The sequence below is a fragment of the Apiospora phragmitis genome (genome assembly GCF_038363925.1).
Source record: "Apiospora phragmitis strain CBS 135458 chromosome Unknown utg000008l:1.0-3514335.0:1.0-3519231.0, whole genome shotgun sequence".
NCBI lineage: Eukaryota > Fungi > Ascomycota > Sordariomycetes > Amphisphaeriales > Apiosporaceae > Apiospora > Apiospora phragmitis.
In genome coordinates this window covers 2,431,833-2,668,320 of record NW_027117407.1, presented here as the reverse complement: position 1 = coordinate 2,668,320, position 236,488 = coordinate 2,431,833, and the positions used below count along the sequence as shown (strand labels likewise).

At 52.4% G+C, this 236,488-nt stretch overlaps 79 protein-coding genes across 79 annotated transcripts; 37 read left to right on the top strand and 42 right to left on the bottom strand.

Moving 5' to 3' along the window:
• Window positions 1-4,014: 4,014 nt before the first annotated feature.
• On the top strand, window positions 4,015-6,638 carry PG994_009244 (ATP-binding cassette (ABC) transporter protein; the record flags this gene model as incomplete). The annotated part of the gene is made up of 2 exons (XM_066860653.1): window positions 4,015-4,329; window positions 4,398-6,638. 2 exons carry the CDS (start codon window positions 4,015-4,017, stop codon window positions 6,636-6,638), a joined length of 2,556 nt encoding a protein of 851 aa, XP_066714242.1.
• A 90-nt stretch (window positions 6,639-6,728) lies between these two features.
• Window positions 6,729-8,801, top strand: PG994_009243 (uncharacterized protein; the record flags this gene model as incomplete). Its single annotated transcript, XM_066860652.1, has 1 exon — window positions 6,729-8,801. The coding sequence occupies one exon, from the start codon at window positions 6,729-6,731 to the stop codon at window positions 8,799-8,801; it is 2,073 nt and encodes a 690-aa protein (XP_066714241.1).
• A 501-nt stretch (window positions 8,802-9,302) lies between these two features.
• Window positions 9,303-10,608, bottom strand: PG994_009242 (uncharacterized protein; the record flags this gene model as incomplete). Its single annotated transcript, XM_066860651.1, has 3 exons — window positions 9,303-9,334; window positions 9,444-10,002; window positions 10,201-10,608. 3 exons carry the CDS (start codon window positions 10,606-10,608, stop codon window positions 9,303-9,305), a joined length of 999 nt encoding a protein of 332 aa, XP_066714240.1.
• Window positions 10,609-12,662: 2,054 nt separating this feature from the next.
• Window positions 12,663-13,812, top strand: PG994_009241 (3-oxo-5-alpha-steroid 4-dehydrogenase; the record flags this gene model as incomplete). The annotated part of the gene is made up of 3 exons (XM_066860650.1): window positions 12,663-12,783; window positions 12,844-13,329; window positions 13,400-13,812. The coding sequence occupies 3 exons, from the start codon at window positions 12,663-12,665 to the stop codon at window positions 13,810-13,812; spliced, it is 1,020 nt and encodes a 339-aa protein (XP_066714239.1).
• A 278-nt stretch (window positions 13,813-14,090) lies between these two features.
• On the bottom strand, window positions 14,091-14,833 carry PG994_009240 (glutathione-dependent formaldehyde-activating enzyme; the record flags this gene model as incomplete). Its single annotated transcript, XM_066860649.1, has 3 exons — window positions 14,091-14,327; window positions 14,402-14,447; window positions 14,658-14,833. The coding sequence occupies 3 exons, from the start codon at window positions 14,831-14,833 to the stop codon at window positions 14,091-14,093; spliced, it is 459 nt and encodes a 152-aa protein (XP_066714238.1).
• A 488-nt stretch (window positions 14,834-15,321) lies between these two features.
• On the bottom strand, window positions 15,322-16,831 carry PG994_009239 (hard surface induced protein; the record flags this gene model as incomplete). The annotated part of the gene is given in 3 exon segments (XM_066860648.1): window positions 15,322-15,739; window positions 15,757-15,895; window positions 15,964-16,831. 3 exon segments carry the CDS (start codon window positions 16,829-16,831, stop codon window positions 15,322-15,324), a joined length of 1,425 nt encoding a protein of 474 aa, XP_066714237.1.
• Window positions 16,832-18,780: 1,949 nt separating this feature from the next.
• Window positions 18,781-19,395, bottom strand: PG994_009238 (uncharacterized protein; the record flags this gene model as incomplete). The annotated part of the gene is made up of 1 exon (XM_066860647.1): window positions 18,781-19,395. One exon carries the CDS (start codon window positions 19,393-19,395, stop codon window positions 18,781-18,783), a length of 615 nt encoding a protein of 204 aa, XP_066714236.1.
• An 809-nt stretch (window positions 19,396-20,204) lies between these two features.
• Window positions 20,205-21,278, bottom strand: PG994_009237 (uncharacterized protein; the record flags this gene model as incomplete). Its single annotated transcript, XM_066860646.1, has 1 exon — window positions 20,205-21,278. The coding sequence occupies one exon, from the start codon at window positions 21,276-21,278 to the stop codon at window positions 20,205-20,207; it is 1,074 nt and encodes a 357-aa protein (XP_066714235.1).
• Window positions 21,279-21,828: 550 nt separating this feature from the next.
• PG994_009236 (RNA polymerase II mediator complex component Med8) lies at window positions 21,829-22,652 on the bottom strand (the record flags this gene model as incomplete). The annotated part of the gene is made up of 2 exons (XM_066860645.1): window positions 21,829-22,420; window positions 22,522-22,652. 2 exons carry the CDS (start codon window positions 22,650-22,652, stop codon window positions 21,829-21,831), a joined length of 723 nt encoding a protein of 240 aa, XP_066714234.1.
• Window positions 22,653-23,526: 874 nt separating this feature from the next.
• PG994_009235 (Arylsulfatase A or related enzyme) lies at window positions 23,527-25,483 on the bottom strand (the record flags this gene model as incomplete). The annotated part of the gene is given in 4 exon segments (XM_066860644.1): window positions 23,527-23,652; window positions 23,669-24,143; window positions 24,196-24,530; window positions 24,683-25,483. 4 exon segments carry the CDS (start codon window positions 25,481-25,483, stop codon window positions 23,527-23,529), a joined length of 1,737 nt encoding a protein of 578 aa, XP_066714233.1.
• Window positions 25,484-28,010: 2,527 nt separating this feature from the next.
• PG994_009234 (monosaccharide-P-dolichol utilization protein) lies at window positions 28,011-29,149 on the bottom strand (the record flags this gene model as incomplete). The annotated part of the gene is made up of 3 exons (XM_066860643.1): window positions 28,011-28,271; window positions 28,544-28,742; window positions 28,785-29,149. The coding sequence occupies 3 exons, from the start codon at window positions 29,147-29,149 to the stop codon at window positions 28,011-28,013; spliced, it is 825 nt and encodes a 274-aa protein (XP_066714232.1).
• A 798-nt stretch (window positions 29,150-29,947) lies between these two features.
• PG994_009233 (uncharacterized protein) lies at window positions 29,948-30,996 on the bottom strand (the record flags this gene model as incomplete). Its single annotated transcript, XM_066860642.1, has 3 exons — window positions 29,948-30,217; window positions 30,397-30,836; window positions 30,909-30,996. 3 exons carry the CDS (start codon window positions 30,994-30,996, stop codon window positions 29,948-29,950), a joined length of 798 nt encoding a protein of 265 aa, XP_066714231.1.
• A 1,425-nt stretch (window positions 30,997-32,421) lies between these two features.
• Window positions 32,422-34,006, bottom strand: PG994_009232 (uncharacterized protein; the record flags this gene model as incomplete). The annotated part of the gene is made up of 4 exons (XM_066860641.1): window positions 32,422-33,438; window positions 33,588-33,664; window positions 33,719-33,793; window positions 33,847-34,006. The coding sequence occupies 4 exons, from the start codon at window positions 34,004-34,006 to the stop codon at window positions 32,422-32,424; spliced, it is 1,329 nt and encodes a 442-aa protein (XP_066714230.1).
• Window positions 34,007-35,198: 1,192 nt separating this feature from the next.
• PG994_009231 (uncharacterized protein) lies at window positions 35,199-39,275 on the top strand (the record flags this gene model as incomplete). Its single annotated transcript, XM_066860640.1, has 4 exons — window positions 35,199-38,410; window positions 38,468-38,931; window positions 38,987-39,000; window positions 39,064-39,275. Exons 1-4 carry the CDS (start codon window positions 35,282-35,284, stop codon window positions 39,273-39,275), a joined length of 3,819 nt encoding a protein of 1,272 aa, XP_066714229.1. The 5' UTR covers window positions 35,199-35,281.
• Window positions 39,276-39,332: 57 nt separating this feature from the next.
• Window positions 39,333-41,029, top strand: PG994_009230 (uncharacterized protein; the record flags this gene model as incomplete). The annotated part of the gene is made up of 2 exons (XM_066860639.1): window positions 39,333-40,311; window positions 40,377-41,029. The coding sequence occupies 2 exons, from the start codon at window positions 39,333-39,335 to the stop codon at window positions 41,027-41,029; spliced, it is 1,632 nt and encodes a 543-aa protein (XP_066714228.1).
• An 859-nt stretch (window positions 41,030-41,888) lies between these two features.
• PG994_009229 (3-deoxy-7-phosphoheptulonate synthase) lies at window positions 41,889-43,316 on the bottom strand (the record flags this gene model as incomplete). Its single annotated transcript, XM_066860638.1, has 1 exon — window positions 41,889-43,316. The coding sequence occupies one exon, from the start codon at window positions 43,314-43,316 to the stop codon at window positions 41,889-41,891; it is 1,428 nt and encodes a 475-aa protein (XP_066714227.1).
• Window positions 43,317-44,036: 720 nt separating this feature from the next.
• Window positions 44,037-44,484, top strand: PG994_009228 (uncharacterized protein; the record flags this gene model as incomplete). The annotated part of the gene is made up of 2 exons (XM_066860637.1): window positions 44,037-44,309; window positions 44,386-44,484. The coding sequence occupies 2 exons, from the start codon at window positions 44,037-44,039 to the stop codon at window positions 44,482-44,484; spliced, it is 372 nt and encodes a 123-aa protein (XP_066714226.1).
• Window positions 44,485-44,925: 441 nt separating this feature from the next.
• PG994_009227 (Glucose-6-phosphate 1-epimerase) lies at window positions 44,926-46,029 on the bottom strand (the record flags this gene model as incomplete). Its single annotated transcript, XM_066860636.1, has 2 exons — window positions 44,926-45,615; window positions 45,772-46,029. 2 exons carry the CDS (start codon window positions 46,027-46,029, stop codon window positions 44,926-44,928), a joined length of 948 nt encoding a protein of 315 aa, XP_066714225.1.
• A 1,866-nt stretch (window positions 46,030-47,895) lies between these two features.
• On the bottom strand, window positions 47,896-48,291 carry PG994_009226 (uncharacterized protein; the record flags this gene model as incomplete). Its single annotated transcript, XM_066860635.1, has 1 exon — window positions 47,896-48,291. One exon carries the CDS (start codon window positions 48,289-48,291, stop codon window positions 47,896-47,898), a length of 396 nt encoding a protein of 131 aa, XP_066714224.1.
• Window positions 48,292-49,252: 961 nt separating this feature from the next.
• Window positions 49,253-53,656, bottom strand: PG994_009225 (ethylene receptor; the record flags this gene model as incomplete). Its single annotated transcript, XM_066860634.1, has 5 exons — window positions 49,253-50,072; window positions 50,130-51,055; window positions 51,118-51,341; window positions 51,401-53,057; window positions 53,090-53,656. 5 exons carry the CDS (start codon window positions 53,654-53,656, stop codon window positions 49,253-49,255), a joined length of 4,194 nt encoding a protein of 1,397 aa, XP_066714223.1.
• A 3,838-nt stretch (window positions 53,657-57,494) lies between these two features.
• PG994_009224 (NADP-dependent oxidoreductase domain-containing protein) lies at window positions 57,495-59,443 on the top strand (the record flags this gene model as incomplete). Its single annotated transcript, XM_066860633.1, has 2 exons — window positions 57,495-57,504; window positions 57,753-59,443. The coding sequence occupies 2 exons, from the start codon at window positions 57,495-57,497 to the stop codon at window positions 59,441-59,443; spliced, it is 1,701 nt and encodes a 566-aa protein (XP_066714222.1).
• Window positions 59,444-60,775: 1,332 nt separating this feature from the next.
• Window positions 60,776-62,093, top strand: PG994_009223 (NADP-dependent oxidoreductase domain-containing protein; the record flags this gene model as incomplete). The annotated part of the gene is made up of 4 exons (XM_066860632.1): window positions 60,776-60,896; window positions 60,971-61,037; window positions 61,108-61,195; window positions 61,314-62,093. 4 exons carry the CDS (start codon window positions 60,776-60,778, stop codon window positions 62,091-62,093), a joined length of 1,056 nt encoding a protein of 351 aa, XP_066714221.1.
• An 813-nt stretch (window positions 62,094-62,906) lies between these two features.
• PG994_009222 (uncharacterized protein) lies at window positions 62,907-64,981 on the top strand (the record flags this gene model as incomplete). The annotated part of the gene is made up of 4 exons (XM_066860631.1): window positions 62,907-62,957; window positions 63,040-63,356; window positions 63,414-64,025; window positions 64,087-64,981. The coding sequence occupies 4 exons, from the start codon at window positions 62,907-62,909 to the stop codon at window positions 64,979-64,981; spliced, it is 1,875 nt and encodes a 624-aa protein (XP_066714220.1).
• Window positions 64,982-66,376: 1,395 nt separating this feature from the next.
• PG994_009221 (uncharacterized protein) lies at window positions 66,377-67,076 on the bottom strand (the record flags this gene model as incomplete). The annotated part of the gene is made up of 3 exons (XM_066860630.1): window positions 66,377-66,673; window positions 66,743-66,964; window positions 67,038-67,076. The coding sequence occupies 3 exons, from the start codon at window positions 67,074-67,076 to the stop codon at window positions 66,377-66,379; spliced, it is 558 nt and encodes a 185-aa protein (XP_066714219.1).
• Window positions 67,077-71,627: 4,551 nt separating this feature from the next.
• Window positions 71,628-73,112, top strand: PG994_009220 (uncharacterized protein; the record flags this gene model as incomplete). The annotated part of the gene is made up of 1 exon (XM_066860629.1): window positions 71,628-73,112. One exon carries the CDS (start codon window positions 71,628-71,630, stop codon window positions 73,110-73,112), a length of 1,485 nt encoding a protein of 494 aa, XP_066714218.1.
• Window positions 73,113-74,368: 1,256 nt separating this feature from the next.
• Window positions 74,369-76,396, bottom strand: PG994_009219 (uncharacterized protein; the record flags this gene model as incomplete). Its single annotated transcript, XM_066860628.1, has 6 exons — window positions 74,369-75,130; window positions 75,180-75,459; window positions 75,513-75,652; window positions 75,701-75,778; window positions 75,829-76,105; window positions 76,158-76,396. 6 exons carry the CDS (start codon window positions 76,394-76,396, stop codon window positions 74,369-74,371), a joined length of 1,776 nt encoding a protein of 591 aa, XP_066714217.1.
• Window positions 76,397-80,162: 3,766 nt separating this feature from the next.
• PG994_009218 (uncharacterized protein) lies at window positions 80,163-80,984 on the top strand (the record flags this gene model as incomplete). Its single annotated transcript, XM_066860627.1, has 1 exon — window positions 80,163-80,984. The coding sequence occupies one exon, from the start codon at window positions 80,163-80,165 to the stop codon at window positions 80,982-80,984; it is 822 nt and encodes a 273-aa protein (XP_066714216.1).
• Window positions 80,985-82,331: 1,347 nt separating this feature from the next.
• On the bottom strand, window positions 82,332-83,109 carry PG994_009217 (putative parvulin (peptidylprolyl isomerase); the record flags this gene model as incomplete). The annotated part of the gene is made up of 2 exons (XM_066860626.1): window positions 82,332-82,865; window positions 83,107-83,109. The coding sequence occupies 2 exons, from the start codon at window positions 83,107-83,109 to the stop codon at window positions 82,332-82,334; spliced, it is 537 nt and encodes a 178-aa protein (XP_066714215.1).
• Window positions 83,110-84,233: 1,124 nt separating this feature from the next.
• On the top strand, window positions 84,234-85,623 carry PG994_009216 (uncharacterized protein; the record flags this gene model as incomplete). Its single annotated transcript, XM_066860625.1, has 3 exons — window positions 84,234-84,491; window positions 85,424-85,513; window positions 85,579-85,623. The coding sequence occupies 3 exons, from the start codon at window positions 84,234-84,236 to the stop codon at window positions 85,621-85,623; spliced, it is 393 nt and encodes a 130-aa protein (XP_066714214.1).
• Window positions 85,624-86,003: 380 nt separating this feature from the next.
• Window positions 86,004-86,475, bottom strand: PG994_009215 (mitochondrial 54S ribosomal protein uL14m; the record flags this gene model as incomplete). Its single annotated transcript, XM_066860624.1, has 3 exons — window positions 86,004-86,168; window positions 86,221-86,300; window positions 86,349-86,475. The coding sequence occupies 3 exons, from the start codon at window positions 86,473-86,475 to the stop codon at window positions 86,004-86,006; spliced, it is 372 nt and encodes a 123-aa protein (XP_066714213.1).
• Window positions 86,476-87,925: 1,450 nt separating this feature from the next.
• Window positions 87,926-89,428, top strand: PG994_009214 (uncharacterized protein; the record flags this gene model as incomplete). The annotated part of the gene is made up of 3 exons (XM_066860623.1): window positions 87,926-88,024; window positions 88,092-88,906; window positions 88,945-89,428. The coding sequence occupies 3 exons, from the start codon at window positions 87,926-87,928 to the stop codon at window positions 89,426-89,428; spliced, it is 1,398 nt and encodes a 465-aa protein (XP_066714212.1).
• Window positions 89,429-89,447: 19 nt separating this feature from the next.
• PG994_009213 (histone-lysine N-methyltransferase SUV420H) lies at window positions 89,448-90,199 on the top strand (the record flags this gene model as incomplete). Its single annotated transcript, XM_066860622.1, has 2 exons — window positions 89,448-89,796; window positions 89,844-90,199. The coding sequence occupies 2 exons, from the start codon at window positions 89,448-89,450 to the stop codon at window positions 90,197-90,199; spliced, it is 705 nt and encodes a 234-aa protein (XP_066714211.1).
• A 2,244-nt stretch (window positions 90,200-92,443) lies between these two features.
• On the top strand, window positions 92,444-93,109 carry PG994_009212 (uncharacterized protein; the record flags this gene model as incomplete). The annotated part of the gene is made up of 2 exons (XM_066860621.1): window positions 92,444-92,536; window positions 92,645-93,109. 2 exons carry the CDS (start codon window positions 92,444-92,446, stop codon window positions 93,107-93,109), a joined length of 558 nt encoding a protein of 185 aa, XP_066714210.1.
• A 141-nt stretch (window positions 93,110-93,250) lies between these two features.
• PG994_009211 (YPC1-alkaline Ceramidase) lies at window positions 93,251-94,238 on the bottom strand (the record flags this gene model as incomplete). Its single annotated transcript, XM_066860620.1, has 4 exons — window positions 93,251-93,769; window positions 93,823-93,908; window positions 94,011-94,084; window positions 94,159-94,238. 4 exons carry the CDS (start codon window positions 94,236-94,238, stop codon window positions 93,251-93,253), a joined length of 759 nt encoding a protein of 252 aa, XP_066714209.1.
• Window positions 94,239-97,687: 3,449 nt separating this feature from the next.
• Window positions 97,688-100,432, top strand: PG994_009210 (WD domain-containing protein; the record flags this gene model as incomplete). The annotated part of the gene is made up of 6 exons (XM_066860619.1): window positions 97,688-97,708; window positions 97,951-99,028; window positions 99,097-99,299; window positions 99,563-100,043; window positions 100,108-100,252; window positions 100,318-100,432. 6 exons carry the CDS (start codon window positions 97,688-97,690, stop codon window positions 100,430-100,432), a joined length of 2,043 nt encoding a protein of 680 aa, XP_066714208.1.
• A 1,444-nt stretch (window positions 100,433-101,876) lies between these two features.
• PG994_009209 (uncharacterized protein) lies at window positions 101,877-104,162 on the top strand (the record flags this gene model as incomplete). The annotated part of the gene is made up of 3 exons (XM_066860618.1): window positions 101,877-101,928; window positions 102,007-103,936; window positions 103,994-104,162. 3 exons carry the CDS (start codon window positions 101,877-101,879, stop codon window positions 104,160-104,162), a joined length of 2,151 nt encoding a protein of 716 aa, XP_066714207.1.
• A 623-nt stretch (window positions 104,163-104,785) lies between these two features.
• Window positions 104,786-107,223, bottom strand: PG994_009208 (uncharacterized protein; the record flags this gene model as incomplete). The annotated part of the gene is made up of 3 exons (XM_066860617.1): window positions 104,786-105,939; window positions 106,370-107,040; window positions 107,108-107,223. The coding sequence occupies 3 exons, from the start codon at window positions 107,221-107,223 to the stop codon at window positions 104,786-104,788; spliced, it is 1,941 nt and encodes a 646-aa protein (XP_066714206.1).
• Window positions 107,224-107,959: 736 nt separating this feature from the next.
• PG994_009207 (Metallo-dependent phosphatase-like protein) lies at window positions 107,960-109,745 on the top strand (the record flags this gene model as incomplete). Its single annotated transcript, XM_066860616.1, is given in 8 exon segments — window positions 107,960-108,109; window positions 108,193-108,273; window positions 108,329-108,767; window positions 108,820-109,063; window positions 109,116-109,298; window positions 109,315-109,478; window positions 109,530-109,654; window positions 109,710-109,745. 8 exon segments carry the CDS (start codon window positions 107,960-107,962, stop codon window positions 109,743-109,745), a joined length of 1,422 nt encoding a protein of 473 aa, XP_066714205.1.
• A 267-nt stretch (window positions 109,746-110,012) lies between these two features.
• On the bottom strand, window positions 110,013-110,444 carry PG994_009206 (uncharacterized protein; the record flags this gene model as incomplete). Its single annotated transcript, XM_066860615.1, has 1 exon — window positions 110,013-110,444. One exon carries the CDS (start codon window positions 110,442-110,444, stop codon window positions 110,013-110,015), a length of 432 nt encoding a protein of 143 aa, XP_066714204.1.
• A 371-nt stretch (window positions 110,445-110,815) lies between these two features.
• On the top strand, window positions 110,816-111,245 carry PG994_009205 (uncharacterized protein; the record flags this gene model as incomplete). The annotated part of the gene is made up of 2 exons (XM_066860614.1): window positions 110,816-110,896; window positions 110,991-111,245. 2 exons carry the CDS (start codon window positions 110,816-110,818, stop codon window positions 111,243-111,245), a joined length of 336 nt encoding a protein of 111 aa, XP_066714203.1.
• A 1,341-nt stretch (window positions 111,246-112,586) lies between these two features.
• PG994_009204 (uncharacterized protein) lies at window positions 112,587-113,723 on the bottom strand (the record flags this gene model as incomplete). The annotated part of the gene is made up of 1 exon (XM_066860613.1): window positions 112,587-113,723. The coding sequence occupies one exon, from the start codon at window positions 113,721-113,723 to the stop codon at window positions 112,587-112,589; it is 1,137 nt and encodes a 378-aa protein (XP_066714202.1).
• Window positions 113,724-115,218: 1,495 nt separating this feature from the next.
• On the bottom strand, window positions 115,219-117,565 carry PG994_009203 (Vacuolar amino acid transporter 3; the record flags this gene model as incomplete). Its single annotated transcript, XM_066860612.1, has 3 exons — window positions 115,219-115,389; window positions 115,443-116,389; window positions 116,425-117,565. The coding sequence occupies 3 exons, from the start codon at window positions 117,563-117,565 to the stop codon at window positions 115,219-115,221; spliced, it is 2,259 nt and encodes a 752-aa protein (XP_066714201.1).
• Window positions 117,566-119,301: 1,736 nt separating this feature from the next.
• PG994_009202 (uncharacterized protein) lies at window positions 119,302-120,037 on the bottom strand (the record flags this gene model as incomplete). Its single annotated transcript, XM_066860611.1, has 2 exons — window positions 119,302-119,907; window positions 119,990-120,037. The coding sequence occupies 2 exons, from the start codon at window positions 120,035-120,037 to the stop codon at window positions 119,302-119,304; spliced, it is 654 nt and encodes a 217-aa protein (XP_066714200.1).
• On the top strand, window positions 120,036-124,006 carry PG994_009201 (uncharacterized protein; the record flags this gene model as incomplete). The annotated part of the gene is made up of 6 exons (XM_066860610.1): window positions 120,036-120,222; window positions 120,281-120,503; window positions 120,560-121,265; window positions 121,325-122,330; window positions 122,407-123,435; window positions 123,492-124,006. 6 exons carry the CDS (start codon window positions 120,036-120,038, stop codon window positions 124,004-124,006), a joined length of 3,666 nt encoding a protein of 1,221 aa, XP_066714199.1.
• A 772-nt stretch (window positions 124,007-124,778) lies between these two features.
• On the top strand, window positions 124,779-125,793 carry PG994_009200 (DNA-directed RNA polymerase; the record flags this gene model as incomplete). Its single annotated transcript, XM_066860609.1, has 4 exons — window positions 124,779-124,795; window positions 125,311-125,369; window positions 125,428-125,538; window positions 125,597-125,793. The coding sequence occupies 4 exons, from the start codon at window positions 124,779-124,781 to the stop codon at window positions 125,791-125,793; spliced, it is 384 nt and encodes a 127-aa protein (XP_066714198.1).
• Window positions 125,794-126,174: 381 nt separating this feature from the next.
• PG994_009199 (U6 snRNA-associated Sm-like protein LSm5) lies at window positions 126,175-126,760 on the bottom strand (the record flags this gene model as incomplete). Its single annotated transcript, XM_066860608.1, has 6 exons — window positions 126,175-126,210; window positions 126,263-126,326; window positions 126,388-126,415; window positions 126,483-126,521; window positions 126,585-126,641; window positions 126,724-126,760. The coding sequence occupies 6 exons, from the start codon at window positions 126,758-126,760 to the stop codon at window positions 126,175-126,177; spliced, it is 261 nt and encodes an 86-aa protein (XP_066714197.1).
• A 672-nt stretch (window positions 126,761-127,432) lies between these two features.
• Window positions 127,433-129,108, top strand: PG994_009198 (3'-5' exonuclease; the record flags this gene model as incomplete). The annotated part of the gene is made up of 2 exons (XM_066860607.1): window positions 127,433-128,393; window positions 128,453-129,108. 2 exons carry the CDS (start codon window positions 127,433-127,435, stop codon window positions 129,106-129,108), a joined length of 1,617 nt encoding a protein of 538 aa, XP_066714196.1.
• A 431-nt stretch (window positions 129,109-129,539) lies between these two features.
• PG994_009197 (uncharacterized protein) lies at window positions 129,540-131,080 on the bottom strand (the record flags this gene model as incomplete). The annotated part of the gene is made up of 2 exons (XM_066860606.1): window positions 129,540-130,909; window positions 130,966-131,080. 2 exons carry the CDS (start codon window positions 131,078-131,080, stop codon window positions 129,540-129,542), a joined length of 1,485 nt encoding a protein of 494 aa, XP_066714195.1.
• Window positions 131,081-131,589: 509 nt separating this feature from the next.
• Window positions 131,590-133,350, top strand: PG994_009196 (uncharacterized protein; the record flags this gene model as incomplete). Its single annotated transcript, XM_066860605.1, has 4 exons — window positions 131,590-131,636; window positions 131,731-132,043; window positions 132,117-133,056; window positions 133,130-133,350. The coding sequence occupies 4 exons, from the start codon at window positions 131,590-131,592 to the stop codon at window positions 133,348-133,350; spliced, it is 1,521 nt and encodes a 506-aa protein (XP_066714194.1).
• A 752-nt stretch (window positions 133,351-134,102) lies between these two features.
• On the bottom strand, window positions 134,103-135,503 carry PG994_009195 (uncharacterized protein; the record flags this gene model as incomplete). The annotated part of the gene is made up of 1 exon (XM_066860604.1): window positions 134,103-135,503. The coding sequence occupies one exon, from the start codon at window positions 135,501-135,503 to the stop codon at window positions 134,103-134,105; it is 1,401 nt and encodes a 466-aa protein (XP_066714193.1).
• Window positions 135,504-136,674: 1,171 nt separating this feature from the next.
• On the top strand, window positions 136,675-137,550 carry PG994_009194 (uncharacterized protein; the record flags this gene model as incomplete). Its single annotated transcript, XM_066860603.1, has 1 exon — window positions 136,675-137,550. The coding sequence occupies one exon, from the start codon at window positions 136,675-136,677 to the stop codon at window positions 137,548-137,550; it is 876 nt and encodes a 291-aa protein (XP_066714192.1).
• A 385-nt stretch (window positions 137,551-137,935) lies between these two features.
• On the bottom strand, window positions 137,936-138,640 carry PG994_009193 (uncharacterized protein; the record flags this gene model as incomplete). The annotated part of the gene is made up of 1 exon (XM_066860602.1): window positions 137,936-138,640. The coding sequence occupies one exon, from the start codon at window positions 138,638-138,640 to the stop codon at window positions 137,936-137,938; it is 705 nt and encodes a 234-aa protein (XP_066714191.1).
• Window positions 138,641-143,647: 5,007 nt separating this feature from the next.
• Window positions 143,648-145,333, top strand: PG994_009192 (White-opaque regulator 2; the record flags this gene model as incomplete). Its single annotated transcript, XM_066860601.1, has 1 exon — window positions 143,648-145,333. The coding sequence occupies one exon, from the start codon at window positions 143,648-143,650 to the stop codon at window positions 145,331-145,333; it is 1,686 nt and encodes a 561-aa protein (XP_066714190.1).
• Window positions 145,334-146,166: 833 nt separating this feature from the next.
• Window positions 146,167-148,668, top strand: PG994_009191 (uncharacterized protein; the record flags this gene model as incomplete). The annotated part of the gene is made up of 5 exons (XM_066860600.1): window positions 146,167-146,538; window positions 146,637-146,725; window positions 146,864-147,654; window positions 147,717-148,490; window positions 148,568-148,668. The coding sequence occupies 5 exons, from the start codon at window positions 146,167-146,169 to the stop codon at window positions 148,666-148,668; spliced, it is 2,127 nt and encodes a 708-aa protein (XP_066714189.1).
• A 4,475-nt stretch (window positions 148,669-153,143) lies between these two features.
• Window positions 153,144-154,523, top strand: PG994_009190 (uncharacterized protein; the record flags this gene model as incomplete). Its single annotated transcript, XM_066860599.1, has 1 exon — window positions 153,144-154,523. The coding sequence occupies one exon, from the start codon at window positions 153,144-153,146 to the stop codon at window positions 154,521-154,523; it is 1,380 nt and encodes a 459-aa protein (XP_066714188.1).
• Window positions 154,524-156,178: 1,655 nt separating this feature from the next.
• Window positions 156,179-156,879, top strand: PG994_009189 (uncharacterized protein; the record flags this gene model as incomplete). The annotated part of the gene is made up of 3 exons (XM_066860598.1): window positions 156,179-156,229; window positions 156,355-156,453; window positions 156,670-156,879. The coding sequence occupies 3 exons, from the start codon at window positions 156,179-156,181 to the stop codon at window positions 156,877-156,879; spliced, it is 360 nt and encodes a 119-aa protein (XP_066714187.1).
• A 470-nt stretch (window positions 156,880-157,349) lies between these two features.
• On the top strand, window positions 157,350-157,715 carry PG994_009188 (uncharacterized protein; the record flags this gene model as incomplete). Its single annotated transcript, XM_066860597.1, has 1 exon — window positions 157,350-157,715. The coding sequence occupies one exon, from the start codon at window positions 157,350-157,352 to the stop codon at window positions 157,713-157,715; it is 366 nt and encodes a 121-aa protein (XP_066714186.1).
• Window positions 157,716-158,857: 1,142 nt separating this feature from the next.
• On the bottom strand, window positions 158,858-159,892 carry PG994_009187 (ribosomal protein L32; the record flags this gene model as incomplete). The annotated part of the gene is made up of 1 exon (XM_066860596.1): window positions 158,858-159,892. One exon carries the CDS (start codon window positions 159,890-159,892, stop codon window positions 158,858-158,860), a length of 1,035 nt encoding a protein of 344 aa, XP_066714185.1.
• A 1,254-nt stretch (window positions 159,893-161,146) lies between these two features.
• PG994_009186 (3'-5' exoribonuclease CSL4) lies at window positions 161,147-161,867 on the bottom strand (the record flags this gene model as incomplete). Its single annotated transcript, XM_066860595.1, has 2 exons — window positions 161,147-161,317; window positions 161,400-161,867. 2 exons carry the CDS (start codon window positions 161,865-161,867, stop codon window positions 161,147-161,149), a joined length of 639 nt encoding a protein of 212 aa, XP_066714184.1.
• Window positions 161,868-162,438: 571 nt separating this feature from the next.
• PG994_009185 (uncharacterized protein) lies at window positions 162,439-163,086 on the top strand (the record flags this gene model as incomplete). The annotated part of the gene is made up of 1 exon (XM_066860594.1): window positions 162,439-163,086. One exon carries the CDS (start codon window positions 162,439-162,441, stop codon window positions 163,084-163,086), a length of 648 nt encoding a protein of 215 aa, XP_066714183.1.
• An 826-nt stretch (window positions 163,087-163,912) lies between these two features.
• PG994_009184 (tRNA pseudouridine synthase B) lies at window positions 163,913-165,389 on the bottom strand (the record flags this gene model as incomplete). Its single annotated transcript, XM_066860593.1, has 3 exons — window positions 163,913-164,415; window positions 164,454-165,284; window positions 165,353-165,389. The coding sequence occupies 3 exons, from the start codon at window positions 165,387-165,389 to the stop codon at window positions 163,913-163,915; spliced, it is 1,371 nt and encodes a 456-aa protein (XP_066714182.1).
• An 897-nt stretch (window positions 165,390-166,286) lies between these two features.
• Window positions 166,287-168,383, top strand: PG994_009183 (uncharacterized protein; the record flags this gene model as incomplete). Its single annotated transcript, XM_066860592.1, has 1 exon — window positions 166,287-168,383. The coding sequence occupies one exon, from the start codon at window positions 166,287-166,289 to the stop codon at window positions 168,381-168,383; it is 2,097 nt and encodes a 698-aa protein (XP_066714181.1).
• A 1,566-nt stretch (window positions 168,384-169,949) lies between these two features.
• Window positions 169,950-174,558, bottom strand: PG994_009182 (nuclease-like protein; the record flags this gene model as incomplete). The annotated part of the gene is made up of 8 exons (XM_066860591.1): window positions 169,950-170,250; window positions 170,308-170,657; window positions 170,714-171,733; window positions 171,790-171,921; window positions 171,989-172,220; window positions 172,281-172,323; window positions 172,505-172,850; window positions 173,890-174,558. The coding sequence occupies 8 exons, from the start codon at window positions 174,556-174,558 to the stop codon at window positions 169,950-169,952; spliced, it is 3,093 nt and encodes a 1,030-aa protein (XP_066714180.1).
• A 12-nt stretch (window positions 174,559-174,570) lies between these two features.
• On the bottom strand, window positions 174,571-176,633 carry PG994_009181 (uncharacterized protein; the record flags this gene model as incomplete). The annotated part of the gene is made up of 4 exons (XM_066860590.1): window positions 174,571-175,125; window positions 175,366-175,824; window positions 175,876-176,450; window positions 176,522-176,633. The coding sequence occupies 4 exons, from the start codon at window positions 176,631-176,633 to the stop codon at window positions 174,571-174,573; spliced, it is 1,701 nt and encodes a 566-aa protein (XP_066714179.1).
• A 558-nt stretch (window positions 176,634-177,191) lies between these two features.
• On the bottom strand, window positions 177,192-177,776 carry PG994_009180 (uncharacterized protein; the record flags this gene model as incomplete). The annotated part of the gene is made up of 1 exon (XM_066860589.1): window positions 177,192-177,776. The coding sequence occupies one exon, from the start codon at window positions 177,774-177,776 to the stop codon at window positions 177,192-177,194; it is 585 nt and encodes a 194-aa protein (XP_066714178.1).
• An 826-nt stretch (window positions 177,777-178,602) lies between these two features.
• Window positions 178,603-179,771, top strand: PG994_009179 (uncharacterized protein; the record flags this gene model as incomplete). The annotated part of the gene is made up of 2 exons (XM_066860588.1): window positions 178,603-178,773; window positions 178,848-179,771. 2 exons carry the CDS (start codon window positions 178,603-178,605, stop codon window positions 179,769-179,771), a joined length of 1,095 nt encoding a protein of 364 aa, XP_066714177.1.
• Window positions 179,772-179,974: 203 nt separating this feature from the next.
• Window positions 179,975-183,366, bottom strand: PG994_009178 (uncharacterized protein; the record flags this gene model as incomplete). The annotated part of the gene is made up of 5 exons (XM_066860587.1): window positions 179,975-182,030; window positions 182,082-182,164; window positions 182,213-182,306; window positions 182,355-182,947; window positions 183,019-183,366. The coding sequence occupies 5 exons, from the start codon at window positions 183,364-183,366 to the stop codon at window positions 179,975-179,977; spliced, it is 3,174 nt and encodes a 1,057-aa protein (XP_066714176.1).
• A 626-nt stretch (window positions 183,367-183,992) lies between these two features.
• Window positions 183,993-184,744, bottom strand: PG994_009177 (Itaconate transport protein; the record flags this gene model as incomplete). The annotated part of the gene is made up of 2 exons (XM_066860586.1): window positions 183,993-184,244; window positions 184,409-184,744. The coding sequence occupies 2 exons, from the start codon at window positions 184,742-184,744 to the stop codon at window positions 183,993-183,995; spliced, it is 588 nt and encodes a 195-aa protein (XP_066714175.1).
• Window positions 184,745-185,525: 781 nt separating this feature from the next.
• On the top strand, window positions 185,526-186,476 carry PG994_009176 (uncharacterized protein; the record flags this gene model as incomplete). Its single annotated transcript, XM_066860585.1, has 3 exons — window positions 185,526-185,994; window positions 186,029-186,155; window positions 186,416-186,476. The coding sequence occupies 3 exons, from the start codon at window positions 185,526-185,528 to the stop codon at window positions 186,474-186,476; spliced, it is 657 nt and encodes a 218-aa protein (XP_066714174.1).
• A 3,502-nt stretch (window positions 186,477-189,978) lies between these two features.
• PG994_009175 (uncharacterized protein) lies at window positions 189,979-191,642 on the top strand (the record flags this gene model as incomplete). The annotated part of the gene is made up of 2 exons (XM_066860584.1): window positions 189,979-191,351; window positions 191,414-191,642. 2 exons carry the CDS (start codon window positions 189,979-189,981, stop codon window positions 191,640-191,642), a joined length of 1,602 nt encoding a protein of 533 aa, XP_066714173.1.
• A 677-nt stretch (window positions 191,643-192,319) lies between these two features.
• On the bottom strand, window positions 192,320-192,886 carry PG994_009174 (uncharacterized protein; the record flags this gene model as incomplete). Its single annotated transcript, XM_066860583.1, has 1 exon — window positions 192,320-192,886. The coding sequence occupies one exon, from the start codon at window positions 192,884-192,886 to the stop codon at window positions 192,320-192,322; it is 567 nt and encodes a 188-aa protein (XP_066714172.1).
• Window positions 192,887-193,045: 159 nt separating this feature from the next.
• PG994_009173 (vacuolar ATP synthase catalytic subunit A) lies at window positions 193,046-195,297 on the top strand (the record flags this gene model as incomplete). Its single annotated transcript, XM_066860582.1, has 8 exons — window positions 193,046-193,054; window positions 193,168-193,207; window positions 193,267-193,288; window positions 193,364-193,412; window positions 193,470-193,554; window positions 193,617-194,629; window positions 194,692-195,180; window positions 195,241-195,297. The coding sequence occupies 8 exons, from the start codon at window positions 193,046-193,048 to the stop codon at window positions 195,295-195,297; spliced, it is 1,764 nt and encodes a 587-aa protein (XP_066714171.1).
• Window positions 195,298-196,402: 1,105 nt separating this feature from the next.
• PG994_009172 (uncharacterized protein) lies at window positions 196,403-197,831 on the bottom strand (the record flags this gene model as incomplete). Its single annotated transcript, XM_066860581.1, has 2 exons — window positions 196,403-197,551; window positions 197,802-197,831. The coding sequence occupies 2 exons, from the start codon at window positions 197,829-197,831 to the stop codon at window positions 196,403-196,405; spliced, it is 1,179 nt and encodes a 392-aa protein (XP_066714170.1).
• A 3,773-nt stretch (window positions 197,832-201,604) lies between these two features.
• PG994_009171 (uncharacterized protein) lies at window positions 201,605-203,356 on the bottom strand (the record flags this gene model as incomplete). Its single annotated transcript, XM_066860580.1, has 1 exon — window positions 201,605-203,356. One exon carries the CDS (start codon window positions 203,354-203,356, stop codon window positions 201,605-201,607), a length of 1,752 nt encoding a protein of 583 aa, XP_066714169.1.
• A 535-nt stretch (window positions 203,357-203,891) lies between these two features.
• On the top strand, window positions 203,892-204,786 carry PG994_009170 (uncharacterized protein; the record flags this gene model as incomplete). Its single annotated transcript, XM_066860579.1, has 2 exons — window positions 203,892-203,938; window positions 204,039-204,786. The coding sequence occupies 2 exons, from the start codon at window positions 203,892-203,894 to the stop codon at window positions 204,784-204,786; spliced, it is 795 nt and encodes a 264-aa protein (XP_066714168.1).
• A 561-nt stretch (window positions 204,787-205,347) lies between these two features.
• On the bottom strand, window positions 205,348-206,924 carry PG994_009169 (uncharacterized protein; the record flags this gene model as incomplete). Its single annotated transcript, XM_066860578.1, has 3 exons — window positions 205,348-205,509; window positions 205,640-206,131; window positions 206,184-206,924. 3 exons carry the CDS (start codon window positions 206,922-206,924, stop codon window positions 205,348-205,350), a joined length of 1,395 nt encoding a protein of 464 aa, XP_066714167.1.
• Window positions 206,925-210,056: 3,132 nt separating this feature from the next.
• PG994_009168 (uncharacterized protein) lies at window positions 210,057-214,287 on the top strand (the record flags this gene model as incomplete). Its single annotated transcript, XM_066860577.1, has 3 exons — window positions 210,057-210,201; window positions 210,339-214,197; window positions 214,248-214,287. The coding sequence occupies 3 exons, from the start codon at window positions 210,057-210,059 to the stop codon at window positions 214,285-214,287; spliced, it is 4,044 nt and encodes a 1,347-aa protein (XP_066714166.1).
• Window positions 214,288-221,063: 6,776 nt separating this feature from the next.
• PG994_009167 (uncharacterized protein) lies at window positions 221,064-223,325 on the bottom strand (the record flags this gene model as incomplete). Its single annotated transcript, XM_066860576.1, has 4 exons — window positions 221,064-221,656; window positions 221,708-222,429; window positions 222,486-222,623; window positions 222,676-223,325. The coding sequence occupies 4 exons, from the start codon at window positions 223,323-223,325 to the stop codon at window positions 221,064-221,066; spliced, it is 2,103 nt and encodes a 700-aa protein (XP_066714165.1).
• Window positions 223,326-234,377: 11,052 nt separating this feature from the next.
• Window positions 234,378-235,451, bottom strand: PG994_009166 (3-hydroxyacyl-CoA dehydrogenase; the record flags this gene model as incomplete). The annotated part of the gene is made up of 3 exons (XM_066860575.1): window positions 234,378-235,076; window positions 235,222-235,260; window positions 235,326-235,451. The coding sequence occupies 3 exons, from the start codon at window positions 235,449-235,451 to the stop codon at window positions 234,378-234,380; spliced, it is 864 nt and encodes a 287-aa protein (XP_066714164.1).
• Window positions 235,452-236,488: the final 1,037 nt, after the last annotated feature.

Sequence of the window (236,488 nt, the reverse complement as noted above, 5' to 3'; positions counted from 1 at the left end):
TGGACTGATGGACAGCAGATTGGCAAAGAAGAAGACACGAGGGAGGGATGGATGGGTGGTGCGTGAAAGGGAGGATGATGGAATCGAGTGTTTGACGAAACTTGAATCGCCGTCCGTTTGTGCTGTGTCGAGGATGGGCAATCGACAAGCAACCAATCAAGCATAGCTGATATAAAGGACAAGCAAAAAGGTTATACACACGCAAGCCAGGCCCAGTGGCTGTCAAACAAATTGGATCGATTCCCTGTCTTGCGATGCAGTGCTGTAGCTGTATTGGGTTACCTACATGGACCATTCCATCCAGCCCTGTTCTGGTGCCGTCGCAGCGAAGACACTCATTGGGCCTTGGAAGCTTCAGTTAATGGATGGATGGATCCATAGCGGGCAGGCGCGTCTGGGACGTGGGACGTGGTAAGGGACGTGTTTTGGCCTGGCCAATCAGCTGCATGCGTTTGGATCCCTGGTGTCCGAGGTCAGCAGCAGACACTCCTTCTGTTCCTCCTCTCCTCGCTTTCTGGCACAGCACAGTTCACTTGGACGACGATTCAAACGGGAGGTTTTTACAGGGACATAAGACTAAATACCCAGCTGTGATAGTCAAAATGATGCATCCGAGTATCAAACGTTTTGTTAGCAAACCTACCTATCGTTTCGTCACTTGCCCCTAGCTGTCTAATTCCTTAGAGTCTAGTAGTACCTACATAGACTGACCCAGCACACAGACCATCGTCCATGGATATCAGCCACGCTTCATTAAGTCATCCTCACAGGTGCTCCGTATTCACTGGTGAATGTTAGGTCGGATAGCTTCAAAGTTGATAATAGGTAAATGGCTTACTTGCTTACACGTCCATTCTGTACAGTTCATAGGGGCTAAGCTACATGCTGTGTGGTCAAATGGCTGGATTCGGCTTCAGCGTTGGAATCTTTGGCGGATCCAACTTTGTGCTTACCCACCGTTCCAGTCGCTGAGAAATGTCGGGGCTGGGACATGTGCAAACTAACAACCCGAACCGTCCTTTCACGATTATGGATACACAACTTTAATACCCAGTCCTTGAAATCTGGCTGGGACTGCCAGTGTAAAAAGTCGCTATGCTATGCTATGCTACTGCCAGCTGTGCGAGTGCAGATAGCTGCTTCTGCTGTCTATTGTTCTACGTGGGTGCGATCATGATCCAGCTGGCGTCACGGATACCCGGACCCGGAGGCATCGGCACCTATCAAAACTTTCGTCCACCTGTTGGAGGCTCTGCGTGTTTCGGGGCTCAGTGCTGTTTGTTTCTCTGGCCTGGCACGGACTACTGTACTTGATCCGAAGCACGGTCCAGAATCTATCTTGAATCCCTAAGGTCCTATCGTCTCACCAACTTATCAGTGCAAATGTTAAATTCTCTGGCGGTTATGGTTACTATGATAGCATGTTTGGCCTGGGAATTCTCACAAGCAGGCGCTGTCTTTTACAGGAATGACTGCGTTGCTGAGCTCTTCTCTTCTCACATTGCCTTATACTACTACAAGCACTATTCATCTCGCTGCAGGGCTCATACTGTTTGTATATCGTCCTTGCATCTGCGGCGCACTTCTCCCCACGAAGACTGGCCACTGGTGAGGAAGGAATTACAGTGAGCTCGAGGCCTGAGGCGGTGTGATGGCGGCAAGTTTTAGGCGCTCCAAGCAAATGCACGTATTCAACCTATGGTACGAGGGGCCAGCGTCACCATTGGCCCAGATGTGTACTCCAAGCAATTGCTGCTTCCTAAGTGCTAATCTTGAGGGTTGCCACCCGCTTTCCGCTACGATTCAAAGACATGGCATCTATCTTGGCCAAGTACGAAATCTCGCACGTAGATCCGATTTCTAGGCGATGAACATGCCCATCTAGATTGGCGGTGTCTGACCATGTTGGTGGAGGTAGAACAACACAAGGAGACCGAATCCTAGCAAGACCGAATTCGAGATATGTAATACTATGACCCGAACCAACCATCATCTCTTTAACCGTTGAAACAATTGTTGTTGGGGCCCAATGCAGGCAGGAGAAGAGTTCCTGTATCCCCCCACTGGCGGCATTCTAGACAGTCAGATAATATATCGTTCGTACATTAGCGTCATCACCATCCACTATCATCTGATCAGAGACACGCATACCAGCGTCATCAGTGCAGTATCTTCTTAAAGTCCGTTTATGCACCTGACCCGACGGCCGCCGATAACACTGTAGGGACTGTGACAAGTGTCAGAGCATAAGGTAGGGTTTTGTTTGGGGAATCAAGGTCCGGCCTCACTCTCACTCACATCCGGCATGGCCTATCCCTTATACTGTCAAACAAGTACCGAAGGTCCATTATGCATGCTGTTTGGAGAAAGTAAGGGGCCGGAGTAGGACTTGTGCATCTATCTGTTCTGTTCTCTTTGGAACTCATCTCGAGTCAGATTCTATCATATTAGTCTGTCATACATGTACGTCGTCCAGTTCTGCCTACCACTAAGCCTATAGCCGAGATGCAGGTAAGCTGCAGTGGAACCCAGCACTCACTACTGCCAGACGCATGCAGGTCTCATGGTCACCTACATGCCTTTACCAACTCCGGTATCGTTGTTCAAGAGTACGGGCTCAACAGAAAGTCATTCTAACATGGTATTCGTCGGCGGTCATGATGAAATGGATGCGCAGCAGCAAGCACGTTGACTCCCTGACCAATTGGAGGTTAAGCGGATGTGAATGTTGGATGCCAGTACTTTCGCCTGTCTAATACCCCTCTTCTACTAGGTTCGCGGCCTACCTTATTTGTATCAGATTACTACAGTGTACGACTTCTCGAATGCACCCCAGAAACGAATACAGTATTTGATGTGCTTCACGAGCTTCACCTTCTAATCTTGGATAGGAGCATTTCGGATATGTATCCACTCCAGACCTAACCTACCTAGCCTCCTCCCCGGTGGGTACTTGCGGCAAGGGAACGTAAGCCATTGTGAGCCATAATGAGCTTCGGCATCCGAGCGCGATATCCTGGCCGCCTTGCCGCCTACTCGCCCTTGAACACAGTGCTTCAAGCCATGGGTGGGAACGGTGGAAGCGAACGACACAGTTTGTCAGCACCGGATTGCCCAACCACCTCATATTCCTCCTCCTCTTGCGACCTTAGCCTAGAGAAAAGTAGGCATCTGGCAGTAGGAGCAGCCTTGCAGCCTTCTTCGGCGCCCCGGGAGTTGCAACCTATCATGCCGGGAGACGCGCACCGAGTCGGAGCTGGCAGGGCGTAGTGGCTTCTTTGGCCCACGGCGTTATCTGGCTGGTGGTCTTATTGGCGCATCGGGGCTCTGGTGGTGCTTCGCATGACTGGGGTGCATTGGATGGCACTAGGGGCGACTGGGCGATTGGGGGGGGGGGGTGGTCGGGTGGCACCCTTCAACCACATTCCTGCATCGGGATGGAGTCAGGGAGCTGGAGGGTATCTGCTAACCTAGCCCGGGATACCGCTTCGCCGCAATGAGTCAACCGGGCAAGTAGCAGTCAGAAAATTCCCATCTCACGCTCACCATTTCCCAAACCACGCAGGCAAATTACCTCAGAGTACGGAGTAGTATATCTACATGTATGTACATCTGTAGCTCTACTTGTCGTCACAAATTAGACAAGTGGAGGGCGTCCTAGGCTTGAATCGTTGGGTTGGATTTTATCAATCTTTTCACATCTGAATTCCCCGAACGGTAAAGGTCCGAAGACTTGGACGTGCTGTGACTGACAAATCGATCGCAAGCGGGCCCATAACCGGGGTCTTTTCCAACCTCTTAATTGCCTGCCTCGTTCTGTAGCTTTTATTATTATTTATTTTTCCCCCGTGCCTCTAGGACCTTCTCATCGCAAAGAAGTAAACAAATACCCCGAGGCAAGAAGGATTCGCAGACCTGGTTAATCTCGGCGGATTCGTAATTGGAAGGCTCGGCGCGCGGCGCTGGTACGGTACATACGGACGACATCTGCCTCGAGTAAACTCCCAAAAAATTATGTCGGCCGAAACGGGTTTCTTGGGGACTTCTGCAACAAGCGTGGGGCTGATCGCACTCTTCACCATACCAGCCGTCACCAGACTGGTCCTGCAGGTTCGAAACCGGGATGCGAAGCCGTCAGATATTTATGAAGACGAGGATGGCAAGAGTACACCAGAAGCCGTCAAGGCTTTCAGCGCAAAAGTCCCTAAAGCTTTTATCCTCCTCTTGTCCCTGGTAGGCCTAGGTCTCTCCATTGCATTGGCTGTACTATCCACCCTTGACGAGGGAAAGGGTCTCTTCCTCGAGAACTGGCTTACTGTTGCAGCTTGGGTAAGTTCACATGGATTTATGAGCATTCTTAGAATTGCGAGAAGGGTCCTCGCTAAACCGTGTTACAGGCACTTTTATTCTTGCAATCAATCTGTATCGCAGCAAGCCACAGCTCTGTCACGGCCTATGATCTGGGCCTGTATTCAGCACTTTCGTGCGTCGTGCTTGCTGCGGCACTAGCATTCCAGGATAACCGAGTCGCACAAGATCTCCTCAGACACGATAAGGCTGCTTTCGTTCTTAGGGTCATCGAGATTGCCACTATTGTCAGCCTAGCTTTTGCCAGCTTGTCCGTGCCAAGGCGTCCTGATGTCTTCCATAACGACCAGCTCGTCGACAGATACTATACCAACTCTGCATGGGCTCGCTTCAACTGGAGCTGGCCGGCCAACGTGCTCCTGCATGCAGCAAAGAAGAAGTCCCTCGATCTGACTGATCTTCCAAGGCCAGACCACTTTACGAGAGCCAAGGAAACCACGGCTGACTGGGAGAGCCGCGGATTCACCGGTCCGCTGTGGGTTTCTATTATTCTCGCACACAAATGGAAGTTCGCTCTTCAGTGGTTTGCGACTCTGGTAACCTCGTTCCTGAATTTCGCCCCTCAATGGTGCGTTCTACAACTTCTTCGGCTCCTCGAGAGACGCACAAACCGTGAGCCCCTTGGATATGACGCGTGGATCTGGGTTATCTGGATTGCTGTGGCCATTGTCGCCCAGTCATGGGTGGAGTCTCAAGTCTTTTGGATGTCATGGGCCGAACTATGTGTTCCCATTCGAGCTCAGCTGTCATCTCTGATTTTTAAGAAATCAATGAGACGGAAGGACACGAAGGGCGCAGGAAAGAAGAAAACGCAGGATGCCAGCGCTACCGAACCTACCATTGCCGCGCCGTCCGGCGAGTCTACTGCCATTGATAAGCCTGACACGGAGGAGACTGAAGAGGAGCAAATTAAGAAGAGCAAGCAGAGCACCGTCAATCTGATCGGAGTAGATGCGAAACGTGTTTCCGATTTTGCATCCTTCAACTTCTACTTCCCCGGCAGTCTTTTCAAACTGATTGTGTCGTTGGTGTTCTTGCTGGATCTGTTAGGCTGGCAGGCTCTGGTAGCTGGGTTCTCAACCATGCTTGCCATCACTCCCGTCAATGCCTACTTCAGCAAGCGGTACTCGGCTGCGCAAGATAAGTTGATGAAGGTCCGTGACGAAAAGATGGAAGTCGTCTCTGAAGCCCTCCAGGGTATTCGTCAAATCAAATTTGCCGCTCTTGAGCCGCAGTGGGAGAAGAAGATTGGGGAAGTTCGCGAGAGAGAACTTAGCAGCGTTTGGAATGCGTTCATCAACGATGTCTGTCTAATCGGATGCTGGCTCACCAGCCCCATCATGCTTGCAGCCGTGGCCCTCTCAGTGTATGCCGCCATTCACGGCAGTCTCATCCCCAGTGTGGCATTCGTCTCACTTGGTGTCTTCCGCGCACTGGAGGTTACCCTTTCCGTCATCCCTGAACTCATCACAGATCTCCTCGATGCTTGGGTCTCCGTGAAGCGTATCGATGATTACCTTCAGGGTGCGGAGATCGTCAAGTCGACCAAGGAATCCGAGGAGATTATTTTTGATGATGCGACGATTGCGTGGCCTGCCGACGAGAAAGACAATGATGACCCTGATAGATTTATACTGCGCAACGTCAACGTCACATTCCCGAAGGGTGAATTGTCTGTCATATCTGGGAAAACGGGCAGTGGGAAGAGTCTCATGCTATCAGCTATCCTTGGCGAAATAGACGTTCTATCCGGTTCTATCAGCCGGCCCAGGGCTCCTCTCCTCAACGAAAGACATGATACGAAGGCGAATCAAGGTAATTGGATCCTGCCAGGTGCTATTGCTGTGGTGGCCCAAATCCCATGGATCGAAAATGCCACTATCAAGGAAAACGTCTTGTTCGGACTGCCATTCGACGAACATCGGTACCAAACGACCCTCGAAGTTTGTGCATTCAAGAAAGATATTGAGATATTCAGCGATGGAGAAGAAACAGAAATTGGCGCAAACGGTATCAACCTCAGTGGTGGCCAGAAATGGCGGATTACCTTGGCACGTGCAATCTATTCACGAGCGGAAATCCTTGTTCTGGATGATATCTTCAGTGCCGTTGACGCCCATGTCGGACGTCATATATTCGAGAAATGCCTCAATGGTGAGCTCGGCGTTGGTCGAACCAGAATCCTGGTAACGCATCACGTCGCGCTCTGCGAGCCCAAGACGAAATACCTCGTAGAGCTCGGGCGAGGAGTGTCCTTCATGCTGGCCTGAAGTCGGAACTTGAGGAAGACGGTACTTTGCAACAAATCAAGAGCCATGAGCAGACGGAGGCCGAGATTCAGAGCGGACGTAGATGCGACCATGGTCAACTCCGAGGAAACATCCCAGGCCGGTGAGGAGCAAGGAGAGCCCCTTGCGAAGGTGCCTTCGAAAAAGCAGGCCCGCAAGTTTGTTGAGGAAGAAGGTCGCGAGAAGGGTGCCATCAAGAAGCACGTCTACGCCACCTACTTGAGCGACAGCGGCGGTTGGTTCTTCTGGACAAATGTTGTCTTCTTCTTCATACTCGTCCAGGCCTTGACCGTGGGGCGATCCTGGTGGTTGAAGATTTGGACTGGCATCTATGAGGACGAGAAGGCGCAAATGCACACCGCAAAGGAGGCATACGCATACTCAATGGACCTTCAGCAGACCAGCTTTCAGCAGACCAGCTTCCAGCCAACCAGCCTTCACAGACTCATGCAGCCTGTCGTCGAGCCTCACCGTGGTATCGCCTTCTACCTGGCCATTTATGTCCTGCTGGCCGTGGCAAGTGCGTTGCTCGGCACCATCCGCTACTACTACATCTTCTGCGGGTCTATCCAGGCGTCACGCAAGCTCTTTGCGCGGTTGAACTTCGTTATACTTCGATCGCCTCTTCGATGGCTCGATACCGTTCCCGTTGGAAGAGTGCTGAATCGATTTACTGCCGACTTCCATTCTGTTGATACCCATCTCGCATATTCGCTGGCTTTCGGGTTTGCAGCCTTTCTGAATTTGGTCGGCGTGATGGTTGCCGGCCTGTTCGTCTCACCAATTATCCTCGCCCTTGCAGCGGTTCTCCTGTTCATCAGTGCATTCTATGCTTTCCAATATCTTCACGGCGCCAGACCGGTCAAGCGCCTCGAGAGTACGACCAAGTCGCCCGTTTTTGAACAGTTCGGATCGGCGCTTAGTGGCGTGGCCACCATTCGCGGATTCGACAAAGCGCCCGTCTACGTGGAGCGCATGTACAAGAAGCTCGACGACTGGACTGTTGCTACCTGGCATCTTTGGTTGTTCAATAGATGGATGGGCTGGCGCATGTCCGTTGTAGGTTCGTGCTTCGCGAGTTTCGTGGCGATGCTCATCCTCCTGACTCCGGATATGGACTCCGCCCTCGCCGGTTTCGCCCTCTCCTTCGCACTGGACTTCTCGTCAATGGTCATGTGGACGATTCGCCATTATGCTAATATCGAGCTCGAGATGAACGCCGCTGAACGTGTCGTCGAGTACACGGAGCTCCCGACTGAGGATCTTGGAGGCGAGGATGCGCCGGCAGCTTGGCCCACCGAGGGACGCGTAGAAGTCAACGATCTGGTCGTCGGTTACGCGGAGGACCTGCCCCCTGTTCTGAAGGGTCTCAGCTTCAGCGTCAACCGCAACGAGAGAGTGGGCGTAGTCGGCCGTACCGGCGCCGGTAAATCCTCGCTGACCCTTGCGCTCTTCCGATTCATCGAAGCAAGGTCCGGAAGCATCTTCATCGACGGCATCGACATCTCCAAGATTAAGCTACACGACCTCCGATCACGCCTCGCCATCATCCCCCAAGACCCGGTACTGTTCTCCGGTACCGTACGCTCGAACCTAGACCCCTTCGACGACCACGCGGATGCCGAACTCCTGGACTCGCTCCACCGCGTCCACCTGCTGTCCGAGAACGAGACCTCGCCCGGCACTCCGGTCGTTGCGAGATCCGGCGAGTCGGCAGCCAGCGGCCAGCGGTCCAACACCAACATCTTCCGCGACCTCGCCTCCACCATCTCCGAGGGCGGCCTCAACCTGTCCCAGGGCCAGCGCCAGCTCCTGTGCCTCGCCCGCGCCATCGTGTCGCGCCCCAAGGTCATGGTCCTCGACGAGGCCACCAGCGCCGTCGACATGGGCACCGACGCGCTGATCCAGCGCTCCATCCGCGAGGAGTTCGACGACAGCACCCTCGTCGTCATCGCCCACCGCCTGAGCACCATTGCCGACTTCGACCGGATCCTCGTCCTCAGCGACGGCAAGGTGGCCGAGTTCGGCACCCCCAAGGAGCTGTGGGAGGCGGACGAGGGCAAGGGCATCTTCCGGGGTATGTGTGAGGAGAGCGGTGAGAAAGATCATCTCCGCGCGATTTGTCTGGGAGAGAATAAGAAGTAAAAAGAAGAAAGAAAGAAAGAGATGGGCTACGGATGCGCAATGCCTATGATGGTCTGGGATACATAAAGGAATTACGTTTATATAAGTGATAGACATATCTGGATAGGCGTTCTTGTTTAATAATGCAAAACAGAATTTGGACTCAAAGATTTTATCTCACCTACCCCTGAATACTGACCAACTGTGCTTTGACTCGAGCGAAAGTGGCTTCAGCGGCACAGAAAATGATCACAATCTGTCAGGCGCAATAGCAAAGTGCCAATAAATATGTAGGTAGGGTTATTAAGACCAGGAAGTTATGAAGTAACGATCGTGATATCTAATCAGCCCGACAAATACGCCCTCCTAAAGATCCATCCACCGCCTGATTCCCTGGCCAGTTAGAAAAAGCCCAAGGCTCCATCTACTGTTCCCAATACTTATTCGAACTCCTTTGGAATTCGGAACGAATCATTCTTCCGACTCTCCGCCAAGTACGTTTGACGATCAGCGAGATACCTCTCACATTTCCATACCGGGAAGCTCCTTCAGCCCTATATTAGAAATGCCAAGTCAGTCTCACTTGCGCCACGGTCACTAGAGGGGACAAATGGGGTTGCAGTAAAACGAATAGTAAGAAAGTGGAGAAATGGGAGGGCTCACATTGGTCGTCACCAACGCTCTCCTTGAAGGACTGCGACTTGAGGCAGGCGTTGGCCTGAGCCTCGGTCTGGCGCTTGAGGGGCGCGCAGCGGTCGTTGGCGCAGTGGCCGTCCATGGCCTTTTGGAGGGCGTCGTCCTTCCAGCCGAACAGGTAGTCCCCGTGGATGCCGTAGCCCGTGTTGTCGCCGAAGCTCCAGTAGAAGGGCTGGGAGCCGTCGGCGGGCCACTCGGGCCTTGTTGTTGAACTGGCGCGTGTCGAAGATGATCTCGTACATAACCTGAGGGATCTTGACCGGGTGCGTGCTGGGGCAGGCGGAGCCCATCTCGAAGGCGCCGTTGGGTACGCGATGTGCGACTTGTGGTCGGGCGAGTCCGTGTTTCTGCCGTCCCAGCACGAGGGGAAGGTCACCGTCACCCGCCAGCCACCGCCGCAGGGCTGCTTGGGGAACCCGGCAATGTCGGAGCCCGTGCAGGGCCCCCCGCGAAGGGACTCTGGTTCATGTTGGCTTCGCAGCGGAAGCAAAGACCCTTCGGGACCTTGTTGGCGGCGCGGTTGGTACTGTCACCTACCCAACATGCGGAACCCCTGAAAAAGTAATTACGGGTTAGCTTGGACTCAACCGGTCCCTGGATGCATATTTTCAAACTGGTAAAGCCCCTTGGTTTCGTGGTGATAGAGAATTGAGCATCACGATCTTTACACGCATTCAACCCATTTCAGGCTTCAGGGGAGGGGGTAAGAGAATCTTGTCGTTACCTTCGGAAAAGCCGTGACCTTGGCACTCTGCTGGTACCCTCGGATGTAGTAGATGGTCATGCCGGCCTTTGTGCCGAGCCCAAGGTTGGTAGCCTGGGGCACGCGTTTGAAAGTACCGTTGCGGGCCTTGAAGTAGACGCTTGCGGTCCAGTAGTTGGAGAAGTCCTCCGAGTATGTGCACGAGGTGCAGGTCGAGTCGGCTGGGGGGTCGACATCGGACGGCTGCATGCTGGCGTTGAAGGAGTTGCCGCCGATGATCTGGTGCATGTGGGCGGACGGCATGTTGCCCGGCTCGACCAGGGGGTCGACACGGTCGACGGTGAGCTGACCGCAGCCAAAGCGCATCAGTTCCTGGGCCATCGCCAGCGAGGCCGTGGCGGCCGCGGTTACCAGAACTTTGACAAGCATTTTCGGGGCTCTTATGAGATATTCGTATGAGCTGTGATGAGGAACAATCGGGAACGGTTTGGGCTGCAGTTTGTTGCGTAGTAAACCCCAGCTCTAGTAGGGAACCGGGAACCTGGGTGTTGTGCCATGCTCTTTATCTACCTGCGCTCGCCGGCCCTTTTCGAATATTCTCTCTCGAACAGCCCATCACTTCTACCGAGCCATGGAACCGCCGTGTGATCAGTAGCTCCGGGTAAAAGCCAAGGACGGGCGTCATGCTGCGGTGACGGCAATTGCCAAGAAGCGAAATAGGCATTTGCCGGTATTACGATTAATATACTGCAAAAACTCCGCATGGGCTGGGGTAGCTTGACAGACTCGGTACAGACGCCTGATTGGACCAGCGGCCTCGTACCCTATATAATAACACTAACAGGCCCAGCCAATATGAAGGAAAATCGACCAGCCTTGCCACAATGTGGACATGAGACTGGTCACCCCCCACAGACTAGCTGTGTTGGGAGCTGTCTCGGCACGTCTTCTGCGTGTTCAATCATATCTCGAGTCCTGGATACTCTGGTCCTTTGGGTATCCTTCCTCGTCAACCCTCCGGTTAGTGACTGGTCAACCACGCCTTTCATCCGGTTGTAATCGAACCTTTTCTTTCCCATCATAAAGCATGTCCATCGATGTATATGTCGCAGGGTACACATCACCGATGCAGTATCGACTCAAGGGGGTCAGAACGAGGAATGCGGTATCTGGATTTACAACCTCCTCCGGGTAATCTCACACGTGGACCACATCTGCCGTGGAACGCTGCAGTGCCGTGTCACTTTGGCATGCCAATGTCCGATTCGGGAATACAGACTATTATGCAGTCTTCATCGTTGCAGGATCAGACCCAGATCCGCGAGAACAGTGCTGGAGTAGGAACACAGCTCGAGCGTCAAGCTTTCGCCTCCCGTATAAGACGCTGACACGTGCGGCAGTAAGGAAACCAGTTGATTGACTGACAATCATGGGCACCCATGGCGTCCAGTGCCTTCAAGGGTCGTTTCTCCACGTGTCGACCCTTTTCTCTCTGCAACAGATTCGAGGGCCTGTCGACCCAGCAGAGAGTACCTAGGCACTTTGATTTGGCTGGCTACCAGCCTATCACACGGACCAGCACAATAGGTGCGCAAATCTTATGGCCAACGTAGATTATGGCTTGTAGCATCGCCATCTCCGAGACCGCCAGGAAGTGGCAGCACCAATGCCACGAACTGACCTATAGGAGAGTCGCCTGCCATCGCCTTTCACCGTATACACCATATAAAGAGTGAAGGAAGGAATATTAGCAAAGAAGACCACGCATATCACTGTAAAATCAATAAATACTTCAGTAGACAGGCAGGTATGATTCGGCACGTTTGCTGGTTATATGAGGCCCCAGCAGCAGCGAGATTTGTATGTTTATACGTGAAAGTTGGTCGTGAGTCGTAGTGCAGCAGCCTAGCAGTAAGTAGCACGCCAAGTAAAGACGCCAATTTTTTCCATTCGGCCACTCGGACTAGGCTTCCACGTGCATTAAACCAAATACAAAATAGCGATACTATACATCTGCCCGCAAAAGAAATCAATGACGTTATCTGCTGGGTTCGGGGAATTTCAAGGGCGAGTCCAATCCGAGTCAATTCAATGACCCTCAATCAAGGGCCTTTGATCTTGACGTAAGTATAGTGGGTACTGATATCATCTCGTCAGCCATTCTCGGTGAGATTCTCGATCTAGATTTCGTCGCCAACATCGCTATCGATCGGCGTGTAACAAAGGGTTCTCGTGTATCTTTTATTTTCTTACTTTGATGGCCACGCAGCCTGCTGGCATGTAAAAACTGCCAAATACAGAGTTGCATCTTGCTCGTTTCGTTTCTATAATTAATGTTTCCATGCTTATAGCAGCGACTTTCCGGCTTCCGTGTTTCAGATCGTGGGGATTGATAGCTTTGAAGGCCAATCTCTCTTTTTCTTCAAAAACTTCCCAGAACAATACTGCCATCTATATATCTTTAATCTAACCAGACCCCCAAAATGGCCGGTACCGTATATGTTTTGGATAATTACTATCTTGCCATCACCCTGCTCATCACCGTTGCATATCAGCTGTTCTTCTTCTCCATCGCCTTCAGCTTCAAATTCGATAAGCTGACTGGTACGTAAGAAGCTGCCCTGGTCTAGACGCCCCGTTCTCCTGCTAACCACCGAAAGACAGACTTCGCCGGCGGGACCAACTTCGTCGTCCTGGCCATCGTCACCCTCGCCTTCAGCGGCCACCACCATGCGCGCCAGGTCGTCGCGTCGCTCTTCCTCATGGCCTGGGCCCTGCGCCTGTCGGGCTTCCTGCTGTTCCGCATCCTGAAGACGGGCAAGGACGACCGCTTCGACGACAAGCGCGACACGTTCCTCCCCTTCCTCGGCTTCTGGGTCTTCCAGATGCTCTGGGTCTGGACCGTCTCGATGCCGGTCACCGTCCTCAACTCACCGAACGTGCAACAGCAGTACGCGCAGCCGCCGTTCGGCACCGGCCGCGACATCGCCGGCGTCATCCTGTACGTCGTCGGCCTCGTCATGGAGACGGCCAGCGACACGCAGAAGTTCGCGTTCCGCCAGGCCCACGACAAGAGCGCCGTCTGCGATACGGGCTTCTTCTACTTCAGCCGGCATCCCAACTACTTTGGGGAGATCCTCGTTCAGTTCTGTGAGTGTTCCGACCTTGACGCAGATGATGCGATGCTGGGTTAAAGAAGTCATCGCTAACAAGCATATAGCCATCTATATGATTGCCGTCTCGCCTGCTGCCGATGGCTATGTCGGAGGCCAGGCTTTCAAGGCATTATACGCTACCATCGTGGGCCCTTTCCTGCTGACCATACTGCTCATGTTTGTCTCGGGTCTTCCGCTGTCCGAAAGGCCCGGTGCAAAGAAGCGGTACGAGAAAGGATTGAACTGGGAGGGCTATCAACGTTATCTGAGGCGGACGAGTATCCTTATCCCATTTCCACCGCAGGTATACGAGCATCTGCCTACCATTGTCAAGCGCACGCTGCTGTTGGAGTTTCCGATGTACGTTTTCGACCCCGCGAAACACTCAGAGGGAGCGCAGGAGTCCGGTCCGCAGAGGAAGGCCAGAACGGCCAGACAGGCGATGCCAATCACGGCCGGCAGAGCGGCGAGCCGCTGACGGAATCGTGATCCTGGTCGTTATAAGGGGAACTGTAGCCAGGCATTTACAGCAATATATGTTACATGTTGCTAAAGTACATACCGAGGTCCATTCTAATCAGCTTTTCTATTCCTTTTTTCACACAAACAACTGATATCCAAGGCCAGTTTCAGTGACTGGTCTATAAAACCTACGCTTTGGAAAGCGGAACCAGACACCCTTTAGTCGTTCAGAACCCTCCCAACTCACAAGGACCACGCCGCACCTTGTGAAACTTCTCCAGCTCCTCTAACTGTTTAGGCTTCGGGAACACACAGGGTACCTCCACTCCCTGTCAGACAGCCCGGAGCCTCTAGAGGCTGATCTAAGCTCTCCTGGGACATGGAGTATTCAGAGGGAGGTGCTTCCTCCTCGTGAGACTCGCAGCCCTCGGGTATGGGGACCATGGCGGACTTGGTGTAGATATGGATGGCCTTGGTCCAATCCAGGCCTTTGGTGATGCACCCACCCTTGACTGAGACCACGTTCTTGCCCTTTTCATATTTCCATGTATGTTAGCCAAAGAGAGCCCCTCTCTCCCCAGGTTGCTAGGACGAGGTGCACTTACAGGGGTCGTATGTACCAAACGAGTTCCGCAGGATTGGCAGAAATAACTAAGGTTCGGTTATGGATGTTAAGCAAGAGGCTTGTCTTTGGTTTCATTTTTCCAGCCAAACCAAGCCTGGTTCGGGGATGTCCGGTCTATGCAGCAAAAACACCCCCAAGGTTGACTTACCAGTGCATCGTATGTCCCGAGGGTGTGGGTCGTCTGATACGAACTGTCAGCAGCCCTGATATTGGTATTTGCGATAGACAAGACTCACGTATAACTTGACAGGCCCTCCATGTTAGGCAGCTGGAATTTGGGGAATATAGCACTCGTCCCAAAGGCCGAGGAGGGCTGCAGGCGACATTCGAAGCAGTGGCAGATGTACAACGCGAGTGGCTGCTCAAGCGGGGTCGTGAATTGGACGGCACCACACTGACATCGACAATCCATATTTGCTTGGTGTCAGCTTTCCTTAGGATGACTTGGTTAGAGTAGGAAGAGAATTAGAGATCAGCTTCTGCTGATTTTGTCAAAAATGTTATGACTCAAAAAGAGCTATACTTATCAGGCAAAATAGGTATGTATGTAGCAACGTGAAAGAGTCGACAGATCGGTGAAGTGGCACTGTACCTATGCTGTACAGGTACAGCACTGTATAACGGCAGAGCCCCGCTATCGCTAACAACAGCTGCATAGATGCAGCCGATTTGAGTCATCGGCCACGTGCATACTATGGCGTTGCAATCAAGCCCATCATGTCGCAGATGCTGCCTAAAGTAACTGGCCATACCGTGCGCAGTACAGTACACCAACATACATTTAATTGGATAACGGGATGCAGCTCTCCAAAGCTTGCGCCACGTCCAATAATGTACTTGGGTAGTAAATGTGTAGTATATTTCATGTCCAACTGTACTATGCAATTGTAATATGTTATGTTAAGCATGCCACCTATCTCTATCAGACGCATCCCCCGCCGGGTTCGGCGTCCTATCGAACTCGTCAATCGCACAGCGCCTCTCTATGCGCCGGGCCACGTCGACAACCGGCTCGTCCACCCACCGGCAGAACACGTCCGCGGCGGCCATGACGAGCGGCACGAAGAAGACGAGGCCCAGCAGCCAGCACAGCGTGCGCTGCCCCCCGTCTCCACGCCCGTCAGCCCCTTGAGCCCGAAGCCGGGCACCGCCGAGCTTGTACCCCGGATAACCATATTTGCCTAAGCTCTTCCGGCCAGGCTCGCCCGTGATCTTGGTCTGCAGCAGCTCCAGCACAGGCCCGTGCACAATGTACACGGCGTAGCTGACGCGGCCGCAGTACTGGGCGAACCGGCTCTCGAGCGCCTCCCGCGCGACGCTCAGCCGGCCGCACACCACACCACGCCCACCGCGCACAGGGCGAACCAGAACTTCTGGGGTGTGGTCGGATCGTTGTGGGGGAACGCCGAGGGCGTCCAGGCGTCGAGGACGTTGATGCCCCAGGTGTAGTCGGGCTTGTTGTTGGGCCACCCGGCTACATAGAACGATATTGCTAAAATGGTCCAGTGGAGCGCTTTCTCCAGCAGGAGGAGACGCTGTCACCGTCGGGGGAGTCGTAGTGCTCATACAGCTTGAGCTGCGCCTGGCGCCGCTCCGCCGCCTTGAGGTGGAACTCGGCCAGGAGCATGCCGGCGATGAACTCGAAGGCGGCCCACCGCCCGCAGCTGAGGCAATAGTTCATGAGGAAGACGGTGACAAACAGGCGCACGTGGTACCGCACGCGCGATAGCGTCAGCAGGACGACGAATAGCAGCATGGAGTGGCACATCTCGATGGGGATGGTCCATAGGTGCAGGTCGTAGCGCGGCCGCAGCTCCGTGTCCCAGCTCCAGGGCCAGAGAACTTGGTAGAACGTCGAGCTGGCCCAATGCTCCAGTTGGTCCCGGAAAGTCGGCTGCGGCTTGTAGACCAGCCCTAAGCAGACCATGGCGAAGACTATGCATGACGAGACCAACGGCGGGCCGTACAGCCGGATGGGTCTCCGGAAGGCCGAGGAGGACAAGGCGGCATGGAAGCCCTTGAAGTTCCGGGCGCGGATCTCTCTCAGCGGCTTGTAGGATAAGGCGAAACCCGAGATGACGAAGAAGATGTGCACCATTGGCCGGCCCGAGAAGACGAGGCGCAAGAAGGGCAGCTGGAAGGGCGAAGAAGCCACATTGTCGTTTTCGTATGGCACGCCATACGTCGGCAACATGTACCTGTGGTTCTCCTCGGTATAATGGCAGAGGAAGACGAGGACAGAGGCTATGCCGCGCAGACCATCTAGATACGATGTCGGGTGCAGACGCCTAGACTTGGAGCTCGTCGTCTGGGGCTGGGATGTCGTTGCAAGATCCGGGTTGAGCTTCTGCGTCACGTAGCTCGAGAGGAAGGAGTACATTGACAGTGAAGATGAGCGAATCCGCGCCATTGTGGCACACTCACGTGGCGCACCACACGGATTCCGACAGCTCGAGTCTTATCCTATGGTAGTGATAGAATGCAATATGCCCATGCTGGTGGGTTAAGGATGAGGACCCTCGCTCTCTATCTGTACCACACTCCCAGGCGATAATGTAGTGTCTTAGCAGCCTGGCGCGTGAGGGGAGTGGCTGGTCCAAGTATTTAATAGATCTGGGTTTCCGAGGTCGCGGCACTTGGTGTCTCAAGGCTCATCCGATGTCCCGACCTCTTACAAACCCGGGCCGGACACGGGATATGATTGTTGGACAGCGGTTAGTAAGAAGGCGAAGTCAAAGTCACCGGAATGGTATAGCGCCGGAATGCGAGAAAAATCTTAGAGAAGGAAATACTAGCAACAGCAGGCTCAGGTGCGAAACCCGTTCTCGAAACCCGTACACCAAACCTTGGGGACGCTTAGGCGATGGATGAGTTTGGAGACGAGATATGTATGTCTGATGGGAATGTGAAACGGTTGGAAGTGCGTGTTTCCAAAAGTACGTAAAAAGACACACAGAGACTCATGGGCTTGCCTACCTAGTTAACTCGCTGGTCTGGACCCCCTGCTGCTCATCGTCATGCCAGGTTCCTGAACCCATTGAAAACGAGAATAACGGGGCTCGGGGACTGCGCCGTACCTGACTTGCGACGCTATACCGTTTTGGCGCCGTCCTCCACCTTTTCAGTAACGGAATCCATAGGTAATGTTCGATCCATTGAAGGATTTCAAACCTTAGGTAGGCAAGGAACGAAAGGACGGTGGTGTCAAGCTAGGTCGAGTCAGCTCATCAGAGGCCGCCGGCCCGGTAGCGGCGATACACTCATGTCGATGGTGCGATGCTTGCTGTGTGCGCAAGAAAACAGGGTCAATCGACCATGTGGGACATAACGATCTGCTTGCGACGACGAACCTTACGGAGAGTTGATTCCCCCACAAGGGCCAAGACTTGTTTATGTAAAAGGGCGCGAGGGACCATTGGCAGTCTGAGCAATAGTCTGGGCACGTATGTAGTTGTAGTAGTCTGGGGGGGACCCCGTTATTTCGCTGACACGCCTTGGAGAAATGCTTAATTTTCCCGCTGACCAGGCTGCCAACATTGAGCTAGGTTGCTCATGTCGAAGTGCCACGCACACTCCTATATTTATTCTTTCTTGTGGGTTAGGTGGGGTTGGATCCCGCGAAGCTTCTTGTACGCAAGCAGCCAATCTTCTTTTCCTTTCCACGTGCGAAAAGGAAGGATGCTCAACCCCGTAAGGTTAGGCTTCCAAGCATTGCTATGTTAGCGGGCAGGCCATACGTCTTCCGGGACGATCTGTCTCGATGCTAACCAACAAACGTCACCCCGAATCCCCGGTGGACGTTTGGCACGGCGCTACTGCACATTCGACACCTTTGCCGAACTGCGCACAGTCGAGGCTCGTTTGGAAAGCGAACTCGATCAGAGGCTGATTAGGCTCGACGATGGAACACCACTCTGCCTTGAACGTGTTCTTTTTTCTTTTTCGGATGCACTTAATAATCACACAAGGTTGAAGCCCTCGTTGTTACTTACTTACCTAGGTAGGTACTCACTCTTAGCAAGGAGGGACCATAGTCACGTGGCACTCTTTTCGGAATAATGTCTTGTTATGTTCAACCCTTCCGTCGTAGAGTGCCCATGTCCTCGGGCTTCTTCTGCTCACTTGGTATTCTTGTTATTGCCACGTTACCTATCTGTGTGCCTCGTATTCGAATGACGAGATGCCAAGGAAGAGGAGGCCCGACTCTTGAGTCTCGGGTCCCCTGACTAGAGCTGTCGTCTGATCGATGAGCGCAATCGACTTTAAACATTCTATGTAAAATCCCAGGCGCAATCTCAACGCTCAGCAGGTAGGTTTAGTGTGGCGTCCAAAAGTACACAGACGGCCGGCATTGTGCGTCTAGCACGGCTTGGTCTTGTTTCGCCATGGCGACGGGACGCCCTTCTCGAGATCGCTCGCCTCGTTCGAGTCCAGATCGCTTATCACACTGTTCGACCGAGTATAGTTGCTGCTGCTGGCGGCCGCCGAATAGTAACTACCTCCTCCTGCCAGTATGTCCTGGCGTGTCCTGCAAATCTCATCCTCGTAACCATAGCCTCCGTCTCCGCCGCCGCCGTCACTTTTCTTGTCAAGCCAAGTCGTGCTCATGCCGCTGCTTCCGCCGCTGCACCCTCTGACGTCGTCGTCGTCGTCGTCGACTTTGCCGGCGTGTGGGCGAGAAGCAGAATAAGAAGAAGAAGAAGGAGAAGGCCATGCCCGCGATACACAGTCGAGTATCCGGATCGGGACGTAGACTAGGCCGATGATCATGTAGGCGAAGGCGAAGCCAACGAGCCGCAACGCCCGCAGCAGCAACTGCCGGGCCTCGCAGCGCATGTGGCGGACGGACAGGGTGATGACCGCGAACAGGCCGCAGAGCGTGGCGGCGATGGAAAGGAGAACGGTGTTGAAGTCCGCTATGGTTATTGGGGGTTCCGTTTCAGAGGGTACATGCCCTCCTTGAGTGAGGGCCATTTTGATTGATATAAAGGGCGATAACTGGGACTACTATACGTAGGTTTATAACGCTGCTGATTTGATCGTCGTTGCGGATATAGCGGCCTGATCGTCAACTGTTGGTTGGCTGCTTTACCACGGCTGTCCCAAACGGAAATTATCCACCTCGGCCCGAGTCGCTCATATATAGTAACGTTCTGGGGGACCTGAGACGTCTCCGTAGAACAAATGATGTACGGGCGCGGATGTATGACTGGATCGTCAAAACAATGAACAAAACTGCTTGGATACTGGCCACACAAGGGCTTCCATACGTCAGCCAAAAAAGAAGAATGGTATACACGTGATGTCGATGTACACGAAGTGCCCAAAACCTAACCAGCAGGCGTGGTGCAATGACCATCCTGGAGTGCCTGTCATTCGTTCCGTCATTCGTTCAACCTCCTATATTATTCCAAGTGACGATGTGTACGTGGCAGGAGAACGAATGACCACGAATGGCCACATGACAAGCGGGTCGCTGGACCCCGTTATGGTGAAGCCGCATGCCGGAAAGAACAGACGACATCGGAACCAACATCCGGTCGTGCAATGGGAGTAGAGAATAACAGCCAAGTGGATTATATCGAATTATATCCATCATCGTGACTTGAAGTTGTGAAGAGTTTATGCATCTTTTCACTATGCCCTTGACTTTCTGTGCCAAGGCCGAACACTAACTAATTAGGGACCCCCCCCCCCCTTTCATATATACCAATGGAACCGCGAATAGTATCCCCTAAACCTGCTCAACACAGATGACCTTCACAGGTCTCGAGCCTTTCTCCCTACCTTCGTCGAGTGCCCCTTCTAGCATGCTGCACCAAGCGAGCTTCCTCTCCGCATCCCATGATGGCAACGCCAGCTCTACCTCCAACTGCCGTAAAGCCCTGAGCAGCCGCAGCCCGGCCAGCACGACATGCAGCGGGACCTTCTCCCCCCGCCCCACAATAGCCGCCCCCGTCCCCGTTGCTGTGGTGATTTTCGACGCCACCGCTGCCTCCTCCTCGCCGCTCTATCCAGCTCCTCCCGAATATACCGCCACCGCCGCCCTGGATCTTGAGCCGCAGACCCCGCAGGCCCGCGGCCCAGAGCCGCACAACCCGACCCACGCCGACGCCGCGCCGCCCGCGGGGAGGACGATGTCCCACGCCGTGACCTCGAGGCGCGCGTAGCGCAAGGCGTCGCGCTGCCACGGCTGGGGCAGCAGGCGACTCGTGCAGGCGCGCGCGGCCCATAGGCCGGGCAAGCCCGAGTGCGACCCTTTTCGTCGGGCTCAGTCGGGCGGAATCGAACTCATTCTCCTCGAGCGCCAGCGCGCGCGCCTCCGCGTGGATCTGCCGGCACGTCTGGAGCAGCGCCGTGGGGATGACGGTCCAAGGACGGTAGGGAGAAAGCAGCGGTGGCGGTGGCGGTGTACTGCTATTGCTACCTCTCTCGTCTACTAAAGTTCCTCCCGCTTTGGCTGTCAAGGATGCCGAATCCTCCAACGCCCCTACACCGACGGCGACGACCCGTTTGCAGACGTAGGCCAAGGAACCCCGCAGCCCCGACCCGTCGGTTCTTATGGGATGTTGCAAGTGCACCCATTTATACAACTGAAGGCGTACCTCGGCGGGCAGGTCAAGGATGGGGAAGACGCCTGGTCTCGCTGGTTTCATATCGACTGCCTCTTGGTGCTGCTGTTGCGTAGAGGCCAAACCGTGGCTGTCTGTTTCTGCCTCTTCGGTCTGCTTCACGAATTGACTCCCGGTATCATGGATAAAGGGTGAGACTTGAGAGAGTGACTGCTTTGCAGCATTGAGGCATCCTTTCTTGTTTGCTTTTTCCTTCTGGCTTGTCATCTCCTTGTTGTTTGCCATCTCCACTTTGGATATTCGAACCCCGATTTAATCCCCTCGTTGGCATTCTAGCGATAAAACAGAGTAAAAAGCGTTGGGCATGGGATAGGCATAGATAGAAGGATTACACTGCCAGAGACGGCTAGTCCACCCTATGTTTATCAGCACCCAAGCCTTGGCTGATGCCAGTGCTGACTGCGATTGAGGCAATGATAGGCCATGCCATACGAGAGCTGCGTCTTATGTTGCTCAATCCTTTAACCACCCGCATCTTAAATGGCCTGGTAGATTGGTAAACCCCCATGGCCTTCGGGCGTGTTTGCACCTAGGATAGCGAATGAATCCTTGAGCCGATAGTATTGCAGCCAATCAAGAACCCAAACGCATCTTCTCATTTCAATAAGCTGGGCAGATAGTAGTGCTTTTGGTTCTCAGCTTGATGACAGAGTTCGACGTACTGTCTCTGTCATTAATGCTCCCTGGCGTCCGATCGCAGAAAACAGCTATCTCCTGACCTATCCTTGCTGTGGTTGCAACTGGCCTGGTCTGGGGGCCCGAGAGGAAACAGACTTCAGAGCCCCCCCAACCCCAGGCCCGGACCTTGGGCCGCCACGACCGTGGGCTGAGGTGGCCCATCGAGCATCACAACGTCCTTATTTTCACCCGCGCCCTCGTCGTCCTCCTCTTCGCCGTCATCGTCCGAGTCCGGGTCGTCAACCATCTCGACCTTCTGCCGCAGTCCCGTCCGCACGTTCTCGATGCCCATCTCCACCTCTTCCTCGGAGAAGGGCTGCGGCGCCTCCTTGGTCATGTACGTCGGGATCCGCTCGTTGAGCATGTAGTCGCGCGCCGCGAGCCATTTTGTCGACCAAGTTCTCGCGCACCTTCGTCTCGTCAGCGGCCGTGGTGCCGTTGGCCGAGGAGGGGCGGCGCACAGCTCGCGGAACGTCTTGCGGCCCTCGTCCAGAGAGGCCTCGACTCCGGGTTCCGCTTTCTTCCGCAGGAGTTGGTAGAGGATGCCTTCTTGCGTGCGGCCAGGGAAATTGGTCGAGGGATGGACGACGATTCTGCTGAAAGCTTCTCTATTGTCTTTGGACGCGATGATATCAAGGAGCGAGCTTATGTTGTGTTGCAGGATGTCGGCCGAGGCTTGAAGGGAGTCACTAATGGCGTGGTCATTGGCGGTTAGCTCTCTCTTCTCTTCCCTTCTCTTCGCTTCGCAGGTAGGTCAATGCCGTAATAGGTCAAGACTGGCCAGACTTACAGGTTGGGTAAAGGGTGGCTGGTGAGTACATCGTGCTTCAAACTTCCGATACTGTTGGAGAGTTGAAAGAGTCGCTGGCGAGTCTGCTCAACGGCTTTGAGCTCTTCAGGTGAAATATTTAATGACGCCATGGTGTCCTGGGGGCGGAATGAAAAGTGGCACAAGAGGATCATGCAATTAATTGAGCTGCTGGCTGGGAGGACGGGATCCCTTCGATAGCAACAATTCTGGAAACACTGGCGATGGTTAACCTACTAGGTTAGGTGGTAGATCTTGGTGGATTGGATTGGATGCTTGCAGAAAGCTTGTGTTTGGTCGGGTCGGATGTCGGAGTCGCAGCTGAAAGTCAAGGTGTGTGTTTAGATTTCGTCGGGCAGGCTGGGGTCTGCATATCAAACTGCTAATCAATCAATCGATGGGGTCCTCAAGTAGCGCACGCCAAGACTGCCGGGGTGCTACCAAGACCACCCCCACACCCGATCTCCAGCCTTCAGGGGTCCTCCAGGGTCGTTGTTGGGGTAGGAGGGGACCCCTTTTATGTACATCCCTCTACTACGTCACTTTGAAAAAAAAAAAAAGACTTCATCAAGTCTCAAGAGCCTCTGTGGGCAAGTATTATATACAGTATATATTGTGTAAGGGTCAAGCGACACGCTATCTAGTAACCTCTACGTATAAATTGCTAAGAGAGGAGGTATCATCATTTTTAGACCTGTCGCTTTTAGACCCAGGTTAATGTCAAAGCAAAAACTCCGTATCAGTTTCCTCATCATGTCATCATCGTCAAATCTTCTTTCTCATTCTTCTTCGTTGCAAGGCCGTGTTGCTGCGGTTTAGTCATCAGTATCGCCGAGACATCACTCGCCATGAGAGCCTGCTTGGTCGACAACCAAGCGCTTGGTTTCGTGCCCGTATTTGTCCACAGGTGGGTACCGGGCCTTGCACTCAAGGTCATCCAGGGGTAGGAAGGATCAAATGTATCTGTTTGGACAGATTAGTACCAGTTCAAACATGCCCATAGATGATGACCACAGCATACTTAGCAGTTCCTTTCTCGTGTGAAGCTGGGTCGAAGTCCCAGGAATCAAAACGGCCGACCTTAAGAGCCTCCCACACCACACGTCTCTTCCGCTGAGAAAAGTAGGACATCTTGCGTGATTGCATCAAAATCCCAACGGGCTCTAGCCTCGGCCTCAAACTTGAGGAACTTGAGCTTGGCCTCTTCCTCCTCTGCTGACAGGGGCTCCTGCTTGTTGATTACAGTTGCCAGGTTGACCAGTTCGAGGGGATCCCGCTCAAGGTTGAACAGCTGTGGCTCATCTGTGGGGCAGGTGATGTACTTCCAAGGTCCTCGGCGAATCATCATGAGCGGACTGATAGTACCCTCGCCAGTATATTCCGAAATTACCGTGTCGTGACCTTCACGCCCTTCCAAGTGGGGTAGCATAGAGAGGCCGTCCATCGGAAGATGTACAGAAGGCTTTGTGCCCACCAAATCACACAGAGTGGGCAATATGTCCAGTGTAGAGACGTTTTGTGTAACGCGATGAGGCTGGAACTTCTGTGGATATGAGATGAGGAGAGGAACCCGCACCGAACTCTCAAAGTAACTCATTTTGTACCTTAAAAGTGTCAGTATCAGGAACAGAAATAAATGCAGAGAAAATAGCTAACCAGAGACCACGCTCGCCAAGCATGTCGCCATGATCGCCACTAAACACGATGATGGTGTTCTTGTCGAGCCGGCATCTCTTCAAGGTATCCAGCAGCCGACCAATGCAGTCATCGACGTAGCTCACCGCACCATAGTATGCCTTCTTGGCCCGCTTGATCTGTTCGTCCGTGAAGTCATGATCCCAGATATCGGACACCTTCATCAACCTCTTACTATGGGCGTCTTGCTGCTCTTTGGGGATCTTGACCTTGGGCAGGTCAATGTCAACTCCCTCATAGAGATCCCAGTATTTCTCTTCAATTGTGTAGGGATCGTGGGGGTGTGTGAGCGAGACCTAGAGTGTGGCGCCCGAAGTTAGCATTGACATTATCAAGCGTTGAAGGCGGTTTGGTTTTGGATCTGTAGCACATGTGCCATTTCCCAGATCGATACCCGGCCACGTATCGTGCTCATCCGGCATGTTTGATATGCTCTTCATACACGTACCGTCATGCAGAATGGCCTCTTGTCCGGCCCCTCGCGAATATGGTCATAGAGGAACTGCTGACTCTTGTACATGACTTCCTCGTCATAGTCCAGCTGGTTGCTTCGCACGCAAGTGCCGGCCTGTAAGATGGAGCTGGCATTGTGATACCACTCCAGTCTGCGTTCCGGGTCATCCCAGTTGACGGCCCAACCAAAGTCGCCCGGGTAGATATCACTGGTCAAACGCGTTTCATAGCCATGGAGTTGGTCTCCAATGAAATGCATCTTGCCGGCTAGGGCCGTGTGGTAACCCTTGCTCCGGAGGTAGTGTGCATAGGTAGGCCAGTCGCTTGAGATCTGGCTTGCATTGTCATATGCCCCAATCTTCATGGGCAAGAGGCCCGTGATGAGGGACATGCGTGAAGGGGCACAGAGGGGCGAGGGGCAATAAGCCGAATCGAACTGGACCGATCGGGCAGCTAGGGAATCAAGGTTGGGGGTCTTGATCTGAGAGTCCGGGTTGTACATCTTGAGCTGAGGAGCTGCTAGCTGATCTGCCATGATAAAGAGAATATTGGGCTGCTCAGGGGTCTTGATCTGAGAGTCCGGGTTGTACATCTTGAGCTGAGGAGCTGCTAGCTGATCTGCCATGATAAAGAGAATATTGGGCTGCTCAGGGGTTGCAGGTGCAGGGTTGGAGGTGAGTGCAGCGTTACCATTGACGCCACCATTGGTCGCCGCCGCCGCCGGGGGCTGACGATGACCGTTGGTGGTGTAATGGGGAGAGGGTGATGTAGGCATGGAGTTGAGATCAGGTGCCATGGTGCCCAGAGATAAAGAGAGAGCAGGCAATTGGCTGAGGAAAGGAAGGGGTCTCAAGGGATAGCGAGCTGTCCCGTGGAATGCGTGTTTGGTTGCAGGGTGGGTGGGAAGAGACTCCAATAAATGTGCGATTCGAGCCAAGTGCAAAACGAAACGGGTAAATATCAGGAGATAGTAGTCTTGAAGAAATCAGATAGATAGATAAAGTAGACAGACGGATGAATAATAATGAATGATAGCCAAAGGTAGGATAGATCTGGCAGTTAAGCAAGAGGAAGCTGCGTTCCAGTCCACCTTTTCAGAACTAGGATGCGCTGATGCAATAATCTGGATGAATGAGAAATATGAAGCTTACGAATGCGCAATACCTTGGGCGAAGAGAAGTGGTCCAGTATGGGAGATTACCTGTTGCTTGTACTCGAGTGTCTTCTGGCGAAGCAAGTCGAGTCGAGTAGGTAAGGTAAGCAGCTTAGAGAGCAAGTCGTCGAGCCCTCAAGTCGTGGGAAAGGCCGGGAACCAAGGGGATACTTGTATTGTTCAGTCTTGCGTGCGAATGGTGAAATATCACGTTTTGACACCGCTTATTTAGCCCATATTTGATAATAAGACCCCCCCGTGGGAAAGGCTAAGCTAGGCTATCTAGGCTAGGCCGTTTTGTCGTAAGGCCTGGATGCCAAGAAAGGTTGTGTATATTAAAGTAGGACGAGCAGATCAAGGATGGGAAACTGGGGAGACGCAAGTCGGGGTCCTTTTCTTGTCCATTTGATGGTCTCGTGCTTGCTCTCTGTCCCGCTAGATGCAACACTAGGCGAGCCTAGCTCGAATCCAGATGCGCTAGTCATCGTGCATGCAGGGGCTTTTCTAAACACCAAGAGACCAAGCACCAAGTACAGCTGATCCGATGCGATACGCTGTGCTGTCATACATGGTACAGCTCTCACACGCTGTCGAATCAGAGCTCGCCCAGGCTGCGGTGGAGAACGATAAACACCAGAAGCGGATGTCGCCCGTCGATTGATTGCTCATCCAGCCCAGACCGACTGCCGCCGACCCTGGATGCCCCTGGATGACTTATCTTACCTGGGGCCTGTCTTTCTGCCCGTCTAGGCAGGTAAGAAGCGGCATAGTCGTGCTGTATGTAGGCCAGGTGGTTTCCTGGCATAGCCATGCCACGCAATATGGGCCAAGGAACGTTCTGAAACTGTGTGTTTGATAATCGCATAACAGGTACCTACCAACGCCTTTTCCCGGCTGCTGGGTCTGTTGTGGCGCGGAAACCCAAGATAGACGGGCCAAGATAGGAAGAATGCTGCCAAGCCCCGGGTGAGAGTCGGCTATCATCAAAAAACAAAGCAATATAACCGGCTGGCGGTATCGGCTGCCCGCCCGCACAACGCTGCCACGCCGCATCTGATACCATGACCGCAGCACTCGCTGCCTTTAGCTGGTGGTATACACAGTAACTCCTTATGCAGACCAATGCCAGCATGGCTGCATGGGAGACCGCTTAGTCGAGCTCAGTCCCAGCGCAGCTGCGGTACAGCTGGCAAACATGAGTAACAGGATCATCATCCAGGCATAATACACTCGGGGTTATCTATACGGGGTGATGTGTATGTCTTAACAGGATGACGATAAAGGGGAATGGGACCTTTTTCTCCTACCAATCCATAATAATCCATCAGGATAAAACAAAAGGATCTGGGGTCAAAGTCTCCGGTGCGAAGTGGCTGCACGGCTGTTGCTGTGAGTCGATTAGCCGTTGAGTCTCACAAGATGCCTATCTTTCTTGGCAAGTGGGTTATTGAGGAAGCTGCACGAAGATCCAATATAGGTGACGAGGCTTGCGGTAAGGAGGATGCATTTGCCGGTCTATCCTTGCTTTTGGTGCTCGTTCTGCTCGGTGCCAACCCTAACACCCCCATCCCATTTCCCTGGTAGGCCTGAACCTAAGGTTTGAGAAGACGCTGCTCACGAGCTATCTGCGGGCCGCCATCTAAATTCTTGGCGCACAGCGGAACCCTAAAAGCTTTCGAAATCATCTGATCTGGCAGGCTGGAAGAAAATGAGAGCGAGTCAGGAGTCAGCCCGTACGCCACTTGGCCAGACCTCGGAGGGGCTCCCAGAGTTGCTGTGATTGGCGAGCAGTATAAAGTTGCCGAATCCAGTATTAGGAGACGAGTGATTGATAGGTCATGTACCGTATCCAGCATAACACATGATTGCTCCGGTGCTTAACGTCAAGTCCTTGCCAATAGAGCCTATCGTGGACCGCCGCTTTACATCTTCTGATCAGCAATCCCGCTGCGGCTGCCCGGAGGCAACCCGCCGTGCCTTGGCTCAAAGACTCTTTGGCTCTCGAGTGCATTCATTGATTTACGTAACCTCGACCGAAACAATGAGCTGGTCATGAGATTTAGGACAGCTTGGCGGACAAAAAGGTGAAGTGTATTAAATGCAATGAACTTTGCCTCGAGATCATCATACAGGCGACTGACCTAGAGACGTCTATGCACGAAGCCGCAGATTACCCACGGCGGCGTGTTGTCGGACCTTTGCTCTTGGGAGTAGCGGATGACGATCCGGAGCTCGTAGGCGCAGCTACGGGCGCTTCCTTCATCTTTCCCCGAACCTTGGCTGATGGCGCATTCCAGTAGTACACCATCTGTGCGGCTAAGACACAGTTCAATGCGAATCCCGCAATGAAGCCGTACAGAATCAGTTTGTCGTCCACCTCCTGCAGCGTGGTGAAGATTCTGGACAGGGAACCAGCAAGGTAGTTGAAGACCTGAAGAGGAACGTTAGCATGCATTGCCCATAGCATGAAACAGGATGAATATTGACAATGGCCATCGTTGGTCACCGCGTCTCGTAATGGATTCAATGCTTGCTGGGCCTAGTAATCCTGCTAGCCCCCCTGCCTGCAAACCGAGCCTGGAACCACAACCCGACAGGCGAGCCTAGGGTCCACTGCTGCTGATTCGACGCAGAGAAGGACAAGGGCAAATGAAGTATACTCGGCACCAAGGCTTTTCTCCTCAACACACATCACAAACTTACCGTGAAAGCACTCAACTGCCCAGTACCTCCCTGCTGCCAGATTGCAGCAATTTGGGGCACCTTGCTTGCCACACCCAAAACGCCGGCACCGGCTTGCAAGTAGCTCAGCGCGTTCGCATCGATTACGGATTCGGTGAAAAGCGACACGACGCTGACGGCGAGCGCGGCGACGAAGAGGGCGGCGACGCCCGCCCTGCCGCTGTAGTTTCAGACGAGGACGGTGATGACAACATTCTGGCACAGGATGAGGGCCGTCTCGCCAAAGGTGCTGAACGGGAAGCCGTTTCGGACGTTGTAGGCCAGTGAGATGAGGTAGGAGGACGTCTCGAGCAAGTCAGACAGGAAGCTGACGCCGGAGGCGGACTGCGACTGCACCAGCTTGAGGATCTGCGGCACTTTGACGATGGAGGACGCGCCGATGATGCCGATGCCCAGGCCCTTGGAGATAGCTAGCTTAACGCATTCGGTCGCGGTGGGGTCGAGATCGAGAATCAACGTCTTGTAGCAGGTGTCGCCGATGATCGAGACGCCGAGGTCGCGGATAGGGCCCGGAAGGCTGTTCGTAATGGGCTTAAGTGGCTCCAGTGCGGACTTGAGAGCCTCCATCTTGAGGGTCTGGTGGCGTTGAGATGATGTGGGCTTCAGAAGACGGTAAGGTACTCGGCAATCTCCTCTGAAGGCGTCGCCAGATGAGTGCTGTAATCAAGACCTGCCAGATTGCAAAAAGTTTCGCCCGAGAAGAACAGCTGTTGGAGAAAAGTTCAGGGTGACGAAAAGGTGGGGACGCGGCGACAAGGGGTCGGGTTTTAACCCAAACCCAGCTAGAAGGGTCGGCTGGTCGGGTCAGAAAGCGAGCAGGCCACAGTCGCAGGCGTGCCTTAGCTGGGCACCACAACACACTTTGTTTGTCTGCCTGCAGGGGGGATAGGGGGATAGGCAATAGGGGATAGCCTCGAGCTGTCAACTTTATCAAAGCACAGGCACGCATATCCAAACTCCACCAACTCGACACCGGAATGAAGTCACGCAAACGGTCGTTTTGGGGCTTGCTCTACAGAGTAGGTTTTTAATAAAATGGGTGACTTTTCAATCGAGGCCATGTCACAAATGCTTGCCAAAGACCGCCCTTTCACAATTGTATGTGTGATTCATGTCAATCCTGCCGACTATGTAGCAATATTACCGCTCGATCCCTAACCAGAGCTTTGAGCTCAACAATATCGATGTTCAGAGCGCTCCTCGAGTGACCATTTCATCAACGCCATTCTGGTCCATGAGCAGATGTACGAGCAAAAATAACCAGTGCCTGAGAAGTTATGATAGCCACTCAGCTACCCCCCTTCATAACTGGGCTGACTGCGACGCTCTAAAACCGCAGGAACCACCTTCCGTTGAAGCCTCCCATCAGATCTTCATCTTTGTGAGATATTCCTTAAGGGTCGTGGAACATCCCTCCAGGTTACCCTTTGGCTCCCAGGTATTCTGGGACTTGGGGAAGTTCTTCCACTTGACCTCGAACAGTGACGTTCCCGTCTTCTTATCGATCTGGTGGCCGACGATCTCCTCCACGATGTAGACTCCATTGTGGTCGTCGTCTTTGTTGTTGGCGCCTCTTTTCTTACCAGTAGTGCGACGGCGCTTAGGGGCAGGAGTGGCATCCCGAATCTCATTGGACTGTAAAATATCAGAAAATGCGAAAACAGCCGAAACGGTTTGCAGAAGCCACATGCCTTTTTGCCATCAGCGGCTTTGGCCTTCGCTGCCTTATCGGCGATGGCTGCAGCTCGAGCAGATCTTCGTGGGCTGGTTTCGGCTCCGACCTTGCTGGCGCCCTTTCGCTTCAGAGAACTGACCGGCACATTGCCTTTTCCGAGACTGGACTGTGGCGTTGAGCTTTTGCGAGGACGACCACGACCAAGGCCCGACGGCACCCACTTGGAGGTTGACTTGGAGATCGACTGAGTTGCCTCTTCCTTCTTGGAATTCTTGCGAGGGCGGCCACGTTTCTTTGCTGGCTCTGGGATTTCTTCCTCGTCAGCGTCCTCAGCCGTCTCCTCGGCCGTCTCCTCAGCAAGATGTTTGCCTTTCTGACGAGACTGGCGCTGTTCTTCCGCTTTCTTACCAAGGCGGTTCACAATCTCGTGGACTTGACGTGCATCCGAATCATCCGAATCATCCGAATCCATGTCATCATCCTCTGCTTCTCCGAGAGTAACAATAGACTTCTTGGGGCTGTCGTCTTTCTTTCCACGTCCCTTCTGTCCCCCACGAGTGGTAGCAGCACTGCTGCGATCTTTGAAGGGCCTATTAGCTTCATGTACTGCCTAAGTAATATCGACCATATTACTGAAACAAATGAACTTACGGGTTGTTTTCTTGCTCTTTTTTCCAGTCTCATGATCATCCAACATCTCCGGAAGGTCAGTGGTAACAAGAGGCGGCTGATCCTCCATGTCCTCAGAACTGTCTGGGTCCTCGAAGCTACAGTATCAATATTCAGCAAATATACAATAATCGTCAATCATGATCATGTCTTGAGCTTACTCCTTGCCATGGGGAGGTTGTCTAGAGGAAGGCGATCCACCGCCCTCGGAATCTGATGTGTCTTCTTGCGGAGGCATAGTACTGGCGGTTCGTCGAAGATTTTCCGATAGCTGTTGTGTTGAGGCAGTCGCGCCCATCAGTTCGTGTTCAGCTGCAATTCTGTTTAAACAAAATAGAATAAAAATATAAAATACCAAGATGCAGTTTACCCAATACGAATCAGGCTATGAATGTTAGGTATGAGGGCAGATTTTATGAAGAAGGGGGAAAAAGATATGTAAATAACACTCACTCGTCCTTGCCTGTGGGTCGTTGCAGGCAGGTGCTTGCCTCCAGGACACGGGAATAGATTGGCCGCAGAGGCAGGTGTGAAGAACAGAGACAGGAAGTGCTCTTTCTGAATTGCTAAACAGGCTGTTGATGGTAACGGATAAGTAATTAGATATTTTTCTGAAAATGTAGTTGAAGTCCTGGAGACCTACTGTTTGTGGGTGGGATGAGGGAGTGTTTAAGGCACCCTACGCGTTAAGCTTGATATTCTCAAGTTTGGCAGGTGCAGAAGTTGGTAAACAGAAAGTTATTTTTTTTCCCACAATAAACTTAGGCCTTTATATAATCATTTAAAATGCCTAGAGAATAATCGAGCACCGACTTTTCCTTTAAGTAATTCAAGTGCTTTTATTTCATTAATACACGTACAATAGGTAGCTCTACGTGTAATTCTGTCACATATTGCGTAATACATAACGGCCTCTCTATAAGCTACATACCTCACGTAGGTAGGAATCCATTTGAAAACGGGAAATCAGTCTGGTAAATATTACTTCGCAACATCCGGTCTGCAACAGGGTGAACTGGTATGCGAGCTATACGTCCCTTCTTACCATCAAATTCTGAGACTACCTACCATATGTTCCCGGAATTCTGCACACGTGACATATCTTAGGACACATAGGAACGGCGATCATTATGGCATACAGTTGTATATGAAGATACACTCCATGGAGACCAGTAATAGTCAATGTTTGAATATGTCCCATGGAAAGTATGTGTTGCCACTACTTGAAACGCTGGTGCTAACCTATGTACATGGATCTTGGGGATTACCACTCATCTCCCGATGAACAGAGGCCACTGGTTCACTTATCTGGACTCTGAACAACCATACTTCATTAAGCTGTGCTTTAGTCTACATTTTCTTCGTAATCGTCCGGTAACTCTTCGAACCGACCCGATTGTTGAGCCGTCCGAACCGGGTTTTCCGCAGTAATCAGGCCATTGGCTCTCAGTCTGCACGTTGTTAGCGATACCAAACTTCCGGGAGGTTTCAAGAGCTACTGACCTTTCAAAGAGGACGTAGAGCCTCTCGGCCTCACGCTCTTCTCTTCTTCAGTCATCTCAGGCACCGTTGGATGTTTCTCGGCGTCAAGGAATTGGCCCGTGATTGGATTCACTTCGCGGCCTTCGGCGTTTGCGAAAGCTTCCTGCGCATTCTGAGGTATGGGGAGGTTTCGGTTGAAAAGGAAACCCGACGCGAATCCATAGCCAACGTTGTCAACGAACTTTGTCGCATCCCTATCCGACATATCAAACAGAAGGTTGGAGATGGCTTCTCTGAACTGAGGCGTGACTGGATTGGTTGAGTTGTTAAGCAACCAAGATGGCAGCGTGCTACTCCGACCCAGTACTTCGTTCCGATCATCCTCGGTGGGCAATAGCTGCCCGCGAATCCAAGCCTTCACTTCTTCCGGGGCGTACTCGTGAATGGCCCTTATAACCCCGACCAAAGCTGTAACAGTAGTCTCAAATTCTTCATTGCTATAAGATTTTCTTGAGAGGTTCAAAAGCTCCACCAATCGGATGGCGAGCACATTGTTCTCTTCCTGTGGGAACAATGCTGCTTGGCTATCCTTCCCTCCGAGGTCCAGGTTGAGCAGAGCGTTGACTAGGGTGCCGATAGGTGGATCTAAGGGCTTGCTGGACCCGATGGTAGACTGGCACAGCAGTATGACAATATGCGGTATGCAGGGCGTAAACGAGGAAGTCCTGTCTTTGCAGTGGTGTGTAATGTTGAACAGCAGTTTGAGAGTCTCTACTAATGCCATTTCTTGCATAGCATCGCTAGGCGACTCCGGTGTGGCGGATCGTTTAGCATGCCGTTCGAGGTTCTTGGCGATGATACTTGCTATGTTATGCTTGTCGACTAAAGCTTCTATGTCCACATTGGTGTTATAAGTGGTGAGGAAAATGACCCTCGAGATAAGAAACTCATCATCCCTGTTATCATTCTTGAGTTGACTGCAAGCTTTCGATTCAAAGCCCAAGTCAACAAACATTTGCCGAGTCTCGGGCTTCAACAGCATGGCATTGCATAGACACCGCAAAGCATTTCTTGACGTTTTGCTTGAAGGGCTATGAAATGCATGCCGGGCGAGTGTCTCGATCCCCTGAGTGGTCTAATGAGCAAAACCCGGGAGCATTGGAATCGACTCAGCCTTACCTGCTTCGTGAAGATCGGATCTGCATTATGTGGGTTCCTTCCATATATCTTGAGTTCTTCCAATGCGGCATCTCGTTCTGAGGGCAGGTTAGAACTAGCCACTCGGCTTCGAAAAGTACTCAGAGACTCACGATCAGGTAAGAGGCAGATAGCATCCAAGTCCTTGCTCAACTTTGACATCAATTCAGTTACCGCAGACAGTTTCTCTGTTTGCACGTTTAGTGAATGAAAGTCCGGAACTTATATGCGGCCAACTGACCTGGGCCAACCAAGTTGCCCATGACAGGCTGCGGATTGTCTTGTGCCATCCCGGCCTCTTTAACGTCAGGTGCTATTTTGGGGCTAGAAAGGGGGCTGTTTTGGTGTGAGAACAGTCGCTTGAGACGGCTAGGTCTCTCTTGGTGAGGCTGTTGAGGCATGGTCAGCGTAAGCCTTCAGAAAAGACAGGTGTGTAAAAGTAAAGACTGTAGCTCTAGAAGTTGAACGATCTGGAGAGTGGCACTTCAAACGAAGCCCGTCAAAAGGAAACGATAGCTCAACGGTGAAATAAAACGAAACCAGAGTCGTTGTTATTTGATAACACAATAAGGAATGTTGCAGCGGCTTGGATGTAGACAAGGGGTTGTTGGAAGAGATCACGTATTGCCTAAGCCGGACAACCAACCGCGATTCGCAAGTAATCGAGACGTAGCAGGTCTAAAACAGATACATTGGAAGAGAACGGTAATTGTGTGCATGGGCGGCAGACGACGTACCTAAGAGGCTGATTGGGGCAGTTCGGATTCAGAGACCAGTAACGACCGACGCCTCCCAGAACTCAGCACTGAAAAGATACTCGACAGGAGCAAAGATGAAACTGCAGTACTGAACAGGTAGCAGATGGGGCTAGGTATGAATAGGTAGATGTGCACTGGAATCTACTACGCAGCAGAACATACGCTGAAGCAGCTAATTCCTAAGAAGACCGAAACCCTTAAGTATAACCGCAGCTAAGGGAGATGGGCATGTACGAATCCAGTAGCATGTAGCATGGGACAAACTAAGGCGAGCTGGAGAATACGACTACAACTCGATTCATTCATCCGGCCCGGTGCAAACGTCAAGGTGCGGGAAGACCCCGCCGAATGTTGGGATTCAACCTCTGATCTGATTCAGCTTGCTCCGCACGCTGTGGCGCAACCCTGGACCGCCCCGCATTTCCATTCCAGAACGTACTGCACTACCTTAGGTAAGCAGCAAGGCAGCAAGGCAGCAAGGCAACCGTCGTAGCTGGACAGCAGGTCCGTGCATCGCCCCTGCGCGTCGGGAACCGAAAAGGCTGGGGAAACCACTTTAACAAGGGTGCGCTGCTGACCCAAGAACGCGTCACGCGACCCTGTTACCTGGTCTTTCGGCGCGAGCTCAACGCGTTTCTCAAAAATCCAATTTATTCGGATGGGTATTAGTAGAATTGCACTGTAAAGGCAAAGCCACCTAACTTTGCTCGCTATACCTGGCTGATGGCATGATTGCCACTCCGTACTTGACTTCATACCCAGCTTCCTTCCCACGAAAAAGCGAGCCACAACCAAAATAATTCCACTCGCTTGCATTGGCCTTTGTCTCAAGAAGATTGCCGCCGTCTCTCGTCCCATCTCGGTCTCGCGCAGCGCCCCAACCCTAACCGTCCGAGCCCGAACATCTACGAGTTTCTCATGATATTCGACCTCACCGTCGACAGCAGGGGCATCCAGCGGTGGCCGAGCAAGTCAGCAAGCGGCGGGCTTGCAGTCATGGTACCGCAAGTGATAGTTCCCAATGCTCTAGAAGCTTTGCCGGCTCGACCACCGACTCCACCCAGGGAGAAGAGCATAAACTCCGACTTGACTTCGAGGAGAAAGCACATCTTTGGTCCCCAGTCTCTACACACACCGCCCAGCTTCTCACCAGAATCGTCCGATTTATCCAACCCCACCTCGCGGCGGAATCGCAAAAAGGTTGGCTTCACAAGCCAGCCTGAGTACTGCGAAGCTCCCGCCTATGTTGACCACGCGAAACTGCAACATCCAACACCCGTATCAACGTCATCGACAACATCTACTCTGTCTAGCGGTAGACCGATCAAGTCCATACTCAAACCGTCGCCCCCCGTCGTCAACCCGTTGGACCCCTCTGTGGGGTTGGATGGCAGCTCTAGACCTGTTGACATTGTCAAGATGTTGGAATCCACTGTTCAGCAGCTCGCAGGGGTCGATCGAGACCTGAAGGTCGATGCCTACATGATGCTTGTGCGGGTCTTGAAGAACTCAAACAGTCTCCCTGATCGCATTGCTCTACAAGATAAGATGGGCTTGTTCATGCAGTTCATACAGCGGGACATTACGGCCAAGGCGTCCGAGGGATCCTTGGACTCGTCGCTCGTCAATCATGCGCTGATGCTCCTCAGCACCTTCATGTTCTATCCTGCCATTGCTTCCACCCTATCAAACGATTTTGGTGTCTTCATCATCGACCACTGCATTCGATCCTTCGAAGATGCCTCGGCGCCTAAAGATGTGATTCGCCATCTTATGCAGGTGGTGGCCTACCAGGACTTCTCCGCCAAGGTTATGACTGCCGACCGCGTAGGGAGATTGGTGGCCTCTCTTCATACTATTGAGGACCGGGTCAAGGGCAAGAGCATAATCCAGTCTCGGCTTTTCATCTATCGGCGTCTCATCAAACAATCAAAGATGCACATGATCTCACATTCCGACTGGTTGCTTGACTTGTTTGAGGACATGCTCAGTAGCATGAAGGAAATCCGTGCTGCTGCCATTGCCTTGGGTTTGGAGGCTAGCTTCACCATCGCTAAAGAGAAGCAATTCTCAAGGCGAGTGATGGAGATCCTACAGATGTCAGTCGACGAGACAAAGTACATCGAACTGTACATTGGCCGTCTCAGGGCAATGTTGAAAGAGAAGTCCGACTCTACATCAGTACCTCAAATATGGAGTGTTGTGATACTCCTGATGAGATGCCCTGTGGACCGCTGGGAATTCTTTGGCCCGTGGTTGGAGATCATTCAGAGCTGCTTCAATAGCAGTGACTTTCAAACAAAATTGGAAGCCAACTATGCTTGGAACCGTCTCGTCTATGCACTCCAGCTCAACGATCAGTCATTCGCCAAAACGATTGGCACCATATGTCAACCTTTCTTGAGTCAGTTGAAGCGCAGGTCGACTGGAAAGCAGAGTGCAGAATTGCGCAAGGTTGTTTTTGGTAGCATCTGCAACCTCTACTACTATGCTTTCAAACCAAATACCAGCACTGCCCACCTCGATACCTTCTGGGATGCTTGTATTCGGCCGCTTTTCCAGCGTATGATCGCCCCTGAGGCGGAAGTCAAGTCAACAGAGAGAGCAGTTGGTCTCCCGCACGATCATACTTCTCAAGCCGCTCTCATTCTCACGGGTCTCCTTGACTCTACTACGCCTAGAATCTGGAAACAAGATCATGTCTGGGCAGACCCCTTGGTCAAGCCAGAAGATTTGCCTGCCCTTGATGCAAAATGGGTAAGGCATAATGCTTTGCGAGTGTTTGGAGTTGTGGAGCCAATATTGTACAGAAACTATCTCGAGCTGGCCAGGCCCGAGTCCGCCACCGCGAAGCTTTGGCGGGCCCTCGTTGGCGCCGTGGCCTCTGCCGCGAGCAAGGAGGTCAAGGTTTCTACGGGCACGGCGACTTTCGTAGCCCACTCCTTCACCTTTCTGCTCAAAGTATGGTCCCGTGGCATAGAAAAAGCGGAGGATACAGATTCTAAATCTACCACTTTCTTTGAAGCTACCAGCATTTACATCGGCACTATGATCGATGCTCTTGGGCTACTCCCATTCACCGAGAGGCAGCTTTCGATGGGGAACCAGAATACGTTTGTCCCCGTTGCAACTCCCTCTCACCGACCTGCGAAGGGCCAAGGGCAAATACGGGCCCCGCTACACCATCTATTCTCTATCCTTTCCACACTCCCACCGAATACCGTGGATGGTCAGGACTTGGCGACTCTCATACAAAGAATACTTGCGCCTTTCTTGTCCGCCGTTTCTAACAAGTCTTCACGGGCAAAGGTCGACCTCGCTCGGGAATTGATGCAGCTTATTCCCATGGAGACGCTCATTCCCTTTGGCCCCTGGCTAGCGATTTCTGATACTCTTTCCAACAGTCTAGAAAATAGTCAGGCAAGCCATTCGTCCTCTAGCTCTAGCGGTCAGCCCACAATCGGCCATGAGTATCGCGAGATTGTGAGACATTTAGAACGTGGCATCAGATCAACTCCCAATCTGCCTTGGGAACACTGGCAGTTCTTGTTCCAGAACCTCTTCGTCCGCGTTGCAGCAGACGTTGGTGAAGCATGCTGCGCTATCTCGATTATCGAACCTGTAGCCAAATGTGCTATGGATATCATGACTACTCAGCATGACACCATACCCAACCCAACTTTACTAAAGGTCGGCTCGGAATTGATATCAAACGCAAAGCACCCACGAGATCGCCAGGCTCTTGAAGTTGCCCGACGCCGACTTTGGGGTACCTCGGCGGGAGGGTCGAAATCTTCCTCTCACGATCCCTTCGACAATCTATACAGGCTCGTGAACCATCTTCTGGAGGTGACATATACCAACTACAATGATACAATAAGCATGGCTATATGCTCTCTCTTGGAAAATATATCCTGTTTTCTACTGCGATGCAACCAGGAGTTGGCGTTGAAGGCACTGGTTATAATCCAGAACGGGATCGGGGCCTGGATTCGCGACACAGATGAACTATACAACAGTCGACAGTCAACCACACTGTCTGAAGCGGTAAGTTGCTCGGAAAACACGGTGAAAAGTTGGAAAGTTGAAGCTAACGTTGTATAGGTCAAACAACTTTGGAGTCGTGTTTGCAATATCTTCGCCCAGGCAGATAGCCTCGAGGAACTTCAACTCGACACCATTGAGCCACTGCTGTGCTCAGCTTTCGAGAGCAAGCATAAACACATAGTCAGCACCGCCACCATCATGTGGAACGGCGCATTTGAGCAGAGCGACAGCATCCAATACCCCGATAGATTAAAGGCGGTGCTGCTTTCACTTCGACCCTATGTTGATATCGTGCTCCCCGGGTTGAACGATTCAAGCAACGAAGCAAGTGGGCAGCCGCCATCTTTCGTAGATTCCCAGGAGGATGATTCAGCTGCCCTGGAACAACCACACAGGGGTTCACGCAACGGCACACCTCAGATGAAAAGGCCAACATCCAGGCGATCAACGCCTGGGTCCGTCCAGCTGTCGCTGCCAGCGAAGCGCCACCCGAATAGCACACCTGAAGTGACGCGGGCAAGGTCTACTAGGAAGAGCACGACTCCTCGCCTGAGACATAATGATTCTCAGATTCAGTTCGCCGCGATTGCGTCCTCCTCACCTACAAACACTAACGCCGAGTCTCAAGTGTTGACCGATCGCCAGAGAGAAAGTTAGAGATCGACAGCGGGATAATGCCGCACTCTTCCCAGAGATCAAGTCGAGCGTTGAGCAGCGCAGATCGACGCGCCTGTCATTAGCCAAATCTACGACGCCTACTCCTTCGCCTGAGAAAAGGTCGACTCCTAAATCTCATCGTAGGGTCGAGGATTACGTCTCTTTGACGCCTACACCCGCCGGGTCAAGCTGCCATCATCGACAATGATCAAGAGATGACGGATGATGTGCCTTCTTCACCCCCCAACCCCGTCGGTACCCCCTTATGCCAGAACTCAGCAAGCCTCAGTCAAGTAGTAGTATCATTTTGGATGATTGGCCACCCTCGTCGCCCATATCTGAATCGCCTTTGCAGAACCGGCAATCAGCATCGCATCACACTGGATCAGTCGTGCCAACGCCACCCGACCCATCTAATGAAGTATTGGTAGAAGAGGAGCTGCTACAGCCAACAGCAGCGAATGGTGACGTGGAAATGGGCGAGGGTGCCGATAAGGACGGGGACGCCGATGAGGATGAGGATGAGGATGCCGATGAGGACGAGGATGCCGACGTCGAGGACGAGACCAACATACTGGATGCTGAGCAGGATCTATCCACGGTTGACCCTTCTCTCCCAGTGGCCGTTGAAACAACAGCTATCAAGGACCCAGCTACTCCGACCCATCCAAGATTACAGAAAGACCAGGGAACGCCGCGATCCGACAACGACGTATATGTTGATGCTCTAAGCAGCCCCAATTATTCACCTCGGAACCTGCGATCCCATATTAGGACAAAGCAGCAACCCGTTAAAGCTGCGTCTCAACCTGCTGCCGATTGTTCATTCGAAGCCAGCGACGTGGATGAGCGTAGCATGTTGCGTCTTGTTGTTGAGCTCGATTCGAGAAAATGCCATGCTCTGCCGAAGGATGGCACGGAACCGGCGGAAAAGACCGGCCGAAAGAAAATATCGCCTGCAAAGGAGTGTATTACTGTCAACACTATATCTGGACAAACACGTCGCAGATCGACAAGGAATAAGGCCTGGTCAGAAGAAGCACCGTCTGTCATCGCCTCCACACCAGTCGAACCCAACAGCTCCCAGATCTCCAAAGGTAAACCCCAAAACAAACGGAAGAGGCCCCAGGAAGGCTCCCAGGAAGACTCCCAGGACTCTGGCAGCAAAAGGCGCAAGCAGCGCAGAGACGTCGATTCGGACAACGAGGCGGTGCCTGACTGCCAGCTTCTGCCAGCCAACGACAGTAAGCTCCACCACCTACCTCGCCCCGTGAAACCCGCAATAGCATCATCTGACCTGTGGCCTGAGACACGTCGTTGGAGCCGTCCGAGATTTCTGGCGGAGAACAACCTTCAGGCTCGTCGCCCGGATCTTCCGAGCGCGACCATGACGAAATGGACGCAGACGTCCCTTCGCCGGCCGCTGACGCGGCTGTGGATGACAGCGAGGCGATCCATCTGCAGATCGTTCAGGAGGCTTCGCAGAGTGAAGGGGCCGAGACCACCGTCAACGACTCGTTTGAGAAGACCGAGGATGACGAAACCCGAGCTGCTCTGGTGGATCTTGCTGATGTGGCCATGTCAGAGGATATGGAGCAGGAGGAAGAGCCGGAGGAAGAGCCGGACCAAGAGGAAGAAGAGCTGGCGGAGAACGAGGAGGAAGACGACGATGTTTCGGTTGCAACAGAGCCATCTGAAGTTATGGCTGCAGCCACCGCAGAGGCACCGTCCTTGATACCGAGCGGAGGACCAGCGGAGAGCCCCGAGGCGCTCCCACTACCTGAGAAATCATCGATGGAGAAGGTCATGGTGGCGCTTCGAGGGGGGCTCGCGGAGCTGAGCACCGCGGCCTTGACGAGGGACGAGGTCAGCAGGATCGAAGACATGTTTTTCGACATCAAGAGGGAGCTCTACATTGCCGAGAGCAGAGGGCGAGCGCGCAACAGCCAGCCCCGAAGATGACGATACCATAAAACCTCCTTACCCCAACACAATGCTTGGGGTGGGAAGGAATAATAGCATGCACAAAGTTACGTTTACTGCTACCATTTTCTACTTCTCTAATTTTCCTTATATGTTGGGATGTACGAACAAAGTGGACGGGACAACGGACGGCGGAGAGACCGCACTGGATGAAACGATAAGGGAGGTTAAGAGACGGACGGACTTAACATAACGACGGTGACGGATGATGGGTGTCACATGGGATGGAGAGAGGCCCCTCTTGGATGAAAAATATGTTGGTATAGAGCCGGGCCCGGCCACCACTATCTCCCGAAAATTGCATATAGTTTTTCGAGGAAAGGGGGGAATGGAATGCCAACAAACCATTGTGCCGGAAAACAAACGATAAACTCATTACCATATTGGCAAGGCGTTGTAGGGTTCGGGCATCATCAGCGAGTCCAAAATAGAGATACTCCGACTGTTTACAAACGTCTTATATATATTCCGCTGTGGTATTTCGCAACATTATCTATCCATCAAACTTGTAAAGCCTGAGCTGTGTTGTATTGCCTTCTAGTTTACTTTTGGCCTGAGGTAAGCATCAAAGCCCCGAACAATCTCACGGAGTGCATCGCAGGCACAGCAAGACCACTGTATAGCTTTCAATGAATTGGATAAAGGATTCTACTGGTGTACTGTAATCATCCCATATATGCTCGCTCTTCTGCGGATGTTCCAGTTGAGAAATGCATAGAAATTGATTTATCCAACTTTTTTTTTAGTCAACGTAGATGCGCCTGAACTCCCATGCAAGATTTCCCCTTTAAACCCCATTTTCTTCGCCAGTAAATGTACTTTCTTTTTTTCTCTTTCTCTACTTCAAGTCTTCGCGCGCCTTCCGGAAGTGGTCCGCCACGAGGAAGGTGAGCTCGAGGGCCTGCTTCTCGTTGAGGCGGGGGTCGCAGAAGCTGGTGTAGTTGGTGGAGAGGTCGTCCTCGTCGAGCCCCTCGCTGCCGCCGACGCACTCGGTGACGGCGTCGCCCGTGAGCTCGAGGTGGACGCCGCCGAGGTAGCTGCCCTCGTCCTGGTGGACCTGGAGGGTCTCCTGCAGCTCCGAGAAGATGTCGTTGAAGCGGCGCGTCTTGACTCCCGACTCGGTCGACCGCGTGTTGCCGTGCATGGGGTCGCACTGCCAGATGACGCAGCCCCTGTACTCGCTGCCCTCGACGGCGCGGATGTGGTTCGGCAGGATCTCGCGCACCTTGTCGGCGCCGTAGCGCGTGATGAGCGTGATCTTGCCGACCTCGCGGCTCGGGTTCAGGGTGCGGAGCAGCTCCAGCAGGTCCGAGACGGGCGTGGTGGGCCCCACCTTGATGCCGATGGGGTTGGCGATGCCGCGGAAGAACTCGACGTGGGCGTGGTCGATCTGGCGCGTGCGGTCGCCGATCCAGACGAAGTGGGCCGAGGTGTCGTAGTACTCCATACGGGTCTCCTCGCCGGGGATGGCATAGGCCGGGTTCTCCATCAGCCGGGTCAGGCTCTCCTCGTACTCGAGCAGCAAGCCCTCGTGGCTGGAGAAGAGATCGACAGTCGAGATCTCGGAGCTCTTGTCGGCGCCGATGGTGTGGCTGAAGCGGATCATGTCGGTGAGGAAGCGCACGGCTTCCGAGTACTTGGCTTTGAGCTCGGGGTCCTTGACGTGGCCCAGCCCCCAGTTAAGGGGCCGGTGCAGATCAGCAATGCCCGAGGCCAGGGCGGCTCTGACGTAGTTCAGGGTCGCGGCGGAGTGGTTGTAAGCCTTGACCAGTCTCTGAGGGTCGAGCTCTCGCTCATCCAGATGGTACCCGTTCAGGATGTCACCGCGGAAAGAAGGCACTTGCTTCCCGTCGACCGTCTCTGTGGGGCTCGAACGGGGCTTGGCATACTGACCGGCCATACGGCCAATGCGGACGACCCTCTTGTTGGCGCCCCAGATGAGGACCAGACTCATCTGCAGCAACAGCTTGATCTTGGACTCGATGGCGCCCTGGCGGCAGTAGTCAAAGAGCTCGGCGCAGTCACCTCCCTGCAGCAAGAAAGCCTTGCCCTGGGCTACATCTCTCAGGTTCTCCTTGAGCTTGTTGATCTCGTGGGGGTGGACGATGGGAGGGAGCTTCTCGAGCTCTGCGGTGGCCTTGCGCAATGCCTTGAGATCCGGGTATTTGGGGCATTGCTTGACGGGCTTTGACCTCCAGGAACTGGGTGACCAGGCCGAGGCGGATTCGCTGCCATTGGTATGGCTGGTGCTGTTTGTTGTACTCATTTCGCCGTTCGAAGTTCTGGGAACCCAACTCTCAATTGAGTTCGCTACACACTTTTATGTAATGTAGCTGGGGGCTGATGTCGCGTCGAAAGCTCAAGCCTAAGGGAGTAATAAAGCTTTTCGACTATCGCGTACCAGATAAAAAAAAAAGTTCTATTTGAATCCGGAAAGTTACCACATAAGAACCCAAGGGCTGTGCCGAGATAGTACTTAAATATAGCTTTTGTGCTTTGTTTTTCCTCTGTAAGAGTGAGCAAGCACAGTGAAGGGGAGATATGAGTCAAACCGTCAACCGTCATCTGGAATGAGTCCGATGCTACGGAGTAGTCCGCGTCCGCTGTAAAGGATACATAACGTCAGTTGGTCCAGCCAGCCCAAAAAGGCATGGATTTGACCGCTACAGGGTGGATGGAGGGGTAAATTTGGGCGGTTTGGTGGACAAGGAGGGGCAGTTTGGTATGTAGGTACCGTCCCGTAACAAGCGCCCTTGTGCCCCGCCAAAGGTTTGATTAATTCAAGCTCCAGAGCTCCCATTGAAAGGTATCATCCCAATTACACGAATTGACATTCTACACTCCATCCGTGCAAACCACTCCGCAATCGGTTCCAATCGACTACGACTCTAACCACCAACCTTTCGTTTTTTTTTCCGGCAAGCTACGGTAATACGAGTAATACGAGTGACCAACCCCCTACACATCTCGCACACACACAAACAAAATGGCTGAGCCCCAACCCCGCAACCTGCACGAGGGCGCCACCACCGGCGACGTCGAAGATGAGGTCCAAGCCGCCAAGTCGGCCGAGGACCGCAAGGCCGCCGCCGCCATGGCCAGTATGGGTGCCAATGGTGGTGACGACACCAACGGCAGCCCCGCCGTCGACCAGGAGGCCGCCTCCAAGGCCATGAAGAGCCTCGGCGGCGAGGCCAAGAAGCCCGAGGCCGCCGTGCAGAAGAAGGTCAAGGTCGATGCTGCCGACGTGACTTTGTTGGTATGTCATTGTTCGTCTCCTTTCTTGCTCTGCAGATTGCCAGGTTGCTAATGTCATGTTTGTTATCCGGGGATAGGTTGACCAGCTCGACCTCACGAAACCCAAGGCGACAGAACTGCTCAAAGCTCACGACGGCGACGCAGTTAAGGCTATGAAGGCCTCCATAGCTGTATAACGAAAAGGCAAGCTTAGGACTACGGACTAGGAATGAATGTCTTATGACTGCATGTGGCGGCGTTGTTTCTTTCTTGCGTTATATTGATTTACAACACATGTGTCCAATGGCAATACCCAATAGATATACAATGGTTCAAGATATCGAGTTCCGGCAGGTGCCGACGAGAGTTGGAGTGTCTCAGAACATTGTTTTTATCTTGCTCGCGAGTCTAATTCTCATTAATTAGCCGCAAATGACCAAAGAGTCCTGCTTGCTGAAATACATAAAGCTCAAAATGAGTTGTTGAAGAGTCGTCCCTGGCTATGGGTCCCATCTTCTGTAGGAAATTCTGCTTCCTCAAAAGAAAGACTCGCTTCGGTCCTCCTGTCTTATTTTTCCGGCCAAGCAGCCCCGGATCCATCGTTATCACATCATGGCTTTTCCCTGGGGTCTTTCCCGTCAGACGGAGATGATCTGACCACCCTCGTACGCATCACCAGCCTCCAGTTTCGTCCAGGCCTTAACCGCACCGGCCTCAACGCAGATCATGTTTCGATAGCCATCCTTGGGCGCAAAGTCACCCATGCCTTGTGCTTTCTCAACCCAGGGATTCCAGACAACTACATCACCAAGGTTGTCACGGACAATGCTGAACTTGCCCTCGCCGTTCTCCGATACAACGACAGGCGTCGAAGGCTTGGCTGGATGGTACACGCGGTCCACCTCGCCGGCGATATTAACATCTCCAGCTTGTTGCTTTTCCTTTGCGCCATCCACCTTGTCGATATAGGCCGACTCTTCAAGTCCCGAGACCGAGACCTTAGTGATGTCGCCGATGCGGAAATACGTATGCAGCAGGGTCTGGAACTCAAAGGGCTGATCGCCGTCGTTGGTGATGACAATGCCGGTTCGGAGAGCATCGGGCGTCAAGGTGACACTATATATGAGGGAGAAGGAGAAGGGCCAGAGCTTCTTGGCCTCGTCGTCAATCGTAGCCGTGCTAAGGCCAAAGTCGAGCTTGACCGAGGCGTCGGTCTGGCCGGATGACTCGGTCGTCGACTTGCCCAAGAAATCCCATCGGGAGTTGCGGGCGAAACCGTGTTGCGGAAGCTTGGACGTAGGCCCGTGGTCGGGCGCTGTGCCGAAGACCTGCGGCGGGAGAAGAAAGATTGATTAGTCACATGTCTTCTTGAAAAGGAAAATAATACAATACTCCAATTACAGCTCGTTTCCTCGGCTGTTCTGGAATTCATCCCACCTATTGCCATATTACAAGGTAGAGCCGGGGGAGAACAAGGTACGTACAGGGAAGACCAGGGGGATACCGCCTCTCACAGCTTTGGAGCCATCGAGTTTGGCGGCCTCGCTGAGCCAGAGACGCTCGTTGCCGGCACGATCCTTCCAGCTGGTTACGGTGGCACCGTGGAGCAGAACCTCGATGCTCTCACCCGAGGGCAGCACGGCGCTGACACGAGAGTTGTTGTGTGTGATGTTGACTTGAGCTTGTGGGGGAAGGCCAGGCGTGGTCACCAGCGCCTGGGGCTTGTTAGGACGGTCAACCATGGTTGTGGTTGGTTGTCGCGGCAGTGAGGGCTTGAATCTAGTGAGGTGGAAGTGCCAAAAGTCCAGCAAAGACTTTCAATGAATGGGAGCTGAGAATGCAGTCGAATTTACTTGAGCAACCGATTGGATTGAATGATGAATAGACGGACAGGCAGAGGGACAGGACAAAGGGTCCTACTTTGTGCTGGAGGCTAGGTTGTGATGGATGTTTGGTGGGGTAGCTGTCCGGCGACTGCGGGGTTGCCTTGGCTTTTGGTTATGTTGTATCGAACTGTCAGATGGAGAGGCGGACAGAGAGAAGGAGAGGGAGGGGTGTTGGAAAAAGGGTATTTTTTTTTTTTTTGGATGGGGAACAGGAGAAGTATCCTTGCTTCGGGTTAAGACATTACGTTGGCAGATACAAGTAAAAGAAACGGTGTCTCAGTTGAACGAGGGTGAAACATGCGTTGCACCTCACCGAGCAATCTAGTAGAGTAAGTAAGTATAAATACAGTAGAATCGACCAACATGACCATCAATGAACCATAGTAACGCAACAGAATTGGCGGGGTAGTCGTCTCTTAGGGTATGCCTGTATTCCCTCTTTCCTCGTTTCCTCGCCCTCGATTTCTCTCTTGGGTTTCGGCTCTCATGTGAACGTGTGTCGTGTTGCATCATGGCCCAGGTAGTAAGCGAGCATGTCCAGTGCGACCAACGAAGCTTCTGCGTCTTGTTTCAGGTTGCTGCAGTGTACATCGTCCATCTGCAGCGCAGGGGTGTGGGTGCTCCGGTCGGACGGTCCTCAACCTCAACCTCAACCTCAACGACCATACACTAGGCTGCAGCAGTTCCAACTGGTCCGAAGCCAAGCTGCACGTCCTGGCGACGGCACGGCGGGCCTTTCGGCGTCGACCCGTATTTAGGCGGGCTTGCCCAAGTAGCAGTATGCATGTCAGCATTAGTAGTACATACATTATTAGTATATGGACACCTCATAAATGCTTGGTATGAGGGTTGTCAACCGAACTTGCTATGCTGCATGATGCCAGCTTTCACAGCAAGGCAAGAAGTACCTGAACTAAACCTTAGGTAGTTTCTCCCTTAGTTTACTACAAGTAGGTACAGACATGGATGGGTCTCTTAACACATGCATATCTGCATTTGAGTTGCAGTGGACCATAATGTGTTGCACAAATAACTACACGACAAACCTGATTACTAAGGGAAACAAGGCAGAGAGAGTATTGAAGTGGATCTACAAACATGCGGCCTAGCTGAATGTTTGAGCCTGGAAAAGCATAACACACGACACAATGCACACATCACAGCAGTATACATTTTTTGAAACACGGGAACATTCCGTCGTGATATGCGTTTCTGGTCTGCCCTATGCCTCTGGTGCCTATGTACTTGTCCATGGTGGAAGACAGACTATCAAGGACTGAGGATCACCGAACGAAGGCTTCGTCGCTATGCCTTAATGTAGTACATACCACTTCAGACGAGAATGTTGTGGATAGCTGAGCGAACGATTCCCCAGCTAGGTAAGTAGGCCGATTTACCCCCTTTTCATATTCCTGGTTAGCTCTTCCACCGCATGTACAATATTGTTACTCAGATACATATCGAAAGATTGTCAATTTATCATTTGTTTCATTTTGTCCCCGTCGAGCCACGCGCCATGTTCCTATTAATGTTGAAGACCGCCGATGAACCCGACGACGACGCCTCCTCTGATATGTCCCCGCAGGCAACCTCTGTCGTCTCCGGGGCCCACAAGCCCCGTTGCCAAGTAGGTGGCAGTGGGGACGAAAGGCGCCACCGCCGTCCCTCCCCGGTGCTATAATCTCGAGGGAGGAGAGTGCATTCTCTACATGTTGACTACTACTAGTTTTCCCTTGGTACCCGGAATACCCGGAAACTCCCAAACACTGCACTCCTCAGTTTCCGAGGAGGCGGGTGCTGCGACAAGCCGGGCGGCACGTACGGCGCGACCAAGCCGTCGCGCCGGGTGGACGAGGAAGCGGTCCTCGCATTTCTCGAGGAGAAGGACAGGCCGCGGGCTTTGGCGACGCCCTTGCGCCAGGTCTGGTGGATCCGGGATCTGCCGGACGCCGCCCAGCGTGCCAACGGCTTCGGCGCGCGGCGGGCATCAGGGATCGAGCGGCGCGCGGCATCAGCCAGCACTTCCTTGCCGTCATCCACTGCGACCTCCTTGCCGTCATCCACTACTACCTCCTTACTGTCGTCAAGCACATAGGCAGAAGAACCAGCGGGCGACATTGTGTTTGTCTGCCCAGATACGGTTGCAGCAGATTCGTTTGCCATGGCTTGATTTGGCCCAGTACTCTTATGTCGTAACGGAAGTAGGTGAGTGGGTACCTACTTATGGATCCGTGACCAGTGACTGATGTGGCCAGCTGCACCTTGCCTGTTGTGCGTCTGGGGGAGGGGGAGGGAAGATGGGTGGTGTTTGTTGAACTTGACAATAGCACGGAGAACAGTAGATTACATAAAATCATGATCGAATTCATAGACCGTCTAGGCATGCTGGGAAAACAACCAGCCTGTTCCCATTCGCACCTCAGGCCGCTGTTGCTGATGCTGGAAGTTGTGGCCTCACCAATGTCATACACAGTTCTAAGGTAAAGTATGTGATCTGCTAGTTATGGCTCACGTCCATCTACCACGTATGAGCCGACACTTGGTACGCTGTGCTGAACGAGCAATCATGACCAAAGCATCAGCTGGTGATAGTAAAAGTCTTGTCTCTTCTCCATGCAATACATACAAAGCTTGCCTTGCCCCTGGATGCGAGCATCCCAATGTCGAATAATGTCGAATGTACCCATTATGTATACCCTAACTCCCTCTAATAAGGGGTAATGTAGTTTCCTCCCAAGGGTATAAATCCGTGTGAACCCCGTCCATGCCCTTGGCGACCGACACCATTTAGTCCCTGTTTTTATGTACGCCATGTTCGCTATGTTCATCAAGTCATGGTATAATACGGAAGAAGAAGAAAATCATTCTCACAAAAAGAACCAACCCGCCGAACGATTTGAACCGCGCAATTTTAATGAGTCATGAGTGTAAATCAAAGAAAATCAAAGGGTAGTCGGCGTGAGAATGAGGCGTAGTCGCGTCGTCCAGGGAGCCGCCGCCCTCCCCAGTGTTATGGTAATGAATCCGTAACACCTGAACTCTCCCCCTTAGTCCGATTCTTCCGATTCTGGCCAAACCCTCACTTCGACCGGGGTTTTGTGGCTTCGTTCTCCAGTTTCCCTATGTTTTCCTCCGTTAAGGAGTCACCCTCTGGTAATGGGCTGGCGAGTGGTAGCGTCTTTCCGCCCGCAGCGTCAAGCAATTTGTCATCACGAAGTTGCATTGCCAACTCGGCCGGGTCGAGTTGTCTAGACGATTGTGGAACGGAAATGTTGTTCATGTTACCAAAAGGAAACGTCGTGACATCATGGGAGCCATTTCGCGTAAGTGGCTTTGGTGTTAACAGGTTGAGTCGCTCCTCTTCTGATGTGTCCAGCTCAGCAGCTGACGATCGTTCATCTGGTGTAGCCGTATCGGCGTCGGCATCGTCCAACCCAAATCGTGGTATGTTGACACTGACACAATTGTCGCCCTCCTCTGAGCAATTAGATACCGATAGTTGCGAGTCGTTCTTAACCGGCGTGGGTCGCCTTCCGCGTTTGCTCCATCGGACGAGCATCTTCTCTAGTATTTTGCTTTTGACCGGTTTGGCGAGGTAATCGTCCATACCTGCTTTGGTGCATTTTTCCCGGTCACCCTGAATCGCCGAAGCAGTCATGGCCACTATCGGTACGTCGCGGGAAAAGGCTCTATAAGGAAGGTGATGTCGAAGAATATGAGTGCACTTGTAGCCGTCGATGACGGGCATCTGGACATCCATCAAAATTATGTCAGGTTTGTCAAATTTGCCTTCTTGAGAGGCGTCGAGGAATTCGAGGGCTTCTTTGCCGTTCCATGCAGCATTGACCTTGAATCCCAGCTTTTTTATGGTCTTCGTAGCAATCTGTTGGTTTATAGCACTGCGATACGCGTCAGTTCGGTATAGAGGGCAGACAACCGAAGATCAATATACTCACTTATCTTCCACGACAAGAACATTGATGTTCGCTCGTTCCGACATCGGCATGTCTTCCTCGCCCGACTGTATTGCGGATACAAGGCTGTTTCGTAAGGGTGATCTACTTTTATCCACCGAGCCGTTGAGCAACTCTCCGGGCGGAGTTTGGAGGGCATTTTCGTATTCGGAGCTTGTGCATGAAACACTGAATTCTGACTGCAGCCTATCTGGAAGAAACCCAACCTCCATCAGTGTATTTCCTTGTGGGCTTTGTGGTTTGTTGAAAGGAATCCAGAATGTCGCGGTGGTACCGTTTCCATTCTTCGATTCGAGTGAGATTCGACCTCGCATTAAGTCCAGTAGATTCTTCGATATCGTCAGGCCCAGACCCGTGCCACCAAACTTCCGTGCTGTTGAGGGGTCGCCTTGACTGAAAGGCTTGAAGAGGCGCCTGCGAACTTCTTCATCAATGCCTATGCCGGAGTCCTCCACTACAAACTTGATTTCGATGTTGTCGGGTGTTTCCTTCTCCTTCCAAACGGAAAATTTGACGAAGCCTGCACTCGTGAACTTGATACTGTTCGTCAAGAGATTGGTGATAATTTGCCGGACACGCCCAGGATCGCCCAGCACGACCAGATCATCGGCTATGTCCTGAGACACATCCGAGTGGAAAGCGAGGTTCTTTCTTTCGGCAGCGAAGCCCAGCATCTTTGACACATCATGGACGACTACTGACAGAGAAAACTGCACTTCCTCAATGTCGAGACGGCCGCTTTCGACCTTGGAAAAATCCAAAATGTCGTTTATGACGGTGAGTAATGCATTGGCCGACCGAATGATGTTCTCCGCGTAGTCTCTTTGCTCCTCGCCAAGGGGACAATCAAGCAGAAGTTCAGCCATACCAATGACACCAGTAATGGGCGTGCGGATTTCGTGGGACATCTACGCCGGGACAGAAATAAGCAATCTATACGTGAGTAGGACAGCGGCCGAGCAGGACTTACATTCGCAAGAAACTGGCTCTTCAGACGGCTTGCCTCTTTTGCGGCTGCTTCGTTTGCCAGAAGCTGCTTCTTCTCCTTAGCTTGGGCCTTGATGTCTAGTTCGCGCTCCTTCAGTTCTGTCACATCCATGATAACTCCAATGACAGATTCCACTCGAGACCCAGATTGGCCTGCCTGTTTCTTGGAGAACGTTGGGATGAAACGGGTCCGGAAGAAGTGTGAGTCTGTGAACAATTGTTAGTGTCAAGTGGCCCGGAGGATGGACACGGAGGAAGCGACGCACCTATCTCATGTTCCTGGACCATCTCCTTCATCCTCTTTCCTGCAAGCAATTCTTTAACCGGCTTCAAGAAGCCAGGGATATCGCCTTTTCCAGCTCGTGTGCTGAGGTCACTGAAGACATCGTCAACGCCCTTCCCTATGTATCTCGATCCGTCCCTAGAATCGTCTTCATTGTCGATGGTGCCGTCTTTGATTCCATTCCAGATGAGAGCGCCCTCGATCATAGTGATTTTGCCCTCCCGGTCCACCGAGAAAATGGTGGTTTGAGCATGAGAGAGCACGCTGAGAAGCTGTTGTCGCATTTGCTTGGCTTCAAGCTTTGCCTCGAGACTCTCGTGCACATCAGTGCAAGTGCCGTACCATTTCTCAATCTCTCCGGTATGCTTATTCCTCAGGGGTAGTGCGCGACCAAGCATCCACCTCCACTCGCCATCCTTGCTCCGGCACCGATACTCGGTGACATATGGGTCGCCCGTAGCCAAGCTATGCTTCCACTTCCGAGTAGTCAAGGGCATATCGTCGGGATGAAATGGATTCTTCCATCCAAGCCCCAGCGAGGTGTCGGGATTCAATCCCGTATAGTCGTACCAACGACTGTTAAAGAAATCGTGCATCCCTTCCGCATTTGTGGACCATACCATTTGGGGCATTGTATTGCAGATTAGTGCAAACCGCTCCTCGTCCAGCTGTTTGATGTCCGTGATTTCTTGAGCCATGGATGTGACATCCCGACATGTTATAACTGCCGCCAGCATTTCTCCCGTTGTAGTGTCCTTGATGATCTCGCCAAGAACATCAAAAACAATCTTCTTCTCCTTTCGCGGGTGTCGCATGCCGACTCGCATACTCGAAAACGGTTTCCCTGTCCTGAGAAGGACAGCTATGGGGAACTCGGAATAATCAAATTTATAGGTGAAAGTCTCGTCATAAACTTCCCACTTCGGTAGTACATCAACCGCTACCCCATATTCGCCATCGACCTCATTTGGGTCTACAAAGAGTTCTCTCGCAGCTGCGTTCATGACAGGAGCACTGCCATCCTTCCACATGCCCAGAATAGGCATTTGCGTATTGTCCAAGAGCGCATCTTTGATGGTTGTCATTTTTTGGAGTAGGGTTGGCGTACTGCTAAGCGACGTTCTTGATGGAGGACCCAAAGGTGGGAAAGGACTGGACGACATGGAAACAGCGCTTGGGCTGACCCTATAAAGCGGCGATCCGGAGTCGTGGCCTGAACCAGCCGGAGGTGGGTTTGAGTTAGAAATAGTCCTGCGCTCAGCGGCCTCCAGAACCGACATTGATGGACGAGCTACCGATTTTCGTGGCGGAGGTGGCTGTGTCGCAGCGCTCTCGGTGCTGGTGAATGTCAAGATAAAGTACGTCTGATTATCCTCGATTTCGAATATAGTGACTATCATTTTCGCGTAAACTTGGTTGGCTGACTTTTTCGTGGCTGTATGGATTGGCCTGCCAGATGTGACCACAACTTCAATGACCGAGTTGGGACTCGGCGAGTTCGAACTGGCAAAGCCAGAGAGCCCATGATTCTCGTTACCAATGCCATTATCTGGTGTGCTGGGAACGGCATCGTCTGCCTTGGTATCTTTTGCGCTTGGAGTTGCGTCATCTCGACCAGCACCGGACTTGCGGAGGGAGAACTGCTAGTCCGTTTGGCATGCATCTCGCCCACTAACGAGTCCAGCAACGATTCCCACGATACCCATACAGGCCGGCCATCTTGTAGCATGTCAACACCAACTTGGGGTAAGGTCTGGCCGCGAAGTCTTTCGAAAGCCGTCGGGCAATCGTCTGCAAAGTCAGCCGACTCGCCGTTCATCCCTAGCAGCCTGCCCATCGCTTCGTTTGCCAAGACCACGGTCTTGAGGTTGTTTAAGACCAGTAGAGGAACGGGTAAGTATTGCATCGTGGAGAAGGCGAGCTGTCCGGGGGAGATGTAGGGCATCGATAGTCTAAAGGGACTTGCCGACGCCGATCTTCTACTCTTGGGGGACATGATTGGCGTGTCTCGCAAGGAACGATTCGTGTTCATGGCTGCCAGCGCTCCGTCCTGACTCCGTGTGATATCGGGTAACCGACGTGCGCGTGGTTGAATGTTCTCATCTGGAGGCGAAGAATCTGGCAACGGGGTCGACAGCGGATCGCAAAAGGGCGAAGGTTCCAAGGCCATCGGTCCCGGGCTCGACGAGCGCGTGTGGCCGGTATTGTGGGCACGTAAGGGAGGATGTTCGGGTGCCATGTCGTCGAGCGCCGTGGCCCCTAAGGGATTGAAGAGGAATTCAAACGAGTGCCCATCAACGGTATTGCAGGTGACAGTACCTAAACATACGAGGAGGGAGAGGAAAGGATTGGAGTAACGCCGTGTAACAGAGTACGAGAGTGCGTACTATGCGCTGGAGGGTTTGTTTGAGTTCTTGCTCGAGACCGAAGCTCAGACGAAGGAGCTTTACCAGACAGAGAGGCTTTGCGATGGTTGCAAGAAGCACTGTGAGCACCGAGAGCGCTGAGAGCAACCGAAAGTACTTTGACCTAGCCTAGAAGAAGGAACATTGAAGTGTGCCGTCGTGTGTAAGATCTAGACCCTAGATTTTAGTGGAGAGCTGCTGGGCTGGGCAGGTCTCTTTGCTAGCGAGACCTAGAACCGGGTGTACTTGCAGACGAGAGTGCTGCACAAGGCCCGGTTGCGATGGGCAAACCTGTACCGATCAGTCAAAAACTCCTTCAATGCCTCGAAATTGGGATGGCTGAGTCCAGTTCGGACTCTGACGAAGCTGAAAGTTTTCAGAAGACTCGTTGGTTCTGTATGCCCTATTCTCTCGGTCGTCTAGAAGATAGTGGGATGGATAGGATGGGTGTCCATCAAATGTACCAAACTTGAAGACTCAAAGGGTGTCCCCGGTCTGATCATGGCGGGGGCGTGATGTAACTGCAGGTAGGGCGGCGAAAAGCAAACACCAAAATGATGCCGTACCCTGGCGGGGACCCATTTATTTGATCAGCAGTCTGACATGGATGTCGGTAGTGTCAAATCGAGCCGTCCATACTATGAAAGTCGCATGTGCATTGCTGTGCTATGTACTTAACCTACAAAGTGTTGCGGTCTAACCCAGACCGAGGGTAGTATAAGCTGCTTGCAACATAGGGCAAGCAGCCGAGCACGGTTATGATATATATATGTGTATGTGGATATATTCCCCAGAATTCCTTCGCACTGTCGGTTATGTATCAAATACTGCAGGGGACCAGGTTGCCGCCCGGAATGGGGTGTTTGATTGCCCTATCGTGTAAGTTACAGAGCCTACCCCTGTTAATAGATAAGACTCGGGCATCGAATATTTATGCGTTTTCCCCAGTATATCTACTTAAGGGCTCACACGTGACTTTTTATGGGGCTCTAGAATTGGTGCATTTTCCCACCCAAAAGGCACCAATTCTGCACCACCGCATACAGCACCGCATGCAGCATATACAGCACCACTAACAGCACCGCCAACAGCGCCGCTAATAACACTAATTGCGATGAGATTAATCGCGATAACCCATGTGACCATATCAGGTGGTGCTGTATGTGGTGCTGTATGTGGTGCTGTATGTGGTGCTGTATATGCGGTGCTGCATGTGTGGTGCTGTATGCATATAGTGGTGCGGGTAGTGGTTGGGGGGGGAGAAGGCCTGTTGACACTGAAAAGGTTAGATTTTACACCTAAAATCAGCGTGTACAAGGGATGTACAGGGATCCGGATACTCCCCTGTACAGACCCCTGTAATCAGATATTTTTAGAAAGCGTATTTGTTACCTATTTTATCTATTAGTACACCAAAATCAGCGCTGACGGCCGAAAAATATGCATTAACACCAGCATATCTACTTTCCCCCATATCTACTTTCCCCCATATCTACTAACAGGGGTATGACCTGTAGGCAATATCCAATGTTATGTTAGTGAGGTATGACTTTAGACGAACCCAGCACCAACATACGAAAGCATATGAGACAGAGAGACTGTCGATTGATGCCTAAGAGGACTTGACTGGCTGTCAGTCTGCAAGCTTCCGGGGTGGCCATTGACTGGCCTCTGGCATGGCTGCCAACTGCTTAGAATACAGTGGAATGAATGCACTGCCCGTCAGCTAACAGTCTACCGGTATCAGGTATGGTGTGCTGGGAAACGGCCTGGAAATAACTGGAGTTTCCGGTCCCCGGTTCCCAACAATGAAAACTAACAGAAACAGTGGCCCACCTTGATGAAAGATACTACGCCGAGAAATGTCTAACCTTCAGCTGTCAGGGGCAATTGCCTCTAATTCCAGATCAGGTCAGGCCAATATTAGATTCAATGTTTTATGCCGCCTACATGACTTCTGACATGACCGCACAATTGACGGCAATCGGCTCCCAAAGAGATCGGGTTTATGAAGGCCCAGTCCGCCTAGTATCGTACCCTAAGGCAACCTATCAACATGGCAGCATTAGCTCACGCGCTGTCGTCCGGTAGCAGGTAGAAGTGCTTGCTTGATCACGGCTGCTGGCTGCGGTGTTAGCCCTTTCGATGCTCCCTTTCTGGCTCTCTCACGTCTCTATCCCCTTGATTGCCACGGCGCTGCTTTCCACCACATTTGGCAGTATTGTACGGACCAGGGATAAATTTAGTACGATCGGAGTTGCGTTTTTGACGTCCGTCTTGCTCGGTGTGTTATTTGATTGGTTAAGCGAACCCTGTTACGGCACGCACGGCCGTGTTGACCTTTTGTTGCTAGTAACGGTACGGAAAGCAGCGCCGTGGCAATCAAGGGGATACCAAAGCGGGGCGGTTATATTGCCCAGACTTGCCCCAAGGGAGGAAAGTCGGTGGTCGCCATGCGAATTAAGAATCCCGTATCTGGAAATGGCTGATCGCATGCATATTGGGAAAACAATCGGAATCGCCGATCACTGCCGGCCTGGCCACATCCAATTGGAATGATACCCCCCCGACCGGACTTGCCAGTGGTCCTTAGCGTCAGTGCGGCCGCAATCAACGAACGGTAATGGCATGGTCGCTCTGCCGAGGCTTTTCCTTACTTGTCTGCCAATTGCCTGCTTGCTTCAAAAAGGGGAGGCAGGAGGGGGCTGGGCAGAGCGATGAAGGAAAAGCAAGCTGAAGCCCAAGTTTGATACTGTTCAGACGCAGACCTAAATAAAATAAAAATAAAAGGATGAGAGTTCGACCTACTGTAATCTGAAGGCGCACGTGTGTAGTGACTGAGATTGCATCAAGTGCAATGTCAGACACACACGCGCACACGCACACACACGCCAAGTGCTGAAGGTGTGCTGTACCTGAGCCTAGGCCTGGCTGCCTGGGCATCGTGGCAGCGTAGACGTTACTAACGCAACCAGGTGCTAGTCGTCAGTGCTGGATCCTCTATGGGGAAGAAAGAAAAACAAGTTTTATAGGAAACTCTAATGATTGACTAGAGTAATTAAGCCCGGACGAATTCGCAGATCAACATCTGTCCACCAATCCAAGCGAACACACGACGGTTCTCTTGATCTCGTCCAGCAAGTCCCGTCACGCGTCCGGATTCTGCAAGGTACACGATGCTTTCAGGGCGAAGGATCCTTAGTCTGAGGTACACCTTGGCGGCTGTGTCAGAAAAGACGATGAAGACGTGGAGCTGCAAACATTACCTCCATGGTTGGGTTTGACAAGTCTGGGGCCAGTCAGCCGCTCTTCAATTTAGCTCTTCTCTTGTATGACCTGTTACAGTAGGATACCCGTTGCGCAAAGTAACAATATAACCGAATTCCATGAATGCATCTTTCCAAAGTGCACATCACGCATCACGTTGCACTCGAATGCTAAACGGAACATTCCAGCGTCATGCGGAGTACCATCATGAGCAAATCTCGGCGTTGCAGGGGTTGACCAATCTGCTTGCTCGAGCATTGCGCGATTGGTCCCCGCATTGTGCCAATCTCGAATGTGTAGGCATCTGGAGAGGAGAGCAACGTGGATGAGTTGTGAACATCGTGTCACTTCTCTGTTGTCTCAATCTTGCTGTGCAGCGCTGGTGTTGATCCTAATACAAAAACCATGTCCTCACGTGAGTTCGTGAAGGCATCAAGCCCAAAGAAATGAAGCCAACGAGGACGAATCTGGTGAAACGCGCCTGTAAGCAACCTTGCTTGGTCCCATTCACCCATATCATGTCGTTGATCTGTTCGCCGAATGTGTGGATGTCGGATGTTGGCGGATGGAGGGTGTTGTCTTATATTGCGCACCGAACTTACTTACTGCTGCATCTCGGTTCCTTTCGCAACCATGCAATCTAACGTCCAATCTTCTCTCTAGGCGATGCGTGTAAGATTCGCAAGATCAAATGTTCTGAAACCTCACCTTGTAATGCTTGCACGGCTTCTGGCATCGCCTGCACCTTCAAGAAGCTTCAAGCGACACGGGGCCCACGTAGTCTGCGTGCCAAAACTATCAAGAAGATCTCAGAGACACAAGTGGACAGCAGCAACCAAGACGACACTTCCACTCGGGATCGGTCATCAGAACCGGCGTTCCCGCCAGTCCCGGCCCCTGATTGTGCAGAGGCTGGATCAAGAGCGGGCCACGGAAGTGACATAAGCTCATTACTACAGGCTCTCGAGGTCTATCGGCTGCGTCTCTATCCTATCTGGCCTATAATCGACTTTGAAGAGATCCGGGATGGGCTGGTCTCCACGAATTTATCTTCTCACATTCTGCTCACCACAGCCATCCGCTTGGCTACGGTAGCTCAGTTACAAGGAGAAGCCATCTCGCCAGATGACGTTCCTCCGTCAAGCCTAGAGCACTGTGACTCTCTAGATCTTAACGGGCTACGCATTTCGTTCTTCTTGCACATCTACCATGAGAATCAATCGCCAGGTGGGGGCAAATCCTTGATTTACCTAAGGCAAGCCCTTACGCTAGCCCAGATCCTGAGGCTAGATAGAGAGGCATCGTACGCTGGGCTCCGGGAATCGGAGCAGGAGATGCGTAGACGGATACTGTGGCTTTTGTTTGTCACTGAAAGAGGTGTAGCCATGCTGCACAAGTTACCAGTATTACTGAAGCCCAACGTCGGGTTTCCGGTCCCTGGAAGCCACGATAGGACCGATGTTTTACCCGCTTTCTTGAAGCTTGTCAATCTATTCTGGGTCTTTGACCAATCCGGTGTCTTCGAGATTCTGCAGAATTCCGACTCCGATCTATCGAATATGACGGCTACGGCCCGGGATTGTCTGACTCTACTGCAAACCCGACTGCAAGACAGTGCGGCTGATTACGAGCCAAACAACGATATCCAAAAGGCCGACATCTTTGTCACTCGGCAGTGGATGCGCGCGGTGCTTTGGCGGGCAGCAATGAAGTTCGGTGCCACGTTGACAATCAACCCCGTGCTGGTAGGAAGGGAGTTCTTGGAATTCGTCTCCAAACTGCCACAAGCTGCGCTTGAGGCCCATGGCCCGACAATTGAGGCCAAGACATACGACATTGCGACGGCTGTTATCGACGCCGCCGTGAATCAGGTCTCCAAAGGCCCAGCTGATCGCCCCGAGGAAGTCCTACAGGGTTTGCAGCGTCTTCTTTCATCCTCGCGCGGTGGGAACAAGGCCTTGCTCGCTTCACTTTACTTCAAAATGGCATCCATGCCGTGGGAGATGCCCCCTGTTCTCGCAGGCCCACGGGTCGTTGAAGACGTTACAGACGACGAGGTACACTTCGTCGCTGCGGGATCTCCAAGCGGCTCGGTTATTCTGCCTTCGGCATGGGCTGATCTCGAAGACATGCTCGCCAATTCGAGTTTTCTTCGGGCACCGTCAGGCACTGCAACACCCGATTATCATTCAATAGAACAGCAGAACCAGCAAATGTCGTGGGTTCCACTAGACTTCAGTACGCCGCTAATGCGAACCCCGTCACCCATGAATCGCGTACTCTTCGGCCAGTGTCAGGTTAATATTGAAGGCGTTGTACCTGAGCAAGTTTGGAGCGAGCCACCACCGCCTTGAGTATGGCCTATTGACAAGAGAAAAACAAAAACAAATGCAGGCCTCATGTGAACCCAACCCAGGCACGCACCTGAGCAAGCTATAGCATGTCGTACACTGCTTAGGTGGTAGGCTGCCACAGTGTTTATAGAGTGGAGTAGAAGGACTATGCAATGCGTAATTCTTGGTTTATAGTGCCATTGTATGTAGATGTACGAAGACAGCTCTTGCAGAGTCTCGCAAGCCCACAGCGGACACGACACGAATTTGTTCGGCTGGTCGGCCCTTTCGGTTTCAGCCGAGAACCGAAAGCAGGGACTGGCCCAGGCGCAACGTCTTTTCCAAGGGTCCCCCGGCTGTACTAATGACAATAAGGGTCCAGTGGGTGTTTTCACTCTTGGCAAGCTTCACTCACCCGTGACGCATCATCAGTTCCGTCCGCAACAGCAAAGAGATGGACCGTGTCACGAGCCAGCATACATATATGCGTATCAAGATTCAAGCTGTTCGGCTGCCCGGAGTCAAGGAAGCGTGTGACTTGGCTGCCGGGCTATCTATAGCACGTGTAAGCAACTTCATGAATCGGGTTGGTCGCGTGACAAGAATCGAGGAATGTGCCATGGATGAAGAAGAGCTTCTCGAGTCTGTGCTCTGGCTTGGAGATATGTATGTCGCATGCAAATGAAGTCGACTTGACCGCTGTGCGCGCAATACTTGTAGCGACTTTGTTTATGATACGATCATGGCCCACATCCACCTACTAGCCCTGCTTAGTAAACGCTTAGTTAGGTGGTCAAGTGCCGTCCAGAAGCTCTTTTTACCACGTGGCAATCTTCAATCGGACTTGGAGAAATCTATTGAGCTCGGGTCACCATGTATGTAGCCCTCTTCGATTCTTCAAGCTCATTTGCTGCCTGCAGCTGCAATGACTTCCGTCGAGGTCCCATCTATGTGAGGCATTGGGAGCATCATAATGACCCCACCGGTTGTTGGTGTGCACTTACATCTGGCCGAAGTCAACTTGCAGGTTTTGTGAGAGCAAAGCTGAGCAAGTTCATCGAGAGATACTGAGAGGATATGCCTACGCATAGCGAGATATTTGAGCAGGTGACTCGAGGTGTGTAGTGCTAACGACATAAGATGAGAATATTCATTATCTTGGGAATCTCCCGTTGTCTGTTCCCTGCACCCCGCACCATCCGTTGTCGTGAGGTGCTTCGTCTCCGAGATTTGCTCCGGGAATTGGGTTTTTGTACCTAATGCTTAAGGGATTTCGAAATAGACCTCATCCTCCTCATATTAGCAGCATCCAGGGAAATAATCTACCACATTTCTGTTCTTGTTAAACTCAAAATGGCTTGGGAAGAACCTCGAAAGACCTGTATGGTGTACCGCCGCTTAGGCAACTCGGGACTCCATGTTTCGGCTATAGGCCTGGGAGGTTGGCTCACCTATGGTGGCCACGTTGGCGATGGTAAGCCGACCAACAACCCCCTGGTCGTGCACGCTTCCAGGGGCGCAGAACGGCAGGATCTAACCGAATGATAGAGAAGACGTTTGAATGCATGAAGCAGGCTTATGACCTGGGCGTAAACTTCTTCGATACCGCCGAGAAGTGAGCCTTTTCGCCCCCCTTGACGGGCGTTATTTTGGTGTGAATACCAGGAGCTTACTGGAATTGCTAGCTACACTGCCGGCAAATCAGAGATCGCCATGGGAAAGGCCATTCAGAAATACGGATGGAAGCGAAGTGATCTGGTTATAAGCACCAAGGTTAGAAGGCCAACCCCTTTTTCACCAAGTCCACGTGGAAGTTTCGAGCTTCAGGAAGGGAGGGTGTGAAGAAGAAGAAAAAACCATTCGTTAGGCCAGCCGACTGATACAGAGCTAGATCAACTGGGGTGCCGTAAACGGCGAGATTCTCATCAACAACCATGGCCTCTCGCGCAAGCACATCATCGAGGGCCTCCGGGCCTCGCTCGACCGCTTGCAGCTGGAATACGTCGACATCGTGTACGCGCACCGGCCGGACCGGCTGACGCCGATGGAGGAGACGGTGCGGGCCTTCAACCACGTCATCGACCGGGGCATGGCCTTCTACTGGGGCACGTCGGAGTGGAGCGCCGACGAGATCCAGGAGGCCGTGGGCATCGCGCGGGACCTCCGGCTGGTCGGCCCCGTGGTCGAGCAGCCGCTGTACAACATGCTGGACCGGCAGAAGGTCGAGGGCGAGTTCCAGCGGCTCTATCCGCGCGTCGGCCTCGGCCTGACCACCTTCAGCCCCATCAAGATGGGCCTGCTGAGCGGCAAGTACAACGACGCCGCCGACGCGCCGCCCGCGGACTCGCGTTTCGGCGCCAGCCAGGACCGCTTCGCCGAGTTCATGCGCTCGCAGTACGGCGGCGAGGACTGGCGCGGCAACATCGCCAAGGTGCGCAAGCTGAAAGCCGTCGCCGACAAGCTGGGCGTCACCCAGAGCCAGCTCGCGCTCGCCTGGTGCCTCAAAAACCCCCACGTCTCCGCCGTCATTACCGGGGCCAGCCGGCCCCAGCAGATCGTCGAGAATGTCCAGGCCCTCCAGATCCTCGACCAGCTGACCCCCGAGGTGCTGGCCGAGATCGATGAGATCACGCAGAACAAGGTCTCGTTGGACCCTGCGAGGCAAGACTAAGAAGGATGCAATAAACAAAATAAAGGGGGAAACCTAGCGGGCATTGCTCCTCGAAAGATTAGATCACGACACTGTAATTAGTCCAACATAGAAACTTCGTCACATGAATTCTACTGACTCTTGATTGGTCTCGGTGCGATGGTAGTAGTGTGTCTTGTCGACTCCATTACAAGACGTGCCAAGACGTGTTTAACCGCATCTCGCGAAGCTCAACAGACCCAAGATCTACATCCTGTACAGCCCATCACTTTCCATGATACGGGGTGGTCTGGCGTTCTTCACTTTTCCTGCACACCGATTGTACAACAGATTGCCGAGATATTACTTTCTTTTCTCGTTGCCGTATAACACCCAAGTTCAGGTCCGTATCTTACGGCATGATATTCCTTAGCCCTAAATACGAAACAAACGGAAAAGAAACTTGAAGGGCGTTACTCACGACCCCTACCACCTGCTCCTCGGCCTGCAGAGTCCGGGCTTGGGGCGCGTTCTGGATTTATATAAGTGCAAGCAAATCCACCCTCCGCCGAGTCTGCCTCTAAGCTCCCATTGGCTCGAGAGTCTGACTGCATACTTGTCACACCCTATAACTACCGGCATTTGTAGACATACTCTGTATGACCCCGCTTATGCACAGTCCGTATACGCACGAGATACTCTGGCAGGGGTTGAAGTCCAGAACGGTACGGCATATAGCTATGCGGGGAAGGAATCGCCGAGGCAGGTCAAGATATAAAGAGAGTCAGTCAATCCAAAGCTCACCTCCTTCTGTGCTTTCCGCTCATCGTAGATTGTTTCTCTGACGTTATTAACATGCATAGTCACATCGCAAGAGTTGCGGTCTTCGCCCTCATCCTATCAGTGGTTGGCGCTCGGCGGCGGCTGGATCTAGGGAAGCGGAGTCATGTCGCTGTCACCCGGGTGAATACGAACTCCGTCGCCGGAGTACCGTGGTTTCGAGTACGAGAAGTATCAGCTCACCCGCGATGCTCTCAAGAGCCTGCACACGCGGAGCTCCGAGTCGAAGGTGGCTGATCTGATCGGATTTGATGCCGGACCAGAACTACAACCCGGCGAGTGCAGGACTTTCCCTGGCGACAGCTCGTGGCCGTCGGAGAGCGAATGGTCCGACCTCAACGACCTGCTCGACGGCTCGCTCATACACACAGTTCCTATTGCAGCACCTTGCTACAAGAACTGGGGTGTCTACAATCAGGAACAGTGCGATGTCGTAAGGAGTAATTTCTCCAACCCCTATTATCAGTAAGTCCGACAGGCTTCTCTCTGTTAGGTACGAATGTAGACTGATGATACCACCAGTGAAGCTGATCCAACGTCGACTATGTGGCCAATATGGCAAGGGAGGTCCTGTCTCCCGACAGATGATCCAGATGGCACCTGCACCTTGGGAGGGTACCCCGTCTACGCAGTGAACGTCAGCAACGTCGCCCAGATCCAGATCGCGCTGAATTTCGCGCGTAGGAAAAACTTACGGTTCGTCATCAAGAACACGGGCCACTGCTACCTCGGCAAGTCCAATGGTGCCGGCGCGCTGAGCGTCTGGATGCACAATCTGAAGGACATCGAGTTCCTCCCGGACTACCGGAGCGACAGCTACCGGGGCCAGGCCTTCAAGGTCGGCGCCGGTGTCACGGTCCGGGAGGTCTACGAGGCGGCCCACCAGCACGGTGTCAGTGCCCTGGGCGGCATCTGCGAAAGCGTCGGCTACGCTGGCGGCTATATCGCCGGTGGTGGCCACACACCCCTCTCGGGTCTCTATGGTATGGCTGCCGACCAGGCCCTGGCCTTTGAGATCGTGACCGCCGACGGTCGGTTCGTCACGGCGAGCAAGAGCTCCAACCCTGATCTTTACTGGGCACTGCAGGGCGGAGGGGGCAGCACTTATGGCGTCGTGACTTCTATTGTTGCTCGGTGAGCTCCATAACTGTCTTGGGCCCTCGATGAAGCTCGATCGTCTAACAAGGTGATTTAGGGTACATCCGAAGGTGCACAGTGTCATTTCGGCATTCAGTTTCGAGACTTCTCCAACGCTCTCCAACGAGACGTTTTTCGCTGGAATCAAAGCATACTTGGAACACTTCGTACCCTTCACAGACGCGGGCACCTATTCCTATTTCGCCATTACATTTTCCAACGGTACCTATTTGTTTCAGATGCAACCGTTCTTCGCGCCCAATCACACAATCGACTCCTTCAACCGCCTAACCAAGCCCCTTTTCGACCAGTGGGAAGACCTAGGGATCAGCATCACGCCGAACACCACGTTTTACGAAGAGTTCCTGCCTGCCTACAACGACAACTGGAGCATGGACACTCCAGTCGGCGCGTCCGTCGTGGGCGGCACCAGCAGCCTGCCGGGCAACCGGCTGTTCCCGCGGGCCAACTTCGCGGACCCGGCCAAGTTCAACGCGACGTGGGCCGCCGTGGCGCCGCACCTGGCCGCCGGGCGCCGCATCATCGGGTACCACCAGGCGCCGCAGAACCGGCTGGGGGTCGACAACGGGGTGAGCTCCGTGTGGCGGACCGTGGTCGCCTTCCTGATCACGGGCGCGGACCTGCCCCCCGCGACGACCGCGGCCCAGCTCCGGCAGGCCGGCCGGGACATCAACGGCATGCTGAAGCCGTGGCGCGAGGTGGCGCCCGCGAGCGAGGGCGGCGGCGCCTACCTCAACGAGGCCAACGTCCTGGAGCCCGACTGGCAGGCGAGCTTCTACGGGGAACAGTACCCGGAGCTCCTGAAGATCAAGCAGAAGTGGGATCCCAAGGGCGTTTTCTACGCTACGACAGGCGTGGGCAGTGAGACTTGGGAAGTTCAGACGCAGGAACAGGGGCTGCCCACACAGAACGGAAGACTGTGTCGGCTGTAACAATGTAAGTCTGTATGGAAAACAAATAAGTCTTTTAGCAACCCTTCGAATTAGACAGGTCGTATGGCATCAAATGGATTGGGTTATGTGGCGAGGGACTTGTTGGAGTCAGGGGGTGTCAAGAACCATGAAAAGGAGAACATGCCTACCACGCTCTTCGACACCAGCACCAAGATAACATGATGCATAGCTGAGCTTAGAAAAATCCCTAATCATGTTTTTTGTGGGGTTCGTCACTCCCAGCAATATCAAGATTGGGCAATTTAAACTCAGTTGGTTTCAATATCGCATAGCTGTAACTGCATTTTCAACATCGTTTTTCCAAGTAACGACAAGGAACTTGCTGGAATGCATATCTAGTGTTGGTAATATGATACCCCATCCTCTACCCATCCTACCTACAACCCATTTGTTAGTTTGCCCTCAGATATACAGACTAATTCATCAAAACCCTAAAAGTCAACATGGAGGAGTCCCCTGTCTTAATATAGTTGGAGCAGGCTATAAATATTTGTGTCTTTATGTCCCACTTAGAAGGCATATCATCAGAAACCAATGATCATGTCAAATGCATCCAACCAGGGCGTTTTTAGCTACTATACGAAGCAGGGGCGCGAAGTGGCTTCAAGAAAACGTCCCTTTCCGATTCACGCGGTCACTGAGGAGGAGCTCGAAAATAAGACCTAGGAGGAGAGAAAGAAGACAATTATTCGAAGACTGAATGCTCTCATCCCATTACTAGCCCGTTCGAGCTCGATTAAGTACTTAAGTTCCAGAGACCCTCCCTATCAGTTATAGATTTTCATTTGGGTAAGCTACACCAAATATCAGTTGAAACAACCACGGAAACCTATCGTTGGTTTGAATTTAATTTGTAACATCGCAAAACACTGTGCTAGGGCTGATTATAAGACTTCATGTAGGAGACCCTGGGAAGTAGACTGGAAACACAACGATCATATATATAGAGAATAGTATGCTGCGTGAATTATACCAACAGGACCTTGTAAACCCGAATGGAAAAGAAGAATAAGTAGAGTGAGTGGTGGAAAGACGGGAGGAAATGAAAGAACTCATATCAGACAAGAACGGCTACATAAATATAAACGAGCCTGTCCCTTACCCCAAGACAGTTCGTGCTTTATATTTGATCCATATGGCCATTCGATTGCTAGCATTGAAATAGGGAGGTCGTGTCGATCTGTATGAGGTTTAATACGACAAGCGTTCGCGTAAATTGGGTATCTATCGAGACCAATGACAATAAAGGCCAAAGCAAAGGTTTATGAGACCTGACACCAACACTCCGTTCCCCATTACCTGCTGGTTTGATCGTGTCTTTTCAAACCTCGACTCCATGTCATTCCTCATCCTCTTCTCAGCAGGCTCAGACTTTCAGACATAACTGCGCGTGCCGGTGCCCCCTCTCTTGTGCAAAACCCAACCAAGAGCGATAATGGCAATGCCGAAGATGAAGCCGATAAACTCGAAGACATAGTCGGCCTGTACACTCTGACATCTACCGTGCAAATCATCTTTCCACGAAGGACTGCTGCTAATCCCACAGTAGGTTACGTCGTTTCCACCATCCGTGCAACCCCCATTAAGTATCTTATTGTTCACACGTTGCAAATCGCCAAGCTTATCACCGCTGGTGCAGCTGCTTACGTTCTTCATCGCTAGCGTCAAGGCCTAATATAACGCAGTGGTTAGCCACCACAGACTACGACACATGTAAAGGAATGGGGAGTGTGAACTCACAATGCCCCCCGCCAGGAAGAAGATGGAAGCCAAGGCATCAGCAGCCATGACGAAGAAAGTCGGGATCTTGTCGATGAACAAGGCGGCTAGGCCGACCAAGGAGACGAGGACACCGAAGGCACCGGTGAAACCGCCGAACGATGTCTCGGGTGGCGGGTTGCCAAAAACCTGGTGTTTGGCATTGGTGACGGACAGTCCAAGCACTACAGCGGCGGAAAGCAGCTGTTTGTTGTATCAGGTATTAGCAATACTCTCTCGAGTCGACCCGTCAATAGTATGTGTGGATATGACTTACCAGCAGGCCGCGCACTGCCATGGCAATGATGGACAGCATGATGTGTTTCCTTTATGGACAATGGACGTGTTGACTGCTTCCGAGGTTTGGTCTAGGCGAGGTATGTATGTAATTCAGCTTGGCAGGCAACCTAGGTATGACCGATGTACACTTGGCAGTGGTCGCCAGAAGATGTATTGATCCAAATGTTTGGCTCTGGAGGAGTATTAGAGAAGATGAAGGTAGGTAAACAGAGGGATGGGTTGGAAGGAGGATGTGCTTTCCCATTTTATCTGCCCGACCTTAAGGTCTGGTCAAGTTCTGAGGAAGGCGCAGCAGGCAGCAATGGGGTCGATTGTCAGTGACTTGCAGGAGGAACGAGGCTGGGTTGCAAATGTCCGGCCCTGTTGGTTGATCCACCATCTAACCTATCTACTCCATACCATCATACATACCTTCAGCAAAAGAAAAGACGATCCTTCAGGTCAGTTCATTCGCGATTGGGCGAGTTCCCTGTCCCTGGATGCTTGCTACCTACTTGCAATACGGAGAGAAACACTAGGGTCTTTTTTTGTTGGCTGTGCAAGCAAGCCACCTATCTAGGGTGTATATTACCAGATGAATCAGCTCAAGCTAGACATGTGTATATCCCACCAGCCCCAAATGATGGGGAAATAAAAGTGATATTTTGAATATGGATAAGAACAACATCGTAGCTCACAGTAATCCTACTGATTTTGGAAACAGTTTGTGGCGCAGGGGGCATGGCGGCAACGGGAAGCCGTGCACGGCTCAGACGGCCGCTATTTCGACTCACCATGGGGTGATTAGCATGCTGACTAGCCCCGAAATCGCCTAGATCTACAGGCCAACTTACTGTAAGGCTGGGGGCCCGTACAGCATAGTTGAGGAGTCAGCAAGGATCGTCGCCGCCTAAAATTAAAAATAGCTTTTCTCCTCTTACTCAATTGACTCGTCTTTCATTAGCCCGGAGGAACATCCCAGCAATGGCTTGTTTAAAGCATTCCACCATCATCAAAGCTGCTTCGTCTGCTGTGTGTTTTGGCGAGAGTAATTTATTGCCTACAAAAACTCAATTTGCCCACATCGCCAAGGGTAATGGTCGGTGCTCATATATAAAGAATTGGGTTTAGTGTACCTAAGGTAGGCACCGACTGCAACGTACCCCAATCGTTCAAGAGAAGGACGGCCCCGACCATGACGCACTGGGCAATATGGATCAATCCCAGTCGGAGATTGTGGATTTCTCAAAAACAATCTGTATGTACTCTAATATCTTGTAGCCGGAAGGACTGCTGCTTCGCTCTTGACATTGCTTGTCCAGACTGATACACTGAAGAACTCTAGTAAGGATCCCTTTGAACATTGGCATGTCCCTCTCTTTCCGGGGTCTCTCCTCCCTCCCGACTATCTCTATCCTCCCCCGCCCCTGCCTCCGGTTGTGGTTTTTTCTGAGCCTCTTGGTCGCTCGTTCTTCCAACTTTATATTGCCCTTTCGCTCCTTCTCTTTGGCGGCTTGTTCTCGGCCAATATCGACATGCTCGTCCTCGCCGCACCTCACCTCACATCCGTGATCTAGCATAGCTTGAGGGCGCAGTTAATAGAGGATATGCTGAAGGCTACATACTAAACGTTGCTCGAGGCCAAGCAAGAAGGATGGTGTTGAGCAGTGTCAATAGGTAGGTGCTTACTGGTTATTAGGTGGGATAGACGAGACGAGCTAATTGAGCCCATTAAAGAGTACCAAGGCCAGCTTCAGTGACAAGTTCTGGGCACCGCAGGTAACCTAGCTCAGCTTCATACTGCGTTTGTTACTTTCGAGTGGGAGGCATGCAACGCTTATAAATATATGGATGGAACAACTGTCTAGCTCTTGGTATGCAAGGAGCTGTACAGCTTAATTATATAAACGGGCGTGTATGGATCACAACTAAGCCCGGCTTATTTTGTAGACCAACTGCTAGGTTATTGGACGCATATGGTGATGAGAAGCCATAGAGGATATTAGTAGAGCCTTAGGTCTGTATAAATCAGCTTTTCAGGGGCTCTGGGTAAGGCGGTCGATCAAATTGGGTGTATCACCGAAGCAGGCAAATAGCTTCTAGTTAGGCCACATCATCACACAACCTCTCTAATGCTGCACTCGGCAATACGTTCCTCTCTCGCAAACACGCTCCTGACATTATTTGCTACTGTTTGGCAAGAGAAAAATGTAGGCCGTGAGAAATCACGTAAATTGCAACATGAGAAAGGTGTATTGATCTGCCTTGAAAATGTCCCTGAAGGCATGGAAGTGAGCATCACAGACCCTCACAGAGCTAGCGCATATCTTAGGACCCCAGGGCTACAATAATTATAAGGGTAGCAAAAGCAAGCGCCATGGTCGCTGTGTGTAGTTGGATATGGTCACAATATTTCAAGGATGAGTGTATCGTGGGAATAGGAAAAATAGTCTCACATCTTTCTTCTTCACTACTAACATATGCAGGCAACATATATATGCTGAGCTTTGCCATTGTTACTGTCACATATCTTTTTACTTATATCGTCACATGCTTAATGGACTTAGTACACAACTCTGTGTGGGATCTCATTCCTCTATGTCAGCTGGTAGTGGGCAAAATACTGAAGTTTATACTGCACACTGCGAAGAGCTCACAGCTATACTCCCGGAGGAGGTTCAAAACACAGACGGAAGCATGGAGAACTTGCTTGCATCAATAAAATAACTTGCCTAGGTAAATATATTCGAGATTGGATTACATTCTTAGAGATATTTTGTTTTAGCTGTTGTGTGCAACTTCTATTTATTCTGACACCATGCAGATACCCTTTTGGTTGAAGACTTTTTCAAGATTTGTCAAAATATGCCACTCAAGCCAGTCTGGTATTGTGCTGTTTTGAGGTGCAGCCTTTACTGGCCAGGAAACCAGTGAGTGGTTGATGTATAGAATATTGTCAGTTCGCTACTACCAATCCTCCGGGAAACTCGTGAGTATGCACATATGCACGCGACACGTATGGTCTGAGATCTGCACTTGGACGTTTGATCTGGCCGGAGTGCACGCTAGCCATGTTCAGAATTTGGCATGGATGGTTCAGACGAGTTACTGTTTAAAGCGGTGAGCATATGTACAGTAGGTATATCATCGACAAGGGGCAATGGTGGAGCGGACGGATGACTAACCCGACCCGGACACTTGGGAGTTCGCCCCGAGTCCGCGCTGAGTCCGAGCCCCCCACCCGTTACTCAAGCAAATTGGTAATTCTGGCAGGTCATGTCACGTCTCCCGCGCATCATTTGACCTTATCTGGAGCGTTACACACCACCATTGGGGATGTTACCAAGAAAGGGCTGGATACCACGTGATGCTGATGCCATGCTTGCTCTGGGCATCCCGGGCCGTTCATTGGCCCTATGCTTGTTTGACGACTACATCATGCAGCAGACCCTTACACTGAATGATGGCAACGTCGGTACTTGTGCTAGGATTATTAGGATGCCAGCATGGTGCAGTTGACAGCTGCCCTCTAAACTGGATGGGAGTCGTCACATGTACTTGAATGTTTTGGGGTAGGGGGAGCGGGGTGACGGGGTTGGGATCGACCTCCTGCTTACTGCTTGCTGACCGACATTAGTCTCGCATTCTTCTCCCTTAAGGGCTGAAGAGCTGGCATGGCTGGACCAAAAAGTCGGGGCGAGTTGCGACAAGATGTTACCGCCAACCATGGAACAAGGACGTTTTCCCCCTCGACGCAACACCAATGGGATGGCACGCAAGGGAGTCGGACAAGGGCCCGCGGAAGCCAGCCTGGTCGTGGGATGTGGGATGTGGCTGACCTACAAACGGGCGAAGCGCCCCAACCAACTGTGACCTCGATCCGTCAAAGCAGCGACAGTCTTACCGAAACCTGCAACAGGTGCATATTTGCTGACCTACTTAACCTCCGGATGGGGAAGACGTTGCAGGAGCCACGGCTTTCGCGTATCAGTTCGCTAAATGATCACATGCTGCTGGTGTTGGGCAGGCTGCACCATTAATCTCCGGCCATGTCGAGCGAAGGAGAAAAAAGATGGGGGGACCCAAGAACGGCGCAAGGGACTCGTGCCGGCCTTCACGCCTACATGCCGTTACACGGCTTGCTTGCTACAGCCTACAGGGCCCGGCTAGCATGATCAGATGAGGCCCGCGAATGAGGATAGGAGTATGTAACAAACACTCATCTTCCGCTCCTTTGTGATTGGCGGTCCAGAGCCTCCACCTGTCTAGTTACTAACCCTTGCGATCAGATCAGATCATCGACTGGAAAAGCGGATGCAAACCGATGGGGACTCGGAACTGGACTGTAATGATAACATCAGCAAGAATGACAAGAATGACACCCTCGGGTGGACATGTCAGCATCAGGGCCTGACAACACATTGTCTCGTTGGGTGCCAGTGTTTCCAAACGACAAAAGGCCGATCTAACGTGTGTGTGACAAGAATTTCCGGTCATCTGCCAAATACCTCGTCGACATAAGCCGGCTACCTGCTCGAGGGACATTGCATCTGCACCCTGAGGGGAACATCCACGCAAATACCCGACAATGCAGCTAGCAAATATTTATGTCGCCAACCTCGACAGGGACAGGACTCCGTATGAGGAGTGCTTTCCTTGGCAACCGCTGTGGGAAGAAGCTCGCATCATCCGGAGAGAGAAAGCTATAACCTCGGGGGCAACAGAATCGCCAGCATCTCTGGAACATCTCAAGAGGTTGTTCGGTGCGAATACCGCCGCAACACCCCACGAAGGCGTCCCTATCACCCAATCCATCCAGGCTGAGGGGCAGTCTGACCGCGAAGAAGACCTCACCGTCGCGGTGGAATTCAAATTTCTCGTCCCGTACAGGCCCCATGGAGCCGCAGAGACCGACGACTGCTATCGACACCCGCCGGTTGCGACAGCCGACATGATCAGTGATGCCGCCACCGCAACGGACGCCGACCATCAACGTCTTCAAGATCACGCCTTCCGCGCGATAGCAGCCACGATTCGGGCCTGCGATGGACAAGACGCCATCAGCTCCCACGAGATGCAAGAGCAGCAGCCCACTCAGCCCCTCAGCGCATACTGGGCCACACACTGGCTGGTGAAGCGGTCCAACTCGGCCGAGCCGTCGGCGGCGCACCCGCACTACGGCGACTGGGCCTGGGTGCCCGTGGAGATCAACTCGCCCAAGCTGTCCTGGGCGGGCCGCGCGCGCACTTCGGAGACGATCCGGACTGTGCTGCGCGCTCTGCACGCCCGCCACCGCATCGAGACTAACTACAGCTGCGAGGTGCACGTCCATGTAGGGCGGCGCGACGGTCGCCGCCTGGGCCTGCCCTCGCTTCAGCGCCTGGCGGTGCTGTGTTGGCTCGCGGAGCCCGTGCTGCGCGGCGTCAAGGACCCGCGGTCGCCCAACTTCGTGCACAAGTACACGTGGAGCTCGCCGCTGAGGGAGCGGAGCCGGCTTGCCAGCGAGCTACGTAGTAAACAGCAGCATCTGGATATTGCCGAGCACCGCCAACAACAGCAGCAGCAGACCTCGGAACTGCGGGCGATTGGCCGTATCTTGGCGAGCAGGTCACATGTCGAGCTAGGCCGGCTGATGACGGGGGAAGGCCGCCCCTACCGCCGCCTCGGCTTCAATTTCTACTCCCTTGTCAAGGATACCTTGAGCGAGCCCGAGCGCACCGAGCTGGAGACCGTCGAGTGCCGCTTTCTGGAGGGAACCATGGCCGAGGACGTGATCCTGGGCTGGCTACAGATCTTTGGTAGCCTAGTGCAAAGTGCGTTGGCAAGTGCCCCAAGGCAAGAGTACTCTGAAGAACAGCCGGATCTCATGCTACCGCTACTGGGCCTTCTGGAGCAAACGGACCAATGTCCGACCACCGCTACTGATACGTTTGTCAATCTTATGGAGGACATGGGTGTTGACAGAAGTAGCTTCGCCCCCGTTCTGGCTGTAATTCATCGCGCTCGACCAGTGTCAACAGGTGCCGACAGTTTGTTGGTTGCGGGTGATAACAGCCTCCGATCACATATATGATTAATAGTTCGCTACCCATTCGGTTTTTGCTTTCAGCACTTAGCATTAGCATTGGCGTCAGCATCGATCATACATAGCAAGAAGGAAAAGAAAGATCCGAGACAGCCAATCATCGCCATTTTTATTAAGGGAGGTTTAACTTAACCTACCTATTCTATCGAGAACAATTAAAAATGAATCCTGTCACACGCAAGGTTACCATGGAGAAACCAATAGCCAAGGTGCCACGCCCCCATACAAGTTCAACTTTATCAAATAAACCACTTCATTTGCTTGGTTTTCCCGTCATATTACCGTCGCATGATAGGCTGGTATTGAATACTAATCTATTTCATACCAAGTGTACGACGTTCAAGGCGGTGGCGGACGTAAGGTTATTCCAGTGTACGGCTAATCAATGGTTATTCTGTGCGTGTATTCGAACCAGCCTTTTCTCCTACGGTACTTAACGCAATAAAAATCGCTCTTTTTGCTTAGGCATTCCGCCATTATCAACCAGAGACATTCATTACCACGACTACAACATTCCCTTTTCAACTCGCCAATATGTCTTCAGCCAACGCCCGGACGATCACGGTCTATCCAGGTAGAGGAGTTTTTTTTTATCTCCGCGGTCCTTGGGCCTTGGGGTTTCCTAAGTTTTGCGCAAGTATTAACAATCCATTTCTTACAGAGGTATTCACTAATACACACCATTTTAGGTTACAAACAGAAATTCACAAGTCTCGCGACCTGGGTCAAGAAGCTCGGAACCAACATGGCCAATCTCAACACCAAGGTAGACAAGCTTGAAACAAGTATGGATAAGCTTGAAAGAAGTATAGATAGGCTTGAAACAAGTATAGACAAGGTGATAGGCCTATTGGAAAAGCAAGAATAGGGTCGCAGTCCTTGGTAGTTCTTGCGTCGGAATTAGGGAGGATTCTCAACGTACAAACAAATCACGATTAATAAGAAGCCAGTGTCCGTCATTTATTAGTAGGCGGTGTTGGTGGTGTCTTCAGGGGCCCAAGATAAGCAAGTTTTATTTGGAGCACTGTCAATGAATGAAGGATTGACCTCGAGAAGCCACCAAAAACAAACGGGCTTCTTCGGACACATTATCAACGAAAAGCGCTTTACCGCAGAAAGGGGTATCGTAACTGTCTAAAAACATGTAGAAAGTGACGACTGAAATGCCCTAGGAATTATATGCAGCAACCTCAACCAAGGAGCCACTACGTCGCTTACCATGAGATACTGGTTTTGGCCAGCACTCACATGGACTTGAACTCGGGTAGCTCTCCCCACTGTTGGATCAACTTCACAGCGTTGGAGGACTGCATGCACTTGGTGCAAGGCGTGAACGTCTTTGAGGAAAAGTGATCGCAGCGACAGTCGTCTCCGCTCTCGAGGTACTTGAGGGCCCGCAGAAGCGCAGGGCGGAGCATCTTGGCGATATTGCCAGTCCCGGGCAGTTTGAGCTTCGTGAGGAGTGATTCGATCTCCTCGGACTCCTTTTGCAGAGCTGCGATGGACTCTTCGGTCTGGGCATCCTGGAGCGCGGCGCCGCGTGTGCGCCAGTCGATCAGGCTTTCCGCGACAATAGCATCTTGAGCCATTCGACTAGCGAGGGAAACGTCATCCAATGTGCGCCTAACAGTCTCCTCGTACATCTTGTGGACTCGTAAGAGGGTTTGATCACCTTTGGCCGCTCGCTGGTTGACAAACTCGTTAAGTTTGGTAACTTGTGTCGCGGGGGCTTTGATCGGGTTATTAAGAGGTATACGGGGCAGTCCTAAAGATTGCAGCTTCCTCGTGAGGACCTCGAGGGGACTGGAATTCGCCTCAGTTCCGTCGCTGCGGAGAGGCTTTGATGTATTTGCCTCTGTGCTTCTCTGGGCGGCTGAGTTCTTCAATACAAATTTTCTCGCATAGTTATACGTCATCACGAGGCTCTGGTGGTGATATACAGCCACTCCAAGACGCCGGGCTAAGATTTGAAGACGCTCGTTCATGAAATCCAAGCAAGCGCAGATCTGCCTCTCGTTAGTAGGGCTGGTGACTGGCAGGAAAGTGTTTGCTTACGTAGTCGCATATGACCTCTTGCTGTAGACTCCTTCTTTCTGCGTTAAGGTCAAATCTCTTTAGGATGGGACCAAGGAGCTGCTTCTCAGCAGCCATATGCGCCACAGGAACAACCTCCTCCCACAAGGACTGGATTTCCTCTAAGATGGCAATCATCTCAGCCTCAACGGCTTGATTGTATTCATGTACCACGGGGGCTGAGCTGTTATAAGTTTGAGCAGCCTCGCGGAAAGCCGTATTAAGCGATACGCGACAGTTGCGAACATGTACGTAAACCTCCCTAATGAGCCGTCAGTTGCAGTCTCAGTCAAGAGGTGAATTTGAGGCACTCACTCGCTGGCATAGTAGCGGGCAGCTTCCATTATCTCGAAATTGCCCTTCGTGCCAGGGTTCAGCTCCCAGCCGAGGGCCTGGAGCTTCTTCAGGAGTGTGTCGTAGGGAGTTGGTGATTCAGTCCATGGGTATGGTTGAATCTGCACCGGAAGGGAGTACCGTTGGTGGCGACAGTTGCTATCGCATACGTGGCTTTCTTGGTCAGCGCGGAGGATATTTGCAAGAGTGTCAGCGTGATGCTTAATCTGCTCTTCCTTCTCTTTGACCTGGTCAAATCATCAGCGGTGAGATGAACGGCGAAGGGCAAGTACCATACCTCTTCCTCGAGCCTTCTCTTCTCTTCTAGTAGGGCAAGTTTCTTTGTCTCCTCCATTGCGCTACGTTGGTCAATCCAAGTGCCGCCGACTCGCAAAGCAGCGATCTGACGAGCTACGTGAGCCTGGTGAGTAGCCAACTGCTTCTCAATGGCATCCGTGAACTGGTCCATATCGGATATGGCATCGCGAAGTTGATCAAAAGTCACGCTTGAACTCGACATCTCGGACGCAGCCATGAGCTTCTCCAATTCACCGGATTTCTTCAAGTTCTCAATGCTGGGAACTTTGGTCAGTGGTAAAGAAGTATCAGCTTGTAGACACAACTTACAATTCCAGCTCATCGACCGTCAGAGCCTTCAAGGGTGCCGCGTAGTTGAGGATCCCATATTGAGCCCACAGCCTGCCCAGCAAAGGATCGTACGTGATCAAGTTCCTGACTCTTTCCTTCTCCTGGATAGAAGTAATGTCGAGCAGGTCACATAGATGGTTGATCCCGTCTGTTGACTTGTCGCGATCCTCCGCACGGCTTTCCGCCGTCGACTTCTTTGCAGCTGGATCCAAAGGCATGTTTCACAAAATTTGCACGGCCTCTCACTCTTGTTTCTGAGGAGCACACGTTAGCTGTAAGTATCGAATTAGCCAGAATGGCTCGCAATGTTGTGTTGCCCAGACATTCCGACATACGGGGGTACCTACAACGTAAGACTTGACCACCGGAAATAGGATGTACCGTAGGGGGCGATTGGGAGAGTGCGAACCCGATTGCTTGTACCCCTTCTAATGGCCACGCACTTCAGTCTATCTGGGTCGACAGCTGCACGTGTTGAACCGGCAGATCTTGATGCGTAAGTAGATGGCGTAACGCACGTCGAGATGTGTGCCTCACGTCCTACTGATTGTTTGGGTGCCGCCGCGCTGGACGATGGGTGAGTGGGATTGATCCACACACGTGATCCAAAGCTGGTTGATGCGATGACCAATGGGGAAAAGGCCCAAGATGGGAAAAGGCCAATCCGACATGTACTGTAAAGCCTCAATTGTCCGATTCTGGCCTTAGCTCTGTGATAAGTAATACTTTTCTTTCGGCGTCACCGCCAATGGAGAAGCAAAGGAAGTCGCGCGAGGCTTGAAGACTGGTTTCCCAAGCATCCGAAAGCGTGCATGTGTAAGGGTGTAATTCAGGGTGGAGTGGGTTTGAGTTAAGCTTCCGGGCTGGGCTACTGACTGTCAACGGTAACTAAAACGGCCGGCCACTGCAGTGTACCAAAAGATTCATGTAGCGCTGAGACAAGATTCGAACGGTGCAATCGTAGGCGAGCGAACAACGAACTTGCAGATACATGGAATGAGTGTACACAGCAGGAGGCCTGGGGGGTAGCCAGTCAATCCACCACCCAAAATTAGCAGCAGCTACTAATCATAACCCTACTCAGCCAGTCCTGATATGCACGATGAAAGCACGTCGGCATGAAATTATCTCGCAGTTGTTGGTTGATACGGAATCTGGAACCTCGACATGAGTGCGCGTGCACCTGTCAGACAAGTACACAGCCGTTTCCAGACCTGTGGCGTGCTAAAACACCCAACGCTATTGGGTGCGGCAGTGGAAAGGTCTCGCCTATGGGGCCAATTAGGGGCTACCTACTAAATTCTGCAGGGCATGTTTTGACTTCGAGTCGGTATATGCACGATTCTAATCTGTCATACATATGCAGCCTGATAAGGTAAAATAGGCACAACACACCTGCCTGGCCTTACCGGGGCCAACAGCATCGGATTAACATACATACATGCTTCCAGGATGTAATGGATGTATGTAAAGTGCCTACAAGATATCGTATCGGAACGCACGGGCCTGGCGCAGCACATCACCGCCGGACCGTCCCTGGCGAGCTTGGATCGGCTCCAGTTCCTGTTGGAGAAGCCGCAAGCATCCGTTGAAACGCAATCGCTTGCATGCTGATTGGACCTCTGAACATGTGCGTTTTCTCTTCCTTCCCTCTCTACCGTCATCTCTTGCAAACGCTGTAAAGACGATAGCCTTGTGCTCGTCATGGCTTGAAGCCCGAACGAACAAGCGAGTTACACCACCAAGGGCATTGTATACCTAGAAGGAGGAGAGGTACTGCCAGGAGCTCAAGAGTCTCTAGTCCAGACCTCAGCCGACAACCTCATCTATCACTTGATACTCCATTGGACTCACAAGTGATCTGGTTAGCGGCGATGATAGTTCTTCGTGATTACCAGCTGGATCGCTTGCAACACTTCCTTCGCTGGAGCCACCTACGCCTACACAGGTTTGGGCCCTCAGATTGGTACCCAGGCTCTGCTCAGAACCCCCAAGAGAGTCAGCTTGTAGTGGACGTGTGCTAGTTACATGAGACGAAACGTGTGTATTGTGGGTGTTGTTGTTGGTTGCTAGCCAATTTTCCTATTGTCGTTGTTTCTGTCTGTCACACCTTTCCGTTTGCACGCCACACCCATGCTCTGAGTGGTCGACGGCGATCGGCCTGTGTTACCGTTACTCTGTCGATGAGCCCACCTTACTTATTTGTATCAACTTACTTGGCGTAGCTCAAAGGGGCTCAGGAAACGAACGGAAAACAGATGAGTTACTTCATATCTGGCAGCAACAACCCTGATGGAGACCCTTCTCACTAGTTCATCTTCACGAGTATTGACGTATCTTGGGTTGATACAAATCCGAATACACAATCACAAGACCAGAGACTGTTGCACCATGGTCCACTTCCTGTGTGCTGGCGATGTTGAAGGGAAGGATGGCCCTTCATAGCCTGCGGACAAGTAGAGGCATATCCATATCCGGCTTGGCTCGTGGTACAAATTGTTATGCTGGCTCTCCAGCCACAACCAACATCCCGTTTGGGGGCGTCCTCACCTTCATGTCGTAGATCGACGAGTGTGTCCGTTAATCTACTCGGCTATGCAGTTGGTTCCCTATGTGCCGACCCGCCCCCACCCTGGTTTCCCGACTGGATCCATGTTGGAAAGGGGCAGTACCCGCGATGTGCCGGGACCTCACGGCTAGCTATGTGGTAAAGCCATATTGAGTTTCGATGCTGTGTTCAGTGCGAGGTCCCTGTTTGTATACCTTTGGTCGTTATCGTGTCTGTTTCACACAAGCTGCTAGACCACATCTAGCTGCCAACTTGCATCACACCACGGCGTGGGACATAGGCTGGACATCTACTTTCGTCTTCCCCGGTAGTTCGATTTTGTACTTCGGAGTGCCAACTACTCGGATTCGCCCCAAGAGAAAGCCTCGCTTTCCGCGAGGACTGACCACCTGCTCGTATGCCAGGGCGTAATCGGCAATGTAGATCCGTCCCTGTAGAGGCGGACTATCCGTCTTGACATGCACCCCTTGGGCCTATCATGGTTACTTTCGCAAACGGTTGGCTCTACCTATATCTTGGCCACTTCCCGACACCTTGTCTCAAGATGAGAACTGTTTCAAGACATCGTCAACTATCCCCCTCGCCTGCTGCAGCCATCATCTGCTGCAAGTCTCTGAAGACCCGTTTATAACACCCTTTGTGCAACGTACTTTGCAACCGCATATTAGAAAATGACTTGGATTTCTCAAATATGCCTGGCCGTTAAGTCCCCCGAAACCGCAGCGAGATATCGAAATGCTGCCATCGGAATCCTCTTCGTGCCCCTGACTCAGCTTCTGGTGGTGCCCATTCAGACAACCCTTCGGTCTCATGGGATCACATTGCCAGCATCTGTTCTGGTGATGCTGGTGGTTACAATGATAATGCTTGCTGCCAGCTTAGCCTCTAGGGGTGTTAGCAACTTCTATATCCGATACATGAAAGGGCCGGTAAGTCAGATCATCTTGTTGCCCATCCAGTGTCCAATCGACCAGTCACTAATCACCACCCCCCTTTAGACCGACTTCCTAGGCCGCCATATGGCATTTGGCTTCGTCCCCCCTTCGTTATGTTGAGCAAGGATCATCTTAGCAGCGCTGCTGATGTGCCACGGATTGCAGGAGCCTTTGGTATGCTACCTAATGTCAAGCACCCTACTCTTTCCCGACATGGCTGACTGAATATAAGTTATCACGACATTGATCAGCTATATCGGATGCTACCCTCTTTGCAACCAGTAGCTTCAAGCTCGAATCTAGGATCAGGGGCCTAGGGAAAAGAGCGGGAGATGTCGAGAGCCAAACCGAACACACAATGGCGCTGTCAACGAAAACGCCTTCCGCGAAACGGGTGTCACAGATGTCCCAGCTCACACTTAGGTTGGTTAATAACGAGTCACTCTCGTCAATCGAGACACTCTGTTCACCCCGGCCAGCATGGAGTTCCTCGTACGCTCGTCACCTTTGTGGATCGCCCTCCTCCTTCTGCTTACCGTAGGCCTGCCAATATACTGTGCTACGGGATACGACATGCCGTTCGAGGCATTTTGTTTCATATTCCTATGGATCGGCACCGTCCTCTTCCAACGGTCGCTTAGGACTTTCAAATCCCTCTCGCTCTATCCCCGCCTCAAGACCACCCTCGTCGTCCTCTGCAACCCCGTGCTCTTTACCGCGGCGCTTGGGACTGCCTACTTCTGGACCAAGACGATGGTGGCCGACCAGAGCATCGAGATGGTGCTGGGCACTTTCAAGCGCCACGACGACTGGGCGCAGATCGTGGGCCATCTTGCCCAGGATCCCAACCCGCGCCTGCACATCGGCGCCGGCGACCTCGCCACGGCGCTGCTCGACGCCGGCATCGTCTCGCTGGGCCTCAAGATGTTCGAGTACCGCGCGGCGCTCTGGCGCAGCTTCGCGACGGTGCTGTCGACGTCGCTGGTCGCGGCGGTCGTCGCCGTCTTCCTCAACGTCGCGCTCGCGCACGCCCTGGGCCTCGCGCCCGCCGAGGCCCTCGCCTTCGCCGCCCGCAATGTCACCATCGCGCTCGGCGCCCCCCCCGTCCTCCACCTCGGCGGCAGCACCACCCTCATGAGCGCCCTCGTCATCTTCAGCGGCATGCTCTTCCAGATGACGGGCGACCTCCTGTTCGCCTGGCTCGCCATCCCCGACCAGCGGCCGGCCCCCGTGGCGGGTGGCATCCCCGTATGCTCCGCGAGCTGGTGGTGGTGTGGTGACCGGGACGAACAGCAGCAGTAGCAACAACAACGCCAACAATAATGCTGCGACAAGCGACAGCGATGCTGAAGATGAGAAGCGAGAGGACGGTGCCGGCGGCAATGCCACTAGCCAAATCCACACAGAATCCAAGGTTATCGCTGCCGGCGTCACGGTCGGCATCAACGCTGCCGCCATGGGGACGTCACACCTGCTTGAGCGAGATTCGATGGCTACGGCCTACTCGGCCCTATCTATGACCATGTTTGGCTGTATCACTGTGGGGTTGATGTCGATACCTACCATCGTGCATGCATTGCAAGCTCTTGTCGCCCGATGAGATTTGGGTTCTTTTTGTTTATATTCTCCGTGACTTATTACATGGACATTTTTCGCCTCTCAGGGGCTGGCTATATTGTCTTTACGGTTACCGGCGCATTGGAGCATTTACTAGACAGGACTATCAGATGGGCTATGATACCACGCAGGCATGAACTTAAGCTTGAGAGATAAACATAGATGGTTAGAATATGTTTTTACGATCTTACAAATTGGATACAAGACGATGGGTTCGCAGACATTAGATAGAAGGTGTGATTGGATTGCACCATTATTTGACCTTTGCGTCGCCCACTTACCTATAACTAGGTTAACTTATAACATGTATGTAATTCATATTAGGAAATACATGTAGACATGGAAGAATACAGGTTGTCCGTTGGTTACATAGCTGGCCTACTTCATCATACATCTTATACAGGACGTCATCAACTTTGCCTAAATAGTAGACACGTAACCCATCAGAAGCATCACATCACGTGGTTAGGTTTTTAATTATTGTTAGGAGCTTCCTTCTCTTGGGCATCTCCTCTTCAAACTTTTCGGATAGCACAGATAGAAGCCTTTTTTTCTGTCTTTTGAGCTTATGCAACAACATGCTGTGTAACAGTAACACTCAGATGAAGAGCCAAGCCAATCCAGGCTGGGTAATCCGGATTTGCTCTCGAGATCAAAGACCCCCATAGGAAAATTGCGTCATTGAGTCTTCCTTCATGCTATACCAGGTCTTTCTTATTCCAATCTAGAGAGAGTGTTAGCACAAAGGGTCATGGTACCGCATGACATCTACCCGAAACACAAAAAGCGGTCAGTTTTCCCGAAACCTGGTCAGGGGACTCAACACAGGTAACCATGTATTCATGTGGTACCGTCGGGCGTCACCTTCCTTCCCCGTGCCATTGCCATTGCGCATCGCGGATCCCCGAGATTGGGCTTGTCTGGCACGGGAGTTCGGCGGCGACGCCTATTCGTCACCGTCCATGGGTTGCCACCGCATGCAGTTCAGGACTGCCACACAAGACCGGCTATCGGCGAAGATGAAAAGGAAAATCACTCCAAGACGTACCTCTCAATCAAATGTAGACCGCTATCCGTCTCGATGACCTCGCTCATCTGGCCAGGCTGCAGCGCAAACGCCGCCTCCTCAAAGGGCTTCTGCATATCTCCCTTGCCAAAATATCCCAGATCGCCCCGCTTACGGGCGCTGCTGCAGTCGCTCTCGCTCATGGCCAGCTCGCCGAGGGAGATCTCACCGCGCTTGATGCGGGCCTCGTGGCCCTGGATGATGGAGCGGGCCTCGTCCTTGGTGCGAGTGATCTCGCTCTCGCGCCATGAGGCGGGGCGGCGGCTGTCGCGGTGCTTGACGAGCAGGTGGGCGGCGCGGATCTTGTCGGCGGGCTTCTGAGCGCCGAGCTGCGAGGCGCCGGTCGAGTGGTGCACGGCCATGTATCGCTTCAATTTCTCCGTGTCGGTGCCGGCCGGGGGCTCCCACCGCGAGATCTTCTCGGCGGCGTTGAAGTAGTAGGGGAGGTTCTTGGAGTTGCTGTGGCGCACTTCCCAGCCAGAGGGCAGACCGCTCTCGTCCTGCGCCAAGGTCACTGAATCAGCCATTTGCCCAAGACTGTAGGTAGGAGGGGATGTTTCGGAGCGTAGTGGTGTAGTAAGTGGGTGATTGGTATGTATGTAGGTAACAGATATCGCGGAGTAAAGTTCGGGGTAGGCACATGAATAGCTCGGGGAAGGATTGGGTTTGGATCGGCTATGCTCGAAACACGACGTCATAGGCACACCAAGAATCCTTCTCGTAGCTGCTGTCTCAACTTACCATGATGTCGGGTTTCGTAACGTGGAAGTGGTTAAATCGTAGCGACAGAAGTGGTTGAGACAATGACAGAACTGGAGAGAGCTGTTTGGAGAATTGTGTCACAGGATGTGAAGTAGTAGATGGTTGTACGGATGGGAAAAGGAAGACGGCTGCTTATTATTGATTATGTATTACTACTGGCAGAGAGGCAAGAGCTGTTTCGTTTCCCGTCCCTTTTTTTCGGTTGTCAAGGTAAGGCAAGGTCGCCAGTTTCCTGCGCTAAAGCATGCGACAGGTACAGTACAGGATTCACGCAATGAGGGGCAATTTCTATGGAGGGCCCTGTCCTATGAGGTATGAGGTAAAGCAGCCTGGCCGCCCGGTTTGCCAACTTGGCGCGTTGCTCCGAGAACCAAAAATGGATCCTGTCACGAGGCTCGAGGGCGGGGGGTTGTTGAAACGCGGGGGCCGAAAGAAGATTCGGGTAGGGAATAGACAGACGGTGATGATGGTGTGTCTTTGAAGAACAACTGACAGACAAGTGATGATGGTATTATCATTTGCCACATCCAATGCATATGCATCCCGCGGGCATTTACATTACACGACATACTTGCAAAGGGCATCTGACATTACCTAGACGAATTGATGCAATGCCAGCAGCGAGGTTGGTAAAGGGGAGGTGCATGTGCGTAGAGAGTGAATACTACCTACCATTTTAAATGCCCATACTGAAATGGTCGATTAGTAAGCCAAAACTGAGCCTGCCGTAGGAGACGTTAACTGAACCCGTAATGCTCGTATGGCTTTGTTCTGATTGGTCGCATGCGTATCTCCGACTGCCCGTTTCCTTTCTGCTGCATGGTCGACCGCCTCAAACAAAAAGTGGCTACACAGGCTCATTCCATTCATCAGACGGTCATTCCGCCTAACGCCTTCATCAATCAAAACCATCATCGCATTGTATTCATCGTCGTCCGCCAGGCCAGGTACGCCAACAACCCGTCACCATCTGTCGTTGCAGCCCAGCATTGGCTCAGTCTTCTGGAATCGCGCTCGGCCACCCTGGGAGAAGAACTTCTTGATATCAAGGCAAAACGCGCCTCACAAAGGATCTCAACCGCAACTTTTGCCTCACTACCGCCAACATGTCCAGTCCCCAGTCAATCCCAGGACAGCCGGAGCAGAAGAAGGCGCCCTTCGAGCAGGTTACCTTCAGGTTTTGCTCGGAATGCTCCAACATGCTTTATCCCAAGGAGGATGAGGACTCCCACAAGCTGCAGTTCACCTGCCGCACCTGCCAGTACACCGAAGAGGCTAACTCAACCTGCGTCTTTCGTAACGTTATGAACAACGCTGTTGGCGAGACTGCCGGTGTCACCCAGGACGTTGGCTCGGACCCTACGGTTCGTATCAATCTTTCTTTGCCCGATTCTGATTCCGCCCCTTCTGTTGCCGCTCCCCAGCCTGGTTTTGTCGGTGAGTCCCATGGTTCCGGCACGGAGCCACTCGATCCCTCTTCGGCCGCCTCCACGGATGCTGCAGAGAGCGACCCTGCCCTCTGTATGCGCTGCGGCTTCGTGCTGCTTCAGTGCAGAAGATGCGACCGTCCTGCTTCTGCGGATCAGTACAACGCCCTCGTTCTGTCGGACCCGGATTTCGCAACAAGGAGGGCTCTGCAATTCATTCACGTGGCCAATGCGTACAAGCACCTTTCGCCCAATGAGCAGGGGGTGTGGGAAGTCAACTTTGCATCCTGCGAAATGCCTCGTCATGCAAACGATGATCCAGACAGCATCAGTCATTATCTTCCTATGAGTTCGCTGGGGGACTCTGACGCTGATCCCCCAGAGGCTCTCGGTGTGGAGTCTGATGATAATGGTGACCAAGCCATGATGTTCTAGTAGCATGCTGTCTCTGGTTGTCTCAACTTCACCTCCTTCTGGTGAATATTTGGCACTCAAACTGTTCGAATCGTGTGAAAATATCCCCGCCATCGATGGGATGTTTCCTCTTTGCCCTATCTCTAGGCTCGGCCTCGGATGGTATAGGGTCAGCACGGATTCATTACAAGTCCAAGCCTAGCAAGGGGAGCTGTGAACTGCATACAGTCCGGTGGGCTGCTCGCAAGGTCTACGAACATATTGCAATAAACTTCGGTGGTTTGGAGGAAGTCCTCGGTTGCGAAAGCCCGACTGTGCAGAAACCGGGTTGTCAAATCGAGTCGAGTCGAATGTGTCACATGGGAACTACACCAGGGCAACCCAGCTGGGGAGCATGCATTCTGAATGTTTCGCTTTATGCTGGAGTTGTTGCTGACTTCTGGCGTTTCGTTTAGCTCCCGCGGTCGAACAAGACCTGCCCATCCTGCAGTCACGACGAAGCCGTTTTCTTCCAGTCTCAGCAACGCAGTGTGGAAACGGGCATGGTGAGTTCTTTGAGTCTATGCATGGCGTATGAGCCGGATTTTGCCATGCTAACCCTCGCCCTCAGAAACTGTTCTACGTGTGCTGCGAATGTGGTAACATTTTCCAGTAGAGCACACAAGGTCAGCACCAGGCTCGGTGTAGTTGGAATTTCGGAAAGGATTTCCTTGATCAATGTTGCATGGATAGGCGTTAGGGGCGTTGCAGCTGGATTTCTTAAGACTATCCATATAGAATCGTCAATTGCAGTCCTTTACCCATACAAAACCATCCCGCTGTTACGCCAACAGGATCGTGACTGTTAATATTTGCTCTTTATTTCATGTTTATAATGGTTCATCAGGGCCCATCGAACGCCGGCAAATGTTCATGATCAGTATTGTACACCAAAAGTGGATGTGGAACGCCTGACACGTGATGCAGTTCGTTCGCTCTCCCTGCCACTATCTATACAGTGCATCGCCGCCGCCCCTTCGTTCAGTCCCGCCTCGTTTACGCATGCGCGGGCGCCATACTCAGGATCTTGCTCCACTTCTTCCTCCGCAGCTCAGCACCGACGACACCGTTGACGCGCGTGCCGATGGGGTCTCCGGCCTTGCTGATGAGGACGCAGGCGTTGTCGTCGAACTTGACGACGCTGCCGTCGGGGCGCTGCACCTGCTTCCCGCGTGCGCACGACAATGGCGTGTCGGATGTCGCCGCGCTTCACCTTGTTCGCCGCCGAGGCGGAGCCCATACCGGCATCGGAGGCGCCGCGCTGCTTCTGTACGATGGCTACTATACGGTCGCCTTCGAGGGAGTATTAGCGCATCCCTTCTGGGGCGGTGAGGGACGGACGGAAGGAAGGAAGGACGATTGCAATGCTGGCGGGCTTCGGCTTACCGATGGAGGCATGTCTCTTCCGGCCGACGACCAGGGCGCATTCGACGATGGCAGCCCCGGAGTTGTCGATGCAGTTTAGCATCGTCTGTGGCAGGAACGGGGCATTAGTACAGCACGGGCGGTAGCAGGGTGATGAGTGGCACCATGCGTACCTTTAATTGAATCATCTTGACTGCCTTGGGGTGTTCCTTGCGACAGGCACAGCTGGAGGGAGCGGCTTTCTCGATCTGATATTGCGTTTTCGGTCTGGTTAACAAGGCTGGCTGTCGTCAAAAATTTGGGCGCTGGCACAGGCGGGGCGGGAATTGATTGGCCGCAGCCTCGGGATCGGCGCCTCTACAGGTTGAAAGCTCAAGACAGGGATCCAAGCTTAGGTACATTCAGCAGGTATCGATAACCTTGTCTCAGCCAGCCATAGCAGTATTGTAGCCCAGAAACAAGCAAGCAACACGCAAGCAAGCAATCAAAACCCCCGTTTTAGACCGGGACCGGGTCAAGGCCTAGGTTAGCTCTCTCTCCCTTGTCCCTCAGCTTCCTTCCCTTTTCGCTTCTCTCCCTCAATAATTGGCAATTGACATGGGCAAGCGTCAAGATAGGGGCCACCTGCTGGCCGAGGCAGGTTGACCTGCCACCCGCATTATGTGGGTGCATCGTCATGAATGGGGGAGAGGAGGTATTGTCGTTTCAATGCAATGCTCAATTGTGGCTTCATCTTGGAACTATATCTGAATAATCTGTCTGTTGTTGAAGCTTTGAACCGAACTGGCGCCTCCGAATAATCGAATAATCGAACCATTCAGGCAGATCGGCGAATAGTCTGTCGATCATCCCGTTTCTTGTTCGCTTCTGTCTGTCAACTGCCTATCCCAGATTATATCCTGTCGCACAACTCAAATCCTCCAATCGACTTGCAGCAACAATAGACACCGGCCGGGCCTTTGACTTGTCAATCCCTTTTTTGGATCCGGATTCTACACACACACAGCCTTTCCTGTGTGAGCCCTCAGAAGAATCTGTCTGATGAGAGGACAATAGCTGCATTTTCTTCACCATCTGGGGTGATCTCTTTGGAGTCCTTCGTTTCTTTTTCCCACACTCCTCGTTCCTTCTCTCCTGAGGCCTCTGTTCGTGGCTGTTGGCTTTCTTGCACCACATAATCTCTCGTTTTGTCCGTCAGCCAAAAACGTATTTTGTTGCATGAATCAGTTGCAATCACACATTCTCTTGGACCTTCCCATATGACGACACACTTCATTTGACTCAATGCCCAGCCTGTCAGACTTCAGCTGAATATCCCTCCCAAAATACCAGCCTCAATCGCGCCTCTTGCCTGGGGGTGAGAAAGAACACTGTCGTATCACCATCACCTCAGCCCGGGTCGTCTCTTCTCGACACTCATTGGGGGTGCACCCAGGGGCTCTGTTCAAGTTTGACCAACAGCCAACCTTTGGGCCACTCCTTTGCTTAGGACCAGCTTCTCTCGTCTTTCTGATTTACCACCATTTCTACCTCCAAGTTCGGTGGTTGCGAAAATGGCACCATCTGCTGCCGCCGCTGCAAAGAGGCAGCCGATCACTTTAAAGCAAGTACAAGAGTACGACGACATCCTAACTGATGCCCTGGTCGATCATGTATGTATAACTCTTGGTGGTTTCAATTCCTGGTGTGTTGGCGCAAAGCATGCTGATTTCCGCATAGGTCTATTACTGGACCAGCATTCCCAAGAATAAACTCGCATACCACGCCTCGAGGGGAATCAAGGAGGAGGAAATTGCCAAGATCATCCAAAATCACCTAATTGTCCAACCCGAGCTGGACGTTGCCGAGGCCAAATTGCTTGCGACAGCTGGCCTGCGCAAATTCCACAATGGTCTCAAGACAGAGAAAGAGAAAGATGCATTCCGAAAGCACCTACGTCGCTACATGCAAATCTACCTTCCGGACAGTCCCTTCGAAGTTAACACAACGAACCGTTACAGAATCGGCATTCACGAGGCAGCCGTGACTGCTCGCCACTTCATCAAGAAAGGGCAGCCGGTCAAGTACCTCTCTGGCATACAAGTTTTAATGTCGGCCGAAGAAGAAGAGGATATCTCGAGGCGCAAGCAAGATTTTAGCATTGTTGTGAGCTCGCGAAACAAATGCGCCAGCTTATTTATGGGACCTGCACGGTTTGCCAATCATGACTGCGACGCCAATGCGCAACTTAAGATCATCAGCCAGTCGAGTATCGAAATCCATGCGACGAGAAACATAGACGTGGGCGACGAGATCACGGTAACATATGGCGACAACTACTTCGGCGAGGACAACTGTGAATGTCTCTGCCAGAGCTGCGAGACGAGACTGGTCAACGGGTGGGCACAACCAGATGGCGCTGTTACTGTACCCGTCCAGAAGAGCGTGGAAGAGGAGGCCGAGGCCGAGGGCTACAGCTTACGCCGGAGAAGGAAGATGGAAGCTCAGCTCGCTCTTCGAGAACGCCCTCCGTCAAACCAGATATTCGGCCGAAGGTGCGCAAGTCCAGCTCTCGAAGTTTACTCAGAACGAGTTCCGGCGCATCTATGATGGACTCGCCCGCACCCGAGACTTTGTTGCGCCAAAAGCGCAAGCGCGAGTTCGACTCCCTGAAGACGCCTCCGGTCACGCCGGCCAAAAAGACGAAAACCATGGGATTTGAGCCGGTTCCGGTCCCCGCGAGCCTTTCTAGAAGAAGCAGCGTGGCAGATTCCACTGGGTCAGATCATGTATCGGGTGCCGATTCTGATTCGGGTAGTACAGAAACAGATTTGACAACTCCGGATGATCTGAAGGAAGCCAAGTCGACGTTGCAGTCGCCGAATTTGACCCCTACCAGGGCTGCGATGCCTTCTCTTAAATTAGAGGAGTCGGACGTCTCGACATTGTCGAATGTGGCAGTTTCTCTAGAGTCCGCAGGACCAACCGAGGCAGATGTGCCCCAAGAGACTGTTTACGCAACCCCTACCTGCAGGTATTGTGGCCGACTCCGTGCCAATGTCATCTTCCAATCCTGATGACGGCGAGACAGTCGACATGATTGTCATCCCTCCCCCGCTGACGCCAGCCTTAAAGCCAGCCGAACAGCTTCCGTCAACGCCTCCATCGGCTATTACTGTAGCCCAGGAGGCGCCTGTCAAAAGAGGGCGTGGTCGACCCCGCGGTAGTGGGATAAAGACCAAATCAGCCCCTAATTCCCCAGGATCGTTGCCTTCATCTCAATCACAGGAGGTCAAGGTGCAAGAACTTCCTCAAATTGAAGCAATCTCGACCGAGAAGATTGAGACGTCGACCGCCGATACAAAGACCCACCGGACACCCCGGGGATTATACACTAACACCAAAGCTGCTATCCTCGCCCGACTCTGCGTGGATCATCTGCACTGTGTGCAGTTCTGCCTTCGTTCAGCACGAGGCCAAATACACGCGCAGCGCATGTCCACGTTGCGAGCGACACTCCAGGCTCTACGGCTACCAATGGCCCAAGACGGAGAAAAGAAGGAAAGCATGACAAAGAAGAGAGGGTTCTGGACCATCGAGAGATTCACCGATTTCTCCATGCCGAGGAAGAGGCCAAAATCCGGGGTCGGAAGTTCCCCGTCAGTGCCAAGCGACAAAGCGAGGTGGCTGAGGAGACGGTTGAGAAGAAAATGCGAAGCCCAACGACTCCGAGTAAGAAGACAAGACAGTTGGGTGCCGACCCGTTCGATTCTGAATATAGGGACGAAGGGGAGGCGAGACGGAGTGGGCGGAAGCGCCAACTATCGAGTAAGGCCGTCGAGGTATAAAGCTTGGCACCACTCTAGCCTTTCGTCGATAGGGTCCAAGTAGGATGGAGGGAGGTGCGAGTGGGTGGGAACCGAGGATGGCAAGCTCACATTTCGCCTGTTGATGTTTTCTATTCAACTAGAAAGTTGGGCTCACCTTGACGAAGAGAGCCTGAACAAGGCCTTGTTTGATTTTCACTTGTAGTAGACCACAGCACAGCGTTCAAGCATACCCGGCGTTGGCGACAGACATCGTTTTGTATATTAGGTTTACACATAAAGTGCGTGCTGTTCACAAGTCAGCTTCATTTGGCCAGCGCGTTCGGAACATTGGCTACGCGTTGGCTATAATTGTTATATACGCAGACATTCCATTCGTACTACATGCTCGTTGGATCATGAACGTTACTATAATATCATCTTACTGTGATATTCAGTGGTTTGGCTCTTTTGTCCTAGCTCATTGCCATGCTGCCAACAGTGAAGGTTTCAGCAGCAGAAAATGCTAGAAGGTATACTACTTAGTCAATGTGGGCAGTCATTCAGGTCTTGTCATTGCGTTCCGAGACCGCCTCCACGGGCCTTCCATGTGTGTCGTAGAACCTACTCCCTCTTTCGATGTACGGCGAACCAAGACAAAGTCGGACAGTACACCCAACGTCGAGATGTCACTGAACTACCTATAAGAGACTGGATCACGGCCATACTGTTGCCGTACGAAAACCTCTTCGGAAGCACAATACTTTGGAGAACGGCACCTAGTTGCAGGATATCTGCAGCGTTACAAGTCAGCCGATTAGATAGAGATAGCTCGTCTCGCGCATGGCAAGGTAACACGCTAGTTTGGTTAATGGGAAATAGAGGATGCACTGGAGCGAGATGATATGGAGGTTTAGTGGAATCATCAAACATCGTTCGTCTCCCACTTGACGACTGACAATCACCTACCTACCCGAGTAGGTAGTCATCTATTAGCATGATACGCATATTATTCTGAGCCCGAATTGTATACCCTGACCTTCTCGTAGGTCGCCATCCGTTAGCAGTTGGTCACAGACTAATAAGAGAAGCGAACAGAGACACATCCGCCATTTGAGGTTGGCATTGTCATTGCTCTGACACGACATTGGTAGGTGAATTTCCCCATTGACAAAATCTAAGCTTTGTTCAAAATGTCTACAATGGACTGTCGGCTGCAACCGGTTTCTCCTAAAACCCACCAAAGACATCTACGAATCTGCATCGATGAGTTGCTGTTTCATCAACCAAGCAAGTTCTCTACCAATTTGTGGGACCCCAGTAACAACATCTTCACCACTATCTATACTACGCATTCACTTCAACTTTTATAACCAGATACCAAGATGGGGGACATATCGAAGTTCTTAGTACGATAGCCATGACTGACCACGTCAACACGGTCTACAGACAGGTACTGCAACGCCCCTGAACATAGGAACTGCAGAGGCTAATATATGCGCTTACTAGTGGACCAGGTTATCGCATGAGTTCGATTGCGTCGTTTTTTTCACCGTTATTGTGGTAGCGTCTTTTGGGTTCATCATGCTGGAGGTTCTGGACGAGGTGCGGGAGAGGCAGAGGCAGCTGCTGGAGAGCGACGACTTAGAGAAACAAAAGCCATCGAATGAAGCGGAACATGAAAGCACAAAGCATACCTATCTGAAAGTTGTGGGTGATCAAAAATGTTGAAGGACTCGTGAGGATTAGGTTGTGGTTGGCCGGCAGACAAGATCATCCTGGATGCTAGACCCAACCCGCCATTGCATTTTGTGCAGTACAATACGAGATAGTAAATATCGTGTTATTTATTGCGAGGCTGGTACTGAGCTCTATACCCTAGTCTTGTGATGTAAGCTCTCGGTCTAGGAGGACTGCGGCTCTGTGTATATATAGCTGTTGCCTTCTAGGGCTATTCATTATAAATCCCACGATTGGCAAAATCTATGAGTAATGATTCGCCGAGCCGTTTTTCTTTTATGTATTGACTATAGATGAATACATGTAAATATCGAATGCGAATATCTGAGTTTTTGAGGCTATGGTTGATCGAATGCGGCAAGCTGGTAAGGCCCCCTTTGTTGCCCGCTCACGTCCGGACGAGGACAATGAGCTAGGTAGAATAGTTTCTTGGGTTTTAATTTTCCATTTGGAGTGAGATTTTACACAACGACAGCATTTTCCGTTCGCAGAATTTGAGAGGTGTACGAATACCAAGCACATTCACCAAAGACGGTCTAAGCCACGATGGCTCTCTTCACGGATCCCCAGCAGTTGGAGGTGCAGACGCAGCACATTGTCACTGCGGCAACGAACTGGGCTGCAGAAATGCATAGCACGGTGAGTGGACTTTCGATTTGAGTAGTTGATGAAGATCACGCGAGCAAAAAGATCATATATATCTCGGTGTACGTCCGGGTGTCTGACAAAACGTTGCGCTCGTTCTAGCTTGCGGGGATACAAGGCAACACCAACCAGCTCTTCTTCTGGTTCATGTTTGTCGGGCTGGGCGTGGCTGCGGCCGTCACGCTCTGGACGCTGAACCGGCTCCGGGACGAGCTGCAGGAGCTGAACCACCACCAAGTCGTCTACCGTCAAATGTGGCTCGACGAGCGCGACCAGATGCATAGGCAGATGGAGTACGATGAAGACCGGAACGACCACATCAACTACAGCATGCAGCAGCAATGGAGCACAGTGGAGAAGAACAAGCATGCTATTATGGAAAGGGGCCTGCAGCAGCAAAGCGATCTCGTCAAAGCCCTACTGGAAGAGCCTACGGCGACAGGGCCGGCAAAACCGGCTCAGATTCCAAAGCGGGGCGAGCCGGGTTTTGATAGTTTTCGAGACGCCCTTACAAATTATGCCGAATTTAGATATACCTCGCAAGGGCGCGCCGATCAGGGGCAGTGATCCAACAGCCGTCCCGGCAAAGCTATTTGAGAGGTAGACGGACTATGCATGTTAATCATAATCAGCCCTGGATTTGCAATAGCCTCTGCCAATAGATAATACACACACCAGCTTCAAGATTTGACTTCACCATCAGCCCACTCATCGTTTCTCCTCTTTGGCGATTTCCTCTGTGGCGAACACTTCTTGCAACTCTCTTACCGTGTCCATGAATTGGCTCGCACTCATGGCAGTCATGATGTGCCACCAGCCGTGCAGCTCCAGGAGCCAAGCCCAAGGCAGGCCCACCCGCTCCCTGAGCTGCCTGAGCTCGGCACAGAACTCCAGATCGATGTTCCACAGGACGTAGGCCAGCACGAGCAGCGCCAGCGAGATTCGGCCGCGGGCGTTCCAGACGCGGACTTTGTCCTCCGGGAGGGTCGGCTTGCGCCAGAAGAAGAGATGGGCGACGCGTACGACGATGAGGACCATCATGATGAAGAAGGCGGACGCGTGGTAGATGATCTTGCCGGTCCAGACGTAGAAGGCGGCGAAGAGGGGGAAGACGATGTTCAGGGTGGTGTTGACGAGGCGGTCGTTGGAGGACGAGCGCCCGCGGACCGTCAAGATGCCCTGGAGGAGCGCCCAGGCCAGCCCCAGCATGCCGAGCTCGTCGGCGTACTGGAGGGTGTGCCGGAGAGAGCGTGGAACAGGAAAGAGCAGATGCCCAGAACCAGCAGGGAGACCGACATGAAGTCGGTGCGAGGCCTAAAGAGACCTCGGCTGCCCGGACCATACATGTACCGAAGGGCAAAGTAGACTACTAGTGTGTCAGATGGGATGGATATAAGGATGCAAGAGTCTTCGATATTCTCATGGGGATTATACTGAGTTCTCATACAGGGATATCAGTCATGCATACCGTAGGGCAAGTTGGTCATGGAATTCATAAACTCGGCGATATATCGACTGACAACATAGTCTTCTTCGCAGAAACTGGCAACACACCGTAAGCCTTGAGGGTCGTTGAGGGCCGTTGTGCAGTTTGGCGGTTTGGATTGTGTACATACTTTGCAGTGCTTGTTGGCGGGCTCCAGGCTCCTAGGAGCGCGTAACGGTCGCCCGCGAAGTGACGATTGTGGTGACCCATTTTGAAGGATTTCTTACAGCAAACACACTTTGGGGTCGATGGAATTTCTCTCGGGAAGTCCTTATCGTAAGGCCGTACAGCTTGTGGTCAGTTGCGTAGAACGTGAAAGTGCTGGGACCGGAACGTTGGATCGTCATGCAGGTACGGCACTTTAAGGTCGGTACGGTAGGTGGTAGGTAGGCTAGAGGCGATAGAGGGTTCCAGTGTTTGCTAATGGCAGAAGACTCCACTAAAAGTGATGCTTGCTTGTTGGTTATCAAGGTGCTAACTGAACTGAGCAGGACAGCCAATGCCAAGGTCCTCAAACATTCCTTTTGGCTTGTTCCATACACCCACGTATATAGAAATACACCAATAAACAAATGACGTTGCTCCAAATGGGAATTATAATAGCCTACCTCGTATCTGGTGCAGGTGCATATTGTCTGCCTAATTCGAGTTGCGTTACCCCTGGCGGCTGGTCTGGAGCGACAGTGAGCTGGACCCCTAGAATGTGAGTGGTTCTGCAGTTGTTCGGTGAACAGAAGACGATAAGGTGGGAACTCGCTTAACCCAATTGCTACACGCGATACAGCTTCTCGAGTCGAGTTGGAACATCGCAGTCCCCAGCAAACGCTTTCCTGTCATGATGCCTGCAGCGTGCACAGCCATTCCATCGGGTCCTCTGGCAACGCCGGCTGCCCTCTAGCAATGATCTTGCCCGAGGAGAATACCGCAGCACCCAGGCTCCAGGGACCACTGTCACCATAGGTCTCGTGATAATGGCAACGTCGCGAACCCAAAACCTTACGATGGCATCCTCTACACACCTAGCTAGGAAGAGGACAGGGACCATCGTATACGGTATACCTGCCGGGGGTCCCTTAGTGGCCCCGGAAGGCTCAGCAGGCTGGTGACGGGGTCGAGTTGAATTTGCACATGTCCACGTCCACCGCGGCGTAATCAACACCCGACTTGAGGTCCGGTAACACGTGCACCAACCTACCAACTCCGCTGCATACTTACTTTCCTGGTTGTTTGTATACTTCATCGGCATAGATGTTATCGCAGTCTTTACTAAACAACTATTTATAAAGTTCACGAGCGCTATCTTGCCACAGGCTTCTCGAAAACATACACTATCCCAATGCGACGGCATACCATCTGCAGGAGATAAGTCGGAGTCCTACCATCGGGTCCTCCGTTTGGCAAGACCGCGGGCTTGTTGGCGAAACGAGTGTTCGTAGGTACTGACGAGTAGAGTATCAAGGCCTCAACATGTAAATTTATAAGTACCAGCCTTCCAGATTGCCAGGAGAGGCTTGCTATTGATGATGCAGCACCTAAGGAATCGCAGTCTCTGCAGTCGCTCACGGCTGATCGCTGTATTGTTAGGGACCGATGCGATTTCTTCTTGTAGCAGGTCTAAGATGTCTCGGTTACGGAGCAGGTGAAAGCCATTTTGGGTCAGCACATTAATCCAAAGAGAAGAGCTCGAGCGTACCATATCCAGGAAAGCAAGCTTGCCGTCGAATCCCTTCCAGCTACGACAACGTGTAGTAGCTGGTCGCGGACGAGTTCGAGACCTCCAGTTTGATATCATAGAGAGGTAAACATAGCGGTGGCATAGCCAGTAACCCTTGGCCAGTGCTGCTCCTTGCGGGCCTAGTAGCCGCCAGAGTCGGAGCCGGAGCCGGAGCCAACAAATCCGCCTGCTCAACCATGGTGGCTCGAAGGCACGCAATGATTGTCATTTTTTTGAAGCAGCATTGGCGCCAAGCCCAACATGGCCGAACACAAACACGATGAGACCTGGAGCCGTCTTCCCATTTTCAACTTGAATGGACATGCAGTGTGAGACAACGAACAGGGCCGGTTTCAGGGAGTGAGCCAGTCTTTGACTGACAGGTGGGGATGATTCAAGTCGGTACCTACTTTAGACAAGCTGCAATTTCTGTGGTCCCTTATCATCGTTCAAGTACAGCGCGGGATTCCGTCGCCCAACTACTTGATGGCGCCAATCTTCGATGTGTTACTTGGTAACCCAACAGCGTCTGTCGCTAAATGGGACAGGCTGATCCGTCGAGACTATTATCATCATCGTATCCTAACAATCGACTCCAGGCAGCCCAGGCAGGTCACAAGTTGTGTGTTAGTGGCACTCTTCTCTCAGTAGAGCGGAGGGGTGGGGTCATCGCCGAATGTTTATTTGTACATCGGCCTTTAACCTACCTACATGTACGTTCTATCATACATTGACATGTTAATGTAGGATTGGGGCACCTGGCAGTGATGCAGTGGCCAACTTACTCGTTGCCAGGAGCTGCTGAAATATGCTTGCTATTGATTTTCATAAACATTTAGTTGTTACGGACCAGGCTGTATTTATAAATCGATAGAAGATCATCCCCTGAAAGACCTGTTAATTCGAACTTTGCAGTTCCTGTGGTGATGTAGGGAAGGTTGGTCACATGAACTGCTGACACTGCCCGGCCGGTCAGTGGGTAGCAGGTGGGATAACAAGGGCCTAGAGCAGCACGGCGCCAATTGAATGTACCGGTCAATACATGTACGGTCTTAGCAACAAACTCATCCTTTGAATTGATTGATGGTCAATCCGTGCTTCAAAAAGGACTGGAATGTAGTTAGTCCATACATAGCGAACCAGGTCACTCGAGTCTGGATGTTGGCCAACTACACTGTTTACACGCTCGTGCCCTGATTGGTTGAGGGCTAACAAAGATAGGGCCAGCATGCCAGCGTTGCCGCAAGCGCAGTAGCAGATTAATAAACCAATCAACCCAACTGAAGATCTGGGTCTGTACATCAACTGTCCATACTGTCGTACCCTTTTATCCCCAGTGTGCGCTTTCCAGCCGGCTTCTTCTGGCCAGCCAGTGCAAAGAATAAATGAAAGAAAAAGAAAGAAAGATAAAAGAGAGCTTGAGGGGCATTGCTTCATGCATTCTTGTTGATGTTTGTTGACATATGCTCACTGTATTAGGTATACGTGGGTGGTTACCTGCATGCAAGAGCACCTGCTCCCTACACGTACATAGAGCCCGTCTATACCTGGTTCCCAGCATGTAACATGGCCTTATTAGCTCCTGCGTAAGGCGAACTAGGTATTAACGTGAATGAATGTTTCTCTCTTGCGGCACCTCGGATGCTCGCGGTGCTATCTCGTTCATTCCCACATGCAATGACCACTGTCTTCGGCCTGATGCTACTTATACGGACAAAGTTGTAGCCATGGGAACGGGAGACAAACCAACATCTCCCAATACTTCTCGGCCTTGACCGGAGAAACTCTGCGTCCTGGCAACCTTACCTACTTTGGGTACTGAACACCTGCAACTTTAGCTGAAGGTACCACCTCGCCGTCAGGCTTAGGTATTATTACGGGCCCCCCTTGGGTCGGCCCTGGGCAGCTGGGGTTCCAGATCGTTTAGGTTCACGGTCCACTTGACATGAGGTCAGCTATTGTCGAAGTGTGCGGTCATCCGGTAACCTACAAGCTCCCAACTATCGACTCCTCAAGTCTCAAAGAAGCCCATTACCATTGCATAAACCCGTTCGCATCCATCAAACTTCAACGCCCTCGCAGTTCCGACCCCCCGGCCACGATTCTTCGAACCTGCGAGCCCCCGGCGTGAGGCAAGCGAGCTTTCCCGAGTGAACCTTGTATCCTTGCCAGATACCGTCCTTCATCTGATCCGACGAACACTACCAGCATCCAAATCGTCTAATCCACCGGACCTGTTCAAACCTTCTCTTCCTCGCTGCGGGAATCTACTTTCCCGCAGCAGTCGAAGTGGCCGACCAACCGCCTCCACCTCCCACCATCACCCCCATTCACCTCCGACGGCCCATCCACTCCGCATCCTTCCCAGCATCCTACCAACACAGTCCTCTCAGCCCCAGATCTTACCAACCACCCCGGAGGGAACCCAAACGACACTTCACGTCTACCGTCCACACTCTCCCGATCCACCCAACCAGCTCCGATAACGACCGAGCTGCAGGGGCGAGGACAAGTCCTGGGACGGAGGCAACAGCCTCAAACGATCTGTCTGTTACCCAGGATTTGACTTCCCAGAATACGGAAGCAGGTCCTTCCACGTACCAGCACAAGTCTAAACGCCGAAGAGCAAACGACACCATGCTAGCCGGCAGCGACGGGACGCCGGCGCCGAACGGCACGAGTAATCATACGAACGGGAAGTCATATCAGCGGGCATCGACGAGTGCCAATGGAACACAGAAGCCGGCTCTCGCCACGAATGGCGCCTCGAAATCAAGAATGTCAGACATGTACTTCGGCCATGACCGTGAGGAAGTCACGCGGATCCTGATACAGGTCCTGTCCGATATGGGATATCACACCGCAGCCGAGAGCGTGGGCAGAGATAGCGGATTTGAGCTGGAAAGCCCGACAGTAGCATCGTTCCGTACTGCCGTCCTCGATGGCGCATGGGGTGATGCCGAAGATCTCTTATTAGGTGCCACAGCGCCTGCTGAGCGGACATCACAGAATGGCAACGGATTGGTGTTAGCGCAGGGCGCGGATCGAAACATGATGCGCTTCTGGATACGGCAACAAAAGTTCTTGGAGTTGCTGGAGCAGCAAAAGACGAGCCAGGCATTGATGGTGCTGCGTACTGAGTTGACCCCGTTAAACCAAAACCAGGAAAAGTTACATCTTCTCTCTAGTCTGGTGATGTGCGACTCTCCGGATGACATCAAGCTGAAGGCGGAATGGGATGGCGCCTATGGCCGGTCTCGGGAAATACTCTTGTCGGAGCTTTCCAGTAAGATTGCCCTACATTCACTGTCTTGTCATATTCCAGACTTGCGCGGCTACTAACATGCTTCACAGGATGCATATCGCCCTCAGTGATGCTTCCGGAGCATCGTCTGGCAGTCTTACTGCACCAGGTCAAACACAATCAGATCAACATGTGCATGTACCATTCTAACGCTAAATCACCTCCCTCTTACGCAGACCATCTCTGTGATAGGCGACGTTTCCCTACCGAGAACATTATCGATATCGACGACCACCAAGGCGAAGTTTGGCAGGTGGCGTTTTCTCACGATGGGACAAAATTGGCCAGTTGCGGCAGTGAAAAGACTGTGATAATATGGGCTGTTCCCTCATTTAAGATACTACACACTCTTTGGGGAACGGGAACATCGCGCTGGGGTGGGGAATGTTGCCTTTAGCTGGGACGATTCGATGATTGTTACGTGTTGTCAAGACAAACATGCGCGGTTATGGGACCTCAACGTGAGTAAAAATAACCGCTGCGCCGCCCATGACCTATCGCTAACCATTCTTCTAGACCGGCGGGCTTCTTTTGGACATTAATCCCTTCGAAGAACCCGTCAGCAGCTGCGTATGGGCCCCTGACAACCGCTCATTTCTGACAGGTTCTTTGGACAAGACCCGCAGTCTCTGCCAGTGGGATCTTGATGGCGAGAAGATATTTGATTGGGCAAATAACCACAGAGTTGAGGATCTGTCTCTTTCGCCCGATGGCCGCTGGTTGGTTGCCATGGATGACCGCAACCACATCCATGTCTGCAACTTTCTGACAAGGTTATGGGAATACGAAATCGAACTACATTGCCGATTGACCTCGATCAGCATTAGCAAGGACTCGCGACATCTACTCGTGAACCTCCAGAAAGACCAAGCCCAATTGTTCGACCTCCTCAGCCGCGAAGCAGTGCAAGACTATGCAGGGCATACTGGTGGCGAATATATGATTAGGAGTGCGCTCGGAGGAGCAAACGAGAGCTTTGTGCTCAGCGGCAGCGAAGGTACGCTTATGAACTGTCCCCAGGGGAAACTCGGTCTTTCGATGCTGACATGTGTTCCTTGCAGATGGCTCTATCAACATCTGGCACAAAGCCAGTGCTCAGATTGTCGAGAAGCTGAGCGGGCACCATCCCCGATGCAACTCGGTGTCCTGGAGCCCAACCGACCCATGTCTCTTCGCCTCATGCGGGGACGACGGCAAGGTGAAGATGTGCGTATCCCTCGTCCCTTCTGACGGAGCGTGGTTCTTTTTGGACGCTAACCCTATTTCTACAGCTGGTCGAACGCCGAGGGGCAGCGGATACACCTGGAGGCATTGCACCAGAGTCAGGAGTCGAGTGGTGCCGAATCTAATGGGTGGCATGGAGAGCAATCAATGGGTGAGGAATAACGTGGCTACATGCAGCGGCCATCTCCCACAGAACCTCCTTACATATCTGGGGAATACACAGAGTCATTAAGATACCATTTGCATAAGGCATAAGACGGCGAAACAGGCTGATTTTGGCGGAGGGTCTACGCCTGGTATAAGCACAAGCGATGAAGAGCAGCCATGCCCTGACATGAGCTCTATAGGCAACTGATTTCCACTCTGTTTGGACTTGGTGTTTTGATTGCACGCTCTGGCTTCGGTGCATGGGGACATCAGGCCATCGTCACGAGAGACATGGAGGAAGAGTACTTCAACATAGAGCGTGTGGTTTTCTTGTACTTGGTAATGTAGAGATAGTTTAACATAAGCCTCTCCGTTCATCGGTGGTGTATCCCATGGGTGAACACAAGCTTGCACTCGTGAATGTAGATGTCCCGCATCTTTAGGCGTTTACAACTAACCCACCCCTAAAATCTCAAGTTGTTCTACCAACCAAACAGAAGAGAAAAGCCTCTCAGCGTAATTCTCTCTTACCTGTCTGACTACTATGTGTACAATCCCACGTTGGCAGTATGCGTCTGTCTGTACTTGTTGACTGTGGTCGTAATGTGGTTGGAAGGGGTGACGACGGTCATGGCGGTGACATTAGGCACCTACATTCGATATACTGAGGTAGTAACCTTAAGTAGGTGAGTGAGTGAGGCGATGGCTGTGTATTGCTGAGCCCGCTGCACACACTCTGTCATGCTCGGGCAGGGAATATGTGGATTGAAACAGCTGGCGAAAGAAGCTATGCCCAGTCGGCACTAGTGGGTGCGGTTCTGTAGGGAATGGAACAGGGTACCACGTACGTAATCCGAAGGGGTATGGGGTATCGGGCAGTATCAAGTATCAGGGGAGAGGCAAAGAGGGTACGCGCACGCTACCTACCACTGCGAGTGTGTGAGTGTGCAGCGTGCAGGCCGTTTTGTTCAGGCTGCTGCTGCTGCTGCTGCTGGGAGGGTAGGAGGGACAGCTGGGGCCATCAAATTAGGTATCGACGCCGCCAATCTAGCACCCAATGCGAGTACATCCAATCCCTCTCTTTTTTTGAGTTGCATATTATCCAGTCCAAGGCTGGCCACATGCGTCGTCGTTCTTGATCAACCAAACAAAAACATCAACTACCAAAAAAGTCTTTTCCCCTTCGTTCGGTGTTTGAGTCAGATCTCCCCCCAACGAACAAAGAACCTGCGCAGCTGTTGTCTCTTTGCACAGGGCCTACTACGACTCGGGCCACCTGCCACTAACCTTACCTTACCTGCATACCATACCCAGGCCTCCCAAAACCCACTCCCGACTTTACCTAAGCTTGTGCTTGTGCCTGAACCCCTCGACTGCGAATACAACCAACGCATCTGGCGCCGACACTCAAAATCGATATACATTTGGCCTTCATCAGACATTAGAACAGGTCGTCACTATGGCCGACAGTTTGGGCACGCCGGGTGGCATCTCGGATCCCGCTCTATCAAGTACGTGGCCCCATCTCCTTCTTGCGACAGTTCCCCAAGAGCCCTTGCGCCCCTGACGGCTCTTGGGAACATCGCCAGCTCAACAAAGCATTCGAGGCGGCGCAACTAACACATGTCCTCTTTCTCTCTCCCAGGCTCGTGAACAAGCTTCAAGATGTCTTTGCCACCGTCGGTGTCAACAACCCTATCGATCTCCCCAAATAGCCGTCGTGGGAAGTCAGTCCAGCGGTAAGAGTTCGGTATTGGAAAACATCGTCGGAAGGGACTTCCTGCCCCGTGGTTCCGGTATCGTCACGCGACGGCCGCTGGTGTTGCAACTCATCAACCGACCGCCCTCTGGACAAACAAACGGTACCAACGAGGATGTCGCGAATTCTACCGACAAGGCCGCGAACCAAGATGAATGGGGCGAGTTTCTGCACATCCCCGGCCAGAAGTTCTACGATTTCAATAAGATCAGGGAAGAGATCAGCCGGGAGACAGAGGCCAAGGTCGGCCGCAACGCCGGTATTTCACCAGCCCCCATCAACCTGAGGGTCTACTCTCCCAACGTCTTGACCTTGACTCTGGTCGATCTGCCTGGTCTGACCAAGGTGCCCGTCGGAGACCAGCCACGAGATATCGAGAGACAGATTAAGGATATGGTGTTGAAATACATTTCTAAATCCAACGCCATCATCCTTGCCGTCACAGCTGCCAACCAGGATCTTGCCAACTCGGACGGTCTGAAACTGGCGCGAGAGGTCGATCCCGAAGGACAGCGGACAATCGGTGTCTTGACCAAGGTCGATCTGATGGACGAAGGTACTGATGTCGTCGACATCTTGGCTGGTCGTATTATTCCCCTTCGACTAGGCTACGTTCCGGTCGTCAACCGAGGACAGAGAGATATCGATAACAAGAAGCCCATCATGCAGTCGCTCGAGGCAGAGAAGAACTTTTTTGAGAATCATAAGGCGTATCGCAACAAGAGCTCTTACTGCGGCACCCCGTATCTTGCTCGCAAACTCAACTTGATCCTGATGATGCACATCAAGCAGACTTTACCCGACATCAAAGCCAGAATAGCCAGCTCTCTGCAGAAGTATTCCGCGGAACTGGAGAGCCTTGAACCCTCGCTGCTCGGCAACAGCTCCAACATTGTACTGAATATCATTACCGAGTTCGCGAAGGAGTGGCAGGGTGTGCTGGATGGCAACAACGGGGAGCTTTCGAGCGCAGAGCTGTCTGGTGGTGCCAGAATCAGCTTCGTCTTCCACGAGCTATATTCCAACGGTGTCAAGGCGGTTGACCCGTTCGACGTGGTGAAGGATAACGAGATCCGTACCATGCTGCACAACTCTTCCGGTCCTTCTCCGGCCTTGTTCGTGGGCACGACAGCATTTGAGGTTATCGTGAAGCAGCAGATCAGACGTCTGGAAGAACCCAGTCTGAGGTGTGTCTCGCTGGTCTACGACGAGTTGGTCCGCATCCTCACTCAGCTGCTTTCCAAGGCTGTCTATCGGCGATACCCTCAGCTTAAGGAAACCTTCCACTCTGTCGTTATCAGCTTCTTCAAGAAGGCTATGGAGCCTACAAACAAGCTCGTTAAGGACTTGGTAGCCATGGAAGCCTGCTACATCAACACTGGCCACCCCGATTTCCTGAATGGCCACAGAGCCATGGCCATTGTGAACGAACGCTATTCGGCCAAGCCTGTCCAGGTTGACCCTAAGACAGGAAAGCCACTCCCTGCATCGGCGTCCACACCGGCTCGTGCGGCCAGTCCTCAACTCGACGGCGGCGATGGCAACGGCGGATTCTTTGGTAGCTTCTTTGCCGCCAAGAACAAGAAGAAGGCGGCTGCCATGGAGCCCCCGCCTGCGATGTTGAAGGCCTCTGGTACCCTTTCTGAGCGTGAGAACGTCGAGGTGGAGGTCATCAAGCTGCTTATTTCATCCTATTACAATATCGTCAGGAGAACCATGATCGATATGGTTCCCAAAGCCATCATGCTCCAGCTCGTCCAGTAAGTTGAAAGTCCCAGGCGTAACGAGGAATTCTCTTTTTACTAACAAATTTACAGACTCACCAAAGACGACATGCAGAAGGAGCTGCTCGAGAACATGTACCGCAAGGAGACGTTTGATGACCTGCTCAAGGAGTCTGATTACACAGTTCGCCGGCGTCAAGAATGCCAGAAGATGGTCGAGTCACTTTCCAAGGCCAGCGAAATAGTATCGCAGGTTCAGTAGAGCGCGTGAGGTCGGGAAAGAGAGGGAAGGGCGGGTGGTCTAGAGCCGAGACTGGAGTCGTTACAGTGAGGTGGTGTAGGTAGGGAAAATGCAGTATCATTCTGTTCTTGATACCACGCTTCACGAATCCTGGGCAGACGGTTTAATGATATAATGTTACACGCATTGTCTTTTCTTCTTCATGGTGATACTCACATGCATCGTTGGCAACACTAATGAGAAACGAATGCATGCGTTTCATGAGTTACTAGAATGAAACATGCATACAGGATACTGACTGAGTAGGATTTGTACTTATTCATGTGTAATTTCACAGTAATATACAGGCATGATGTTAATCAGATATTCATATATATTTAAAAGGTAGGAAGCTCACGACTAAACTGGAACATCGACTCTTTTCCAGTCTTTGGACCGTACTTGGCAACCAAGGGAATAGAATCCTAGCTGGTCATCTAGGTGGCCGCTAAATCTACGAGCTGCACTTAGCCCTATCTTAAGGGGCGAACAGATCCTATTCTGTAAAACTAGCCTTCACCGCAGCATCGGATTTGGTTATATGCTTTATCCGTAAGGGCATGGGGCTTTAACACGCAGCATTGTGTTGCAATTGTTACGAAGAACTACAACTTCGACCTTGGCTTTAGCACAAGCCCCCCTTTCTGCACGCCATAATCCGTCTCCTTACCGAGGCCGAACCAGGAACGCAAGGCCTCCTCGCCGTCCTGGCCGGGAAGGAGGGGCTGGTTTTCATACCCGTTTCCCGGCCACCCATCGCCCTGACCCTGCATGACAGGGTCTGTCGCCTTCTGGTGAGCGGCCAGGAGCGGGGTGTCGCGCAGCGTGACATTGGGCCGCTGGTCGCCTTCTAGACCCGGGTCGGTTTCGAGCTCGGGGTATTCGAGCACGGGGGTCACGCACGCATCCGTGCCGTCGAAGACCTTCTCCCATTCCGCGCGCGTCTTGGACCTGAAGACGGCCTCGACCTGTCTCGCCATTTCCGGCCAGGTGCCCCGGTCGGCGCGTGTCTGGTTCCAGTCGTCGCTGAGACCGAGGCCGCGAACCAGAGCAGAGTAGAACTGTGGCTCGAGCGCCCCGACAGCCACGTACTTGCCGTCTTTCGTCTCGTACGTGTCGTAGAAGGGACAGCCTCCGTCGAGCATGTTTCCGCCGCGCGGCTCGGAGACCATGGGGGTCTTGAGGGCTTGTCGCGGGAACGTGGCGAGGTAGCTTGCGCCGTCCACCATGTTGGCCTCGACGACCTGGCCCCTTCCTGTCTTCTCTCGGGAGATTGTGGCAAGTAGGATCCCCTGGAACAGCGTGGCACCGCCGCCTGCAAAATCGGCCAGGATGTTCCATGGCGGATGGGGTTTCTCCCCTCGCCGCCCGAGCATCGACAAGACACCAGACACAGCAAGGTAGTTAATGTCGTGCCCAGCCATTGCAGCATACTTTCCGTCTCTACGGAAGCCTGCCATGCGGCCGTAGACGAGGCGGGGATTTGCGGCACACAGAACATCGGGCCCAAGACCCAATTTCTCGAGTACACCGGGCCTGAAGGGGTCAATGATGATATCAGACGTCTTCGCTAGCTCCTTGACGAGTGCAACGCCGGACGGTATCTTCAGATCTACCGCAATGGAAGACTTGCGCCGCGTAAGCAGGTCGCCAGTGGGAGGGGCCTCGGCGCCGGCGGTGTGTGTCTTGCCTGGGATGGCTCGGTCAATGCGCAAGACGTTGGCTCCAGCATCCGCGAGAAGAAGGCCGGAAAAGGGTCCTACGCTTCATGAGCAACGATCAACTGTGACCAGGATGGTTTCTCAATTACCTGGAGCAAGACCAGCAAATTCTAGGACTTTAAGCCCTTTCAGCGGTGGTGGGTTGACCATGCTGGGTCAATCGTATCACTGAGAGGAGACTCTAGCTATGACAGACACAAAACTAAAGTAGAGTTGCTGTCTCTTGCAACCAAAATTTCTCGAGGTGCACTTTTTATAGATGCAGCAAGGGATGGGGTCCAAGTTGGGGGAAAGCTGGGGGAGTAGCGCGTGGAAGCCGAGGCAGCTGTTGATCCCCGACCAGGACCAGGATGTTTGGAGTGGTTGGTGTGGGGTAACGGCCGCAAATAAAAGTAGATACTTCCTTCACGAGTCTCACAGTGCTAGATGATTGTACAGCAAGAGCGCCGTTACTAGGAACTCGGTTACTTGCCGGATCCTTTCTTCTTGCCAGCAGAAGGTTCAGGAGGAATCCGGCCTTGACGAAGGCATCTCTTGCGGCTTGGTTGATCAAAGCAAACCGCCGAGGGCCGAGCTTGTGCCCGCCATACCATCTCGTTACGATCACCATACAGCCCCAGATATCCATAAGCTGCATCAGGTGTAGAAGACGCCCGCCAGCAGCGGTCTCGCCATCGTCGTTGCAATCCTGGAAAGACGTATTGTTGGGCCCCTTGATGCGCCAAGCGGTGATGTTGTGTGTGGCGATGCGAACCTTCTTATCAGTCGCGAGCAAGTGCTGCAAGAATCCCTCAGCCTCGGCTGTGGAAGAGACATTAGCACAACGGGCTACGAAAACCGACTTGAGCTCCACGAAAGGGTCCGAGATGATCCAGGGAGGTTCTTGGATGCTCATTGCGATAGCCATGGGGTCCTGTGCCTGGGGCCGAGACGGCTCATCCGCCACCTCAGGTGTTGCAGCAGCAGCTTCTTCCTCATGTTGAAGCTGCTCAAGTTCCGCGAACTCCTCCAGTCTCCTCTTTAGCTCCTCGATGGCATCAAAAAGACAGACCATGCCGGGTTCATAGACGGAACCAACCACCTCCCTGAACAGCTCGAGCTCCCTGGCGGCATCTCCGCGCTTCCCATGATCGCCGGTACTATTAGTGCTGATTACAACGGGAGGCTCTTGAGGATATCCTGGGGGAATTCAATGCGCAACGAGACGGATTCTCCAGGGGCGTCAAGATATACACGTGGGAATCCTCGCTTGACTGCACTAGGCACCCTTCGCCGTATATCGAGTTGATGGCCTCAACTTCGTCTTTCAGCTCCTCGGACATGTTCGTCAACCACGTAAATCAAGAGACCAAGGCAATCTAGACGGCGCATTGAAAAAAAAAGAGAAGAGGAGGAAGGTTGTTGGCGGTAATGATCCGAACGGGGAATAAGAGCTGCAGATAAATAAAATCAATCAAGCGGTACTAGGCCAATCCGCTCAACACTTACTTCAAAAGTCCAAATAACCCCGCTGTGGACCCAGGCCAGGGACTTACAGAGCTGTTGTGCGGCAGAAACAATCGCCAATGCTTAACGCCGAGAAGAAAAGAAAAGAAGAAAAAGGTCGAGACCATGACCAAGTAGAGCCCTGACAAGCTAGACTGCCGTCTCTAGGCTGCCACTGGTGACTGGAGCGAGTCCTAAGAGTCCTTAAAACTCCTAGCGGGCATGGATTCGAATCAGATAAGCTCCGCTTGGGGTTTTATCGCCTTTGAGATCCAGATTCCCTGTCCACCTATTCGGCGTGGCGTTCGCCGCTTTCGACGTCGTCCTGCTTCGATAATATTCCTCTGTTTGCTAGGTTCAAGTACGTAGTGAATCAAATCTCAGTCGCTCAGCCGCCTGCAAATTCCAAAAACAATCCAGTGCCAACTCTGCCCTTGGCCTCGTTGTTTCCTCTCGCAGATTCTGGCTCCCTTTTCTTGTAATCTTCATTCGTCTTGTTCTCTTCCAAGACCCGCTACAACTATCACATCACCTACATTTCCGTCCTGTTCGCAGGCTTCCCCCCCCATCGACATGACTTCGGCCATCGACAAGGCTGTCGCGTTCAAGAACGATGGCAACAAAGCTTTCTCGGCCCATGACTGGCCCAAAGCTATCGATCTCTATTCCAAGGCCATAGAATTGAACGACAAAGAGCCGACTTTCTACACCAACAGAGCTCAGGTATGGATATATAGCAATGCTTGCCCCGCCTTCGCTCAGTACGACCATGAGGATTGCTCGTGTGACTAACAATTTAACTGCAGGCCAACATTAAGTCCGAGGCATATGGTTATGCTATTGCAGATGCTACCAAAGCCATTGAACTCAACCCCAAACTCGTCAAGGTACGTTGCGTTCGTGGCCCTCTGCAATCGCTGCGACTAACATATAATCCCCTAGGCTTACTTTCGTCGCGCTGTCGCCTACGCTGCCATTCTCAAACCCAAAGATGCCCTCCAGGACTTCAAGGATTGTGTTCGACTGGACCCGAATAACAAGGATGCCAAACTCAAACTCGCCGAGTGCCAAAAGATTGTGCGCCAACTAAACTTCTTTGCCGCCATCGAAGTCGGCGACGAGCCATCCGCTGCCGAAGGCCTGGACGTGGACTCTATAGCCATCGAGCCGGACTATGACGGTGTCAAATTAGAAGGCGACGAGATGACACAGGAATTCATCGATGACATGATGGAGCGGTTCAAGAAGGGCAAGAAGATACACAAGAAGTTTGTCTACCAGATCGTCATCGCTGTCAAGAAGATCTGCTACGACGAAGCTACTATGGTGGAAATGAAGATCCCTGACGATGTCCAGCTTACCGTCTGTGGTGATACTCATGGTAAGTCGGCCAAATGCACTCGGATTGCACCTGCGCTAACCCGGAGGAACAGGCCAATACTACGACTTGATGGAGTTGTTCAGGCTCAATGGCAAGCCAACAGACAAGCATTGGTACCTCTTCAACGGCGACTTCGTTGACCGCGGTTCGTGGTCAACCGAAATTGCTTTGTTACTCTATGCCTACAAGTGGCTTAGGCCTCAGGGTCTGTACCTTAACCGAGGTAACCACGAGACGGACAACATGAACAAGGTGTACGGCTTCGAAGGCGAATGCAAGGCCAAATATAACGAGCGGTATATACCCCTAACTAGCCCTAGGTTATACGGGATGCTAACAATTCCGCAGTGTCTTCAAGTTGTTCTCCGAGAGTTTCTCCGCATTGCCCTTGGCGACTTTGGTAGGCGACAAATACCTTGTGCTCCACGGTGGTCTCTTCTCAGATGACAACATCACACTGGACGACATTCGGAAGCTAGACAGACACGCGCAGAGACAGCCCGGCCAAGCTGGATTGATGATGGAGATGCTGTGGACAGATCCCCAGACATCGCCTGGCCGAGGCCCTCAGCAAGCGCGGTGTCGGTATGCAGTTTGGACCGGATGTGACCAAGCGATTCTGTGACAAGAATGGCTTGGAGGCCATCATTCGAAGCCACGAAGTGCGCATGGACGGATACGAGGAGGAGCACAACGGAAAGTGCATCACGGGTGAGTTCCCTTTCGTCCCTCTCTAAGCGTGACAAACTAACCCCATGTCAGTCTTCTCCGCACCCAAGTACTGCGATCAAACGGAGAACCGCGGCGCATACATCAACGTCGGCCCAGATTACAAGTTGAATTTCAACCAATTCGATGCCGTGCCGCATCCCAATATCAAACCCATGGTAGGCTCTACAGCTGGACATCTATGGGACTGATTAGCTAACATAACTCAACTAGGCTTATGCGAACAGCTCAATTACGTCAATGATGTAGACGGATATACAGGATGGCAAGATCAATATGATCGTTGGGATGAATAGCCTAGCATTTCTGCATATATGACAGTGGAGAGCTATTCCGTATCACAGCATTGGCGTTTAGGGGGGGAATATGGTGTCAGGGTGCAAAATGGTTGCATGTACATACCCCATAGTACCGGAGAGGTATCTGGCCCAGAGAGCTCTTAGGTTCCAAGGTTCGCTAGAATTTCTCCATTCAATGTCCTGAGCTGGAAGCCGGGTTAAGTCACCAGACGTTGTTTCATTTGCTCCATAGGGTGTCTTGCCCGACCTGGCCCACAAGACTGCCTAGCCAGTCTGAACAGCCTTTGATTTGGAATGTGGTGTGCACGCCGTTTACGTTTGTTCCACGCCAGGCGGTAATGGCTGCAGAAAAGGCGCCCAAGCTGTCTCGCGGAATCCTCAGCCAACAGTCAGATCCGTCGACTTTGAGTATGTCGATAGAAATTGCTGTGCCTGCAATGCCAAGGAACTGCTGGAGCGCCGCCGTGCAGTAGGACCGCACCTGGAGGGCATCGAGTTCTATGGGCTCCTGAAGCGGATTGCCATTCAGGACTTGCAGATGGGCGTATGAGAAGAGGGGCTCCTTTATGACACAGCTTGCTAGCTCGTGGGACTTTTGCGACTTGGCTTTGGCTGTAGCCAGCACCGATTTGTCGCCTGGTTCGGCCATGTTGGTTTGCAAGAATAGATGCAAGTGATATATATCCCTTCTCGGAAAGCTGGACGAGCTAATGCGTTCAAGAGAGAGCGCCCTGAAAAACGTGGGTTAGGGGAGGAAGGGAAAGGTACGTACTGTGCTAGGTTAGCTCAGGGATTCCTCTCGGCAACAAGGCTTATCGATAACCTTAAGTAGAGTCGCCGCAACCAGCCGCAGCTGCCAAACGCGATAGTCAACATTCCTGCCACTATTACAATCCCGTCCAAGCTCTTTCTTCCCCATTTGACAATCCTCGCGCCCGTCCGACCAGACCGAGAAACTCACCACTACCGACACCGAAGGCTATTGGATAAACAGGGCAAAGGGCAAAGACATCCGGCAATATGGCTAACAACTTCGTGCCGCCGGGCCAGCACCGCTACCTTCGCGCCTGCATGGTGTGCTCCATCGTCATGACCACCAGCGTACGTCTTCGTCCTCTCCCTTTCTTCCCCTGACTTGCTTGCCAAGCATGGGCACTCTTGCCACACAGAGACTGATCGCGAGCACCATCAACAGCGTTTCCGACACGAAGGCTGCCCCAACTGCGAAGACTTCCTGCACCTCAAGAACGACACCGAAGCCATCGAGAGCTGCACGAGCCAGGTCTTCGAGGGCCTCATCACCCTGGCCAACCCGTCCAGGTCCTGGGTCGCCAAGTGGCAGCGCCTCGACAACTACGTCCAGGGCGTCTACGCTACCAAGGTCTCCGGCCAATTGCCCGACGAGATACGCTCAGCTATCGAGGACGAGGGGCACGTGTATATCCCGTAAGTGCCCGGCCCGGCCCGGCCCTCTACGTCATTTCTCGCACTTTGCTGCGAAAGAAAGCTCTGCGTCGTCATTTGCGATCTTATGTTCTAACCCCAATGTTTCTGTAGGAGAGATGGAAGTGCGCTCGAGGCCGAGTAGACCCTGCGATAGACGATACCCAAGGATGGAAAGAGGCAACGGGCGGTTGGTTGAAAAAAGCAAAGATTCATGGCATGGCGTTGGCACAATTGGGTGAAATTCGAGATGTTTCTGAACGGGCGTTTTCGGCGTGTGCATGAATAAAGAAGTCAAGACAGTTAAGTCCAATCAAGAGTCAATTGCTCTGTATTGCTAATTAAAAGCTCGCTGTTAAACAAATGTGTTTTCGTACAAATCGAAGCCCGTGACGGAGCGCCCAGCGCTCCCACGGTATAAATACAAAGACCCCATGATAGCCATTATGATCACCCAACGAGCCTCAAACCTCTCTGCCATTATATCTTTCAAAGCCGGGGCCACGGTTCGTTGCATGGAATCGTTTCCCCTCTTCGCGGCCCCCTTTACTCGGCGAGCCTTGGTCAAGCCTTGAGATCTCACTCCGGTTGCTCGTTCTGCACGAAGGTGGCGGCGTAGGCGGCGTATCTCTACGCGACGCCCGAGACAAGGCGCTTCTTCTTTGTAGCGCGCTCTGATTATTCGTGACTCTGGACGGTGATGGCTCTTGGCGCGACAAGTTTCTGGATTCCTTGGGTTCTCTGCTCAGGTTCAGATGCTCGACGCTCCGTGAGTCTCTTATCTCCTCCGGCCGGTTACCTTTCTTGGCCCGCCGCGCCCTGGCGGTACCAAAAACCCAGACGACGGTGTCAACCTCTTGTATAAGCACTTGCATCTCGTGTTCTATACTTTCCCTCAATTGGTCTGCTTTTGGCTCAAGATCTCCCTCCGCCTTATGCTCTTCCGGAACCTTATGCGCTAGTAGCTGGACGTCTTGTAACTCTGCTTTCTGGCCAGTGGGGGTTAGTGCCATAATGAAATACACTGCCCCCTCGGAGGCCTTCCTGGAGGCGATAGAGGATGTTTCGCTTCGAACGGAGTGAGAAGAAGATCCAAGAGGACTCCGTTGTCGAGAAGAAGGAGATTTACTACGCGAGGGGCTCTCCTTCGAGCCCTGGGTGTTCAGAGGTGGTAGATCTAGCCGTGCAATTATGCTTGCTGGAGATGATGGAGTTGTTGCCCCTTTCTCATGATGACCTGGGGTCGTGGCATTGTCAACCTTAGGGGGAACCATTGATATTGCCGTTGATAAAGGAGTGGTCAAATCTCTGCCAATTCCCGTCTTCTGTCGTCTTTTGTACAATTCCCCTATTGGTTAAGCCCTAGTATACTGACATCGCACGCCGCCACGGTAGCGGGATGGGCTTTGGCTTCTTGCTTGGAATTATTCGAAATGGCGGGTACAGGCGGTGCGGCATTCAGGGCCGACGATAGGGGCTGCTTGGGCGGGAAAGGCGAGCCGATAGCACGTCTGCTGCTCCCCTGTTGTTTCGGAACGGGCTCGCAGTGTCCCGCCAGGGGCTTCTTCTGGCCCGTGGTTTCAGCCTCCTCCGGGGCAATTGGCTGATGTATGGTGGCGGGGAGGAGAGGAAGTGCCTTGTTAAGCGACAACGCGTGCGATGGGTTCAACGAGCGTTCGCGCGGGTCATGGCTGCTGCTGCTGCTTCCATGTTTCGAAACCGGCGATCTGAATTCTGCCTCAACCGGTGTCTGGCTTGGTGTGGTGTTGAGGGACGAGAAGGTTCGCATCGTGCGGTTGGAAGGGGTTGAGAGGATGCCACTGGACTCGGACTCGGTAGATGGCGAGAAATGTGAGGTCTGTGGCTGAATTCTGGAGATGACGGTAGTATTGTGGCCAAGGGGTTGGTACGTCTTAGCTTGTAAGATGAATCCCCCGTCCTGGGAGCTCACAGGCTCCTCTGCCTCGCGGACCTTGGCGGGCATGTCGCTTGTCTTGGAGTTGGACCGGCTCCTGCCCTTCTGCGGACTTGGTGTTGTCTTGCGGGAGAAGTTGGGCGCCGAGGCTTCGCGGGGGCTTCTTCGGGTACCACCGGGGCTGCTGCACTCGGTCTGCCGCTCCCGGTGGCCAGTTCTGTCGGGGCTCCTTCTTCGAGTGCTTCTGGGGCTACGTTCGGTCCGCTCAAGGTGGTGGTCAGCTACTAGCGGCGTCATTACTGGGTGCCTCGGGCCCGCGTGACGGATGCCGGTCACTTTTGTAGGGGGCTGTACCTGTGTGAACGAATAAGGAGTCTTGTGCTTGTATATCTGTGGTGCTTTGTGGGATCTAAGGTCTGCCAAACTACTATTCCCAAGTACTGCTGTCTGGACCTGAGGCTGTGATGCTCCAGCTATAGCATGGTGGCGGCGGTAATAGTGCTGGTGATCAACCGCAACAGCTTGCGTGCCGGATCCATCGTTCGTAACCCTCGTACTGCCACCACCCATCATGGCCATGCTACCTTTACGAGCCTTGCTGCCGCTGCTTGAACGCCGGAGGAAGCGTTTATGAATGCTGGTTTTCCGTGCGTGATGCATCAGGGGCGAAAGCTGTTCGCGAGTCACGTAGCTCACTTTGGTCGCTGATCGCTGGTCGCAATGGGCGAAGAATTAAAAATGATTGGTAGACGAAGAGAACCAGTCTCTCGAAGGCAGTACAGCAATGATCATGAAAAGACGCTAGTAGAAGAAGTCAAAGAATAGTAATGAATGAATCTAGACTGAAGAGTTTGAAGAACCAAAATTCACTTCGTGAATGAGAGCCAGAGAAGTTCATAGAGAGAAAGAGTACATATTATTATTCTAAGAGAAACAAGAAACCCCCATCCAGAGATAAAACGGGCCCGGTATAAGGAGTATATAATGAAGGCCCAGGACTAAGAGAAAAAGGACAACACCAAAGATAATATCTTTTCCCTATGTTGTAGTGTAGAAGAGCGGGAAGGGGGGAAGGAGAGCAAAATCCATGATAATCTCATCTGTAATTGTCAAACTAGAACCAACAACAAGTTACGAACTATAGAGGATGACCAATATGGTCTTTCTTCCCCTTCCTTTCCTCCCCATCATGAACGGATGACTTGACAGTGCAGCATATAGCCCTGAAGCGGAGAAAAGAGAAAAAAAGAGATTGGGTCGGTCCCATGACGCAAAGCACCTCGACGACAAAGAATGATAGCTTCAAGCCGGGAGACACACGAGATCAGGGTGCCGTAGGAAGTTTGGAAGCCCAACAAGGGGCCCCGTCTCTCTTTGTCGGGTGCCAATTGTACGAGGAGATTCTCGACTAACAACAAAGAGCAGAACGGGCGGAAAGACCTGCCATGGGATCGTCAGGAGCCCTACCCCCAGCTAAAGGGCATTTTCTTTCTTCCAAGGTAGACAGGCATGGGCAAATGGACCTGGGCTGTCTGTAAATAGAGGGCAATCCAACCCTGCACCTCTGAGAGTGCTATTGCACCTCGGGGCCCCTAGTTGTCATTGAACCGAGGAAACAGGTAGACCACCACCTGCCGGAAGGGCGGGCCAGAATGAGCATTGTTCGACAAAGGTTTACAGATAGCGTTTCAGTTGTATTCCCAGGCGGAGCTAGCTTGTACGGTCTACAGCTTACTCAGCTCTGACCTCTACTGGGTTGGCTAGGGCACAGCAATATGAGCTCCCATGAAGCGTTATCGTTCAATGAAATATCTGATTTGATTATTCTATCAAGGGAAACAAACTATGTAAGTAGTTATACGCAATATGGAGTATCCAACGCCAATAATACGACCCGAACAGCATTGGCTTCTCGACCTGCTTGCAATCTATGCGTGTTGAGTATACCTTCTATCTCACAACCTTCAAATGCCGTTATTCCCGCTGCTGATGCAAAGATAGTTATGCAAGGAGATCAAAGGAAATGGTAGCAGTAGTAGCTGGCTTGGTGTGGCTACTAGTAAGTCTAGTTCTTAGTGTCGCAATACTTGGGCAACCCCGAGCCGGAGGAGCTGGCCCAGCTCATGACCGTCAGCGTGGTCGTATAAGCCATGGCGATGACGCCGAAAATGCATAGACATATGTCCGATACCTTCCAGAGCCGGCTTCGAGCCACGCCCCTGTAGTGAAGCAAGGGCTGTCATCTCGTTAGTGAAGCCGTCACAATATCCATGATCTGGGTTAACTTACCGGGTAGATGTAGACTAGTGGAATACAAGCGAAGTTTCCAACCAATGCCACAAATTTGTCGAGGTTATCAGCGCCAGCCCAGGCGATGAGGGCGCACATAAACACAACCAAGAAACGGAATCCGTTTTTCTGCCACTTGATATAGGGGTTATACTTGCCACTCCGGGTGAAGAGTGCATTCTCAGTGATCTTGATGGCAGGGAAGATCTGCAGAGGAGTAGAAAGGAGGATAGCAAGCGAGTAGAGGAATTGCACGCCGTTCACGAGCTTGTTGTCCTGCGGTAGGTTCAACAACACTACCGTCTCGGTCTTGGAGCCGTAGGCAGCATACGAGATGGCACCCATGACAGTGAATAGAAGCGTGATGATAATCATTACGTAGAACATGACCTTGGGGAACTTGGCAGGCTGCTTCATCGATTCTTGGATAGGAATGATGAGACCAATACCTTCAAAGGTGAAGATGGCTGTTCCAATGAATAGAGTCCAGTCTTTCTCGTTGAAAAGGATGATGTCTGCGAGCCCGTTGGCATTAAGTGTGAGAACATCGTAGTAGAAAAGGTAGGCTAGACCAATGACGATGAAAGCATCAGCAATCAAAGCAGTGAAGCCAAGTTTACCAATATCGCGAAGCAGTGCGAACGGGAGGAAGATGACCATTTGGATGATGATTAGGAGGGTAACGGGGATGTTTGCGCGGCAGTCGGTCACGGCAAGGAAGAACGCTTGTAGGTTTTCCGACGTGAAGACGATGTAAGCTGCAACAAACCCCAACTGACTGACGACGATGGAGAAGAGGATCAACGTCCTCAGCCACTTTCCGTACAGGATGCCACCGATGTCACCAAAAGAACCCTCCACTTTCAGACGAGTAGTGACGAGCAGCACGAAGCAGTAGTAGCTGAGAATTGCCACCCCAAGTAGTACAGCATTGCTGAACACCATACCTCCGTTGAAGTAAGCCCGGGGGAGAAAAGAACACCGGTGCCGACGAACGATTTAAGCAAGAGCAAGGCAGCGTTCATCGGTGTATTCTTACCACTACCGCCGCGAGACTTCCGTCTCCTCTTACGCCGCGAGGGTGTCAACAAGGTGCTATCTTCCATTGGCTCGTGGTCGTCATCGCTTCCTTCGTCCGACTCATACTCGTCTTCTTCACCAGAAGCAAAGTACTCGCCTGGAAGAAGATCTTCGTCATCCTCTTCTAACTCCTCACCAGCGAAATGCCCATAGATAGTCAAGAACTCCAGGAAACTGGTGGTGAACAACTGAGGTTGCTTCCTCGAGGCACGACCAACCTCCGGATCCTCGGGGCTGTTTGAAGGGCTCCTGGCAGCTCTCCGGAGGTAGTTACGTCTGAACCCTCCAGGAACTTTGATGGTGTTGATGTCGAATACTTCGGTCTCGGGCTCTGGGCGAGGTACACTGAAGCTCTTGCTACGTTGGGGGCGGTTGCGACCTTCGGCTTCCTCGGTCCACTTGTAGATGGGGCGAGTGATATCACCGCCTTGAAGTCTCAAACTCGAGAACTCGTCCTCATCGAAATCAGGCTCTGTGCTTTCCCCTGGCTGTTTGCCTTTTACTGAGTCTTCGTTGGGCACGAAGCCACCCGCATCGGAGGCATCGGAGGGCTGAACCAGATGTCGCTTGATGATCTCAGGGTCTTCATAGGCACCGGTCCCACCCCCTTGTAGGAACCTTGATCTCGCATCGAATGAGCCATAGTTGGTGGGCGTCGTTGAGGATTGGACTTGCTGCCCCGTTGCAGCAGGCGAAGCCGATCGTACTGGTGGTGTACCGAATCTTGGCGGTGACGTGCCCACGGAGTTGGATAAGGCGGCAGCAAGCGCTGAAACGCCAGGACCGGTGTTCTGACCCGCTTGGGCAGGGCCAGGCAGAGGTGTCAGATCCTCCGAGCCCTCGCCTTCGTTTGCTGGGGCCGGGGAAGCTGATCTCTGCGAAGGGGCACCGAAGGCGCCAGAAGGCACAGGCGAGGCCAAACGAGCGGTCGCGTCAGCGCGAGGGAGCGAGGTTCCATAGTTACGGCCGCGAAAAGAGCCGCCTGGCGACGAGGCCATGGGCTGTACGAATGGGGAGCTCCGACCCCGATCAGGAGTGGCCATGTTGACTATCGGATCGGATTTCTAACTTGCGGCGAGCAGCTCGACGGAAATGGATCGAGGGTGTCGGAGGTCGGTTTGCTATCTCGTCAGGACCTGGAGGCTGAGTCGGAGGTTATAGCCGCGTGGTCTGGGTTGGCAATTACCGCCTTGAGGACGCCAAAGTCAATGCGGGCGGTATCAACCAGGACGGACCAGCAAGTGCGCCACAGGAGCTTTAGTTATCTCGGCCACGATAAGGTTCCAAGGGCTTGAAAAGTAGGCACGAAGAGGACGGTAGGGCTGGACTGACCAGGCGATTCTCGTCAACGGGTTTGAAGGAGTGAAAGATCAATATTTGGCGAGGAATGGCCCCTTGTGATGATTTGCACTCACGAGACCCTGGCCTCCTTTGCAGTGGCCGAGTCAGGCAGGTGATGAAATACGCCCACCTAAATGCCAGCCATGACCAGACGCTAAAAAGGTGCTGCATTATCTTTACCTGTCTTGGCCAGTCGATTGGACGCATGCATTAGCATTAGAACGCCCGTTAGTCAGCAGCATTACTGCCGACATGGGGGACGTACATGCCTAGCCGCTCGGTCGTATTCCCATCGTCATGTTTAATCTGATTCACTGAATGGGGGGAAAAAACAATATCAATTCTTAAACTACACATAACCAATGTTGCTTTCCACGATCTGTGCTCCCATCAGGATTGATGTTGGTTACATGTAGTGAAGACCCAGTACCAACGCAACCCCCACCACATGCAATTGGTGCCCGGAGGACTTAGAGCCGAGCCACTACAGCATCAGCAAACATCAGCAGGCAGCATGCTTCTACACCATCAACCGAAGCTAGGTTCAAGACATACACGAGTCTGACTGTGCGCCCATGATCTATCTTCTTATAAGTATATATTGCTGTTTACCTGTTTACTCTGGGTGGAACTCAGTGTTCCCAACAGTATTAGGAGACAGGAGATCGTAACCTGGTATATCAGCTGTGGTTGCTACCAAAGCCCTTTCATATTGATCTCTTCTTCGATGAATGAATGCAGCATGTGACATAGCCGCTGCAAGATAGAGTTGGATCTTGCTTCGCTGCCGCAAGCCTCTCCGCCATATAATCCGATATGCTTTTAGGGGGCTTCTGGCTATCGAGTTGTAGATTAAAGGCATACTCGATACAATACGGAAAGGTACTGGCCAAGCATGGCGGTCAGATATGAGTCCAACTACGAATGGAAAATGTTTAGGGTGCTCGAGTCAGTGAACATGGACCTCACTGATTGACTTGGAGATGCCCCGATGGCCCCCGCCTTCATGACAGTCTCTACCCAAGCAGCTCGCCAAGCAGCTCGAATGCACCATGGAAGATGACGTCGGGAAAGGCTTGGTTAGCCCTTGCCGAGCTTTGCGAGCGGGAGGGATCTAAACCCCGCCAACACGGATTGGCATGGCGGCTCTGGGCTGCAGGCTGGCTGCGTGCCACTGTTTTCTGGCGGTGCCCAGTAATTTCCCAGGCCTATCGTGGGGAGGCGTGCGGGGGATGATGCTGCACCTCCTGTCCCGCATACACTACTGCATTGTACATAGTCGGTTTTCCCGATATAATCCTTCACATTCATGCTTCCTCAAACAGACAGGCAATGCAATTGGGGCCTTGGAGGAGGCGATATTCCATAGGCACAACCCACTGTCCCTATACGCCAGTTCTCCAACTTTATTGCTCGCGAAACTTGATCACCGTCTTCTTCACTTCTTTGCCCAAGCTGGACTTTCCTTCTGCTTCTGCTTCTGCTTCTGCTTCTGCTTCTGCTTCTGCTTCTGCTTCTGCTTCTGCTTCTGCTTCTCCTTCTGCTTCTGCTTCTGCTTCTGCTTCTGCTTCTGCTTCTGCTTCTGCTTCTGCTTCTGCTTCTGCTTCTGCTTCTGCTTCTGCTTCTCCTTCTCCTTCTGCTTCTGCTTCTGCTCTCTGCTTCTGCTTCTGCTTCTGCTTCTCCTTCTCCTTCTGCTTCTGCTTCTCTCTTCTCCTTCTGCTTCTGCTTCTGCTTCTCCTTCTGCTTCTGCTTCTCCTTCTCCTTCTCCTTCTGCTTCTGCTTCTGCTTCTGCTTCTGCTTCTGCTTCTGCTTCTGCTCCTTCTGCTTCTCCTTCTGCTTCTGCTTCTGCTTCTCCTTCTGCTTCTCCTTCTGCTTCTGCTTCTGCTTCTCCTTCTGCTTCTGCTTCTGCTTCTGCTTCTGCTTCTGCTTCTGCTTCTGCTTCTGCTTCTGCTTCTGCTTCTGCTTCTGCTTCTGCTTCTGCTTCTGCTTCTGCTTCTGCTGATTGTTCCCGTCTCCTTGCTTTTTTCCTCTCCCGCTTTGCAGTCTACAATTTATAGCCCATGGTCCTGCAGGCCCAAACTGTGTTAACGCTGGTCGAATATGCGTCATATCCTGCAGCTAGCTACCCAACCAATTGACTGAGGGACGGGTTGAGGAACAGTACGAATCAACATGCCCCTAGAGTCCCGTACCGACAAAATGGGAGGTACCGTGGAGATAATATCGGTATCGGCCAAGAAGTCGAAGCTCGGAGTTGCCTCCGGGGTTTATGTTCCAACCGTGTTGAACATTCTGAGCATTTTGATGTTCCTGCGTTTCGGCTCTATTCTTGGTCGAATCGGACTACTTGGCATCCTAGGTTCGTGTAACCCTAACAAACCCCTGAATGACGATGTATAGGTGGCTGACATGATCAGGTTTGCTGGTTGTTGCGTATTTCATCGATCTTGTAACCGCTCTTTCCCTCTCTGCCATCGCCTCAAATGGCGAAGTCAAGGGCGGCGGTGCGTACTATCTCATCTCCAGGTCCTTGGGGCCGGAGTTCGGTGGGTCGATTGGGGTCTTGTTTTACCTATCGCAGGTGCTCAACACTGCCATGAATGTGGTTGGTCTGATCGACTGCCTGAAGCTCAATCTTGGGTCTCTCATACCCGATGGCTATTGGCAAGGCTATTTGATGCAGACGTGTGCTCTAGTCGTCTGCACTGCTCTGTGTTTCGCGGGAGCGCTGCCTTCTCTCGTGCCAGTAACGGCTTGCTTGTCATCCTAACGGTTGCCATTCTCAGCATTCCCATATCGGCAATCGCTCGGTCTCCATTCAAAGATGATCAACTAGATGTCGAGTTCACCGGGCTGAGTTCTCAGACATTGCTTTCCAACCTGCACCCCAATTCTCCGACACTGCATCACACGTCGCTGGACAGGTTCAGAGAGCTCTTCGGGATCCTCTTCCCAGCTACCTCGGGTATCTTTGCGGGAGCGTCCATGTCAGGGGATCTGTTGAACCCCAGCAAAGCCATTCCCAAGGGGACTCTATGGTCCATGTTCTCGACTCTGATACTCTATCTATTAGTGATCATGTCCATGGCAGCAAGCATCACGCGGGAGTCTCTTCTTCTCCAGATCAATGTGATTTCCATTACAAATTTGTGGTCACCGCTGATTCTCGCCGGCGAATGTGCCGTTACATTCTTCTCTGCCCTCATGGGTCTCGTCGGTTCCGCGAAACTTCTTCAGGCTCTGTCGAGGGACAAGCTCCTTCCTGGTCTTTCTATTTTCGGTCAAGGCACCAAGCATGGTGATGAACCCATTAACGCCGTTCTGATCACATACGCTATTGCTCAGATAGCCTTCTTTGCTGATCTCAATCAGATTGCCACCCTTATCTCGATGGGATACCAGGTGAGAGATATCACCAATCTTAGGCTGTGCTACCTTCTAATTTTTGTATTTCATTACAGATGACCTTTTTTGTCATGAATCTGGCCTGTTTCCTCTTAAAGATCGGGTCAGCTCCCAACTTCCGCCCAGCCTTCAAATTCTTCAACTGGCAGTCGGCCTTCGTCGGTAGTATCCTTTCAGCTGCCGCCATGTTCTTCATTGATGAAACATATGCTGCCTCGGCCATTTGCCTTCTCATTTTTCTGTTTTTACTCATCCATTACTTGTCTCCGCCAAAGCACTGGGGTGATGTATCTCAGAATCTGATTTACCATCAAGTACGAAAGTATCTGCTCCGTCTCAAGCCGGAGCATATCAAGTTTTGGAGGCCGCAAATCATACTACTCATTAACGATCCGAGACACCATACCCGCCTTATTCAATTCTGTAATTCCATGAAAAAAGGATCTTTATATATCCTGGGCCATGTCATCGTAACAGATGATTTCAATACTGGAATCCATGAGGCGAAGCTACAACAAGCCGCGTGGACCAAGTATATTACCGAGTATTCGAGAATTAAGGCTTTCGTGCAGCTCACGATGTCTCCATCAATCGAATGGGGTGTGAGGAATCTAATCCTCTCTGCGGGACTCGGCGGCATGCGACCAAACATTGTCATTCTTGGCTTCTATAACATGGATGAGCTCAGAAGGTCGAAACCACTGGCGAGTCTCCCAGAAGTACCGACTTCTCCTTTCAAGGCAAAACTGAGTGAAAAGGCTGAGGGGAAGAGGCCCGGACGTCGTCGTGGAGACACGTCAGCTCGCATCCTTGAGGGCTTCCTCCCAACCGATGCTATCAGGACAGAAGGCCTTATGTCAGTCGTAAGCTACATGACGATAGTCGAAGATCTAGCTCATCGGCATCGTTTGAACGTTGCCATCGGCAAGAACTTCCAATCCCTGGAGACCCCTCGGCAAGACGGCGCGAATACGAAAAAATACATCGATCTATGGCCTATCCAGATGTCTGCCGAGATTACGGCTCAGGGGAAGAGTGTGCGCACGACCAATTTTGACACTTGTAAGTGGTATTGCTTTGGGGTTTTTTTTTTTTGTCTATGAAACCACATCATTGCGGACGCTTACATTTGTCATAGACACTTTGATTCTACAACTCGGATACATCCTGTCCAGCGTACCAAATTGGAAGCAAGTCTACCAACTTCGAATTTTAGTATTTGTCGAGTATGAGAATGAAGTGGATCAAGAAAAAGCACGTCTTAAAGCTCTCCTCGACAAGCTCAGGATCCAGGCCGAGGTTCACGTCTTTTGGTTGGCTTCGGGGGAGTTGACGACATACGAGAACATCGTCAATGGCAAGATCAAAAGTCAAGAAAACAACTTTGTTGTGAACCAGCTTCTCAAAGACAACGAGTGGTGGCAAGAGCTCCAGAGAATTAGACAGGAAACGACACAGATGTCCCCCTCGGCGGGAATGGCTTCACTCGAAAACATGCTCGAAATATCTCGGCGGCGTGGCTCCAACCCGAGGAGCCCCAACGAAGATATATCGGCACAAGCTATGAATCTGCAGGAATTGCTGGAACTTCCGAAGAAGCCGACGGTCTCCAAGATCGCCAAACTTGGGGTGAACTTCGGCATCCATACTCAACATCTCGAATCAAATATATTGGACGAACAAGTGCCGCAACAAGAATATTATTATAGCGAGGATGAAGATGGGGCCAGTTCATCTTCGTCTGATGCTGATTTCAACGACGTGGCCACTGTGGTGAGCGAAGGCGATGCAGAGGATATTGAGCCTTCGCGTCGTCCACTACTGCATGTCAACCGGCGGCGAAGTCTTGGCGACATGCAGAGTCCGCAGGCATCGAGGAAATCGGAGAGAGCAAAGGGACACCACTCGCGACAGAACAGTGGGATTGCCATGTCTGGCTATGGTACAATGTCATCTTCTATAGCTTCGTTGGACAAGAAAGCTGGCCAAACAGCGAATGTGTCCATTCCAAGTGTCGAGAGCTCGCAAACTCTGACCGCTCCGTCACTGGCAGCAGAATCCACTTCTACATCCTCTAGAAAACCAGGACGGGCGGCAAACTCCCGAAAGGCCTCTACCAATCCTCTACCTACCATCAGAAGCTCCGAGACGACAAATGAAGATGAAGGTGGCACAGGGCCTAGTATTAGCTTTTGCGAGCCAGAAGGCATGCGCACCCCCAAGCCGGAGAGACCACCAATGTCACGAGCATCTTCGATGGGCCGATTCTCGAGTCGTCCTGTGCCCAGACCTTGGTAGAGAATGATGATGGTGGTGGGCAACGTCTCACCTTCGCTGAGCCCGAAGGCCATGCGCACGATATGCGATCGCGGAGAAACTCTGGTTCTCAGAGCCCCTTTCCCGACCTGCATCTCCATATACCGGAGCTTCTAGAGGCATACGAGTTCGGCACGAGATCGGATGCAGATGCGCGATCAACATACTCGATACAGAGCCTGCCTTTGTCTTTCAACGATCTGCCCAGCCGGGCCCAGCATCTGATCCTCAATGAACTAATGAGACAGAACAGTGGCGACAGCGCAGTTATCCTGACCACCCTGCCAATACCGGACGAAGGAACGAGCAAGAATGAGGAGGCTAGCCTGAAGTATCTCTCAGACATTGAGGTGCTATGCCATGAGTTACCGCCCGTGCTCCTTGTTCTCAGTAACAACATGACGGTCACGGTGAGTCTGTAATGATGATGGATGAATGTGGAATGCATTGGGAATGGCAGTCTCTTGGAGATGGCGTTCGGAGTCGAAATTTATAGTCAAGAAAGCACCCTGAATGACAACTAGGTGGCGTGACAACATTACTTGGGTGCTGGGTGCATTGTTCCTAGATCTGTTTTCTGTTTATGAGACATGCCCCTCAACGCACAGCTTTGAATGGGTTACGGACTTCCTGCCGGCAGATATCTGAGAAACCGCACGCTCATAAGCGCTGGCTAGTATTTAACATGAATAACGAATCAAAAGTTGCGACACAAACTGTACCTACCTATGTACTCAACCTCTGATTGTGGAGTGTGATGAACGAGGCCCGTGGTCGGCCAACCTAACCTTCAAAGATAACATGTTCCCCTGGATATGGCGGAGGTTTGTTCTACCGAAGTTTACCCGGCGCAACCTACTAACCGCCTGTCTTGCCTGGTACGTACCTGCGCTTAGCAGAGGCATCTCTATATCACCAATGTACCTTCGATTTCATTGTCATCTGCATTCATCTGCATCCATCTCTTGACAACCACCTTTGCTATATGACCATTTCCATCACCACCACTTGACACAACTGGTGCTTTGAGGTCTTGATTTAGCAACTTGGTCCTATTGCCTTCCAAACCCACTTAATTCCTAATCCTCGCTGCTTCCAGTCTTATTGCTATCCTTTTTTTTTGGAAGCTTTCCTCGAGGCACATTTGCTTCAGCACCTCGGTTTCGGTAGTTGATCTCGGCCTAAACCAACACCATGAACGCCCCCGATCGGTAAGTAACTATTATCAAATCAAGCTGGGCTTTCCCCCCTTCTTCTCAGCTCCAGTTCATGGTTTTATTCCCTTTTGGGAGGGAGCTTGAAGATAATGTCACAATGGGGGGACGGATGGGGAAGCTGTCTGGAAGTTGGCTCCCAAGGTCCATCGCAGCTTCACTTGAATCGATTTCCCAAATGCTGCAGGATGTTTCCCCAACGGATGCAACTTTGGGGCTCTACTGGCATGGATTGTTTGGGTCACTTGGCACTCGTTCTTTTCCCTCGTGCCTACCTTCCATACACATCAGAGAAGGAGAGATCTCTGTCAAATTCATCGACTGCCAGTCATCCAAGTGGAATTACAATCATCTTCCAGTTGAACGCGATCAGCCATCCAAGCGGAACAGCGATCGTCTACCGGTTGATTTCAAGATGAACAATCCCAAACACGACAATACTGACCCCAAGTTCGAACAATCATCTCTTACCAATCAGATATTGTACACGGTTCAGCTAATTATGAACATAGCTTCGAGCTTTTCTTGCTCAACGATGACGAGAAGAAGATCACCGAGAAGCCCTATGCTGGTAGGAAAACGTCATATCTGACACTGCGGCCACTTGGCATTCAACTTACTGTGGTCAGGCATGTCCAGCACGTCGGATTTCATCTTGATGAAGGAGGACCACACTCTTGGCAACCTTATCAGCGAGCATCTCAAGATGCACCAGAAGGTGCACATGGCCGGGTATAAGGGTTTGTCTTGCCTAAAGATCCTGTCACATTTCGAGATTGCTAAGGTTATGTGTTGCAGTGGCGCATCCTAACGTCCCCGAGCTCATGATCCGCGTTCAGACCGACGGTACGGTCACCCCACGCGAGGTATTCATTGAGGTGTGTAAGCAACTTATAGCCTCGTACGGACAACTCGGCCGTGAGTTCACCCGCGAGTACGAGTTACGTCGCATGGCCACTGCTGGTAACCAGGACAATCAACCCAATGGCTCCTGATGTTGTAGCCACGCCAGGACTGACATGGGTCGCCTCGGAGTTCTTGTGTTCGTGGGAAATTCTGGCTTTTGCAAAATGGATCGGCGTTATGGCACGGAACTGAACAGTGTCCACGAAAGGTAATACAGGATGCTGCATGTTACAAAATTCTTAATTGCAGGCCAAATGGCGTAGCAAATCATCTGCAATACATCTTGGCCACTGCAGGCCGGATTTTTGGGGCCATGTCTTCTCAATCGTTGTCGACTCCAGGTAGAGGATGTCTAATTCGTCATTGTTTGGCCGACGCCTTCATCTGATATCCCGCCGTAACTTGACTCTGTTGAAGCAACTCCGTAATCCACCGACTTTACCTACCATTCCAACCAAGTTTGTAGCTGTTCAGGTTGCCACCGGGCCCTCGCCACCAGGAATCAACTAGACGGACGTTAACTCTATGCGTTCCTCGAGAGAAACTGGGAAGACCAACCATGCAGATATTGTTGCCGTTCAACAGGATCTTGGTAAGCTTGGTGTGGTTTCCAGAATAGTCACTGGACGTATTTGTCAGCATACTCCATACGCTGCTTGGATAGATGAAGTCTTTCTCCGTACAATTCTGTTACATCCTCCAGCACCATGTCTGATACTCATGTCAGTCTTGTGTTGTTGAAGCGCGTTGGGGACGACTTCGTCTGCTTCCTACTTACTGACGTAATCGTCGAAGCCCACCAGAGTACCGCTAAACTCTGTGCACACAATCATAGTCAGTCTTCAGCCGACTTTGCTTGCATCTGCGTTGCTTCTCATACCCTTGTCGCCTTTCATGACAACCCATATCCTGGAGCCGACACACTTGTCGATGAGTTCTGCGGTACGGTTAGCTCGCCCCTCCTAGTCTGATGAGTGATGTTTGCGAAAGCGGAAGCGATGAGAGACAGAGACACGCACCCAAAGGCAGAAGTTGGGATGTTGATGGGGCCGCCATGATTTGTAGGAATAGTTGAGGAGCGATCGACTTGAGGCGCCCAGGACTGATGCCGTCTGTCAATTTGATATTGGGTCTGAAAACGTTCCGTGGTGGGGGTGTGCTTTGGGCGTAAGCTAGGGGTGTGAGCTGAGAAGGTAGGCGGGCAGTCCAATTAATTGATCTCGTCTGGCACTGTGGCACATGTCGGCATGGCGCTGATGACTCAGCAAGCCAAACCACCGCCAAAATCCAAGTCCTATCCTGTAGCCTACAGGCCTCTAGGCCCGCACCCTAACCAGTCACAACGCGCATCAAACATTGGCGACTCGCTCACTTCTAGGCCCAGCTGTGGGGCGCGTCTGCCTGCTGCCAACGCACATCAATCATCACACTACACTCCCACTTCCCGCCGGTCGTGCATTATTTCGACATCTCTACATATATACCTATAAGCTCCATGTTCCCCGACAACATGGAGCTGCCTGCTTTGGCCTCTTTCCAGATGATACCCAAAGGAATTTCAGAGGCTGCCGGCAATGCTCTGAGTTTTTCCCGACGCTCGCTACCTCGTTATAACTGCGCTTCACTGTAAGTCGCATACCGCCCACACGCGTTAAGTGGTTTACTTGTTCGCGACTCGGTCAGCTAATCAGCCATGGGTTGGCGAATAGTATCCCTAGATACCCCAGCATGACCACCAGTCCTTCGTCACAACTATGGCACCCCTCGCGAGGAATTTCCTTCTCGCCAACCCCTGCGAAATCATGGTCCTGGCTCGGTCTCTCGGGTAAAGCCTCACCCCAAGAGGTCGCAACCGAGAAAAATCAGCGCGATGTACCTACTGGTGGCGGGGAGAAGCAACGCGCCTCGACGCTTTCCAGCGACGGAGCGCCCGCAACACATTCGAACGACGCATCGGCCACTGCCGACGAGGCTGCAGTAAATGTTATCCTCGATCCGCCAGATCTTTGTGTGCCATCCAAGGCCATCCCCAACGATCCACCTTACCCTGCATTGGAGTGGAAGGTCTCCGAACCCCTCTTCCGCTCCGCCAAATCAGCAGCCCCTGGGACGCCCCAGTCGTTCTGGTCATACAGGATGTACAGAGGTCCTGGCGAGGATGGCTCGGAGCAGCCGGTCAAAGTGCATTACTGCAAGAGTCGACACACTACCGACCGAGTATGCGAACAATACTTTATGAACGAGAAGGTCCTTGGCTTTGACCTCGAATGGGTTGCCGAGGCTAGCCGTTTGCAAGGGACACGGCGTAATGTCTCGTTAATCCAGCTCGCCAGTCCAAGTCGCATTGCTCTATTTCACGTTGCCTGCTTTCCCAAAGACGATAGTCTTGTATCGCCCTTTTTCAAGAAGATCATGGAAGACTCCAACATCGCAAAAGTTGGCGTCTGGATCAGGGGTGATGCAACGAGGTTGCGCACCCACATGAACATCGAATCCAAAGGTTTGATGGAGCTCAGCCATCTCAACAAGCTCGTGACACACTCGCGAACTGGGGAATACAAAAACATCAACAAAAAGTTGATTCCTCTGGCTACTCAGGTCGAGCAGTATCTTCATCTGCCAATGTTCAAGGGTACTGATGTCCGATCAAGTGATTGGGCTCGGCCCCTCAGCATGGATCAGGTTATATGTTAGTTTTGGCCCCTTGGATATATATATAACTACAGCGTGCTTACTTATATTTTGCAGACTCTGCGTCGGACGCGTACGCTGGAGTGCAGCTTTATGCAACCCTGGAGCATCATAGAAAACAGCTTGATCCGTGTCCGCCAACGCCCCATCACGCTGAGCTGGAGCTGCCCATCCGCTTGACAGATGGCTCGGACCTGGAGACCAGTTCTGACGAAGAGTTGGTTGAGCAACCAGAAGCGGAGGACGATCAGTCTCAGACACTAAGCCCTGCAGCAAGGCGGCGTTTGTTGAAGGCACACGTAAAGCCAAAGCGAAGTCGTACAAAAGACGCGGCCAAGACCACATCAGAAGCAGAAAGAGAGCTGCGGCCGAAAGATGCGCGTGTCCAGACCGCAGAAGCCTGGGCTGCTGCCTTCAAAAAGGAAAACCAGCCGGATGACCCAGTCGAGAGGGTCAAGTCTGACTGTGCCTCTGCTTATGAGTTACGTGCATATCACATCTGGCATACAAACAAGGAGCTGTCTGCCTCTGATATAGCGAGTATTCTGCGGAATCCGCCCTTAGTCACGAAAACCGTAGCAAATTATATATGGGGAGCCGTCAGGAAGGAGGGGTTACCCGTCGATCGAACGAGGTATATGGCGGAGGTGGTCCAGCTGCTGCCGGAGAAACAATCCAGGATGGCGAGACAGGCCCTGAGCCGGTTTCCCTGAGGTGAGACGCAATAAAACAACAAAGCATCAACCTGTATTTTCAGACTATAAAGATAAATGCAATCCCATCTTCATCCAGGCCTGAAAATTATTTTCCAAGGGCGGTGCCATCAGTATCACAACATAAGAGGTATATTACATGTGACGATGTAAAGCACGGCGGCTTCCTGGAAGCCTTCTGGGTACTTATCCAGCAGACGCCGCATCTCCGCCATAGCAGTAGCCCGAGACTGAGGCTCTTTGGGGAACAAGGCCGAATGCAGCAGATCATAGCGCCAGAGCGAGCAAACGAGTCGTTTACTATACAAGAGCGGCAAAGCAGGAGGGCAGGGACGGGCGCCTGAATCTTTATAAGAGATGTATGACATTGAAAATATAAATTCACAAAGGCCAGCTAAGTCGCCTGGGGTATCAATCTATTCAAGTAAGGATCATTGCCCGTCCTCCTTAGCCAACAAGTCGCTACCCTTATTAATCTGCACCTGTTTGTCCTCGCCACCACTGACGATACCCCATTGCTTGTCCCAGGACACGCCGAATACCTTGCATCCCTGGCCGGGGATATCGCTCTTCTTTTTCTGGCCCTTCTGGCTCTCCCTCTCGATAATGTATACGGCCTCGCTGACACTTCCACCTCCTTCCGCCTTTGAACCTGTGCGCACGCTCCGGAGATCCCATATGCGACAAGTCCCGTCATGTGAGCCCGACACAAGCGAGTAGCTGTCCATGGGTGACGCGCAGATAGAAGTGACGAAATTCCGGTGTCCACGCAACGTCATCACAGAAGTCGTAATGGCAGAAACACGTGGGTCTACCAGGGTGATGTGCCTAGCCGACGTGCCTGCCGCGAGTAAGGGAGTGCTGATTCCTTGCACTGAGCATAGAGACAATAAGGGGTGTGCTGTCGTCATGCTGTTAACCACCTTGGAGGTAGTCAAGTCAATTGTGCGAATGGTATGATCTTGCCCTGCCGAGTAGGCTGCTGTAGAGTCTTCGGGGTGGAATACCACAGCGGACACAGGTCCACTGTGTACCTGCATCATCGACAACGCGCCCTTTTGGACGCCAGAAGAAACAGCAACCTTGCGCTTCTTGGCAGGGTTTGCTTGCAGCAAAGCACTTTCGGGGGCGTCGGGGGCTGCAGATGCCGAAGTAGTCCAAAGACCGATTTCACCAGTATTGGAAGCTGTAAGGATGCGACTCGAGGGGGTATGGACGTCCATGGACTCGATGCCTCCTGTATGGCCAAGCAGCTCAAGGGTCGGCTTGATATCGCAGGAAAGTTTATCGCTTCCCTCTTTATACTTCCAGACGCGGACCGTCTGGTCCATGCCGGCAGAGGCGACACGAGTAGCGTCAAGAAATTTTGCAGACTTGATGGCCGGGACGTAGTCGGTCGAGGGAAACGGCTTGGACGAGGTAGACGGTGAAGTGGCAATCACTTGCCCGGACATGTTCCAGATCCTAAGCAGGCCATCGTATGAAGCGGACAAGATACGATGCTGGCCTTGAGGGAGAGAGTTGCCGGCCCATAGTCCGGCGCGGGAAGTAGATGATAGCACGTCAACGTCGGCCACCCAGTCATCGTGTTCGAAACTGGCCTGGTATATCGGCGGAACCAAGCTTCGCACATACTGCAGCGTCACCGTTGTTTCGGCAGAGAGACCATTGTCCTTAAGGTAGTCTTCCAGCGACGTTCGCAGGAAGGTGCCATTGATCAGAAAGTCGAGCGGGATGGAGAAGTCGGTGTTAAGCATGGCCTCGGAGTTGACGACTCTGGACAAGCCATAACGCTTGATGTCTGCATACGCAGTTAGCGATTAATTCAAGCTTGAGGGATCGTCTGGGTGTACATACCTCCAGGAACAAGCAATTGGCTCTTGTCCTCCGGCAGTTGGAGATCGGGCAATGTCGTCGTGAAGTTGACTCTGATTTGCTGGCCTTCGCCGCTTGCACCCGTAGATGAAGCCATTTCATAGACAGAAATGGCCGATTCAGGTCTGAGCTAGAGGTCTTCCGTGATTTCTGGTATGTGGCGACAGAAGATATCAGTCAGTGCAAAAAAACAAAAATCCTATTGCGCCTATACGAGGACCTCGCGAACTTATGCCTCCAGGAGCCGAGCCTACAAAAAGTTCTTATCGTAGGCGCATTTTCTCAGAAAATTTGGATAAGGAAGCCCACCTAACAATATAATCTTTTAGGCTCTGCCAGGTCCGCTACAGGGACCCCGCGCTAGAGCTTAGGGGGTTGGGGGGTGTGCCATGTGGCTGGTTGGCTGGTGTACTCGTAGCGACTTAGCCACACCCGCCCGCTTCCTTTGCGGGCCAATTTACGCCAAAAACTCCCCAAGTCGCGTCCCGAATTGATTAACGCGTTTCCTAGCATGACCTCTACTGGACCTCCAGCCCAGAGTTGAGAGAGAGTTTCCGAGGTGCGGTCAACAACCTTCTGGCAAACCGGTCACAAATCTGCCTCATTATGGCTAACCTCGACAACATCTCGGGAAGCCTTTTGCGCAGCCCCTCGTAAGCTTATTTATTTACATGTCACTTCAATTTAATTAGCAAATGGAGTGGATGTCAATCAGGAGCGTAAACACAGAGGCTAACTTCAAAATAGGGGCAAGCAAGAAGATGACGAGCTCCAGAGGGTTTCTTCCACTTATAAACCACTGCAGACGTTTCGTCTGGCCAAAGAGAAATCATATCAGCAGCAGTTTGCTGATATGTACTTCCTGCGGCTCACCAAAATCAAACCTGCTGTAGACGAGGTAGCACTTTCGGCCTGGGACGGTACCATTGTTGCCGATGAGCCGGTCAAGCGCGTAGAGCGTGTGTTAGACATTCGCCAGGGCGAGCTATGCTGGGTAACAGGCACCGTATATATGGATATGCCTCTGAAGCCCAACATTTTGGAGGACGTGTCCAAAGATGTAAGTTACATGGCTCTCGGATGTAAACCACTTGGTTGGGACAAGGGCCTTAAATGACTGACTGTCCTTGCAGCGATGGATATCTGCCCCAATCACGCAGGAAAAGTACTGGTCAGATGAGGACGCTGTCACACTTGAAGACGAATCGGGGCGAATACGTTTGGTGGGCGACGTACTGAAATCGCATATCCTGGTGACTGGTTGTATAATATCAGTCATGGGATCTGAAAACGTGAATGGAGAGCTGGAAGTGATCGACTTTAAGCTGCCCGACTTGGCACCTCAGCCGGAGCGTTGGGCGCTTTCCGACCCGCCCTCGACCAGCGACAGCAAGAGCAAAGCCAAAAAATCCAAGGACGAAGACGAGGAGATGACCGATGCAGCCACACGCGGCAGCGGTGGCAAAATCGCCATCGTATCCGGGCTGGCCTTCTCAGGCAGCGACGCCTCCCTCTCCCTTGAACTGACGCTCCTGCTGGAGTACCTGCTCGGCGAAGCACTGGACCCGTCCGCGCAGCAGGAGCTGTCGCAGATCAGCCGGCTCATCATCGCAGGCAACTCGATTTCGCTCGAGGAGCGCAAGGTGCCCCTCGACGAATCTCAACTCAAGAAACCCATCAACAAGAAGTACGGCTACGATGCCAGCGCCTACAACGCCATGCCCTCGCAGCTCTTCGACGAGTTCCTCGCCTCGCTCCTGCCCACGATGCCCGTGACGCTGCTCCCGGGTGCCCAGGACCCGGCCACGTCCTCGTATCCGCAGCAGCCCATCCACGCGGCCATGTTCCCGAACTCGCGCCCGTACTCGGCGCCGCCAGCGAGCACCGATGAGGGCTGGCTCGACACGGTGACGAACCCCTGGGAGGGCGAGGTGGAAGGCTGGCGCGTACTAGGGACCGGCGGCCAGAACATCGACGACATCTTCAAGTATGTCGACAGCCAAGACCGTCTTGGCATGATGGAGGCGACGTGTCGGTGGCGGTGCATGGCCCCGACCGCACCAGATACCCTATGTAAGTGAACATGCCCCTGTTCAGCGGGTGGCTGCTGTATTGCGGAGCGAATATGTGCTAACAGCAAATTCAGGGAGCTACCCATTCCAGGACGACGATCCATTCGTCATGAAGACATGCCCGCATCTCTATTTTGTAGGCTGCCAACCCGAGTTTGGCACCAAGGTCATCAAGGGACGCGAGAGGCAGACAGTACGGCTCATCGCAGTGCCCTCTTTCACAGCTACACAGGAGATTGTGCTAGTAGATTCGGAAACTTTAGAGGTTAGCAAGGTAAAACTGACTGTAGCTTAGTGGGAAAGCGGACGAAATGTGTTTACTTGGGAGAGCCAGTTACGAGCATAGCACGCGATGAAAGGCCATAAGACATACCAACTTTTACGCAACGAACACAAATGATACCACGATTCATTAAGCAGAGAAGCACATGCATTGGGGGGGGGTACGGGTGATCCATTGTTGAGTAAAGAGCAGTAAGGTAAATACTGAAAGAACCGCGATATGAGTTTGGGGGGTCGACTGAGCCCAAATGAAGACGATATTACCGTAAGATGACGCTTGCTACTCGCCAAGATGAGGCATGTGCTGATTATTCTCGTTGAGAGTACCATGTAGCGTATCTTTCGAGCCATAGATATGGACTCCGTAGATGATGGGCGATCATCTGGTAGTAGAATGTGCTCGAACATGTAAAATGAGTAGAAATCAAACGCAAGAAGCTCTTACCTGCTCGCTGCAGGTCAGGATGACTGACGTGGTGTGCGATCTTGTTCATGTCAGCCTAGGATGGAGTTCAGTGGCACCTTGTTATTCTTGATCGCCTCATCGATGTACTCATCGTCATACTTGTCGTTACCAAGGTCATCATCTGAGGAGATATCAGAATCAAAATCAAGCGCCAAGTAATTCTGTGCGTCCTCATCAACATCATATTCACTGCCGGTGCTGTAGTTGGTGATTGGGGTTCGGATGGTGACCTGGTACCCTCGCGATGATGTCACGACGCCACGTTCTGGCTGGCTGGGGCCCGGCTCGGCGGGCTCCTCTTAAGAGCTCGCTCCATTCTTGGGTTTGTAGGCGCGGTATTTGGTCTTCAACGAATGGAGGGGCTTTGTGTAGAGAGGCGGGATGTACGGCTGGAACAAGGCGTTCGGGCCAAGAAACCGAAAGGGATTCAGTGTTATACGAGTAATCCAGTGTCCGACCAGGCCGAATCTGGCTCGAGACGCTGCAAATTCCCGCCTGCGGTTGGCGATGGCGACGACGTCATTGGCCCAAGGGTCTTTGCTACCGGCATCCACGCTTTGCTGGGTGAAATGTGGTCGACGATCAATGACGGCCCTGAAATAGAACCCATCGGTTGCGGTAGGCGGCTTCACCTGCCCAACGATCTCAATGAACTGACAGTTGAGGTTCTCGAGCATCTGATAGACGCGAGAATATCTCTTGAAGAAGTCTGCACTGGGTACGTCGCGTGGACCTGCGGCTGGGGTCGTCTTCATCCTCAACTCGCCGCGGGTATGCAGAGGCACTTGGATGATGACACGGCGCAGCTGGGCAGGTCGGTGCAAACCGTGATCGGGGACGAACTTCTGAAGCGCCCTGGCCACGTTCTCGCGGATCTCGGCGCTGTGCATGCGGTTTGCCTCGATGGAAACCTGAATGTTGCGGAACAGATGGCCGTGCTTGTCGATGGGGATGGTGAAGCCAGGGTCATTGAATACCTTGTTGACGACTGCGTTGGTGTCACGGTGGGATCCGGGAGGGTCGCGGATCTTGTAATGGAATATGTTATCGCCGTACAGGGCTGGCAAGCCTTCCTTGTAGAAGGTACGGCAAACGCGCAGTAGTTGCACCGCAAGACTAGGCCGGTCACGGATGTAGACGAGCGACCAGCCTCTCAGCACAATGATGGGTTCCGAATGAGCCAGGACAGTCTTGAAGATCTCGGCACGAATCTCAAAAGGCAGTCTGCCAAAGTCACCCAGACCCTCTAGATTAGAGCGGCTATGGCTGGTGTTGTTGGCCAAGTGGGCGACAAAAGCCTCGACGCCGATGGGGTTCCCGGCCGGTGAATGGTTCCTGTCACCAGACAGGGCCAGCAACGTATCGTAGCCCGGTTTCTCCAGTCCGTTGTCCGTGTCATCCCAGGGCGTGCCGAACAGCGAGTCGGTGTTCCTTCGCTTGCAGACCCGGTCGTCGTAGGCGTTGGTCAGGCGCCGCTTGCCCGGATAGTTGGCATTGGCCAGGGCTTGGGCGCGATGGAGGACCGATGTAGGCTGCTCGAGCTCTGCCTGTGGGACAGGCTGGCCTGCGGGCTCGATTCTGGCAGCTCTCATGGCGCGACGATGACGATCCAGGTCGCGCAGGGGCGAACGCTCTCGAGCAGAGGCTCTGGTCACGGGTCCTGCGCGACGTCTTGCGGTGCGCATGGTTGCGTTAGGCATGTTGACTGATGTATGAGTCGAAGTGTGATGTACGAGTTGAAGTGTGATGGAAGGATGAATGTAAGTTCAGGTGTTAGAGGAAGTAGTTACTTGAAGCGTGAACAGGCTGGTGTGTTGGATGGACCTGACCTCGGCTGGCCCTGCGAATAGTCTTGGCCTGGCCAGATGTTGGCAGATATGTTGCTGCAAGGGACTGTGAAGTGCAAAAATCGCAGGCCAGGTTTGTGAATGAAGAATGGTTACCTACCAGTGTTTTGTTCTTGTAAGTGAGTTCCGTTACCTGTTTAGGAAGGAGGGTTGGTGATGGATGAGGGTTTCCGAGAACTGGGGTGAGAAAGCGATATCGCCTGGCACCGAGTTGAAGTGTTCTGATGATGGACCAATGCCGAGTGCCTACCTTCTCTTACGGAGTGGTGCAGAAACTACTTCTTAAACTGATCTGCCTGAAAAATATGTATCACACATTGATGCTGGGTAATTTGGACGCGGAGGAAGTTGAAGTCCAAACCGGTCTGGTGAGTGTGTTGGTTCGGCTCTAGGGGATGAAGGAAAGAGGCAGGTACGTGGCTACATCTTAAGACTTACTTGGATATTGAATATTGAAGTCGCACATCCAAACGTGATAGTGGTTTATAGGGGCTAGGGACGTTGAATTTGTTCAACACTTTTTACCCCTTTTATAGCTTGCTACTTATTTCTTACTATTGACTCCTACGTAGAGGATGGTGTTGATGATTCGTAGTAGGAAAATGGACAATTAACACTCACCTATCCACCCAAGCGAGTAGCTGCTTAAAAGGCATACGATGCAATTGCATCAGCGCCCCTTAAAACAGAACATCGAAGACCAAAACCGCTCCTGGGTTGTGGTGGTCAATTGAAGTTATAGGGGGGTGCCTGCCAAGGATCCAGGGTCTCTATACGATGTTGTGCATTGACCCAACCACCCCCGTTGTAAAGTTGCGTGGGGTCGGGTCTGCGGGTGGTAGATAAGATAACCTTAAAAAAAGTTTGGAGCTTCCAGAGCATCTGCCAATCCGCCATTCAAACTGATCGCCAGTACAGCTTTAAACTTACTTCATTCCGACACCACCTTGGCCACATCGATACACACCTAATAAGACATACTTTACAAGAGAATACCCAATCGCACGCGCTCACCCCTCTCATAATGGCCAAGGAACGAGCGGCGAAGCCCGTCAAGGAGAAGAAGCATAAGAAAGAGAAGGTGTCCGACGACAAGGTCAAGAAGCCCAAGAAGGAAAAGCGAACAAAGCCTGTCGAATCCGAAGATGTCGACATGGACTCCGATAGTTCGAGCGCTCAGAAGGTCGCCTCCAAAAAGAAGAAGGACTCGAAGTCCAAGTCGTCAAAGGCAGAGCGCAAAGCTGCCAAGGCAATTGCGAAAGTAGAGTCGAGTTCCAGCTCTGACTCCGACTCCGACTCCGACTCTGGTTCTGAATCCGATTCCGACTCGGACGCCGTGCCATCCACCTCATACAAGTTGCAACCGGTTGCTACTACTACCACAAAAGTCAAGAAGACGCCCGTGGCAGTGGAAGAAAACCCACTTTTCGCTGTCGACGTCAAGCCCGCCCCGGCCGCCGCGCGCGCTACGGCTACTGCTGCTGAACACTCCTCATCTTCGTCTTCCGATAACGAGGAGGAAGACACTGGCAAGAAGAGCAAAAAAACCGAAAAGAACGGGAACCAGGCCGAGCCCCCAACAGGCCTGAACCGAGTAGCCCGCCGCCGCCTCAAGCTGATCGGCAGGCAGCGCGAGATCATCCGCAAGTCGCTCGGCCTCGCGCCCAGCGACTGCAGCCGCGAGGCGGAGGTCGAGGCCGCCTTGGTGGACTGGACCCGCAAGTACGACGAGAAGGCCGCGATAAGGGAGCAGAAGAAGACGGAGCGCAGGAACAAGGAGGCGACGCGCCTTCGCAACAAGCGGGGCAAGCTGCTGGCGGGCCGCGCGCTGAAGGAGCGCACGAAGCAGCTGACCAAGATGGAGAAGAAGGCAAAGAAGAAGGCCGCCAAGGGCGAGTAATGGTAATGCATGTCCGTATGCGCCCCCTGCGCAGCACAATCTGTTCTCATAGGGGAAGCTTGGTTTCATGTGGCGTATGGGAGTTCTTCGGCGTTAAAAAGTTACAGAGGTCAATTCGCGGTCAGAAGCGATCAATCATTGATAATTATCATTGCACGTGAATAGGATATAAGATATGTTGCTTACAATCACAGAGAAGCTCATGGTGAGCTGATAGTTGAGATCGTGAGCTTTGCTTCTCTGAGTGAAACCGCCTGTAGATGTTATCGACATGTTCCGTCTCGAAAGCCCTCTCCTGTACTGTACACTCGCTCTGTGGCATTATGAGTACTATATTACATTTTTTTAATGTCATCAAACGTGATACTCTTGAAGTGTTGCACTCTCAGGAGCCCTTCTTTACCTCGCTCTCCACCTTGTCCTTGGCATTTGCGACTTCCTTCTTGAGCTCCGCCTCCTTCTCCTGAGCCTTCTTCTCGCCCCGATTCCAGACCTCGCTGAGTTGCTCGGTGATCAGGCCCCAGTAGCCGACGCCGCCCTCCTGCAGGGCCTCCTTCTCCTTCCGGTCCCGCTTCTCCCTCCAGTCGGCGTCCTCGTCGCCCATCCAGATGGACTCGAGCGCCCCGCGGCGCTCCTTCTCCTTGCGCTGCATCTCCTGCAGCCGCCGCGCCCGCTCCTCCCGGATGCGCTTCTGCACCAGCGCGGAGCGCTCCGTGGGCATTTCGTGCAGAGCGCCGTAGGTCAGCTGGTTGCGCGCCTCCTCCTCCTGCCGCCGCCGCTCCGCCGGGTCGCTGCTGGCCTCGGGCCGCGTGAAGCCGTACTTCTGCAGCAGCGACTGGCCCCGCCAGTCGTACGCCAGCTGGTTCATGCCCCCGAGCGCGGTGCCGCCCAGCACGAGCATCCGGAAGTCGAGCCGGCGCGGCGGCAGGAATATGGCGCCGAACGCGATGGGCGTGATGCCCAGGGCGATGTTGTGCAGGAGGGGTTCTTTGTACTTCGATGACTGGGATTGGGGTGGTGGTGGTTGCGTCTCGAGCGTGCCGCTACCACCGTCACCGGGCGGGGGTGTAGCATCATTGGGTGTCGCCATGTTTTTCGTCGTTCTCTCTATAGGGTGAGGTTTCGCGAACGTGAATCTGGTCGGCTTTCAAGCGATATCTTTGGGGATCAATTGCTCTCGTGTCTTTCGTACGAAGGTTTGGGGATGTTCAAGGTTGGAGCTTCGGTGACCTTTTTTTCTTGCGAGGGTCCTGTAGTGCTTGTCGAGAGCTGTAGAGCCTCTAGCCCCACCAACTCTCTATCTGAACCACATCCTCTGCACCAATCCCTTGCAACCAAGGAAACATTTCAGAGGATTTGTTATTTCTGTCCAGAAACAAAGCAATAAATCCATTATATCTCTATAAAATATGTATGCTTACTCCCATCGTATGGTGCATCGCTTCAATATTAGTGTTCTAGTGAGGCCTGACTGGAATATCTCCAACCTGGGGAGAGGTGTGGAAGGGGCCCTGTGCCCATCAGTCTCCCCCGCGCTGGCGACGTAGGTGGTGAAGAAGATGTTGACGTCATGAATCCTCCCAATTCCGGAAGCATGACGAGATATCATGTTGTTCTACGCCGCGGCTCAGCTCTATAACCGGTGGGCCATGTCCGTAGAAGCCGGTGCGGCCGTTTGGGGCTGTACTGCAGGGATAAGGACGTCCCGCGCATCTCGGTCTGGGCGGGATGGCATGGGGATGGAAATGGGGGCGGGTAGCACTGCCACGTATCAACAAGCCGGGTTAACGGCCAGACCGTCTAGGTTATGTCGTGGCTGCTGATCTGCGTATATCATCTGCATCTACTTTTTCATATAGTTATCCAGGTGTATATGACGGACGGCCTTTTGTCCCATCTCGAGGTGAGAGAAGCCAGGCAACCCCACGTCTTTCACATCGTACTGTCAAGCAAGTTAACGTTGCCCGCATAAGCACTGCAAAGTCCTTTTCACAGCAGCATCTTATTTGTAATGTGTCCGACTGACAGGTAGAGACTGATATTATCCAACCGACTTTCAAACATGGCAAAGCAAGCAACTTGGTAAAGTTCAGCTCTATTCACGACAATGAATTCAACGAGTCTCACTAAACAAACTCCGGTCGTTGATTTTATTCGCTTTTCGTGGAACCCGGCTGTCACGGGAGAACAAGCATGTGTGAGATATTCGCGGGATATTGCCTAACTTCCTACATGCGCATATGGACATAAATGAAATCAGTGCTTGCTCTTTGAAGCTCTCTAAATATCTTCATGTTGTCATCTCATGCAAGGAGTCGTCGTCTTAGTCAGATGCAATCACATCCCAAGGCCGCTGATGTGGGGGATGCGGAGACTTGTGATATATTACGTATCGCCGGTATGTATGCAAGTTAGGTAGGTAGGTATGCTCTGCTCGTAGAAAGTACCGTCGTACATGGGCTATGAGGTATTGCTATTAAAAAAAAGGACCGAAAGAGAACGCCAGCGGGTTGGATTCAAGCTGTTAGAAGTCCCCATGTCCGTTAGATGGCTGCTGTGCTACGTAATGACGCTGGAGCTCGGCGAATGAGGTCTACTTCACACACTGGCAGGTTGGGAGCCTATCTGGCCACCGCCCACCTGGCTACGCCGGAGAGCCCTCAATACGGTGTCAGCATAGGATTTCCATCTTCGAGTCTGGCAGATGTGTTACTTATACTTGAGAGATCACGTAAGCTGGGTACAGATCAACATGAGTGTCTTGGAAATGTCTTGCTAACCCCGGAACACTTTTTTCTCTCTTTGGGAGCAGGAAAAGACGAACCTTCAAGAGCCGACCACCGGCCGTTTGCATCGGCGCAACAATTTGACCGAACTCAACCTGCCAAAGAAGAAATATTCCTCGAGACTTCTTGCCTCTGCATGGCGCAAAGTTGTTTTGGTCTTGGTGGCTGGTGGCTTGCAATAATGTAGTAGTACTTGTATCCGGCTTTTTGGGCTTCTAGATCCTGACTACGCTAGCAACGTTGCTGGCAACTCCCCGATATGGTAAATGCTAGCCAGTCCCGAGCAATGCAGAGGCCTGGACAACCATGGGGGTCGCACGGTAGGGCTGAAGCCAAGATAGAATGGGACTTGTACAAATCTTCCTATGTGTATGGCCCAAAATCTGACGAGCAGCTTGTTGCATTGTGTGGTGGGCGCGATTGGATACACGTACCTTTTTGGCCCTCATAGGGCTGAGGAATGTGGGTAATGCCCCCAAACGATTACATAGTAGTAGATACTAGTAGATGAGGTCGCGTCCCATGAGCATGAGCATGAACATGAACATGAACAGGCGGGCCGCTTCCGCGTTCGTCGTGCTGGGGGAGGGAGCTCGTCTGGTCGGCACTATGGTCTGCGCAGGAGGCAACCAAGTGGGCAGGCCTAGTGGCCATGCCATGCGCCATCCTCACCGTACTTAGCGGTTGAGAGATAGTGGTAGATGGTATGGAAAGGGCCCCATGTGAGTCGAGTTCAAGCGGTCTGCAAGCGATGCATTGGATTGGATCTGGAAGACGGAGCAGCTGTGATTGGGCCAATATCGTGCGCAGCACATACATGTAGTCATCAGTGCCGGCGCCAAGAGGGGTTGTTGCGGGCGCGGGGTCTAAGCCACGCCTCGCTACTGCTACTGCGCAATAGTACCTCCGTAGTATCGTCAACACTGTTAGCTCCGACTTAGGTTCAAAGATGGATTGGTGCGTGGGGTCATCGCAACGAAGGAAGATGGCATACGGTACGTATTGGCAACTTTGCAATGGTGAAGGGTTATATGAAGAGAATAAATTTGCCGATGGTACAATGTTGACTGTAGGCAGGGCATACTCGGAGGTAGAAGAAGAGTCCGGAACTGCGAGATATTGGATATTAGCATGACGTCTCATTAGACTTATTATCAAAAGACTGAATTGTCAGCCGAATTGAAGATCAATGAGATGAGACGAGGGGATCTCTAGACGGACGGTGCTTTGCTTCGGGCTAGCACACTCCAGATGTCCCTAAACCCACATAGACAGGCGCAGGCACTGAATCGCAATTGTCCTAGAGTCCAATCAGAAAAGGCCGTCGTCTCGTTCGGCAATTCGTAGGGGTTCCTTGTCCTCTGTAGCACTACGGCAGCTAGCGGCATTGCAAGTCCAGGTACTGACTGTACCTGTAGACTTCAATGGTCTATCAAGGTTTCCCTCTTATTTCTGGCGCCACCAGGAGAATCGGATTGGATTGCCTGCGACATGAGGGCAAGAGAAGACTCCCCTGAGTCGAGAGAGAGACCACCTAATTACTGAGTTAGACAACTCACCCAGACTGTTTATGAAACAAGTGGACAAACTGCTGTGCTTCTTGCTGTACAACGAGCCGTGACGTTGCGAACCGTGATACATTCATGTTGACTTATCACGAGGCGGTCGTGGCCGCATTGTTTGCTCCTCTTCGTCCTGTCGGGCCCTTCTCTTCTCCGAGTAAACAGATCCTCATCGAGGGTTATTGCATCGACATGACAACATCTGCCCTCCTCTCGTCAATTCTCGTGGAACCCCAGTATCATTACATTCAGCCAGGGGGTGCTGTGCCGTCATCAACTGTCTCTCGGACTGCAACGGAACTGACACAGATCAACAATGTATACTATTCTATATATCTCGGATCGAAACGAATGGGAGCGTCTAGGTAGATGGCGATATGAGCAATACCTCGGCGAATCCACCTGTATACTCCCAAATCGATCGTGGCACTGGGCAGGCCGACAGCGCATCCAATGTGGTTGGGTGGAACGCGGCTCAAGCATTCGCATTGGAAAGATGCAAAAGCAAGTAATGTAATCGGACTTCGGTGACTTGTACTTATTTGGCTGTAGGCAATTTATTACGGTTTGGCATCGCCTCGCCGTGCATACGAGCAGGTAGGTAACCTAGTACATGCAGATGCAGAGAGGGTGGCCCATCTGGCCCATCCTGTCTGCACTTCTGTCTGCACTAATGCATGTGCTTGTTGATTTGAGCCATCAAGCAAAGTGACTCTACTTTATTATACCCAATGCCTGCCCTCCTGCCTCTTGTCTAAGCCACCGGGGCACTTTCTCTTAATTCAACCACCCCGCCGCGGCTCATACTCGAGCCGTGCCACTTCACTCAACAACAACAAACGTATGTGGAAACAACTGCTATATTCTCAGACTCTTCTGCGGCAAGTTCTGACGGTTTACCTCGTCTCAGCTTGTCCCGTTCTACCATTGGAAGATTTGATCGCATAGCTCTCGCAAACACAAACAAACCCCCTCTATCCGGCTTCCTCCCTGCCTGGTGTTTGCGCCATCCCATGACATGCTCCGCAAGCTGCCATGGGAATACCGACAACAAAAGTAACATATCCGTACGCTGATAACTCAACTGTGGACAAGCCCTGCCGACGTATTCACTTATTAAGAGCGCAACTCGACGCGCGAAATCAGTATATACCCCACGTGCACGTGCACTCACTACCTCTTCGATAGCTGGTATACAGGCCGCAATAGCGGGGATAGAGTCATATTCCGAGCGGGTCAAGAGCCTACTCTTTGTTCAGCATGTCTACATCCCCCATCGCCGACGAGGGGTCGCAGAAACAACCCAAGAAGACTGGGACAAGGACTAGTAGGCCTAAGGTCAAGACAGGCTGTACTAGTTGCAAGTATGCGACACCACACTGAACCATTGATTCAACATCTTCACCTTTGACGAGTGCACGTAACTTACAAGACCACTACAGGCTACGAAGGATCAAGTGCGACGAGAAGAGACCGGCTTGTTCCCAATGTGTCAAATCAAAGAAAGCCTGCACAGGCTACCCGCCACCACCTAGGCCAAGACCGTACCAGGAGCCCATCATAGCGCCAAGGCCAGCGACAGAGACAAGCTTAGCACCAGCTAGGTCGCCGGCGCAACATCTAGTACCTACCATCATCCAGGCAAAGCCTCCACGATTGCCTCAACAGCCATTGCCGCATCCCCGGACTCCTCCGCTAACCCCTACATCAATGTCCAGCTCTCTGACCCTACATCGACCGAGTTTCAGTATGGCTTTCGGCCCCCAGGAAGGCTTGTACTTTCAGTTGTTCCGCGAACGTACGGCTAGTGAGCTGTCTGGTTTCTTCGATTCTTCCTTCTGGACTCGGAGCGTCTTACAGGAGTGCCATGCCGAAGAGGCGGTGCGTCACTCAGTTATAGCGTTGGGCGCGTTATACAAGACACTCGAGAAAATGTCCGAGTCGCCTCCTACTTCGCCAGGCGACTACTTCGACCCGACCGACAACGCAAAGATGCATTCGGAAGTTGCCTTTCGCCACTACTCCGATGCTCTTACCATTATGTTCTCCTCAACACGCCAAGATCAGTCGTCGCAGAGGAGCAGTTTAATGGCAACTGTGCTCTTGTCTTGTTTCGATTCATTCATCGGTGATCATAAACAAGCCATCGTACAAATCCAGAACGGGTTGAGGTTGTTGGAGAAACTTAGAGAGGAGCGACGAAGAGCTTTTCTGCCGAAGCCTGAGGAGCCCGTTGAGCAGGATCTCATCCAGATGTTTACTCGGCTTGCGATACAAGCCAAATCCTATGACATGGCTTTCCACTTCCCTCATCCGTTCGTCATTCGGCTCACCCCTCAAGAAGGTGATGTTGTATCGCCGTCGTCGGAGGGAGGGTCCCCTGTCTCCACAAACCAGACTCCAATCCCTGAGAGGTTCGGGTCCTTGTTGGAAGGCCGGCTCGCTTGGGACGCCCTTTTGGAAAAGATCTTCCGCTTTACGGAGACCATGTTCCAGTTCACAACCGCGACGAGCCCAATGGGTATCCTCCCCACTTCCCTCAAGCAGTACGGCATGGTTTTCAGGAACGAAATCGAAGCATGGTCTAGAGCATTTGATGATATTCTGGCTTCACGCAACGCACCGGGAAAGAGCAGTCAAGAAAAAGCAGCGATTGCGGTTCTGAAGATGTTCCAAATCATGGGCCAAATATTGTTTCTGATGACGTTCAGCGACAGCGAGTTACAGTTCGATGCTTTCTTGCCGCAGTTCCAGGCCATAGTTGATTTGGCCAGTGAAGTTGTCGGCGATGAAGAACGAAGGGCCGCGGCCAGACGTTGCCCAGACCCGCGGTGGTGCCAACATGCGACAGGCCATACAGACATATTTGGCGGCCACGAGTTTACTGCGCCGCATATAAAGCCCAGCTTTAGTGCAGATCTAGGCATAGTCCCGCCACTATTTGTGGTTGCAACTAAGTGCAGAGATCCGTTTATAAGGAGGAAGGCCATCCAACTGCTGCAAAGTAGCTCCCGAAGAGAGGGCATGTGGGATAGTGAACTAACAGCCCGCATCGGGATGTGGATCGCCGCAATCGAGGAAGAGGACGCCGGCTTTGCGGAACCCCCGCCGCCATACACGGCCTCCAGTGCAAGTGGCAGAGGCTCAGTGGGCAGCCCCGGGTCGCTTTCCAATGACTCGGTGGGCTTCTCCGATGATGTACCGCTGGGTCCAGGGGGCAATGCTCGATGGGGCAGCGGCAGTCGTCGCGAGAGCATACCGGCCAACGTGGTAGGACGGACGGAGAAGCGGACGATACCCGAAGACAAGCGGGTCATGGTTCGGGCCGTCCAGTTCGACCTCCGCGAGCGCATCGCCACGCTCCAGTGCGGCACGCGCAATCTGACGCCAGGCATGCAAGACATGAAGACGCGGACGACCAGAATCATTTGGTGAAAGCATAACCAGTCTAGGTCTGCAGGTCAGATTGCTTACTGATGTGATGAACTCACGACACCCTTGAAAATCTACAAGTATGCGCAAGCAAGGTCAGGAATGGATCTCAGGCTTATCTTCAGCTAAACTAGTATCGAAATATAATTGTTGTAGCATCGCTTCAAGGAACTAATGCTTTCTGTCCCAGCTCTTACAAACTCCTCTCCTTTTATAGCAACAAAGAAGTAAACCTTGGTACGTGCGTACAAGAGTAGCTGGTATAGTGCTATAGGAGAGGAAACAAGTCGGTTTATATCTGCAATCACATGTAAGGTTAGAGTAAAGTTGGGGCAGGCAGACACACCAGCCCCTAAACCCATTAACCTACCCATACTGGGCCCGAATAGCGCGACCTTCTAAGGAGCTGCGGCTGAAAGGTGAAGGCTGCCAAGCTGTCAACGGCCGGCTCGCTCCCGACCTCAGCTCAGCTCAACCCAATGAAAACCAGACAAGTGTGGTGCAACAGTAAGCCGTTGACCGCACATCGCTTTTCTCAACTCTCGTCAATCCAATCCAAAACAGAGGCACGAGCACAGGACTGAGAAAAGTATTGCGCCCATCTCCCGAGGAATACTTTAGTTCCAATACCGCCCCGCCGGATATAAGCACCCTAATCGCCGTTCCACCCCAAGCTCGTCGTCCCCAAAAGAGAGTATACATATATCTCCACCGTCTTCTTCCCCGGGCACACCGAAACCATGACTTCAGTGCCCAGCAACGCATCGCCCCACGGCGGAGCATCTAGCAGCCAGTAGCAGCAGCATCCAACGCCGCCGCCGCCGCCGCCGCAGCACATGAAGCGCACGCGCGTGCTCCTGAGCTGCGGCAGCTGCCGCGCCTCCAAGCTGAAATGCGACCGCCTATCACCGTGCACTCAATGTGCCAAGAAGGGCCGACCGGAGTCATGCGTCTACGCGCCGCGGCCCGAGAATTCGAGGCCAGTCAAGGGCATGGCGGCGCGGTTGAAGCGGCTGGAGGGCATGGTTCGGGGCATGGTCGATGTTCCCGGGGGTGGTGCTAGCAGCAGCAGTGGGGGTGGAGGCCGGCCGGCCGCAATTAATGCGCCGGAAACGGCGGGGAGGGACCCCTGTGGACAAGTTGTTGTGCAGAGCGAACGGTCTACGAACTATGTCGGGGGCACACACTTCATGGCCATACTCGAAGATGTAAGTAACTAACTAAACACTGCCACGTTTCTTCCCCTCCTTTTCCAATATGATGAACACCTGGCTCGTCTATGACTTATAAATGATGGTTTGCGTAGATCGACGAGCTCAAGAACTACTTCGAGGACTCGGATGAGGAGAAGAGATCCAGGATCCGTTTGAGATCGACGGAGGACCAGAGCTTGTCGTCATTTCCATGAACGTCCCCCGGACCAGGAGGAGTTATTAGCCCTATTACCGGATAAGAGCATCATAGACCGCCTGATGCTCAGGTATTTCAACTCGAATAGTCCTTCACAGCGTAGGTGCACTTTTGACCTAGCAGAGATACACCCAGACGGATAGAAACTAACACAACTGCTTCGGAAGACATAATTCACAGGCCAACCTTCAGCAAGGAGTATGTGGAGTTTTGGCGAGATCCTTCGAAACCATCGCTGCACTGGATAGCGATACTCTTCATGATCTCTGCCCTTGGCCTCTTCTTCTCTATATACCAGGCGCCGCATGAACTGGAAGGGGAGTCAGACTTGAGTCCCGAAGACCGCTTTAAGCTGTACCGCGGGGCAGCAGGGTGGGCGCTTGTGGCCGGAAAGTATAACCAGCCAGGCCCTTCGACGATACAGGCCTTTATTCTCTATGCTGAAGGAGATTTCCTATTCGACCGCCATTCTCAGGTAAACTGCTATCTGCTTTGCGCCACCTTGATACGGCTCATGCTCAAGATGGGACTGCACCGAGACCCGAGCAAGGTTCCGAACCTTTCGGTCTACGATGGCGAGATGCGCCGGCGATGGTGGCATTTAACCATCCAAATCGACTTGCTAGTTGGATTCCACCTCGGCCTTCCCTGCATGATTCATGGCATAGAAAGCGATACGGCTCTTCCCCGCAACCTCCACGATGAAGACTTCGATCCGAAGAGCACCAGCTTACCCCCGGCGAGACCAGACTCGGACTACACAGCCCTGACTTATCCCATCAATAAAGCCCGGATCAGCCGCTTTTTCGGATTAGTCGCCAAACAAGCCCACGCACTCAAGAGCCCTACTTTCGCTGAGGTGATGAGAGTTGATGGGATACTCGAGGAAGCTTGGAATGAGGTGCCGCATTTCAGTGAGTATCGGCTCATCCGCGCCCTCCTGCCACTGCCAAGTTGAGTTGCTAACTGTTGACAGTGAAAGTCAAGCCGATGTCGCAGTGTGTTACTGATCCGGTCATACAAGTCGTGCAGAGGTTCGGTCTGGCATTGCTCTACCAGAAGAGCCGCGTAGTTCTCCACCGGCGCTATCTGACAGAGATTGCACCTAACAAAGAGCAAGGCTACTCAAGAAGGATTTGCCTGGAAGCTGCACTCGCCTTGATTGACTATCAGCGAAGCATATTCGAAGCGGCCAGGCCCGGAGCAATGCTCCACCAGAATGGATGGTTTGTATCATCACTGGCCATCAATGATTACCTCCTCGCAGATGTGATTGTAGCACTCGCTATCCAGAATCCGCATTACGCTGAGGAGGGAGGCAGTTTTGACTGGATTTCCTACAGTGATCCCGTACCACCCAAGACCGTCCTCCTGGGCCATCTCAGGCTCTCACTTAGTATCTGGAATGAGATGGCAATCAAAGTTCCGGATTGTAAGAGGGCAGCTCGAGTCGTCGAAACGATTCTGAGAAAGACGGAAACGATGAGAGGTGTGCCTGCCAATAATTTCTCCATGACTAGTGCACCAGCGGATTCCAGTGAAGTAACAGCTGGTTCTATGGAGGACCTGTCCATTGATGGCATTGCTACGAATACGGCCCCGAGCAGCATTGGCTCGATAGACAACTATAACACGGCATTGTATCCGGGACAGCAAGCCGGCTTGACCGACTACGACGCCGCACAAGTTGACCTGTCCTGGATCCAACAGATGGACATGACCGGAAGTGACTATGATTGGGTAAGCCACAGTCTGATAGCCTAATTGATCGGGAGCGTTTAACATGAGTTGTTTTGCAGAGTCGACTGGAAACACTGATGAACCAAGGCATCGTGGAAGATCGGTTCATGGGCAACGCATCATCCAACGAATCTTGGATCGATCGAGATCCACTGGACGATCTGGATTTCCTGAACTGGATTTCTTGAAAGCCAGGTCTTAATCAGCATCAACTCGTTACTCAGGGGATTCTGTGGTGACTAGAGCAGATCTCACACGAAGCTTCTGCGTCAAGAAGACCAAAGAGGAACCATCCGAACATGCGAAAATATCCGCAAGAGCCGGACCTGTGCCTCCCGAGAGATAACTGAGTCACTCCATGGAAGTTTTCCGGTAACACAGATAGGGATGGTGGGTTACTTTTAGGATCTGGTGCGGACCCTGCCGGGATTGCGTTTTGAACCAAAGATAAGACTGCATGAACTCGCCACCTTGATGGCTGAGGCAGCAACTCTGCATATCGGGATATTACCTACCTCCTGATCAGGCCATCAGCCGTCACGCCATCAGGTACTGCTGGCGACCAGATGTAGGCACTGCAAGGTTAGTGGAACTGCTGCAGGCGGAGGATCGCGGGTAGAATATCCATTACCCCGCGAAATGTGACTGGCCCGGCGTGCCCGGGCAGTGATTGTGGCTGCTGCTGGCTCACAGCGGATCTTATCTATCAAACCATTCATGTATTTATTATTAGGCCACCAGACGTAGTAGCTATCAAACGAGATAAGCTGGGTACACCAGTAGGTTATAGTTTTATACTTTTGTACACCAGACCATATACGCTCTCCGTTAGCTTGGGATACCCCAGACTGGAAGACACGGAGATTGGAGTGCGTAAGCCCCGGACGCTCTTGTTGGTTAGATTGGATGTGAGGATACCTCAGTAGTAGGACTTTTAGGTCCGTGGAAAGTACGGGGTCAGTCCAGGCAAAGAGGAAGCCAGGACGGGGAGGAGGACAGAATGGGGAGGAGGAGAGGAGAAGGCTGCGACTCTCCGCGGAAATGCTGAAAGTGCTATCGGATGAGGGGCAACTCGATGTAAGAGAGGTGCCTACAGTTAGTTGCCCAGTGGATGACGGCATTGTGCACTCAACGGGACTTTCCCACTGTAAGAGCCCAGAGGAAAACAAGAAGAGGCGGCTGCCGACTATGCCATATTTGTACGTATTTCTTAGGTAACAACCAAAGATCTAATTCGTCCCAAAGTCGCCCTCAATCAGTACCTATGCAATTCATCAAAATGCATGCAGGATTTGAGCTGATTTGTTGCTTTGGTGGATCCTCCAGTTGTACTCCTCCTCCATGCGCAGTCCACTGCGTGTCCTGCTCGGTGTCTTTCTCTCTATCTTGGGTAACTCCAGCAGTCAAGGCCAACCCCGTCGTTTGTATGCAAATAGAAAAGGCTAGGCCCTCCGGTCGCACGGTGGAATCGATGTAGCTACTCGTTACAAGCTCCGACATCGCTAAAAAGAGAGGAAATTATTTAATGTTGTGAATTGGGCACAGGATCCATCCCAAAAGTCTCCTGACAGGCCTGAGATGATAGTGGTACAGTATACCACTTGACACTATAACCTTGAAGTTATCCGATGTTTGGTGCATTGACCTCCATTCTTAGAGCTCAGCTGAGTCGCTAATTGCCCAGAAGCAGAACCCCCGGATAGGGTTCGTCCAGAATACGATGGTGATTGGATTATAAGCGCGGCTCTTGCCATATTAAGCTTACTTTGTGAGGTCATATATGTACATCCTCCTACGCGACAAGACAGGAGACCATTGCAGATCATTCAATGTGACAACGGATACCCGCGAGAAGCTTCTTTTCTCTCAAAATCTTTAAGCATCTGGCCCATCAAGGCCCCACCTCTTAGCATTGTTCTACATATGAGCGATATCCGTGTAGGAGCCACGTGCCCACGGGGTTTTTCAGAGAGAATGGGTCCTTCGCCGTGTCCTGCACAGAAATGGAACCCGGTGATATCCTGAAAGGGGCATGCTATTCGGCCGACTGGTGCTATACGGACCGCGTCGTACACGGTCCTTCCGCCTTGAAGCGTATTATTCCAAAATCAACTGTCGCCTACCTAAGGACTAACTAGGTGGCTGGCCTAGCTAACGCTCGTATTTCGGTTCAATGTTGATAGTTGCGATGTTTGCGGAATCATGGCCGAGCATACTGTGAAGATGGATTCCCCATTATATGGGTCAGGGGGCTGCAGGACTCGATTGGATATCAAACTCTTGGAAAATCTCTGCTGCAAGGGACCATTCACGATGTCAAGAACGCGTTTTCATTACTTTAAAGGCGTAAAAGACGAAGAAGGCGACATATTGCCGAACCCACACCACCCGCTAGCTAGTACGCACACGGATGGTAACACACAGGAAAGGGGACTTGAGCTCAATAATAGGTCTTGATTTCTGACAACAGATACATATTAATTTAACGGGCAGGCTGCGCCTAGTACAGCAGCCGTCAGAATCAGCAGAGTGGGCAGTCCAGCATGATGAGTTCGGACGAGTGAGAAGGGCTTTGGTGCCAGCCATACGACCTCACGACTAGAGCGCCGGACCAGACGATGCGAATTCCGTTACCTAATCCGAACCAGCTAGACTCCTCCCGCTTGCTCTCCAGAAACCTAACCTACCCTAACCAAAAGCCAACTGGACGGTGAAGGGATTTTATTAGATAAAATCGGACCCTGAGTTAGCTGCTTAATGTATGCAGCTTAGCAGTGCAGTGCAGTGCTAATATATGCAGTAGTAGATAGAGTGTGAACCCCTCGATATGCTGGATGAGGTCAAGGTAGATTGTCTTCTTGGGCTTGCACCTTCCAGCAATCAAGCAATTGCCAGGCAACGCACGCATGCTTCGACAGCCACTTGGGAAATCTCATTACTTGATAGACGGAACTATGAGATAATCATCTGACTTTCACTGGGGGCTTTTTTTCTTCTTGATTTCATGAATTTTTTCCTCCTCCTTTCCTTCTGCGCCTGGTCCCATACCTACCTATTGTAAATGGTTCCTGCCTGCTTTGGACGACCGACGTCTCTTGGAACCGGTGTTTGGAACGGAGCAAGTGGCCTGGTTAGGCGAAACAGTTTTAAAGACCTAGACAACACCACCACCCTGATCGACTTACACGTCATCTCCATCACGTACATGCACTGCTACTGCATATCGCTGCTTTACTACCCGGCCCTCTTGTTTTTACTGTGCCTGCTGTGCCTCGGCCTCACCACAGAGTGCGTGCTTCACGACAGACAAAGTTAAAGCTAGAAACCCGACCGGTCTGAGTTTCGTCTAAGGCAAGGCTTTGTGCGACAAACCTTCCGTACTGGCGGATCAGTTACCTATCAAATCTATCACTATCCAACGGCCCCAGGCATTGGATCACCGCCCGCTTTCGCTAGATACATTGTTGTACTTGAGGTACCTACCAAGGTATGCTTCCTCGATAATTACTTCCTTTGCTTGCTTCTGGACCGGTCCGCTTGCCGACCCCGTCTTCTCTCGTTTGCGCGCGCTCTCGACTCCTTGCCCTGTCCTGGCTCCAGATCTCTTTGCATACCACATCAATACCTTACCTCGATCCAGGTCAGTAACCACCAAACACTGCATCCCCCCCAAGCCCAGCAAAACCCCAAGCATCAAGCACGTTGCAAATGCAATGCCTGCAAACCATTTTTGCCCACAATTCCAAGCACGTCTGACAGCACAAGTCCCCCATTGGGCTATTTCATCGCCAGCGTCTGTTAGTGTGGATACGAGCCAGAGCGGCCTTCCACTCCAGGCACGTTTGCTCTGATCTCCTGATACATTGGAACCCATCGAGGAGGCCCAGGGTGTAAAAGAGGTCTCGCACTTTGTCCGCGACTCGTTTGGCTTGCTTTTGCCCTTCCTACTTGCACGCAACCCTTTCGCCAATTTTCTGCCGGCGATCCGCCTCAGGTCGTCCTTATCCGCGCTCTCAGGACTGGCGATATCATCTCATCTTTCTTTTCCCGCCCACCAGGCACCTTGGCTGATAAGCGTCCACTAATTCGTATTCGCCAGCCATATCGAAGGAGACACCATTGCATCCCTTGCAGGGTAAAGACACGCCAAGTATCTGATCGGGCTTGTTCCAAACGCCAAAGCTTCTCATACTGCCCAGATTTTTACCGTGTTGCTCCAGCCCGTTCTCTGCGATATATTACTCGAGCAGATAGCAGGCCGAGAGGAAGCAGATATCCGACGGGTGATCTGTGTTGTGCACTATCGTCTCGCTTCGATAGGCTCGGACCATTCTTTTTGAAGAAACGCTCTGTCAAAGCTCAGCTCCCCGTTGCGTTGATTGGCTACCCGTCAACTCTTATGACCTGATTAGGCCTTTCTTTGTCTCCGGATTTCCCAGGACCCCTGAGACAGACAGGACCAAAAATAACGAAACACATACGCGCAATCAAGCGACATCCGACATCGACATCTACTTGTTTATCTACATAGAAAGGAGCGACTTTCTGATATTTGCCCTCTGCGTCTCTTTTGGGGTCCCCTGCCAGCTCCCTCTCCCATCCTGCCACAACATCACCCCTCCCCCAAGGCCCAGAAGGCGCTGCTGCTTCAGCTATCGACGCGATGCCTCCTACTTCCGAGCCTATTCCCATTCGGACTGATCTAGTCATAAGACCAGCACCAGCGGACCACCAGGGCAACTCTTATACCAAATCCGGGGCCGGCCAGTCACGACACAAACACACGCGATCTTCTTATTCAGAGAGTTCACCCCTAGTGTCCAGGAATAATTCTTTGAGCTTTCGTCCTCTTAAGCGTTCGACGCCCTCCCCAGATAAGACGATTGCCGTAATCAATGCGAGTGGTCGTCAAGCGGCTTCTTTAATCAGGATAGCGACTGCCGTTGGCTATAAAGTGCGGGCGCAGCTGCGAAACCTGGAGGGCGTGATAGCAACCGAGGTGTCCACCAATCCGAATGTGGCCGTCTTTGTCGGCGAGCTCTACATTCGAAAAAAGCCAGATGATAAGCGAGACGTCACAGCCAATGCTCATATTCCGGGCATCTCTGTCAACCAGGATCTAATTTCGTCGCTATTCCGTGGCGCCCAGCTGGCATTCATTAACACCACCTTCTATGGCAATGAACTCCAAATTGGAGAGGCTATCGCGGATACCGCGAAAAGGGCTGGCGTTCATCATTTCATATATTCCTCTATGCCCGACCACGCTGCATACAACCCCGATTGGCCGTCATTGCCCCTCTGGGCAGCTAAACACAAAGTAGAGGAGTACATTCGGAAAATCGAGCTTCCTGCAACCTATGTCTGTACGGGCATCTACAACAACAATTTCACGTCGCTTCCTTATCCGCTCTTCTGCATGGAGCTGAAAGCCGATGGCTCCTTTGAATGGCAAGCTCCATTCCATCCCGATGCCAAACTCCCGTGGTTAGACGCCGAACACGACGTTGGTCCTGCTATCTTGCAGCTCTTCAAAGATGGACCGTCCAAATGGAATGGGAAACGCATTGCTTTGGCCTACGAACACCTCTCACCACTCGAAGTTTGCAAGGCGTTTGAGGCCGGTGTCGGCGTGCCTGTGAGATATAAGCGGGGTCCTATCGAAGTCAAGGTCAAGATCCCTGAAGGTTACAGGGAACAGCTGGTAGCTTTGGAGAAACTATTTTCGCCGCATAACGAGGATCCCAAGGACCAGCCACCGTACTTTGGAGATATAGAATTGGAGCGTGGCTGCCCCGAGAGTGCACTGGCTTTGTGGGAGGGACCTAGGGGCTTAGGGGAGTATGCGCAAGAGATATTTCCACTTGAGGAGGAGGCAAACGGAATGACGTGGATGTTCGGCGAGGAGGAAGAACCGGTCAATGGCCACGACTACGCGAATGGAGACTACCAAGACGAAGCGGAGGATGGAGATGACGATTCCATCGACGAAGGTCTAGTCATGAGAGGACTAAAGAGAGACGAAGAAGAATGGCTTGCATAGGTTTTAAAATCTCTCTTGGGCTGTTGACTTCTTACGTTTACGACGTATCGCGACAAAGCCGTCGCCAATACGCCATGCCACGCCACGTCGAAATCCGTTGCACTGGGAAGATTGAAGATGTTGATCACGACGAGACCTAAAGGATACGAAGTGGCCAGTGCCGGATGCTTTTCCGACGCCTGGCAGATACTTCGGACAAACACGACTTACGACACTTCCTTCTAGGAAGATACCTGTTGGCATTAGAGGGCATTTTTGGCGCATTTAATTCAAAATTTAGGCGGATGAAGACTTTACGGGCAACATAGTATGGCGATCTAAAGGCAGGCTGGGTAATGCATGATTTGAGCTGCCAATCCTGATCATTACGAACAACAAAAGCGCTTCTTTCTATGCATCGAAGATGACCCGGCGTTTTCGTAGATACAAAAAAGGGGTTTGCGGTGGGCTTCAAGCGATTTGCTTCAATGGGATTGTTCTTTCTCTATCTATTTTGTTTTTCTTGCACTTTCTCATGCAATGACCCGAATCACGACCCTACATGAGTCTGCGAACACCTTCCGGGACAGACTCGAGGCCACTCTTTCCTGCTGATCTTAAATGGAAATAGAAATTTCTTTATCTGTCCTATGGACTACCAACGACAAATGTTGTCCAGAGTCCGAATCTGGATTTGTGGGTCCAGAATCCAGAAAGGGGCAGCGGTGATTTCTGAGCAAATAGGACGTAAGCATGGTTGTAGGAATAGGATGTAAGGGGTGCCAACCAGGCTCGGGCTCGCTCACAGCACTGGTTACACGTACCTGGACTTTCTGCTGCTATCCCACTCTCTTCCACCGGAAACAACAATCTCCCATTGCTCCCGGTGTCCTATCAATCGTGATAGCTGCCATGCGCTACTGGAGCCATCGTCCTTGGACAATACTCCATGGATGACTGACTAATTCACACACACACACACACACACACACACACACGATCCGTGGGATATCTCAAACTGCACGGAAAGGTCTTCTCATTCTTGTCGTGTGGCGGAACCTCTAAGCAACGTTGCAGTCAGGAGACATTTGATTTTGGTTTCCAAGAGCTGCCACAAGGATTATCGTTTGTGCCTTAGTATATCGACTTTCAAGACGCCTCGCTCCATCTCCCGTTACATTAACATATCTGGGCGGCCGGTCTATCACAATACGCAATGAACACGACACCGGGTGCAAGCAGCCGACTACCAACATCTTTCTGGTTATCTTGCATCATCAGATACACATTCTGAGTGGATGCTAGCGTGTGGAGAACCCGATCTGCGCGGCGCAGATAATCGTACGATGGAAAGATGCCACCGAGATGGGGCCTTTCAAGTTACCGAGGGTGCATAGTTGGGAGTGCGCGCGTCAGGACGCATAGAAAGACATGCACACCCTTGTCGGTGATAAGTAGAGCTGGTACTATGTGATCTACATATCAGTGAGGAAATATGTCCGAGCAGCAAGCATCAAACGTGGCTTGGAGCCCTAAAGCGGAGATCACGACATTCGAGCCCTTGGCTTGCGCAGCCCCATTGTAGATGAGCGATTTGTGTGGTGCCGGGCTTGTCATTCCAACGCCAGGTATCTTCGTCTCGAAACGACACGTTAAGAGCCCGTAGCCTCGGCATCATGGTCCTCCAAGGACACCCCGCAGCAACCCATGCATCAATCTCCCCGCTGGTGTGCGGCCGCGGCAGCGGCAGCCCCTGCGGCAGCCCCTGCGGCACTCTAGGTGATATCGGAGATCCAGTCACGAACGCCATGAGGATGCCGAGTGTCCGCTTACCTCCCCACCACGCTGATAGCGCTTCATAGTTCCAGAGGTCGTCGTTGATCGTGAGGACCTCGAGACCTCGGGGGAGGAGGCCGGCGATCTCGGCGGCCGCGACGAGCATCATGTCGTGGTAGGGGTCATGGACGGACTTGATACCTTTGACTTGCTCGTCCACATCGTCCTCGTCATCGCTCCACCAGTCATAATCTCTGGGCGACACCATGTATCGCCCGGACGCTTCTTGCCCAAACAGGAGGCCTAGCGACGTGTGCAGCGACTTGAGCGCCGGGAAGCCAGTCGCCAGCTCACCCCCAGCCCCGATTCGGTGGTCAACTAGACTTACCAGGTTATGCACCTCGCCCCCTTCGTCTGCGAACAGGTCGGCGGTGAGCTTCAGGTCCTCGAGCGTGGACTCGACGTGCCGCAGCCCCCGCTGGATCGCGGGGCAGTCGATGGGCGTGGTAGTCGAGGGCTGGTTCAGTTCGACGTGCAGGGTCCGCAGCGCGGGGGTCGCGGCGAGGATCGTCTCGAGGGCCGTCTCGGGGGCGTACTGTAGCCTGACTTGCAGCGTGGTCAGGCGGGATGCCCTGGGCGGTGTGGACAATGGCCAGAACTCGTCGTCGACGCCGAAGCCGACGCCGGCGGCGCACTGCAAGTCGGATGCCTTCTCGCTGAAAGGAAGCGGCAGGGAGAGCTCCTCGAGGGCCGGGAGATAGAAGAGGAGCAATGCTAAGTCGAGGTTCTCGCCCTCGCCGGCTTGCTTTTATTGGGGCGTGTTCCGGCCCTATTCCTCGGAGCTCGACGTCCGGCCCCGCAGCAACCCGGCCTTGAGCTCGGGCTTCCACCACCATCTGTCGGGCCCATCAAAAATGGAGCTTGTATCATCGTTCCACTGTTCGGTAGATATCGTGATGCGGCGCAGCTTCTTGAGGCTAGTCGTAGGCAGGCTACGCACGCCAAGCAAGTGGCGGAATATGCGGAGAATCCAGTTATCGCCGGCGTGATCTGTCGAGAAGAGGATATTCGATGCGGACACCAGAGACTCGAGCCCTACGCAATAAGCCAGGGTCAGGGCAATCAGTGCCCCGACGTCGCCGTCCCTCAGCGCGTGTCGCCAGTGCTCCTGTCCGGCATCTGCAGATCTTCCAGGATCCTCTCGAACAGCAGCCTGTTCTCGTCCCACCACTGGTTTCGATCAAACGCCAAGGGACCCTCTACTTCGGCCTTGTCCGGGCATACGAGCCTGAGGTGCCTGACAAGCGGGGCCGGACCATTGTCTCGGACGAGGAGCCGGAGCAGAGAGGCGAACGGCCGGCTCTGGTTCGGCAAGGCGATGGGATTGTAAGCCAGTGTTACAGTGTCCAGGAGGAACGGTTGGGCGAAGGCGTGTAGGTTCTTGCATGTTTTTGACAACCGCAAGAGGTCGCTTACATCCAAGTCAGTCACAATGGCCGTTGCCAGCTCAGTGGGCAAAGCCAAGAAGGGCGCCATGATGGTCTTAGCAAGTGGCTATTAGAATTAATTATGCTCATGATAAGAGGGCATGACGGACGTCAAATTTGACCCGTATTACGGGTTACACAGCTAAGCATAACTAGGGAGACACTTACAACGGAATAATCTAGTTGCTCCATGGGATCCTATTTCGAGGCTATGCCCAGGCTTGGATATTACTGTATCTGCTGTTTAGCGCACCCCTAAATGCGTGGCAGCACTCTACCAGGCCCCGAAGCGCCGCTTACGGGGCTGCGCAGCCAATCACGTCACTTCCCCATGAACCGCGCCTCCATCGCGGCCCTTGGAACCCGTTACCATCTATTCGCGAATAGCCTCCAGTGAGACCAGCAGGGTCCAAAGCATCTTGATCGTAGAGATGAAGACGATGTGGACAGGCCCGTGGATTATGATTGCTCTTGACATGGTCGCATCCCTTATAAATATTTCCGTTTGTGGCCCGCGGCTTTGATCAGGGGCACCGTGACGAGACGTGGTCTTCGATTCCTTCCGTCTTCACGCATATCGACCAGCTTTGCAATGAATTTGACCCGGGACGGCAGCATCATCGCCTTTTGTGTAGGTAAATATCCCCATAGTAAATTATGAAGCATGATATAAATCAACGTTGTATAGCCGCAGTTATTAGAGTACACTAAAATACAGATCTCATTGTCGTGAAGGCATAAGTCGTAGGTGAAGGAGGCACCTCTTGTTCCCAGTTTTCCCTATGCCTCCCTCCTTGATGAACCGACCAAAAAGAAAAAAAATGAGATGCTTCGTATATCCCGACCATGCAGATGACGATGCCCTTGCCAAAATTTCCCCTGAACCATGAAATAATGCAACGGAACATCGGGGGTATATATCTCATGCTCCTTTCCTGCCTCGGATTGAAACAAACATTTCGAGGACCGTTCCCAATGCATAACCATGCTAGATAGCCAAGGAGAAAGAAAATATCCAAACAAAAAGAATAAAGGGAAAGCATTGCAGGCACCCGTGACAATAAATCGCTCCTTATGTCTAGCGAGGGGGTCTCAGCCCTCCCCCTCTTCGCCGAGGATGCGCGAGATCCGCTCGATGCGGGCGACGGACCCCTCGAGCCTCTCGAGCCGGCCACGCTTCTCGTCCTCGCGGCGCTCGAGGACGCCGACGCGCTCCTCGAGCTGGGCGCGCGCCCGCCGCTCGCTGGCCACCATCTCGTTGGCCTGCTCGAACAGCGTGACGCTGAGCTCCTCGACCTCGCGGCTCGTCTCGCTGAGCCGGCCCTCGGCCGCCTGCCGCAGCGACTGCTCCCGCATCAGCGCCTCCATCAGGTCGTCGGCGCTCGGCGTCGGCGAGGGCAGCGGTTGCGGGTGCGGGTGCAGGGACGACGAGTTCGCCGTGGCCGACGACAGGAAGGAGGTGCGCGTTACTGCGGCGGCGGCGGCGGCCGCCGCCTGTTGCGAGTTGGTGTTATGGGAATTGTGGTTGTTGGCGGCTAGGTTGGGCGTCGACTTACGTGGCGAGAGGAGCTGGCTGATGCGCGAGGCGGCGCCTGACGCCACGCCGCCGCCGAAGAAGCCCGACCCCCGTGACGAGGGCGCCTCGGTGACGGCCGTCGAGGGCCGGGAGTTTCGGTTCGTCGTCGAGCCCGGGTTCATCATGATGCCCAGGCCGTTCATCGACGGCGGCCCCGAGGACAAGGGCCTCCCTGCTGCTGTCGCCAACGATGACGTCGTAGTAGTAGTCGGGGTGGTGCTGCTCATGGAGGCGGCGCGCAGGCGCGACAGCTCATCCTCATAGTCGGCCCAGCGGTCGACGGCGGCGGTGGCCTTCTTGTTGAGCAGGTGGACCTGGGCCTCGAGGTCGGCAATCTGCTTCTGGGCCTCGAGCAGGGCGGTGTGCGGGTCCGAGACGGAGAGGAGGGGGAGCGAGTTCCCACAGTGAGGGCAGCAGGGCGAGGTGCTCCGCGACCGCGGTCGGCCCTTTGTCGTCGAAGCGGTCGACCTTGGCCGCGTGGGGGTAGAGGGGTTCGTCGTTGTTGTCGTGGTGGCGGTAGTGATGGTGGTGCTATTTGGGTGGGTTTTCATCGTGGGAGGCGTGGGCGGTAGCGTCATTGTCATTACTTTCGACATGATCAATCTCGGGGCACTAACAATGCAGCAATAATGCGTCTATACTGCTTTTCGATCTTGACTTGACTTGATGCTCCTGTGCAATCCCGCTGGCTCCAAATTTCTAATAAAAACCTGGGTGTTCGCTCGTCTTTCACTAAGTCGATTGCCCGAAGTATGCATGCAATGTGAGTATTCCGCGGGGGGCTGACGGATTACTTTTAAGGTGTTCCTCTTTTTAATCGATCGCAGGAATGCCTGAGCATGACGTCCGGAGCATACATTTGACGGCGATCGATAAGTAGATTCCTGCCAGCAACCCAGGAAAACAAGGCGGGAAATTGGAAGGTTGGGCACAGAGTGGCAGCGAAGACGTCAATTCTTATTTGCTGCGCTCGGCCTACCAATTACGATATGTCGTACATTGACATTGCCAATTGATCTGCCGCGCAAGGCCATCCGGAAAACCAGGTTCCAGGATCGGGCTCGTTGGCCTGGGCAGCAGCACCGCAGCCAAATCCAATGCGAAATCGCTGCTGGCTCTTCCAGAATTGGGGGTTTCCCGTCCCAGCCCGTCCCTGCTGCTATTTCTGGGTGGCGGGGAACATGGATCTGCGCACCACACAGAGGCGCAGCGGCAGTTAGTATGTATCTACATGACATGCAGTCTGCTATGTGTTTTAGTTGAATACCAAGGGAGAGATTAGGAGGTCCTTTATTATTGTCGTCTACATGCGGCAACGCAAAGCGCTTACTATACGTGCTGAACCCCCGCTCCCCCCCCGTAGAAACTCGGTTTAGCCTCACGAAAGCTATAGTATTAGGTTGGGCTATGGCCAATTCGACTGTAGCCTCCCAGACATGGTCGTGGGCAGTTGCCATACTTCGGGCACTCCTCCAGCTATGTTTCAGTTCAAGGTTGAAACTTGAAACTGCCATATCAAGAGTTCAATACAGTAGCCAATGCGTTTCATTTCAGTGTAATGAATCAATCGACACAGCAGCCAATGCATGTCGTCATAGCGTCGAATGACGCGTTCAGATCTCGACATGCTACTTTCTTAGGCCCCCAAGGCCCCATATGAATTGTATTGGCATCAAGAGGGCTCGAGAGTCGACGATTCAGGACCGACTCAATTCCAGCTCGGTTTGACTGACGGCAATTAATTGGACGTGGTGATAACATCAGGCGATGATGGATTTATGGAGCCGAGTTGTGAGCACACCCTCTCAAAATGGCTTGGCGACTTTTCTGTTCTCATTCATACCCGTCTCGGGGTCTCTGTACTCCTTCCAACTGACGGGGTACATGACATTGCCGGCTTCACTCGTGGCCATGATAACGCCGAGGTCGTTGCTTGCGGTCGCGAGATAGTAGCTAGCCTGGTCACCCAGGGAAATCTAGTAAAACATCCCATGTTAGCCTAACTGTTCGCGACCCTCCAATGGTTCAGAGAGAGAAAACAGCAGCAAGTAGACTTACCACCTGCGCCCTCACAATATCGCCGGGCCGGAAGCTCTCGTATATCTTGACTTTGTCCTTCTCGGTCGCGCGCACGTCCTGGGGGCGGATGACGCCCTGCCACTCGGCCTCGAGCACGGTGTCGCCGACGACGAGGATGGCGACGGTGGCCTGGCGCGGCTGGATGCGGGTGACGCGGCAGAGCACGATGTTGCCGACCTCGGGCAGCACCTCGCGCTTCTCCGAAACGCCCGTCCGGGAGACGGAGATGGTGGGTAGCTGCTGGGCAGACGACGAGGAGGGCAGACCGGCGATCTTGGTGAGGCGCTTGGCGGGGCCCGGCACGTTCTTCTTCTCGGGTTGCGCGACCGTGACGGTGCCCAGCACCGAAGAGTACAGGTTCGCCTCGTGGATGTGGGTGCCGGGGCCGGCGACGTATTTGCTTGAGGGGCCCAGGAGCTGGCCGGGAATGGCGATTGTTTGCGCCATCGTCGTTGCTGAGAGAGAGACCGTCGTGGGCGGCGGTGGGAGAAAGTGTAGTGATGTCAACGCTCACCAGTAAGTACGATAAGGAAGCCAGCCAACTTTTTTTTCTACTGACGGTGCTTCGGCGAGTCGGAGTTTTCGTTGGTTTAGCTCCGCGATCTTCCAGGGGAGCTGGGAGAGCTGGGAAAGTCTAGTGGGACCGGCTTTTGTAGCGCATTTGTAACGCAAGGGTGCGCAATCTCACAATCTGTACTAAAATTGAGCTGCAGGCCAAGGAGGAGCATGGAGCCTCGAAATAGGCTGGTGATTGGCGACGAAGTGCTCGGCCATGCCTCGCCATGCAGCATCCCGGTAGCCGAAGGGCTGTTAGTGCTGGCCATAATAATGGAAAGTAATAAGCATGCAATGTCCGATGGGAATAGTGCTGGTCCCCTATGCGACTATTTTTTCGCCATCAAATCAAACTTCGTTTCTCGCACTTCTCTCCTTTCCTTCAGTCGCTCCTTTACTGTCTTGCTGTCCGTCGCTATACAGCTATCTCCAATTGGATAATACAAAAAATCAGTTGGCAGCCATGACGAGACTATTCACTTATCTGGCCGTCCTGATCGGCGTGCTCTCATCGCTGGTCTACCTCGTCGAGCAGAACGCCGAGGCCTTCTACATCTTCAAGACGGACCACCTGCACGACCTGGCCAAGCGCGGCATCGCGGCGCACGGCAACGACACGCGCAGCATCGTGCGTTACATCACCTCGGAGCTGCACGGCCTGCACCCGAGCAACGTGAACCTGGACGAGGAGTACATCTTCAACAACGCGGGCGGCGCCATGGGCGGCATGTACATCATCCACGCCAGCGTCACCGAGTACCTCATCATCTTCGGCACCGCCATCGGCACCGAGGGCCACACCGGCCGCCACACGGCCGACGACTACTTCCACATCCTGACCGGCGAGCAGTGGGCCTACACGCCGGGCGCGTACGACCCGGAGGTCTACCCGGCCGGCTCCGTCCACCACCTGCGCCGCGGCACCGTCAAGCAGTACAAGATGCCCGAGGCCTGCTTCGCCCTCGAGTACGCCCGCGGCTGGATCCCGCCCATGCTCTTCTTCGGCTTCGCCGACGGCCTCAGCTCCACCCTCGACTTCCCGACCCTGTGGCGCACCACCGTCGTCACCGGCCGGGAGATGATCAAGAACCTCTTGGTCGGCAAGTTCTAAGTCCCGATCGCGTCTTCAAAGTGCGACGTGGGGAAAGTCGGTGAGAAAACAAAATAGGGGAGCAGAGCCTCGATATCGACGATTTTGCTTCGGATCGTGTATGAATAGAAGGCGAGAACGAAAGAATACTCGCCAATACATATGGGTAATGGTAATCGGGGACAAAGAATATGCCTGCTGCTCTCTGAAGGAGCTACACGCATACCTACTTACCTAGGTAGTGTACATGTTCCAATAATATAAGAAATTAAACATGAGAGACTACGATCAAATTTCACCGTAGAAGTGGCTGAGTCTTCTAGCGTGACCCAGAAAAGCAAGTCCAATGGTACGCATATAGCCATTGTATCCAGGAGAGTTGTGAATACACATATATTATCAATTTATGTGTATTTGGGTATGTATACTACCGATTTTGTGCTATATAACTTACCGTTTAGAGGTATTGACATTTTACCCAATACACATACATACACCACAGCGGTTCTTCCACACTATAACGCATGATGCATCGTCAGTGACAGGGCACATTGTAACTCAAGGGTTATCTGCAATATGGAAGATTCGAGTTGGCGACCTTTGCGGTAGTGACTTTTGATTACCTCCCAACGCCTGGCTGATGCAATGAACAATGCCTTCTATCTATCGGGCTCTTCTCTATCAGCAGTCTTGCTATACTGTTTAAACCCTCTGACATCTATCGGCACGGTCTTAACGACTCATCCCTCTTATCACTGCTCTGTAGATGTAGGCAAGTCCCCAAACCCGCCCTATTCTGCTTTTACGGTGCGTGAGGGATGATCCTGAGCTTGAGATCTCGCACAATCTAGGCACTGGTATTCTTGTCCTCGGGAGAAGGTGACTTTCTTTCCCTTGAAGATGGTCGAACGTTACTCTTCTTTGATGGACTGCCTGGGGCCTCGGGCTCCTCTGAGGCTTTTCGCTTTCGAGGAGGCGATACTTCAACCGACTTTTGAGCATCACTTTGGGCTGGCGCCGCCCTCGTGGGTGCTTGGGCAGGTGTTTTGTCAGACTTGGAGTTCCACTGGGCCAGCATCTTCTCCAGCGACGGTGCCCATGCTTCTTCACCCTTGCTGAGGTCGTCGAATTCCAGACAGTTCTCAGTTCCCAGCACAAAATCACCTTGGCGACTCCTGCACAGTTCAGCCATCATCGCGGCTGATCCAACCTTGACACCCAAATCATGACAGAAGCTACGAACATAGAACCCTGAAGTGACGGTCATCCGGATTCGCGCCGCAGCAGGGCCCTTGCCGTCCCATGGTGGCGGCGTGTTCGGGTCGGGAGAAGGGGGGATCAGATTCGAGCCTTTGCCCTGCTTAGGGGTGGCGCATCTCCAAGTGCACCAGACATCAAGGCAGGAGTGTTCTGAGAACCTCCCTTATTGCGCTTGTTGCGCTTCTTGTTTCTGTCGTAGACGAGTGCATCGACGCTCTCATCAGCCTGTCGCTTGAAATCTTCATGGTCGGCCAAAGCTTTGCTTTCCTCAGCCTCCTCTTCGGGTGTACGCTTCTCTTTCGTCATTTGGTCTTTTTCAATCTTCCAGACTTGCTCGGCAAATTGGCGCTCGAAAGAAGTGGCATCCTCAGCTGGCCAGCGATGGTTGTGAGTGCCGGGCTCATACCACTCCACCATCTCCATCTCGGTGACGTTGACCTCTCTGGTCTGTATCTCTCTCGGGATGGGCTTTCCCTCTCGCGCATACTCGTACAAAGGCTTGCCTTCCATCTTCAAGGCCGAATATAGAGGAGGCACCTGTTGCAGTGTCCCCCGGAAGGAGTTCAGTGCCTCTTCCACCATAGGTTTGGTAATGTGGTCATAACCCGTCTTCTTCAACACCTTTCCTACGCGATCATATGTGTCTGTGCTGGCGCCGAACAAAACGACCGTCTCGTAAGTCTTGGTGCAGTCCAAGAAGGACTGCAGTGACTTGGTGCCCTTTCCGACGCCCAGGATCAGCACGCCAGTAGCTAGAGGATCTAATGTACCTCCATGGCCCATCTTGACCCGAATGTCATTCTTGCCAAACCCGCGTCTTCTCCTTTTCGTATTTGATTCTTGAGACCGTTTCGACGCCTCTTGTTCGAGCATAGGCTTGAAGAAGTTGGAGGGGTGGAAGTGGTGCTGGCAGTCTCGGATGACTTGAGCAGAGCTCATGCCGACAGGCTTGTTGATGGCTAGAGAAATCGGTTGCCATCAGTATGCGCCTTCGTGTCAAAGAGAGCCGAGATTGGAATGAACATACCGAATACGCCATCGCGAACAGGGCGCGACGCTGCCATCTTCCACAGTAAATGCGCTGTACCTTTCATTCGCGAGGTAGAGCGGGGAGCTCCAATGCGATCCTGCGGTAGTAGAAAACCCTAGGCGGCCGAATTGTGACAGCCGAGTTAGTTTGTAGGACCAACACGAAGATTGCTCTGGGCAATCACCTGGGACTGGTGCCAGGAACGTAGTTCTATGTTGTGATTATGTATCAGTAGAAGCGCAACGATTGAAGCGACACTCCGACTCGAGAAATTCTCCCGAGAGAAAGTACAAGCTTCCTGTCGCAGCAGCAGAGGGAGGTCCCACTTGCTTGACACAAAAAAAGCAGGGCCCGTTAGGTCTTATCGCTATCGATTGGCGGTCGGTCCCCTTCATAGTGGGTGGGGGCCCTCTATAAATGAGCTGCTGAAGTTACAGTACTTAGCGAATGGGGGCTTGTCCACCAGAGCAAGTGGTTCGAAGCCCTCCCTGTCGAGTAGAGCTACATCTTTACAGGACAGGCCTTGGGATGGATCATTTCCAGATTTCCATTGAACGTTGGAACCTCTCACTGCTTCTCGCCTATCAAGGCAAGGGATTCTCGTCCAATTCAAAGGTGGCCCCAGCTCATTAAGATCCAACGCGCCGCATCGCGCTTGCTACCCGCGAGTTGATGCGACTATCACCTAACCTTATACTTCACTTCGTACTGCTCGCTTCTATGCAATACTGTACATAATAATCCACCACTATCACACGGCCATATGTCCCGGCCCTACCACTGCCGATCCATGTTGCCGATTCCCTTTCCGTCCCATCTATACCATATCGACTACCTGGGCAACATAGAGAGCCTCTCCTATTCGAACTCTTCACATCATTCATACACCTAATCCACACCTGCATGCTTCACTATCCCCACCCCCGCAGTCATGGCTGGCCGTCGGAGGTTAAGGGCTGCCTCGACCTCAACTGTTGCGACCGTCGACGAAGATGCGATCCGCTTCCAAAAAGAGCATGTCGTCCTGAAGCCGGCTCACCCTCCAGACGAGAAGCTGAGCGACAACTGGCCATGTTTTCTGCTCGAGGACGCCACAGTCTACAACAGTCGTGGCGAGATAGCCAGCATTCTCCATATCGACTTCGAAGGTCCATACGTTATTCGTGGTCGCTTGAATATTGAGCAAGACCAAGTCATCTACCGTAAGCCTGCCGTCAAATTCTACTTGAAGAAGCGACCCTTACAGTTTCATCTCGTGCCAGTGCAGAAAAGACACATCAAAGACAAATCCGCCTGGATCGAAATCCCGACATCGACGTCTTACTCCATCGGTGTCAAGGATGACGATATTCCTGTCATTTGGGCCCAAGGGAATTCGGGATGGTTTGAGATCTCTCCCTCGGACAAATACACACCCACGGTAAACAACATGTTCGAGGCCGTCACACTTCATTACAACATTCTAGCCCAATACGAGGCAGAGCTGGAAAGGGCCAAGGACGAGGAGAAAAAGAAGCCGGGCTCAAAACAAAGAAAGCTACGGTTCAAGGACATCATTCTTGATATCAATAATGTTCTCTTTTCCTATGCCGTGGCTGTTGGTGATGGCGTCACCTACGAAGAAGCCATCCAAAGATGCAAGGTCCATGCTCTGTTCCTTTTGTCGCAGTTTCCTAAGCATACTCAGTTCTACAATTGGCTCAGTGGTGAGGTGCCAGATGTATTACAAAGGGTAAACAACAAGCTAAACCTTGCGGCAGCTGCCACGAAAGCAGAGCCAGAGGGGCGTGCTTCGCGGCAGAGGACGGCAGACTCGGATTCGGTCGAGCCCAAACCCAAGAGGAAAGGAAAGACTGTGGCGAGCCACCCGGCACCGAGGAGCCTTCGCAGCAGCCAACAGGTTGAATCACCTGTGGTTGACCTGACCAGTGACGATCAAAAGCCTTCCAGGACAAGACCAAATAAAGGCAAACAGAGGTCAACGCCAGACACCAAGGCGAACTCTGAGGCACCTGCCGATGTAGAAATGCACGACTTCGCGCAAACTGAGATGGCCTTACGACCGCGCAGCCCTGCACCTCTACCGTCACAGTTGGACCCGGGTTTGCCCACGTTACTCGATGTTCTCAATGAAGAACGAGCTAAGATATTGGAAGACTTGGGACACGGGAAAGCAAAGAAGCATCCCGATAAAATGAATCATGGGGCTTGGCAGACGAAAGTTTATATGGCATGCAAGGTACCGAATTACAGTGCCAAAGAAGAAATATTCACCTACTATGCCAAGGACTTGGCGCGCAGTTTAGGTCCGGAGTGGCACAAGAGTGCGTTGTACAAATGGGCCAAGGACGATGCGAAGTCAAGACCAGCCCTTCAGCACATCACGGAGGAAAATATATTGGCCCTTACAAGACGCCAAAAGGCACCGGAGAGGGTGAAGCCGAATCCTTCAACTCCGACTGTGGCAGAAACCAGTGGAAAGGTTCCCATCAGGAGCGGTCGTCCGAGTGGAAAGGCTGCAGGTTTACGCCCATCCTTGGGTGGCAAGAAGCGCCCCAGAGGCCTGGACAGCGATGACGGGATGGAATTTGATGATGGGTTGCGTGTCAAGAAAACGGCAAAGACATCCGAGTTTTTTACCGGCTCAGAGAACCACGAATTGGACGATTCGGCGACGTCTGAAGACGAGAACCTCGAAGGTAGTGATACACCAACAAAAGCACTAACACGCATCGCCATTCATGCAGAGAGGATACCGTCTGTGAAAGCACACGGACCGAATCAGACCTGGACCTGCCAAGAGCCCGATTGCGACTACTTGGTTCGTAGTGCTGATGAAAGAGAAGGCCAGGATCTGATCCGGGAGCATTTTGATGCCCATGAGAAGGAGGCCAGTGATGAGGCCAAGGAGCGTGAACTGAGCAAGATCAACCTCGCCATGGCCGAGGGGCAACGAGGTCATATGCCTATAAAGTACGCTTATTTCCCCCCTTTCCTTATTCAAGTTTACTATCCCCCGGCTGCTTGATCATTTCAGCACCCATGCATGACCTGCAGGTCAAGATCAACCTAAGGACTATCAGAACACCGTCCCAAAAGGCGGCGTGACTGCCTAGCCTTCTGCGTCGTCTGATTCGCTATACTACTGCATTGGCTTAATTGGCAGCACTGGCTATAACACCGCCCTCCCCAACCGATGTTTGCTTTACTTTTGCACATACTCTGATGCGCCAATCATTTCACATTCATTGGACTAACACCAACATCTAGCCATCTTCTCGACAAGATCCGCCGAACAGGCGAACAAAAGAGCCAAACGAAGATTGGTGACCGCGTCGTTCCGCAGCCCATTAAACGGTCCTTGCTTATTTGACCGACACGGGTGCGATTTGGCGTACTCCTGAAAACAAGTGGTTGATTAGATTCGGTCACTTTCGTCTACTTTCTTCTCTTTACGTTACGTTATTATGCGCATGATACCTCTCATCACGAAACTGGTCCTGGCCACATCAAACAGGCATGCACGCAGGCCAGTGGGCAGCATATGTGGAGTTTACCGGCGTTGGGTGTCTAGACGAGCAACGGCCATGCGTGCCATTTGCCAGGACGACATTTTGCTCTTCCAATTCCAACTTGGCCCAGATTCGCCTCACAGCATGTTGCCCTCTGGATTCAGGGTCCAACCCAAATCGATGCAGGGGACTAGTGAGGGCACATCGGGTACGATTTTCAACGAACAGCTAGAGCTTGGGCAGATATGACCCTCACAGAGACAGGTCCACGGAGGTGTGTTACCGTGCGGGGCTCATTTATTGAGGTAGTCTTCACCTGTTGCCGCTTCGAGTCGAAGGAACTGGGCAGGTCGATAGGTGTGGATATCCCGCACACGAATAATGAAACAAACTCGAAATAGCAATCAGCCGTATCTCTTGTGTACATGATGTGAAGAGTTCTCGTGAGGTTACCCAACCGTGAAGTGTAAATAACGCATGCAGTACTTGTGAAATCCCTATGCCATACGAAGTAAGACTTATCCTGAAACTCCTCAGGTACCAACAGGACATGTGTTGTAAGCATCTCAATCCAGTAGCACGCACATTGGCATCATCAGGTTTTCTGGCCTCGCAGCTAAGGCGTGTCCACTGGTTATTCACTGGTTATTCCCTTCTCTAGTTTAAGCGCTTGCTGTATGGAATACACTGGTCTTGTCGCTCTTTCTCCGTCGAAGGCAAGAATAGCTTCCACATCCGGCTAACAATGTGCTCGAACCTCCCCTCTATATGCAGATGGAGAAACATGTCTTCTACAGCTTGTTTCCCCTTCAAGTGGCGTAACACGTTCATCTTGTTCTTTCCATAGGCGAGTACAGTAATTCGTATTGGATTGTATTTTTCCCCACCACCAACGCCTTCGCCTAAAGATTCTTTGATCTGTCATTGCTATGCCACGAACTAAGTTCATAGTCCTGTACGCAACGAAACTTCCGGGTACACTCAATGAATAGGCTGCATGGACCGGTTAAACGGATCTCTATTGTCAGAGCGCCGCTGGCCTGGGCTCGACGGAGCACATCGTCCGGACTGACGATGGCAGTCTACCATCCAGTCACGCTATCTTCTGGCGGCGAGATAGGCCACGGCATGTTCCCACACCTTGCGATCGTTGGCGGGGACTTGCTCGTTGCCGATGTCTTGATACCTTCGTTCAGTGCAACGAAGAAGGCATCCGCAATCTTCAAGTCCTTGTGGAGGTCTGTGGCATACGGTACGAATTTCCCGGGGAAATCCGCACGTTTACTCGCCTTCACCTCGGGCGTGTCCGAAGGCTGGATATCGTCTAGCAGAGTCTTGATGGCGATGCCCAGAGCGACGTCCGTATCCATCAAGAAAGGGAGTCTAGTCATGTCTCGAATTAGTAATTTTGCCTGCAAAAGATTGCGTAAGGGTCCCTACCTTTGGCCCATGGTCAGATAATCGTCCCTCTCCTTCTTTCCCTGGCCATGGAGGAGAAGTGATGTGACAATAGCCTCCACAAGATCACGATTTGCTTCCCGAATGGATGAACTCAACGAACGGAAATGCAAGAAGTTCTTGCTCAGTGGTCCGGTATAGCCATTAGCTTCGTGGTACAGCTTCAACAGAATGGCGCAGCGGCTAATCAGAAGCAAGCTTGCCTTGTCTTGGTCACTACCGTTCATCGGCAACCCGTTAAGTTCCGGATGCTGGTTGCGAGTGTGCAACAGGTCGAGGCGGATGAGCTCATAAGCGAGCAGGACAGCATCTGCCAACTTATCTTCTGGGTTCTGAGCAGATACCGAGGCTATTGCGTCGAGGGACTTCGCTAAAGCCTCTCCCACACAGTGAGTTGGTGATTGTCGTTAACATAGCCTCGTAGGTGGAGGAAGCGCCAGATAACCATGGATGCAACCATGTCATCAGAATCGATGCCCTTTATCTTCTCCTTGCTGATTGTTGCCTTGGCGAATTCAGCGTTCTTCAGTGCAGAGACCTCGAACAGAATGGAACCGTGTTTGGCGTTTGGGAAATGTTGTTTGACAGTCTCCTCCTTGACAGACCACGTGTTGGCCTGCTCGATCGCCTTGTTACCCCCGCTGCGGTAATCGATCGCATGAGAGTACTTCTCGTCGAACCAAGTCTTGACATTGACGGGCTTGAACTGTATACCACGGTTCAGCCGCGGCATGATAAGACCCAGAGTCTGCTCCCTCAAGGGCATCAATTGGGTCGTGACCAGCTTCTTGTACTCGGGGGACGGAACGCCGTCCAGAGTGGGTGCGACGATGATTTGGCCGTGAGTAACCCAGCTAGGAACTCTAGCTCCAATGAGGCCAGCGTTAAGGTAATGGAAAAGCTCTGCGGGTAGCTGGTATCCAAGATATTCATAGTTGTCTTTTGTCAATGTATCGAAGTTGTGGACTTTGGGCTCACCGGCCTCGGTGATGTAAATGAAGTGATCAATCGTCATACGGGCCTTATGGTACTTCTTAAGCCAATTGGGGTCCTTTTTCTGGAGAATGTCGCCGAAAGAGGCGCATGCGGTCGCAATGGACTTGTCAGCAGTTCGCAACATATTAACTGCGTCTATGACTGAGGCCGGCGGGTGTGGTGTAATACCAGTATCCTCGAGAGGCGGAAACGAGGGCAAAAACGAAGTGCCCCTCATCAAAAGAGCATCAACGAACATGGGCTCGGTGACATTCAGGCTCTTGATGATGTTCTTCTTAGAGAGAGCCGTAAACTTTCCAGTTTCCCAGTCGATGGAGCGAATGATAAAGTCCTTGATGGGGTACAGCAGAAGCTCCTGTGGTCCCATTATGCCGGAGCATTGCTCGGAATCGATCATGTCGAAATAGGTGAGCTGTAGAGATTAGCAACTGGACTTACACATGCTGGGAGGACTTGGCTGTTACTCACCTGGGCGCATGCATTGAAAGGGGGCACCAAGAAGTGAAGATTGTGCTTCTTCAGGATGCTCTGAAGCAGAGGGAACAGATTCTGGACGGGGTAGGCCCCTCGGCTTGTACCAAAAGCAGCGACGGCGATGAGCTTCGCTCTTGAAGTAGAGATCCCAAGCCTCGTCCGTCTTCGCGTTGGCCTTCTTGCTTCTCTGTACCGAGACCTCATCTTGTCCTTCGACAGCCTGGCCATTGAAGATGAAGAAGGGGGTCGTCTTGTTGGCGTCCCAACTCTCCAGATCAGACTCGATGTGACTCTCGATACCAGTCAAGCCTCCGAGAGCGGGGAGCAGTGGCTCGTGGAAGGGGATATTGTCGAGGAAGAGCTGAAGGTAGTATGACGCATCGACCGCGACGGCATTGTCCTTGAGCTGAGATATGTCGGCGGACCTACAATGTACCGCCAGGTCAGAGAAGAGTGAAACGCCGGCAGAATGGGGTGTGACTTACTGGGCTCGATCGTTGATCCATCCATCGTCGTATAAGACCGATACTGGGCGTCACGTCAGTCAGTCTAAAGTAGGCAAGAGTGCTTCTAGTAAGTAGTATGCGACTACTCGAATGTCCCACCCCAGCGCAACGAACCGCGCGACACAAGACGAACCCGGCAGAGGTATCAAGCAATAGTGCCACTTGGCCAGCTGCAGGAAGCTCCAATCTGCCCGGTATCACACATGATGGTGCCATAAGCGAGGCCTTGTGGCGGCGAACTCGTTCCGCAGGAGCACAATGCGCCGTAAGGGTTACGGGGAGATCGCAGGCGATGGAATTGCTGCTGGCAGCCCAGTTGCGCTCGAGAAAAGTGCTTACCGGGAGGCATTTTGGCCATTGTGGCAGCTCAGCACCTGTGCCGGGTGGTTGTCGGCCAACAAGGCAATTGTACACGGCGATTGTTGCGGTGGTCGGTCTTGTTGTTGCTTCGAGGTGGTTCGGGGTCGAGGCTGAAGCTCCAGACTGGAGACCGAATGTTGTGCGGGAAGGAGGGCGAGGAGGGGACAACAAATAACGGAACTGGCCGGCCTAGAAACAAAACAATAGCCAAGTCAAGTGTCGTATTTGGGAAAAGAGAGGTAAGTAGAGAAAGGAAGTGCCGAATGCAGCTTCAGAGCTGGGTATTGGAAGATGTCGGAGGTTATGCTGTCTTGTTACCTCCCTCACACGACTCTCACAAGTAACAATAACCTAACCTAGGAACGGGATCGCATGGGGGGGTGGACGGGGATCTAGAATAATGGACATGGACCCTTTCAAGAAGCTCCAAAAAAAAGAAGCCGGCCGGAGGTTTGGTGTGTTATGTGGGAGCGGTATGGTTGGTTAACCCCTGTTAGTGTAAGGTACCGGGCTCGAATTAGGGCGGCACGCCAAGACCTTGAAGACCTAAAGACCTAGCATCAAATCAGTGCAGTGATTGTTTTAGGACATACTGTAGCTTGACAGCTAGACAGCTAGACAGCACCAACCGAGGGGTCGAAGTCCACTACCAACCTACTCACTCACCCCACCTGGGTTCTCGTTACATTGGGACGCAGATACACATCGTCCTTGTAAACAACTTTGAAGTGCTTGGGCAGTCGGAGGCATGTATTGGGTAGTGACACGACTAGTCACCTAGCAGATAGACTGCATGCTATGTACGCACGCATTGTGCAAATCGTGATAAAACTCGCCTTGATGAGGTCCTGCCGAGTGCAAGAGCTATCAGCGGCTCTTCTTTGCCACCTTCCCAGGAAATATTGACTGCACCTGACATTGTCCATTCTCTGACTCCTATTGAGGTGTATGTATCAGATTGGCCTACGAAGCTGCCGCTGGTTTCATGAGCAATACGTTACCCGGCCCGGACGCCAGCGGGAAGTGAGAAGTGAGATGCTGGACTAGACATTAGGTACAGGTAGGCACGCCGCACACCTAGGAGTCTAGGACCCATGCAAGAAGAGCCGCACGACCGGCATTCGAAGGCACGGCCTAAAGAGCCCTCTACCTCTAGGCTCTCTCCCCGCAGCTTCTCAGACAATATAAAGGTACTTCACCGAAACACAATTAGAGGGCTGGAGGTTACCCCGGTCCCGGTACCAAGCACTACAACACGATCCAGCTGCATGCCAGCCTCCTCCATTAGCACTCGCAACGGTTTGCCGTCTCGCCTCTCGTCTGGTCGCTGGGCCCCAACAAACCGCTCTGTAGCCTCGGTAATCTCCACCATGCCGCTGCCGCCGTCACCGTCGTCGTCGTGGTAGTAGCGGAAGTGAAGCCCAAGACGGTTCGCGCCGCCATCCAGCGAAACCCGGTCGTCCACGTAGAGCTCTCCCTCGGCCACAGCAGCAGCAGCAGCCGCCGCGCCACGGCCACGGCCACGGCCATCGCCACCATCACCTCGCCGAAGGCCGGGCGCGACCAGCAGCTCGAAGCCTTTCTTGCACAGCTCCGTCGTGTTGGCCGACTCGACCCGCATGGGCACCACGCAGCCGCCGCGCACGTGGAGCGGGATGCGGTCGAACGGCACGTCGCGCAGCCGGGCCGGGGCGCCGCGCCCGCGGACTACGACGGCGTCGCCCGGCGTGTTCAGTTCGTAGAAGACGTCGTCGGGGAGGTAGACGCTCACGTCGGTCGCGTCCTCGTCGGTGACGGGCGACACCAGGATGCAGGCGCCGAAGAAGTACTGCAGGTCGATGCCGTACGTGTCGGCATCCGCGGGGTACAAGTACCAGAGGGGGTTGATGGCGGGCATGCCGTCGCGCGACTACCTCTGCAGGGCCGTGTACAGGTAGTCGAGCAGGCGGTAGCGCAGGTCGATGGCGCACCGGGCCGCGGCCGCGACGAGCGGGCGGAGGTAGAACTCCTGCGGCGGCGCCTCGTCGTGCGCGTGGTTCCGGAAGAAGGGGCTCAAGGCGCCGAGCGCCGTCCAGCGGGCGCAGAGCGTGTCCGAGGGCCGGAGCTTGAACCCGCAAACATCGCTCCCCACCATGGGGATCTGGAAGATGGAAGCGAACCCCAAGAGCCCCGCGATGGACGACCGGTAGTGGTCCCACCGCGACGCGTTGTCGCCCAGCCATTTCTGGACGTAGCGGCCGGCGCCGGCGAACGTGCTTCGGGTGATGATAAAGGGCTTCAGACCTGGGCGTCTCTTGAGCATTGCTTGGCGGGTCGCCATGTCCATCATCGACCCATATAGATTGTGGATGTCATACTCGCGCATCCCGTTTGCGTGCACTATGTTGGTCGGCACAGTGAGGTCGCTTATCTCACCTAATAGTCCTCCGTTGTGGATACTATAAGGGGGCTCCAGGAGATCCTCCTAATAATCATCCCAATTTCGAGGACCAAGAATATGTTGCAGCACACCATCCACTTTGAAAGTTGCGACCGCCTCTTGGGACCATGGATTATTGATTGTGTACGAGGGATGCCCGACTCCTGAAGTATTGAAGCCCGGAAGTGCTCAAGGTGGTTCGCGTAGAGGTGGTAAGTCAGGCGGAACCCCTATTCTCTTAGCCTCGTCGGCCGGGTTTAGGCATGGATATCTACACATGCTGACTGGTTCTTTCATATCAATCCAAATTCCGTCGATGTCAATACCATCCTGTGGGTTAAATGCATCCTTGATCTGCTCGTCCCAGTAGGTGCTCGCGTTGGGGTGAAGCCAGTCTGGAAACACAGCGACACCTGGCCAAACAACGCCTCTAAAGTACTCAGCATTGGGTATTTTGAGGAATACATCCATCTCCACACCTCTATCGAAGGCAGGATAGGGCCAGTCTGCGACAGCGGGATCTACCATCAGCATGTATCGTTGTTGGTGGTCATGAAGGTGTTGAACGATATTTCTCATTCTCTCAATGGGGAAGCGTTCTTGGTCAAGAGAGAAAACTCTCCTGTGGTCCATATAATCTATATCAGTCCACATGGTTTCCAACGGGATTCCAGAGGCTGAGTAGTTTGAAACGACTTCTGCCACCTCGAACCAGTCTTGATAACCAAACTTGCATTGGTGGAACTGCAGAGAAAAGGTTAGCACGTCTGATTTCGTAGATACTCACTTTTTGACATTAGAGAGATAATTAACACCAAGGCTCCAAAAGGGTATCAGGGCGTACTGCCGCGAGACATCCACCGGGCTGGGACCGGCAAGGAAGAAAAGATCCAGTTCGCCGCCTATCAGTAAGTATTCGATCGAATACTCTTCTCCATGGCTTTCGCTGTTTTTGGATAACTTTATATCGGCGCCATTGTAGTTTCGGAGAAATACACCATGGGTACCACTCGGCCGTTGCTCGAAGTAGACGGGATGGCTACCATAGAGATTCTCGCGGTATGGGACACCATCCGAATCGCGATTCCACATAGTCCTCGTATAATTGTCTTCGAATGGAAGTCGGAAGCCATCTATATGCTCCCCTAGACCGTAAAGACTGGGCTCCGAAGGCAGCCGCGACCTGAACAGGACATGGCCGGTGTCCTTCCTGGTCACCTGGAAGGAGAAGGGACTCTCGGTGTAACCGAATGATAGAAGTGAGCTCTCACGAGAACCAGATGGGTCTGATGTAGGCTCTGGCAGTACCTCGTCAGGCAGCATATACTCCTTGTCCCTAATGTCTTGTATCAGGACTCGAAGGCGGGATTCTGATGTGGCCCGTTAACGCCAGACCAGATGCACATAATTCAGAGCGAAGTTACTATGATGAACTACTTACCGGTTTGAAATTCAACACGGAGTCGCAGTTCTGGTAGATCGGGTCCGAATACAGAACACCCAGAACTGTTCAGATGCAACTCTGCCTGGAACGACGACGGGCCTTCGACCATGGTTGACGCCGAGTATCCCAAGCATTCATATGGGTTCCCATAAACCCCCAGGAAGGAGTAGCATAGAGCAACCCACCGTTTTAGAGACGACATGCCTATCATGAAAGCCTCTCGTTCCTTGAAACCGCAACGACAGATTGGAAAAGGGGCCAAAGTATTCGTGAATCCGGATTAGGGGCGTGATGGGAATATTGAAACCCGATTGTATGGTATCATCTCCGCACGGTGATGCTCGATTTGCACCTCGTCTGCAGATGCGAATTGGGGGTGGCCGGATTACCTGCCAATCAGATGCATTTCCAAGAGGCACACCTCCCACAAGTAACCTAGGTTAGACCTCTGCATGCGTCGTCGTGCCATGGTGGCCAATGTACCCAACAACTGTAGGAAGGAAGGAACCACTAGCCCCTCGTCGGGCTGGTCATTTATTCTCCCGAGTAAGCAAGAAACACGCAGCCATATTCAGAGTCTTCGGGGTTCTTCGCACACACACACAACGAAGTATGCCATATCCGTCAGCATCTCCCCAATTCAGTCCGACATGACGCGCGTGCGGGATCAGTCGGTGCGACAGCCGTCGAGAACCTCTCGCGGGTCGAAGGGAACAGTTAGCGACCCCTCAGTTGGGTTGGTCATTCTCCAGGGCGAAGCTGAAGATACAGGGAATGGGGTGAAGTCCGAGTACGTCCAAACAACGTGGCAACATAGGGTGCTTGCGATATATCGGCCTACGTCCTGTCGCGGGCGATCGAAAGCCGCATGTTCGAAAGGGGCTACCTTACGTCCGAAGCCCGCCGGAACGCCAAAGATGGCGATACCGTGTGGCTGGAGATCATCCACGCCATGACCCTGGTTCGTCAGGGAGAACATGCCCCTGGGCGCTTCGAAGCGGCAGAGAAGGAACTCACCATGCTGAGCGATCGGTTCAAAGGGATCGAGGCGGCGGGGAGCTCTTGGTACGATGAGAAGATCCGCCATTTTGCCATCAAATGCAGCTTGGCTCAGATATCTCATCTCCTCCAAGGTGAGTGGCCAGAGGCGCAGCTGCGATGGGCCGACGCCATCGATTTCGGAGTGGATAGAGTCAAAGACTGGAAGGGCCACCATTACTACATCGAGGTGGCCAGGTACAGTCTTGCGCATGCGCAATGCGGCGCGAGCATAGACGCAAGAGTTGTCCTAGCTCCCCTGGCCGACACGATCAGAATTCTGAAGGGGAAGCGCGTTACTTGGCTGCTAGGCTTGGATACCTTCTGGTTGGATTTGATGCAAGAACATCTAGAATCCCGGATCGAGGCGGTGTCGAAGTTAAGCCACGGGGACTCGGTCGAGGACAGGATGACTGCCTTGTTGGTCATTTTACGTGATTTGTGGTTAGATGGATATGGTCCGACACAAGGTTTGTTCGATTAATATTGTAAGAAGCAATTTAAGACTTAACTTAATGAGATAGGTATAGTATTCGAATGGCAGGACTTCTCTTGATAATATAGTATTATTAAATCATAATTGAGTGATACGATAGACGACGCTTCCCTTGCTTCTCGGTAGACGGAATAAGGAGTTCTCGCGAAAGGTCTCGCCAAATCAACCCATGCGTCCAGTAACCTTTGACTTCATGGAAGAAGAAAACTCTCCTCCTCGATGTACGTAACTCGCTATCTCGTGATAGGCCCTTCCGGCTTCAAGCGATAACCACCTCGTAACGTGCCGTGGCTCGCTTGGGGAGTGGCCGGTATCGAGGTCGGTAAGGTGGGGTGGGGATTTGGAGGAGCCAGGCGTTACACAGCCAGCCGAGCCAAACATCCGTAACCTCTTTAGATATCGTGATCAATAAGTTCAAATATACATCCTTATCACTACCACCGCAATCGCAGCACGTGGGTATCCATCCTGTCTTTTAAACGACAGTGAGCTCATCGCATTTAACCTCGCAAATCTGGTGCGACTACCATCGAATACAACAACCATGGCTGCTGCAACGCCGGTCATCCCCATCATTGACATCTCGGCTGCGGGGACTGATGAGCTTGACGTAGCCAAGGCCCTCGTCGACGCCGCAGCAGAACATGGTTTCGTCTACATAAAAAACACGGGGAAGGACATAACGGCGCAACAGATCAGCAATGCCTTCGACCTGGTGAGAAGAGAAAGCCCAAGTTGCTACTTCACAGGTACAATACCGAATGAACCTAACCTGTTCTACCCGTCTAGTCCCGCGCCCTGTTCGCCTCCCCGATAGAGGAGAAGCAGAAGTGCACCATCCAGAAGAACAACCAGGGCTGGTCCGGCATGCACACTGAGACGCTGGACCCGTCCTCGCAGCGCGTGGGCGACTACAAGGAAGCCTTCAACTTCGGGCCCTTCACGCCGGCGCACGCGGCCCAGCAGCCCCTGCCCAGCACCCTCGCCGCCGCGCAGGTGGCTGAGATCGCCCAGTTCCGCGGCGCCTGCCACACGCTGTGCGAGCGGCTGCTGCACCTGTTCGGCGCGGGCCTCGGCGTGGCGCCGCCCGACTTCTTCGCGGCCTCGCACGAGCCCGACCGGCCCTCGGGCTCCATCCTACGCTTCCTGTACTACCCCGCCCCCACGGCAGTGCAGTCATCGTCGTCGTCGTCGTCCGCCATAGAAGCGGGCGAGGTCCGCGCCGGCGCCCACTCCGACTACGGCTCCGTGACGCTGCTCTTCCGCCTGCGGGGCCAAGCCGGCCTCGAGATCCTCACGCGCGCCGGCGCCTGGGAGCCCGTCCCCGTGTGCCCGCCCGGCACCGAGGACGACCCCTCGCCGCCCATCCTCGTCAACATCGGCGACCTGCTCTCGTACTGGACCAACGGCCTGCTGCGCAGCACGGTGCACCGTGTCACGTTCGAGGGCGATGGCAGTGGCGGAAAGAAGGTGATAGGCGAATCCAACAGCGAGCCGCGATACAGTATTGTCTACTTCTGCCACCCGACCAATGACACGCAGTTGACTGCCGTGCCCAGTACGAGGGTCAAGGAGTTCAAGGGCGGTCTGGCCGAGGCCAACGGTGGAAACCCATATGCAGAGCGCAAAGTGTTGACCGCCGATGAGCACCTGAAGATGAGATTGCAAGCTACATATCTGCAGATGTACGAGAAGGATGGCAAGACAGCGTAGCTATCACACTCAACTCAGATTATGCAAAAGCAGTAAAATCGAAATGATTTCGCTTCGTCTCCAAATATGCTCCTCCTGATCCTGTATTGTAACTATTGCCACCAATGGGTATCTATCCATCCAATGCAAGTAAAACCAACGCAACGTGATGCAATGCCTCGTTTCTCGTGCCCAAATCCCAGTGCTCCAGCCCTTGCATTAAGTCAAGGGCCCATGAAATGCCCAGAGAAACGCCGTTCATGCAATACCGACGTATCTTTGCCTCCAAGGATCCGGCCCTTTCTGTACGACCCCGGCCTCAATGTTCGCAAAGTCGTCCAGTATCTTCCAGTCATATACTGCCACCCATTCTCGTTGTCCGTTTCGCCTCCTGAGTCCGGCTTTCTCAACGCACTTGAGAAACTTATGCGTCGCCTCGAGACGCCCGGTCTGTACCAAACAGATTTTACGCTGCCTTCCGCTCCTGCCGCTTCGTGAACCTTGCCCAGACACATCTGCATTGAGCCTTGATGAACTTGAGAAAGAGGCTTCTGAGCTGTACGGTTGGCGCTTCCAGGCCTCTGGATCGACCTCATAGCTGGCAATGCCATGAGTCTTGAGGAGATCCTCGGTAACCCAACATAGTTGCTAATGCATGGAGCGAGTAGAATGGACGCGTTTTTAAATGCACACTCAGATCCCTTATGTGCACAGCCCACCTGTGCCGATGGCTCTGCAGCAACAGTTGCAGTCGCTGGCTTTTCTGGGCGGGCCTTTTGTGGTGTGGACACACATCGCGGTGGCGAAGATGGCAGTTCATTTGCCGTGGGGAACGATCCGGCCGCTGACGAGACGAGACCATTCTCGCCCATCGGCGATGATGGCAATGCGTGGTGTCGAGTTTGGACGAACATGGGAGAGGCATTCTGGATCGAAGGCCTTTGATCGACAGGAGTCTTGTTTCCATCGATACTTCCGAGCGGTTGACGGCCACGAGGCGGACAAGTCAGAGGGTTGGGGAGTGACGGTGCCGTAGGTTTCAGGTGCTCAGCATCAGCACCAACGAGACTTCGATGTCTTTTGTAAATAGGGTTGGAGTCAGAGATAGCAGCTGCTCGCTTACTGGGTTTCGCCCCAGTACCTAGGTTCGTCATTGCAGATGTATCAACAACTGAACTTCTGGCCTCAGTAGCTGATGATCTGGGCGGTGTAGCCAACCCCACAGATGGTATATTGGATGCGTTATGATTTGTTACTCCAGACTTCACTTCCGTCGCGGATTTTGAGCCAACAGCTCTAAACGCGTCATCTCGTGCCGGACTAGCACCGGATAGACTTGGCGAGATGCGGCTTGAGGTTTCGGAGAAGACGGTGACCTGGCTAAGCTCGTCGATTGCTCGGCCTCGAGGATCGGCTTTCTCCAGGGCAGAAATCCAATGCCGCATCTCTTGGCTATCTTCGGACCCGGGTGTTTCGGACGCAGTACAAGCCGCCTTCTGAAGCTCCGCAAAGCTAATTACATCCAGAAACGATCTGTCGTGGTGGATTTTGCTGACTATCGGGAACCTCATGCTCCAATGACGAGAGTTTGCCTCTTTGTCGAACGAGAAGCACCTCATGTCGAACACAGGTGGATTCAAGAAAACCTCCGCTGGTCTGACAGTGCTTCCGATACCTCTGAAGTCAAGCATCAAGTACTTGTTATCATCGAATGGTACTGCGCGTGGTTCGCACTGCCGTCGCAGCGTCTCAAGGAGGGTCTTGGGCAGCTCAACAATGTTTGTGACCACGAATTTCGGATTCTCGCTCCTGGCTCTGGCTCGGTCCCTATTCGCAAGGCAGCCGATGTAAAAGTGTGTCCACCTCAGTTTGGGAATGTCATAAGTCTTCGCCTTGGTAGCATCGTATGAAGCACCAATTACTGCAAAATCTCCGACGTCACCCCAGCCTTGGACATATTCTTTTTTCAGTTTGATCACGCAAGAGCCAAAGCGGCTCTGCCGAAGGCTGAAGTTGAAGTATGGCTCATCAGGTTTGAGCACAAGACCTTCGCCATTCGCCACTATGCACTTTGCAAAGAGTTCTCGCAAAGTAGATGCAGCTTGTTGCTTGGAGAAAGGAATGATGTGGCGTTTGACCAATTCCGCATGACCCTGGCGGCATTTAACCAGCTTCTCGAGGCGCTGGAAGCGTTGTGAATGCCTCATGTTTAGCATCGATTGCGTATCCACCAGGAGAACATCGTAATATACGATCATCAGCTGTTCGTGGTCATGCCGTCTAAGCCAGTCAATATGTGCATTAGGGTCATGGGCTGAGTGAGGTACTTACTGCGAGTCATTCTTTGTCCCAATATATGTGCCGGAGCGAGACACATGCTTACGTATCTTATGAAATGGAAGTATCTTGTTGTCCTACAAGTTGTTAGAATGTTGGCGTTGGCTACTCTGAAAGGGACTTACTTTGGTACTATATACTACCAGCTCGCCTTCCAGAATGCATCCCATTTTGAAAGGGCAATCAGGGTCGCCTAGTCTCAGCGATTCCCGAATGGCTCTGTTTCATCGTCAGTAGTGGAAATGAAGCATGGGGTTGAAAACTTACGGATGAAGCCTTCGACGGTCTTGAGTACTGTCCTTGCCACTTTTAGAGAAGATCTGGATGGAGTCATGTGGCTTGCTCAGATCTATATGGATCTGGCAATACTCTCCGTCGATCTTCTGCTCACAGCTTACTTGCCGCTGGCCCATCATATCCAGGCAGTTTTGGATGCTTCTGGCTTTGAGCCATGGCGGACGGCCGACCTTGGTGCCCAAGGCAGGTTTCATAAGACTAGCGATGACTTTCGGGTCACTAGGCGACGAACCAACGTGCTGCAGATAGTCGGTTGCTATTTGCAGATCGTCCCTTACCTTCAGCATACGCGGTAGTAACGCATGGTAAGAACGAAGAACGACACGTTCCTCGAGAACGATTGGTTGATAGTTCTTCGAGATTAACCTGGCAAACCACTTGGCATCCCGAGGGCTGAGACGAGTAAAGAACTGACCCAGGATCTGGTTGTCCGATTGCGGGTTTCGACTCGTATAAGACGCCCTGATGGCTGGAGAACTGAACCTACAACCAGCAGCGACCCTTGTGAGCACCTCTTCGAGGTCCTCTACAGTGACCTCTCGCTCAGGGTGTATCGGGTTTGGCTGTGGGCATAGTTTAGTGCTTGATCATTACCGAGGAATTCGCCATCATTGCCAATTGCTGCGGAACTTACCGCGCGACTCAGAATGCTCTCTACACAGTCGCCCAAATCGACACTTTGCCCCGCCGTCTTATATCTGCGCAACTCCTTCACCCGTGAGCTGCCCAGGATCAGAGCCTGGCCGATGATGCTCTCCAATCGTAGGACTTGGATTCCATACACGCGGTCGGTCCTTCGCTCCGGCAAAAGCGTGGAGATGACGGCACAGCCGTTGACAGTTGGCGCATCAAGACGGATACGGTGTTCGTGGAACCAACGCTCAATAATCGTACGACTTGGTGTTCTCTCTTTATTGGTCGAGCGTGTTTCATCTTCCAGTTGCTGCAAGAGATCGCAGACAAATCTATAAGGGAAAGGCATTGTTTATAGGGCTATCGCCGACCATGGCGAGCGAATAAGATGGAGTGAAAATGGGAAAAAGCAAAGAAAGCAACTTGGGAAGCGACGATGCATTGCAGCGCACCGTGCGAGACGTAGTCAGAGAAAGAGATGACTGCGCTTATGATGATGCCTGGCGGATCTCTTTGTTCATGTGAGACGTCAAAGGCATCGATCCAACCTGCGACATGTGAGTAAGTTGGTGTTGTGAGACGCGTTTTATTAGGTGACCAGCCCCGCGTAAAGTGCTTTGCTAGCAGAGACATCAGTGTGGGGCTCTAAAATAGCACATCAAGCTTGCAGCAGTCAAACTCACTCACCTAGAAGAGACCACCAATCCAGGTGAATGCAACTCCAGCGTGACGATCACCACACCCTTTCTCTTTTAGGTCAATTGAATGCTGATTGAGGACTTGAGGTTTCTTCACCAAAGGACACAGCAAACACCATCACTAACAATCACGCATGGATTGCCATATTATAACAAACAAAGTATGATCCTGAAGTGAAAACAACAAACTCCAGGGGCTGCTCTCAGTCGTTGAACAGGAGATAGCGCGTAATTGGGTCCCGCGAATATGTATGTAGTCTGCTTGTTCATTCAAATCTCATTCTGTATTTGCGACATGCCGAGCTACTCTCCATTTCCTGCCATACATCCGCTCGATAAGATAAAAGAATCCCGCAACAAGACAGAAAGACCCGAGCAAGGTAAATGCCCACCCAAATCCTATTTTATCAATAACTATCTGTAAAGTACCAACAAGAACTGCCGACATACTACATCTTACAATGTTAGATGACGCCTGGGCGGTGGCGGGGACGTCTTCGTTGATGCGGACCAATAAAGTGTTATTTATCTGACTTCGGTGTTAGTGAAGTGCGTTTCCGGTCACGACTCGAACCTACATTAAAGCATGTTTGTATCGAGAGACCGGCGAAGAACAAATAGATCAGTGGAACCGCCATATGCTAAACTGTTCAGCCCGTATCATAGTCCAGGAGGTGAGTCGAGTACACTCACCACATGACGGTCGACTAGCCATCCGTAGGCCACAACAGAAACCAGCGCTACAAGAGTGGGAAGTAACACGCTTCTGAGGCGAGCCTCTTCCACGGGAAAGTGTAACAGGTTATCGCCCGATACCTTGTCAATGGGTAGTCCATGGGACTGGGCCACGATACGGTAGTCGCGATCGATCCATTTTCCCGACACAATTGTCGATATGATGGCTCCGACATCGAAGGGCAGGTATACAAACCCAGCTTGCAAATAATCAAGATGATAAACCTGGACAAATGATGTTGACAGTGAAGTGTGGATGCAACAGTACACTATATATAGAAAGCTTCCGGGCATGATACTTACTGCAACATCCTTGCGAGATAGGACCACCAGGGTAAAATAACAGTGTAGTAGGCTGGTTTGACATGAGAATTTCCCGTAGTCTCATGCTGTGTTTCAAGCTCCCGGGTTGTGGTATAAACAGGGAGAGGCCGTATTGGCACCCCTTTTCCAGCGCAAGTCACGTCGTACACGAGCGGGGTGTCTGGATCATATCACCACATGCATGAGAGATGTAACCCTTCACAATAGATTGACAATGTCTGATCCAACTGTACGACGTTGCAGGCATAAAATAAGTCCCCCCTACCAGGTAGTAAAATATCGTTTGGTAGCGGCGATATAGGTGGCAGAGGGATATCTGGTTGTGACTTGAGCGATAACTAACTTTGCTACTTGATTAGGAGGACTTAACATACCCATACGACGTAGTAAAGCATCTGCAACGGTTCTGAACCCCATTGGTTCGACTTGTCGTCGTTTGTTATCTTGGCGCTGTAGTTTGCCTACAGCCAGCAAACCGTCAAGCCAGGCTGCCGAGAGCCTGCTTGATCGAAACCTTGCCAAAATGAACTTTTGGCGGGCTCTGTACTAATTGTATTGCCCGTATGAATAACTGTGAACATCCTATGGACTGGTGTCTTTCCAGGTATTGACATCGTTTAGAGCTCCCAGCAGGTGCGACGGTCCGAAGCTCTCGTGGCCATGGCGCAGGTAATTGGAACACTACAGCTCGTGTTGATGTTGAGGTTGGTGGCGAACCGAAGTCTTACTTTCTGAAGGCCTGTATCATCCAATGATCCAAGCATGTCGGCAGCACAAAGCTCACCGAGCTGCGGCTGTGCAGTTGACGACCGGCCCCAAAGCACAATCCATGCTTCATGGTGAGTATAAGTCGATGCTCTTGATCAACCAGTCAGTGCCAGAGTTTTCGCCCAAACCGCTTACTTGGGGCAAATGCGCCGACTCCGACTGTCACATCCTCCTATTCGAGTTCCATGCCCTGCAAAAGGGGGCCCCGGCCATCCCTCGCTTCACAAAGGCAGTCGCTCAGCTCCACATGCGCAGTCGAGAAGCCTATCCGCAGCACAGGTTCGTCTTTCACATCACCACGTTCAATGGAACGCTGGGGCAAGACAACACGTGGACTGACACCTGGGAGGAGTTCTACGTCCGCGGAATGCACCGGATGTTGCAACTCGAAGAGGAGGCTGGCGGGCCCTGCGAGGAACTGAAGCACTCAATGAACCGTTTTCCTCGCCAAGGTTATTCCCCGGCTCTTGCGCCCCCTGGAGACAGACGGACGACGCATAGAACCGGTCCTCCTCCATGGTGATCTGTGGACGGGGAATGTGGCGACGCAGGAGGCGACCGGCGAGCCTCTGATGTTCGACTCTTCGACCTTCTGGGGCCACCATGAATGCAGGTGTTCCTTAGTTTAACACCAGTATTGCTCGGTGACTCGCCCGACTTAAAACTGACCTGGTGTCCGTAAATGAACTCGCGACCATGCGTCCCCTGGCAAACGACTGGGCACGAGAGTGCATGGACAGCTACCACGCCATCTTGCCCAGTCCGAGCCACAGGAGGACTGGGAAGGTTGAAACACACTTTATGCTGTGTAAGTGAGAGTGATATCCGTATTTCTTGTTTGTTCTTACTGACCCGGCTCTTCTGTTTCATCAGGCGCGTAATCATTCACGACACGGCGCTGTATCCCGAGGTTGCGCACTTCAGGCCGACGTAAACGCCCAGCGGGCACGGATCTTTGGGACTCATTTACTAATCGTGTTTTCACAGGCAGATTGAAGAAATGAGGAAGTTGATAGAGCAATTCGGTTGAGTTCATGGCTGTTGGATGAGGAACACCAATGTGGCTGGTAAAGTGGCTAGTGCGACTATCCAGAAGTCGTTGATGTTATCCTTAGGGTTCTGCTGCTAGACGAAGCTACGAATAATGCGTATTATACCAATCGTGTTATCGTACAGTCTGAGCCAACCTATGTCCTACAATCGACTGCCCCTTTTGGCATCGTTCGCTGACGTCTTCACTTATGACAAGCCTGGATCATGAGACAGAGAAGATGGTTAACACTATCATCATTGAGGAATTCAAGGAATGGACCGTCATTGCTGCGAGGCGCCTTGACTCGAGAAGCCTACATAATTGTTTTTATTTAAATTATACTTTAAGCCCCGACATATGAGGCAGGCATTGTCTAAGTAGAGAGGCGAGGCGACGTGTACAAACGTGAGCTAAAGGCGATAAGGGTGCATGGGACGCTATGGCGCTATCAGATTCGGATGTTGTACTGAGCGTATCCTCATGTGTTGCAATATGGTTCTTTTCGCGTCACCAGAGGTAAAACACGGAATTTCTAGGTTACGACGTAAGCATAATGCGAATAGAAAGCTCTCCCCCAACAACCCATACCGAATATACTATGTATTATTATCTGTCCAACATCGATGTTTGGAAGATTCCCTGGTACATGTAGTCGGACAAGCTGCACAAGACTACACGATTCACAAATGAATGTGGAAGCCAGCTTGCCAGCTTGAAGACGGCTAAACGTATGTCGTTGCTGTCTCAACGAAGAGGCTAGAATATCCCTCATACTGATATAAATAAGGACTTTGCCATGGAGAGTTCCCGTCCGGGGATCGTGTGTTGCTAATTTGCTTGATGTCAAACATAGCGCCATCATTCTACCTACATCCTAGCCCGTCAACGGTGCATGCTAACCACCAGCAGAGTAGTGGACTGGCAGTGATAGAGAGAGGGGGGAGAGGGACAGACAGACAGAAAGCGGGCGTCATATATACCCGCTCTCAGGGCTAAAAAATATCCCGGGGATCACGATATCTGCAGTCTCACCCGGCTGAAGATGCGATGGGATCTGGCTTGAGCTGAGTCGAACGCACGACATTCGCCAACGGGTGAGCGAGAAAGGGATCGATCGGGTGGAGCAAAGGTCCACCGCCCATGCAGCTCACAAACAGTCAATTGAAGATAATAGACCTCAATGCATCTTGCCCGGTCTCGGCGGAAGTGTGGATATATACTCCGTAGCACAAGTACCATTCTTAGTCTTTCCAGCCGGTAGTCAGGCCTTGAGCAAACACTTGCAAGTTGGCCAGTAATATGTAGTAAGTAGCAATGTATTTATTATGTATATATAAAACCCCCACCAAGCATCAAGACAAGGCCGGACCGTTGGGAAGAGAGGCTTGGAGAGGTAAACAAACCGTTGCTGGAGCGCCGAGGGAGAAAGGATGGATGGCTGCACGGATCGACCACGTTATCTGCGCTTATTATGGTGTACATATGTATACTTTGAGACAACATGGTGTCTTGCTGTTCCTGAAGCGGCCTCGATGTTTTTATACTTGCATGCATTTTGGACATGTGCAGCAAACTGAGTTCTATGTCTCACCCAGCGCCGGCAATGAGATCAGACCCAAGCAAAATTTCCGGGCGCATGACGAACGGTATGCACGATCAGTGGACAGAATGGGATGGAGTAGGATTGAGCCATCTACCATGTAATTAACCGTGAGTGGCCATTATGGATGGATGATTGGCGGAGAAGGGCACATCTGCTTGGTACGCAATAGGAGCTACAGTGATCAGTGATCGAGTGGTTCAGACCCCCACCAGGATCAGAGGGCCCCTCGTAGGATGTAAGTACATGTGGTCAGCGCTCTATCAGAGGTATGTATTGAGAAACAGCCCTTAATACCGTTGTACCTTCAACGGAAATGTTTGCAAAGTACCTACAGATAGAGATGTAAATGCATTTCAGTCGTATACAAAACAAGGTTGCTGTCTCTTGAATTGAATATCAAGTTGCCGAATTGAATTCAGGCAGGGTGGGTTTGATGGCGCTGCTAACAGGGCCGAGGCCAGGAAGAAGACCAGGGACGTGGCCCCCCCTGCATGTCTCCCAGCTGGCCCCCTGCAGAGTTAAAATTGCACGCAACTCCGCAACACGACCGCCCCGGCAATCTGGGCAGGGCGGGCAGGCGGGAGGTTGCTGGAAGGCCGCCAGTTTACCACAGGCCGGCCTGAGCTGGATTCGCGAACATGCGAGCCCCTGCAAAGAAGGCGTCGTCCTCGGTGGGACCCTCCGTTTCGTTTCCATGTGGTTGACGGGGAGAGTGAGGAAACAACAAACCAAAGTCAGCGAGACGAAATGAGCTTCTTTAAAGCATTGCGAAGCTCATCCATCAATCCCCTGGCCCTTCTTCTGACTTTTCCCACCCTCTGCCCCATTTCGCCCAGAAACGGAAATCACATCGATTCAAGCAATACTACTGTGAAAACAGCTGAGCTTACACACTCGTTCCAGGACATCGGCAGCCGCCAACTCACTGATCAGCCAGCTAGTTGTGTTGTCGCTGCTACCTACCAAAAGTCCACTGTTCACGATTTTGTTGTTCTTGAAGAGATGGGATTATCCATTGGCACTCGAAACAGCAACCTACTACATACCCGCTAACTTAAGAGAGGCCATACCATACCGAACATACATTGTACTACTATTACCATATCATACCACACCTTTCCCCCCTATTCTCTTACTTGCCTAAACCTGTCATAGTTGCCGGCGCCGCCTCCTGCTGAGCAAGGCAGCAAGCCCTCTTCCTTTCAATTCCAGTACACCCAAGCTCCAGCCCCATCCATCAATCATTTCGGCGCCTTGACCGCCTCGTTTTATCGTGACGTTTGCCTAGCGCCAGTAGCAGTTACATGGTCCCTGGGCTTGATCGTTGTTCGCATTGCAATTGGAAGCTCCCCGTCCCCAGTTACAACCGTCCCCACTCCACTTCGCCTGGCCCTGGCCAAAGGGGGGATGCAGTGTTGCGCAATTCGACTTTTTGGACTGTACCCAATTTCCCACAGGATCGCTTGTCCCCGAATATCACCGTCTGGCTGGATGGTTGATAACGTGTGGCGGCGCTTCCTGTCTTTCTTCATCCCTAACGCTCTATGACCTCAGTCTATTCGTTGCAAATTTGTTTGGTTACTTCCTGTTCTAACACTCTTTTCAAAGACAACAACAAGCTCGTCAACTCTCTCCGAGCTCGTTACGTCAAACGTCCTTATTCTTCTTCCCTCCCGAGCCCGGCACCGACGTGCCCTAAGTGCTCCCACTAGCCCTTCGCGCCGACGCAGACAGCCGGCTTCGATCACCAAATACCGCCGACTAATTGGGCCATATTCTTCTTCTTTTTCCCGGGCCATTATGACCTCGGCCCAACTGCGACAAGCGCAGCTCCTCGATCACGCTGCCTCCCTGGACGCTGTACTTGCGACCTCGTCCTGGACGGATTCCTCAACCATGGATGATAACACCATACCACGGGACCCAGCAACCCCGGCCTGTGCCCCAGCGCCCACAAATCATGCTGATCAGCCTGAAGGTTTACAGGATAACAAGCACTCGGAGTTCGTCTTGCAGCCATGGTCAAGCTCGAATGCGCCTTCATCGGCAACCAGCGCGACGTTTGGTGGGCGGCCCAGGAGGTCTAGCTCGATGAACTCGCGCAACTCCAATCGCCTCTCATTGACGCTCCCTATCGCTCCCCCGACAAGCATGCCCTCAAGGCCCACACCCACTTCATCAGTCCCCCAAACGCCGAGTGGAGAGTCCATGACTTCCGGCCTGACCTCCCCAATGGACTCGGAGGAGCTCATTATTGCCATCGCTGCCCAGGAGCGACGCGTCCTGGAGCTGCGGGAAGAGCTCAACAGAGCCGAAGGAGACTTGAAACAGCTGAAGTGCCAATGGAGGTTATCAGAGACATACAAAGTGAGGCCTGCCGTGCAGAAACATGAGCCACTCATTTCACTAGCGACGGATGTGGATGACATCCCACCTGCGCGGCGTAGTGCTGATGCCGAGCGAAAGAAAGCCATGCTACTTGGGCAAGGCACCCCGCGTAATTACAGGCGAAAAGTAATGCGCGGTGGACACACGCGAACGCTTTCCCTGCTTTCCCCCACGAAATCAGAGCACGACATACCGATACATCATGACAGTGATGTTTTACGATCGCCCGAATCATATTCTCTCTCCAAACCCAGCCCGGTGCTTAACAAGCGAGCAACATGGGCTCCTAGGCAATCGCCGCCGATGCAACCCGGTATGAAGCAGATTGCGCAAGACTTCAAGCACGGCCTATGGACCTTTGTTGAGGATCTGCGGCAGGCAACTGTCGGGGACGAAGGCATATCGGCTACGTCGAATAGAACCAGCGGTTTTGGACCGAGACTAAACAGGACGGAATCCGACCAGGATACAATCCGGGCCTCTTCAGCAAATAAGGGCCCTATGCCCTTCAGAGACGACTTTCACGCATTCGAGGACACGCCCAGCAAGTCGACGACTGGGAGCTTCAACGATCGCGCCCAAAATCGAGGAACCACCTCCCGGCCGGAGCCAAAGCCTAGGAAACACTTCTCTTGGACGCCACTCACCTTCGATGATGTTGGCGATGATGACTGGTCCAACTGGGACTCGCCGAACGTGAAGACAACTCGATGGAGTGGCAGCACTGTTTCCGGGGACATCATCCCTTCTCTTCCCGAGAGGAATGACGAGAACGAGGCCACCCTGTAAGATGAAACTGCGCACCGCTGGAATCTGGAACACAGGACTCTAACACCCGTGATAGCAGGCGCAAACCTTCCCGGGCGGAGCTGCGATCCCCATCGCCGCAGACCCAAGCCAAACTTGGTGAGCTTAGCGAGCTTCCCGGGGCCCTGCTCAACAGTCTCAACCCGAGCAACATCAAGAGGTTCTCGTCGGACTTCATCAAGGAGTGGGAGAAATCCCTATCACCACCGCCCGAAAGCACCACATTCGAGGCGAGTTTTCAGCAGCGCATCCACGAACAGGCCTCTTGACTATCTTGTGTGAATGGGTCCCGGTCCCTTTCCAGGCCTGGCAATGTTGACTTAGTCGCCATGCTAGCTGCGGCTACACGTGACTCATGCTTATTTTACGATTGATAAAGAACCGTCTCTGCAAGAAAAGACGCATACATACACCGCCCCAGACGCCGTACTAATTATTGGAATAAAAGTGGCGGGACTCAGGATCGGGTGCAGACGAATAGCCATTGGGGCTTTTTGGCTGCTGTTCTGTATATATATGATCTGGATATATGGCGTCTGGGGTGGACAGGGTACTATAACGATAATGAAGCCCATGATAGATAGATGATAATGTAGAACGAATTAATAGTCGTCTGCGTTATTATGCTGTCAAACTATTGCTACTACAACACATCGTTTCCTCTTCCTGATATCTCATGTGAACGTACTTGGAGCTACTACGATGCATATTACAATTGGCACCATCATGATGATGGTAGTGCAATTGCGAGCTGCTAAACGATACGACCTCCAGCTTTCTGATTGGGTGGCATAGATCAAGATAGAAAGCAGGAACACTTCCGATCATGTTAACAACATCTAAATGATGCCTGCTTACCTTATTAGATGGCGAAGTGACAGTGTGACGGGCGATCCGGCGCTTGCTGGGGCCGAACAGGTCATATCCTTGGAAGGCAGGTAATAGATTAATATCTCATCAGTATTAGATCGATCTTAGGTAGAAAACAAAACTGGCGGTAAAGCTCCAGCGCATGAATGTGTGTGTGGGCTGCACCTGATGCAAGCAACTCTCCATCAGTAAGTAACTTGCGCGTTGTGTTGTTGACATACGGCGTGAAGTCGACTGAAATTGAAATCTTACATTGAACATCTTCTCGAAGGAAGAGAAGATCCGAAGTAGAGTGCATGTTGGGCCTGCGACCACAGCTTCGAGCACGCCCGTCGCTCGTGGAGTTGATATCGAGGGGCCGCAGCCGCAGCAACAGCGTCTCCTCTGTTGCCTCTGCTGTTTCGGGCTCGGGCGCAGGCACTGGTTCTGACGCAGTGCAAAGAAGTGAAGGTGGGGAAGCAGAAGCACAAGCAGAAGCACAAGCAGAAGCACAGGCAGCAGCAGCCACAGCCCGACCTGGCCGTGGTGTGGCGGTTGCGCTACTAGAGGCAGCTACGGTCCAGCCTCTACCAAGCAGTCCACAGCAGTCTCCAACAACACGATTCAGCGACGTCGAACCCGAGGCTCGTGTTGATCCAACCATAACTCTATCCTCACCTCTCTTGTCGTCGTCGACCTCTCCCTCTACCCCTCCATCCCCTGCGAAGCTACAGCCCACCCCTACTTCTCCATTACCCAGCTCGGAGCTGCTGTTGAGCCTGCGGTCAAGCTACCTAGAGCTCCCATTACGACATCATCCAACATGGCTGCGGTAAGTTCCCTCTGTCTGGCCCATCACGAGATAATTAAGAGCGCTCGCAGAAGCCCCGGCCACCAGAATACAAGCAATCGAGCATCTGCTGACCTCCATCCTCTTTTCTCTAGGCTGCAAAGGCGAACGGCGATATGGATGACGTCCAAAAGGGTATGAAACACTACAGGTGCACTTTTGCGAGATTTGTTGACTGACGCTCCAATGTCCAGGCAAGATCTACTCCGTGTCCGGGTATGTTCCTATCTGATCAATAGCTGATTATTATCGTCGTGATGTATTGGTTGCTTACTTTAATGCCGCATCCAGTCCCGTCGTGGTGGCCGAGAACATGACCGGAGTCGCCATGTACGAGTTGGTACGAAACGATCATATCCCATCCTTCCAACATGCACCTTCTCACACATGTCAATAGGTGAAAGTCGGTCACGATAACCTAGTCGGCGAAGTCATTCGAATCAGCGCCGACCAAGCTACCATCCAAGTCTACGAAGAGACCGGTTCGTCAGCCCCTGCTGAAAGAAAGAGGAGAATCATAACTGATCATATCGCATGCGTATAGCTGGTGTGACCGTCGGCGACCCTGTCATCCGAACCGGCAAGCCCTTGTCCGTCGAGCTGGGTCCCGGTCTGTTAAACAACATTTATGATGGTATCCAGCGTCCGCTTCAGAAGATTTCCGAGCAGGCAGCTAGCATCTACATCCCTCGCGGTGTTGCCATGACCGCTCTCGACCGCGAGAAGAAATGGGAGTTCACGCCTACGATGAAGGTTGGCGACCACATCTCCGGAGGTGACGTCTGGGGTACTGTCTTCGAGAACTCCTTCATCAAGGTCCACAAGGTCATGCTGCCGCCGCGCGCCCGGGGCACCATTACCAAAATCGCCAGCAAGGGCGAATATACCGTCGACGAGAAGATCCTCGAGGTCGAGTTCAACGGCCAGAAGTCCGAGTACGGTATGATGCAGACATGGCCTGTCCGTGTTCCCAGGCCGACAACCGAGAAGCTTGCCGCCAACCAGCCCTTCATCGTCGGACAGCGCGTGCTGGATGCTTTGTTCCCCAGTGTGCAGGGTGGTACAGTTGCCATTCCTGGTGCCTTCGGATGTGGAAAGACTGTCATTTCCCAATCAGTCTCCAAGTTCTCCAACAGCGACGTCATTGTTTACGTTGGTTGTGGTGAGCGAGGTAACGAAATGGCCGAAGTCCTGAAGGATTTCCCGGAGCTGTCCATCGAAGTCGATGGCCGCAAAGAGCCCATCATGAAGCGAACCACCTTGATCGCCAACACGTCCAACATGCCCGTCGCTGCGCGAGAGGCTTCTATCTACACTGGTATTGCTGTTGCCGAGTACTTCCGAGACCAAGGCATGAACGTTGCTATGATGGCCGACTCCACGTCGCGTTGGGCCGAGGCTCTTCGTGAAATCTCCGGTCGTCTCGGTGAAATGCCTGCTGATCAGGGTTTCCCTGCTTACCTTGGTTCCAAGCTGGCCAGCTTCTACGAGCGTGCAGGCAAGGTCCAGTCACTTGGATCTCCTGAGCGCGAAGGTAGCGTCAGTATTGTCGGTGCTGTCAGTCCCCCCGTGGTGATTTCTCCGACCCCGTGACAAGTTCCACCCTTGGTATTGTACAGGTTTTCTGGGGTCTTGACAAGAAGCTTGCCCAGCGAAAGCATTTCCCCTCCATCAATACCGGAGTCTCTTACAGCAAGTACACAACCGTGCTAGACAAGTGGTATGAGAAGGACTTCGCCGACTTCCCTAGGCTCCGTGACCGCATCAGACAGCTGCTATCCGACTCCGAAGAGCTGGACCAGGTCGTACAGCTTGTTGGCAAGTCAGCTTTGTCGGACCCTGACAAGATTACTCTGGATGTTGCCACATTACTCAAGGAAGACTTCTTGCAGCAGAACGGTTACTCCACCTATGACCAGTTCTGTCCCATTTGGAAGACAGAGTGGATGATGAAGTTGATGATGGGCTTCCACGATGAGGCGCAAAAGGCCATTGCCCAGGGGCAAAACTGGAACAAGGTCCGTGAGGCCACCAGTGATCTCCAGGCCAAGCTGCGAGCATTGAAGTTCGAGGAGCCGGGCGATGGCGAAGAAGCTGTCTGCAAGAAGGTATGTTGAATCGCCCCACGCCACGTGTGTCATTTGTTATTTTACTGACGCGTTTCCTAGTACGAGAGCATCAACCAGGAGTTGATGGACAAGTTTGCTTTGGTCTTGGATGAATAAGGAAAGCTTGTTTGTAGTTTTAGTGCCAGTATCGGGGTTTCGTTGGACCCAGAGCCGCAATTGTTTCGGGGATTCCTTTCCCTCTTGTTCAACTGCATTATCATAGGATCATGTCACAATAGTTTGAGGCGCGAAGAACAACGCTTCTTAAGAGAAGGTGGGGAGGTCGAGATGGAGAATAAGAACGCACGTCAAGTCTGAATTACTCAACAGAACTTATACCCCTATTCTTATGCCTATAGTGAAATCGTATTGACATTGGAGAGAGTACCATGTATTCTACAAACTGGCCCAAAAGGCTTGTCAACATTTGTATAGCACCCGCCAACGATTATTTCCACCCGGTCAGTGTGTGATGGTCATGCGGAGTGAGATCAGTGGTGTTGGCTGTTTGCTGAGGTATATTTGAACGACTTCTGGTCGGCGGTGGGCGTGTACACACAAGTTTCATGTGCTCTAAGTATAGAGTTAAGTAGGTACATATGCAATTTTCCTCTCTATTCGATACAACAATATCCTCAAGTAGCCTCGAACTTATTATCTAATAATGCAATGTGGATATGCGAAGCCAAAACCAAAACCAAAAAGTCAAGAAAAGAGAAGAAGACAGGAGGGATTATGCGTTAATGACGGAATACGATAAAAGCAGGGCTGGGTAGGATATATATGATGGCTCGGGAGCTGGGTATCTTCGATGCCAAACAATGAAGTAAACAAAAAAAGCAAAGACAAAAGCCAGAGGCGCAAAGTAACCAGGCGCAAATAGGTACCTCCTATAAACGCCCCCCCACAAACAAACGAGGTGCCACCATGAATGAGAATCGCTTCTTGAAAATGCTAGGGGCTAGATTGTCCCGAAAATACTCTCCTCTCTCACCATTTTTTTTGTCTTCCCATATCTCTGCATCACCACATGTCCGTCCCTTTTTTTGGTGGTAACCAGAAACCCCGCGCTCTGCGTCCTATGAGGAAAGCCCAAGGCTGCTGACCGCTCCTTAGGCGCTCCTTGGGTATTCGTCGGTATCCGTATGTTCCGTCGTATATGCTGTTTGATCCCCAACCACGTATCGTTGTACAAGGCGTCCCGCGTTTCCGACCAATCCGCTTACTCCTTGTTCAGGAGCGGCCTCATCACCTCGAGCGCTTTCAGTGACTGCTCACTGGATAAGATGACAGCGCCGGCCCGGGCTGTCGACAGATACGACAATTGCTCGCCATCCCCGTCTCGGTCATGCGCATCTCGGCCACGAGCCGGCCGGCGACCCCTGAAACGATACCTGTGGCATCGATGGGCAGGTTCTCCAGATCGAAGAAGATCGGGACGAGGTCCCCTTCCACATCCCCCACCAGGGAGTCCCCAAAGACGCTGAGCTGGGTCTTGTCCAATAGGGAGCGAAGGCGGGTCCTCCTGGGCCAGCGTCATCGACAAGAACCGCGGCTGCAGGACGAGCACCGAGATCAGGCTCGTGTAGAGCTTCGTGTCGACGTTGTCCAGCCAGCTGCGGCGGGCGTGCCCGCCATTGATGCCGTTGCCCGTCGCCCGCCGCGTTGGGACAGGCCGCCGGCTGAAGTGGTTCATCTGCTCCTGCTCCGGGTCCTTGCCGGAGCAGAGCACCACGGTTAGGCCCTCCTCAATGAAGGGAATGACGTCGCGCTTCCTCAGCAGCTCGAACGTTCGCGTCTGCAGCTCGGTGACGTTGGTCGGCAGGGGCGTGGAAGGGGCCTGGCTACTGACGCTGCCGCCTCTCACGTGCACGGTGGGCGACACGAAAGCGGACTCGTCCTCGGAGAACTCGAAGCCGCGGCTCAGCAGGGCTTGCACGACGGTTTGGCGGTCCTTGGTGGGCACCAGGATGAAATCGGAATAATACGTGGTTATGAAGAAAATGGGGATGCCGGCGAGGGCGAGCGGCGAGGTCAACTCCATGACGCCAGTTCCGGCGTTCATGCCGGCGCTGATGACGGACAGGATGAGGTAGCTGTCTTTGGAGATGGTGACCGTCTTGGACGCATCGCGAGACAGTCTCCGTATGACGGGCTCGAACACCTTCTTGGCCCAGTTGTCGTGGCACACAACCGAACACTCGACTGGGGTGATACTGACGTTGAGGAAGCCATGCTTGTTGTCGATGCTCAAGCCTTCGATCTCCTTTCCGCTATCGAATTCCCCATTGGGCAACAAGACTTGGAGTATCGGTTGGAGAAAGACAGGGTAAAGGCTGAGAGGAATATGTATTAAGCTGAAAGTCCCGTCCTGAGGTTTCGCATATTAGCTTTTATTATTAAGTTACCTGCTTAGGTACTGGGTTCGGGTACTCGGCTCGCGGGCACTCTCAGATTGGAGCAGGTACCAGCATGGTCAAAATATGACTAATAGAAATCGGAGGCATGCTATGATGCAATCCTTGGCCGTCATCTATCGACTCACACACACAGCCAGATAGACGAAGCCAGAGCCACGGCGAACCGAGCGTTGTGGATTGGCAAAAAATCGAACAACTTACCAAAAATGATATTTGACTTTGGGAGTTCATTGTAACCAGGGCGCTTCTCGCATCACCAATGATGGCGGCCTCACGGTACTCATTCGACCACCTCGAGGTGCGCCGGATATGGGGATGGACCCTTAAAAATGCACAGACGGAGTCTGAAGCGAACAGGCGCGCCGGGCCGTGATTGGGCGACTCTTCGTCTTCCGGATCGTCTTCCGCAGAGCAATACACACTTGGAGTTACCCGGGTTTTTATGACTTGTTCAAGTAGGTAACCTTTGCAAGGAATGGCCAGGTATATGGATTGAATATGAATTTGTCGGACAATGACCCCCGAAAGGATGGGATAGGAAGATCCTGTGCGTCGCGAGGGGAGACGAGGTAAGGGAAGACAACCAAAAAAAAAAGAGTCAGAAAGGATTTGTCGTCAGATATCTCGCGGATCAGCGAAATCGGTGGTGGATGCCGGTTCGGACGTGTTCCCCAGAGCCTCTTAATAGATAAATATAAAGTAAGGTTAAACGGCTCTCTCTTTCTCTCTCCCTCTCACTTTTTCTCCCTCGCTGTCACTCTCTTCCTCCTCGGCCTCTCAAGCTATCTATCTAAAGACGTACGATAGGAGCCTGACTCGGGGATTCTGAGGGGTCCCTCCAGCCAACAAAGAACGCTATGTGGGCCAGGTTCGAGCAAGCCCATCTAATCGCACATGTCGGGGGAGCGGCTGGTGCTTTTTAGAGAGTGCAGATGGAGATAATGCCGGATGCCACCATGCTTGGTTTAGACGCGAGCTGGTGGAGGCGTTGAGTCAATAAGTAGTTTTCTCGTCCCCGTTCTCGGTGTGTCGGATCTTTTTTCTTTTTGGTTGGTTTCGCGATCTCTCATCGACAGCGGCCGGGCTCGGTAGGTATGCAGGTGAGGTGGTATTATGAAGATATATATATGTACGTGTGTATATGTAGATGTGATGCAATGCGTGCTACGATGTCCGCCTGCAACAAGCCGGAAGGAGATCCACGGGTCGTCACTGACTCAAAAAACGAGATAAGGAAACAAAAGGTGATGAGGATTGATATATATGGACTTACGCAACCTATTTTCGTATTCGAAATAAAACACGAAAACAGGAATCGAAGAGACTGGACGAGCCAAGTACCTCTTATACCTGCGTGCATCAATAGTTCGTACCTACCTCCTTACTTACTTAGGGATCATGATCAACTGTCCGTTTCGTTTCTGGCTGCTTTGCTTGCCTAGGAGGTATTCATTTCTGTGGCTGTACCTCGACAGCCTCAAAACCATGGAATCCATAACCAGGGAGGGAGTATCGTGCCTGAACGCCAACGTCACAACCCAGACCAGCAGCATACCCCAAAAAGGCATCCCGTTGACGTACGCCGGGCAGGGTAGATGCAGTTGGGCCGTTTAGTTGGTGGATGTTGTTGCAGGTGGGTGAGGGCGCGCACACCCTCCTCTCGAGGGGCCCTGGCCATATGGCCGTCGCGCCCATCACCTCACCGGCGGCATAAGCGCTACCACCTGGGGCGGGCTAGCATGCACTCAACGCCAAGCTGAGTGGACGCCGGAAAATACATATAAAACACTTCGAAAATATAGAGACGTACCTGCTTGGCCAACCAGACGATCCAAACCCAATTGGCGTACTTCCGGAAAGGTTCAGAGCTGCAGGCAAGCTTGTGTGATGTGAATGGTTGTGTTACCAAGACTCAGCCAGCCAGGGAATCCCTAAACTAGAACCTTGACCTGCCTGCTGCAACCACCATGTCACCCCAGAACGTGGGGGAAGCTCACAACGTGTACACGTACATACTGATCCAGGGGGGAGAATCCATTCATCCAGTCATTACTGGCTGCTCTTCTCATGCTGTTTGCAATTAACCTAAAAATCAATCAATTTTGAGCCAGCCACCTGCTGCAGTGTGCTGCATGATGATGTCCCGTCTCTTCATCCTCCTCCTCCCTCCTCCTTCAGGGCATCGGGGCGGGGTTGAGGAAGAAGACTGCGAGTGCTCTACCCGCTGGCAAGCCGAATCGAATGAGACGATGGTTTTGGACATGGCACCTGCAAAGTCATTCCAACGTCATTGGAGGGAAGGAAACCATGGTAAGAACAGGGACACATCCGAATGACATGCCAATATGATAAGGGAATACATACCTACTCACCTATCTATGTAAGGTACGGAGTATGTAGATCAAATTGATGCACCCAAGTTGCCAAGTAAGTGAGTGATCCGCAGCTTTCCACTGAGAGCCGCAATAAAGCGCCGACCCCACACTGTGTCTTGCAGTAGCTCAGGTGCTTCAATAACATTCTGATTGCTTGAACGGGACGGACGAACGGTCCTGTCCTTCCTCATTGTATGTGATGTTCTCTCCGAGTCTGAGAATCCTCAATGCCATGCGGCATATCACTTCCCCACTGGGCCTGCCTCTATCCATCACCAGAGCTGAATGCCGCATCTGTAGTTTGTCTACCTTACCTCTCTCGTCCAGGAACGAGACGGCGAAGTCGCACAAGGCGTCACACCGGACCCAATCAGGAGGGCCTCAAAATAGCAACTATGGTCTCACCAGCAGAACAGAATGGTGATCAAGACGCTTCTACTCAGTGCTGCAAGTCATCAGCCATCCAGTTTTGTTTTTGTTTTTTGTTTTTGTTTTTTTTTGAGATACGTCAAAGTACCTAATTCGCTTGCAAAGAACGTTCAAAGCCGATGCTACCCTGCTCAGTAATGCAGTATGCGAGAAAACCAGCTCCCCATCCTACCCATTTCACCCCCACGCTCTCCAGCTCTCCGAAGATGCAAGTGTCGATTTGAAGATGACCTGTACACTCTTGCTGTTAGGGATCAGGGATCTCGGTTATTTCAGTCGACCGATCTAGGCTGCCTGATCGACTCTTTCGTCACCGCTGCTCTAGGATTGGCCAGTCACCCGTAGCTATTATTGTCGATAATCATGTTGCTCACGCTATTCTCAGTAGAACGTGACCGAAGGATAAGATTACTACAGCATCGTTCCTCATATACCGCTCGGCGCCTGAGTTCTTGGGTTACCAGCCCCGTGGATGATGAGGTCATCATTATATCAAGTGACCTTTCTGTCATGTTTTCAAGATGACAAAGTGCCAGTCTTCTGGAACCCACGAGTACAAAGAGACTTCATGCCCGGGGGTATGCTAAGACTCCCATGGCCTTCGCCGGGATCTCCCCTTCACTGTCCCCCCCGGTCGTGCTAGGCCAGAAGCTGACCACCCAAGCAAAGTCGGCATGCTGCATTCTAACACTTGCGCCGAGAACACCATGCGAGGGGCTGGGTCTCGTAACCGAGCAGTCGGTATCTAATCGGAGCATAATAAGTTGAAATTCTGGTATTTTCATGATGAGGATACGTTCGTACGTGACATCAGCCTGCTTTGGACTAGACCAAGTTGTTTGCTTGGCTGTGGTGCAAAGCCATGTAGTAAGAACTTTGCGTAACATCACAAACGATCAACTAATGATAGGACTTGTGATTCGGCAATCCCGTCAGTCTGGGCCCTCCGATAGTAGAATGAGATGTGTTTCGGAGGCTACTGTTATGGTCCATTGCCCCTTGATCATGATAAGCCTTCTGATCGGGTAATGTTGCTGTTTTCCCTCCACAGCAGCATATACATCCGGTGTCTCCTGATGGTGCGCCAATGACGGCCGCTTACGCTCGTTTGGCCCCAGGTCATCGACTATGAAATGTAACCCAGTCCTTATTGGCCACAGACGTATGTCAGCTGTCCCAATATGGAGAAGCCCGCAGCTATCAAGAGTCACGTTTCTTGATGCCGACGACTACCAGGTTTCGCGGACTCTCTTTGAAGTCAAAGACCGGCTCTACCCAGCATTGCTCGACCAAATCAGTCTGTTGCTTGAGGAAGAGCCAGCGGTCAGTTACAATGAGAGATTCGACCACACCGGCACTGAAGGCCATCAAGCTCCAGATGGCGCTCAACTCTCTTTTGCGATGGCGGTACTGTTTCTCGTATGAGGCAATTTCATCATCCGTCATATCACCCATTTTCTTACTGACCACCTCGCACTGCTCATGGTAGTCCGAATGAGTGGTCAACTTGACTATAGCACCACGAATGTAGGTGTTGAGTGTTTTATAGCACGCCTTTCGAAGTGAACCAATGATAATCGGATTCGTGCTGGTGTTAAATGGGGTCGTACTCTCTTCTGATTTGCTCTCGGAATCGTGGTATACCTTCTGAATGACGCCCTTATCGAGGAAGACTTTTTGAAGTACGGCACGATAGAAGTGGCGGCTGAAGAAGTCATCGCTATCCTCCTTGCCCCAATTCTGCGGTGCTTGGCAAGCCATCATTCTGGCCGTGATGTTGAGCCGCACGCCTGTCTCTTTGTAAGTGCAAAGACGCTCGCTCATGGGAAAACCGTGCGTGTCGCACTTCGCCGACTCTCGAACAACTCTTCCGTTTAAAGGCTGAGTACTGGGTCGCATGAAGGGGAGTTTGTACGTTGGCGGGCCAAGCTTTTCCGTCATCAAGTTGTAGCAGCATCCCACAATAGCTACTGCTCGCACGCGTGGATTCAATATGAGTGAGCGGATGCCGTGGTGCGATAAATTCCCACAGGAGTGAATAGAAATGGCCATGAGCCGCACATCCTTTGCTTCGTCTTCGCTAAAGCTGGGAGCCGTTTCCAACTGGCTGACCACGTCCGACAAGTCGCCGGACTCCAGCCTGCCGGATATGTAACGTATGAAGCCCTTGCCTTCCTCTGGCGTGTAAACGGCTTCCAATTCTCTCCTGGGTCTGAAGTCGACAGCAGATTTCTCCGAGATTTCCAATGACTTGGCCATGTCTTGTTCATCTAATTTGCCGTTTAAGCGTTGTTGCCACAATTTCTTGTTGCGCATAACCTTTTCCTTTTCGGCTAGTCCAGCAAGCATATCCAAGGCCTTGGCCCCTGATATATTGTGCTCTCTGCCCTCGACGGCCACGATGTGTTTATTGTACGGAGCACTTGCCAGAGCCCTGCCTAGGTAATTCTGGCCGCTTCCAAAATCGACAAAATGCGTGATGTTATCACCAGATATGTCGGTAAAATCATCGGCCAGCCCGTTGATATAGCTGGCGAAGTTGCTGACCTCGTGTATCTTCTTGGGCTTCATCCCCACCGCTATCTGGCGTGTGAGCTTCGGGAGCTTCTCCTGGTGAACAAAGTCCCGGGCGAGACTGAATCTCCGAACGTCCTTGATATATTGCACCAGACTTTCGGGCGGCCGTTCATCGTCTGTAAGCTGGTCCAGGTCCTTTCTCATGAGCACGTCCAGTAGCTGCATGGGCTCGTTGCGGACAAGGTAGGCTTGCCAGTCTTCGGGAACGATGGTCTGGAACAGCCCAGGCTCACTCGTGAAGAAATCCAGGATGTGTACGCCGCCGCATAGTGTTTGGAATATGGCCGAAGTTGTCGCAAACTCCAACAGACTCTCCACATACTCGTCGGGGCTGGCCCAGCAATCCGGGTAGGGCAGAGGTGTATCTGGCTTCATGACGGCAAGACTCACACGGGTTCGAGGGAGAACATGGGAGAATATTGAACCTGATGCATAGAATTGGCCGTTTTCTTTTGCATATGCGCACCAAAAAGCCGTGGAATGCGACCTTGTGTGTAAGTGGTGGTTGTGAATAATTAGGTAAGTAAGCCGAGAAATTTATGAATTCAATTGTTAGTGAGACCTGATGAAGTTAGCTGGTAAACTAAAGGAAAGTTGCCAATGATTGGGTGCCAATGCGGCGGCACCTTCCCCTCGATTGGATTGGCTCAATTGCTGCTACTGAATCGGAACCAAACGTCGTCATGCCTTAGGTTAGCTCTCTCTCTGCGTCTATCTCTCGGGGCTCTCTCTGGCTCCGTCTCAGCCTTGTAATGCGACATACACACGCTGCTGCGGTTTACCCATCCAATTAATCTACCATCTAACCTACAATACCGGGGCTGTAATATGAATCCGGTCTCCTGACAACTCAAATCGCGAACTTCAGATGTAGCACTCTCGTTTCTGTTCCTTTGATTGATTCGGCAGGATGATGTCCTCAACTAACGAGGAGGATCCTTTCCTCCAAGTCCAACAGTAAGTTGCTACTGCCTTCGATCACATGTCTTGGCCAATCTATACATCTGCATAGTAGATAGTACGGTATCCCAGACCAACTGACAACAACTGCATATAGAGATGTACTCGCCCAATTACAACAAACGCGGCCACTGTTCGCCTCATATTTACGCATTCGCTCCTTAACAACCACGGCTTCGACCTCGCCCGAATTGGCCTCCGCCCGATCCGATCTCGAGTCGTCCCTCAGCTTGCTGGCCGAGGACTTGACCGACCTCATCGAGTCCGTGAAGGCCGTCGAGAGCAACCCGGCCCAGTATGGCCTGACGACGACGGAGCTGCGCCGACGGCAGCGGCTGGTGCAAGAAGTCGGGGGCGAGGTGGAAGACATGCGCGAAGAACTCTCCAAGGCCACGGCCGCCGCTTCCGGCAACAAGAACAAGAACAACAGCAGGAATGTGCGCGACGCTACCCGCGCCGCCAACTCGGACCTGCCCGACCCCAACGCCTTCGCCATGGAGGACGGCGACGAAGACGACGAGAACGGCCCGGACTACAACGCCGAATTCGAGCAGCAGCAGCAGCAGATGATGATGCGGGACCAGGACGAGCAGCTCGACGGCGTCTTCGTAACGGTCGGCAACCTACGGCGGCAGGCCGACGACATGGGGCGCGAGCTCGAGGAGCAGCGCGAGATGCTCGAGGTCGTCGACAACCTGGCCGACCGTGTCGGCGGCCGCCTACAGACCGGTGTCGCGAAGCTGGCGGCCATTGCGCGAAAGAACGAGGACCGCTGGAGCAGCTGCTGCATCGCGGCCCTGATCATGGTCCTGATCATTCTGCTGGTCTTACTACTTATCTTATAGTCTCGCATCTTTCTGTATAGCTAGCTCGGCAACCTTCATGCGCCGACCCGGGCGTACACGGGAGAGATGAAAGGGGCATGCTTGTATTGTGTTGTATTGGTATTTTTCATATGTTAGTGGCATGGCGTACTCAGGCAATGGGCAAGGAAACAAATTCCGGCACTAGTAATGAGCGATATGTTCGATGGGGAACTTGTGGACAAGGACCAGCGGCAGCGTAGCTGCATGATCTCACAGGGCGTATAAGAGAAACGATGAGCAAATTGGTTAAGTCTACCAAAGAGACTTGAGATTCTTTTGACTACATATAATCTGACATGTGCACCCTCAAATGCTCGCCTTGGTGCGAAGTGCTTGCTGCTTGCCCCAAACGAGAAGCGTGCAACAATGTCTAGCTGGGTTGTTTTCCATGGTATAACCAGAATTGCCTCCTTTCAACGCCCGTGTCTAGGACCATATGTTTAAGACATTCGTCATGACTTCCGATTATTCCATGTCCATATCCTGACAAGAAGCTTACGAGCCGTCAACCTTGCCGCAGCAATCGGACTGTCCCTCTACTTAGAGACCAAGGTCTAATCCCATATCTCTTTTGCACATAACCGCCAATACTTGCAGGCCCATGACTCCTGGCGTCTTTTTGGGCGCGCTGTTAGGGAATTCGACCAACGCCCTTCTCAATGCAGCCACCGCGGCGCTGCCATAGAAGTTGATGAACTTCTCCTCGTGTTGATTCAGCATAGACTTCAGTACTATGCACTGCGTATCCGTTATCTCATTGGGCGGCGTATTCACGATGTTTGCCATCGACTTCCAGTAGCGAGACGGTGGCCAGGGGTTGACATTACTGGACTTGGAGAAGTCCCCGTAGGGCGATTGATGCGTAGCCAATACCCAGTCCCATCATACGGTCGTTGTGCTGCTGTTCCGAGATCCACGCGCCACCGTCTTTCCTCCAGCCGAGCCGGAGCCGGCCTTGTTCAGTCTTATCGCTGCCCCTGTAGCCGAAAACGACAGGGCACACGATCCGGAACTTGGCCATGAGAATGTCTATTAAGGACTGCCCCCGCCACAGGAATTCCTTGGCCGAGAACAGCTGTGCCGTTACAACGCCAACGGGGTCTGCGCTCCTGGGTGAGGCGCCACATTCATTAATGAACTGGTTGATGATTGCCTTGCCGAGTTGATTCATAAGGTAGAGGAAGAGAGCCGGAAGTTGTGGCTCGTTGTGTAAGGCTCCCTCAACCGGTTCACGCGGCTCCACCACAAAGCTTGATGGATCTATCAAGGGACTCGGTGGCTGACCATTGAGCGCCGACATCAGGATGGTTTTGATGCTTTCCAACTGGGTAAATGGTCAGTATCACAATGCGACAGTACATAATTATAACACTCACTTGTTTCTTGTTGGCGCCTTTGCCACCCGTTAACTGACCCAAACTTTTGCGTATTTCACGTCGCATCTCTCCCATCAGCTTCTTAAGTTGAGGATTGGTCCTGGCATGTTCCGTTAAAAGAGCACGTAACTTCTTCAGGTTCTTGTGTATTTGCACATATCGGTCGACATCTGGGACGGCGGGAGGTTTTGTGGGTTGGACTTGTGCTGGAGCCTGGGTAGCTGGCTTCTGTGCTGTCGCTGGAGCAAATGGATTTGTAGGTTGCGATGCCGTAGGTTTAGCAAATGGCGATGGTGCAGCACTGCGTGGTGCGGCAGGAGAGACATGGCCATTTATTTTGGCCGGTTCAGTCTGGAATGCACTCTTAGATGAATCGTTTGCCACAGGGCCGGATGACGAAGTATCAGGGGTAGAAGTTGGCTTTGCGGCAGCCGGTTGTGCAGCTGCAGTAGCATCTCCTTTGCTCGGCGCGACAGTGGTGCTCTGCGGTGAAGGTTTTGGCTGTGACTCAAAAGGCTTCGGTGGAAGCTTGGGAACGGTCTGGGCCTGAAGAGCTCGAAGGCGTTCCTCCTCATCCATCAGCTTCTTCTCATGCCTGAGGCGTTCTTCTTCGCGTCGTTGTTGGTCCTTGATCTCTTGCTCGCGCGCTGCACGCTTCTTCTGCTCTTCATTATATAAGTAATCGCCGAGTGTCTTGACAGCTCGCTCGCGCACATCGTCGTGTAGTGACTGAGCGGCCATAAGAGCCTCCAAGTGATTCAACTCGCCATTCCTGTCGTCTGAGCGATAAGTCGAGTCGGGCGATCGCACCGGGCTGGATCTAAGAGTGCGTCCAAGGACGCCGAGCGGGAGAAGAACCCGCCATTATAAGTCGAAGGAATGGGTCATTGCATTGCAGCTCCAATAACCAAAGAAGCGTCACAAATGCAGGTGTCCCAGTATTCTGGACCAAGTCGAGCGATCGAGATGCGCAATGGCTGTGCAAGTTGTGATGGGAACAAATAAAGAATGTCGCCGAGCCCTCTAACGCGGGTTAACAAAGCCGCATTGATGTAAGTCGGAGCATTGAATACAACATTGAATGATAATGATAGTAGAGCTAATCGGGGCTCAGTCGTTGGCAGAATTCTCCAGGTTATCTCAAAAGCGGTAAGAGTGGGCTAGGCGGTGAAAGACAGCTCCCCTGTCTGTGTGGTCTGACATTGCAGGTCCGTGTCGTGGTGTCTGCCATGACCACCAAACCAGGCCTCTTTTGGCGGAACACTCCCCATCTCTTCTGGCGTCGATCAGCCTTGCAACTTCGGACTTTGGTTCCAAAGATAGTACCACACATCCTGCCTGACGCAAGTCGTCTCAGTAGTATGTATGACATGCGCTCAGACTCGGACGATGTAGATTGTCCACTTGTGGCTCTTCTGGTTTATTAGTCCTGTTGCTGAGAGACGACTCGACTCGGGGCCCTGGTTGAATTTTGACAGTTGTGCAGGAAGAGGACCAATTCCAGATTACGTGATGTTACTACGGATACGCATGCATATGGGACTGATGAGCTCCTCTTTTGGCCCATCATCTCGGTTCTCCGTGCTTTATACTCTTATTTATAGTGTAGTATACGGCTGTCACCTCGCCTATAGATGCACATCTGATCCGGTTGGATGTTGATGATAAGTAATTCACCTCGGCCAATGCTGGGCTAAAACAAGTACAAGATTTCGACTGCTGTTTCTGACAATCATACCGAATACCAAGACTAGCGCTGGTGCGTTTTGTCATGTTGCATTGGCAGGACAGGGCCGACAGGCTTTACATACCACTTTCAGGCCTTCCATGAACACGGAGTAGCACTGACACGGACGCTGAAGCAACGTGGCCAGGCATACCCATCTGCCCATCTCCCAGAACCGAACGAAGCAACCGAGACCCCAAATCATTCTCATGCAAGTGAGTGCGAACCACCCAGCATTGGGTACCAGTAGGTTAGAACATGCTGGGGAGGGCCATAATAATTGAAATACAAGTCAAGACCAGCTTCTATGATCTGGATATACATCGTCCCTCCTACATAGTCCAGTCGTACCACTAGACTGGCTCCGTAGTCAAGTAGGCAGACGGAGCGGCGCGGACGATCTAATTGGTGAGGCTTGGCCCTCAAGAGGAGCTATGGCTTTTTGCATTGCGCTTACTTGTAGTGAGAAGGAGCTTGGATGATCTCTGTGTTTCGTAATGGCCCAGAAGTGGGCAGCTTGGTAGCAAAAAAGTAAAGGCGACGGGCGTAACTCTAATCGACCATTGGAAGCCCTCCTGCCTCCTACTTAGCGCCTTTACGCCCGTGACTGACGACGATGGTGCGAGTTGAGGCTCAATTGATAAGAGACGCGTCCTATAACGGATGCAACAGTGATTTCTGGTATTGAAACAATGTCATTCATCAGTTGCGTCAGCGGTAGATAACCTACCATCGATCAATGAGGATGCAGAAACAACAAATAGTGTGGTTTGATATCGACGGATCCCATGGCCTCGGGGGCGCTCGCTTCGGTGGGGAGGAGGCACGGTAGTGGGTTTACTTACGAGAGAGGAGTAGAGCTCTACCTCATCTGAGCTGCTTGGACCAAGCACTAGGACCAAGTTGACGACGCTAGACAGTTCGTTTCCAACTCTACGTGGGAAGGGTGCCGCCGCAACCCCACGCAGGGAGGGGGTACAGTTACCACTACATTCGATAGGAAGATGAGAAGCCGCCAAAAAAAGAAAAGCTCTGTTTCGGCTGTCGTGGCCTCCCTCCCCAGCATCCATCCCAGACTCTGGTCCCGAGGCCATTGAGAGAGTCCGAGATAAGAATCTGCCAGGCATGTATGTCTAACAGAATAGATGGACGTGTGCATCGTAGCAGGGAGCTATGTTACCGGTTGACCTGAGTGCTGGATTGCAGGGTCTGCGGCCGGGATAGATCCAGGCTCTGTTGGCTGTCGTCATGTGTGTAAATCCGTCAGCTAAGCTTGGTCGGCACCTGGGCCTGGCCTACCTGCCTACCTCGACGCCTACGTAGCTCGACTGGGGGGGGGGGCGATTCGATAGGTAACCCAAGGATACCTAGTAGTAACAGGAGCTGTCAGCCCCACTTTCTTGGGTCGCCCCCCAAGTAGCAACCAGAATTGGAGGAAAGTGTGAGACGGCTAGACGGAGGAGAGAGAGAGAGGGAGAGAGAGAGAAAGACGGACACAAAGAGAGACCAGGGCCAGAGCCAGAGAAAGCAAGCACCCCAAACCAAAAGCCAGAAAAGTGAGGAGTCCCAGTCCCACAGCACTGGCAGTAGCAACAGCTCTAGTTAGTTACCTAAGGCAGGTGTCTTCTCCGAATGTCATCACATCACCATCAACCTCTTTCCCTCCCCCTTTCCTACCTCACTAACTTTTACTCGTTCGTGACTCTCTCCCATCTTCCTATCCGGAAAGCCCCTCTCAAGTGAACTTGACATTCCTTCTGCAAGCCCTCTCTCTATCTCTCTACTCTCTCTCTATCTATCGATCCATCTCTGCCAACGCACAAACAGCCACTACTACACACACACAAACACACACCAACTTACATCTCAACGTAACAGCTTCATCCTCTCTCTTTGATCCTTTTTTGTTAGTCGCGAGAACGGGCCAGCCCACTCCTCCGAGGCGACCACTCTGGGGTCCATTCATCGACATATCGCACAAAACATAGGCCAGCAGGATAGCTCTACAGCACCGCTTCCTAACTGCATCTTTGCATCAATTCAGTGATTGCACTACTTTAGCTGTCATAAGCTAGCTTCCCGTCGATTGACGTCTCCGGCGCCGCACACTACGTGCAACTGCACTTGCACCTGCTCGCCCGCCCACCATGGAGCAGCAGAACAACCAACAACAACCACAGCAGCCCCCCGCGGGGGGTGTCCCCGGTCCGACCGGCCGTCGCCTACACATCGCTCACCGTCGCAGCCCCTCCGAGTTGACGCCCTTGATGAGCATGTTCTCGAACCCGGGAAGTAAGTTGTCCTTATTTAGAGGTTGCACGGTGCTGACTCCATCGCCGCCGCGCCTCTCCGATACGTCCGAGTCGATGGTCGATGCTTTTCCTATGCATTGTCAACGTTTTAATGCTGATCTCTTTTCTTGCGTATAGTGGAGCAGCTGGCTCTTCAACAACAAATTGAGCTGTTGCAGCAGCAGCAGCAACAGCTTCAAGCTACACAGCAACAATACATGAACATGGGCATGATGCCACCTGGCCAGCTCGGCCCTGGCGGTAACTTCAACCCCCTTCAGCCCATGACCAACATGTCTCCCCAACCAGGATTCCAGTTTCCCAATCAGCTACCGCAGCAGTCCAACCAGCCCATGGGCGCTCCGAGCCAACCCATGGCACACCGTCGCAACCAGTCAGCAATTCCTAGTATGGGTATGGGTCCTCCCCCCGCCCCCTCCGCTGGGGCTTTGGGGGCTCCTTTTGGTCAATTCGAAAACCCGCAGCCCCAGGCCCCGGCCCAAGGTAGGGAGAATACTGCCCCCCGCGGAGGTAGGGGTGGTGGCGGCGCAGGAGGAGGGCATCAGCGAAGACATTCTTTGGCTTTGGCCGATGCCAAAAAGGCGGCGGAGCTTGCCCAACAGAAACGCACCACCAGCGGGTTCCAGTTCCCTGGGCCTGGAGCTCCGGCTGATGCTCCTGCTGCGGACGAGCCCAAGACTACGACCGCAACTGACACGCCCATCGCTCAAGGTTCCACTACCCGTGGTGGCCGTGGAGGCGGGCATGGACGCAGCCAGAGCATGGCCGCTGGTGCCAACGGTCGTGGCGGCGGTGGACGAGGTGGCGCCGAGGGTGGACGTGGCCATGGTCGCTCATCTTCGCGCAACTTTGACGGAAACTGGCGCAACCAGGCGCCGGCTCAGGACCAGCCTGGACAAGGTCAACAGCCTTTCCAGCCCGGACACCGTTCTCGAGGCTCCGTCAACCAGTCCGTCTCGACGATTGGAGCTTTCCAGTACCCTGGCCAGCCCCAGATGATGCAGGTTCCTGGTCAAATGCCAATGATGCAGATGTATCCTGGTCAGCTTAACCCGATGCAACTGAACCAACTTCAGGCGCTACAGGCAGCTCAGATGAACGGTGGACAGCTTGTTGGTCTGCAGGGCAGCCAGCACGCTCCTCAGCTGGGCGGCCAGCAAAACCAACAGCAACAGAGAAAGACTCTCTTTACCCCTTACCTTCCCCAGGCCACGTTGCCGGCTCTCCTTGGAGACGGTCAGCTCGTGTCCGGTATTCTTCGGGTGAACAAGAAGAACCGAAGCGATGCCTACGTCTCAACCTCGGACGGCCTGCTTGATGCCGATATCTTCATCTGTGGTAGCAAGGACCGTAACCGAGCTCTCGAAGGTGACCTTGTAGCTGTTGAGTTGTTAGACGTGGATGAGGTTTGGGGTCAGAAGCGAGAGAAGGAAGAGAAGAAGAAGCGTAAGGATATTACCGATACACGCTCCGGCTCTGTTAGCGGCAATCCGCCTTCTGGAAACACCAACGGGGACGATGCCGGCAACGGCGAAGGAGGTATCCGCCGCCGTGGCAGTTTGCGCCAGCGACCAACCCAGAAGAAGAACGACGATGTCGAAGTCGAAGGTCAAAGCCTACTTCTCGTCGAGGAAGAGGAGATAAATGACGAGAGCAAGCCGCTCTATGCCGGCCACATCGTGGCCGTCATTGAACGTGTCGCCGGCCAAATGTTCTCCGGCACTCTTGGACTTCTTCGACCCAGCGCCCAGGCTACCAAGGAGAAGCAAGAAGCTGAGCGTGCCGCCAGAGATGGAGGCAGGACCCAAGACAGCCGCCAGCAAGACAAGCCGAAGATTGTTTGGTTCAAGCCTACTGACAAGCGTGTACCACTCATCGCCATCCCTACTGAGCAAGCTCCTAGGGACTTTGTCGAGAAGCACCAGGATTATGCCGATCGCATTTTCGTTGCCTGCATCAAGCGTTGGCCTATCACCTCTCTTCATCCCTTTGGTACACTTGTCGAGCAGCTGGGCAGAATGGGCGACCTTAAGGTGGAAACCGATGCTTTGCTGCGAGACAACAACTTCTCGTCGGACGAGTTCTCCGAAGCTGTCTTGCGAAGCGTTGGTCTCCAAGACTGGTCTCTGGCCAAGGAGGATGAGGCTGCCATCAGCGCCCGCCGTGACTTCCGAAGTGAGACTACTTTCACCTTGGATCTTGCTGGCACTGGAGAGCTTGGTGATGCTATCCATGTCAAGACTGAATCGGACGGCAAGATCGAGATTGGCATTCACGTACCAGACATTGCCCACTTCGTCAAGTCCAACTCGCTTGTTGACCGTGAGGCCAAGAAGCGCGGCACTGCAGTACACCTAGTGAACCGAACTTGTGCTCTGTTGCCACCGAAGCTTGCGGCCGAGGTTTGTTCTCTTACTCCGGGACAAGAAAGGCTGACAGTCTCCGTCGTCTTCCGCGTTAACCCTCAAACCGGTGTGGTTGCCGAGGGCGATACGTGGGTGGGTAAGAGTATCATCAAGAGCAGCGCAAAACTGGCCCTCAATGAGATTGATGAGGCTCTGTCTAACCAGTCTACATTCAAGCACGAAGCTGTCCAGGCTAAGGATGTTCAGATCCTCAGTGCTGTTGCCCAGAAATTCCGCGAGAGGCGTTTGGGGTCTGAAGATGAGCCCATTGCTCCTTTGCGATTGCTTCACCAACTGGATGACGAGAACATTCCCATCCAGCACAACGTCTTCGATTCCACTCCTGGCACTGAACTCGTGGAGGAGCTCTTGCACAAGGCGAATGCTTATGTCGCTCAGCGTCTGGCACAAGGCCTGCCCGAAAAGGCAATCCTGCGTCGCCAGAGCACCCCTAGTGCTCGTCGACTCCAGACTTTCGTTGACCGTATGAGAGCTATCGGCTACGACTTTGATACCAGCAGCAGTGGTACTCTTCAGAACAGCCTCTTCAGGATTGATGATGCTGACATCCGCAAGGGCATGGAGACTCTTTTGATCAAGAGCATGCACCATGCCAAATATTTCGTCGCAGGCAAGACGAACAAGCAGATCTGGTCGCATTATGCGCTGAACCTACCCCTGTACACTCATTTCACCAGCCCTACGCGACGCTACGCAGACATGATCGTCCACCGTCAGCTGGATGCCGTTCTTTCTGAAGGCAAGATTGAGTACAACGAGGATATTGAGAACCTGGTCAAGACTATCGAATCTTGTAACACCAAGAAGGAGTCGGCCCAGAACGCTCAGGAGCAGAGCATCCACATCGAGTCCTGTCGGATCATGGACAAGAAGCGCCAGGAAGTCAATGGCGACTTGATCAGCGAGGGTATCGTCATTTGCGTTTATGAGTCTGCCTTTGACGTATTGATCCCCGAATGGGGCTTCGAAAAGCGAGTCCACTGCGACCAGCTTCCGCTCAAGAAAGCCGAGTTCAGGAAGGAGAAGAGGGTATTGGAGCTCTACTGGGAGAAGGGAGTGCCAAGCTCTGCCTACGTCCCCGAGGACGAAAGACCCAAGGCTCATCAGTCCCAGCGTATGTCGAACGCCATCGCTGCTGCTCGCCAAGCCGAAGAGGCAGAACGGGTGAAGAAGGAGCGCGAGGAAGCAGCCCGCAAGCAGACGGAGACGGGTACTATTTCTACAGATGACGTTGATGCCCTCTTCGACGATGACGACGATAATGCATCAGACATTACGGAAGCAATGGCAGGTGCGTCGCTCGCCGAGCGACCTACCCAGAGCGTCCCGGGTTCGCCCACCCGGTCAACATCCAGCGCTGGTATTCTGCACCGCACTCGATCAGACTCCAAGGTGCCCATGGCCGAGGCTGTGGAAACTCGTCTGACCAACAAAGAGAAGTATTTCAAGCTGTTCAAGTTGAGGGAGGAAGGCGGCGATTACATCCAAGACGTCACCGAGATGACAAGGGTGCCCGTTATTCTGAAGACCGATCTGTCCAAGAGCCCGCCGTATGTACTACCCGAACAAGGAACACTGAACCAAGCTAACACGATTATAGTTGCCTTACCATCCGCTCTCTCAACCCATATGCGCTATAAATTTTATGATGTATGAGGCTAGTTGTCGTTAATCGTAAGGATGCGGAGATGGCTATTCTCGGAGAAGCAGGAATTGTTGGCGATGCTCATAATGTGAGGGGCGAGGCAGGGGAAAAAAGTAGGGTAGACTGTCTACTGGGCCACGGTGATGTCGTGTGCCGGAAGCTCACCCAATGGTATATCTCTTAGTATTGTTGACAAAATGTCGTGGCTGTGTAGCGGGCAGGTGGAATTCCGGCCGTAGGTAGCAGTCGGCTGCCACAGTCGAAAAGAATATACGGGAGTTGAGTATACTTCCTCATAAGTTCTAACTGACATGGCCAACGTCTATATATTCACATCCGGCAACTTGATATGTGACATGTTGATGACACCCGTTTTGCCCAACACGAGTCCAGTGTTGGCTAATATTGCTTATGTATAGCGAAGCCCTTGCTGGGCATTACACCATGACGGGTTGTGGCTAGAAACTGCACCATTGGAGGAACAGGTTTAGAGAATCAAACTAAGTATACTTGCCCACCGCTGTCTTCTATGAGTATTTGTCGTGGCGTGTATAGGTAGGCTCCCCATTCTCGAGTCAAACACTCCCCTCAGTTCTCAGACCAGACTGGCATCAGGCGAGAAAGGGGGCCCCCGCAAGGCCTTGAGTGAGTGCATGCAGGCTACCGGTGCACGTCTCTTCCCCCATTGGCCCGTATACCCCCCAAAGGCTGTCTTCCAGCACAGAAAGAGACAATGGACGGGTCCGTGATAGTAGCATGTTCTAGGTATGGCATAAACCGGTTGGCGCCACGCCCCCCTTTCTAGCACGCACAAAAGAGGGATCCGTTGAGGTGGTGGAATGGAGGCTCGAGAAGTGGCACGCGTGATCGATTGCGGAGGGGTATCAAATGTCTGGAAGAGACTAGAGGCCGGGACAACGGTCGGGACGGGGCGGTTCGAGATAGTCAGGGTTGTCGTAACCACTTATCTTTCTGCGTCGGTGGTCGTCTCAAGTCGTTCGTTCTGCACTTCAGGGGTTCGTCAAAGGGACTTACTTGGTTAACATATATCAGAAAAGGGGCCAAAGTTGGGGGCATAGTGCCCAATTTACCGCACTTGCCCCTCCCTCTCTCCGTCGTTTCGCGTTCCAGCAAGATGAAACATAGCAAAGAAAATAGTAGTGCCATCGGATAGAGAACGAAAGGGAATAAATATACTACAGTAGAAAGCAGTCAATCGACGAGAAGAGGGTGCAGAGAAAGCAACGCTGCGTCAACATCGAATCAAGGGGGATGATCAGTCGGGCTTGAAACTCCCGGTATTTTCGAGCACACCGATTGATGCGTGGTAATCGAGGAGAAGAATTCCATAATGCGTCGTCGAGGAAGCGGCAGAGAACTGACACTATCGTTGTGTGATGCTGAAGGGGGCGCTGGCCTAGAGGGTTGAGCCTACGGCCTGGCAGGTTCTTCTCAGCCGTCCGAGGACTCATCTATCAGGAAGGTCGTTCCCAGAGTGGACTTTTGTAGTGGCCTGTATTTCGTGATCCGTTGCCTAAACCAGGAAGAAGAAGAAAAACGAAAGGAACGATGAAGCAAGGGGGTCGAATAAGGGCAGTAGCTAGACGGAGAACCGATATTCTCTCTATGTAAAAGTTGTCACTCCAGTCATCCTCATCGGTTGCTACAAGGCTTTTACATATGCTGCACTTTTTTCTTGCTCCACCCAAGAAGCAGGCAGTCCGATATACAGCTCAATTTCGGTTGATTAAGGGGCTCGCCATCTCTCGACGAATATATTACAGTATTTAATCAATGTGTGTATCATAGATAAACCGCCGACAGGCCTATACAGGACGAGATCGATGCTCTACCAATCGCTTGTACCTGAAGCCAAATGAGCCCAGGCGCAGCTGAGCTTTGATGATGTAGGAGGGGAAGTTGCGTTCCGACGTCTTTACTGCTGCTGTCTTCGTCCCAGGTGCCCGTCGATGCTGACATCGTCAACGGCTGCCTGACAGACCTATGCTGTGGCACGAACTGCACTCCAACCTCCCCCCTGACAGGAACTACATGTGCACCCGTCTCGTCTGTTACGATCGTCGTACCGTTTCCGTCCCGTTTTCATTGCGTCCACTGCAATATACCGAGGACCTACGTGCGCGCAGGATCATCCAACTGCCGCGCTCTAGCTCGCGATTCTAGCGTGCCATGGAGTATAAGCCGGTGCAAAGGACCGAGAAAGAAAAAGGGGGCAGGGTCGTGACCACCGTGAAAGAAGCCGAACAGTGCTCCCCAGGCTGTACCCACGACCTACCTAGCCTGGTCTCCCTCGCAGGAGTCTAGTCCGTGAGGCTCCAGGTACACATACATACGGTGCTACTATTTGATAGGAGGGAGGTTTCCCCCGCCTCGTCATGCGTTGCCAGCCCGCGGTTTATCAAGATCCATGTCATCAGGACGAAAGGAAGCAAACTCACTGCAGCTGTCTCGTCAAGTGTGTGGTAGTAAGCGACGGACGGCATGCATGGCCTTCACTCGTGTCTTTCACAACCATCTCTTGCTCCAATTACGCGTCTTGGGATCTGGCAAGCCCTTGATCACGGCACAACAAGAGAGACACCATCTGCCAGCTAGCTATCACCGGCCTGTCGTGTGCACACGAGGACGCATGGAGAAAGCCGCAATTCCCTTCTTGGCCGTTCCTCAGGGAGCCTGGACACCTTGACTCCCTACGGCACGATGACGAGAGCAGGAGACAGGGTCAGGTCAGGTTATACAGGCTATATGACTGGCCGTCTGCAGCGGAGGCAGTGACTAAATGCCCGAATGCAACATCCCAGGTTCGGTTCCTGAGGATCAGCATTGCATCAAACTCGGTCGTTTTTGTACACCTCGATGCGATTACCAAGTATCCCAACCAAGGGCCTGTGGGAGCAGTGATTCAGGTCTCTACCCATTCAAGGCTTGGACAGAGCTCTATGATCTCGCCGTAGACTATTGACTTATGAGGAGCTCAGTGGGTCTTCGGAAAACTCTGCGCTGCGTACGATGCTGGCCAGACTGGCAGGCCATGCTCCGAAGCAGATGCAGTTTAGGCAAAAGGGGATAGATGTATACCCAGCACGGGCAGGCATAAGCTCAGGTAAGCGCCTTAGCAGTTCCCAGAGGGACGGGTTTAATCAGATGCCTACGGCCCATGGAAGATATAGATATGAAAACCTACTGGGAATTTCAGGCCGTTTAAGATTCGTGCTTGTGCATTCTGTGAGTCCTGGCCAGACTCGCGATATCTCGCCAGGGTTGGGTGCTGCGCAGGACTCTGATCCAGAAACGGTCACAGCCTGGGCCAAGATGTGCTTACTCGGGCACAGATGGTGAAGCATCGCGTGATGGAAGAGAGAAAACGGGCAGGATTGCTGGCTGTGTCAGACGAGATGAAAGGTAGCGATGCAACAGGGATCCAAGCGAGCATTTTGGGAGGAGACCAAATGGCCCGACTCGGTCGCTGTCGATCAACTCTTGTGACATGACATAATGATCATAACCACATACCCTTACTTGTACCTCGTCATACCGAGTCGTGCCTTGGATTCCCGAAACTTGACAATCGCATCGGGAAGCCGGAGTAGATGTTTGTCGTTGCAAAAGAAAGCAGGGTCGGTCGGATCTAGCTTCCTTGCTGGCGTAGCAATTGCAACGTCGGGTGACATCAGGCGCCGTTTTGGAGTTCGGAGGTCGAAGAGTCCAAGAGGCCAAGACTGCCAAGGTCGCAACAGCGGTCAGTCAGTCACGGGAATCTGTTCTCCCTTCGGTGGGAAGGGACTCTGTTGGGTGGTAAGGTAGGATTTGGCATTGGGATCTACATCTACGATTTGTTTTTGGTGGTTGGCATGTGCATTTGTCCCTGGCCCTTTGGTCCCTTTCGTCCCTTTGGCACTTCCAGGGCACCTGCCTGTCAGTGGGGGCCAACGGGGGCGGGTAGGTAATTGAAGTACCTGCCTGCTCTGATTAAGTACCTACCCTAAATACTTACCAGATAGGTCATCCGAGGCCGACGCGGAGATACATTGATCAAGTCAGCAATGGAATGGTTCGATGACAGACAGTGTGTCGTGTCAGAGAGAGAGAGAGAGAGAGAGAGAGAAAAAAAAAAGAAATAGAGGACCGGAGCCGAGGGCAGCTCCGATGGCCAGCTGCATGTCATCATCACGAACCATCACACACACCTCTGTTCGGCTTGATAGGTGGTACTGGGCAGCTATCATCGTCAGTCTCAACCTTGTCCGTATGTACCTACCCTTTCCCCGGATGCTTGCTGAGATCAATGCAGAGTAATCCTAAAGTGTGCGTGCCCTGTATGTATGTATGTATGTATGTGGCTGGGCTCCGACAAGGCATATATATATCATATCATATCTCCATTGATCAGTCATCCCTCCCGCCTTACACTTCCTTACCCTTGGCCCTTGTACCCAGTGTACCCCAGACGGTGTCACAACCCCGGCTCAAAAGGGATGGCTTGATGGGACAGCTTCCGAACATGCATCTAACCTAATTCGGCACTTAGCTGTGTATGCCGCTTGTGGCTGGAACCTCGCCTCCTCTGGCATCATCTTATCAAGGTCATCTGGAGTACCAGGGGCAGGCAGGCAGGCGAGACCTATATGCCGAAGCGCACTTGCTTGCCAATCAGCCTGCTACTACCAACGGGACCTGGACTTCCTTCCCTTACACCTTGACTGAACTCGTAAGCAAGCAACAAGAAAGCAGGCAAGCAGGCGGGGCTTGCACACAACACGATTGCCATAGTGTGGTAAGGCCTCTGGATCTCAATATGGATGAGAAGAGGGTGGCCATCTCATCAAGCCTGCACGTGGGTGAGGAGAGCTATTCTCTCCGCGTCTCTCTATCATATTTCACCCGTCTGTGCGGATAGTTATGCTGCGGTTTGTATTTCTTCGTATACCGGAGATTGGGCTCGTTAGAGCGAGACATGATCCAAGGACTTCTAATCCGTATAATCCCTTGATCTCCAAATACACGGCACCGGCAGGGGGCATGGGTTGTTGTATTGCTCACTCTGCGACAAACGTACTTAGCAGCAGCAGCAGCAGAAGCAGCAGCCTTGTGCTAATATTTGGGTGGGCATGTAAGAGGACCATTCCGACCAGGCCTCGTAGCTTTAGGCGTGCAACAACACGACGGCATCGATGCTGTGCTTGTGTTGCACGAGAGGAATTCAAGCTTGATCCTGAACCGCCCTCTTTGGGTTGAACCCCCATCATGCATATAGGACTCTCTGATGGGTGTTACCCGACCTGCACTTGTCATCTTTCTTTCGCCGTGCTGTTGTGCCTAAGCGCACACCCCCCTCCCTGCTTACCCCAGGATCGTGGCCCATGGTCGAGACCGAGGCCAAGGGCTACTAACTCAATCACTTGCCCATGCCTGGACCCGTTACCGTTGAGAGAGAGAGAGAGCATGACTTGTGTGTTGCGTTTGGGCTGTGGCAGCCGGGAGATCCGCTCGTATTTGTTTTCTCCATTTATTGTTGAGATGAATGTTACCGCCACAGTGACATGTTGCTTGCATGCTACGGGTTCGTTGGGAAGGGTGAGGGGGGCACACATTACGATTTCCCACTAGATTACTTCCTACCTATCATTGCCTGTTCTTCCTATGGTTGGATAGTACCGGATCTTCACTGCACCCAGGAAGCATCTCTCGGCGTCGAACCACATGGTGGGTGAGTCATCATCGTGCGTGCGTGCGTGACACGAGCGAGCGCTTGGCTTAGACTCGCTTGTAGTCCCAGTAACCTCCCAGGCCTGTCTGAGACTGCTGAAACAATATCGGAATGTCTATGGTCAGCACCGCTGAGGGAAGGAAGGAAGTGCCAGAGTGTATCCAGCTCTAATCTCGGTTCCTCTTCTGGGTGGCGAGGTTTTGGGTCCAGCCTCCAGGAGAAGTCATCTTGGTGTGTGAGCAGTAGATAGGGGCGTGGGAAGGAATCGATGCTTAAACGAAGACACCTACCATAGCTTAGTACTATCCGAACAATGTCAGCACAGTGGAAACCACGTCCAGAAAGGGTCCCTGGAGTCGTAGATGTGATGCATATATATAGTTAGAAATATAGATTTATATATACTAATTCCTGGATTCGCAAATCTCATTTCGCGAGAACCGCTCATCCCACACCGCATCAACGCAAGCCCATCATCAAGCGGCTGCGGTTTCCGTGGTCTGTCAGAGCCTTTATTTATATACACCCGTCTAAATGTCAGGTAGGCAAAAGGTTTTCTAGCCCCGTCCTCGGTGGCACCTGGCCTCGCTAGCCAGAGCTCTCCTTCCTTATCCCCGTCATGTCCATCCGTACATACATAGCCGTACCCAATGATAATTCCCAATAGCGTAGTTTCCCCCTCCTTTTGTTGCCCATATAACCAAAATAAACATTCGTAAACATATCGCTTCGTGATCCACCAGCTCAAGATTCTCGAGAATTTGAGACGTCCACATTGGTTTCCACCCCGTATTCGTGTCTGTGCAAGCACCCATGGATGCAAGATAGATAGATAAACAAGACTGTTCTGAACAAAGGGGATATGAGGCGCACAGAAAGATGTAATAACACAAGAATTCGAAGAGACCAAAACACGCAGTGAAAAGGGGTATTTTGCGTATAGAGGGAAGTAAGGAAAAGTGAGAAGTGGTCTAAAGCTGTGGCGCCTTGTAGTTGTTCGTGGCAGGATTGTATACCGACTTTGTGGAGCCGACGTAGTAGAATCAGGTCGAATGACCATACGGTTGCGGGCCGTGACCAGCGTGCCCGCCCTGAGAGATACTCAGACTCCGCTTCCGCTTCAATGTCGAGGAAGAGCTGCCATAGCTATCCTGGGAGTAGTCGTCGTTTCGATCGTTCGAGGTACGTCCCTGTCCAGCAGCCAGAGAACCACCTCCAAAAGAGTCTCTCATCGGCGTCCGGGACGTCGGGCTGGTCATGCTCCCGTGCAGGGCTTGCGAAAAGTCATGCGGCGGTGCGATGGGAGCACTGATCTGCGGCATCGAGTAGTCGTGGACGGGCCTTGATCCTGGTGTTCGCGGGAGGGAGAAGTCGATGGGCGCCGACAGCGGAGCCGAGGGGAAGCTCGTCGTATAAGAAGAAGCGTTGCCGTATGGGGCTGTTGTCGCAGATCGTGGTGTCATGGACGTGGGCTGTAGTCCGGTGACGGAGCGATATTGAGTGCGTAAGTCAAGTCCTAGTGGAAGAGTAGCCGAGGCAGCCCTGAGACGTGAGCGGCTTTGAGGGGGAGGCTGGAGTGTCGAGCTGTGGAGACTTGAATAGCCCATGTGACTAGTGGGAGACTGGACAGTGTTGCCTATAGACACTTATTAGTAAGCCTGTTTTGAATATACCGTCGTCACCGTACCCGTAGTCTGCTTACTGGAATAGGAACTGGAGTCGTAACCCATGGGGCTGCCGGCGCCGCCACTCATCTGATCAGGCTGATAAACAGACTGGTGACGATTACCAGCCACAGGGCTACTACTACCAGGTTGGTAGTTATTGAAGTCAATGGCATCGCCTTTCCAAGACATGCTCGACCTCAAGGGTGATTGCAGATTCTCGGATCTAGATCTTGACATGGTCTCCCGCAACTGCAAAGGTTGCAGTGGTCTGATCGGCTGTCTCGAAGAAGATGGCATCGGCATCCCAGTGTCGAGACTGTTTTGTCGCGCAAAGGGGTTGGATGTCCGAGGACCACTGCTTAAGGGGCTAGCCAGGTGGCTCGAATAGTAACCGCCCCGATCGGTAGATGGCGGCGATAAAGGAGAAAGAATATCCGGATGACCCATTGGCCCGGAAGATGCGAATCCCAAGCTCCCAAAGCCTGGGCTGAGGCCAGTCGGGGACATGTGCTCTTCCGCGTCGCTTCGCCTTATCGTGTCAAGCATCAGGGGCCGCATCATGTGGTCTGCGTACGATGCCGGGTTGCCAAAATCCACAGGTGGGGTCATCGGCGTTCCGAGGGTGTGAACCGCACCATACGGCGAGTGGAGGGCCTGGACATTGTCGAAGTCGTCTGGGACGGCCCGCATCTTGATCATTCGATCGCGGTCATCGGCTGTGAGACGCTTGATTTTGGCCCGCCTATACCACTTGTTAGTAAGATATACTCTTAGGCTGGTAGCCGATAGAACTCTTACCGATTCTGGAACCAGACTTGGACCTGCCGGGGGCTTAACCCCGGGATTTCTCTGGATAGCCGTTCGCGGTGTGCTGCATCAGGATGAGGTTGCTTCGCGAATTCGCTCATGAGGAACCGTGTTTGTTGATGTGTAAGCCTAGTGATGTTAGAAAGGAACCAGGGGCGAATGAGCATTGTAGGTGAATTACCTGAACCGTTTCATCTTCCGTCGAGCCGCTGTGCGCTCAGCAGCAGTCTGTGGTGGCGCGTTGGGGTCTCCTTCCCCCTCAATCATCTCATCGTCATCTAGGACATCGTCGTCCTCTTCCTTTCCCAGACTAAGGACATCGTTCTCGCCTGTTCCCTCTGCAGCACCGTGTCCCTGGGCTGCGGAGGGACTCGCAGGGGCAGAGTCGTGTGTTAGCCTAGACGCCTCCGTGCTTTCGTCGCGTGCTGATTCTGCCTTCACCCTGTAGGTAGGGGCAATGCGTGGGTCAGGCGATTCTTGAGTGGGCGATTCAACCTTGGGTGCTCTAAGCCCTAGTGGATCTAGAGATCTACCATGGCCATGTGGAGATCCAGGCGTTCCTTGGCCTGGTTGCGTGGAGAGGGCAGTCTGGGAGCTCGCTGGACGCTGCTGTTGCGCAGCAGTCTCATTGCTGTTGGAACCGGAGCCTTGCTCAAAAGGCTGCGCAAAAAGGTTCGATTCCCCGGGGGGAGGGAACGAGTAGTGTCCCTGCCACTCCGGCTGTGTGGTCAAGGAACTGTCAAAATTCGACATGCGTGGGCTGGTGTACAAGGCCCCGTATTTGCTAGACCAGTGGCTTTGCTCCGTGTCAATTTGTCTGGTGACAAGCATTGGGAAGGTCTTGAAGGGAATGGCGTATTATCTGGCAGATGCAAGGAGCGAAAGGCCAGCGACTCGACTCAAGGCAGCTGTTGAGTGGAAGCTGTGCCGTGTTGTAGCGAACGGGATGTCGTATCAAGGCTGTGATGGTAGAGCCCACGTTGGAATAACGTAGATGATAAACGAGCGGCGAGCAAAGGTTGAGAGAACCTTTGGAGAATCTGAACACTTAGGACCAAGCAGTTGTCACCGTCTTTTTCTTCCCAATAGTCGAGAGTTCGAGAGGCACGTTTATTGCCGTTAGATCGATGGGGTCGATTCCTTTCTGCAATCCAACTTCGGGTCAACCGTCTTATCTTGCCAGAGCGAGGAGTTCCAGTTTTGATCGCCACGAAGAATAAGGCCAGGTGATTTCGGGGTGTCCTGTCGAAATGGTAGCCAGAGAATGTATGAGAGTCGAGCGAGGTTCAAGGCTGGGCTTGATAGGGTCGTCAATGATGATTCGACGTGTGCTTAACTAGACACTTGTCACTGCATCGTCCTTGGAGAAGAGCTGAGTATAGATTGTCGTGGGATGCGAGCTTGGGGAGAGCTTCCTTGAATGGGAATAGGGTCTCTATAAATCAAAGAGGGTCGTATGACAGCCCAGTGGGGTCGACCGCCTCAGGTTCCCAAGTACTGATGGGTCCAGTCATGTACTGTTGTTTGGATGTTATCCGTACTTGCAGCAAGGCAGTCCTTCAGGTAGATCCCTGCTCATACGGGTGACAAGAGGTGGAATTAATACCGGACAGAACCGCGAATCCTGGACGGAGAAACGCTCTGGCTGGACCCGAAAGGGACGACAAGGACCGCACGGGCAGCCCGCTGGATACTTGTACTCGTAGTAGCGATCAGAGATCGATGGTGAGGATGTGGATGTGGATGCGGGCAACCTTGCACGGTACCTGACTGGTTACGGTAGGGATATTGGAAGGGATTCTATGCACGTTTTAAGCTTCGTCAAATGAACCAAAAGCCGTGCCTTAACTGGCAACATCCGGCAATGGGTATATGCTTCTGCGCGGTAACTACTGAGCCACACCCGTTTCTGTCGTGGACGACAGCAGAAGCGGCACTGTCTATAACCAGCGGACCTTGACCATTGGTATCTCGGCTGAATGGCTAATGCCGTGCCATGGTAGGGTAGTCTCCCAGACCAGGGAGGGAAAGCTTCATACCAGGGCGGCCCCCCCCCAGCTCTTGGACTGCAGCGTACTTCTGCTGTGAGATTCGACTGGACTGACCCATGTGCGCAGGGTGAGGCTTCTCCAGGCAACCGGACTACTACTGCTGCCATGTTTCATTTGCTCTGGCAATGCCTTCTAGAAACCGCTATACAGAGTCGCCTGTTTCTAAGGCCCGCAAGTCGACCTTGCTAGATCTAGGAAGTACGGTGGAGCTGGTGGTGGACCAGGTCCGGCGATTCCAGCAGCAGTCTTTGAGCGGACGGCTTGCGCGAGAGCCGCGTTTAGTGCTAGGTAGAAGGAGGCAGTACATGGTAGAAATGGTAAGTACTTCGGCTGGTATAATTCTTGACGTCCCCATTGGTCCTTCATAAGACTTGGGCGCCGTGGATTCAGCGGATGAACGCATGAAACCGTTGTGAAGGGTCGTAAGCTCGCAGCCCAATAGGAAAGCCATATTATACAGGGTGGGTGTGGCCGCTTCATTCTGCGGGGAGGGCGCTTTCGATCAAGATACATAGCGACCACCACAGCGTCTCGTATGTAGGCAGATGTGCATAGTCTGTCTGCTTGGAGAGTGATTTGTCTGAAAATGGTAGGCAAGGAAGATGGTTAGTGGTGTGGACTAAGTAATCGACAAGGGATACTGGTCTGATGTCCGACCCCCTTGTCGGTGGAGAAACAAGGAAGCTAAGATCATAGGAAGAGCATCCCTGTGTGCTGGCATCGGTATAAGATATGTACGTACCCTTCCTTGCTTTGTGGACATTTGGCAGGGCCAGCTAGCTAGACGCGTACCTGACCGAAATGTGTCGATGCCGGGAGTGTGAAGACCAGCTGTGTGCTGGCATGGCAATCCACTGCAGGCTAACAATAGTAGTTCACGAACTCTATAGCCTTCGCATGAACCGCGACTGGCCTGTCTTTGCCAAAATAGTAACATGGTGCCGGCTTAGAATTATGCATTAAGAATTTTCGCACGATGTTGACGAATCTCAGGTAGCCAGCAATGGAACCTGGCGTCAATCCTTAGCAACATCTTGATATGGTAAGATGTACATACGTACCCTCCCAGACATCCTAGTCGAGGATTTGAGTAAGGGTTGGGGGTTAAAGCTCAGGATCTGACGGCCTTGTTGCTGGGCCTATCTTCGTTCCGAAATCAACCCCAGCCGTAGAAGAATATAGGTGGTGGAAATCTGCCCCGAACAAGCCGCAGGCTGATATGATGCGTTACATAGTCGCCAGCCTAGGCGGGTACGAAGATACCTCATGCAATGCTGCTAATGTGCGTGCAATCAATGCCGTGTGGATGGAGTTGTGGTGTGTCGTGAGCGGGCCCGACAGGCTAGGGGGGTTTTGGAGCTTCGGTTCAGCTATATTAACGGCGGAGAAACGGTATCTCTCAGCAGCGCTAGAAGCTCACAGGAAGAACTTCGGACAGCTCCATAGCCCTTGGGTGTTTCTCTGGCTGGGCGTCCGGTGGTCATTTGGCGCTCAATGATGGCGAGCCCGAGATGAATGCATGGAGTACCTCGAGTATAGTTGGGAGAACTTCCAGCGTGACTGACAGCCCATGGTTTCATCGTGGCCTTGGCGTCGACCAGGGTTTGTTGCAGGGGTTTACTTTGTGTGAGAGGACGCTGATGATTGATGATGTTATGTTGACTCGCGTCTTCCTTGGGAACCAAAAAGAGAAATAAAAGGAGGTGCGCAGCGGGGATTCCCCTCCATCCGCACACAGGTACGCTTGAGAGAAAATGACGCCAAGGATGGTTGTCAAACGGTCTAAACTTATCATTCGAACATGTTTTCACTCAAGCCGGGTGGAGATGGCATTGTCCCTATTCTTGACAGAAGCAATTTCCTTTCCGCTGGGATGCTCACGGCCTTTTACGAGGCTTGGGCTGGCCCAGGCCAGCAGTTAGTTACTGTAAGTAGGTCTTGCCTTGCAACTTGCTACCGTAGATGGGGCCACGCTGGGCAGCAAAAAGCAATGTTGGTGCATCGCAAGAAGCAAAGAGAAAAAGAAACGAGAGTGCAACGGTTGGCAACGGCTGGACGCCAATGCAACGCGGCCGACAACACAAACACACATGTGCGTACTTGCTGGATTTGCTTCTTCATCGACCGTTGAAGGGAAGCGAGCAAGCGATACCCATCGTCGGTTGGTCCTATGGTCGAGATTCTGCTGCCGTTTGCGTCCACCAATCGTTTTGGGGGGTTGTTGCACCATCTGGAGACGGGTGGCTCGGGGTAGCTGTACCTGCATATCCGTGTGAACATGTCCCCATCGCAGAGTACACTATACCCGAATACACCACCAACCCGTAAGGTGTGGTGTGAATCAAGGATGTCTTGCAGCGCGGGTGGCTGAGGATGACACAATTGCTGCTTTAAACCCAAGACTGTGTACATGCGAGGATTGGCCGGGGGGGTGGGAGAGTGAGAAAAGAGAATTGTTTGGATGTATGTAGTCGGAGTCGGGCAACGGCGTGCATCTTCAGAGGTTTTTCTGGCTGATCCAGATCGGATCGATCGTTGCCCGTTAAACCAGCCTTGGCTGTAGTATAGATGCATACTAACAATGCAAGCAATTGCCTATCCTTCTCAGCGTTTCCATCAGTGCCAGATTCAGGGCCAAAATCTAAACTTTCGCTCGCGTGCGTGGAAAGAAACCGACATGCGTACTCCGGCCCGTCATACATATCGTGCCGTCCACCTTCTTTGTCCGACCTAGCTAGTGATGGGCCTTCCAACGCGCAGTCATCAGGGTGGGAGTGAGAGTGTTAACTACTGCAACTATCCAAAAAGAGCCTGTATTCGTATATAAGATATCTATACGTGTATAGCCGACTTCGATATACGGTTGCTCAGGCACACACCGCACAGCACGTGCGCGTGCGCCGGCTGGAACCTTGAGGTCTGGCATATCCAAGCCGTCGGTGCCTGCCCGATCACTTCCTCGTCGCATCCAGCCCAGTACACAATGCTGAATTCCGTCGAGCTTGTTTCTGCTCCACGGTATGGGGTATAGCTGACGAATGTCGTTCCATATTTCCAGACAGTGAGCGTACAAGCCACACGGAAATAAGTCAACTGCGCCTTTGCGGCCCACGAGATTGTTTCTCTCATATTATATGCTCCCGGTGGCGTTTTCGGCGCGGTCCAACTGGCTGGCTACCTACTTGTTCGAGGTGTCATAAAACAGCTGGTATCCCGGTCCAAGGAGTACCGCGACGACGGTCTAGAAGCCAGTAAGCAGGTAGCCGTAATTATCGGAAAGGGCCTGGGTTTCGGGTATCCCAGCTCTAATGACATGTGTCTGTCGAAATGACATGTCCCAGTGCGTATGCATAACCTCCTCCCGGCGGCGAGGATATTTTTGTACTTTTGCAGGGAAGCTTAAAGGATCCGACTGAAGTTTGCGCCCATCTCATCCCATCTCACCCCATGTTGGATGGCAACACAAGGTACTTGACCGACGGCTCGAAATAAAGGCAATGCTGTGTACCACTGGCTGTGCCACTTCACCATATCCTTGGAGGTCAGACTTCATTCAGCGTGACAGAGCTACCGAACCTTGAACAACAGCGACGGCGCTAACCCACTACCTAAAGGAGCGTGGAAACGAGGCGTGCCTGCCGTGATGGAGGCAAGCCACTCGGGGGCCGGGCTCTCTAACCCCGATGGCACGGATCAGAGTGGATCTCGCCTTGAAAGATGCACGACAACTCCCACGCTCTTTTTTTCTCCCACCTTCCACCTGGTAGGCGGAGCAGCGGCTTCGCTGTCATTACCCACCTCGGCGGATAGTAGGAAGGGAGTTCGCGACACTGGCGGGTGGCCCAGCAAAACCTCAGATCCGGGATGGGAAATTGGCCAAAACCCACAGGCGATCCATGTTGTGATTCCAACAGGTATTTTCCCTTGGGAGGGGGAAGCAAGTTGGCACGCGGTGGCAGGGCCATCCTAGCGGGAAGGGCTTGTTTCACCATTTGGTGTTTTCCAGATTTAGAAACAGGCAAGCAGGAACTGCCTTCCCAATTCGAAAAGACTCGTACGCTGCACCGTATGGATGGAGTCTTGGTGGTTTGTTGGTGGGAGGGCTGAGGCAACGCGACAACCTGCCTTTCCTCAAGAGTACGTGCTTCAATGTTCTCTTTTGTTTATAGCTGTTTTGTTTCTCCGAAGTAAGATAGATAGGATAGCAGCTGGGGATGACTACCACACCCCATCCACCAAATCTGAATCTGAATCAGCAAGCCCAGGCCATTCAAAACTCGCGACTAAAGCATGTTCCTGTGTACCATTCCGCAGCAAGCCCACACGACTCCACCTTGACTGGCACCCCGTTCGTCGAGATCTGATGCCAGGATACGGCCATGATCAGCACACCCCGAGCAGGTAAATGCTACAGTATCAATACGGAGTACGGTGTCTATAATACGTGCATCCTATGATTTCTCCCTGCCCACCTCGAACCCACAATCCCAGGATCTTCGCACCACTATCGGCGCCCGCTTTGATCTCTTTGATGTGATTCGGGATGTCACCATGATAATCAAAATAGAAAGCTTGGGAGCGCGGAGGGGGATCCCATCACATTTGGAATCTGCCCATGTCCAGCCATTCCCTTTCAGTCCAGCCAGCCGTCGGTCGTACCACCATCCACCCATGTGGGCTAAGCCCGCCGGTTCGTGCTGTTGTGCTGGGACATTCGTGAGGCGCTACGCTACAGCCCGATCCGTGGCCGCCGCGTCCTTTGTGCCCCTTGCAACTACCGCGACCATTCCCAAAGCGAAACCACAGTAGCATCAAGATTTCCGAGATAAAGTGTAGTGGGGTATTGTATGACAGTGTACGTCGATTCGACGTCGTCGGGCGTGGTTTTCCTCTTTGCAAGTGACCGTCATCAATATACAGTGCCATCGAGAAGGATGGGCCACATCTCGGTGTTAATTGGAGGATAAACTACGGAGTATGTATAAAGCAATTACTACAAAGTGCTACCAATTGCTGGCCTTGGTTTTTCCCATAGTTTCTTTCTTTCTTTCTACATTTCCTTTCTTCTTCCGCTACTTCTTGCACGTTTATGTTTAGCTGTCGAGCAAAGCGATTCTAAACGATGAGCGTAAAACCCTGATTTATCCATCTATTTGTTGCAAGAACATTGGATGAATTACAGTCGAATTCGTCAGATCTCGGAGCAATTGAAACGAGGAACTTGCGGCTGAAGTCTGAAAGAAGATGAGACGGATTTTGTCATGGAATGGAGACAACTACAGCGGCGGTTACAGCTAATTGCGGCAGTTATAGCTGCGATGTTGCTTTTTCCTTCCCCTTGACCGATGCTGCAGAGCCACCGGTTGGAGAGTATAAAATGAGGGTGGCTCGATTGCACCGCAAGCGCCCCGCAACATCGTAGTGTCCTGGTCTATACACCAGATCACATGGATTGATCTCAATCTCGCATATGCAGGCGAATGGACCAGGCGAGTCTTTTGCTTTGGCGAGTATGTCTCGCCCAGCCATCATCTGGAAATGCGCACCACGCAATTCCTTGGAGGACGATCGTTCCCCATGACAGCATCTTAGCGAGCAGTTGCAACGATGGGTTTGAAACGTGCTCGCAGCATCGCATGACATGGATTTTACCTCTATCTTAGGTAGTCTTGGTGGATGCCGAAGGGGACGGGGTGCCTGGATGGGATAACGCCGGTAAAGAGGTCCGGTGATGGGATCAATGGGCCTCGCTGTAACCCGTGACCCGCTTCGGCGCTCCCGACTGTTTGCTACGTGGTTTTCTCCAAATAGATGGAATCTGTCTAGGGCCTGCGTAGACCGAACCTACCTAATCTAGCGTGCCATTGGCCATTATGCTTCACCGGTGGCCGCTCCGTCGTCGTGAACAACCCCGCTGAGCCGATAGACATTGTTTGTATCACGAGATAGCTATGACAATGAATGATATCTCATTGTATGCTGCCAGCTCTTCTCTAGGTGCCGGGTAGCTAGCTAGCTAGCTATCTTTTACCGACGGCCCAGTGTGGCTGAGTCGGGATCTGTCCACCTGTTTCCCTGCATCAAACATTGGTCTGAACAAGATGGGCTGAGGTTGAGCAAATGGAGCAAACGAGGCCCATCCCCCACCAGATCACCTGCCTGCTGTCCGGGCGAAGCCCGGACGCCCGGATGAGGCCTACAAAGCGCATGCATCATAGGCCTGGCTTACCGGCTGCACTGGTTCCTTCAATTTCGAGGAGCAAGGGGGTCTGTTCGTATAGAGCCCGCCCGGGTTGAAATCGTTTTCATATTGCCCTGGCATGGATCATCCTCGATCCCCTTTCCTCCGCATCTCCCCTAACCAGCCTTGACGCGATTCACATATATTGCAAACCAAACATCCGAGGGGCACCTCACTTTGCACAGCGCGTGCTAGTATGGTGCGAAGCATACTGATAAGAACTTGACAGCCCATCCATCTCCTAGCCGGCGTCTGTTTGAAAAGGGAAGCTTTGGCTTCAAAGTTTGACAGCCCACTGTGTTGATACAGGTAAGACCAGCTTCCGAGTAGTTGGTAGGCGTGACTAGCCTGCAGTCCACCTTGCCCGTGAAACGTGAAACACGTTTACATATCAAAAGAAAGCATAGTCGACTGCTACGCCCGGCCTACGCATCCCACCCAGGCTACAGTGGATATGCTAACCCTCACGAGAACGGACAATGGAGATTCCGTTCATGGAGTTGGCTCGACGCTTCGACGCAGGCAATGGCCTCTGATAAGCATGGCATAATGGGGATCTACGAGGCGCTGGCATTTCCGGCAAAATCCAGCCTCGACACGCGGCAAGCCAGAGAAGCGAAACATGGCTTCCGGCTTGGGGTTGACGACCAATGGTAGCAAAAATCCACGCGTCGGCGTCACGCCGATTTGAAACCTGGATATATGAGCGACAAAAAGATTCCCACGCGGCGCGCCTACTGCCGTGGTGCGGGTTTTGATAACGCGGCTGAATCAGCGAGATGCGCCTGAGCTTGACGATAGGGGATGTAAGCAGTGTCACCAATGCATGTCTCTCTTTCTTTCACCACTTGGTCAAGGCTGATGATGCATGGGAGCCGAGTTGCCAGCCAGCAAGCCCGCAGCCCGTATCAATACGAACATCTGGTGTCTTCTGCTGCGCTACACGTCCTTACATTCCCCCTACCGTCTCATCAGGCTATAGTTATTGTCGTCGCCAAGTCCTGCTCGCTAACTTCATGGTGCATCACTCCCTGGTCCCTGTAAGAGGCGCCCAGACTGCGAGATCTCGTACGCCACGGGCCATCGTATCGCTGATTATCTCGCTGATTATCACGCTGTGGCGAGCTCGATTCCGGCGAATCGTGCATACGGCGGCGGCACTTTCCATACTGCAATAAGCAAAGGGCGTCAAGGACGTCAAGGACGTCAAGGGTACGGCCGCCTCCCTCCCTCCCGAAGCTGATAGCAACATCAACATGCCCTTCGCCTGACTATACATGGCCATTGCCGCAAGTGAGATAGACATCTTGATGGTTGCCCAATATTGAATCGCCCCCTGAGACAGCATTAGTCTTCTATCACAACATACTATGAGTGCGTCATCTCGATCTGGGCCTCCCACACCCACTCTCGTATATGCAATTAAGCAACACACGTTTTTGTAGATACCGATTCTCTGTACTTCCAAGCCTAAGTGGCTACAAGCGAGTATCCCCAACATGCTTCCCTTTCTGCCCGCGACTATGAGATCCGAGTATGGGCTATCCACCGGGTAATAAGATCTTCGAAACATTGCTCCCAGCAGCTCGATCCACATGCTCCCCTCAGTCTGGGATTCCCGCCATCAAATAAAGACCCCTTGCCCTGTAGAGTACGTTTCTTGCTCATCATCCCCACAGGCACGCCTAGGCTGCTCCTCGCATGGGGTTTCCACTATTCCCCCACCCCCCTGTGTTGGATAGAATCTGTTATGACTATATTGACCTACTCCTTTCTGTGGTGCGTCATCGTGGCTGCTGACGGACATGCTCATCTAAGGCACTGAACGTTGCAAAGAACTGTGCCGTGCTCGCTCGCTTCTGATTGTTCAGCGCCGCCGCGTCTCGATCTCTGGGCGGCAAGACATCGACCGAACCCATGTCCTCCAGAACGTCAGTCATCTGTCTCGGCCGCACTTGCCCAGACCAGAGAGCGCCAAGTTTAAGCAACTAACACGAACACACAAAGGAGGTGGTAAATAGCTGACAACCGCCACTCTCCTGGCTGACAGCGTCCTTCTATTGAAGAAGCTGGTTCTTGATTCGTGAGGTCCTGCCGTAGGTTTCAACGAGAACCATTCTACCCCCAGGGACTCAGCCAGATGTGCGTACACCCGCCCCATCTTACCGGGAGCTTTAGTCAATGGAACAGCAGTCCTTCGCTGCTGTGCTATCAAAGCCTCGTATATTGTATGCTGTGATACTCCGGTGTTCTTGGCCTCGAGTAGCAGGAGTCTTTCAGCACATACCCTTGATAACACTTCCTGGCTGCGGTGATGAAACAGCCAAGCCATACACCCGTTTGTTGATCTCCCCTATAATAGGTAGCCGAGTACGCATCATCCTCTCCTTACTAGTTGAGTCCCAAGAGCGAGAGCGGTGGGCGTTGACTCATATTGGTCGAAAAGAGCAGTAGGCACAGGATCTAGGAATGAAAGGGGCAGACATGCGGAAAAAAGCCATGCGGCACGTAAGTCTCCGAATGGGTGGCATCGCTTTTGAGCACGAAGAGTATCCTCACCTGATCCTTGAAGGTGCGGGTGAGTATTCCCGAGTATAGGTGCCGGTGCTGCAAACAGCTCTCAGCTACCCTACCTAGTCCCGACCTAGTAGTGCATGCGGTGGAACTCAGCCGGCCGAAACTTGCAACAGGATTCTTTTCTTATTGAAAGCCGACATATCAGAGGTACCGACTATCAGTGACTGAACGACACATCAAGATGTGAGTCCTCACTGGTCCTCATCGCCGAGAGGTGTCATTGCTGGTAGTACCCTGACGTACATAGGACGTGTCTGCCCAATATACACGTTATTTATAAAGTGACAAAGTAACTCAGCCCTCAATCAGATATATTCTATGTCTTCGTTTCTCGACGCGAACCTAAAGAGAATAGTGTATTGGGCGGCAGAGCCTCATGTTGACAACGAGTGACGACAGAACCTATTTCATTGGTCTTGGTTTAGCTTGGATTCAAACTCTAAACGACGATGACCACCATTGGTGCTACAGCTTATCTCGTCCCTTCGCCCTTTTTGATATAGACGAATGTATAGACCGCTGGTATTCCAGTGAGAATGACTGTTTCTCAGCTGATTGGGGGGGGCGCAAAGTGTTGTTGCTTGTGCCAAACATGTGAATGCGATATAACAGGCTATTGTCTCCCTGCGCCTAAACCGCTCTAGTAACATTTCTGTTCTGATATAATGTATACTATGGTTACCAAGACTTCGGCTTGCTACGCATGTAGTGACGGGTTCGTGGTTCGCGAATCGGGCCTTGTCTTCGTTCCTGCGTGAATAGGAGTAGAGTGAACACAGCGACGTTATTGATATATAGCAGCTCTTGAGACCACGCGTCACATATTTGTGGCATAAATTTCCCCAGGAGATGTGATATGGCCTTCCAGTATGCAAGCCTCGAATTAATTATATTGGCCGGACCATAGAGAAGTTCGGAATATCATAAATTGACAAAACGATAGCGTAGTTGTCTGAAAGGATAGATTTACCTTCAATCGTACATCAGACCAGCCATAACTCGCCTGGGTAATCCTCAGTAATCATAGAAACCCTTGCCCCTCTTCTTTCCCAGCCACCCAGCATCAACCATCTTGCCCAGAAGCACACTCGGCCTGTACTTTGAATCACCCGTCTCCTGGTGCAGAACCTTCATGATGGCTAAGCAGGTGTCAAGGCCGATGAAGTCGGCGAGTTGCAGAGGCCCCATCGGCACGTTGGTGCCGTTCTTCATGATGGCGTCGATAGAGTCCCGGTCACCAACACCAGTCTCGAGGCAGATGACGGCCTCGTTGATATAGGGCATGAGGATACGGTTAGCCAAGAAGCCCGGAGCATCGGCCGACACCGAGGGGATCTTGCCCATAGCCTTGCAGAACTCTACGGCGGTGTTCAAGGTCTCGGCACTCGTCTGTAGGCCGCTAATGATCTCAACACCCTTCTGCACAGGCACGGGGTTCATGAAGTGCGTGGATACGACACGGGAGCTGACCGACGTGTCCTTGGGGTCCTTGGTGGTCGCGGCCGCGATTTTGGTGATGGAGATGGACGAAGTGTTAGTCGCCAAAATGGCATGCTTAGGGCAGATCTCGGCGAGCTGCTTGAAGATGTCGAACTTGAGCTGGGGCATCTCTGGGACTGCCTCAATGACGAAATCGACTTCGGAAAGGTTTTCAATGGATGTAGAAGAAGTCAGCAGCGAGCGAGCCTTGTCCGCTTGCTCCTGTGAGATCCTCTGTTAGACACATCTTTGGCTAGGAGCTTCTCTGTCACCGGAGTTAGTTCTGGCTCTCGAGCCGAGGAACAAGGGGACACCTACCGGCAAAGCCCAATCCCTTATCCAGGGAAGCTTGAGACGTATCTATAAGCGTCACTGGAACCCCGGCCCTCTGAGCAGCTACCAGCGCGATGCCCATGCCCTGTAAGCATTGGTAAGTGTTCTGATATACTTGAGGTTCCCAATCACATGCCGAGGTCAACTCACCATCTGTCCCGCCCCAATAACACCGAGCTTATTGACCTGAGCGGCATACCTGGAGGACTTAGAGCTGAACAGCCTCAATTGGCTCTTGAGCTGCAAGGCACTTTTTCTCATGAGGATATTCGCCATTCTGTATTTCGTTCGCCGGATTATAAGTTGAAGGTTTAGATGGCTGGGTTGGAGTTCACTTCGGATCACATTACAGCACACATGCCTAGCCTGAGCCTCTAAAGCCGGGGAAGTTGCTCGCCCCAGTCCGGCTAGACTCGGTACTTTACCTATAACTTACCTACCTCGAGCTCGGGCTTTCAATTGATCAGTACCTTAGCGCGTCAGGGGGGGTTTTGAAGTCCGTCCTGTGACGGAAACCAAGTGCCAAAACCGTTTTGGCACGAATACGGTCCCTTGGTCGTGTACCTTAATAAAATCCGTACGCTGATCAAGACGGAAATGGCTTGAAATCTATTTTTAAATTATGAGCTCGACTTTTATTTAAATCTATTTTCACTTTTAATATAGTTTTTTAATGCATTTTACTTTAAATTCACGAATTTATAATATAATAAATTTTAAGATAAAATTAAACTTTAATTTTTAAATTTAAAAGTTGAAAAAAGAAAAACCTTATTTATTATTTAAGCCTTTTTTTATTAATATAATTTATAAATAATATAGTTTATTATTAAATAATTTACTTTATTTATATTATAATATTTTTATATAAAATAGTTTAATTAAAACTCTTTTAATTAATTAATTTTATATTCTTTTTAAATATTCGTTATAATAAACGCTGTTTAAGTTTTTAAAAAAACTTAGTAAAATGTTTTTAAGTTTATATTAATAATACGAAATAATATTTAAACATATAATAAAGAGAATACTTTATTAATATAATAAGTAATAGTATTAATTTATAATGTAGTAATAAAAATATTTATATAATAAAATCGTTAAGGTTATTTACTTTATTAATAAGTTAAGTTAATATTTAAATTAATTATTAAAATAAAAAGTGTTTATATAAAATATATAAAACACGTTTATTATTATATATTTAGTCTCTTTTTTATTAATACCCTTCGAATTTATTAAATTAATTTAAATCTTTAATAATCTCTTTTAAATCTTTAAGTTTAATATTATTTTATTAATATATAATTAAC